Here is a 288358-nt window from a genome sequence, read left to right as displayed (position 1 = left end):
AAGGATGCTGGGTAGCTCACATCATCACGAATTAAATTAACTATGTACTCTATTGTTTATTTTACACTTCTCCATGTAGCAGGGACAGTTCTGTTAACACCGATGTCCCTGGGCCTACCTCAGACTCAGAAAATTTGCTTGAATAAGTAAGAGGGGAAAAAAAAGATTTTAACATGAGCTGACCTTGTGAATAAAGAATCTACCAAGGGGCCTTGTCTAAGCTAGACTTTGAATGATGTATAGGAATTAAATTAATATGCAGAGTAGGGCAAATGGTTATTAACCGAGCAACACAGAATGTCTCAAACTTTTTCCATGTGAGTCTCATTTAATTATCACAATAACCCTATGACACTAGTCATCTGATCCTTGGTTATTTATCCCTGTCAAGTATTTAAGAAATGTTAAGTAACTTGCAACAACTTAGTGAAATTGGAACTTTAAGTGGTTCAGTGTCTAACTGGCTCATTGTAGGAAAAAAAAGAAAGCAGGTTTAGCACATATAGATGAGTTCAGCTGGGTCAATAGAACCCCCCCCCCCCCATATTACTGTATGCATTATTTAGGCCCTGAGAGATCTTTCGGGCAGAGACTATTTTGTTCCATTAAACAAACAGTAGGATTTTTTTGGTTTTGTTTTTAAAGAAGGCCAAATGTTTTCTCTACAGGCTTAATCCATTTGACCATATAAATCCCAGCCAATTGTTAAGGCTTAAAATAGTCTCGTCCATTTCTGCAAAAGAGAGATTTGGGTATAAAATCAATATAAGCAATCAAAATGCATTTCTCATATAAAGTCTAGTAGGACCTGCAGTGAGGAGAGGGTTGGAGTATGAGGTCAGAATAAAAACAGACCCTGACCTGGAAGGTAACCGTTTTCTCTGTATCCTGCCCTATTAAGTGCAATCTCTGCTCTACTCCCTCTCCCCCACCTATGTGCTGCATGTATGTTTCCAGTGTCTGCATGTTTATGTGAACATATGATGCAGCTAATGCCTGCCAGCTCTCTAGCGTCTAGGAGATCAATATATCTACAGTGAAGTCTCTCATTTCAGCTAAAAACCATAGAATGATGAAGCTAAGGGGAAAGTACACAAAATTATAAAAGCCCTAGAATTTATTTCATTTAGTTCCCTTATCTACAGATGACAAGTTTGAGTCTTAAAAATGTTGTTTCAGTTAGCTTTTGCTGTGTAACAAACTATTCAAAAACTGAGTAGCTTTAAATAGGAATTTTTTTTTTTTTAATCCTCCTGAGTCTACAAGTCAAGCTGGGAGATTTTCCTACTCTCAGTCAGACTGGGTCTAGGTTCATTCACGCTTGTGAGTTAACAGGGATTAGCTGCCCTAGGATGGTCTTATTCACAAGACTGGCTGTGAGCTGGGGTGACTGGGCTGGATCACATACAGCTGACAGGGGGCCAGGAGAATGAGTGGAAGTGTGTGAGGTCCCTTGAGGCTACAGCTTCTATTGCATTCTGTTGGCAAGAGCAAGCCACAAGGCCAGATCAGTTTCCTGAAGAAAAGAGCAGAAAGGCTCAGGATGTGAATACAGGGAGAAGTGGGAATTTAGGGACAATTTTTCAATCAATCTATCAGAGCAGTGAAATGGAGGGACTGGTCAAACATCACGTGGACCGTTAGAGGCAAAGGAAAGACCAGCTAAGTGTCCTGAGCAGCAGCCACGCTTCTTCCACATACTGAGTGTTTTGTGACCTGCAGGTCACCTCTTTTCTAGCTCCTGTTTCCTTCCTGGTTCAGACTCCCATTACTCACCAATGACTCTCCCTGCCCCTTTTCCTCTTCCACCACTCAAACCCCTTCCTAAGTGTAACTTTTGATAGCCCAATCCTCTTGCTCAGAAGACCTCAACAGTGGTTGTTCACTGTATCCAGAGATTCAAGATTTCCCAGATTGGCATGAAGTCCTCCATGGTGTGACCTCAGCTACACTCCTTGCCACCTTCACTCTCTCCCTGTAATGTTCTACCACGTGGGCATGCGTGTGTTCTCTGACCGTGACTCTCACTTTCTTAGCCTCAGCTGTTGTTATTCCCTCAGTGGTGAATGTTCTTTATTGATGTTTCTGCCATTCAAAATCCTTCTTGCGTTCTTCAGGAAACATTTAACAATTTTTCCTCATATAGGAAGCTGTTTTTTCCCCCATCAACACTTATTATTAAAACTTTCTAACATATAGAGAAGTTGAAAGAATTGTATAATGAATCCTCTTATATCACACCTAGTGTCTACCATTAACATTTTACTGTATTTGATTTATCATATATCTGGCATCCATCCATCCATCCTCTCTCCATCCACCAATGCATCTTATTCTTTAAGCATTTTAAAGAGAATTGCAGACATTAGCACATTTCTCCCTCAGTACTGCAGAGGCATGTCATTAACCAGAGTTCCATATTTATTCATAGTTTTTAAGGTAAAATTTGCATACAATGGAATGCCCACATATAAAGTATACCTTGTGATGAGTTTAACAAATGCATATACCTGTGTAACCCAAGCCCTTTCCAAGATAGAAAACAGAAAGTGCCTTTGTGCCTTTAAGCAGTCACTTCTGCACCACAGAGGACACCACTGCTCTCATTTTTTTTTCACTATAGATTAGTTTTGCCTGTTCCAGAACACCGTATTAATGGAATTATATAATAGAAAACACTTTTAAGTCAGTCTTCTTTTGCTCAGAAAAATGTTTTGTCTAATGGCCTTGAATAGGAGTAACATGAGCTCTTGTCTTGTTCCTCCTACTGACTGGCTGACTCTCTAAGGCTGAGGCTCTGCCATGCACATCTCTGAATGCACTGCAGCTGGAGCACCTTGCCTTACTCATAATAGGGATTCAATTTGCATTTGATGAAGTGGAAGACAGTTCCTAAGAGAATCTGAAATATTAGAAGAAAACATACTCTATGTATGTTGGGTTGAAATTAAAGGCAGAGTAAACATTTCTAAATTTCTACATTTGGTGAGAGATATGTAACAGGTACCTGCTTTTCACAGTTGCCTTTTCTTTTTCTGAAGAGCAGGGAGCTGGGTAAGCTCCTACACACATCCTCAGAGTGGCTACACTTTTGTGGCAAAGAACAGCCAACTCCTGACATCCTTCAGAATCCCCAATAACAAGGTGAGTAGAGAACGTTCACGGTCAGGCTCAGGATCTTAAATAGAAATCTTGAATGAAAACCATGAGTGTGGGAGTTTAGGATTGACATGTCCACACTGCTATATTTAAGATAGATAACCAACAAGGACCTACTGTGTAGCACAGGGAATGCTGCTCAGTATTCTGTAATAACCTAAATGGGAAAAGAATTTGAAAGAGAATAGATACATATATATGTATAACTGAATCCCTTTGCTGTACACTTGAAACTAACACACTATTGTTAATCAACTATACTCCAAAATAAAATAAAAATAAAAGAAAAAGACTGTGAGTACAGGTGGAAAAAAAGAGGACTTAATAAATGCTCAACCATTAAAAATCTGATCTATGTTTCTTACAATTCCTGTGGAAATATCATGATGACAGTAATTCTGTTAGACTTATTTGGGAGGATTAACTTCGTGCATTGCAATGCGCTGGGAGGTTTGAAGGATATAAAAACATGGTAGATGGTTCTCACCTTCATCTCCCAGGAGCTTAGGGTCTCTTGGGGTGTAAAGATCATCGGGGAATGCACAACCCCACTGTGGGCTCAGCCTGGTGACCTACAAGAACTGATCTACCTTCCAAAAGGTGCCAATTCAAGTATGTTAGTTCTTTCTCGTGTAACGGATGGTTATTTGAAATTATTAAGGAAAAAGTTAACTACTTTTTATTCCCAAAAGAGTCATATATTTATTGACCATAAAATTACTACTGCAGCAGCTGCCTCAATTTCCCTTGTAGAATTCAGGGGCTAGAATTAAACATTAGCCTCATCATTTGGTAATCACAAAGCACATTGGGAGCCAGCAAACCAAGAGTGATCAATTTTCATCTTTGGTACTTAAAAGAGCTCTGTATTTCTGTTTGAATAGTTAAACTGGCTAATTTTTTTCCCCAAAAGAATCGACCTTTCTAACCTCCTTTTCACTTTGCTTCAGGCCTTCTTCTAAGTTATTATTTATCAAGAGTGTGGTTTTCTTTTTGTAGCTGTTTGCACTTACACGGAGAGCGACTTTCCCAAAGAAAGCCCACACTGTAGCTACTGTTAGTATATATTCTGGAGGTTGGCCTGTATATTATGTTCTTTGGAAATACAGAAAATCATCCACTGTGTTCCAAGAAAATCATTCACAAGGGCCTCCACAGAGCGATCTCACAGGGAAGCATGCTTTTTCTCTCTGGGCTCTAATGTTGTTTTTTGAATTCTTCATGTTTGGGCATTCATATTCATTAGGAGCTACAGTGATGTGCCACCCTGGTTAATTTCTCCATGCAGAAAGCAACAGAGGTTTCTATGACATTGCCTGTGGTGGGCAGTGAGAAATCCCTAGCTCAACTCGGTACTTTTCCCCACTGGGTAAACGATTCCTCAGAATAGTTAATAGGGCATTGAAATTCTGCACAGACAGAAATACTAATGTCTCTGCCAAATACCTACGATTATCAGCTCATTCTTTAGCAGGTGGAATCTGACATAAATCCTCCGAATGTATTAAAGTCAGCTGTGGTAGCTGGCAGAGAGGCTTGTTATGCTGACCTTGGGCAAACCCTTACCTGACAGCAATTCAATAGACAGATGGGTGCCAAGGCACTCTATTTGTATGAAGAAGAGAATAAAGAGACTGTTTAAGTTAAGCGTCTGCTGTCAGACACCATAAAAGCGAGATTCGGGCTCCCGTGTATGAGCCATATTCCAATGAGACCCGGAGAGAGTGAGACTCCAATGAGAGGGACATTAAGCCAAGATCAGAGACCGAGGGACATCTAACTTCCCATTATCGTCCGCTTCGCTGTGGGGACTAAAAGTGCCTAATGACTTTGTGTTCCCCCCAGCAGAGTTTTATTGCTGCAAACTGCGATACTTTGGTACTATATGGGCAGAAGATCTTGCCTCTGAATCTGGATGTAGGAATACATTGAAAAAAAATCAATAGAGGTTTTCCAATGAGGATTAACTGGTAGAATTGAAATCCCCTGTATAAAATTGAAATTCCCTGCATGAAGGGAAAAGGGTATCATTTATAAAGTAGCTAAAGACCTATTTCTCTTTCAAAAACCAGTTAAAATTTGTCAAGGCCCAACTTCATAATAATGTCGAAATAAAAATGTTTTGGAAATACTGGGTTGAATATAATTAAAATTAGTTTTACCTGTTTCTCTTTGCTTTTTTAATGTGATTACTAGGAAAGTTACAATTACACACGTGGCCCACATTGGACATCCTTCCAATGGCTTCTTAGCCTATTCAGATTGAAAGGGCACTCCCTCCCCATGGCTTACAAGGCTCTCTCTATGTGACTGACACCTTGACTGTCTCTTCAACCACCTCTCCTAGTATCCTTCACATGTGCACTCCTCTCTAGCCACACTAGCTTTGCTATTTCTGAATACTCAAAGCTTACCTCTCCCTCAGGGCCTTTGCACATGCTGTTCTCTTCACGTGGAATGCACTTCTCTGGATTTTCTCATTTGCTACTCTCTTCCTCATTTAGGTGAAGGATTGCCACTCTTCTGAGAAGACTTTCTTGTTCACTCTACCTAAAGTAAACTCTCATCTTCCTGATGCTCAATATCTCCTTATCCTGATTATTTTTCTTCATAATATCTATTACCAGCAAATATATTTTTTAGTAAGAATCATGTATTTATTACTTATTCTTTAACTGAGATATAATTGACATATAACATTATATTAGTTTCATGTGTACCATCAGATCTTTTAATACATATTTTATATTATTTGTTGTTTTAATTATTTAATATTTTGTTTATCTGTTTATTTAAAATATCTTCTTTTAGAAGGTATGTACCATTAGAGAAGAGGCAGTGGTATGCTGTATCCAGCTTGTACTGGGTCATCAGAGCCAACTGTTAAATTTTCAGGAATTTTCAGAGCTGGTTTTGAAACACAGCCATTATTAAAATCAAAGTATATGAACTTATAATTAAATGAATTACATTGAAAACAAAGGTAACAAATGCTTCGTCCTTATCATTTTCTATTTACATTTTTACATTTTGTTCTTATCCATGCTCTAGGTGTTATTTATATTTATTGTATCTTTAGGGTGAAAATACTACTACCCATCTTTTGCCAACTTATGTTGGTAGTTTTAAATTGGCCATAGTCTATGTCTTTACACCATGAAAACTGACAAATGTTGCAAATCAGGGCTTCTTTTGCAGAGGTTGGAGGAAGTCCTTAAACACCACCAGAACTCCATTGGGAAGAACCTTGTATTTTTGCTACTGTTCTCCCAGTGTCTGCAGAAGCAGGATCTAACACATACGTATTTCTGAAGAAATATTAATTTAATGGATGGGACTTCAGGAAAAGGGCAGAATGTTGTAGGCTGAAGTTATTTAAGAAGATTTGAAGAAGGTGAAATATTTCTTAAAAGATTTGGAAGATTTAGAAATCAGAGAGGAGTGGGATGTGTGTGTGTATGTGCACACATTTTTGGTCAAAGCAACCACATGAATAAAGGAATGAAAAATGAGACATTTAAAATGAATTTCGGGGCTTCCCTGGTGGCTCAGAGGTTAAGAATCCACCTGCTAATGCAGGGGACACGGGTTTGAGCCCTGGTCCGGGAAGATCCCACCTGCTATAGAGCAACTAAGCCTGTGAGCCACAACTACTGAGCCTGTGCTCTAGAGCCCGCAAGCCCCAACTACTGAGCCCACGTGACACAACTACTGAAGCCCACGTGACACAACTACTGAACCCCACTTGCCTATAGCCCGTGTGCCGCAACAAGAGAAGCCACCACAATAAGAAGCCCACACACCGCAACGAAGAGTAGCCACTGCTCACCACAACTACAGAAAGCCCGCATGCATCAATGAAGACCCAACACAGCCAAAACTAAATAAATAAAATAAATAAATAAATAAAATGAATTTGGCCCTGTAGTTCAGAAAGGTAGAGAGGGATGAGATTGATTTCTGCAGGCTGATGTTGGGATTTCAGCACAGCTCTGGGCTTCTGAGCAGATTAATGCATAAGGACCCACATATGTCTTCCTGGCGCCATGATCCTTGAATTGACCAGAGGCAGCTTAGCAGCCTCTTCTTCTCCCCATCCTGAGACCATCTGAGTATCTACATGCCTTCTGAAGGTCATTACAGCCCACAATTATGCCCCCCTAGGTGAGCACTCAGGCCCAGGGCCTTGCCATTCCTTGTAGGTTATTTCTTTTTAACTCATCAGTATGTACTCCACCCACCTGCGGATTTGTGCAGAAAGTTTAGATGCTGTGAAATATTATTCCAGACTTGAAGGAATGGAAGCCCAGGCAGCTCTGTGTTGTACTCAAAAGCCCACATCCCTCCCACACCATCTTTCAGGCACTGTAGTTCGACACAGTGTGGAAGGACAACTCCAGCCTTTCTTTTCTAGGCTTTAGTCCACTGAGTCACACAGAGCACAGAGCCCATCCAGAATTAGTCAAAGCCCCACCACAGAGAAAAAACCAGCTGCTAAGACTCAGGGTTAAATTTTCAGAAAACCCAAATCAAGCTAACTTAAGAGAAAGAGAATGTCATAGAAAAGAGCTGGCTTTAGGCACAGCTTGATCTGTGCCTTAAATGATACCAGCAGGACCAGTTTTCACTCTCTTCATGCCTCTTAACTTCTCTTAAATAACAAAGCTCCATGTTGGCTTTATTTGCAGACAATTGCTTCCCTAAGTTGACTATGGCACTTCCAGACCTTATATTTTCTGGGCTTCAAATTCCATGGAAAAGGAGGAGAATTTCTTTCCTAAAAGTCTCAGGAAGGGAAAAATGATAATAATAAACAATACTTGAATAGGTTTTTAATTTACTACTTAACATGTTAGTACTTTACATATGGTAACTCCTTTCATCTTTACATCTTCAGTGTGGGACGTGTATTTAGATTATTCCTATTTTAGAAATAAAGAAGCTGAGGTCAAGACCTGTTAAATAATGCATCAAGGCCAAAGAGTCATTAACTGGTTGGGTATTTGAACCCCGGTAACTGCTTCCCGAGGTGTCTGTCTTGAGTGTGTGTGTGTGTGTGGGGGGGCAGGCCTTTCTACACCACGTGACCTCCCAGAGGCCCTTTCCGTGGATCTCACTGGCTCTGACTGAGCACCTGCACAAATCCCTGAGCCAATCCCCATGGCTATTTGTTGTTCAATCCCCAGTCATGTGTGGCATCCTGAAGTTGCAGGGTGGTGCCCTGTCCACCTGACATGGACCAAAAATCGGGGATAGGTGGGTCTCTGCAGGGCTATGACTTGAGTACAGTGAAAGCTGCAGTGTTGACTACAGAGGAATCTCAAGCCACACAGGGCTCTAGTCTCCCTTGGTGGTTTTCACTGGGGCAGAATACCTCCCACCCACACACACAGCACACAGCGGGGTTTCCTGAAGCTCTGGGTGGTGGGGATGGACCAGTCTGTCACAGAAGAGGTTGAATCCTCCGTGACCCTGGGGTGGGGGGCACTTCCCGCCCCACTGTGAATGGAACCTTGATACCATTGTAGGTCATGATTGGGTCTGCCTGCCAGGCTTCCCTACAGGGCTTTCTTGTTCCAAGCCACGGTTCAGGCATTCGAGAACTCCTTGAATGAAGCCACTTGTGCTGGGCTTTTGAGGGATGCATAGCAATAAACTAGAAGTGGAAATTGCCACTCTGAGAAATGAGGGTGTCAGGTTTTCATCAAATATGGCTCCCGTGGTGAGGGTGGAGGACAGACACGACCTCTCTGGCTGTCCAGACCTTTCCACCTTGTCAGCTTAATGAATTTGAGCACCAAAGCCTGCTGACAGCTGTCCGTGCTTGGAGTGAGACAGTGATGTAATCCTTATTAAAATAGTTAATAAGGAATTAATGAGAGGTTATCTCCTTGTCTTCAATCATTTCCTGGTGAGAAGAAGATTCTCGAGCAGAACTCATTAGGGCTGTTCCTTTGCAGCTACTGAAATTACCCTGTTTTGAAATTACTCAGGGTTTTCAAGAAGCAAACTCATTTCAAGTCATTGCTTCCAAATGTTATAAGATCGTAGTGTGAAAAAATTGTTTTATTCTTCTTTTTTAAGCCAAAGATCTAGTCCAATCAGGTGGGTTTGAACACTTATTCTGTTGTCTAAATTCCACTCACACTTTATTTTAGTTTATTTTCTGATGGAATTTTTTGCAGGCACATGAAGGAAGGCAGAGGCCATTTGGATCTCCATCAAAGATAGTAGATGAAGACAAATTTATTCTAATGGGGTATGGGAGAAGAATTCAGTTCAATCCAGTTAAACAAATATTCACTGTGTACCTTCTGTATTGTGATAAGTGGAGTGTTTAAGATACAACAACAAAAGAGCACTGTTGGGAGAGTCTAGCTGTAATGAGCACAGACTCTGGGATCCCACTGGAAGCTCCAAATTTCAGCCCCAATATTTACCATCTTTTTAACCCTGGGAAACTAAAGTCTCTAGTTTTCACCTTTTTAATAACGCAAAATGGGCATAAATGTAATACTTTCCTTACAGGGTTAATATAAGGAGTAAAAGAAAAAATCTATTAAAAAATATTTAGAAGTGTGTTTGGTGCATATAAGGGTCCAATGGGTGTCTCATCAAGGAGCTCAAATTAGTGCAAAACTTCAAGTAAGAGAACTTTCTGCTTGGAAGTTTGACAAAGTACGTGGACCACTACCTGGTCAGGTTCTGTCAGCAAAACACATTTTATTTCAAGTGATCTTAATGGCTTTCAGGGAAGCTGTTTTCATCAGAGCACCTGGGAAAAAAAAAACAGAAATTGCATCCAGGAAATTTGGGAATCATGTGACCACGATTGCATTTTAATTCAAGATAGTTTATTGACTATATCTTACTGTAGTAATTGCTACATATATGGAAGAACATGTGACATCACTTTCTGACTCCACACACAGATGTAAATTCCAGATACATTAAAGACATAAATAAAAACATGATCATCTTGGAACAAATTATAGAATATTTTCATAACTTTGGGATGATGGAGCATTCTTAAACAAAGCAGGAATCTCAGAAACCATCATAAAATAGAGATGTTTGATTATATAAATATTTTTAAAAGTATATGGTAAATATAACACTAGTAAAATGAAAATCGAACTATATAGATTGTTAACATAATTACAACAGAAATTCCAAGAAAAGAGTATGGTCTCTACTGTTCAAAGAACTCTTTCAGTTGATAAAATTAAAACCAAAGACAAATCATTCTAGTAAATAGGAATAGACAATTCAGAGAAGAAGATCTGGAAAAAGTCAGCAAATTTAGAAAAAGGTACTCAAAACACATGCAGGAAAAGTGCAATTAAAAACTGAAGTACCATTTTTTCAGTCATCACATTATCAACCTAATGTGATGAGATATTTTTGTGGGGAGGTGGGAGGCAAGAGAGGAGACACATACATCTCTGGTGGGAGAGTAAATTGTTACCACATTTAGGGAAATCATCTAGAAACACTGCTGAAAAAAAATATTGACACCTTTGCCCAAGAAATCCCACTTCAGGGACTCTTGCCTACAGAAATAAAAGCACAAGAAGATAATGATATTATGTAGCAAAGTGTTTACTGCAGCTTTGCAGAGGAAGAAAATGGAAAGTAAGCTGAAAAATGCATCAACAATGTAAATATTGTATGTACATTCTATTGCACATTATGCAACTTTTTAAAGAAAATGAGTTAGGGATGTTTATTTTCCCATCTCCCAAATAAGTTTTTCCAACTCTCTCTTGCTTTTATTGCTGGCAGTTCTCAGCCTCAAAAGGAAGGCTTTACTGTAGCGTTGTTTACATTATCCTCCACATCAGTAATAAGAGAACTGTACCCTGGATGGAAATTCACCTGTTAGATTCATATTCTATGTGGCATGAAATTGCTACGTGGGACATAGTTGAGGAAGCAAGAGGGGTGGAATCTCAGGGAAAGCATATCAGCATTATCATGGAGAAGAGCATAGGTAGCATATAAATAATTCATTTAGCCTGGTTGCTTCATAATGATTTTTAAGGCATGGCTCTTTCTACTGGTCCAGGGCTTGGCTCTTTACAAGACAATGGAAGATTTAGCCACACAACCTGTTATTCTTTGTTCATGACATCAAGGTTAATCTCTGTCCCCTGGGACCTGCCAGCTGAGGTCATGACTACCTTCTGCATCATTAAAGTCAATTAGTCACTTTTCTAACAGCTACATCCAGGTGCCCTTTGATGACTTCTAATATCTGAAATAATTCCTTCATGCTGTCATTTCTACAACAGGTATTTATTAAACACCTGATATGTATCATGCACTATTCTGGACATTGGGGATAGAGTAATGAATCAAGTAGACCAAGTCTCTGCTCTTACGAAGTTTGTATTCTTACTGGGGCAGGAGTTGGGGAACAGATAATAGAAAAATAAATGAATGATATATAGAAGGTGATAATAAGTATATGAAGAAAAATTAAACAGTTAAGGAGATGGAGAGTAAATACACATTGTGTGCATGTATGTAGGCAGGCATAAGTGTGCATGCATGTATCCACACTATTTTAATTAGGTTTCCACCTCTCTGTAAAGGTGAAATTTCAGCAAGACTAGCTAAAGGAGGACGTGGACTCTTGAGGCTTCCAAGGAAAGAGTGTTTCTGGTAGAGGAAACAGTGAGAAAAACTGTTCCAAGGTGTTACCGAGTCCAAGTTCATACTGCTTGCCACGCTACAGGCCAATAAATCAAGAGATGAGTTGTTGGAGCAAGGAATAGTTACTTTATTCGGTAAGCCAGCAGACCAAGGAGATGGTGGACTAGTGTCCCAAAGAACCATCTTACCAGTATTAGAATTCAACCTTCTTTTATATTAAAAGGGGAGGGGGTGTTGTTGGTTAGTGCAAACTTCTTGGTGTCAGATTCCTTTGTTCTTGCAGCTGTCCACGTAGGTCAGGTCACAATGTTCCTGTAAACCTCCAACAAGAGAAATGTTATTCTCTGTTCTGCAACTTTTTTATCTCTATATGAACGGAAAACTGCTATACCTTTAAAGGTCAGAGCCTTGAGAATGGACTATCCTGTGTATTTCATGCTATAGGCAACATTCTTGTAGCAAAAGCAATAGAATACAAAGGTGAAAGCAAAAGAAACAGATCAAATATGGAGTCAGATTTGTTCTTCCCTATTACGAAGGCAGGAGCATATGTGGGCACATGTTCCCAGGAAGAGCGAGGCAGCCAGTGCCCCTGGAACAGAGGGAGTGGGGGTGGTAGAGAGTGAAGAAGATGCACTCACCGGGGCAGCGTGGGACCAGGTCACCAAGGTCCCTCTGGCTGTGATGAGAATTTCGGATTTACTCTGCCTGAAGCCACTGGGGTTTTTGAGCAGGAAGCTGATGAGGTCCCTCTTAACATTTTAACCATGATGGCTCTGGCTGCCATGAAGAGGACAGACAGGAAGAAGCAACAGTATAAGCAGGGAGCTTATTCAAAGGCTCTTCAGAGGTGCAGGGGGAGATTATGGTACCTTACACTGGGATGGAAGCTGTGGAGGCAGCGAAGAGTGATCTAATTTGGGACCTTCTGAAGATGGAGCTGACCACATTTACAGACAGCCCAGATGTGAGGCAAGAGAGAGGAGTCCGAGGTGACTCGGGATGGGCCCCTGAAAGAGCTCCTTTCACAGTTATTTCTAACCTCCTGATCTACATCCTGAGGTCTCATTAATGAGAAGGAGGTAGAAAGTTTGCACTCTAGACTCCTGGGTGAGCTCTGAAGAAGGCTGGCCTCCTGGTGTTTGCACCTGGCACCAGACCTCTCTCCTCCAGCTCCAAATTAATGAGTGTGCCAAACACATTTGTATTTCACTTTAGAATTGAACAAGAGTGGACCACATTCAAATAATTCATTTACTATTCAGAAGGATCCCCATGTGGACTTCTTTTTATCCTGAAACTTCTTGTTATCCTGATTCTGTAGATGAAACATCTCTATGTCAAAGGCTAACATGGTTTCTCCAGTGTAACAGTGCTCTGATTTAAACTCCTCTGATTTCTGTCCCTCACCATGCAGTGTCTTGTGAGAACTTGGCAAATCATTTCCTGTGTCCTGCCTCATCCATGCTTCCCAATGACCTTAACGGTATGTGGGGCAAATGTAAAGAGCTCTGTAGCGTGAACAGGAAACTGAAGCTCAGAAGTATCTCCTGAGATGCCCAGAGACCACACTCCTCTGGTCATGGTGAGATTCTGGTCTTCTGGCTCTCAGTACAGCGCTTCATGTCCTCGTTCAAGGACCTGGGGGACTGCTAACAACCACAAAAATGAACAGGCAATGCTTCATTTTTTGTTATTTTCAATCTAGCTTGTTCAACCACAAAGTTCCTTTAAAAACAGGACTTTCTGAGAAACAAACTTCAGTGAGGCTCTGTTTGTTCTTGTGGAATCAGTTGGCTGACACCTCTCAGAGTAGATTCTGGCAGAGTCCAACTCAGAGCTGAAAACTTCCCACTGTCAGGAAGGGTCAGCCCAGGAAGCAGAATCACAGTCTAAAGAAAGGAACGTTCCCAAGTCTTCTCGGCACTAAAACTCTGAAGCTGTTGCTGTGACCCATCTGAGGCAGGCTGATCAGAGGAGGCACGTCATCCAGACAGCAAAATCCTATCCCTTTCAAGGCATCACTGCTCCGTGTCAGCCGGAAACTCAGAAGGCACATAGGCCCAGGGAAGGCGCTGATACCTTTCATTGCTGCTCCCTCCTTGTGCTGCCTCTAGCCTACTGTGGGAGATGAAGCTGGCTGGCGCTGCTCTGAGATGCTCGGCAGCCCTGTCTGCTTAATTTCCGGTGGACCCTCAGTGCCCACGGAGAACACGGGGTTTGCTTGTGATGTTGATAATGAACAGCCGCTGGGAACAAATTAATGAGTGTGTCAGAAACTGCAGTGAAACTATATTATGATTCATAAACACCATGATGAAAATGCCAGTTAAGCTCTGGTATAAATACAGACTCTGAAGAAGCAAACTCCTTTTTCTTCTAATGAGAGAAAAATTTTAAATAACATCATTCTGCCTTGAGCAGCATTGCCAGGGCAGAATTCCTTAGTGGATAGATAGTTTTTCTAATTTCATATTTAACACATAGAGAAACATAGGGGAGTTTAATTTTACTTTTTATATTTGAGTGCACATGTACTATACTTTGAAATATATATAGTTTACATACCATGTATGGATGTAAAATATACAAAAATGTAAATAGTGTCATCTTTCTAGGTGCTGTATCATGTTTGTTAAATGAGATCTTTCTTTTTGCTTTTCATAAAATTTTTATTTTATATTGGCCTATAGTTGATTAATGATGTTGTGTTAGTCTGAGGTGTATAGCAAAATATGATTCAATTACACATATACCTATTCTTTTTCAGATTGTTTTCCCATTTAGATTATTACAGAATACTGAGCAGAGTTCCCTGTGCTATACATTAGGTCCTTGTTGATTATCTATTTTATGTATAGTAGTATGTATATGTTAATCCCAACCTCCTAATTTAACCCTCCCCTATCTTTCCCCTTTGGTAACCATAAGTTTGTTTTCTAAGTCTGTGAGTCTGTTTCCCTTTTGTAAATAAGTTCATTTGTATCATTTTTTCAGATTCCACATGTAAGTAATATCATATGATATTTGCCTTTGCCTGTCTGGCTTACTTCACTTAGTATGATTATCTCTAAGTCCATCCATGTTGCTGCAAATGGCATTATTTCATTCTTTTTTATGGCTGAGTAATATCCCATTGTATATATGTACCACATCTTCTTCACCCATTCATGGACATTTAGGTTGTTTCCATGTCCTGGCTACTGTAAATAGTGCTGCAGTGAATATTGGGATGCAAGTATCTTTTTGAATTATGGTTTTCTCTGGGTATATGCCCAGGAGTGGGATTGCAGGATCATATGGCAACTCTTTTTAGTTTTTTAAGGAACTTCATACTGTTCTCCATAGTGGCTGCACCAATTTACGCTCCCACCAACAGTGAAGGAGGGACTATTGTGTTTACATGGCCTTTCATTAATATTCTTCTTTACCATTCTGAGTTGGGAATTTGGAATCAAAAATTAAAACTCAAAAAAGCATAAAAAAACAAAAAAAACAACACATTGGTCCACAGAGACTTATGACTTTAAAACTCATGGCAGGAGGAGAAAAAGAAACTTCCATTTACTTTAAAGTTGTAGAGGCATTGTGTTGGGAGCACCTATAGGCATCTGAGTTTTTGATCTGATCCCTGATATGCATAAGGAAGCTCACGTTTATGGTGGGGATGTTGCTGATAGACCTAACACAGTGCTTCCACAGAGCCCTGACTTCCCATGAAAGCATTGGGGGCTTCTGCAGAGAGGGTGGGAAATGGGGAAGAGATCTCATTAGTAAGATTCCAGGCTTTCTCTTCCCAATTCAACTGGAACAACCCCATTTTTTATCTGCTTTGCATATTAGGGCTCCAGATAAATTTCATTTCATTAAAGTGTGCTATAAATTAAAGCTAGAACACTAAAAGTTCATAGTAGATTGAGTATGGGCTTGAGAACCAATAAGACTTGACTTCATATATTGACGCCAATATTTATTAGCTATTAGATGTGGAGCACATGTAATCTCTTGGAGCTCTCATTTCTATCCAAGAGAGTGATAATAATACCTACTTGATCATGGCCATGAGGATTAGAGGTAGTGAATTAGAATGTCTTGAATTTAATTGATTTTTACAAAAGATTATGATTATTATAACAGATTCTAGCTGGTAACTAAGTGGTTTCTTTTCCTCCTCTGACAACTGCAGAACATGAAGCCGCCTTCCTCCAGCTGCTCTAATGGCAAGGCTAACAGAAGGTAATTTTGCCTTGAGTCAGAGACTATTTAGCTACTCACAATCTAAAATGTTAGACAGATTTTTAAAAAAGAGAACAAAACTGGTTCAAAAGTATTACTTGTTTGTCATAAGTGACCAGTTTGAAGTTAGAACAATTGTGGGAAATGATTTACTAAGACTTGAAGCAATAATGTTTCAGTTTTTTTGGCCACCTCATTTTCAGTTATATATTCTTAGATGTTTCTTTAGTAGCTTAACATCATAACCTGTGACTTCCTATCTAAAACAGTATGCAAAAGAGAAAGCACAATGACTAAATCAGGATTAGGTGTCAAACCAACTTTTCAGAAGTAAAAAAAAAAAAAAAAGCACATCTAGTTAGACTCCAGTTTAGTCCCTTTGTGTCTAACTTTAGAAGCTGGGTTTTTAGTAGGGGCCATGTTAGGGCCCTATTCCTTTGTCCACATCAAGTTTGGCATATCATATCACTTGTTTTACTCTATTTACTCATTCAACAAACTGACTCCTTATTGATTCAGAAATCTTTCATTCGAATGGAGATTCAGGTCAGTAGTTAATGAATGATCAGTGGTCAATAAAGTGGAAAAAGTGACAAGACATGCACTTGTTTTGACTGGAGTTTTAGTCTTTACATCTAGATGAAAAAGGTTATATATTGGAAATTATGGGAGAAAATCCAAACTGAATGATACTGCCAAGATAAAAGGGAAGATTTGCTCTTTTTCCCCCTCTCTTTTGGGAATTCTATTACTCTAGTTGAACAATCTCACATTTATTTTATGTAGTTCAAAACCAGAGAAGATGAGTTAACATGATCTTTTGAAACTTACCAACCCAAGGTGAAATTTTGATGAATGGGTCCAGTTTCACGTAGACAAAAGATCTTAAATGTGCCATTCACAAAACAACAGTGAATGTTAACAAGGGCATCACAATTTACGTTCTTACATAACCAAGTGTTTCCAGAGATGAGATACCCATTGAGCTCGTTTAGAGCAGAAAAATTGATGTTTTAGATCAAAATGGCTTCTATCTATCATGAAAATTCATCCTTGAAGTACAATGAATCAAGCCTTAGGTAAGGGCTTTTATGAAGCACTCCACAAAGAATTACTAGAAAAATTTTAAGGACTCATTCATATTCACAGTTTCTGAGGCGCTTATGACTATAGGGGACCATCTTAGCAGAGCTGCGGTGTTTCATATCAGCCAACACATTGTCTTAACTCAATATTCTCAAACTGCTTCTTTCTGTAATGCCTGAAATGAAACAACAATGAGGGGCAATGGTAAGTTACTTAGCAAAGAGCAGTGATTTGTAGGTAGCTGCCCGAAGGCCAAGGTGAGTGCCAGCCTGTTTTGTAGACTCCTGTTCAGTCCCCCGGCAAGGTAGTTTCTTTTTTTTTACAAAGTTGTTTTGCTATGGCGTTCATTTTCTCCGGATGTTATTTTAGCAATGACTAAAATCACTATGAAATAAATGAAGCTAGTATATAGTATCTTAGTTTGGCTTCCTCCAGAAGCACATTCTGAGAAAAGGATTCAAGAACAAGAGGTTAATTGGGAAGGTAGTCCAGGAAAAACTGAGGCATGGGGAGAAGGAAACTGATCAAACATGGATTGTAAAATAAGTTACCTCTGGAGGCAACTGAACTCACACTCACTGGGAAGTTTGGGGAAATGGTGTGGAATATGCCTCAGCATTACCCCACATGAGGGGCAAGGAGGGTCAGAGAAGAGGCAAATAGGAGGCAGAGACAAGTTTAGGTACAGATGGTGACATTGTGACGAAGGTACAGTGAGTCCCCTACATATGAACGAGTTCCGTTCCGAGGGTGCATTTGTAAGTTCAATTGTTCGTAAGTCCAACAAAGTTAGCCTAGGTACCCAGCTAACACAATTGTCTATGTAGTACTATACTGTAATAGCTTTATAATACTTTTCATACAAATAATCATAAAAAACAAACAAAAAATAAAGAAAACATTTCAATCTTACAGTACAGTACCTTGAAAAGTACAGTAGTAGAATACAACAGCTAGCATACAGGTGCACTTTCGCACCTTTGAAAGTTCGCACTTGAAAGTTCGTATGTAGGGCACTTACTGTACTGATTTCAGGGAAGTTATTTGGAAATTGGGATGAGTTCGAGAAGGGTGGGAGGAAATCCTGCACATAGGAAGAGAAAGCAGAGTGAGCCAAAAGGATATCACAGGGAAAACATTGGATACATTAATTCTCTAGTGAGGAAGGGTACTTTTGTTCATACTGACTTTCCACCTTGATTACTTTTTACGTATCCACAGAATGATTACTCGGCATGTAGGTTTTCCGGGCACTGATCCTTTGTTTCTTCCTGTTGGCCTTTATTTGACCATATCCTTAATGACCATCACTGGTGGACAAGCAAAGAAGTAGGAGGAGGAGGAGACATGGAGGAGAGAGAAGAGGAAGCATATTAGGAAGGCAGAGGAGAACAAAAGGCAATGTAGATTACATAACCTAGACCAGAAATTTTGGGAAATGGATGTATGGATCAATGCTAAATTGTGATAACTTTTTTTTTCTAGTCCACAAAGGAAAGAGAAATAAAAGGACAGTGAAGTCAAGTGTTGATAAAGTTTAATCTACTCTGAGATTGTATCTTTCCAAAATTTTGTTATTAAAATTTTCTCTTTTATGCAACAATAGTGATAATAGATGAGTATTTTTAAAAATGCTTTCTCAAAGCAAGATCATCAGAAACCTCATGCTCTCAGTTTTAAAAAGGTGCATATATTTTGCTGGTATGAGAAACCCAGAGTCCTGGAACCATTAGCCTCATCCACTGATATATTCTTTACATCATTCAATGTACAGTCAACCAGTAATAATGACTATAGATCACTGCTTAGCAAGGCTGCATTTGAAAGAGTATATTCAAGTGGATCAGAGCACAGGCTGGGGCTAGAGACTGGGTCTATCAGCAAGGTCACTTACTCTCCATGAGAACTTTTATGGGTTGTTCAAACCTTTGTGCCTCAGTATACTCATCTGTAGAATGGGCAAAGTAGTAGTAGCACCTACCTCAACAGGTTGATGCAAAATTAACAAAATAATAAATGTACAATGCATAGGATACTAAGCAAACAGTAAATGCTACCAGTTACAGTGAACTATAGGTCTTACTGTGAGTTAAATGAAACACGCTAATACAGCTGGAAAGTTCCAAATCGAATTTCTTTCTGAAGCAATGCTTTCAAATTAAATTACTTGCTCTATATGCATTACAAGGTGGAAAAGCATTTTCTACATAAAGCAGTCAAAGAGCTAAACATAATTTTAGACATCAAGGACAGACACATTACTCACTGTAGATAATAACTTTTTCCATTTTCACCTTGTGTTAATGAATATTCAGATGGACTCTACTACAAAGAATTTACATTTGTATGAAAGCATTTGTAAAGCTTTCAAGCTTTAGCACTAGTAGTTCTTGACCACTTGTTTTACTCACGTTCTTTGCAAGTGTTTCTTATAATTGGTGTGGAAAACAATGGCATTTTCTTCCTAAGTAAGACTCCCTTTGGAAACGTGTAATTGTCTATAGTAACTATATAATAAATACTGTAATATATCTTAGCAACTGCATTATAAAATAATAAAGTGAAAGAGGTCATTTTCTGTTTTCAGGTTTTTTCCTAAAGTTTTAATAGCATTTTACCAGACAAGGTAGTACACGAGAAAGGATTTAGGAGATGGCACTGGTTCTATTATACCCCGAGTATAAATTTAGGGTGACGCTTTATGAGAAACACAGAATAAGAAGATAACTCTGCCTTTTTTAGGCAGAGCTCTTTCCCAATATGAAAGCAGCCTGGTGGACAAAAAGAAGAGACATTTTGTCGGAACTCAGCACCTGAAGCAATAAATGCTGACTGTTTTCCCATTACCATAAGGGAATCTTGGCCAGGACAGCAGGGAGAGTGATGGGAAGAGGAAGACAAATGTGTTTAAGATACATTAGCTTCTTATCTCCTAATGGACAGACTAAAATTTGATTTTATTTCCAAGCAAAATCGCATTAGCTGAGCTCAGCAGAACTACTGAGAGACAGTTATTGGCCATTCCTTCATCGCTTCTCAAGTGGCCACTTGGCTGGGCTTTTAGCAGTCAGCTGATTTCCAGAGGTGATGGTTACAGCACCTGGAGACAACTACACCATGGTTAGCTTCTCTTTCTTCTGTGATGTCCTTACGTTTAGTGAAGCCACATGCAGCTGCTTGTGGATGTCTACTGTAATTTGTTGGGAAAAATGCAACTCACAGTTATGCTTTGCAAAGTGTCATTCTCCAGTCTGACAAAATACACTTCTGTCTTTATGGAACCGAATTGGTCACCCTGACCCGTGCTGGGGTCCTAACCCTGGCCGAGACCCCCTCTCTCAGCCAAGAAGATTCTCTTTCTGATCAGATTTGCAAAGCCAGTAATGAAATCTATACTAAGACTGGAACAGCACAAGCTTTGTTGCATGGCCAAAGAATGGGGAAGCAGGATCCTAGTTTGTAAATCAACTTCTCAACCCAATTCGTGTAGAGACACCAAATATATAGGAGGGTCGAGATAAAAGGGAGGGAATTAGAAAGAGTGGGAGGAATATTCACTACAATAGGCCTGTGATTTGAACCTGAAACTGATGCAACTCTCCGTGTCAGTCCTTGTAGGGGCTTTTCTGGTTGTTGTCATGGCAATCATCAACTGCCATGGCGTTGGTGGGTGTGTCAGTTAGCATGCTAATGTATTACAATGAGCGTATAATGAGGCTCAAGGTCTACTGGAAGTCAACTTTTCCACCATCTTGGGCCTAGTTGGTTTTAACCCATTCTTATTTTTTTCTCTTTGCAGTTTCTTCCTGAAACTTAGATAAGAGGGAGGAGCAGGGGTATGATTCTGGGGCAACAGCTTTGGCAACATTTATTCCTGTTTAGGAATTTGGAAACTGACTTGGCTACTCCCTGAGTAGCCCTCTCCTCAATACAGATAATTGATAGCATCAAAGTGTCTACCCTGGATGGCTAATTCTGGATCCAGATGGTTTTATGTATTTAACTCAATACGACTACAGTATCTAATTTTACTGGGAGCACCATGTGCTTCATTTTTTAAACTTATTAAATTCCTACTATGTGCAAAAGATCCCTTTTATGGGGGCTGAGAAGAATGCCAATGAAGTACAGGGCACAATCCACACACACATGTGAAAACATGTTCACATAGCAGGGATATTTGATTAAGTAAATCTGCCCTGAAGAGTGGATTTACAAATTTTGAAAAATGGTGATTAAAATCTGGGCCTGCAAAAATGGCTGAACTTAATTTTGGTAGATCCTAAGGTGACAGTGCTGAATGCACATTTTAAAAAGATGATCTGCAAAAACATAATTTGTAGAACTCAGCAGTTTCAACCAAAAAGTGAATATTATGATGTAGACTGAAAGATAGAAAATTAGAGGTAAATAAAATTTCCTCTTGTACGTTTTTCAAATCTAAAGTTTTGCTGTAGTGACTAAAAAATGGTCATATAATCTCTCTCTCTCTCTCTCTCTCTCTCTCTTCTGTGTCATGCTGATACTAGTTCCAGAATTTAAAGCTGATGTAACTTTAGGCTGGAGGGGTATGCACATGTCAGATAGTTTCAGAAAGGCAGTGACCCCTGAGCATAGGCTAATCTGGGGAACAGTGAACCCCTGCCATTTTTCTCATCGCCTTGTAGTAGGACAGGAAGTAAAGCAGACCCCACAAGCTCCCTTAACTTCTGTTATAGGTGGTGCAGACCTGACCAGAAATTCCTGTCTGGTCCCGCCTCCTCTCTGACCTCACATCCTCCTACTTCTGTATAAGCTCCCTATGCCTCTGCCCAACTGAACAATCAAAGAGCTCTCTCTGTAGTTGTTTAGCTGTGGCCCAAGATGCTTCTCTATATCATACATCTACTCTTCTAAGTCCAGATTATCTATTTTATCTTCTGGGAAGATTTCCCTCACCACTCCCAGGCAGCAGACTCCAATACACTCCCCTTGGTGCCATCATCATGCCCAGGTAGACCACAGTAGGCACAATTCCATGTGGTGAATGCTCAAAAGATATTTATTATTGGAGGAAGTAGGATAAAGGAAGACAGTTATTTGAAACACTGGCACCAAGGATATTGAAGTAAATCCAAGATTTATCAGCTCCACTGGTGTTTTGTCTTCTTGTTTTTCCAGTTGGTGGAGAGTATAGCCACTTCTGACATGCCTCCCATCTACAATGAATACGTTATGAACACTGGAACTAACAGCAGCATAGAATGGAAAGGAGAAGAGATGCCACCTCATCTGCCCATTTTTTCAGTCCTCACCTGCAATACCAAACCTGAGGCCATTAACATTTGATGTAGAATCAGAAGAGCTGATTTTGCTCTATTTTGCTCTCAGCTTCCTTGTGTGACTCCGGAATTCAAGCCAATGGGAGGATTATGTGGTAGCAATTGGAAAACCTTTAAACTCAGAGTGAATTTTTTCCCCTCTAATTTTCTGATTGGCAATCTACATCACAATACTCACTCTGGTTGAAACTACTGAGTTCTACAAATTTTCAAATTGACTTAAGAAGTCTGCTTGGAGCATTTCCACAGAACATAACAATCCATAAAATGCTGTTTGTCTTGTATATATATATAAAGTAAATGCATAATTATTTGCTGAGTAAACTAAGCCAAATATTAAGAAAGTATAGAGCCAGGGAACTGAAACTTAATGGCTATATTGGATATCTCATTGGACCATGGATTTTCTTCCAAAATGTAGGCATTATGAAGGCAACTTACTAATTTCACAACTTACTAATTTCACCACAAGGTATTCAAGGAAGACCCAGTAGTAAATGAACTGACAACAAAAAGAGTAAAGTTCCTAAAGTAATAGTGGTAAAACTGGGGATTGCATTTCCCATCAAAGGCTCAGCATTAACTCTAAAAACCATCAAAATTGGTGTTAATAGCAAATACGTAACAATCACAAGCCATGGAAATAATTAATAATAGTCAAATTATACTTTAGGCTCAGTAGCCATAAATGTAGGGTAACTATCTAAAAGTGACTCCATGGGGCTATAAACAGCAGGGACAGTATTTCAACGGGTCTTCAACACTTGATCCATGCAGAAGCCATTTTTATTGAAATCTTCCACTCAGAACACCAATAGGTAAAACTGAAGAAAACACTCTTGTTAAAGTGCAAACAAGAATGAATTTCACAGACCATCCCACCCTTCCTCTTCTCTGTCTTGCATGGTGGATACCATTTAAGGACTTCCCTAGATCATAATTGTGACCAAAATTTAGGCAACCTTATTAAGTAAAATTAAACGTTTGACTTTTGCTCATTTTGTTTTTGTTAAAATTATTTTTACTTATTTTTGATAATTGATAAGATGTATATGGTTAAAAATTCAAAAGGCTTAAAAGGGAATAGACATTTCTGGTTTAAAGATGATAGCATAAAGCTGCCATTTACCCTCCCTCTTTTCATAAATCACCCCCAAACAAGAATGAAAAACAAGAGGGAAAAACAGAAAAGCAAAGTCCATATTAGACACACTTAGGGGTAATTGAAATGGCAAATAGAAGTGGATGGAAAGGGCTTCAAAGGCAGTGGAGAGGATCTGGTATAAGTCACCTTCCTTCTTTGTTCTGAAGCTGCAGCTTGCCCTCCCTGGAGGCGATAACAAATACCAGTCAATTGGAGATTATCCCTATTATTTTTCTGTAATCACACAAATAGTACACATTTTACATGCAGTTCTGCACTTTGATATTTTTAAAGGTATCTTTCTATATCAGTTCAAATAGATCTATCTTTTAATGACTCTGTAGTATTTTATTTTAATAAATTGCTCATAATTTGTTAATTGGTCCTTGTTAATAGACATGTAGGTTGTTCATAATATTTTGCAGCTACTAGCAATGCTCTAAGGAATGAAGCTGCATGTCCATCATTGGACACGTGCTTATCTATAGAATAAACTCTTAGAAGGTGAATTGTTATTTCAAAGGGCATATGCATTTTTAATTTTGATACATCTTTCTAAGTAGCTCTGCATAGAACTTGTTCCAATTTATACCTTTACTGGAAATGAAAGATACTTACTTTCTTCACAATGATACCAATAAAGTGTGTTTTCAAACTTTATGATCTCTCCTAATCTGTTAATGTTAATATCAAAGTTTAATATGCACCTATTCTAAGTGAAGTTAACATTTTTACTATTTTTGAAACTTTTTAATGAACTCTATGTCACATGCTTTGCGCTTTTTCTATTGGGTTTTTCAAAAATTGATTTGCAGAAACTTGTTATTTGATAAGGGAATTAATTTTCTGTGATATGAGTCAAAATATTTTTTACAAATTTATTGTTTGACTTTTGCTTTGTATATAGTGCTTTCGAGCACAATTAAAGGAAAAATTAATGTTGTTTAATTTACCAACCTTTCTTTGTATGCCCTCTACCTATTTTATCACACCAAAGAGTCTTGTCTGCTCAAAATTATACAAAACTTTTTTCATGTGTTATTTTTTGGCCATTTTCTGTTTTATTTGCCATAAAATTCTTTTTAAATCAGTCTGAAATGTGTTTTACACATTAAATTTTACAGTTAAATTATGGAGTTTAAGGTATATATACATTTTTTTTCCAGAAGGCTATTAAGCTGTTCCAATATATTTGTTGAATAAGCCTTCTTCTCTCTACTCCCGAAATTGAAATGTTATCTTCATGACATATTTAATTGCCATGTGTATATAGATATTTCTGGACTTCTACTATTCATCTCTTATTCATGTATAAGCTCCACACTATTTAAATTTCTGTGGCCTTATAACATGCTTCAGTATTTGTAGCTCTAGTCCTCTCCCCTTATTGCTCTCCCTGAATATCCAAGTTTATTTTTGCTTGCTTATTTTTCTGTATGAAATTTAGAGTGAGTTTGTCTAGTTCCAAATAAAATTCTATTCACTTTTTTTTGGGATCATGGTCTTCAGTTTAAAACCAACACAAGAATGCTTAATAGTATAAAAATGCTACGAACACGGGGATTTTCCCCCATTTTTTTCTCCTTTTTTACATCTCACTAGTGTTGCAAAATATTTTTTTTTACAGATTGTGCATATTTTTGTTAAATTCATGTATGTATCATTTTTTTGGTTGCTACTCTAAATGGTGTCTCTTATTCCATTATATCTTCTGACCATTTGAATGCATGAAAGCTACTGATTTCTGTGCATTCGTTTTGTGCCTAGATACTTTTTGAATTCTAGGATTGTCTGTGGTAGCTTTTAATTAGATTCTTTCAAATTTTCCATATTTACATCTGCACATGATCATTTCACTTCTTGGTTCCTCACTAAAAGCTTTTTTCTTTATTTTGTTTAACTATACTGGTTGGTATTTCTAGAGTAACATTAAATGATGATGGTGATAGTAGCACCCTTATTTTATTTCTAACACTAATGAAAATGCTTTTTAGTGCTTCTCTAATAAACGTAGTGCTGACTTTGGATTGTGATCATTTATATTTCAGAACATTATATTATTTCTACTTTATGGGTTTTTTATTTTGAAATCAAGAGTGGATTTTGATTGTTATTAAAGACCTTTATAGCAAATATGATGATGAATGTCCAATTCTGGTCTGTTTATATGGTGGATCATATTAATAAATTTCCTAATATTGATACATTCTTTCATTTTTGTATTAAATCCCACCTGGTTATTCTGTCTTTTTTTTTTTTTTTTAACATATTGCTCCATTTTCCCTTAAACTATTTTGTTGGGCTTTTTGTATTACTTCTCATTATGGAATTAACCTGGAAGTTTTGCATGTTTTTTTTAACTGTACTAATTTTGTCGGGTTTTGGTAGCAATGTTGTAGTATTTCCAAAGAAAAATGTAGTTTATTTTTTTTGTGTGCTTCAGACAAATTTAAAATAATGAATATTAGAATAATCTGTTCTTTAAAGGTTTAGTTGATATCCCCTGGGAAACCATCTGTGCTTGATGCTTTCTGGGGAAGATAGTTCTTTGAAGTATTTTGTTTTTCCCCTATAGCAGTTGGATTGCTTAGATTCTCTCTCTCTCCTAGAATTGGTTCTGGTCAAGTTTTGCTCAGCAATGGCTACTGAGAGTCGGTTAACTATAGAAAATATCATATTTCTGGAAGCATGTTGAGAGCTATTTGGGCAGTATCCATTTCTTTGGTGAGATTTTATAGCATTAGAGATATAAATATTTAAGTTCAAAACAAATTGATAAAATAAGCAGAGCCTTTGACTATATATGTTCTGCAGCCTTCCAATCATGGAAACTGGCAGGAATATCTGAGTGACAAGAAAATACAGGGAAGGTTTTCAGATTGTAGCAATCCTTTAAGATGCCTCATAGCTCCCCCAAATAGAGTGTCATCTGTGAGAATGTTGCTTGGTAGAAACCAATCTCCCCACAATCTACTGCTCTACAACTCATCCTTGGGGATCACTAATTTCTGATCTCCTTCACAAAGCTTTGGTACATCCTTGTCAATGTAGAAAACTGACCCTCTATAGCCACAGCTGCCTCTGCTTATCATCTCAGATATACCCATGTGTCGTTTGTGTGTGTGTGTGTGTGTGTGTGTGTGTGTGTGTTATTTAAAGTGTGTTGTGTTGCACAGGCCTTGAACTGAGTGTTAATTAAGCAACAGGAAAGGAAAGGAAGAAAGCAAAAAAAAAAAAAAATCGATTTTAATCGCCTGCTATGTATATGACCTGATAACAGCTCTACATATGCTATATTTAAATTTTACGTGTCACTTTATTTTTTTTCAATTTCACCAAAGAACTAAGTGAGGTCCAGGAAAGTTAAATGACATTCCTAATGTCACATACTTAATGCATAACCGAGTTGCAACATGAACCGATGTTCTTTCCTCTACACTATCCTGAAACTCCAATGATAAAACGAAGAGCTGCAAAGAAATAAAAGTGTAGTTGATAGAGTATAATATTAGTGACCCCAAGGTGAGGGGTTAAGAAATCCCATAAGCAACAAAAACTGAGGTCACCAAAACTTCACATCTTAGTTAATCATTTTAATTACTTTTTTATCAAGCCTTTTATCACACCGGGGGGGGGGGATAACATTCTTAGTAGTTTCTATTTTAAAGTTGTCAGAAACATTAAAAAAAAAAAAAAAGGAAGGAAAATTATGACTTTGTTCTTAGCAACTTCCTGTCAGAGAGGTAATTTTCTAAGTAGGCAGTAAGTTCCTGAGTGCAGGTGCTGCTATTTTGGTCTGACCTAAATTTCCACCCACCATCCATAAGAAATTGGCAGACACCTCTCAGAAGGCCGTTCCTGTGAAAAGGTAGGCTTTACAGCCATGTCAATGTCCAACAGGCACTTAACCCAGGATGGTTTCAAGAACTAAACTTCAACATGGAAACAACTCCCACTTGTACCACACTAACCAGAGCCCACTGCTGGCTGGACTAAAAGAAGGTGGATGTTTTAGCCTTCTCATTAGTCCGTGTATACCCCTGTAATTTTCTTAGAACTCAGATTTTATTCCATAAGCTAAATGTGTGTTTCCAAGAGAGTTTTATGGAAAACACTGTAAACACTATTCCCTTAAGATAAACTTGCAAATGTTATTTCTAAAGTTAAGAATGTGTTTAGGAAATGTAGGACACTGCATCCATCTCTTGGTGATTTGCGATACACGTTCACATAGTAAAGGATCCGAGAAATTCTGCAACAAGAAGCTTGCTTACCTTTGCTTAATCCAGCATTTTAAAAATAATATTTGACTGACACTATATTTTTTAATTCATGTCACATTCCTGTGTATACAATTTTTTTCTAAATCAGTGGTTGGCAAATTATAGCGCATAAACCAAGTACAGTAAATCCCCATACATACAAACGAGTTCCATTCCAAGCTGTTCCAAGAGCGCGTTCGTAAGTCCCATTTGTTTGTTAAGTCCAACAAAATTAGCCTAGGTACCCCACTAACACAATCGGCTATACCGTACTGTACTGTAATAGGTTTATAATACTTTTCACACAAATAATACATAAAAAACAAACACAAAAAATAAAGAAAACATTTTTCATCTTACAGTACAGTACCTTGAAAAGTACAGTAGTACAGCACAACAGCTGGCATCCAGGGGCTGGCATCGAGTGAACAGGCAAGAAGACTCACTGACTGGAGAAGGGAGAGGAGGTGGGAGATGGTAGAGCTGAAGGATCATCAGCAATAGGAGATGGAGGGTGAGCTGCAATTTCACTCATGCCTGACATTGATGGAAAGCACGTTCATGTCTTTGAAAATTCTCAACTTGAAGGTTAGTATGTAGGGGACTTACTGTACATCCACAAGTTTCCTTTTGTACACCCTAGAGATAAGTATGTTTAAACAAAACAAACAAACAAACAAAAGGTTTTGGGGTCTTACATGACCCTCAAACCCTAAAAATATTTATTCTCTGGTGCTTTCCAGAAAAGTTTTCCTACCCATGTCATTCTAAACCAAAAATATTAACACATTTTAAGTAAAGATACACCACTTATTAAAAATTATATAAAGAAATGAGGTAATCATTTTTCATTTAAAATAACTCTTCTAAATAAATCAAAATTGAAATATTCAAGTGAAAAGCATGGCAATGAAAAGATTAGAAGGTTCAGGCAGCTCCTACAGATTTAAACCCTCAAATTTACAGTCAATTTCAAGAGGCAACATTTTATGGGATAAAATAAAGATTTGTTTTAATTAAATAAAATAACTCAAAAAATAACTTTTGTGTCATACTAACTGAATACTTTCTATCCTCATAGAATCACATACCCTCTCTTGTAGTCTCTTATTTATATATATTAAATAAAGCAGATTGGGTTCACTATTCTTAGCTTAAGGAGAGAGTTTCAGAATTATATGGTAAATTATATACTTAAGGTTTGCAAGCTGCAAAACTGTCTCGTATTAAGTGGGTCATGTCAAAGCCTCACTGAATCTTGGAAAGCTTTTCAAAACACACATTACTCCATTAGATCCTCCCTCTTGAGATGCAAATTTTGTAGGTGTGAGGTGGGTCCTTTATATGTAATTTGATAGACCTTCCAGAAACTTCTTTTTTGCTTTCTTCCTTCCTCTTCCCTCCTTACTGTTGTGTAACAAGCCACTCCAAAATGTAATGGCTTAAAATAATGTAAGATGACCACATGTTAGTATGCATTATGGTTATACGGGTTGACAGAGCTCAGTTGGGGGGTTCTCACTTTAGATCTTTTACCAAGCTGTGGTCAGATGGCTCTTCAGTATACAGACGTCTGAAGGCTTGGTTGGGCTGGACATCCAAGATGGCTCATCACATGGCTGGCAGTCGATGCTTGCTGTTAACTGGAGCTCATCTGGGACTGTCAGCTGGAATACCTACAAGTGGTCTCTCCATGTGGTTTGGGTTTCTCACAGCATGAAAACTGAGTTCAGAGGAGGGAACATCCCAGAAACCTAGCTGAAATCTTTGAAAGACCTAGCCTCGGAAGCTCAGAGCCTCCCTTCTGCAGCATTCTATTGGTCAAACAAGTCACTAAGGCTAGCTCAGTTTCAAAGGGAGGGGAATTAGGTCTTATTTTTTGATGTGAGGTACAGCATGAGCAAGAAGGAATCGGTACCCATTATTTTTGGAGTCTATCTACCATACTCTACAGCTAGATGATACCTAGTCATTTAAGAAGTTCTTCTATTCCAAACCTATTGTGAATGAAAGGATGGTACTTTCTCTATTTAATATCTCATTGGCAAGACACTGGTGCTACTCACTGTTTCTGAGGAAAAGTGAAAACTACGAACTTGGATGTATTCTGGTAGCCTTTTAAGAGGAGCTACATTTAGGGCGGGCTCAGGTTGTAATTGTTTTATTTTTCTGTGGCATTTTCTTGTCAAGTAGCTCAACGTCCTATGTAACCTCATCACCTGTGGGTTTTCGTACAGTCTGGATGATATGATGTAGAGCGTTTCCTTAGTTTGAAATTGATGTGATTCTGCAAATGCATATGCAGTATACACAGCAAGCCAGTGTACTTATTGGGGAGGTTTCAGGGGTTATTTGTTTACACAATTGAATAAAAGCAATAATTGGACAAAGTGATTCATTGGTTAGGGGCAATCCTGAAAGCAACTGAGCTGTTTAATATGTCTTTCCATTTATTTAGTCAGGTTGTGTATTTTCCCCTTAATGCTGTCTTTTTTGTATGTCTTCCCATCTCTTAATTGTTATATATGTAAGAGATGCTTTTACTCAAATAAGAATAGGTCTTGATGCTTGGGCTGATACATACCCAAGGCATATTATTATGAGTTAGGTAGGGGAGAAGAAGGCCCACTTAGCACTACACATTCATAGAGAGCCTTAAAGTTAGAAATGATATTTTCTCAAATTAGGTCATACTTATACTCAGAAAGATACTCTGGCACCAATGAAAAGATAGTCATCATACACCTTTAAAACTGAACTCATGATCTGACCACTCCAAAAACTTGTAGTACATGACAATTTCTATAACTTAAATAAATCCTATGACTGTCATGTGAATAGCGTCATTATATTGTGATGCATTTGTTTGTATATGTATACGTATGTTAAAGGTGCTGAGGTTCTTTTCATTACAATCACATCCCATTGACCACAATTTTTGGACACTGTTTTGATCTTTCTTTACTTTGCTTCATGTATGGAGCATCTCAGGAGGTAGCAGGACCTTCTGTTGGCTTCAAGAAGCCATATGTCTGCCTCATCTGCATTTTCTGGGGGTGAGGAGGATAGTGTAAATGTTGCTCTGGTTCCCCAATTGAGCTCTCCTTAACGTTACATAAGGAACGTAGGAAAAATGTTTATCTTCTTAGAAACAGATGCAAGAAATTCATTTGTGGCAAAAGGCTAGCTCTTCTGAAAAAAGCCTTTGATATGTGACTATAGTCTGGAACTCAGCTTCCGACCGGCTTCCACATTTATACAGCAGACCGAGGAGGACTTTAATAATTTTTTGGGAAGAAGGGGGAACAGCCAGTTGAGCAGTGAGTGTGGGGAGAGTTCAAGGACAGAGAAGCCCCCCAACACCTATTACATTGTTTCCTGTATAATTGCTGCTAAGATACTTGCTTCATTAAATTCTATGTTGCCCCAAAATGCTTTTGCCCAAGTGTTCTTTTTGAGAATCTCAGAAAATAAGAACAAAACAGCTGGTTGTTTGGACTACGTGCAAGAATAATGCAATTGGGTGAGAGCGAGTTACTGAGCAGGGTCCCAATGGGACAGAAAATGGACGCCCTGAGCTCCAAGCTGTTTCAGCAAGGCCGGGGGCTTAATAACAGGAGACAAGAGGCAGGACTGAGCTGAGTTTAAGGAGTTTTCAACTACGGGGGAAAGATACCGAGGCCTTAGTTTTGTCCCATCAATGGCAGGAAGCCCACTCTTCCCTATGGGGAGACACAGTCAGCAGTGAGATTAGAGCTAGTTTTTGGTACCAAATGGGAGCCCATAGCCTGGCTCATAAACATGGTAGCAGTGTGTCATTGGGCAAATTCCTTAACTCTCATCGCCTGTTTCCCCCAAAGTGCATTGGAGTGAATGATACTCACCTAAAAGTGTTTCTCTGAGACGTAGATGATGTTGCATAGAACATTCCTGTCAGAGACCCACATCTAGTAAGTGCTTGATAAACTGCTGCTATCGTTGTCTTTAGTGGCTGTGGTTCCACACCTCTGAAGGACATTCAGACGTGGGCTCAGGAAGCTACAGGGGAACGATTTGCTTTGAAGGAACATCATGCCTCTGGCAGTTCCACATTTGCATGGAACTCGGCAGTAACAATTCAGAGCAGAAATAGCTAAAGAAATAGATGCAGACTTGGTGATTTTTCAGAACTGAACTCTGAGGCTTGGAGATGCAATGTCCTCTGGAATTAGAACACAGGCTCTGGATCAAAATGAAACACTAAGACATCAAATAGTAAGGATGAGCATGGGGCAGGGCCCATTGGAGCTTCATACTAGGGTAGGGAAGGAAAAAGATGGAATCCATGATATTTAGAGCTAGCTGGAGAGTTCCTTAGCTCAGGTCTTTGAGAGTCAGACCCTCAGGTCAGGATTCATGTCCTCCCAGAAGAAATTGGTGAGAATGAGGGGGAAGCAAGACAGAGGAAGGGACAGGCAAAACCAAACAATAGCCCAGTATTAGAAATCCCAGCCTCAGCCAATCCCATGGAAGTTCTGAAGCTGCTTCCCTTGAAATAAAGAGGCTGGCCTTTGGTACTTAACCCCTATCAGTCTTGGCACTTTCCAGCTTTCATCATATAGCAGCAACCAGGAGCAGAGTGGAGAGCATTGCCTGGAGGCCAGGCACTCTGGTCAGAGCAGGATATGGCCTTACTCGTGGCATAATATTCAGTTGGTACCCACAGCGATGGTAAAACTAGTCATTAAATATTGAAATCCTTCTGTATAGTAACAGTATGATAAAGAGTCATTTCTCTGATGCCCCTGAGTGCCCCATGACCACTCCTAGGAACCTTCAGATTTCCCCACAGGCTGTGGCTACTAATATGATTGTTTGGTGTCCTACCATAGAAGGAGAAGATTGAGATTAGCCCCCATGGATAGGAGTCTCCCAGATCATCAGTATATAGTTTTGTAAGTTATTAGCTAATCCTTTAATGAAATTGTATATCGTTTCTTAAACTCTCCCTTCCAGGGAATAAATTCCAAAGCACTGTGGGAAGCAGCAAAGACAGTACGTTGCGGGACTTTCTTGGTTAATTTCTTTTCCTTATCTAAGAAGGCTCAGACATTTTTAATAATGTCTTTGGCCTGAGTTAGTAAAGTGAATTTAATGGCAAGTAGGCTTACTTCTCTTCTAAACCCAGGGAAACTTTAGAGAAATAGTCTATGAATAACTAAATTTCCATATCCTGACAAAGGTGAGAGAGGTAGTGTGTCTCTATTTAGTACAACGTTTGTTGTTACGTTTACTACTGTGAGTTCCATTGAGGCTCCTATAATGACTATTTTGACAAGCTAAGTCTGTCTTCCATCCAATTGTAAATAGAGCTGTTTCATTGTACACTGGGAAGAGGATAAACCTGTAAGGGGTAATGGAATAAACAAAGATGGATGGATGGGCTTAAATCGTACCATGAGGCATTTGCCTCCTAGTCAAACTCCAGTGGAGCTTGATTCAAGACAGGGTCCTGTTCAGTCATACTTAAGAATAGATAAGACATTTGTTCTCCAGTTGGCTTCTGGATTACTTCTAACTGAAGTATTAATACATGATAACACAACTTCTGGTCTTAGGGGTGTGTGTGTGTGTGTGTGTGTGTGTGTGTGTGTGTGTGTGTGTGTGTGTATGTATGTATGAAGGGGTTGTCATACACTGGGTTTCCTCAGAAGCAGACCCTCAATCAAAGTCATGAGTGCCAGCAGCTTATTTGGGAAGTGATCCCAGGAAGCACTGGAAGGGAAGTAAGGAATTGAGTAAGGGAAGGAAAAGGGGTGTCAGTGAGCAGGTTATCACTGTGGGCTCCTAGAGCTCGAGGTTGCTGGGAAAGTTAGGTAGTGTAGAGCCAGTGTAGAGCATGCAGCTCAGGGTAATCCTCACCAAGGCACTAGTAACATTACCCTATATCCAGGTCATTTCATGCCTGTATTTACCTGCTTTCTCAAGACACGTGAGTTTGGAAACCTGCGATTAGTTGATGAGTCAGATCAAATGGAGGATGGGTGTAATTACTTGGTGCCTCGACTTTCTTGACACTGGGCATTAAGAGGGATATCTTTGTAACTCAAACCATAGAAACATGAGAGGTTTTGTTAACTGCCACGTTCTATCTTTACAAAGTCTTCAATGTTATCTTTTTGTTAACAAACTCATAGCAGCCATTTTGACATATCTGGGTTAATATTCTTATTAATGACTCTTCTAGGGAGGACTCAACTTTGCAAAGCTTTAGACATCTTCACAGCTGTGTCCAAAGCAAAGGAGAGATATGAGAAAACAAGACCTTTGCATAATCTCTCCAAATTCCATTTCTTTAACTTCCATTGTCAAAGAATGAATCCAAGGAGGCAATCTAAGGAATACCAAGCAGTAGGAGTAAGGACATTAAATCAACTGAAATACTGTTACTTTAAGGAAATCTCAGGGACTTGGTGTGATAAAATGAACCTTAGATTGGGGTTTTGAAAACTTATTTTTGAGTCTAAAAATAAGTCTAAAACCTATTTTGGGGGGTTAGAAAACTTATTTATTTCATCTAGAGAAATAACCATGGTTTACTCTTCACCTGTTCTGGTCTCAGTTTTAGCATGTAAATGAGGAGAAGCCTGAATTATATGATCTCTCCTTTTGCCAAATATTCAGCAAATTTATTTGTTTCTCTTTCTACTTACATTTTTTTCAGAAGGAAAGATGACATTTTCTTTTTCATTTTTATGCCCTTTTCCCCCTATTACCTAAACAATTTCACAAACTTAGAAAACATTTGGAAAATATAGAAAAGAAATAAAGATCATGCTTATCATTCTATTTTAGTGTCTCTTTAATTCTTTCTCATGAGAACTATTTTTATGTAGTCAAAATTATAATGTATATATATATATATGTATATATATATATATACATATATATATATATACATATATATATATATATATATATATTTGTACAGCAGCAGTGGAGAAATAAAAACACCAGAAAGGAAGGCAGTATAGCTCTTTTCAAATACTTAAAATATTGTCATATAGAAGAGATGACAGACTTGTTCTGTGCAAATTCAGATTATCAGTGAGAGGAAGGAACAGCATCCATTTTGGCTTATTACAGGGAAGAGCATTCCTTTTCTGTGTCCCTGGAGGATTAGTGGTACTCAATGGGCATGCAGCAGGGAAGAACCAGAGAGGTGTTAGCACAAGGTGATGTCACTCCATTTTGGAGAAAATGCAGTTCTAACGTCTTACTATTTAATGTCATTTTCTGATACCCTACTTGGCACTTTCCATCTTTGTAAAGTCTTCATTGTAATCATTCCATTAGCAAACTCATAGCAGCCCTTTGGCCATTTCTACATTTCTGGGTCTATGCTCTTACTAATGAATGATTCTTCCAAGGAGGATGCAGATTGTAAAATCCTTTAGATCCCCACGTCTGTGCCCAAGGCAAAGGAGAGGTGTAGGAAAACAGAATCTTTTCATTAACTCTCCAAATTCCATTTCTTTAATTTCTACTCCCAGCTACCTTAAATTGTACTAACTTTGCCTTGTACATTTCTTCTAATTGGTTAATTTCACCCCCTTTTCATATTCTGTTTTCATAAAATTATATTTCAGACTCGTAACATTCTGTTGGATTAATCACTGATGATTTGGCTCATACTAGCTGTGAATAACACAAGTGGCAAAAGTAGCAAGGCAAGGAATGTCACATCCATTAAACCTTGCTCATAAAAGCAAATTTGATTTCTTGAGAAATGGGTGAAAACAAGAACTCTAATTCTTACAAGATTTTCTCCATTCCTTTTGTTCCCTCTACTTCTTTTTTTTCATTTTAGTAAAGCTCTTAAAAATACATTTTAGTGTACGTGGGAGTTAAATTGATCATCAGCTGGAAGTTAACTCTGTTCTGCTTGAGGAGCCTTCCAGAAGGGGACATTTGGATATTCAACATCCTTGTAAGATGAGAGAAGCATATGCAGGAGGAATTAAAACCTCTAGACATATCATTGCAGAAGGCATTTAGCGAAAACATTTTTCTACCAAATTGCTTCCTGAAGGCTTTATTGAGATTTACAACTGAGAGATTTTAGAAGGCAAGTAGAGAAAGGTGGAAATTCAGGCATGATCTGGAATAGATATGCTTAGGCAGGAGGCCCATTTTTTATTGGATGTCTGGTGCTTTAATTTCTCTCAATTGCAACAATTATTAATGATAGATGTATCTTACTTTTGGTGCCTTTAAATCTTCAAGTTGCATCTATTTGTTTTATTTCATATGCTCTTAAAACAAGAACTCTAACAATAGGAAATGAAGACATGAACCTCACTCAAAAAGCCCAGGTGTCTGAAAGGTAATGGACTTTTATTAAAGTCTTACAAATGTTAATAATAGTAATGAGACTTTGTTCCAGGTGTTCTGCTGTTCATTTCTTTTGTTTGTGTCCTGTACATCAGGGTATGGATGATTATACATATACTTCATCTGTTTATTTTTAAATAAATTATTCTTAAATGTGAGGCAGTAGAAATTGAAATAAGGTTGACACAACAATGGTATATGACCTACTCTTGCCTCTGGAGAGAGATAGAATGGTACTATAGAAAGAGCATATGACTAAAGACAGAAACTGGGCTCAAATCTTAGCTTCCTGCTTCTTGGATTGAGATGGGTAAGCTGACTATTTCCACATTTCTTCTGAAACATATTTCCTTAAATTCTATTTTGAAATAAATATGTTTAGTAAAAACCATTTCTCTTTTGGATCTTCCTTTTGATGTCCATCTGAGCCTCAATGTCTACATATTTCTAAATTCTTTCCAATATGATCCTTACTTAGATGGTACCAGCTAGCAGTTCCCAATAGCTTGGAATGGCTAATAGCTGTCCTGTGGCTGCCAAGCATGATGTCTACTTTTCTGTAAAGTGGGTTTTTCTAATATTCCATGAAAGAAGGAAATGTGGAAGATACCTATAATGTATACAGTTACTGAATCCCTGTTAAGTACTGAATTTCAGTTACAATCTCTGTAAGTTGTCTCTAGATTGGTTATTAGACTCACATCATCATTTTGTGTGGCTACCCTGTAGTTTCAATGATGTCTAAATTCCCTAAATTCATTACTTCTAAAGAGTAACTGTGTTTTCTACTTTCCAAGTTTTGGATATTTTCCCGTTATCTTTCTGTTACTGATTTCTAGTTTGATTCCATTTTGCTCAGAGAATACACTCTGCATCTTTTCAATTATCTGCAACTTGTTGAGGTTTGTTTTTGTGGCCCAAGATATGGTCTATATTTGTATGTGTTCTGTGAATGTCTGAGACAATATGTATTCTGCTCTTGTTGGGTGATTTGCTCTATAAACGTCAGTTAGACCCTGTTGGTTGATGGAGCAGGAAAGTCCACTGTGCTTACCCACATTTGTGCTTACTGTGTTTCCCCAAGATTTCTTTTTTTATCATTTCCTTTCTGTATATAGAATTTTTTTTTATTTTAGGAAACGTCTCCTGGCAACAGATCTCTTAGTTTCCCTTCATCTGAGAAGGCCTTGATGTTCCCTTCATTACTGAAGGATATTTTCACTTGGTACAGAATTATGGGTTATCAGTTCTTTTCTTTTAACACTTGAAAATTGTTGCAACTGTTCCACATGACCTCCATCTTTTCTGATGAGATATCCATTGTCATTCAAGTTTTTTTTTCCCCTATAGGTAAAGTATAGAGTTTTGGAGGTTGTTTTTCTTTTTCGTTTCTTTTGTCTTCAGTTTTCAAAGGTTTAGTTGTGATATGTCTCAGTGTGGATTTACTGAGTTTATCCTGTTTAAGATTCACTCTGCTTCTTGACTCAGTAGATTTATGTCTCTTGTCAAATTTGGGAAGTTTTCAGCCATTATTTATTTTTCAATTTTGCCCTCTTTCTCTTCTCCTTCCAGGAGTCTAATGACACAAATATTAGGTATTTATTTTAGTGCCACAGGTCCCAGGGGCTTTGTTCATCTTTATTTTATTGTCTTTCTTAGTTCGGTTTTAGATTTTTCCTGGTCTTTAGTATGACAAATGATTTTTTGATTGAAACCTGCATATGTTTGTATTATGTTTAAATAAGACTCTGGATCTTATTTAAACCTCCTGTTTCAGTTGGCTTTCTCTTACACAGTTCCAGCAGTGCAAGGGGCTAGGAGGACCACCTCATTACTGTTAGATGGAGATTGAATTCCCGGTTCTCCACTTGGCCTCTGTTGACTACTGAGGTGAGGATACTCCTTGTTATTACTGGACAGGTGTGGGAATTCTAGCTCCCCTCGAGGAGTTCACTGACACCGCACTGGGGGTGACACTCATTTGCATGGATAAAAGATAGAATATATAATAGTTCCTTCTGGAGTATTCTGGCACTGCTTCCTTGACTAGACATTATGCTCTAACTTAACTGTCCAGGATGCATGCAAAAGATACTAATGATTATTAACAAGTAATTCTCATCAATATCCTGATATTTAAATAAAGTGGTTTATTGACTTTATCTTAACACCAAAGAAAGAGGTGCTTTAAAGCTAAAGCCTCAGTAGCCTCTGAAATTCTGGTGACACAGAAAAACAGATATTGTAATAATGTTGTGTATATCTTACTTTGTCTAAATAGAAGTTTCTCAGTTTTTATTAAGTACCTAAAGGGGTCTATGTACACCAAATTAAATACAATTACCAGTTTAGAGAATTTAAACCGGTGAAGAAATTTCTGCACTTCAGCAACTGGCACTGGTTTAGTAAAGCCTAGCTGTTAGATATTTTTTCAAGTCTTGTCCTCACAAGGAGCAGAGTAGAATCCTTACGAATTACCCATGGTCAGAAGCCACGTTTTAGCTTTCTTAGGCAAACCGAGTGAGCAAATCCTTTTACGATGCTACCTTCCCCAGGTAGAATTTTTCATTGTCATTCTGCCTTATGTTGGGATTTTTACAGTTCAGTCTCCCCTCCACACAGTAGCTTCTCGAAGTAACATCCACATCTGACTAACTTCTATCTCTCATTCCTAGCAGAGAAAAAAATTGTTATGTGTCAGGGCTCTCTTCTTGAGTAACCTGGTGCATTGTACACCCTCTTATAGCCAGTGGTGTGATCCAAATACCAGCTAGCTATCTTTGTAAATGTCTGTCACTGATCACAAAGGAGGGCTTGAAAGGGAGCAGGATAAGGTTGTGTGGTATAGAGATTAAGAGGCAGGGTCTGCCTCAGACCAGTCATGAAATCTTGGAGATGTTGCCTTATGTCCCTGACTCTCGGTTTTTTCACCTATAAAATGCGGATATTAATAGCACCCATCTTACAGAATTTTTCTAAGATAACGAATTGTTTCATATAAAATTCTTAGCACTGTGCCTGTCATATAGTAAACAATCAGTAGTTTCTTTCTGTCTTTCTGTTTTTTTTTTTTCCACTGATGCAAATCCATGCTGCATATTTGTGGTAGGCAGCCTATAAGATGGAATCTAATGGTTCTTGCCTCCTGGTACCCATGCCTTTATATGGTCCCCTCCCGTTATGTGGACTGGACCTGGTGACTGACTTCTAACAAACAGAATATGGCAAAAATAATGAGATGTCACATCCATGATTTAAGTTACAAAAACCCCATCTTCCATCTTGCTTGCCCTCTCTCGCCCTCTCAAAGGCTTGTTCATAGGGAGGTCAGCTGATGTGTTGTAAGCTACCCTATGGAGACGCCAAGGGGGGAGGATTCTGCCCAAAATCTAATCTGCAGACCAACAGCCTGTGAGAAACTGAATCCTGCCAATAGCCACAAGAGTGAGCTTGGAAGTGAATCCTACCTTAGTTGGGTCTTGAGATAACTACAGTTTTAGCCAACCTCTTGACTGCAACCTTTGAGAGACCCAAAGCCTGAGGACCCACTAAGCCACTCTCATACTTCTGACTCACAAAATAAATGTGTGTTGTTTGAAAACTCTATATTTTGGGGTAATTTGTTACATGGCAGTAAATAACTAATAGAGTATTGGAAAAAGGACTAAGATCGTAAGACCTGTTGGTGATGACTCACGAGAATCTTTATATTCAGAAAGCTGCCCATTTATGGCCACATTTGTACATTTAGCCATGAGAGAAATATGGATGGTAAACACGTGTGCCTCCCGTGCTATGTCCCTTACTTGATACCCTACCTGATGTTTACCTGGTTGAACATCATTTATAATAAGCACAATATCTGAGGCTGAAGAGCAAAATAGTAGTGATGTGGGTCAGAGAAAAGGAGGGAAAAGAATTAGGACTGACATTTTATGTCTCTTAAAAAATCTGACCTTTTGGAAATATCACTGTGTACATTTAAAATATTAATAAAGGCTCTTGCTGTTAGTAGGCGAAGGGGGTTGTTGTCATGTGTGACCTTTTATTGAAGTAAAAGAAAATTGACAGTTTTATTAGCAGTAGAATATCACATGAGAAGATGCATAGGAGGAAGAAAAGCTGCCACAGTAGTATTTAGTTACACAAGGTGAATATCATTAAGCAGCTGTGATTTTATACAAGGGAAGCCTCAATATGACTTTTGAGCCTCCTCCATTGAAGCCAGCATAAATTATGGCTAGAGTGGAAAGGCACTATTCCTATTCTAGTCTTTCTGGAAGGATATATAAGTGTTTTTATATTTCCTTTCTTAAAAAAATTTTCAACCAAGTCATTCTCCCCGAGATGAACTTATATATAGAACAGAAATAGACCCACGGACATACAAAATAACTTATGGTTGCCAAAAGGGAAAGAAGAAGGACATTAAATTAGCAGTTTGGGATTAATATATACACAGTACTATATATAAAATAGATAAGCAACTGGACTTATTGTATAGCACAGGGAACTATACTCAATATTTTGTAATAACTTATAAGAGAAGAGAATCTGAGAAAAATAGGTATATATGTATGTATAACTGAATCACTTTGCTGTACACCTGAAACTAACACAACATTATAAATCAACTATACTTCAATTTTTAAAAAAGGAAATGATAAAAATAATTTTCTTTTTAATTTTTAAAAAGCAACATCTGTCCAAGTCAGGAAATGTGGACTTAAAATCTAAAGCAATTTCTGTCCCAAATAAACTTAAATTTTCTTGGCAAAAAAGAAACAAAATAAAATCGTGTAGAAAATCTCCTAATCCCCTATGTCCAACTACCCACTCGTACATTCAATCAACAAATATTTATTAAGAACTCACAACGTGCTTGGCATTTTTCTAGGCTCCGAGGAATCAATGATAAAAAAAGAGAGAAGGTCCTTGCCCTTGGGGAGCTTATGTTCCAATGGAGAACATAGGAAATCAGCAAGCACAGAAATATGTGTAACTGATGTGTTGAAAGAAAAAGCTCTAGAAGGAACAATCATAAAATAACACTATTTTTTCTCTCTGCAACTTAGTACAATTCTCTGTGAAATTAGTTCTTTCTTCCGGATGAAATGTTGGTCCAATTCCAGCACTTCTTCAACTCATATCATCATTCCAACAATAAAGAATTTCTCCAATCACTTTTAGGCACAAAACAGTTTCATTTAAGTAGTAAAAGTATCCAGTCCCAGGGACTACTCGAAACTCTTACTTACATTTATAGCTAAAACTTCTCACTTTACCAACTAGTGGGGGTGGCCACAGTCTGTTTATCTCCATGAGATTTTCCCACTGAGTATTTTGCACCACATAGGGGACATAGTCTCCAAAAGCCTCCATCAGACTGGGGACAAATCCTGGATTAGGGAGGGGAAATTCACAGCAAACCAACAACTCTCCCAAATTCTCTTTCTGAGATGTTTTAACCTTTTCTTACACTTGAGGTGAGTGTTGGGCTCAAGCCACAAAACTTCTTATTCCCAGGGTCTTCTGCATGTTGTAGCCTAACCTACCTCTCATTTCTAAAGGTGCAAGTACCTACCACCTACTGTTTTCTTCCCAGCTTTTTATGACCTTAACCATATTATAGACAGAAAGAGCCCCAATTAAATGTCTATCTATCTATCACTTAATGTATTTTCAAGGTCATAATAAAGTAATAATAGCAATAATTAAAAATAATAAAGCAAGTTATGACATAGTGTATTATTGGTGTGATAGGAAAGGCTTTTAAGGAGGGAACCCTGCTCCACTAAAGGGATTTTACACAAAGGAAATAAGGAGGAACAGTGGCTCAAGGTGACCTTGGGCTTATTTACCAAATACAATTTAAGCAATTTGATGGAAGGGATCATGACTTACTTTCCTGCAGCACTATCTATTGTTCCTCACCCAGCACTGCAGGGTAGAAAATGTTAAATAATTTTTGGTTTATTGACTAAAAGATTGGAGACATAAAAACCAAGAGGTCCCTTGTTGATATTCTCAACTATGTGGATTCATGCCCATTAAATATGCCATTAATGTTGGTCAGGTTGGTAGGTCCAGTTTTGGGGTCTACCAGCCACTGAGAATTCTCCCTTTGGCTCTCATTTCCCCTCCTTTCAGACCCTGAATTTCTTTGTCCAGAAAATCATTTTTAAAACTGTGACTTGTATTTTAGAGATTGTTGACTTCAAAGAGAATCTCAGGCTAGTTTGAACCTGTCTTGGCTTGATATATGATTCTTCTTTTACTGATATGTTTACAGATATAGAAAGTAAGCTCAGGCATTTACAGAAAACTTTATGAATATTTGAAGGGATCCCCATCAAGGGGAGTTAAGAGCCTAAGTGTTTTTATAGCAGAAAAAAATAGCTGTCATAGGGCTCAGAGTCAAATGGGAGCTGTAAGTGTAAACTACATGAAATCCATTTACTGGAAAATAAATATATGTTCCTATGAAGGACCCTGAGGCAGCCAAGGACTGTTCTTACAATGCTTTCTAGGTTGTCTCTCTAACACTAGTCTAAACATCAGACTTACTCCATGTCTAAGGAATTTGTGTCATCTGATAATCTATTAAGTGGAACTCAGGGACAATGTAAGTTGGTCATGTAATTGAAGGATTAAGAGTATATGATTAAAATAGTTGGGATGGCCTAGACACAGAGCATGCAGACAGGACCACGGCATACTTTATGCCCTCAAAGGCCAAACGAGTGTCACACTTTATTGACAATCTAATATTTGGGATACACAGAGTTAAGAAATATATCCTTAAAGTTAATTTCACCTATTCCTTTTTACCTTTAAAATGTGACTACAAGCATACCTTGGAGATATTGTGGGCTCTTTTCCAAACCACCTCAATATAAGCAAATATCTCAATGAAGTGAGTCACATGAATTTTTTGGCTTCCTAGTGCATATAAAAGTTACATGTACACTGTATTGTAGTCTATTAAGTATGCAACAGCACTATGTCTAGAAAACAATGTATACACCTTCATTAAAAATAAGTATTGCTAAAAAATGCTAACCATCATCTGAGCCTTCAGCAAGTTGTAGTAGTAACACCAACCCTGGTCACAGATTCTCATACCAACTATAATAATAATGAAAGATCTGAAATATTTCGAGAATTACCAAAATGTGACACAGAGACATGAAGTGAGAAAATGCTGTTGGGAAAAGGATGCCGAGAGATTTGCTCTACACAGGGTTGCCACAAACCTTCAATTTGTAAAAAATGTAATATATGTGAAGTGCAATAAAGCAAAGCACAATAAAACAAGGTATGCCCGTACTAGAAAACTTAAAATTCTGCAGATGGCTCACATTCTTCTGCTATTGGACAACACCCGTCTAGGAGGATCTGCCCACACATGCCCACAAGCCTGCATTTCAGCGCCCCCACTGGTGAAAGTCCACAAGGGGGTTTCACTACTGATGCAGCCCAAGTCCATGGCCAGGATGTCTCATAAGTAGCATTTAGCCTCCCTGTCTGGACATGTAAGACCCTCAAGTCCTTATCCAAGCTTGCATCTTAAGTGCAGTGCTGTTTATAAAAACATTTTATAATTTTTTTTCTTAGACAAGTGTGTGCTGAACTTTATGGATGGTGTCCCATAGGGGAGCATATAGGTCTTTTATTAAATCCTTAGAGTTGTAAAACTTCCCCATCCAGGTCAAATATCACAAACATTTACCACGTACATCAACTATCAACTATCAGAGTAAAGTTTTAGACAGCAATCACCAGCAATCGCCCATTAAGTTTTTCTTGTCTTTTTTTTTCAAGAAAACCAAAGAAGGTGGAAGAGATCAGGTGTGACTGGAATAGGGACAGGACTGAGTAAGTGGAAAATCTCTTCCAAGAGACACAATAGTGAGTAACTTTTTATTAATTGATAACAATTACGGATGACAGCCCTGTTGTTTTCCCTCAGGAATTTCCTGGGTGAATTTTACACTTACTCTTGTGGGTTTTAAATACTTGGAAGCAGGAAAATGTCTTTGAGGTAGATTGCTTGCAAAAATGGCCACAATTGTTCCTGTCCCTGTGTCCGTGCCCCTTTGCCATGTGGCTTTGAAGTTCTTCCTCAGAGAGGTGGAACCTATTTCTCCATCCTTTGAATTTGGTCTGACCTGAGACTTGCTTGGACAAATGCAGCAGAAATGACACTGTGTCAGTTCTGAGTCTGGATCTCAAGAGACATTTCATGCTTCTGCCTTTCTTGTGGAACCCTGCAACCGCCATGAAAACAAGTCCGGGCTACCCTGGGCTTTATTTCCTTCCCACACGATAGAATATAAGTTTCTGAGGTTGGGTGACTACCAATTAGCTCCTCTGTAACGTTTAAGTAACAAGCCTATTTGAATATTGAAATCATACCTCTGATCCAGAAAATGTCTTAATTTTAGATGATACTGCAAATTTAGAAGACAGTTAAGAATGTAGGAGGCTATAAGTAGTCTGGTTCTACATGTTTTTAATAACATCAGATGATTTTCAAGATTCTAAAACAATTGTATCACCAGACAAGTTCTCACGGAAAAGACCTGTTGTATTTTTTGAAATCACATCTTCAGTGATTCTGATCATTTCAGAATGTTTTCCACTGTTTTATTATGCCTTCTGAAGATTTGAGTTCAGTCATTGAACTCCATCCCCTAGCAAACAAATTGCCAATATTATTTCCTTTTGAGTGGGATAATACCATAATCAGGGTGCTCTTTGGAGGCACATTTCTCTTCAGGGAAATTGTGCTGGCTTTAATGTAGCTAAGCTTGAATGTGAAGGTGATGTGCTCTGTGACACTTGGCTATGCTAGTGACTCAAAATAAGCATCCTACTTCAAATACAGACAAAAGAAAGAAGGTTCTTACAGAAATATTTCCTTTAAAAAATATCTGATTCAATGAAAGGAGTTACAGTCATGCAAACTAGCTCTTGGCTGGACTACATTTTTTCTCCTAAAACAAAAACAAATGTGAAGTAGGGGTTTTGGACAAGAGTCCCCACGGAATGGTGCTTGGGGGGAAGGCCACAAGGGAAGAGTATCGGTCTTTGGAAGTTCGCAGAGAATGGGCAGAAAGGAGGGGATGGAGAGCTGAGCCCACTGCTACAGAATTCCAATCCTTCCGTGACACCACGAAGCCCCACAAGAACCTCCTGAAACATAAGCAGGCTTGATTGTATTTCTTGAGGAGGCTAGAGAGGGTGTGTTTTATGCCAGTGAATCTAAATGACTGATGTGGTCATGGGTGTGGACAGATAAAAGAAAGCAATGGGATGGTAACACTGGGGAGTTTGTGAAATTGTTGGGAGAGACTAGAACTACCTACAATGTAAAATTAAATGTTCCAATTAAGAATTGTAAATTTCAGACAGGCAGGAGGGCGTCAAGTCATTTACAATGTATTATGTTGTAGAGGGTTTCCCAGCTATGGGTCATAAGGAGCAACATACAGCTGCATCATCCAATCACTCTTCTTGAACTGAATTATGTGTGCCAAATCCGGACCACCAAAGTGCAACTCATTGTACAGGAAATGAACATTGATCACAGAGGGCATGATGGTCCTTACTGGGGCAGAAATGTGGAAAGGACTCTGACACTGACATCAGAACCTCTGGGGAAGCCCTTTTAAGACTACATGTTTCAGAGAGATCCAGGCTCATGAGCCAGCCAAACGAATGATGTGAAATGACCAAAGTGATTTTCTCATGAAATTTCAGACTGTAAGTTGGTGAGTATGATGTTTAAGTTTTTTCTTTTCTTTTTCTTTTCCCTGCAGACCACTCTAGAAGGAAAAGGAGCTCCAGCTACATAGTGGGCTCTTATCTGTTGAGATCAGGTTCCCTGCACACTAGACACTAGACTGTGTTGATCCCAGGGCTGGCTGTCAGCACAGTTGGAACCCTGGTTGGGGCTACTCATTTCCTGAAATTGAAGATTTTTGTAGAGTGTAGTGCCAGGAAGTAGGGCATTTTTAAAAGTGATGTTAGAACAGTATCTATCAAACTGGAATTTATGAATTCTCTAGGAGAAAATTTGTTTTTAGGATTTTCATTGGATGAATGGAATAAAAGAACAATATTTTAAAGTCTGTTCGGGTCCCTTAGATGATCCCTTATAAGCCTTGTCCTGCAAGTTTAGGACCTGCTTTTTTGTTCATGGAGTACACAAAGACTCTACAATGTAATTACCTGAAACAAATAAAGGTTTTGTGGGTGTTTAATAATGGAAAAGTGGTGGGAAAATTGAGCCAACATGGATCACATAGTATCAAAGGCAAATCAAATTCAGAGGCAGTACTAGGGTCCAAGATTTTTTTCTTTTAAATGATATCTATGCATTACTCATATTTGGAAATATTGAGTTAGAATCTGCCACTGGAATGCTGCGAAGAGTGCCAGGCTTCTGGGGAGAAGGTGTTAGAAAAGCTGTGTGGTCTCATTTGTAAAAGCTTCATGCTGGCTGCACTGTCCAACACAGCAGCCCCTAGCCACATGGGCCATTTAAACACGTATGTAAATGAATTAAACCTTTATTTAAGTAAAATTTCAGTTCCTCAGCCCCACATTTCAAATGTTTCAATTGCCACATTTCATTAGCTTGGCAAACCCAGGCATTATATATTAATTCATTCAATTCATAGTTATTGAATGTTTATGTATGCAAGGTACATCCTAACAATTATGCTAAGAATCAGCCAAGCAGAAGGAGAACATGGACTCAAATAAAATACAAATATCCCTGAGTCTCCAATTTTTGTCAGTAACTTCAAAATCCATTCCTATATAGCCTTTGACCAGGTATATTAAAAAGTGGCCAAACTGATGACTCTGAATTTAATTACCTCTTGGTATCTCTCTTCTGACATGATGAGAAATGAAATGGCCAAATTGTGGATAAGTGAAAAGAGAAGTAAGAAAAGGGCAGGATCCACCAGCTAGTTAATTGCTACTTGAAAAAGTGTGAGCTGAAGATATGCCCCTTATCTTGCTATCTATCTTACATTCTAGCGGCAGCTAAAAAAGTAGAAAATTGTCAGTGCTTCAGGTTGGGGATGGATACCTTTGGAATGTCTACTGACACCAAGCAGTTATGAATAAACGTAGTACATCACCCGCATGACTATTTTTCTAAGAAAAAATAAGCATGAAAATGTTTCTATTCATTGTGATGACAAGAGAGAAAATGTTTCTGTAGTTACAGTATGTAATTTAGAGTTATGAACCGAATACTGCTCTGGAAACCATGTCCATCTTCTTTTTGAGGAAACATATCCTTATGCTGTAAAGCTTTCTTTACAGAGACCATGGATTTCTATGGTATTTAGTAATCATGGAAAAGAATTCCTCCCGTTTTCTGTCTTATGACTGAATCTGTTGACTCTGTTGAATCTTACATATAGCATTTTATCCAGAATGACGTTTGAATTGGGAGTGTTACCCTGGGTGAGGGATAGAACTACTGACTACTATTCTCTCCTCCAAAGAGAACAGAATACCTCTTCTTCTTTGTGTGTAATTGTCTGATGGGGCAAAAGTCTTGAGTTTCTTGTTTGATAGAACATATCATCAGACCGTGCTGTTTTGGGGCATGGTCACCATATAATTCATATAATATAAATTCATACAATTCACATAATTCATCTGTACATATTTTACCACCTGGCTATTCCTTTTGGGTAAGTTTTGGTGAGGAGGGATTTGAATGAAAAGACCAATATAAGACCAGTGCTGCTTGCAGCCAGGAATGTATACTCAAGAGACAGAGAAAATGAAAGAGACCATATGTAGTGTGGATTATATCCAGGTTATTAGCAAATGGAAATGTGCACAACAGGGACAATGCTCTGTCAGAGGTTAAATTTCTCTTTTTATTGAGTATGTTCTAGACGGAGATGATGACTCACTTTGGGACAAAAAATCTATTTCTTTACATCACATGTGGCAGGAGGGGGAAATGTACGTGTGTGTGTGTGTGTGTGTGTGTGTGTGTGTGTGTAATCTGTCTTTGTGAGTCAAAGGAGGAAAGTGTTCAGGGATGCAACTTCAGAGAGCTAATAGGACTGTGGCATCCTAAGAAGGGAATAGAGGAATTGATAAGTATTGAGAAGGCTGGGGTCAGTGAGCAAAATGAAGGATACTGGATGATGGGCAGCCTGTCAGAACCTGATAGCAGCGCCTAGCTGAGAGGCCCCATCCCAGAACTCAGCTCTGAACATGGCTCAACAGGCAGTAAGACAGGTGGTCAGCCTGCTACTGCCTCCCCCAAACTACCTCTACTCTGGCCACATCATCTGAGTGTCCTCCAGGTACCACATTCTATGCCGCAGAGATGCCCCAAGGCTGTGGAAAGCTCTATAAGATTTGTTAACATTTAATGAGGTGAAGGTGCTTGCTGCATTGATGTTGATGTCAATAGCTAGCTAGTGGTTTTGAGATCCCAGGTCCTGACACTCTGGTGATAGATTGAGATGTACTGATAGACAGAAGGGAGTGGTAACCTCAGTTGCCTTATGCAGACTCTGAAGGCAACAATGTGCATTTGTAAAGATTCACAGACACATGTTTTTAAAAATGCAAAATTTAGAGTTTAAAAAAATAAATAGATGACTGATATGTCCCTACTTTAAGAATTACCATAAAGCTATAGTAAAGAAGATGGTGAGTTCTTGGTGAAAAATAGACAAACATACCAATGAGACAGAAAAGAGAGACCATAAATAGACCCACACAAATATAGTGAACTGATCTTTGAAAAAGGAGCAAGAGCAATTCAAAGGGGAAATGACGGGCTTTTCAACAAATGGTGCTGGAACAACTGGACATCCACAAGCCAAAAAAAAAAAAAAAAAATACAGAAAGAAAGAAAGAAAAGAGAAGAAAAAGAATGTAGACACAAGCCTTACACTTTACACAAAAATTAACCCAAAAGAGATCATAGACCTAAATGTAAAATGAAAAATTATAAACTTCCTAGAAACTAGCATAGGAGAAAATCTAGGTAGCCTTAGGTTTGGTGATGCCTTTTAGACACAATAATAAAAACACAATCTATTAGAGAAAAACCTGACAAGTTGGACTTTATTAAAATTAAAAACTTTTGCTGTGAAAGACACTGTTCAGAGAATGAATGACAAGTCACAGATGGAGAGAAAATATTTGCAAAACACATATCTGATAAAGGACTTGTATCTAAAATATACAAAGAACTCTTAAAACTCATCAATAAGAAAGCAAACAACCCAATTTAAAATAGGCAAAATAAGGGTGGGATGGGGAGAGTGGGAGGGAGGGAGACGCAAGAGGGAAGACATATGGGAACATATGTATATGTATAGCTGATTCACTTTGTTATAAAGCAGAAACTAACACACCATTGTAAAGCAATTATACTCCAATAAAGATGTTTAAAAAAAAAAATAGGCAAAATATTTGGACACCTCATCGAAGATAAACAAATGGAAAATAAACATATGAAAGTATCTTCAATACCATATGTCATTAAAAAATTGCAAATTAAAACAACGATAAGATACCACTACACACCTGTCATAGCGGCTAAAATCCAAAACATGGACAACATCAAGTGCTGACGAGGATATGGAGCAACAGGAACTCTCATTCATTGTTCGTGGGAATGCACAATAGTACAGCCACTTTGGAAGATCGTCTAGCAGTTTCTTATAAAATTAAACATACTCTTACCATTTGATCCAGCCATTGAACACCTTGGTAGTTACTCAAATGAATTTAAAACTTATGTCCACATAAAAACCTGCACATGGATGTTTATAGCAGCTTTATGCATAATTTCCAAGACAGATACAACCAAAAACACACTGTGGTATATACATACAATGGAATATTATTCATTTAAAAAAAGAAATAAGCAATCAAATTGTGAATAGAGATGGAGGAACCTTAAATACAAGTTGCTAAGTGAAAGAAGCCAATCTGAAAAGGCCACAAACTGTAAGATCTCAACCATACAGCATTCTGTAAAAAAGGCAAAACTTGGGAGAAAGTAAAAAAAAAAAAAAAAAAAAAAATCAGTGATTGCCAAGGGTGTGGGGGAGGGACAGATGAATAGGCTGAGCACAGAGGAAGTTTAGGGTAGTGAAACTATCCTATATGATACTGTAAGTGTTGAAACATATCATTATACATTTATTAAAACCCATAGAATGCACAACACAGAAAATGAACCCCAGTGTAAACTATGAAATCTAGTTAATGTATTAATATTGGCTGATCAATTGTGAAAAATATACCATATTAATGTAAGATTTTAAATTAGGTAGAGGGGAAGTGAGGGTATGTGGTTACTCTCTGTATTTTCCACTTATGCTTGTTTCTCTGGAAAGCTAAAACTTTTCTTAAAGAATAAAGTTTATTAACAACAGCAACAAAACAAATCTGATTTTTAAAAAGCCAAAGTACTTGAATAGACATTTCTCTGAAGAAGGTACACAAATGACCAATAAGAACATGAAAAAATGTTCAGCATCACTGATCTTTAGGGAAATGCAAATCAGAGCCAACTCACACCAATTAGGATAGCTACTGTTTAAAAACACACACACACACAAAAAAAAAACAACTAAAATAACAAGCATTGGTGAGGATATGGAGAAATTTAAACCCCTGTGTGCTGTTGGTGAAAATGTAAAATTGTGTAGCTGCTATGGACAACAGTAGGACAGTTCTTCAAAAAATTAGAAGTAGAATTACCATATTATCCAGCAATTGGACTTTTCTGGCTTACATCATCTGCTACCATAATTCACAATTAGAAATCTAGAAAATATTGTTTGTCTACAGACTATCAGACTTCCAACTGATCTCCAACCTCAGCCCCTGATCTATTGTCCAACAGAACACGAAGATAACGTAACGCCAGTGACTTCAGAGCAATGGCTCTTGGTTCAAATCCGGGGGAGGTGGGGCTTTGCTTAATCTTATAGGGTGGCAGTAACTGTGGTGGTTACCAGTTCAGAATCCATGTACAGATCACTGGATTCCAAACCTAGCCCTATTATGTTACTGAATTATGTAGAACAGATGTTTTCTTTTCTCAGCCTTTGTTTCTTCATCTATAAAACAGAGCCAATAATAGTAACGAACTCATGGGATTGTTACAGAGTCCAGTGAAATAATCCATGCAAATAACTTGGCATGACTTTCACCATCATCTTTTCCAACTTCTCCAAGATGAAGTCACCATGGCAGGTGAGAAGTCATCTGTATCCCAGAGCTCTGGGTACACCTTCCTGCCTCTATGTATTTGTTAATGTCGTACCCTCCATGTAGAACTTTTCTTCTTTTTTTTTAAATTTAAGTACAACTTACAGTAGTTTTAGAAAACTCTTTCCAAATTGCCCTATGTGCTGATGCAGATATTATATGTTGCCTTGTATTTTTAGTGCATTCTCCTTCTGTTATTAGATGCCAGTGGAATGCCTACCATTTGTCAGTCTAAGCTTAGACAGAAAGGGATATGTGTTGGCTTATGTAAAGTCTAAAATGGCTTAACTTCAGAAACAATGATTACTATGACAGTCTTTTCTTCTCTCAGTCCTGTTTCTTGTCTCTGTTGAATTTATTCTCTGGCAGAATCACCTCAAATGATGGCAAAGATGGCCTCTAGCAGCTTGAGGCTTATTCTTCACCAGCATAGGGAAAAGAAAGACCCTCTTTCCTGGAACCTCCATTAAAAGCCCTGGTTAGGGCTTTCATTGGCCTGCTTTGGCTCATGGCCCTATTTTCTAGCCAGTTGGTGAGGCTGATGCTGAGTTAGCCTGGCCTAGGTAGAGACAGTGCCAACCAAGAGAACCCAAAGAAAAGGGAGGGGCTCTGCCAGGTGGAAGGTAAGGGCTCTGCTGCCCAGACAAGAGATAGCAGGCTGGCAAAAATAAGTGATTTCCATTACAGACTCCAAGAAGACGTGTAGAGCCTGAGGTTTCAGGATAATGCTGCTTTTGGACCCTGTCATTTATACATACAGTAGGGGCCTTTATTTTATTGCCAGAGTACACATTCAGGGACAAATCAAGACCATTGAATTCAGTATTGCCCAATAACCTCAAATGTCATTTTGCTGTTCTTTTTATGAATACTGTATATTCATGTGGTAATGAAACCAAGGATAATCATCAGTTAGATCCATTGCACCTGTAACCTGCCTTCACTGATCAAGCTCACTTGAATCGCTGCTACCAAAACTTGCATGTTCTCCAAGCTGCATGCAGCCTAAACAATAAGATGATTGCCTGAGTTGTTTCTCAGGAACTTGGAGCAGTGTCAAGTTAAAGCTTGAGTTGGTTAAGACTTATCCTGTGTTCTTGGGAAAGTTAAAACAAAACAAAACAAAACAAAAACAAGCAAAAAACACTTTGCACCAGATTCCTCATCTCCTCAATGAAGGCTCAGGTATGGTTATAAGGGTTAAGAAAGACATGATATGTCAAGTGTGTATTTGGTGAGCACTCAACCGATGTTAGTTATTATGAATAGTATAATCTGAAATAAAGTTAAAAAATAAAATAGAAAAGAACTAAGCAAATTCACTTGACCAATGACATCGCTTTTTCACCAATTCTGGAACTTTGCCATAAGTAATCTCAGAAATCCACTCAAGCTTTAGAAATACATACCCTAAGTTATTTCTTAGAGATTCTTTGAAAATTCAGATTTCTTTATTTTCAGTGTTTTTTTTCCTTAAGTTATTTATGATTGCTTCATATTTTTTTGACACTGGTAATAAACTAGTTTTTATGCTGTCTTAAAATACGAAACTGCTTTGTTCAGTAGTTGTCTTTTTAAGGTTAATGTATTTTCAGTTTGTTTGTAAGAATACTTCTATCAGTATTTGAAAATAGAGCTTGAGAAAGGTTATTGGTAAAAATATTTTCTCTAAAACGTTGTTTTAATTTACAAAGTCAAGAAATAAATTGACACATTTTGCTCAAGATTCTATTAAGAAACATTACCTTTCCCTAATATATATTAGTTTTCATCTTATTTTCATCTATTATAAAGTTTGTGGGTTCAAAAAGAGCATGCAGTTTTGAAGTAACTAGTAAGAAAGCATTCTGAATTTGGTTTTAGCAATGATATGAACATAGACCAATAATTACATCAAAAATAGTGTTTCTACAGTGGTATAAATAAAAGGGAAAGATTTGTAAGGAAAAGAAAGGGAACTGGGAAATTCATCTTGTTAAGACCACAAGAAATATTAAAAGCAAGAAAAGCTGCATTCATATCTAAATCCTAATATACTTTTAATTGCAATAGATAGAAAACTATGCTCAAATTGGCTTAAACAACAACAAAAAAGGAATTTATTATTTTATTAGCTCACATATTCTGAGAATTCTTAGGGGTGAGTCAGGCTTCATGCTTCATTTAATCAAACCTCAATTTCTCTCTTTCAGTCTTTCTGTCTTCTCAGTTGACTTTTTCTTGGGCTCTATAAACCAGGAGAAGAAGGAGAGCTCTCCTCCCAAACAGCTAAATATTGGGCCTCTCATATCGTGATTTTGACCAAGTTCTCATGCCAGAACCAGTCCCTGTGGCTACGGGGATATGATGCCCTGTCTGGGTAGACCTGAGTCTTATGGTCCTTCCTGAAGTCAGAGGTGTAGTCACCATCATAGACCACATGTGGTAATGGTGGAGAAGGCGAGAGTTCCTCAGGAAAAATCAAATGCAGTTATTGGAAAGGGAAAGATGACTGGGTACTCCAATGTCCAGTTTAAACTCTATTTTCTCTGTGGCATCTTTCCAGATCACTGATTACACACTATTTCTTCTTCTCAACAGCTAAAAGATACTGGAAGTGATGTACTTCACCGGGGGACCATTCCTTTAATTCCTTGTACTGTTTTTATTTTTTCTTTTTTAAATCTTATGTCATTCCAGTAGATGCTGTTGGTGCCCTGTCCAGAATCCCATTAATGGCCAGGGCACCTGCTGCCCCAGCTGCTGTGAGTGTTGACTGCTAATATCTCACAGTTACCCTCCTTTCTACAGAATTGGTCTCAGCAATTTGGCCAAGAGTTTATGTCCTCTACTCCCAACCCAGGGGCAGCCCACAGCCAGATACTCTCTCACAGAGTACAAAAGGCTGATTCCAGCTAGGCCCACATCCTTCCTTAGCTCCTTACCCTGGCCCACCCTGCCTCTCTCACTCCCCTTCACCTGAGCACCCTCCCCCAATAAGTCATGTGTGCCAACTTGCTTTCTCAGGCTCTACTTCTATGGAACTTGGCCTAAGATAATTATTCAACTTATCGCATTCATTTACCTCTAAGTTTTAACATCCTCAAAGGCGAAGACCATGTTTTGGTCCATCCCTAATTTTTAATATTATTTAACTTTTCATATACATATGTAGTGCTTTTCCAACTGACTTGAGAAGACAAGACCATGTCTTCTATTTGCAGTGTTTCTCAACCACTAATGTTTATACAGGTCCCCTGAAGATGTTACCAAGGGGACTCAGTCAGCCTGGGTTGGGACCTGGGATCTGCATTTCTAATAAGTTCCCAGAAGATGCTGATGCTGCTGGTCTGGGACTCATGCTTCGAGTAGCAAGTTCTACTATGCACAAGTTATTTTAAATCACCTATGGTATTTAGTATCATACTTTCTAGCCAGTAAGCATTCAGTAAATGTTTATTATTGGATTATAAACTAATTGAAGAACAAAAGAATGGAAGGTATTTTAATTGAACAGAAAGCTTATTTAAAAAGTATGATCCCTGGGACTTCCCTGGTGGTCCCATGGTTAAGACTTTGCCTTCTAGTGCAGGGGGTGCAGGTTCGATCCCTGGTTGAGGAGTTAAGAGCCCACATGCCTGGCAGCCAAAAAAAAAAAAAAAAAAAAAAAAAAAACCCAAAACCTAAAACAGAAGCAATATTGTAGCAAATTCAGTAAAGCCTTTAAAAAAGGTCCACATCAAAAAAAATCTTAAAAAAAAAAAGTATGCTACCTAAATGTATACAGATTCTCTGTCTTACTTGGAGGATTCTCAGTAGAAGTTACTAAAGGAGGCATTTTTAACGTTTCCAGATAACCCGCAATAGAAATACTTCTTAAACCTAATTTCTTCTGTTCTAGGACCCAGAGCTAAGGGGCCAATTAGTAATGGGCCAGTATTTCTCAGATATGCCAATAGAGATCGAAAATGGCAATTTTGGGAAGAAATAGAATGTGATTTCTTATTTGCTGTGGGAGATCCAATGTCCATGCAGGGCATCAGCTTCTGAGTTTAATCTTAAATTCAGTTATGCTTGGGCATTTGATTTATTTCTAAGGATAGGATAATGGCTACAGTCAGGCTTCTGCTGGGACGCACGTTATGGGTCCTGGGGCTTTGTGTGCCTTCATACCACCGCTCACAGCTCAGCCATCCCTCTGACATCACATCCTACTAATTGTAGCTGAGATACCAATCAGTCTGTCATTTCTGGAATCCTGCAGTATCAGGCTGTACTCTTACCAGAGAATGTGATTCTTTACTTTCAGTCCCAGACTCTTCTTTTAGAACAAAAATTGGTGTTCATTATGTTTATGGCTCTCGTGAGAGGGAGAAAACTCTGTAAGGTTAACAGATCCTGATGTCCCTACACTGGAAATACATGAAGCAGGACAGTCTACTTAGAATAAAGATGTGGTTTTCAATCCTGAGTGCATCAGAATTGTCTGGAGACTTCTGTGAAAATACAGTTTCAGTAGTTCTGGGGCAGGATCCAGGCATCTCCAGTATCAAGCTCTCCAGGAGATTCTGATGCAAGAGGTTGAATTATTGGTGTTAAGTGGTAATTATCAAGTAGTCATGTGCATCAGAATCATCTGGAGGGATTTTATAAACACAGATTCCTGAGCCTCACCCCAGACATCCTGAATCAGCAGATCTGGGACGGGGCCTGAGAATTTGCATTCTAATAAGCTTAGTGATGCTGATCCTGCCGGCCCATGGATCACACTTAGCACTGGTATAGATGCATATTAGAATCATCTGGGGGAGATTTTAAGATACTCATGTTCGGCACAATTACCAGCATATTTCAGGGTAGATATGCATCAGTACCAAAGCATCAGTATTTTTTAAAAGCAGGTGATTTCACTTTTCAGCTAAGGTGGGGAACTACTGGTAGAGAGTAATGGTGCATCAATTTTACCCTCAATTTGTAAAGCCAGATGTGGGTGCATGCAATCGTGAAGAGCATCCACTTTGTGACAGGCAAACACAGACGCAAATCCCAGCACAGCCATCAAATAACTGGGGGACAGGGTACACATTACTTAATCCTTCTAAGCCTCAATATCCTCACCTATGAAATGGGTATAATACCAATAGTAGTTTCCTCAAAGCAATGAGATCATGAGTTAAAGATTTTGGCTCGAATCTTGACACATAGCAACTGCTCAATAAATGCACATGGACATTATTATTGTACAATTGGTTATTATTACTATTGCTACAGTATAAAGACTTTTACTGAGAATTTCTCCTTGCCACAAAGAATGCTTCTTGGAACTACTTACGTATGATTCTCTTTATTTTAGAGAGTCTATGTTGTTTGTGTATGTTGGGGGGTGAAGTAGACCTTTAGCATTATTTTCCATATAGACAGCACATTTATCTTTAAGAGGCATTCATCTCTCTGTGAATATGTTTCTCAGATGATTTCCCAAGCACAGGTTTTCAGGACAAAAAGGTATGTTTGGGAGGGTGTAAACTGAAAACGTTGAAGTTATATCACACCCGAAAAGCTAAGGAGAGAGACTGCTTTTAAAAATGTCCCCAACCCTATGCCTTTCCTGTGTCCACACTCCTTGTGATGTGAGTGTGGACAGTTCTGTCTGTGATACAGTTCTTCCCATTGGGAGGAGGGGTCTCTAGGCCACCCCTGGACTCTGGGCTGCCTTGTAACTTGCTTTGGCCAATAGAATATGGTGGAAATGATTGGGAACAAGTTCTGAACCTGGACCTCAAGGGCCCTTGCACACTTCTGTTCTCTCTTTTGCTCTTCCGTCTTCATCATGGAAACATGCCAGTCTTGCCTGAAAGAGTATGAGACATAGACAGCAAGCTCAAATCTGCCCAAATGTCCTGACTGAGGCTGCAGATACATGAAAGAACCCAGCCAAGATCAACAAAGTCTCCTGGACAACCCATAGCACACAACAGGTGCATGAAAATTCAGTTTGGGTTAGCAGAACCACCCATTAAACCCATCGAATTATGAAAAATAATAATTTAAGCCACTAAATTTGGGGGGTGGTTTATTACATGGTGAGAAGATTGAATAGAAAGAAGAAAGAAAAAAGAGTAAAAATGATGGGGATGGAAAATAATGGAAGACACATTTCACTACTTCCAAAAAAAGTGTTTAGTGTTGGTCTTCTGGACATATTACATATAACATTAATGAACAAACATTTACTTACTTCCACAAAAGTAAGCTATATTTTATGGCAGCAGTGGAATTAGAATGTCCTGGTCATTTAATGGAAGAATGCTCTTTATTTTGTTTGCTTGTTTGTAATCAGCAACCTGCAGACAAACTCAGGAAGCCTCCAGGAGGAGAGACCTCCTGGAGGATTCTGTCCCAGACAAAAGCCAGATAACGTTTCTAGTGTGTCGGTCACAGATGAGGCTAAAGCAATAATAGATTGTGCCAGTTTCCCATTTGGGGCTTATAAGACTTAGCAGGTAGTACAAGTTACAGATCTATATACAAAGTCATCCCAAGTAGTGGGAATTGAGGACAGAGGGCAGTGGGCAAACTATTAATTTTGCTTTTCAAAGAAACTGCCACCAGGAACATGGACACATAATGTTTATCTTCGTAGAGCCATTGGCAAGCCCACAAAGAAAGGTACTTTTAGGTCAGGAGCTAGGGCCACCGTGTCCTTATCAGCACTGAAATCCCAGATCCACTCCTCAATAGAGAAAATAAGAACAGCCAACCTCCTCCTGTAACACAGCTGTTCTTTTGTAAATATGCTTTAACTGTTCAACCCCATAAGACTTCAGTGCCTACAAATGTATCATCTAATCATTTCACACAAAGCTAAGTTGGTGTTGAATTTCTTTAAAGTGCCCGAATAAATTTGGCAAGCAAGCTTACAGATAGCAATTTGACACATCAAATATTCCATATCGGGATGTGGTCTGTGTGTGCAATTTGACATAGATAATTTGTGATCGGCAACGTGGAAGACAGGGACAACAAACAAATAACATTGCTCTCTTAGATTAGTTAGGTCACAATGCCTATGACAAGAATGCCTCAACCCCAGGAGTCATTGATTAATATACAGGTAATTTCTAAGTTGTAATGGATAATTTACTGAGCACCTTCTGTTATGTAATGGGATTCTCTGGTGGTCAAAGCAACCAAGATCCGTTCCTTCAGAAAAATTGACCTTCAGAAAGGTCAACATTAGAAAGGAAGTCAGACAACATTTACAGTTAAACTATAATGGACAAACATTATTAGAGGTGAAGGGCAGAGAGCTAGACTGCAAAAGGACAGCATTAAAGAAATGGTCACTGGGATGTTGGAAATACTTTTGAAGGAAGAGTATGAATTTGCTGACTTGAAAAGTTAAGAAAGGCCACTTCTGACAAGAGACATAGCTTGTGCAATATTATGATGCTACGATGGACCTTTGTGTATTTGGGAAACAGTAGTTGCTTGGTACAGCTAGAGGTTAGGCTCACTGGTAAAGGTAGGAGGAGCTGGAGCTGGAGGATCCGGTCTGGGTCAGATGGTGGATGCCCAAGGTGCCAGGATAAGCGTTTTATCCTGGAAGAAATGGAAGAGGGGAAGGCTGAAGGCAGAGAGGCCATTGAATGGAATATGGAGGTAGTCTACATCATAGAAGGAGAGAGCCTGCAATAAATTGTTGGCCCCTGCTTGGTGGGAAGCAAGCCCTGAGCCAGGATTTGTGTGCAACTGATTTACAAAGGCATTGCTCACAAAAGAATGCATGAGGAAATATGGGAAGCAGAACAGAGAAGGCAAAAAACCAAACAAGGATGTGTGCTCAGGAATGGGCTCAGTCTCAGCTTAATCCCCAAATGAGATCTGTAGCATAAATTACACCTCACTCTGTATCACATACCTGTTTGCCATTGGCTAGAAGCTATACTGAAGGAGACGTGGACTCTGATACACCTCTGGATCTCTCTGTAGGGGAAGCACACAGATCCTTGGCTTAGGGTCTGCTTCGTGCTGACCAGGAGTACAATAAGAGTCCACGCCCAAGGACCATTCTCTGAAGGTCAAAAGTGTGAGTTTTTAGAGGCGAGAGCACAGAAGCTGGGCAATGGTGGCACAATGTTGGTAAAAACATGCTTTGGAATCTGGGCAGAGTACCAACAGTATCTATTACACAGTGACAGTGGAAAGAGGGGGACAAAAAACAATCATTTTCAAACTGTGTTTCCAGGAACATTTAATTCTGTGAAATTTCTGTAAGTGTTAGCAATGGGAGTGGTGGTTGTAAACTTGAACGTTCTGGATTATACAAAATTAAAGACCTTGTTTACTGTAGGAATTCTCGGATTCTTTGATATCCCAAGAGAAAAATAAAATATGAAGCATTTTCAAGCTCACTTTGGGGAATGCTTGATTGAGGAGGCATTAGGAGTTTGCACTGACTGAATTAAGGGGGTGATTATAAGTGGTGAGGGTGAGGACGGCATTTGGGGTGACTCTTGTGTTTCTGATTTGCACAGTGGGATGGTATGTCAGGTTGGGATGTGGTCACTAAGATGATTAGTTCAATTTTGGATTTGCTGGTGTTAAAATCTTTATAGGAAGAATAGAAACCTGTGCTGGGGATTTAGCTTTAGGAGGTATAAATTCAGTCACATTTGTAGATGAGATTATTCAGGATGAGGGTGTAGAGTATAGGGAGAGAAAAGCGCTGAGGATGGATATATGGAAAATATCAGTGTTTAATTGGAAGAAATAAAAGCAGCCCACGGAGTAAATGGATAAAGAAGAAGTAGAACTATTAGAGAACCAAGGAAGAAGAGGCCCAATAACCCAAGAGCTCAAAAATGTCTTTTAGGCTTGGAAACTAGGAAACTAGGTCTCTTGGCATAATTGGAATATTGAGTATGTTTGTCATATTGCAGAGGGTAGAAAGTCTAAGGGGAAGAGAGGAAAGGAAGCAACTGCTCTGAAAACAAATGACTGAAAAGAAAGCAGAATAAAGCAATGAATGGGGGTTTCTCTACAAGGAGAAAGTTGTGTATATGCATACACTTAGAGGAAGGAGATTTTGGAGAATAAATAGTTGAAAATTTAGAAGATAAAATGAGTGATTAATGGAGTGATTGAGGCTTTTGAAAAGTGCAAATTAAAGAATTAACTTTGGGAAGGTGGATAGAAAGATGTTGATGATAGATTGAGATGATTGCCATGGGAGAGGAACAGGTGAAATGGTTGTAACTAATCTCTTGGTTTTATTTGTGGGGCATGGAGAATTATCCTCTGAGACATTCAGAAGTGTGGTAGGTCTTCTTTCATTCATCAAATGTTTATTGATTTTCAAAAAAAAATGCCGAGTAATATGCTAGGTGCTGGGGTTGGGGGCATTGCACAATATCTTGCACATATAATGATATTTCTTGTTCTGGAGGAGCAGACCTTTTAGAAGTAGAGGCAGACTTTATTGGGAAACTTGTGATAGTTTGGAGTAGATGAAGGATGTTTAGTAGGCTCATTGCATGTAAATGAGCTGAGTGGCATGAAGGATCATGGCAGGACTTTCCAGTGCTGTTCCATAGCATGTTGGCAGGAAGGAAGAGAAGGTTGGAGGGATATAGCTTTAGAATTTTACATGACAGGTTGATGGAACTAAAGATAAGAAAGGAACATAGCTGAAGTAATATATAATGGTGTCACGGGAGGGCAGGCAGAAAGTAGGGAACTGTCTAGGGCTAGCAGAATAATGAGGTCAAAGGACTGATACAGAGAGGTTCAGGGAGTATAAGCCTTAATTTTGTGGTTAGGGAATAGTATTTTAGAGGCAGCTTAACTTCAGGTTCTTGGTATTCTCATGGGAGTGTATGGTTGAAGCTCAGTGGAGGTGAAGATCATTGGAGTTAAAGAGGTTACAGAAATGAAAAGTTCAGACATCAGTGTCACCTGTGATGCTGGCAAGAGTTGGAGCAGGGGGTAAAGTCCTCAAGAATGAATGAATGAGTCAATCAACCAATCAAATCTGTCTCATAGGACTCCAAGAATACTAATTTTAAAGCTATATCAGACATGCATATCTAAGACCCTTTAGTCAGTATGAAATACTTTTCTGATTTACCAAACATTAGGCAAGAAATAAGCAGCAATTTTCCACAAAGTAAAACCAGCCTATGGACATTCAAGGACATACCTTCCTTCTTCCTGTATTGTCTGAGTTTATGAACACTGTCAAAAGGTTTGAATTCCTTCCTCCATTGCCTGAAAGTGATGGACATGGGTTTGCTGAGAGGCGTGAGAAAACCACCTCAAGCCCTAGGGCTTTGATAGCATCCATGTCTCTCCTGTCACTGACAGATGATCAGTACTGCTCTATGCAAAAGGGAGGCTCACTGAATTCTGGTTGAAAATAAATGACTTGAGCCATTTGTCAAAATAAGGCAAGAAGATTTCTCCCATCTGAGATGGATGTCTGGTTTATTCATCACTATAATTTAAGGGAAGTCATTCCCTCAGGAAATACCAGATGCTTTGCATATTACAGTTGACCATTGAACAACACAGGTTTGACCTGCACAGGTCCATTTATACATAGATATTTTTCAATAGTCAGTACTACAGTACTGCAACAGTCCATGGGTGGTTGGATCTGTAGATGAGGAAGAACAGTGGATACGGAGGGCCAACCATAAATTACACGAGGATTGACCCCCATGGTTGTTCAAGAGCCAAATGTATTTGACTATTCCCAACAGTTTAGAGAGGCAAATTTACATGACAAGGGGCAGGGAATACCAAATACACACCATATGGAATGAAATGAATAGTGATCTATCTATTGTCGCTTCATGATACTGATTCTTGTTTATACCTCTCAGAAACTTCTTCCAGGTCATCCATGTCATCCTTTCCCACTCAGTCTGAAGGACCCTCATCAAGTGACATAACAGCTAACAAATTCTTGGATAAGATCACCCAAATTCTACAACCTGACCGAGGATGTGTGGAACTTGAGCCAGGTGATTTTGTTACATTATTTTGACCTTTCCAACAGCCCTAAAAAATGGTTATTACTATCTCAGTTTTATGAATTAATAAATTGAGGCAAAAGCAACACAAAAGTTAGCAACAAACAAACAAATCACAATTCCATCCACTGTTTTATCTCATATAAACAATTGGCTCCAAAAAACAAATTTAACGGACATAGGATGGGTCTCAGTACACCACCGTGACACGGGTTGGAAACAGTTAATGCTTGTCAACATGATAAGAAGAAATGATGACTTGGAATCTGTAGGAATCAAAGACTATAAGAATTTAACATGTGTAAGGAAATTCCAGCAGGAGGCTGCCATGAATGGCTCTCTAGCCACCAGCCATGGAATGAGAAGGAGCCCAGGAAAATTTGCCTTTTCATGACTGCCTTCAGTGTTACAGCAAATTGTAAATAGATTTGGAAAGCTAGTGGATTTATTATTAAGCTTTTCTGCAATATTTTTTCATGGGGGAAAAAACATAGAATCTAATGTCTCCACAGCATACATGGCTCTGCTCCCAGGGTCACCAGCTTAGCAAAATCTTCCCTGCTTCTCTCAGGAGCTGAGACTGATTTCTCTCCTCAGGGTGCAGTGCAGAAAATATATTTTTAGGCTGAAAAATTCTTTCAATTCAAAAGCCAAGGGCTAGGGCTTCCCTGGTGGCGCAGTGGTTGAGAGTCCGCCTGCCGATACAGGGGACATGGCTTCGTGCCCCGGTCCGGGAAGATCCCACATGCCACGGAGCGGCTGGGCCCGTGAGCCATGGCCGCTGAGCCTGCGCGTCCGGAGCCTGTGCTCCACAACGGGAGAGGCCACAACAGTGAGAGGCCCGCGTACTGAAAAAAAAAAAAAAAAAAAAAAAAAAGCTAAGGGCTGAATAAATAGATGGTAGCTCTTTGATATGCAGCTTGATATGAGAAGGAATAAGAGTTTGGGAAGACATCTCTCTGGTCAGAGAGGAGTGGCTGTGAAGACTGAGTTTCTTTAGGGAAAAAAAATTCCAGTGAAAAATAGTTCTATTTCCTAAAGATCAAATATAAAGAGAATCACCAATAGTAAACTTCTGGGCTTACCTTGTATTTTTTGTTCTTGCCACGTACAGATAGGGACAGATGGAATATTTTGAAAGGTTGGCCTAGGACCTGAGGTCTAGAGCCCTCAACATTTGACGCAATTCCCAAACTATACATTCTCTTTTTTCCACCCAGAAAGAACATATTATTCTTGAAATCTGACATGTTTTCCATTTTATGAAAAATAATACTGAAAACCATGTATCAGTCATGGTTTAATCAGAGAAGCAGAACCACTAGGATTATATATATCCGTAAAAATGGGGATTTGTGGGCTTCCCTGGTGGCGCGGTGGTTGGGAGTCCGCCTGCCGATGCCGGGGACACGGGTTCGTGCCCCAGTCCAGGGGGGTCCCGCATGCCGCGGAGCGGCTGGGCCCGTGAGCCATGGCCGCTGAGCCTGCACATCCAGAGCCTGTGCTCCGCGACGGGAGAGGCCACAGCAGTGAGAGGCCCGCGTACAGCAAAAAAAAAAAAAAAAAAAAAAAAAAAAAAGGGGATTTGTTACAGGAATTTGACCTGTAACAACTCATGTGGCAGCTCATTAAACTGTCTCTGTTAAGACTCTGTTTTTGTATCTGATGCTAAACTTCCCAGGGCAGGCAGTTGGGAAAAGAAGATGGAGGTAAAGTGGCAGAGATGAAGGGCAAGCAGAGCTCACAGGAAAGACTGGGACCATGGGAGTCTTCTTGGCTCTCATCTTGGTGGTGTGGGTGTCCTGCAAAAGCTGGAGCTTTGTCATGAGCTAAACACACATCTGGCCTAAGAGTTGGAGACGTTGAAGGAAAATCCAGGAGAAGGTGGACCAGTTGCAAGCCCAACTGCTATCCCACAGCAATAAGGTGAACTGGTATGTTAATGACAAGGTGTGAATCACAAAAGCATCTTTTCCAACCTTCCAAGAACAATAGCATACAGCTGATGCATCACCTCTGACCTCCAAATCTTGTATGAAACTATCTCTGATGGCCCATCTAACTAGGAATATAGAGGAAGAGAGTTCTGGGAGGTGTAGTTCAGCCCAGCCAAGTGGTTACATTACAAAGCCATCACACCATCTTCATGAAAGCACACGGACCCTTGCTGCAATGTAGACTATAAAACTAAGAGCTGAGCTATAGAATGAGAGAGAGTGATTCCGTAACCAAAGGCAAGTGGCATGGCCAAATCCAAGGAGAGACCCACAGTTTTATCAGGTAACTGACTCTACACAACTGTTCTCAAGATCCATCATGCCTCTTCCCACAAATGCTTCCTCAATTTTCTCTCCAAAACCAAGGGATAAAAATACACACCTTTAGCCATTGTCAGACATACACAGAGTAAGCCCATATAAAGAATAGGGAAGGAGACAAAACATATCCAAGTTCTCTGAGACATGACAGCAGGTCATTTTTCTTTAGCGACATTTGTAGACATTACCCATTTTTCTTCTAGAGGTTTATAATTAGACCAAGTTCTAGTTTCCTCTTCTGGTAAAATATTTATATCAGTTGATTTGAAGGCTTTTATAACACTGCCCATTAATAACCCAAACTCTGTCAGGCAGTATAATCCATTAGGAAGTGAATACACATTTGATATACGTATAATATAGGATGCAACCTGAGGTGTTTGTGTCATGAAAATACCAAAGACACATTAGGAAGCAAGACTCCTGTAGTCTGGTTGACCAGGATGAGTATATGCATGCAACACAACCCCAGTTGTGATGAAACATTTCAGGCATTTAAAAATATCTCCTAAAATGACTTTGTAAGTACTGTGTGTGTGTGTGTGTGTGTATCTGTGTTAGTACCAATTAATGTATGAATGAATGAAAGGATTTCCTCAGGGTGGGGGGTAATAACCTCAAATCTTGTTTGAAAGTGGCAAAGAACTGGAAAAGGAACCAGGTGGGACATTATAGTAGAAGTAAAGGCAAGAGAAGGAGAATCTTACTGGGGAAGAAACAAGAACCTGGGCTGAAGAGAAGGATTAACAAGTGAGTAAATTGTACCTCCTACAAGGAGGCTAAGAAGTCTGGGTTGTATATAGCAGACAATAAGGAGACATTTGTGGAGTTAGGAATGACTTGCTGAAAATGTCAAATGAATATAGCAGCTGATGATAGAAATGAAGTTCCAGAAAACTAGAAGCTGAAGAGCTAGTGCTAAAATCCAGTTAATGAGGAAAATAGGGGCTCTATTTAAGGATGTGACATTGAAACAGTAAAGTAAGCATCCATGAGTCACTAAGCAGAAAAAACTTGCCATCAAACAGTCAGCAAATAACACTGATCTCCTCCAGTGCTCTCAACTCAGGACCAGGAGCTGGGGGACGCACTTCCGAAAACATAGCCTCTCTCTATTTGACGGAGGTCCGGGCTAACAGACCTCCAGTTAAGAGAAAGACCCTCTTTTCTCCAAAGAAGTGGACTGTGTTAGAGAAATAAGGAGAACTTCCAAGGGAAAGAGTGGTTGTTCTCCATGTTAAAGATTGGATTTGATTGGAGCATGACAGATTTTAGTTTCCAAAGATGCTCACACCTATGCCCACATCTATGTCCACACTTATGTCTCCCACGTCACATGCTCTTCTTACAATAAGACACTGACACTCTTCCATGGCGAGGTGGGGTCCATGCTTCCCCTCTGGGTCTGTGACTATGACAGAATTGCTGCTGTGTGACTTCAGAAGCAAGATCACAAAAGGCAATATAGTTTCTAACTTGCTCTTTCTTTCGGGACACACGCCTTGGAATCCCCAAGTTGTTATATAAAATATCCACCTGTCTGAAGCCACCATACTGAAGGGACCATTTGGGCAGATCACAAATTTGCAGAGATGCCCAGGGAGCTCCAACTGTTCCAGCCCTCAGTTGTTTGAGTCTTCTCAGGCCAGGCGCCAGGTGTGTAAGTGAGTGAGCCTGGATGATTCCAGGCCCAATCTTGGGCTGCTCTAGCTGATGCTCTGTGGGGCCAGCCTTTGAGTCTTCCAGCTCAGAACCCAGACCTGAGCAAAGATGAGCTGTTCTCACAGTGCTTTGCTCAAATTCCTGGCCCAGAGGATCCATGAAAATGTTAAAATCTTGTTTTACACCACTAAGTGTTTGGGACAATTTGTTACACAAAGTTTAAGGACTTTGGGGCTATAGGGAGAACACAGGTTGATAGAGAAGATGAAAATATATGTCCAACACAAATTGGAGTGATGCAGAATAGTTTTACACAAATAGTAATAGCTTTCGTAGTAGTAGCATTGCTCGTGATGGTAGAAGTTGTAAAATTAGTCAGTAGCTAATGCATCTAATCTAAGTGTCACAGACATGTTCTTTCACCTACTCCCTAAAAAATGAGAATGAGGATAATATTTTCATTAACTTCATTTTACAGAGGAGAAAACTGAAGTGCAAAGAGATGAAAGAACTTGTCCAAGGTACCTGTAAGTGGTGGAGACCAGTTCCGGGTAATCTAGTTTCAGAATCTGCACACGTACCACTTGAGTACCTGGGTACAGGTTTGGAGGTAACAGGAATCTTAACACTACCAATAAACAAAATAACAATTTAAAAACTAATAATAGCTAGCATTTATTTAGCACTTCCTCAAGCTCTCTGCCAGGTATCATACTAAGAGATTTAAATGAATTGTCTGAATAAGTGATGCAGGTTGGATAGCTGGCTAGGAGTAGAAACGAGCCCAGTGGCCTGAAATAGACTCTTTATTGGGAACAAAAGAGACAGGCTAGAGAAATTACTTCTCCTTAGTCATGAACTTTAAAATGATGCAGAAGAGAAATGTAAGGTCATCAAAAGCTCCGTAATCAGAGATGCAGTTGGGACTATAACAGGATTAGCAGTGTAGACTGTGAAATAAATCCAAGTGCTCCGAATCACAGAGAATCTATGTGGCACGTGAGCATTCATCACTCATGAACGTCCTTTTATTTTAAGCAGACATTCTCAATAACTTTGAATCTCACTGGAAGAGAATCCAATAAAGACCCAGCCTGCAGGCTTACTTTATAAAACGTATTATTAATATCCAGTGATGCAACATTCATTGTGAGTCTCTCATAATAATTCTCAGGGCTAGAATAAAATTAAGTTCTTTCTCTCATTTAGTACAGGAACTCTCAAAAATGAAAACAAGTGCAAATGTGTGGCTTGCCCACATTCTCTTTCTGCTATCAGACGTTTATTGGACAAATCAAAGCCTTCTCACGAATAAGCGTGTACTGCAAGATGAAATCTGGGAAGAAGGAGTAAGGGATGTTCTCCCTACAATATATGCAGTTTTTCATAAAACGTTACCAAAATGGTGATTTCATCATCACCTGTGTTTCATCTATGCAGTGCCATTTGGATTTGGAATAAATTCTGATCTCCTAGAAGACGAGTGCTGAATATATTCTCTTTAGTCCTCATCCAAGGACTTTATATGGGAAAAGGCTTGATATTGGGGGGAATAGTGATGGTGGTAGACACAGTAGCACTTTTACCCACAGCCATGCCCTCCTTCATCCTTGCAACATAATGCAGACTCTTTCCAAATCAACTATGTGCCCAAACCTAGGAAACAGATCTTGATGGCCTGGAGCCAATTCTAATTACCCTCTACCTCTTTACTCCTCTCCGCTCTAACTACCAATATAAAAGGACATCCAGGAAACATTTATCCTCAGATAAAAAGACAACCCCTTTCTCCCAACACAGTTCTTCCTTCCTTCCTTCTTGGCATGCTATGGCAAAGAAATGCTAGAGCGGCCACCTTGCAACCATCTGGAGAGAGGATAATAAGTGATGGTGATGGGTTGGAGGACCATTGTAAGTTAGAAAGAACTTGGGTTCTGGATGGCATCACCAAGCCACTGACTCTGCCCTGGACCATCCACCTCCAGACATCTTGTTTTCCACTTCCCGACACCTTGTTTTAAGTCACTCTTGGTCAAGTTTAACATTGCTTGTGATCAACCATATCCTGAAGGATACAATGCTGCCCTAAGTATACAAATAAAGATTTTCAGTGAAACCAATGTTCATGAAACATGAATAAGAATTGTATCTCAAAGTATACAGCCCCTATAGGTTTTCATGAAATATCAGGAACTCAGAACATACACTAGTCCTTCTTACAGCATCACCTTCACTCCTGGGGCAATTTCCTTGTACTGGGAAACTTTAACTTTAAACTTGAACTTTAAGTATGCAAATTTTCCCTAGGATACAGTGAATAGAGCACATCACTCCTAGCCTATTTTGTGGGGTGTTGTTATGTTGCTAGAAGATGGAAAATGAGTCAGGGGAAAGAGATGTCGCCAAAGAATCTCAAAATCATCATGAACATATAAGGGAAGGGAGCACTATACCGCAGTGGTTAAATAGTTGAGATGGTAGGAAAGAAAACAAATTTAACTCCAGCTGTGTCACGTACTGTCTTCTTTATGCAAATTTCTTTACTTCCGTAAGTTTCCATTTTCTCCTCTGTAAAGTGAAAATAATAGTAATGATTACATAATTTGGTTATTCTGAGGATTAAATGAAGCAATGTTCTTACTACAGTGACTGGCCTATAACACATATTCAATATGGCAGGCGTGGCTTTACAAAATCAAAATGTATTTCCCAACAAAGAGGTGTCTCTGCTAGAATTAGTCTTTTATCCTTTCATTTCCAGGCAAAGGTGGACTCCTCTCATTCTCTTTTTTTAAGCCCTTGAAATTTGACTTGGGCAACTTTTCACTTTCCTCTCAGTGTTTATGATGAATGGTTGGCTTGACCTGATGTCATCTTTGAAAAAAAATATTGGGGAGTGTAGAGAGTTTCCTAATATTCCTTGCCGTCGTCCTTGCCTCCTTTATGATACAGACCTGATAGAACCAACTCTTAAATCTCTCACTGGGGCTTCCCTAGAAACCAAGGAAATGATCAAAGAAGGCAGTTCCAAAGTCACATTGATTTGTTTTAGGCTCACTGCCTGGTGGTTCATAACTCCCTAATTTTGTTTATATCAGTATTTGTAAACAGGAAGCTAAAGGATCTAATCGCCCCTGCAGATATTGTGTGTGTGTTTCAGAACTGTGTTTTGTTTAAAACTCGTAGCTTTGTACACTGAATGCTTTTGTGACGCATTGGCTTTCTGATTTGTTCTGCTCAAAGGGTGGTCCACGGACCAGTAGCATCAGAATCACCTAAAACTTGGCGGAAGGCAGGTGCCTGGCACGCCCCTCACCTACTGAAGCAGAATCTCTAAGGGCTCAGTACCTGGGCTCTATCAGGGGCTCCACATGGTTCTGATTCACACTTAAATTTGAGAACCCCTGCTCTCTTTCACTCCAGTGTTTCACTTTCTACTCTTCATTCTGTATTTTTCTCCTTCACATCACCTATAGGCAATTGACTAGGAAGATCCCTGGTCTAATCTATGAACCTATAATGATTTTTATTTATACATTTTCTCTGTACCATTCACAAACTTGCCATGTACCTACAGTATATAAATAATTCCTTAGTACACAGCCAGGCACAAAAATAGACCCAAATCCAGCTAGGAGTCATAGACCAAGTCATAATTCCAGAAAGAAAGAAAGGCCTGTTTGAACTTTCTCGGGAAGAGAAAGTGCCATAAGTTAGAAGAGAAAATCTATTATGTTAAATTAATCGGAACTACAAATATGGGAAGAAGAGCAATGTACAGGATTTGAGGGTGGACAGAATCTTCTCTAACCTGACTAAGCAGATAATTTTATCTAAAAGTGGGTAAATTGTAGGGTACATTATGCTCTGAACCTTTAACACATGTTTATTTCAAGCCTCTCCCACCCCCTCACACAGATGGAAGACACGTTTTTCTCCCCTCCACCACACGAACATTCTCTGAAAACACCATGCCACTGTTAGAAGCTCCCAATTTTCAAAATAATATTCCATAGGCCATCAGGAGCTACCATTGTGCTTTAAAGACACCTCTAATTAATAAATGGCTGTTTCAAAAAAGTCTTAAATGGCTAAACAGATACAGGGAAGATCCAGTGTTTGCCACACAAGCAATCAAACAAATTGATGAACAGGAAGAAAATGACTATGGAATGAAAATTGTTCTATTATTAACCAGCAATCTGCATATTTTCCCCCAATTAATGCTTACAATGGGATGTGAGTCAGTTGAAACCTAATTGCTGGCATCTCACTTTGTTGATTAGCCCAGCAACAGTCACTGTTCCTGCTTCATTTGCATGGACCCTGCAAAAACCACCCAGCAGGATGTCAGTCACTGCTTTGCTACCAGAAGCCTGGGCTGTAGCTGGAACTTTCTGGTGAAATGTACACCACTTCCCTGTCACTCTGCTGAGTAAATATTCTGTCATTCACAGCTCTAACTCACTGAAGAGGAAGACAAGTCTCTTGTAAAGATTTTTCTGGGAATTATTCCTATACATGGTTCAGTGAAGTACTTTGGGGGTAGTTTCCAGAACATGAATAAGAGTAAATCCCTGGGGCTTCCCTGGTGGCGCAGTGGTTGAGAGTCCGCCTGCCGATGCAGGGGACACGGGTTCGTGCCCCGGTCCGGGAAGATCCCACATGCCGCGGAGTGGCTAGGCCCATGAGCCATGGCCGCTGAACCTGCGCCTCTGGAGCCTGTGCTCCGCAACAGGAAAGGCCACAACAGTGAGATGCCCGTGTACCGCAAAAAAAAAAAAAAAAAAGAGTAAGTCCCTGGTGGTGCAGTTGTTAAGGATTCACCTGCCAGTGCGGGGGACACAGGTTCAATCCCTGGTCCAGGAAGATCCCACATGCTGCAGAGCAACCACAACTACTGAGCCCGTGCACCACAGCTACTGAAGCCCGCACACTACTGAGCCTGCGCTCTAGAGCCTGCGTGCCACAACTACTGAGCCCACGCACCACAACTACTGAAGCCCGCACACCTAGAGCCTGTGTTCCACAACAAGAGAAGCTACCACAATGAGAAACCTGCATACCACAACAAAGAGTAGCCCCTGCTCACCACAACTAGAGAAAGCCCACACAGCAATGACAGACAAAAAGTGTGGAGGACCTGAGTTCTATAGCTGGTGTCTATCATCTTATTAAACAAACAAACAGCCATATAAATAAGCAAACAAAAACACTTCCCAATGAGCAATGGCACTCCTAAGTTCTCCACAGCCCTGGGAATAGCTAGCGCAGGTAATATTACCTTCATGGTCTAGGATAGGGGTTGGCTAGTCCGTGACACAGTGGCGGGAACACCGGCCTTGCCTGCTTGTCTGAACTCGCATTGCACTTAACTTGGGTAAATCCAAACAGCCTCCCCTGAAATACTGCATCAGGAGTCCTGGCTCCCATATTAATCAGGCTGTTCAATGCTTTTGTTTGTCCACTCAGCTCTCCCAAGCTTTCCCCAAATTAACTACTCTAGCCTGCTCCATTTTCCTCCCCACAGAAGAGCTCCCCACCCACTTCGATGAAAAAAATGAAAATTGGTGGGGAAGCAAAGGTATCTTACCTTCCTGTATGTGCTCTGATGATGTCCTCAGTTGCACTCTTCTGTTCTTCATTTCTTTCATTTAATCACTCACGCAGGGCTAGAAAGTCTGTCCTTAGTTTTTCTGGAATTTACCCACTGCTGACAACCCCCTGGTTAGAGCCATAGATATGAACAGAGAGCTGGCAGGTGTGGGCAGAGTTAGGTGATGTCCAGGGGATGAGAAGTGTGTCAGCGCATCTGATAAGCAGGGCTACTCTATCTGAGCTGTGTCTATCTCTCAGGCTGTGAACTTGCCAGCCCCCTCATCCTATGCACCATGGCCCACCTATGGCCACCTGCTGGTGTTGCTTTTCTGTGCGGGGCTTGCCATGACCTCAGCGTCCCCTGGACTTGTGCCTTCTCTGCTTGGAGTCCTTGTCTTCAGCTCCTTACATCCTACTCTTCCTTCAGGACTCAGCTCAGATGTCACCCCTCTGAGAGGTCTTCCCTGACCCTATGGGTCATCTTAGGTGCCCCTCTCCTGTGCAACACTGAACCTTGGGCTCACCAATTCCAGTAGGCTTGTGAGCCACTTGTACTCCATGACAACAGCCCAGTATTTTGTTGTTGTGAATTCGCTTTACCTAAACCCTGATTCAGGGCAGGATCTTTTCTTCTAAATCCCTATGATTCCTACCAGTAGGCACAGTGCTGACCACCAGATAGGATTCAGTACATAATTCATTAAGAAGCAGGTAGATGTGGAGTCACAACTTTGCTGTTCTCTAGCTGTGTGGACTTGAGAATTCACTTCATCTTTCTGAATTTTAGTGTTTTCATTTCTGTGAGAAATTTCTAAACGGTTTTCCATCCCCATTTAATTGGTTTTCCATCCCCATTTCATTGGTTTTCCATCTCTCTCTCAAATGACCTAACAAAAAGACATTTAGCCTGAAGCCAGGCATAGAAAACTTTAGTTCAAAACCAGGGCAGTCTCCTTGATAAGATCATTGGTGAAGTTTTCTCAATTAGGTTGTGGAATCAAATTCTTTTGAAGAATTCTTTATCCGTCTTGGGTTCGATTCATAAGAAAATGCATAACGGGTTGGAGGAGAGAGTAACTCTTTATCTTCCCAAAGATCATCTTGAAAAACATCTTGAAGTGTATTCTAGCTTAGCCCATTTCATTTTACAGGTAGAAGAACAGATGTCTCTGGATCTGGAATTTTTGTGAACATTTTTGTAGAATCTTTCACAAAATGTACCATTGCCAGCTATAAAGGAAAAAGCCATGCCCCTTAGTGGTGAGGAAAATACTGCCTTTGTGGTTTGCAACTTCTGAAGTTTATTTTGAAAAGATGACCAGAATAAAAGAATAGGGACCACCAGAAAGGCTGCAGAATGTTTACTCAGTTAAAAAAATAAAAAAGTACAGTGTCTATCTGGAAAACAACATAGGTATTTCATCAAAGAAAATGTATTCGTTTAGTAAAATGTGGGCCTCTATAAAGAAGTATAGATTTTCTTACCAACTGACCTTAAAAAACAGTGACTCCAGGGAACAGAATGTAGAATGTAATGATGTCAAGCCATGGGGGCATGCAGTCTTACCATTTTCTGATGAGGGATTTTTTAATGTAATCATAGTGGTGAGTTGCAATCTTGCCCAGGCAATCCAAGCAATAACCCCAGCTCAGCTCCAGCCCCTTCAGATGTGTGTGTGTGGTGAGGCTGTTAGTATTGACATTCCATATAACCTCAAATATTGCTTCTTTGCTTTAGGATGGATTGATAGCAGACGTTATACACTGGAGGAAATGTTTAATGAACTCGATTCTTATTTTCTATAACTCTCTACTCCTGAAACACTGACACATTTCACCCAGAGATGTTTGCAGGTAATTTTTCCCCCCATTGGCACACAAAGCAGTGGGGAGTGGGACTCATCTTAAATTGCTGGTAAGAAAGGGAAACAGCGGCCCACTTTTCAGTAACTTTTGTACTTGTCAATCCAGGAACATTCTGGTTAGTGTGCTGGGAGTTGATCTTAAAATAACCAGTGTGCCTCTGAATTGTCAGTTGTTACAATAAAATCCTGTTACACAGTGACAAAGTAATATCTGATAAATTGCTTTAGAAAGATATTTTAATGTAGCTTCCAGTATATAAAATAAAATCAACGTAGGGCATTGATGTATCAATTTATAGATGACTCCTTGTGGAAAATATAAGAATAAATACAATTAACATATCCCAATAGGGGTTTGTAAAGTACTTTAACATAATTTGTTCCTTGAGCTTCGGTGAATGTCAGCTCTAGGCTTTCCATTAATTTATTTAGCAAACAGAAAGAATGATCCCACAGAAAGAATAGCTTTCATGCTTTTCTTTTCTTCCCCTCCTGAGCTATTCTCAGACCTGAATCAGAAGCTGTCGCTGGGATAAAGGTCTGGGGAGTGTGTGAGGGTGTCCTCCAAGCCAATCTGTTAGCAATCTGGAGGGACTGTCAGGCAGATTTCCCTGTGGTTCTTTCTCCCTGGTAGAATCAGTTTACACAGAAGCAGTTTGTTTGTTCCAATTCTGTTTTGAAATTTCCAGTTACTGGAGGGTCACAATCTGGACACGATTCCTTCTTGGACAAAGGACAGACAGAGGGAACTGGAATAGCACAAAGGGCAGCATCACCAAAATGCTGAGGTGCGGGCCCCCCAGCTGCCTTCTCCGTTGGGTGTCAATCCAAAAGTTGATTTCTCTGGGCTTTCTGGCTCTTTCATTTCACTCTGTTGATGGACACTGAATTGCTCTCTACTCAGCTCTATTGTTTGTTTGATGACTGAGGTTATTTGCTGTATGTGACACATTCTTGGTAATTAGCCCACCACCTCCTTCTAAACAGCCCTGTAGGAGCGTCCTCTGTTTCTCTGTGCAAAGAAGCACTTTCAGAGCTATTGCGACGTGGCCCTTGCCCTGCTTTTAGAGGTGTCATCGCTCTGTCTCTGAGGTGACCTTCTCCAGGCTGAGGGCATACCCTTAACCGTTCCAGGTGAGCCATCTGTGCACAACCCAAGGCCAACCGAGTGCTTGCCAGACGTCACAGGGAGGATTCCATTTCCTGTCTGATATGATCCAACATATGGCTAATTTCTGGTTGGGCTGCTCAGAATAAGGAAAGCATTTTTCCCTGGGGGAAGAACAATATCAAACTTAGTAAAAACTAACTGTATTCCGCTTTCAAATCCTGGTATTTACAGCCTGGTGCCACTTCCGGTTTCCAGGATTCTGTTGCCTTGGTCGGGTCTTGCGAAAGACACAGCTGGGATGGCAGAGTTAGCCACAGGGCTCTGCCTGCTTGTTCTCAGGACTTTAACATTTTCCTCCTCTGGGGGCGCTGCTGCAGGACGAAACCCAGGTGTTATCGACTGAGAGAGAGGGAAGACTGGGCTTGGTGTTGATGGATCTGACGCCATTTGAACAATGTGAAGTTTCCGTGCAAACATCTAGTAAAACTTGTACCTCTTATTCTTTTTTTGTTTTTTTGCGGTACGCAGGCCTCTCACTGTCGCGGCCTCTCCCACCGTCGAGCACAGGCTCGGATGCGCCAGGCTCAGCAGCCATGGCTCACGGGCCAGCTGCCCTCCACGGCACGTGGGATCCTCCCGGACCGGGGCACGAAACCCGGCGTCTCCTGCATCGGCAGGCGAACTCTCAACCACTGCGCTACCAGGGAAGCCCTACCTCTTATTCTTTAATCAGGAACTTGAAGACGTTGGGGAGTAGGAACAGGACACTGGTGCACATAGCAGGGGAAGCGGTGACTGTGGAAGGTGTTACCTGAGGAGACCTGGAATGAGGAGCTCAAACTCAAGGTCACAAGTCAGCTGGAGGGCGTAGGTCACAGCCAGCAGGAGAATCTTCATGTCAGGACCTTCATAGGAAAGACTGAGAAACAAAACACGAGTTTCTTTTCTTTGGCTGCCTCCCTAAATATTTTCCCATCTGAATGATAATTGAGTCTGGGGGGTTTGCTTGCCTATTTGCTTCCTCATCAAAAGCTTCAAGCTTTACTATTTTTGGAATCTGTACTTGTGAAACCCCTGGGGTAGAAGATCTATGGGATATTTTTCTCTGACTTAAGTATGTAGGAACCTGTGAGAAATTTTGATCCTAGCTTGCCTCTACCTGGGCCGTAGGAAAACCAAAGCAAAATATAACTGCTGTGTCCTCTTGGTGAAACAGTTGGTCTCACCTCTCGTTTTTTGATTTCCTCAGCAGCGTTGGGGCCCAGGGCAGGCAGCCCTAAATGTGCCTCAATGGCATATTGATTTGTGTGTGTGTGTGTGTGTGTGTGTGTGTGTGTTAAATAAAGCTTTATTGCCTATAGTATATAAGATAGATGCAACTTTACCATGCCTTTGAAACAGGATATATTTCTTCAAAAAAAAACTGATCAAAACTTTCCATACATATAGTTCTATATGATAGATTACAGTGCCATACTATTGTTACATAATTATAGAAACACTATAGAACCCAAGAGCACAGGGTAAGCAAAAGAAAATCAATCCTGAGCCATTTGAACAAATGATTGGATGAATCATTTTAGTATAAGTTTAGAAAACATGGAGGAGGGAAAAAAACACATGCCCGTTCAGTCATGGGCAAAGTACATTACATATCTGTTCCTTGATAGACACAGGAGGGGGTAAATGGTGAATTTCAGACACATGCACACTCGCTCATGCTTGCATTTTCTTCTCCTGCTTCTCTGCCATCCCTGAGACATTCACTCCCACCCCTTCCCAAAAGAAAAGATCAAGTACTAAGTCCTAGGTAACCCCACACCTGCCTTGCTGAAGGACATTGTGACTGCTAAAATAAGAGTGTATTTTATTTTGAATTAAAGTCACTTAAAAAATGGCCAACACAAGGAAGAAACTCTGACCCTCCTTTCTAGCTCCCTGAAAGCAGGAAATAAATCTCTTCTGTGAAAGATACACTCCCTGCATCTGGAGATAGAAGAACTCCCTTATCACCAAAGATATGGACTTCAAGGTGGAGAAGCCTACATAAACAAACCTTGTTACTTCTTTAATTTACTACTCAAGCCCAAACTCTGTTTAGATTTTTCACTAATTAAGCACCCCAAACTTAAGTTTCTTTGTCCTGTCAATTTCTTATACATTTATTGTTCTTTGTCTAAAAGTATAAAAACTGGCTGCTTTGGCCACTTATTAGTTCCCACTTCTATGAGACCCCCAGACACACGATTAAAATTTGTTTCTTTTTCTCCTGTTAATCTATCTTATGTCAGTTTTTTTTATTAGTTCAGCCACAGGAACTCAAAAGTAGGGAGGGGGGAAATCCCCCCCGCCCCGACAGCAGAATCATGGTTGCTTGGTTGTTTTAGTTAAATACACAGTCCCAAAGCTAAGTTATTTTAAATAAATAAATAGATAAATGTTGGAAGTTTCCACTAGATAAAATATTAAGTATGAAATCCAGTCAGTCCAAGATGGTAAGATTGTGGGCTCTGATTCTGGAAATAAGGAAGGATTTTGACTCAATACTCCACATTGTACCAGGGGCAGGTGAGATTCTCGTGGATAATTCCCAGTGTCTGCGAGATTGGCTCTAAAAATCACCATGAATATGAAAAGCTTTGAGAGTCAGAAACACTGATCATACGCCAAGGCTCTCCATGGGCAGGAAAAAGTAATCAATTTGTGAGAATGAAGTCGAAGATACAGAATAAAGCAAGAATCCTTGATCTCGAGATGAACAGATGCCCTCCATCCTGGGGCTTCTCCAATTAAATCAAGAGTGTTTTTGGCTTTGTCTTTTAGGTAAAGGCAAAACTGGCACTGATACTCTTCTGAATTTCCTTTCAAGGTTGAGAACACACATAGCACAGCTCAGTCTTTGCTACTGGTATCCTGATGGGTCAAAAGGATACTGCAAAATAAGATTCTGGTATATGTCTCTTTGCTTTCTGATATAATTCCTTAAACTAAGACTTTAAATTGGTCGCATACCTACTAGTAATACATTACAAAGTCAATGAGTAAGACTGTGTCCGACAGGAAAATCAAGGCACAGAATGCACTTGCCTAACCATTCCTAACATCAGAAATGTTTCAAAGAGCATCCACCCACTGGTCTATATGGTTGGTTTTGCTGAGTCACTAAAGCTGGAGGGAGGACATCTAGCTCTCTTCTTTCCCCCAGTTCTTCCACTCGTTGAACCTTGGAGGAATGTTACAGGAAAGGGATACTTGGACATTCTACCCCTTGTAATGGTAGTTCCAGAACTTTCATAGAGCTGAAGAAACTTCTGCTGGAAGAGGCATTGAACATGACAAAGTCCAAGTGCCCTGTTACAGATGAGGACAGTAGGATGCAAAGAAAGTACTGGAAAATATTTGTGAGGCACTGAGACTGAAGACCTACAAGATATTTTATTCTGTCCTAAGTGTCCAGATATGTGATATATATTTATATATTTACATAAGTGTATAAATACAAATGCAGATGTGAATGTAAATAAATACACCTAATATTAAGTGCAACTTTTGTTGATAAGCAAAAATTATAGATGATTATCAAAGTGGAGAAGGACAAATAAAAGGCAGTACTCCACTGATGTTTTTGAAAGTACTGGGTTCATGATAGAAAGATATTTCTTCTCATCTTGGTTTGAGTTCTCCTTTAAGCAGATTCTGAATGGAAGTGATTTATTTGGGATATAATTCCAGGAAATCCAAATAGTGGAGTGAAGGAATGAGAAAAGGAAGGAAACCCAGTAAAGAGTGTGTTATGGAGCCAGTTGTTACTGAAAACAATTGAATTTCAGTCTTGCTGGGCACACTAGAAGACAGTGTAGAACATACCTCAGAGTTGTCCCATCTGAGGGATGTGGAAGCTGGGGTATTTACACACCAACTCCTAACCCTCATTTCTCAGTGATGTCAATTACTCAGCATGAGGAAGAAAGCTCTCAGGTTAGAATCATAGCTGCATGCAGTAGGAGACTACGGGTTTGTACTGGAATGGTGATAGCTGAGGGGTTGTGTCTGAGGCACTGACAGCATTAGCTACAATTCTTCTACCATGGCCAAGAGGAAAGGGGTTATCTCCTGACCTCTAAGGTCAAATTTTGTGGCTCTCCAAAAGAAGAAGACTTGTGAAGTCTTAGGCTCCTATAAGAAAGGGAAGCAGATCTCATCTTGGAATGGATATTTCCCAAGGTATAGAATCTTCAGAGACTTTCTGATTGGAGTAGAGAATGTTGTCACAGTTCATGGAAGCTCTTGACATGGGTTCCCTGGAGTTGGAAGTTGTGTCTGAACGTAGGGTCTGGTGTTTTCTTGTGGTCCAGTTATTTTCTGAAGGTCCAGTTATTTTCCTCTCAAGTGGGCCATACAGCAGGATTGGAAAACATTGTATACGAGTGTTGTTTTCTGTAAGTCTTGTAGAGTGAGGATGAGGATATTAATAGTTCCAGTGATTCCAGGTGTAGGATCAGGTTAATAGAGTTCAGGAGTTGTGAGGCTCCTGGATGAGTAATGGGATCCCTGACAAGAAAAAAGGGGTTGGGAGCGTGGACAATTGGCAGGGCCAAAGGAGGACTCAGCTGCCTCTCTGTAAGGGAGTCTTCCATAGAAGACCCAGGGCAAAGTTGAACATCGCCTAAGGAAAACCACAGATATCTACTGGAGGATGAAAACAGATCTATATCAGGTAGAAACAGATCCACTGAAAGCAAGAAGAGCCATGTCCTTGCCTACAGTTATAATAACTGTATCCAGTCAGTAAACACACTTGCCTTTTTCTTTTCAACTGAAAGAATTAGAATCAGGAAGAGTTCGGGGAAGGAGAGAGTTTTAGACAGGTCATGAATTTGAAGTATTAAATAGGTTTGTGTTAAATTCTAATGATTGAGACTTTATAGAAAAGTTATAAAATTGAGCCAACATTTCACTAGTATAGTAAAAGATGCCTTAAAGAGTCATGGTTCACAGCAGTCATTTCAAATAAGAGGAAAGATAGGGTTTTTATGTTTTCCATGCTCCAGAAATTCTGCTCCATGAGAGCAGTGATCCTAGTTTGCTTATTTCCATTTCCTACATTTCTAACACAGTACCTGTGCCTGGTAAATGTTCAGTAAACGTTTTTTGAATGAACGAATATACATTCCCCAGTGAGTTAATATTGTACTAACTGTATGTAGAAACATACAAATTAACCAAAATATAAATATATAATATTAAAGATAAACGTTTTGCTCTGTGTCTTTTGTTCCAGTGTTTCCGTCTTAAAACTCATATAATTTTCTTCCTTGTGTTCCACTCTCCAGTCAAACTGACCTTCCTTCTGTTCCATGGTTGCCTCACCTCTTTTCTGCCCCAGGATTTCTCTCTATCTAAGTCCTTGTCTGGTCTGCTTTCCCAAAGATCTCAGCAAAGCTCACCCTTTCTCCATTTTCTAGTTTTGTTCACATATGCCTTCCAATAGACTCTCCATACCCACATTCCAGCCCATTATCCTGCTTTACATATTTACCCCACAATATTCCTGATATATACTATCTCTAAATTTTACTTGGTTCATCTCTGCTGCTTCCTGGAGAAGGTAAGTTCCATGAAAGAAGGACATTTTTCTGCCTTGGTACCCCTGTCTCCCCATGCGTAGGCTAGTGCCTCTGGCAGAGAAAGGTGTCTTGGTTTGAACAGACAGAGACAAAAACCAGCTCAAGTCATTTCTTCAGCTGTATCACAGGAAATGCAGGTGAGGGATGGGGAAATATAGAGAGCAAAGAGAAGGTGGCCAGTAAATGCTGTGTCATTGAGGAGGTTACCACTGGGAACACTTGGAGCTCAAAGCCACTGGGAACCTTCTGAGAGATGGTGTGGAGCCCACCTCAGATTTATTCCACTCAGGGTGAAGAGAAGCTGGGATATTTATCTGGCAGTTCTTAACTCTCATTGGTTGATGTTTCTTACAGGGAATATTTACTCCTCAGCACTTCTGGTTTATCCCTCACTCCATGCCAGCTGCTGGAGAAAGCCTTTAGGCAGAGGGTCCCAGATGTTTAAGTGGGAAATGTTTAATGAATCTGCAGATTACCTCCCAGAAGGCTAAAGGGATATGGCACTGACATATCCTCTAGAGTAGGTTTTGAATAAATAAATCATCCATCTGAAAGAAAAATAAAATGAATGATATATAAAGGCAACTAGAAATTTTTATGTTAATACATAATGCATCCCTAACCTTACAGGCCAAGTGCTATAAAGGAAACTATTTATTTGTAGAAAAGCCCAAGAGAAAGTGAACAGTTAAGGCTGAGAGCTGAATAATTTTTCAGTAATTTACCTTTTCTTTCACAAAAAGGTATATTACTCAGGAACAGATTTGCATGTAGCTTTTAGAGTCTTCTTCAGTGGGGATGTTTGCATATATAAAAGATGGGAGCTAAGGTTACTTGATATTTTATTGTTCAGTTAGGAGCAATGGTTTGTTCTGTGGTTTCATTTTATGAAATTACTTGTGAGATGATAACCCCATGTCAGACGGTCGCAGCTTTTTCCTTACTCTGAACGTCATGCAGCACCTGCTCTTTGTTCTGGGCCTTGAAGTAATATCTGAGCAAAGGAACCATTGTGATGTCTGAACCCGTGGCAGCACTAAAAAGTGGTCTGCAGGGGCTTTCTCTCCCTTATTACCCTATCACCTCCAAAGGTCCTCCGAGAAAACTACCCACTATAAGTAAGAACAGTACATGTGGCCCCGGTTCAACACCAGCCCACTGCTGTCTCCCCAGCCAGAGTGTGGTCCTTAAACTCCCATCGTACAGGAACTCCAGAACCAATGTTTTTCTAGATCTAATCTCTGTGGTTCCAACATAAACTCTGGGAGCCACAGCAACTGTCTTGCAGTGCGGCCCCAGTAATAGAGCAGATGCGTGATTATTGAATTGTCAGTGGAAGATCTTGACATGGGAACCCCAGAGTTTGGAGTTGTGTTCAAACATAGGGTTTAGTGCCTCCTTGTGGTCCAGAGATTTCTAAATGTAGAAAGCCCACTAGAATGGGCCCTCTGAGACCTGGTAACAAATCCTATCATTTGATCTGTTAAATTAGTTAAATTTTTTGTAATAATTTGAAGTTTAGAGATAATTTACAAGAATAGTACAAGGAAATGTTATGTACTCTTTACCCAAATTCATCAATTTTTAATATTTCCCTATATTTACTTTATCATTCTCTCTATGATTTTTTTCTTTTTTTGGTTATTGGGTATCTGACATGTTTCGTAGGTATGATTATAGCTCCAATGGGTCTTAAGAGAAAAAAATCCAATACAAAGAAGAGGTCTAAAATTGGAGCAGAGAAAATGTCCAAGAGCCTTGACATAGCATGTAATCATGTAACAATGCAAGTTCCAGTAAAAAATTAATATCCATTTAAAGTGAAGATTCTCTCAACCGAATATGGGATGTTTCAATCCATTGCTGTCTCCTCCAAAGGTGTCACCTTCTCTTTTCCTCGACATACTTGTATTCTCATCTTGCCATCTTTTGACAGAAATTAAATTAACTCTTCTCCATGAACCTCCTTGCTCAAAACGCACCTCTCAACAGTCATGAATACGAACATCTCCAACGAATCCATCTTGTTTTTTTACAATGCAGCCAATAGTTCTCTTCCTTCCTAGCTCACGTGAAAGTATAAGGCACACGGTATGAAATTATTCAAATCCGTTACTTTTGTTTGTTTGTTTTTCTTGTTTTATTTTGTTTTTTTTTTGTTTGTGTGTGTGTGTGTGTGTGTGTGTGTGTGTGTGTGTGTATGTAAGCCCAAACAGCTCTGCTCTCTATTAACAGTTATCAACCTGGCTTTAAACTCAGGTTAGAGTAAAGGCATCATAGAGCAGAGAGCTCACATCATGAAATGCCAATACCCTAAATTGAGTTGTTTCATCAAAATTTCAACAAGAGTTTCGAAATGTTCGAGCACAGTGCTAGGCACTGAGGCTCCAAAATTAACAAATAGATCTTCTTCCTGAACGCTGGGAGTTTAAAGTTAAGTGGGAGAGGAAGAAAATTAATTATACAATTATAGTTGATAAGAAACAGTATTAGGTAAGTGCACCATGATGCTGAAGTACATAAGAGGGTATGCTATCCAAATCTGGGAGCCAGGACATCTTTTCCTAGAAGGAAGTTTCTTCTATAATGGGACCATGGAGATATGTTGTGACTAGCCAAACCAGAAGAGATAATGAGGAAGAGAGTGACTCAAACCAAAGGTACAATTTGTGCAAAAGTCCAGAGAAAAAAGGAAGATTGGAAAACCAGAGGAATTGAAAGATTTGTGATATATCAGTCAGCTATTTCTATAAAATGGTGTGTAACAAGTCACCTCAAAATTTAATGACTTTCTACCATAAGCATTTATTCTCATACTTATTAATCTACAGACTGACCATAGTTTGGCTGACTTACAATGAGCTCAGAAGGATAGCTTAGCTTCAGGCTGTGGTTAAACTGCACTTAGATATAAGATGTAGATTAGATTCAGGTATTCTCCAAGGTGTTTAGAATTCTTCTGAGCATTGTGTAGAAGGGAAAGCAACTACCCAGGCATTTTCTTCTCATGACAGATCACTGGAGCAAAATTCAAGTAAAACTATCCACACATATTTAAAGTCCCTGCCTGTGATATGAGTACAAACATACCATTGGCCAAAGCAAGTTACATGGAAAAGCCCACAGGAACGGCATGGAGGAATATGCTCTGCCTTCTTTGAATGGGAGAATGTGGCTATTTATTGAACATAAACTTAAACTATCATATATGGTATATCGGGATTCTACAGCCTATAAAGACCTAGCGAGGTAGGCAGGGGCCATATGAGCCACTTACAAAGTTCATACTTCACCCATGTATGATTTTCAATTGGAAGAGCCAATCATATTTGTATTTTAATGCAATCATATTGGTTGTAGTTAGGATAATAGATGAGAAGAAAACAAGACAGATACTGAGACAAATGTAAGATTTTGGGGGACAGAATCACCTTTGAAGTCTTCTTCAATAAACTAAGAAAGTATATAAGCTATGGAGACATCCCAGCCTATATTATTAATTTTTACTCCTTCAGTTTAACAGATTAAAACATAAACCAGGATTGGTGGAGGGTTCATAGGCCAAATACATTGAAATTGGTGATAGGAAATGTATCAAATTATCCTAGATACTCTGACTTTAACTTTTTTGTTTTTTTTTGCGGTACGCGGGCCTCTCACCGCCAAGGCCCCTCCCGTTGCGGAGCACAGGCTCCGGACGCGCAGGCTCAGCGGCTATGGCCCACAGGCCCAGCCGCTCCGCAGCATGTGGGATCCTCCCGGACCGGGTCACGAACCTGTGTCCCCTGCATCGGCAGGCGGACTCTCAACCACTGCGCCACCAGGGAAGCCCTGACTTTAACTATTTTATTGTTGTTTCATAAATATTATTTTGCTCTCCAAAACCCTTGCTCTATTATTTTAAACGTGGAGCCCTCAGAATTGTATCTTATATTACTACTCAATGTATAGTCCCTGGAGGAGAAGCTTTCAGTATCACTTGGAAGCTTTCCAAATGTGCAGAATCTTGGACCCTAAGGTAGACTTATGGAATTAAAAACTACTAGCATTTTAATAAGACCCCTGGGTGGTTCTTATGCTCACTAAAGTCTGAGAAGCACTGTTATGATATTTAAAGAGGAAATACAAATGAGAAAACAAGGCAACTTCCTTATTCAGTCAATGCCTCACATTTGCTATGGTCTGCAGAGTGTTGCCTACAGGGCTGTGTTATTCTAGGCCTCCAACAACACCCAGGGAACTGCAAACTTCCAAGTCGCATAGAAGCTACATACCTAAATATTGCAGTATGTGATAAGGGTGTTAAGACAAAGTGTGAAGTCATTAGCAACAACCAGTTTTACTTCAGGTGAATGAGGAAAGCTGAGTGCAAAGTGTGATATGCAGACTAGACTTTGAAGTATTTCTGGGATTCTGAGAGGCAGTGACAAAGTGAGAAGACATCCTGGGAGGCAGTTCAATGTAGAGAGTTGGGGGGAAGGCAGCACTCATCCAAAACAGGCTCAGCCAAGAGACTAACTGGACCGACGGAATGTGAGAAAAAGCAGAAATTGGAGCATGCTAGTTGTTTTTTTAAACTAGTTAGTTTAAAATGGTGCAAAACGAAAGCTGAAGTTAAAATTAAAGATAGGTAGAGAAAGCGGAAAATGGCTGGAGGTAGGGAGAACATTCTACATAGAGTGGTGGTCAGAAGAGAGGCTCTGAAGTCAGGGGAACAGGAGAGAACTTTGTTCTGTTACTCTAGCCATGTGACCTTTGGCAAGTCATTTGATTCTAAGACTCAGTTTCTTCATTGGTAAAATGTCGGTGATTATTCGCATCGTATAGTAGTTTCTACAGTCATGGCTCCCAATGAATGTCTCCTCCTAGCTTCCATGTCTTTATTTTGACCCACACTGATGCTGCTACTTAGTCAGGTGACTTGTGAATGGGATACAGGCAGAATCCAGTTAAGTTCTTGAGCACTGTGGCTTTCTTCTTGCCATGATGTCCTGAGACTTCCATGATGTGGAGAAGCCCATCAGGCCATGTGGAGGGAGCAGCCCAGCCAATCCAGTCTTCCCAGCTGAGTGCAGCCACATGAGTGAGCCAGGGGGGAGTCAACCGGCAGAATTGTGGTAATAAACGAATCCTTATCATGTTTGGTTTTATATGCCTTCAGTGACAATCAAATTCAGCAATATTTTCTGTGGCCCACCTTTCATTCACAAGATTACATTTCCTGGTCTATCAGGTTCCAGACATATATTTGATGTTAGGAATATCGACATTAAATTTTAAAAATAAGATAAAATAAGAATTAATAAACAGTCTCTAAACTCAAGGTGCTTACACTTACACTCTAGTGAAAGAAACATTCAACTAATCAAAATTCAGTTTGAATAAATCCCTTGGAGTGGAATAGCTGAATCACATGGTAGGTGTATGCTTAACTTTTTAAGAAACTTCCAAACAGTTTTTTTTTTTTTTGTGGTACGCGGGCCTCTCACTGCCGTGGCCTCTGACGTTGCGGAGCACAGGCTCCGGAGGCGCAGGCTCAGCGGCCATGGCTCACGGGCCCAGCCGCTCCGCGGCACGTGGGATCCTCCCGGACCGGGGCATGAACCTGCGTCCCCTGCATCCGCAGGCGGACCCCCAACCACTGCGTCACCAGGGAAGCCCCCAAACAGTATTTAAATGGATATGCTGTTGTATCTCATATTGATTTAAAATTTCCCAAATGACCAATTGAGCATCTTTTCACATGTTTATTTGTTAGCCTTATATTTTCTTTTGTGAAGTGGCTGTTCATATCATTTTCCCATCTCTTTATTAAATTGTTTATTTTTGTATTACTGAGTTTTTTTTTTAAACTTGTCCTCTAATTTTTTATTTTATTTATTTATTTATATTTGCTGTACGCGGGCCTCTCACTGCTGTGGCCTCTCCCGTTGCGGAGCACAGGCTCCGGATGCGCAGGCTCAGCGGCCATGGCTCACGGGCCCAGCCGCTCCGCGGCATGTGGGGTCCTCCCAGACTGGGGCACGAACCCGTGTCCCCTGCATCAGCAGGCGGACTCCCAACCACTGCTCCACCAGGGAAGCCCCATATTACTGAGTTTTGAGTGTCCTATGCATATTCTGGATACAAGCTCTTTTTCAGATGCTCTGCAATTATTTTCTCTTCACTTATGGCTTGTCTTTTCATGCTCCTAACCTGTACATGACCTGTTTACAGCAGCTTCATTTGTAGCAGCCAAAAACTAGAAAAAATACAAATGTCTATAAATGGGTGAATGGGCAAACACACTGTAGCATATCCGTGCAATGGAATACTACCCAGACAACGAAAAGGAATCAACTCGTTTTGTGGCAAGAGAACCCTTATTGTTTTAAACCACTAAGGGTTAGGGTGTTTTGTTATATGGCAATAGAAAACTGGGACATATCCCATAGGTTGTTACATTATCTCATTTTATCTTTTAATATCCTAGTGAGATATGTACTCCTAGGGACAATTAAACATTAGACACTATTTTTTAACTTTGAGAATTCGATTTTTTAAAAAGACAGAGGCACTTTATATACACTCTATATGCTATTCTATAATTTGCCTTTTCTTTTTTCTTCTTTTTTAAATTTCACAATATATCTCTTGAGGATTTTTCCTTGTCAGAACACAGAGCTCTACCTCATTCTTTGTAATTATCTAGTAGTCTACTGAATGGATGTTTCATAATTTATGTAGCCATTTCCCTGCCTATGGGATTAAGGTTGCTTCTCATATTTTAAACTATTACAGATCATGTTATAATGAATATATTGATATGCATATATCAGTGCCCATTTGTGAGTGTAATTGTGGCACAAGTTCCTAAAAGTAAAAATCCTGGCTTAAGGTGTATGTACACTTTATTTTGTGATAGATTTTTACCAATTATGTTGATATTCAGTGAAGTTGCAGCAATTTATACTCTTATCAAGAGTATACAAAACTACCTATTATTAACCATTGTTAATAATATTATAAATTATTAAATCTTTTGGTAGCTTCCAATCTGATTAGTGAAAAATATCTCAATTTTGTTTCAATGTACCTTTTCATAATGGGAATGGTGTTGTATAACTTTTTACATGTCTGTCGACTACTTCAAATTCTGTTTTCTGGTTACATATGCTGTATATTTTTCTATTATAATTCTGGTCTTTCATTATTCATTGGAAAGGGTACTTTATAAATTAAGGAAACTACCCTTTGTTCTTATGTGCTAAGAATATTTTTTCCAGGTTTATCATTTTTCTTTCGACTTTTGTTTACAATATAGAATTTTTGCATCTTACATAGTCACATTTATCAGAAAGGAAGTTTATACTTCCTTTGGTTCCTTCTTAGGTTATCACAAAGAACTATATTCAGTATCCTGTGACAAACCAAACTGGAAGAGAATATTTTTAAAAAGAATATATATATATATATATATATATATATATAAAACTGAATCATTTGATGTACAGCAGAAATTAACACAACATTGTAAATCAACTATACTTTACTTGAAAGAAAAACATAAAAACTCAAAAAAAAAAAAAAAAGCTAGTTCAGAGAATGTTTCCAAAAGAGTCATCCCAAGCATATTTGAGCAACTCCCTTGCAATGGAGTAGACTTAAAGCCTCTCATGGTGGCTACATTGAAGGGATGACACTCAGTTGCACACCTACATTTTAGTATATTCACTTAACCATCAATTAAAATAAAAACAATGTAACTTAATAAAAAAATGCACAATCTGTCAAGTAGAAACCGAACACAAATTTTACATTCACCATGATCCCAGCTTTTTAAAAATTAGCATGCTTATGACAAAATTGCAAAAAGAATCCTCTGATAAAATGAAGGGATTAGAGGAGACTTTTCTTCCTGAAAAATTTGATTAATGCTGTTATGACAGTACTTATATAGTAAAACAAATTAAGAACTTAATTACTTTGTAGTCATATCTCCTGAAGCAAAATCCCATGAGGAATCTGAAGCGGAGATGTGATAAGGATGTTATTCTGGCCCATGTGTGGAGCGGCATCATGATATAATAGCACAGAAACAGAAACTGGAGTCTAAAAATCTGCCTTCAGGATTCTAGCTCTGTTTATCTGGGGCTGATCTGACTTTCAAAATTCCTTATATGGAAAATGGGATCATTAGAATCACTTCACAGGGTTTTTAGAATCTTGCTTCTCAAAGTGTGGTCCATGGACCAGCAGCATCAGCATCACCTGGATATTATTAAAAATGCAGAAAATTTCAGTTCCCAAGTGAGTCCTCCAGAATCAGAGTATCTAAGGATGGAGCCTAGCAATCTGAGTTTTCACAGCCTCTCCAGGTGACTCCCATGTGGGCTAAAGTTGGAGCAGCGCTGATTTAGAGAACTAAGTGAATCGAACATAATCACAAACACTGCTTTCCACAAATCCATTATCATTAAGTCAATCACATACAATAAAAGGTTGGCGATGCAGACTGGAGGCCCAGGAAAAATCAGTGTTCTCCTAATTTTGGAAAATTTTTCTCCATTTTTTTACTTACCGTTATTTAGAGTTGGATTAGAACATTAAACATTCAGTAGTTGAGAATTCTTCTTTTTAATTTCATAAATATTTATTTAGTTCTACCTGTGTCCCAGACCTTGTTTTATAGACTGGGGTTTCAGCAATGAAGATGTACGTGGCTCCTGACTTCAGGGAGATTCTAGACCACCAAGAAAGCCAGGCAATAAACCAATCATAGCAGGTGTAGAGAAGGTTACAGAAGAAGAGTCACTAGTTACTGTGAAAGCGTCTAAATTGGGGGCTCTTACCTAAGAATCAGAGGGTGCGTATTAGGGTGTACATGAACCTCTTGGATTTTGTTTACACTTGGGGAACATATATGTATATTTTCATTGTTATAAGTCCTTGAAGTCGAAATATTTAAGGAGCCCTGCCAAGATCAACATTGCAGGCCAGTTTACCATCCTGATGTTTGAATCCATTATTTTCATTTATAAGATCCTTTTCCCCTCCTCCCCTAAGAATGCTTACTTGGCCTCAGTGACCAAGGTATAGATTCAAAACCCTATTTACTCTGCAGCACAGAGCTCTCCCTTCATCCCTCTTCTATGACAAATTGAAGGCAAATTTTCTCCAGACCTGGGCTCAGTCAGGTACCCAACTGCACTTCTTTATTACCAGGTATGGATGTAGATGAAATATCCTAGGATGAGCTCTGAAAAGGGCCTTCCCTGACATTTGTTCAACATGTAATTCACAGTTCTCAGAGTTGAATGAGCAGCTCTGGAGGGTGTAAGCTTAAAACTCTGCCAGTTGATCAGAAGCTGTGCTCAAATCCAGACCAATTAATAACAGAGTCCCCCCGGGGTTAATATTAAGGGTGGCTGTTATTGTGTGCTTTATCTTCATTTCAGGGTTTCTGCAAGTGGATTAATCACCCCTTGTGTATTCATTCTACCACCAGAGCAACAATTCATTTTGATGATTATGTTACAAATACCAGAGACATTCATTAGACCTTGCAGAGAAATTTTTATGAGTTTGGGCAAATATCCACTGTAGTCCATGCCGCAGATCAGACAATAATAGCAGCTACAGGTTCTGGAACTCACAGGATCCCTCCACAGCAGGCAATGAATTGGAATGTCAACCTGGTGATTTAGTTCACCCTCATTACCTAAATCAGTCCAGAGTAAAGGCAAACATAGCATATGTGTCTAAAATATCGGCACTCATGGGGGCTTCCCCGGTGGCGCAGTGGTTGAGAGTCCGCCTGTCGATGCAGGGGACACGGGTTCGTGCCCCGGTCCGGGAAGATCCCACGTGCCGCGGAGCGGCTGGGCCCGTGAGCCATGGCCGCTGAGCCTGCGCGTCCGGAGCCTGTGCTCCGCAATGGGAGAGGCCACAACAGTGAGAGGCCAGCGTACCGCAAAAAAAAAAAAAAAAAAAAATTCAGCACTCATATAATTGTTAATGCAGTCCAAGTTGCCTAATAGTGGATTCCAAAGAGTCTTTAAATTAACTCCTAAATGCCACCAGTAAAATAGTAAATGGAATTTAACCCCAACTCTTCTCAAATGCCAGGAGACTTTTAATAACCCCAAACAGGCAGTAAACATTTATTTTTCATTTCTGCACAGAAATCACACTCCAGTCTCAATGGGCCTCAGTCTACCACAATTGCTAGAGCGTGAGGCAAGTTTTAAGTGGAATCTCTTTTGGTGGTTTGGTCAGTGTCTTCATTGACTCCAGGATCATCTCAATTTTTATCATGTCCCCTCTGCGTTTCAAATGGAAGAATCAAGGGCAGTGACCTTTGCAGGTGGTGTGAGCTGGACATCCCTGGCTTCCCTCCTGTGATCCCAGAATAATGGTTCTCCCCTCCTCCCCCTGCCGTTCTCACTACTTCTTCTTCCGGTGCTTTTATGAAGGAGAGGATAAAGAGGAGGTACTGTTCTCTCTTTTTGAATAGGCTGTGTTGAACTCCTTAGCTGGCACCATTCCTCCACTTCCCCCTGGTACCCAGTACTGTCTTGCTACTCATCAATATACCTGGAATTAAAGGAACATGGAATCAAAACCAGGCCAATGCTTTCTCGCGGTCAGTTCTACAGGTCCTCTTCCATCATGGCCCAGAGCCAGGTGGGAAGACCTTGTTGCTGGTGGTTTTTCTTCTCTGACTCCTTCCATTTCTCTCCCACCTGCTTCTGAAAGGAACACAAATGTCCTAAGCTCTCTAGCAAGAGGAAGAGGGATGAGGCCGAGGACGATGGCTGTCTCCTCCCCTGGCTTCAGTACCTGTCCCCAAGCACCCTGATCTCTGCAGGGTCAGCCTGGAGGCAGCTGCCCATTCACAAAGAATCACCAAGACTGTGCTGTCGAGAGGGCAAAGGGAAGACCTACAGTGTATTTGCTTGAAGTTGGCTGAGAACCATCCTAGGTGAATTTGATCCTTATCAGAATTATCCCAGTAACAACCAGCAACAGCTATCACTAAGCAGGACCTTTAGAATGTAATTGGAAAGCACATTTCTTGAAACAGATTTTTTCAAGCATGTTACTACTCTGAGGTTCACATGAGCATATTCTTTCTCAGACAATCTTCTTCCTAAAAAGGGAAGGCGTGGCCTAGAAGAAAACAGTCACGGAGGCAAGGTCTCAAGTTGACAGAACGGAAGCTAGACATTAGAAGACGGGCTCATACCCTAGGGGAGACACTCATAGTTCACCTGCTGCATGACTCAGCCAGAGACCCCTGGAAAGCTGTCACATCATGGAACCATTGTCCTGTCCTCTTCAAGGCAAATGTCTAGAAAGAAAACATAAGGGAAGATGTTTTTAAAAACCAGGCCTTAGAGTAAAAGTCCTGTGTTTTAAGAATTGGTGTATGAGGACTGCCATGGCAACCATACATCCTCCCCTCTCCCCCCTCCCCTCCTCTTCTTCCTCCTTCTTCCTCTCTTTCTCCTTCTCTCTCTCTCATTCCTCCCTCCCACCCTCCTTCCTTCCTTCCTTCCTCCCTCCCTTTCTTCCTTCCTTCCTTCCTCCCTCCTTCCTTCCTTGCTTCCTTTCTTCCTCCCTTCCTCCCTCCCTCCCTCCCTCCCTCCTTCCTTCCTTCCTTTCTTCCTCCCTCCCTTCCTCCCTCCCTTCCTTCCTTCCTCCCTCCTTTCCTCCCTCCCTTCCTCCCTCCCTTCTTTCCTTCCTTCCTCCCTCCCTCCCTTCCTTCCTCCCTCTGTCCCTCCCTTCCTCCCTCCCTCCCTCCTTCCTTCCTTGCTTCCTTTCTTCCTCCCTTCGTCCCTCCCTCCCTCCCTCCCTCCTTCCTTCCTTCCTTCCTTTCTTCCTCCCTCCCTTCCTCCCTCCCTTCCTCCATCCCTTCCTCCCTCCCTTCCTCCCTCCCTCCCTCCCTTCCTTCCTTCCTCCCTCCCTCCCTCCCTCCCTCCTTCCTTCCTTCCTTCCTTTCTTCCTCCCTCCCTTCCTCCCTCCCTTCTTTCCTTCCTTCCTCCCTCCCTCCCTTCCTTCCTTCCTCCCTCCTTTCCTCCCTCCCTTCCTCCCTCCCTCCCTCCTTCCTTCCTTCCTTCCTTTCTCTCTTCCTTCCTACTTCCCTCCCTTCCTCCCTCCCTTCCTCCCTCCCTCCCTTCCTTCCTTCCTCCTTCCCTCTCTCCCTTCCTTCCTTCCTCCCTTCCTCCCTCCCTTCCTCACTTCCTTTCTTCCTCCCTTTCTCTCTTCCTTCCTCCCTCCATTCCTCCCTTCCTTCCTCCCTTCCTCCCTCCCTCCCTTCCTTGCTTCCTTCCTTCCTTCCCCTTTCCTCCCTCCCTTCCTCTCTTCCTTCATTCCTTCCTTCCTCCCTTCCTTCCTTCATCCCTCTCTTCCTTCCTCCCTTCCTCCTTTCCTTCCTTCCTTCCTTCCTTCCTTTCTTCCTTCCTCCCTTCTTCCCTTCCTCCCTTCCTTCCTTCCTTCCTCCCTTCCTCTCTTCCTTCCTCCCTACCTTCCTTCCTTCCTTCCCTCCTTCCTTCCTTCTTCCCATGCAGCACTGGGGAAACCTATGGCTCACACATCTGCCCTACTCTCCAGTACTTAGGAGCTGCAGAGTGTACATAAGGGACACTATGTATCTTGCCAGTCCAGCCTCTGTCAGCTGAGAGGCTAGCCTCAAGCAGCCCAGGCCCAGGTGGACAGCAGGTGGGGCTTCTTTCCATCCTGCCAGACTTTCAAGTTTTCTGTTACCTGTGAGCTGAGTCATACAATTAAATCTGAAAGATGAGGAGGGGACAATGTCCCAGTATGTTGACCTCCATAACCGAAATGATTTTCCACAAATCTAAATCAGGATATGTCCTGGTTAAAGAAACTGTTCTAATGAGTAAATTTTTTCATCAGAAGACTTACAGAAGTATGAAGATCAATCCATCACTTTCTGCATGGAATAAATCACCTTTCTTGAAATAGCACAATTACTCTAGATTTAGAATGTGTGAGAATTTGGAGGCAGAAGATTATGTTGCTATGTACAATGAGTTCCTACAGACTGGGAGGTGATTGATTGCAAAGGTGCCAAAGGTTACCTGTCCTCAAGAAACTCTCTCTCCTGTACCTGAAGTCTTGACCGGCTCCTTATTTGGTGTGGAGCCCTTGTAGCTGTAGAAGGTGTCGGACAAGGCAAATGTATATCTTGGGAAGGGAAATACAGCCGTGGGTGATGCACATGGGCTGGTGGTCCAGTTATAAAGCAGAGAGCAAGGTCTCTGAAGGAAATGTACAGGCGTGTTTGGAGAAGGGTTTGCAAGGAGGCAGGGAGGCCTGAAAGGACTGTCTGGGAGATCACTGTGATAGTCAAGAGAGAGGGGTCTACTGATACAGGCCACCTTCCAGTAGCTCCTCTCTTCAGCTTCAAGTCCATGAACTCCATGCCCGATTCCCCCCCATTTCACTCACTGTCTGTTAGCTATCTGCCTGATGTTCTCCAGAAATGCAGCGATAGATCATTGCAGATGTAATGTGCCTCATGTCTTGGTTTCACAGCCTTTTTACTTTCCTTTCTATCTAGAATGTAAACTGAAATTAAATCTTTCCCCTAAAGAGCTCCAAGCTGTATGAGGATGTTATACTAAAAGGTGGTAGATCAATCACCGCTGAGATGGAACAACCCAAGGAAGCATTTCCATACCCTCCATGCACTGGGTGTCACTGCAGCAAATGCGCCAGAGTCTGCGTCAACTCTCTCTCTCCTTTTCCATATTTAGATTTTAGGGAAGGACAGAAAGCTCTGGTCTGCTTTCCATTTAACTTTGATGTGGAAACAGTACAACATAATTTGGGTGAGGCAACTAACTTTTTGAAGATTCAGTCTCCACACGTTTAAAGTAGATTTAGGGACTTCCCTGGCAGTCCAGTGGTTAAGGTTTCACGCTTCCACCACAGGAGGCGTGGATCCGATCCCAGGTCAGGAATTAAGATCCCACATGTCACGTGGTGCAGCCAAAATGTAATAAAAAATTAAAAATTAAAAAAAAATTAAATTAAAAAATTTTTTTAAAATAAAGTAGATTTAATAATCTAGGACTCATAGTGCTGTGCTAACACTTTACTGAGATTAACTTTGTTTCAAATCCACTGTGAGAAATGAAAGGTAGAATGATTCCCCTTCTTGGTTCAGTCCTGAGTGGAGCTGGGCAAGCCCTGTCTGTGCCCCACCCATCAGTCTTGCCCTTAAAGCTTCAGGGCACACAGTCCAGTCCACCTCCAGCACCTGCACCTCCTTGCCCCAAGCTTTCCTCTGAAGACTGGGGTCTACCTTGACATCCGTGCAGTGCACAGGAAGTGCCAGAAGCAATGCACCAACTCCCACCAGGGCAGTCTTCAAACAAGGACTAATGGCAATAGGTGTGTAAATGCATCAGCTCCCTCGCCCCTCAAGTGGGACAGTCCACCCCAGGTTTTCAGAGCTCTACAGAGGATTAAGTTCACAGTGTAAGTTGATTGATAACTGACACTTTGTGGCCTTCCTCATTTTCCCTGTCTTGTTTCACCCACCTCCCAGCAGTATTTCCTGGGGTGATCTCCTAAATGTTCCCTTGGTACTTGAATTCTTGTCTCAGGGTCTGCTCCTTGGAGAACACAACCTAAAACATTGCCCGTACGAGGATGAGACAAGGAGCCAAAGTGAGGAAGGTAAATGGTTCCACTTTGGCAGGTGCAGTTTATCTTCTGAAACTTGGAAGTCTGTTCGGTTATTACATTTTCAAGACACTGCTCTGTCTTTCAATACCTGACTTAACCAACCTAAGCGGCTTTACTTGGTCAACAACACACACTCTATTCCCTTTTTTCTAAAACTCTCTGAGCACTTATGCATAATGTCCACATCATATCATTCTTCTTTTTTTTTTTTTTGGTCGTGCCACGCGGCATGTGGGAATCTTAGTTCCCTGACCAGGGATGGAACCCGTGCCCACTGCACCTATGCCCCCTGCAGTGGGAGTGTGGAGTCTTAACCACTGGACTGCTGGAGAAGTCCCATATCATTCTTACAAAAATGTTTATTGAGCATCTGGCATGAGGTGGTGGAGAGAGGACTGAATAGGGAATCAGAGGCTCTGGGTGTTAAATGAGGATTACATTCTCACAGTAAAAGTTCAATAGCAATATCTATATCCAGAAGTGTGCACAATCTCACTCTGAAATGGCCCAAACTAATGTGCTAAAGATGCTCTTTCTGCATCCTTGGTTATCATAAGAAAGTCAAGACCCTGGGGTCTCCAAGTACGTTTAATGGAGGTACTATCCAGTTAAAAAATCTAGGGTAGCCTTAGAGGAAGAAATCCTGGGCAGAAGACAGCACAGAAGTTCAATGTGCATGAGAAGGAAGAGGTAAAGTTGATAATGAAACCACATCACTCTCAGGAAAGCTCAGGTCACCTTTGCCATGAATCTTTATTTCATGGGTGTCAGGAGCTCTCTCAACAGCAACACTGGAAATTTTGTTAGGGCAGGAAAAAAAAAAGACTTCTATTTTGTATGTCTATCCATCCAGTTAAATTGCTTTTCTTTCCATCCATCCATCCATCCATCCATCCATCCATCCATCCCTCACGTCTTCTCTCCCCTCTTCCCCTCTTTCTTCTTTCCATCCATTTTGTCCTTCCCTCCATGTCTCTTTCCATTCTCCCTTCCATCCCTCTTTCCAATAACCCTTCATCCTTACCTTCTCCCTTCCATCTTTCTTCCATCACTTTTTTTCACCTCTTTTTTCAACCAGGCTTCCTTCTTTCTTTCCTTCCTCCATTCATGAATACTCTTAAAAGTGGCACTGGGACCTGATGATTAAATGTCACACTGCAGTCAGGCTACCTGGTTCAAACCCAGGTCCAGTATTCCCTATACATACACCCTTGGGCAATTTGCTTAAATTTCCCATCTTGAGGTTTCTAGCTTTTTTATGTATAAGCTGGAGCTAATAATAATCCCTACTCCACTGGCTTATTCTGAAGATAAAGTAAATTAATACACATATGATGCAAACAATAAAACTGTCTTGAATTACGTGTTATAAATACTAGTTGTTATTATCAGTATACTTCTGATATTGGGTTAAAGTCTGCAAAAATAAATGTTTAAGACACAGCCCTTGCTTATAAGGGGATTCTTATGTCTGGAGAGAGTTAACACAGCATCCAAAGATGAACAAGTAATTTACTTCTCAATAGGAGGCTTAGCTCACTGTGTTCATTTCCTAAAGTGCATAATTCAGCATTATCACCTCTGACAAATGGTGAAATATTTGAGGGTCTTGTGTTTTCAAAGCACTGCTGCACTCTTCCAAACCCCAGCCTTTGCCCCATTTCAGTCCCATTCTATCAAGTGTGTTCTTCTGAACCTTGATTTGTACACTGAGTTTCTTGCCAGCCTCTTGCAATACAATGTAACATGAAACGCAATATAATATTCTTGTTGGGGGTAGCAGTGGTTCAATAGCACGGTTTGGAACTCTCACCACTGTGAGCATGATTTAGGCCCCTTGTTATGGGAAAGGTCTGCTTGTTCTTTCAGCTCTATTGAGGTGAGGCCTTTCAAACAGTGACTGCAGTTCTGACACTCACAGTTAACTCCTTTTGTCCTTTTGGTACCTTATTATGTGTTTTGTTTTTCAAATCCCCAGGACTTCAATACACACAGAATTTCAAACTACCACGTAAAAATTACCAGGCTTAGTTTGAGAACCTAAGCAAGGAATAGCTAAAGTTTAATTTGAGGATCAATTGAAACTCCTACCAGGACATTTGAACAAACCTGCCAAGTCTCCTATGTCCAGAACCAGAGCCTTTACAGATTTGATGACACAGACAAGCTGACATCCAAAATCTTCATGATCAATCAGAAAACAGATATTTACCACCCTCAGCAGGAATCCCTATTTTGAAATGATTGTGAGTGGAGTGTGAGACAAGGATATCTTAGATCATGCAGTGGTAACAAACAAATCCTGACATCTCAGGAGTTTAGCACAATAAAAATTTCTTTCTGGCTCATGCAAAATCTGAGGCTAGATTATGGGAGCTTGCCTCCATCTTGTAACCCAGGGATCCAGTTTCCCTCATGTGGTATTTCCAACATCTGAACATGTGGTTTCCAAGGTTAGCAAGAAGAGGAGAAGGAAAAGGAGGAGACACATCAGCACTTAACTGGCTCAGGTGGGAGGTGACATCTATCACTTCTACTTAGGATCCATTGACCAAAACTTGTCTTATGGCCCCCTCCTAATGAAAAGGACTGGGAAATCCAAGTGAACACGTGGAGTATTTGTGGCATGTAAATAATTCATTCATAATTTGTGTAGATGTAGACACTTGAAATCCATAAGAGAAAAGAGATACCAAATGGATAAAGGTAATGGGTGATGTGAATTTTTTCTAAATGGCAATGGAAATACTGGGGCAAGAGTTATAGGGACCAGAGGCTCAATCCAAAACAGCCCCATCGCCAGCACAACATATCTTGAAAGTCCCATGGTTTATCTCTAAAATTAAACTCTTCATGAGTTTAAAAATACAAAACTTCAGCTCTGTTTCACAAAGACTGGGAAGATGACACATGCTTATTCTTTAGAGATGTCTTAGCACACCGTGTGCCTTTCCAAGGATTTGCCTTCCCTGGTTTAAGAAGCATACTCTAAATGTTCAATAAATGGTTATTAAATGGTAGTAGTGAAGGTTCATTTAAGTTGCAAGGGAATGTCATTCTGTATCTGAAGGCGCTTGGATTATTGTTGAGCATTTGCCTGGATGCCTTGAATGACCTATTCTAAAGTGCAAGTTCATTGAAATCACAATGCTTTCTACCCTTTTAAATTAACTTTTATTTGAATCTCCTCAGTGTCCATTCACAAAGGGCAATGCACCCAGGACATGTGAATCTGTTCAAAGCCTATTCAAAGCCCTAAAACTAACAAGGGCCTTTTATCAGAATTTCTTCTTCCCTCTCTAGCCCCCTTCCTGTCCAAGCCAAAATTTTCCCTGCACAACAAAGACAAGCTTCAAACTAGTGAATCCAAGAGATACATTCTTGCCTTCAAAGGACAAATAAAGAGAGACAACTTCTGGGAAGAGGCTGCCTAGTTTCCAGGTTTTTCTTGTCCCAGTTGCTATCAAGCTACCCACACTCCTCACTTTTTGCTGACCGCTAATTACCCTGATGTCTGAATCCATGTGGTTCTCCTGCATTCTGGACCTATTGTTACCTGAACTCTGACGTCTGCCTTATTCTGCAAATCTCCCCTTGCTTTTACAATCCAATCTTATAATAGCTATTTAATGAGAGCTGTGTTACCACATGTGAAATAACTACTTCACTAACCAAATATTCATTGTGACCCTCTTGTTTTCTAGGCACCATGGCGGGTGAGAGGATAGCATGAGCAAGATGGGGTCTTTGTTCACTGTGCAGTTGAACCTCTAGAAGCAGATATAGGCAAAGCAATGAACAAAAATAAGATGATTCTAGATGGCAATCAACACTATAAAGAAAAGGAAAACAAGGTGATGTGATAGGGAGTGGCTAAGGCCAGGGGTACCATGCACAGAATGGAGGTAGAAGGACTCCCTGCCCAGGACAAGAGGGCCAACTTAAATGATCTATTTTTTACCTTGTTCTAGAAAAGATTTAAGGTGACAGAATTCATGATAAATGATTTATCCAATAACTGGTCCACCATTTGGTTTACCAAGACTTAAGAATTTATTTATTTATGTATTATATATATACATATTTTATTGAAGTATAGTTGATTTACAATATTGTATTAGTTTCAGGTGTATAGCAAAGTGATTCAATTATATATGTGTATATATATATATATATATATATATATATATATATATATATATATAATTTGTTCATATTTTTAAGGCAAAAGATCCTCATTGCCCTATGGAAATTAGCGATATGTCTTGAAATTCTTCTTCTTGTTCCTGTTTAAAAATTTTAAAGTTCATACTAATCTGTTCTACTCTCAATCAGACTCTAAAGGTCTGCAAACACTTTTGCATTAAATTTCAGTGGAATTTCCCAAATCCATTTCAAAAGTTTAATTGAGTATTTGAGGAAAACTAACTATATTTCCGGCCCCCAGGAAGCTCAGAGTTTAGCTGGGAAGACAAGCATAGAAAAGATAAATTACAACCTGGAACTCTAGGGAGAATCCTCCTGGGGCCAACCCATACATTCCTGCTGGGCACCCTGGCAAGTGCATGCTGGGGCCGGGGGTGACACACAGTAGGCACAGCCGTGGAGTGAGCTAGAATTCTTACCCTGCAGGGTTTGCTCCCTTCCTAGGAGATCATACATGGTTCTCATGGAGCTCCCTCTCAATGTTCCGGAAATGGCAGCTACTCTTAAAGTAGGCAAAACTGTTTCCCTGTTTCCTGTCTGATATGTGAAGAGCTCACAGAACCTCCAGCCCTACATTAAATTCTTTAACATTGACCAACGTCTTCCCTTCCAGGGTTGCGGATGGTTTGGTACAGTGGCTCCCAATCTTGGCTGCACAGCAGAATCACTGGGAGTTTTAAATATTCTTGTGCCCAAGCAGTTTCCAGACTAATTATAATCCACCAGGGTAACCCTGAGCTGGGACCCAGGCACACAGTGTCCTGGGCAATTCCAGTGTGCAAAACTGAGGGTCTCCAGCTTAATGTATATTAACATCTGAGAGGAGCAGCATTTAGGATAAAATTCATATTAAGGTAGAAGTAGCTGATATGATTTACTTATTTTTTTAATAGATCTTTATTGGAGTATAATCGCTTCACACTATTGTGTTAGTGTCTGTTGTACAACAAAGTGAATCAGCCATATGCATACATATATCCCCATATCCCCTCCCTCATGAGCCTCCCTCCCACCCTCCCTATCCTACCCTTCTAGGTCATTGCAAAGCACCCAGCTGATCTCCCTGTGCTATGCGGCTGCTTCCCACTAGCTAACTATTCTACATTCAGTAGTGTATATATGTCGATGCTACTCTCAGTTCGCCCCAGCTTCCTCCTCTCACCCCATGTCCTCAAGTCCATTCTCTATGTCTACATCTTTATTCCTGCCCTGCAACTAGGTTCATCAGTACCATTTTTTTTAGATTCCATATATATGTGTTAGCAACCCTCTTGCACTGTTGGTGGGATTGTAAATTGATATGATTTACTTTTACAAGAGGCTCTTTTTGATAGGGGAAAGGATAAGGAAGGAGCCTTCATTGGATTGTCACCTGATCCCTTTGAGCCTCTGTAACTTGGATTAGTGATGATGATAAAAACAAAAGACTTTCAGTGCAGGTTACATTATTTTTAAGCTTCAGATAGTCTTAACTGTGGGTATCTTAAGCCCCACTTTAGAGGTGTTGAGCGGTCAAATAATTGACCAATAGCTTATAATGAGTAAATTATGAAGGCAGGAATCAAAACTATCTCTCTGTTTTCTATGTTTTATCCATCCTCCCCCCATCTTGCCCCCCACCACCAAAGGGCTTAATTCAAAGGATAATGACAAAGGGCATATACTGTGTTTGCCTCCTAACAGAGGCAGGCTGAATAAACTGGCCTCCTTCAACACTCCAGGGAGAAGGACTTTTACACACGTGCCTTCTTAGAAGGCAATTCCCAAAGTGGATGTAGCAGGGGAGACCTTGGGAGAGGGAAAGAGCAGGCATCTAAGATTTCCCAAGCACAACAGAGCAACAGGGGCTGTGGGCTAATCAGAGGGGGGCCTGGTTACCTGGGCAGCATATTTAGAAGCAAAATGGAAGGTGCCAGGCTCCGTATTGGTCAGTCACCTATGGAAGTGAATGTGGATTATGTCAATTGCTTACTAAGGGCTTCTAAATGCAAGGTGGAGGCAGGCAGCCCGTGACCTGAATGGAGGCCTTCTGCCTCCTGAAATGACATGCTGTCTGGCCGCACCAATCTAGCCAAGATCACATTAGACCCAGGCCTCCAGCTCCAGGCTGTCAAAGAGTATTGGATTTGCTGCATTTTCTGAGCAATAAAAGCAGACTTTTAATTTAATTAATCACATCCTTGATTGCATTAACCACCCATGTGGCCAGAAAGTACAGCTTTGACCTCGGGCCACCAGACACTATCTATATTAACCTCTCAGGTGTTGAGGACTCAGGGTTTTTGTGAAGGGAATGATTCATTTTCCTGCTGATCAAACACCTGCTCAACAAGAAGCTGGACACAATAACAAAAACAAAACACTTTAGGTACTGGCTTTAGATACTGGAAGCTCCGAAATAAAATTCTAAATCGGGGGATGGGTAGGACAACATGAATATTTCTTTAACAACCTTTGATCTGAGGAATTCAGAACCATTCTCTTTGAACCAATGAAACCTTTTATCCTCAAAGGTTTGAAGTTTCTGAGAAAGCAAAACGTTGATTTCAAGGCGATAGACATTAGCTGGGTTTGATCTTGACATTCTGGATATTGGGGCATTGGTAGATGGGACTGAACACTCAGACACCATATGTTGCTGACAGAGTCAGTCTATTTTTAACCAGAACTCAAACACGCATTCACACAAAATCGGGTGGTTTAGGGAGTATTGAACAGTAGCATCCAAAATTATATTGACAGGCTGGGCAGAAGGGGAAAATGTAATGAGATGACATACCCTAGTGAGGAAAGTCATTTTTCCAAGGAGGTTAGAAAACCAATCTGTTCAAAAGCAGAAAGGGGTATATAGCTTTGAATAGCAGTAGGTATGAAAAATACTTATTGATTTTAGTAGATGAGAAAGCCAATATAAATAAAAAATGTGATGCAACTGATAGAAAACATTATCGTGTTAGTCTGTATAGAGGTGCTGTTGGTTCCCTGCCCAGATCTGCTTTATGGGGCCAGTGCTCCAATCCCTCAGCCTCTGAGATTGTTGGCTGCCAGGAGCTCAGAGCTGGCCACATTGGCTAAGCATTACCTTTGGTTTACAGAAGCTATGTTGCTTGGGAGGTATCATTTCCTCTGGGGTGGCTTGCAGCCAATGACTGATGGAATTGCAGATACTGAGAGGCTGATGAGATCCCTTGCCTTTGGGAGCGGAAGCGATGCTGTAAGCTGTCGCAATTCACCTTCTAGAGCTCCTTATGTGATCAGGATGAACTCCAGCTGAGCCCACATGTGTGATATTGTGATATATAAAAAATGCAGTCTTCCCTCAGTATCCAAGCGGCATTGGTTCCAGGAGTCCCTACATATAACAAAATCTGGGCATGCTCAAATTCTTATATAAAATAGTGTAGTATGTCGGGCCTCTGTATCCATGAGTTGTGCCTCCTCGGATTCAATCAATCTCCGATGGAAATTTGGGTCCACGGTTGGTTGAATCTATGCATGGGAAACCAACTGTATATTTATTGAAAAAAATTAGCGTATGAGTGGACCCAAGCATCTCAATCCCCTGTGGTTTCAGGGTTAAATGTGCATCTCTGGTCTTTGTCCCAGTCTCTGGTACAGAGTTTCTAAAACCTTGGAATTTCATAAGTGATGAGAGTGATAAAGGTGTATTTTGTTATGTTAATGAGGTGACTTTTGGAAAGTACCTGAGGTTGGAGGCAGGTGATTAGCGGGTTGAAAGTTCTGGGGAAGGGAAAGGGCTGAAGATGGAGTTTAATCACCCATGGCCAGGGACTTAATCAATCATGCCTATATAATGAAGCCTCCATAAAAATCCCAAAAGACAGGGCTCAGAGAACTTTAGGGTTGGTGAGTAAGTGGAGGTGCTGAGAGAGTGGTGATCCTGGAGGGAGCATGGAAGCTCTGAGTTCTTTCCCCATCCTTTGCTCTATGCATCTCTTCCATCTGGCTGTTCCTAAGTTATAGCCTTTAATAATAAATTGATAATCTAGTTAGGAAAATATTTCTCTGAGTTTTGTGGGCAACTCTAGCAAATTAATAGAATCCAAGGAGGAGATCATGAGAACCTCTGGTTTATAGCCAGTCAGTCAGAAGTACAGGTCACAACCTAGGATTACAATTGGCATCCAGAGTTGGAGGGGGTCATTGGAACCTCTAATTTGTAGCTGGTGGGTCAAAAGAAAAGCACAGATAACAATAACCTGGGCTTGTCACTGACATGTGAGATGGGGTGAAGCAGGGGGCTCAGTCTTATAGGACTGAGTCCTTAACTTACGGAATCGGTTGTTACCTCCATGCAGATAATATCTGCATTCAGTTGCATTCTCAGACACCCTGTTGGTGTTTGAGAATTAATTGTTGGTGTGGTAAAGAGCCACCCCTCCCCCCACACACACACTGGAAGTGATGATCAGAGCACCCAAAATAACACCCTGGCTCAGCTCCTGCCCCTAGTCAAACTGCTTCCTTTCCTCTCCTTCTTCCAAAAGAAACATCTCAAATAATCACTGACCTACTCTACCAGGCTCTGCTTACCAGGAACCAAGCCTAAAACATTCTGCATTCATGAAGAAGGGATATTTTACCAATCTATCATGTAACCCCTGAAAAACTGTGCTAGATTTGGGGCATCTCGCCTAAATTTGACCTCTGCCACCCAAGAGCCTGGCTTCAGCAGCACCTTCCATCACCTGCCTGGACTCCAAGATCATCTCTTCCTCACTAATGAATGTTTCAAAGCTTCAGTGAAGCTTTGGGCTCTAAGCAGTGAACCTTCTGGACTCTCTGGAGGGGCATCATTTGGGAGGGTCCAACAGGTCACATATGATAAATCTGCTTTGACATTCAAGTGCAGGTTTCTGTCCAGTAAACCATCAGTACCCCCTGGCAGCTACAAGAGTACACTGAGTCAGCGTCTCCTGAACATTCATCCATGCTGATAAAATCATGAAGACCAAACACTGTTTTCATTTCCCTTTGATTGCACATCATCGAAATGATTTCTTATTCTGATTTGCCAGCTTTTATTGATAGAAATTAGCATAATATTACACCTCATCTCTTCCTATATGTGCTTCATAAGTGGTCCCTAAGATATGTGAGAATCTGACTCTTCTTGAAATCTAGAGACCAAGAAAGATGTTGGGTGAAGTGAGAGAATGTACTTCTCCTTTCAAGGGAACTTCCTCAGTGGAGGGTCTTCACCGTGTCTAAACAGCCTTATAAGAGGTGAAAGGTCCTCTCTGCCAGTCAGGGAGGCTTAACAGGAATGAGGATTTGGGATCTTACAAGTTATCTGAAGTCTCCAATGTTTCTCTGTTCAAGTTCTCATCTTCCGTAGCCAATGCTCTAAAAGACTTGAGACTGCAAATGCAGCAGACATATAACATAATTATATTGTCATATAACAACCACCAGGATCAAAATATTGTTTAATTTCTAGACCTGGAGTTGCAAGAGATAAGAGATTAAAGAAAATCATAGAAAATGATAGTGATTCTTTCAGTGAAATAAAGCCCCTTTGGTTTGCAGCCTATAGTGAAAATTAAGAAATGCGACCTTGTTGATCTCTTTTTTCAAGTCCAATACCATTAGAAACAATACCTTATGCTTCAGTCCTTGAATCTCTTTATACTATTTTGTGGAAGTAGCCAATTCATCTCCCAAAGCTGTGACTTCATCCCTAATTACCAGAGATAAGCCTTAAATTAAATTTTGTCCTTGCTCTGCCAGAGTCCAGCCCTTAATACTAACTGAATCCTCACTGCCAATAGACCCAGTGAACCTCTTATTTTCCACATTTCTTGGAGAGTCTCCTGATAACCTGTTTCTGCTGCCGGCCCACTTTTTTTTTTTCGCATAGGACCGAAAGGACAGCGTTTATTGTGAGGCGCCATACAAGGAGTCCAGGACAGCCGATGCTCAGAAAGCCTGAACTCCTCCGTACAGTTCAGCACAGCCTTTTTATTTATTTTTATTTTTGCTCTGTTGGGTCTCATTTCTGTGCGAGGGCTTTCTCTAGTTGTGGCAAGCGGGGGCCACTCTTCATCGCGGTGTGCGGGCCTCTCACTATCGCGGCCTCTCTTGTTGCGGGGCACAGGCTCCAGACCCGCAGGCTCAGTAGTCGTGGCTCATGGGCCCAGCTGCTCCGCGGCATGTGGGATCTTCCCAGACCAGGGCTCAAACCCGTGTCCCCTGCACTAGCGGGCAGATTCTCAACCGCTGCGCCACCAGGGAAGCCCTGCCTGCCCACTTTTGTTACCAATTTTCATATCAATGTGTTCTTAGTTACAGGCTATGATACCAACTGGATGAGTTAGGTAGAAAATACAGTTTAGAAGACAATGTTGGATAGCTCATGGAACACTCCAAGATCATCTCTTCCTCACTAATGAATGTTTCAAAGCTTCAGTGAAACTTTGGGCTCTGGGCAGTGAACCTTCTGGGCTCTCTGGAGGGGCATCATTTGGAGACACCCTTAAAGCTCTGCAGCTGAGGGCGATGCCCAAACCATACAGCAGTGGAGGAAATAGCTAACGCTATGCCCTTGACATGGAAGTATCTCCTGCTGCAGTTAGCGCTACTGCTGCTATTGCTATTCCCAGAAACTTGCCTTTCTTGCATCCACCTCCATGGCTCACATGGCTGTCAGTGCTGCTTCAGAAAGCCTGCAGTTGCCATGGCTGCCTGATAAAGCACTCTTTGTGGAATTTACTTTTAGCTCTAGAGCCAAAGACCTACAGGAGGGGTGAGATTGACTGACAGAGCCTCACAATATGTGCAAGTCCTAGTTTTAAGGGGGATGGAGAAAATAAGCATATGGCATGTTTGACTTTTAAGGTGGAAGGGAGCTTCAAAATCCACATGGAAAGAATCATATCATCATGGAGGTGGCAGAGGCCAGGTTTTCCTCTTGCATTGCCCAGCCTCCAATGCAATATTCCAGGTTCCTGTTTCACACCTTGTGAAGCAACCCATTCTTTGGATGGAGAGCTCTCAGTGTTAGAAAGTTTAATACGGTTCTAGTCAGGTACTTTACATACTGCTGCTATCAATAAAGGAAGAGCCAGACCTACTGCTATGTGCTTTATGTCATTATCCTATGTGATCAAAATTCATGACTAAGAAGGAGGTGTTGTCCACTTCACTTCATTTTATGGATCAATAATTTGAAATGTGGAGTGATTAAATGGCTTGCCCAAGATTGCATAATGAGAAGATAGCTTGAATGAAAAGGCTCCAGTTGGGCTTCCCTGGTGGCGCAGTGGTTGAGAGTCTGCCTGCCGATGCAGGGGACACGGGTTCGTGCCCCGGTCCGGGAAGATCCCACATGCTGCAGAGTGGCTTGGCCCGTGAGCCATGGCTGCCGAGCCTGCACGTCCGGAGCCTGTGCTCCGCAATGGGAGAGGCCACAGCAGTGAGAGGCCCGCGTGCCGCAAAAAAAAAAAAAAAAAAAAAAAAAGGCTCCAATTCACTCCTCCCTGTCCTCACACTCTTTTCCATGTGAGTTTTCAGTTCCTTCCTTCAGGGGCAGACTTGACTTTCCTGACCCTTGACTTTGGGCTTGGCCATGTGACTTAGTTTGGCCATTGGAATGTTGGCACATGTAATACAAGCCGAGGTCTGATTGACACCATATTGAGTCAAGTGGCCCATGTTGCAGAATAATAGAAAAAAGTTCAAATTTTTAAAAAAGAAGAACAATAGAATTTGACCTACAATTAGGTGCTGAAATGAGTGGCATTGTTCTTTTGTTTGTTTTGGTGTTGGTTGTTAATAAAAGAATTCGAAGAATGAGAAAATAGTGAGAGTGAAAATGAGCAGGTCAAGCTTTATTGAGCAGGTAGAACATGGCTGGGCCTTGAAGAATTCAGGAAATTGTGCTGCCATTGGTCAGGGAAACCCAATCACAAAGAGAAGATGCACGTGGCAGAACAGTGACCAACATCTCCCTCATCCCTTTCTTCACACCCAGCAACAGAAAAAAAAAATACAATCTTTTCTTCTTCTTTGTAACTCTTATTTTCAATGCACTTTTTCCCCATCATGTCACTGTAGAGAATAAAATAGAGTTGAGTGCTGTGATAAGAAGCCTTCCAGCCCAGCTGTGTGTGTGTGTTGCTCTAAATATTTAGATAGAGCACATGTCAAAACACTTAGGTAGGAAGAAATAAATTCCATTATAGGGAGAGAGAAATTCCATTATAACTTGAGCACAAAACAAAGTAGGTGCAAGAATATGAGGTAAAATTTGTGTTTAGCTTCATTGAATTTGTATTTGGCTGTTCTCTGTTAAGCCACACAGGAAGAACTGAAACCATTTACCATGTGTCTAGCGTGGCAAAAGTACGAAGAAATCTAGAAAATGGTGTGTTGTGGAATTATTTGGAAATTGATATTCTTACTTTCTGAGGCATAACTGTCTCAGCTTTCCTTATGACATTTTAGAAGTATTATCTCACTCATACAAAATGGGAAACTCTTCAAGCCTATGAAGAATTAGACATTAATTATACTAGACTGTGAGCTTTTTGAGGGCATTATTTGTTCAAGTACATGTTTCCCATATGCTCAATATATATCTTTTGGTTACATTGAAGGTAGAACTTAGTTCAGAACTGGGATGGGTATTCAATGTAAACCATTCCTATGGTTGCCCTTCCTTCTTGTCTTCTCCAGGAAATATATCATTTGGAGCCTTGTCTGTGTCTTTAAACTATGCCTTGTCTTTAAAACTGTCACATCATTTCATTATTTCATACCCAACTTTATGTTCTACAAAATTGGCTTCCTTCCCAAGAGAGCATTTCATTGTACCAGATTGAATTCATTAAAAAAAACGAGCTCATGATTAACCAACAAACTAATTACTTGATCATTTACCATGAGGCAGAGAAGCAATTGGTCCAAACAGGCACTATAATCTGGGTCATCTTAGCTGCTGGCTGAAGGATTCAGACGACCATTCTTTAAAGTGCCTTGACATGTGATGGAGAAATCAGACAAAACTCTTAACATCTCTGAGCCTCAGTTTTCCCTTCTGAAAATGGGTGCTAAATCATAGCAATCAGTGATTTTAGGATATACCACAAATATGGTGATAACGTGGGTTAAACCCTATCCTTCATAAATATGGTGGCTCTCTTATTATAATATAGCCTCCTGCACTTCTCCCCATCTCAAGGTGCCTAAAATATTTTTGTCCAGTTTGGTCTTTTCTTACAGACAGAGTTTTTTGCAATCTGAATATTTTTCTGTAGACAAGTAAAAGCTTAAAGTGTTATTTTGCCAAGACTCTGTTTTTTCTCCAACCTAGCTTTGAATAATTTTTTCTTGCTTCATCTTAATTTTGATAATGTAGAGAATGCAGCTTTTATAATTAACATTACCCTATGGGATGGGGGGAATGTTGTATCCTTCAGTAGTGCTTTGGAAGAAATCTGTACTAGACAGTAACTCTCACAGTTATTTACTATTCATTTGTCTGCAATAAAAAAAAATTATTTAATGTACTCCAATTGTTTTACATTCAGTTGAGCTCAGCTATTTTGGGAAAGCTAAAACTATTTGACAATAGATATGCCCTAGATCCACAGGACTCAGAACACTCATGTGACCAATAACTTCAGCGGGGGTTAGTGTCCCATTTGGTGGACAATCCAATTGTACTGGAATGGGAGGAAATAAAATGTCCAAAGCTGGTTTCTTTCATGCTCTGGCTTGGTGTATGGGGGAACTGGGACCAAAGGCAAGATATTACACTTTGTTGGACAGAGCCAGAATGTTGCCTGTCAGCACCAACCATTCACAAGACCCAAATTTTGGGCTAAGAAAGAAATATACTAAAAGCCTGGCATCAGCTCTCCATTAACCCCAATAATTGACATTCAAAGACTCCTGACACTATGTCAAGTCAGGCTAATCATCATTTGTGGGTTCTCTCCAGAATTCTTTTTGAAACCTCTTTAAAATAGTTCCCTCCCGAAGAAAAGAAGGGAATGACATTACAATAGCGCTAGAAGTACAAGATTATGATATTTCTCCAGTATTGGGGGATTCTGCAAACTGAGGAAAGAGGTAGATAGGATTTAACAGGGAAATTATCAGAGGTTGACTTAGACAAAAAGAAGCTCAGTCTACACCATTTTTCATCTTTAGCTTAGAGATACAATACATGATGTAACCTCTATTATAAGGAATTGCTTCCTGAGGTGGCCAGAGGACATAATACAGCTGTGCCAAGCCAAGTGAATGCCTGCTAGACTCTGGAATTTTGCTAGGGATTACACACAAGGAAATGTAGGAACTGCTAACAGAATTCTATCCGTGCCCGTGTACAAAGTGAAGATAGCCAAAGGGATCCAAACATCAGTAGTACACAATCATGATGGATCCCTCTTCAAGGAAGAGACAACTTTTCCCCCCAGCAGTATGGGGGGAATGAACACCCTCTCATGCAAAGTTAGTTCAAAAAATTGAAAATGTATTTCTAAGCTATCCCCTTTGGCCAAGACAGTAAAAGCAGAAATCCAAAGGGATAAGTGAAGAGTGAAGCAGGTTGGTACTCTGAAGATTTAACCTAACCCCTGCTTACCTTACGTTTTTATTTTGATGTCAACATGGGAAGGAGGATAAACCCAAAGACCACTCAAGCCAGAATAAAGCCAGAATTCCAAAGGTCCACACAATCCTTTGAAGAGTAAGTTAGAGTTATGAAAAGAAAAACTCTTCCACATAAAGTAAGGGTTAGGATATTTGCTTGTCTTAAGCGTGCCGCTAAACAGAAGAAAAAAATGCCTTGAGAAATACTAAGTATATGCCATTCCTCACTAGGAACTCATAGTCACTATGTGGTCTGAAAAACATCAAACTAACAATGTATTTTAAAGGCATCCAGCTGAGGCCATGCTCCTCTGAGCCAGGCAGAAATAAAATCAATATATTGTAGATGAAAGTACTTCATGCTAGGTGTCAATTGTCACGGATGAAACACCAAAGACTCTGATTTGTAGTGAAGCAATGTCAACCACACTTAAGGAAATGGGGCACTCTGCTTGAGAATCAGCTGAAAAATAATAAAATCATCGTCATCATCAAATATACACACACAATTGAATATCTAAAAATGTAAATATTAGAAGTAGCTGAACATTACAGGATACTTAGAAGTATGTACATATCAGTATGAAAAATATGTTTAATTTATTAAAAATAAAAGAATGGGTAAATATGAGTAAGAAGCAAGAGACTATATAAAATGGTCAAGCAGTTTTGCAAAGAGAACAAAATTACATTCACATAGATGAAAAGAAAACACCATGATTGAAAGCTAAAGTAAGCAGCTGAAGTGAGGGGTTTTAAACTTTTGCATTTCATGGTGCCCTAAGTATCTCAGTAATTTTTTCAAGAGGAGTTTAGGCCCAAATAAATGCCCTACAGGTCCATATATGAAGTAGTTAGGTGAGGTTGAAACACTTAATAAGCATTTGTCATAAGAACTTAGTAGCCATTTGAAAATTAATAAGAATAAATTGAATAAAACATAACGAGTCTATTTCATTCCTAAATAACCATTTTTATCTAACAAAATTTGTGTACCTGTTGGGCACTGCAGAACTTTTAAACTGTAGATTCATGTTGGTCATGAGCAGCCTTGTTTCCTGTTTCACATCGATTTGTGTGGTAACTGCTTTTGGTCACAACAGCTGCAAAAGTCATGACCTCACCAAAAGGAAGGTTGATACTGTGAACTACCTCTAGGTAGCAGCGCAGTGTCTTCCTACCATGTGGGGTTGAGTTTTCCCATGTTCCTATCAGATATTTAAAATATTCTGTGACCTCTGTGAGTTCATTGTGTCACCTCGAGGCAAGTCAGTGGCAGGGGTTCCCTGAGTTTGGGAGCCATAGATTCAGACACTGCTACATAGAGAACTGAAGAAATGATCCAGAATGCAGCACAGGTTATCAGAACAGTCAGGCAACAAACTAACATGGTGGATATGGTAAGAAGATGTTTTATAAAAGGGAGAAAAGAAGAGAGAATAGAGTGGAAAAGTGATGCTTAGGACATAAAATCTGATCATTTTCAAGAATTAATGAAGGCCCAATAGTCATAAGACTTATGAAGCACAGTGAATCCAAAGTAAAATGAGTAATTAAAAACAAAACAAAACCAAACATATTATCACCTGGACCTCTAACTTTAAAATTTCGGGAGAAAAAAGAAAAAGAAAAAGAGCATCTTTAGAGAAAGGGGAAGTTACAGAAATTAGGTTGGCAGCTGCTTGTTCAACATTAACAGTGGAAGCCAGAGGTAGTGAATAATGGTATTTTCAAGATGCCATTGAGGGGAAAGTAACTCAATTAGAACTCTCTACAGAGTGAAATTACCTTCTGAGAATGATGGAAAAATAAAGGTGTTTCAAAAGCTGACAAAAATCGAGCATATTACTAGAAGACCCTCACTAAAGAATCTCGGCCTCTGGGAAGAAGGAAATGTAAATAGAAATAAATTGTTCAAGATAAGGGTAAATAGCACCAAATATTATGTTTCAAAACACACTAATAACAAAACCTTCATCTATGAGAATACAATAAAATAAGTCATTCCGTGTCTTAGTTCTAATAACTGCATATAAATGGGAATGGAGTTTGATTCAGGTTAAAATCCACCAAGGTCTTTATATTTTTGAGAATGTGGATAAACATATTGATTAATTTTAGACATTCTTAAGCTAACATAGTGATAAAAAGACTGAAATACCTATTAAAACAGTGTAAATAAATGCTATACCTAGCAACCTAGTAAAGAGAGAAAAAAATGAAATGAATGAAAACACACACACACACACACACACACCCCCAACACACACACTCACACTCAAAATTCTATTCATTGTCAAATTAACAGATCAACCCCCCAAAATGCTGATGTGCATTTGTAAATAACTTATTAAAATTAATGTCAGGGACTTCCCTGGTGGCACAGTGATTAAGAATCTGCCTGCCAATGCAGGGAACGTGGGTTCAAGCCCTGGTCTGGGAAGATCACACATGCTGCGGAGCAACTAAGCCCGTGCACCACAACTACAGAGCCTGCGTGTTACAACTACTGAATCTCACGTGCCTAGAGCCCCTGCTCCGCAACAAGAGAAGCCACCACAATGAAAACCTGCACACCCCAATGAAAAGTAGCCCCAACTCGTGGCAACTAGAGAAAGCCCGTGCACAGCAACGAAGACCCAATGGAGCCAAAAATAAATAAATAACTTTTAACACGTTTATTAGAGTATAATTGCTTTACATGATATGTTAGTTTCTGCTTTATAACAAAGTAAATCAGCTACACATATACATATATCCCCATATCTCCTCCCTCTTGCGTCTCCCTCTCACCGTCCCTATCCCACCCCTCTAGGTGGTCACAAAGCAATGAGTTGATCTCCCTGCGCTATGCAGCTGCTTCCCACTAGCTACCTGTTTTATATTTGGTAGTGTATATATGTCCATGCCACTCTCTCCCTTCATCCCAGCTTACCCTTCTCCCCAATCCGCCCCGTGTCCTCAAGTCCATTCTCTACATCTGCATCTTTATTCCTGTCCGACCCCTAGGTTCTTCAGAACCTTTTTTTTTTCTTTACATTCCACATATATGTGTTAGCATATGGTATTTGTTTTTCTCTTTCTGACTTACTTCACTCTGTAGGGCAGTCTCTAGGTCCATCCACCTCACTACAAATAACTCAATTTCATTTTTTTTATGGCTGAGCAATATTCCATTGTATATATGTACCACATCTTCTTTATCCATTTGTCTGTCGATGGACACTTAGGTTGCTTCCATGTCTTGGCTATTGTAAATAGAGCTGCAATGAACATTGTGGTACATGACTCTTTTTGAATTATGGTTTTCTCAGGGTATATGACCAGTAGTGGGATTGCTGGGTTGTATGGTAGTTCTATTTTTAGTTTTTTAAGGAACCTCCATACTGTTCTCCACAGTGGCTCTATCAATTTACATTCCCACCAACAGTGCAAGAGGGTTCCCTTTTCTCCACACCCTCTCCAGCATTTATTGTTTGTAGATTTTTTGATGACCCCCATTCTGACTGGTGTGAGGTGATACCTCATTGCAGATTTGATTTGCATTTCTCTACTGATTACTGATGTTGAGCAGCCTTTCATGTGTTTGTTGGCAATCTGTATGTCTTCTTTGGAGAAATGTCTATTTAGGTCTTCTGCCCATTTTTGGATTAAGTTGTTAGCTTTTTTGATATTGAGCTGCATGAACTACTTGATTATTGTGGTGATTAATCCTTTCTCAGTTGCTTCATTTGCAAATATGTTTTACCATTCTGAGGGCTGTCTTTTAGTCTTACTTATGGTTTCTATTGCTGTGCAAAAGCTTTTAAGTTTCATTAGGTCCCATTTGTTTGTTTTTATTTCCATTTCACTAGGAGGTGGGTCAAAAAGGATCTTGCTGTGATTTATCTCATAGAGTGTTCTGCCTATGTTTTCCTCTAAGAGTTTTATAGTGTCTGGCCTTACATTTAGGTCTTTAATTCATTTTGACTTTATTTTTGTGTAGATGTTATGAAGTGTTCTAATTTCATTCTTTTACATGTAGCTGTCCAGTTTTCCCAGCACCACTTATTGTAGATTTGTAGTATACTCTGAAGTCTGGGAGCCTGATTCCTCCAGCTCCATTTTTCTTATTCAAGATTGCTTTGGCTACTCGGGGTCTTTTCTGTTTCCATACAAACTGTGAAATTTTTTTGTTCTAGTTCTGTGAGAAATGTCACTGGTAGTTTGATAGGGATTGCATTGAATTTGAAGATGGCTTTGGGTAGTATAATCATTTTTACAATGTTGATTCTTCCAATCAAAGAACATGGTATATATCTCTATCTGTTTGTATCATCTTTAATTTCTTTCATCAGTGTCTTACAGTTTCTTCATACAGGACTTTGGTCTCCTAGGCATTTTATTCTTTTTGTTGCAATGGTAAATGGGAGGGTTTCCATAATTTATCTTGCAGATTTTTCACCATTAGTGTATAGGAATGCAAGTGATTTCTGTGCATTGATTTTGTATCCTGGTACTTCACCAAATTCATTGATTAGCCTTAATAGATTTCTGGTAGCATCTTTAGGATACTCTATGTATAGTATCATGTCATCTACAAACAGTGACAGCTTTATTTCTTCTTTTCCGATTTGCATTCCTTTTATTTCTTTTTCTTCTCTGATTGCTGTGGCTAAAACTTCCAAAGCTATGTTGAAAAATAGCAATGAGAGTGGACAACCTTGTCTTGTTCCTGATCTTAGAGGAAATGGTTTCAGTTTTTCACCATTGAGAACAAAGTTTATTGTGGGATTGTCATATATGGCCTTTATTATGGTGAGGTAAGTTCCCTCTATGCCTACTTTTTAGAGAGTTTTTATCATAACTGGGTGTTGAATTTTGTCAAAAGCTTTTTCTGCATCTATTGAGATGATCATATGTTTTTTCTCCTTCAATTTGTTAATATGTTTATCACATTAATTGATTTGTGTTTACTGAAGAATCCTGCATTCCTGGGATCAACCCCACTTGATCATGGTGTATGATCCTTTTAAAGTGCTGTTGGATTCTGTTTGCTAGTATTTTGTTGAGGATTTTTGCATCTCTGTTCATCAGTGATATTAGTCTGTAGTTTTGTTTGTGACATCTTTGTCTGGTTTGGGTATCAGGGTGATGGTGGCCTTGTAGAATGAGTTTGGAAGTGTTCCTCCCTCTGCTATATTTTGGAAGAGTTTGAGAAGAATAGGTGTTAGCTCTTCTCTAAATGTCTGATGAATTCCCATGTGAAGCCATCTGGTCCTGGGCTTTTTTTTGTTGGAAGATTTTTAATCATAGTCTCAATTTCAGTACTTGTGATTGGTCTGTTTATATTTTGTATTTCTTCCTGGTTCAGTCTCAGAAGTTGTGCTATTCTAAGAATTTGTCCATTTCTTCCAGGTTGTCCATTTTACTGGCATATAGTTGCTTGTAGTAATCTCTCATGATCCCTTGTATTTCTGCAGTGTCAGTTGTTACTTCTCCATTTTCATTTCTTATTCTGTTGATTTGAGTCTTCTCCCTTTCCTTCTTGATGAGTCTGGCTAATGGTTTATCAATTTTGTTTATCTTCTTTAAGAACTGGCTTTTAGTTTTATTGATCTTTGCTATTGTTTCCTTCATTTCTTTTCCATGTATTTCTGATCTGATCTTTATGATTTCTTTCCTTCTGCTAACTTTGGGTTTTTTTGTTCTTCTTTCTCTAATTGCTTTAGGTGTAAGCTTAGGTTGTTTATTTGAGATGTTTCTTGTTTCTTGAGGTCGGATTGTATTGCTATGAACTTGCCTCTTAGAACTTCCTTTGTTTCATCCCATAGTTTTTGGGTTGTCGTGTTTTCATTGTCATTTTCTCTATGTATGTTTTGATTTCCTCTTGGATTTCTTCAGTGATCTCTTCGTTATTTAGTAGTGTGTTAGTTAACCTCCATGTGTTTGTATTTTTTACAGATGTTTTCCTATAATTGATATCTAGTCTCATAGCATTGTCGTCAGAAAAGATACTTCATACAATTTCAATTTTCTTAGATTTTCCAAGGCTTGATTTGTGACTGAAGGTATGATCTATCCTGGAGAATGTTCCAAGAGTACTTGAGAAGAAAGTGTATACTGCTGTTTTTGGATGGAATGTGCTATAAATTTCAATTAAGTTCATCTTTTTTTTTTTTTTTTTTTTCAGGTACGCGGGCCTCTCACTGTTGTGGCCTCTCCCATTGTGGAGCACAGGCTCCGGACACGCAGGCTCAATGGCCATGGTTCACAGGCCCAGCCACTCTGCGGCATGTGGGATCTTCCCAGACTGGGGCACGAACCCGTGTCCCTGAATTGGCAGGCGGACTCTCAACCACTGCAACCACCAGGGAAGCCCAATCATGTTTAATGTATCATTTAAATCTTGTGTTTCCCTATTTATTTTCATTTGGGATGATCTGTCCATTGGTGAAAGTGGGGTTTTAGAGTTCCCTACTATGATGGTGTTATTGTTGATTTCCCCTTATATGGCTGTTAGCATTTGCCTTATGTATTGAAGTGCTCCTGTGTTGAGTGAATAATATTTACAACTGTTTTATCTTCTTGGATTGATCCCTTGATCATTATGTAGTGTCCTTCTTTGTCTCTTGTAATAGTCTTTATTTTATTTAATTTTATTTTTTATTTTTTTGTGTGTTACGTGGGCCTCTCACTGTTGTGGCCTCTCCCGTTGCAGAGCACAGGCTCCAGATGCACAGGCTCAGTGGCCATGGCTCACGGACCCAGCTGCTCTGCGGCATGTGGGATCTTCCTGGACCAGGGCACGACCCTGTGTCCCCTGCATCAGCAGGTGGACTCTCAACCACTGCGCCACCAGGGAAGCCCTAGTCTTTATTTTAGTCTATTTTGTCTGAATTGAGAACTGCTACTCCAGCTTTCTTTTGATTTCCATTTGCACGGAATATCTTTTTCCATCCCCTCACTTTCAACCTTTTATGTATCCCTAGGTCTGAAGTGGGTCTCTTGTAGACAGCATATATATGAGTCTTGTTTTTGTATCCATTCAGTGAGTCTATTTCTTTTGGTTGGAGCATCTAATCTATTTACATTTAAGGTAGTTATTGATATGTATTTTCCTATTACCATTTTCTTCATTGTTTTGGGTTTGTTATTGTAGGTCTTTTTGCAGGTCTTTTCCTTGTCTTGTATTTCCTGCCTAGAGAAGTTCCTTCAGCTTTTGTTGTAAAGCTGGTTTGATGGTGTTGAATTCTCTTAGCTTTTGCTTGTCTGTAAAGGTTTTAATTTTTCCATCGAATCTGAATGAGATCCTTGCTGGGTAGAGTAATCTTGGTTGTAGTTTCTTCACTTTTACCACTTTAAATATTTCCTGCCACTCCCTTCTGGCTTGCAGTGTTTCTGCTGAAAGTTCAGCTGTTAACCTTATGGGGATTCCCTTGTATGTTATTTGTTGTTTTTCCCTTGCTGCTTTTAATATTTTTTCTTTGTATTTAATTTTTGATAGTTTGATTACTATGTGTATTGGCATGTTTCTCCTTGGATTTACCCTGTATGGGACTCTCTGTGCTTCCTGGGCTTGACTATTTCCTTTCCCATATTAGGGAATTTTTCAACTAAAATCTCTTCAAATATTTTCTCAGTTCCTTTCTTTCTCTCTTCTTCTGGGACTGTTGTAATTATAATGTTGGTGTGTTTAATGTTGTCCCAGAGGTCTCTAAGACTGTCCTCAATTCTTTTCATTCTTTTTTCTTTATTATGCTCTGCAGTAGTTATTTCTACTATTTTATCTTCCAGGTCACTTATCCGTTCTTCTGCCTCAGTTATTCTGTTATTGATTCCTTCTAGAGAATTTTTACTTCCATTTATTGTGTTGTTCATCATTGTTTGTTTTCCCTTTAGTTCTTCTATGTCCTTGTTAAACTTTTCTTGTATTTCCTCCATTCTATGTCTGAGATTTTGGATCATCTTTACTATCATTACTCTCAATTCTTTTTCAGGTACACTGCTTATTCCCTCTTCATTTGGTTGGTCAGGTGGGATTTTACCTTGCTACTTCGTCTGCTGTGTGCTTCTCTGTCTTCTTATTTTGCTTAACTTACTGTGTTTGGGGTCTTCTTTTCGCAGGCTGCAGGTTTGTACTTCCCATTGTTTTTGGTGTCTGCCCCCAGTGGCTAAGGTTGGTTCAGTGGGTTGTGTAGGTTTCCTGGTGGAGGTCACTGGTGTCTGTGGTCTGCTGGATGAGGCTGGATTTTGTCTTTCTGGTTGGCAAGACCGTGTCTGGTGGTGTGTTTTGGGGTGTCTTTGACCTTATGATTTTAGTCAGCCTCTATGCTAATGGGTGGGGTTGTGTTCCTGTCTTGCTCGTTGTTTGGTCTAGGGTGTCTAGCACCGTAGCTTGCTGGTAGTTGAGTGGAGCTGGGTCTTAGCGTTGAGGTGGAGATCTCTGGGAGAGCTTTTGCCATTTGATATTATGTGGAGCCGGAAGGTCTCTGGTGGATGAATGTCCTGAACTTGGCTCTCCCACCTCAGAGGTTTAGACCTGACCCCCGGCCAGAGCACCAAGAGCCTGTCAGCCACATGGCTCAGAAGAAAATGGAGAAAAAAAGAAAGAATGAAAGAAAGAAAGAAAGAAAGAAAGAAGAAAGAAAGAAAGAAAGAAAGAGAAAGAAAGAGAAAGAAAGAAAGAAATAAAAAATTAAATATAGTTATTAAAATAAAAAGTTAAAAAATTAAAAATAAGAAAATTAAAATGTAAGAAAAAAAGAAAAAAAAGAAAGAAGAGAACAATAAAACCAAAAAAAAAAAAATCCACCAATGATAAGAAGCGCTAAAAACTATACTAAAAAAATCAAACAAACAAACAAAAAATGGAAATGGACAGACAAAACCCTAGGACAAATGGTAAAAGCAAAGCTATACAGACAAAATCACACAAAGAAGCATCCACATACACACTCACAAGAAGATAAAAAGGCAAAAAATATATTAAAAACAAAGGAGGAGAGCAACCAAATCAATAAACAAACCTACCAATGATAATAAACTCTAAATACTAAACTAAGATAAACCTGAAAGCAGAAGCAGATTAGATGCAGAAAGCAAACCCCAAGTCTACAGTTGCTCCCCAAGTCCACCGCCTCAATTTTGGGATGATTCATTGTCTATTCAGGTATTCCACAGATGCAGGGTACCTCAAGTTGATTGTGGAGATTTATTCCACTGCTCCTGAGGCTGCTGGGAGAAACTTCCTTTTCTCTTCTCTGTTCGCACAGGTCCTGGGGTTCAGCTTTGGATTTGGCCCCGTCTGTGCATGTAGGTCGCCTAAGGGCATCTTTTCTTTGCTCAGACAGGACATGGTTAAAGTAGCAGCTGATTCTGGGGCTCAGGCTCACTCAGGCCAAGGGGAGGGATGGGTACTGAATGCAGGGCAAGTCTGCGGTGGCAGAGGCCAGAGTGGCATTGCAACAGCATGAGGTGCACCATGTGTTCTCCCAGGGAAATTGTCCCAGGATCACGGGACCCTGGTCATGGTGGGCTGCACAGATTCCTGGGAGGGGAGGTATGGATAGTGATCTGTGCTTGCACACGGGCTTCTTGGTGGCTGCAGCAGCAGTCTTAGCATCTCATGCCCATCTCTGGTGTTCACACTGATAGCCATGGCTCGCGCCCATCACTAGGGCTCATTTAGGCAGTTCTCTGAATCCCCTCTCCTCGCGCACTCTGAAACAATGGTCTCCTGCCTCTTAGGCAGTTCCAGACTTTTTCCCAGACTCCCTCCAGGCTAGCTGTGGTGCACTAACCCGCTTCAGACTGTGTTCACACAGCCAACTCCAGTCCTCTCCCTGGGATCTGACCTTAGAAGCCCAAGCCTCTGCTTCCAGCCCCCACCCACCCCTGCTGGCAGGTGAGCAGACAAGCCTCTCAGGCTGGTCAGTGCTACTCGGCACCAATCCTCTGTGCAGGAATCTCTCCGGTTTGCCCTCCACAGCCCTGTTGCTGTGCTCTCCTCCATGGCTCCGAAGCCTCCCCCCCTCTACCCCCTGTCTCCGCCAGTGAAGGGACTTTCTAGTGTATGGAAAGTTTTCCTCCTTCACAGCTCTCTCTCAGAGGTGCAGGTCCCATCCCCATTCTTTTGTCTCTGTTTTTTTCTTTTTTCTTTTGCCCTACCCAGGGACATGGGGAGTTTCTTGCCTTTTGTGAAGTCTGAGGTTTTCTGCCAGTGTTCAGTAGGTGTTCTGCAGGAGTTATTCCACATGTAGATGCAATTCTGATGTATTTGTGGGCAGGAAGGTGATCTCCACATCTTACTCCTCCACCATCTTGAAGGTCTCCCCAATAAATACATTTATAAAAAAAAATTAATGTCAGGTTAGCAAATTATCTGGCTATAAAATCATTATACAATGCTATACAAAAGATAATTGCATTTGTATTAACTGGAAACAAACTATTAGAGATTATAATTTTTAAAAGATACAATCTAAAATTGCTAGAAGAAAAATACAAAGTATCTAGTAATAAATCTAACAAATTAGGTACAGGTCCTTTATGAGGAAACCTACAAGTCTTTATTAAGAAGTATTTAAGAAGAATTAATAAACCAGATTTATACCATTTCCCTGTATATAAAACTTCAAAATCATAAAAATACAATTATGATCCCCCCACATGATCTATACCAGAGGCCAGCAAACCTCATAAAGGATCAGATAGTAAATATTTCAGGCTTCACAGAACATAGAATTGTCATTACACCTACTCCACTCTTCCTTGTAGCCTGAAAGTAGCCATTGGCAATAGGTAAAGGAATTGACATGGCTGTGTTCTAATAAAACTTTATTTACAAACAGAGGCAAAGAGAAGACAGCAGACCAGATTTAGCCTGTGGTTTGTTGTTTGTCAACTCCTGATCTCTTTAGTGCAATTCCAATATCAAAATCCAGAGTAGTGTGATTGTGTGTGTGTGTGTGTGTGTGTCTGTCTGTCTGTCTAATTTAACAAATGAATTCTAAAGTGGCTGTGACCAAGTACTGGCCTAAGAATAACCAAAATATTCCCAGGAAAGAACAAAGTCACTTATCCTACCAGAAATGAAGACTTTATAAAACTAGAGCTATTAAGACAGTGGGCCGTTGAGACAAAATAGTCAAATAGATGAACGGGACAAGATACAAAGCACAGAACTTGCTATTGTATATGAGAGTGGTGTCCCTGCAGATTGCAGGAATGGATGGCCATTCAATCTATGGTGCCGACACAACAATCTCTCAATATGGAAAGTGAGTGCAATTGGACTTCTACCTTAATTCAGAGGCAAAATTTGATTCTGGGTGAATTACAGACTGGGTGAATTACAGAAATTAAAGGTACATTTAAAACCTTTTAGAGGGGGCTTCCCTGGTGGCGCAGTGGTTGAGAGTCCGCCTGCCGATGCAGGGGACACGGGTTCGTGCCCCGGTCCGGGAGGATCCCACATGCCGCGGAGCAGCTGGGCCCGTGAGCCATGGCCGCTGAGCCTGCGCGTCCGGAGCCTGTGCTCCGCAACGGGAGAGGCCACAACAGTGAGAGCCCCGCGTACTGCAAAAAAAAAAAAAACCTTTTAGAATAAAATATGAAGATATCTTTCTTATCCTGGAATAAGGGGAACTTTCTTAAGTAAGACAAAAAATAAACCTTCAGAACTTAAAAAAAAAAATCCTATAATTTTGCTGAAGTTAGACCAGCTGTTCATCAAAAATATCTTGATAAGAGTACAAAGAAAAATAAAACACATACCAAAAAAAGCCCCGTGGATTATTATCTAGAAGATATTAATAACTTCTAGTTATTAAAAATATAAACTAGCATAATCAAAAAATGCTCAAGAGACATGAACGGACATTTCATAAAAGAAGAATTATAAATTAGGGGTAAACATTGGGAAAGATGATAATTTTCAGTAATTATCTGGGAAATGTAAAATAAATATACAGTACAATATTGTACAGCCCACAATTTGGGAAAAAGTAAAGAAACATAGTGTACCAAGATTTGGCTGGGAGATGCCACTGTAGAGAGTATAAACTATTGGATACAATTTAGGAAACACTTTGAAATTATCCACTGAAGTTGAAGGTATTAATACCCTATGATCCAGAGATCCCACTAGTGGGCAGAGAAACTATTGCTTAATTACATCAGGCAGACATTAAAGAAAATATTTATTGAAACATTGTTTACCAAAACAAAACACTTCAAACTACTCTAATGTAGTATCCATTTTACAGAATGGATAAATATGCTTAGGTATATTCATGTAATGTAATTCTATATAGCAGTGAGAATGAAATAATTACAGACAGACACACTGACATGAATGGATATTAAAAGCATAATATTGAATAAAGGAAGCAAGTCCCAGATGTACCAGAAGAGGTGCATTAGAGTCTATGTATTTAATGGTCAAATATGTAAAACAAAGCAATGCCTACTGAAAGCTACATCAGTATGTGTTAAAACTATCTTCAAATAGGAAGCATAGAGCAAAACTTGAGAAATTTGTTAACTCTGGGTGGGAGGAAGGGAAATGAACAAGGAGATGATGAAGTGTTTAAAAGGATTTGATGATTTTCTGTTTCTTAATGTGGATGATAGGCATACACATGTTCATTTTATTATTCATACACGTTATAAATGCTTATTGTATGTATTCATAACATGAATTATGATGTAACGTACATCACAAAGAAGTAGAAACTTAAACAAAATAATATCAGTGAAAACTGAAGTAGCAAAAAGCAAAGAAGCATTATTTGCAGGGTGCTAGGGCCAGCATACTTCTAAAAATTTCGAGCCATTTCCAATTTAAAAGGGCACCAGGCTAGGAGCATTTGACCCTTTCTCCCGCAATGTTACTTTAAAATGTTTGTAAAGGCTGAGCAAAAGATAGAAACTTTCATCTTCACTGGAATCTTACATGGCAAACAACCTATTGCTAGAATCTGAAGGAATGGACTCTAATTTTAGATTGATGCAGCAATACTGAGGAAAAAACAAGAGTTCAGTGCTTTGCATCATGGTAGAGTGGCCACTCTTCCAAGTGAAGATAGGATGCTTCATACTCTAGCATCATCACTACACATTAGATCCCATAAGGAGCTTTAAACAATAAATACTAATGTCTGATGCCAAATTCACACTAGACACAAAAGGATCAGAATCTGTGAGGGTGAGTCCAAACACGTTTAAGTTACCCAGGTGATTCTAATATGCATCAAAAGTTAATAATTACTAGTCTAAGAGTTCTAGTTTTTGTCTCTTTAAAGTGGAGGAAGAAACTCACAGCAGTTGCAAAGCAAATGAGTGAGGAAGACATATATGTGTGTATGTGTATATATATTTGTGTATATGTATGTATATATATACACACCTATACATCTGATTTTATTTTCCAGTCTTTTACAGTTTTCTCACATATCTCTAAATAAAATGTAACATTCTTTAAAACAATTTCCCTTTGAGTCTTTCTGACTCAAAACTTTGCTCTTATAGAAACAATAATTTTCACTTTTGTCATTCATATTTCACTGTTTTACATAATAATTGTATACATAGAGTAACAAGTATGGTAACAATTATATAGTAACTAGTATGGTTAGCAGTACTAGATTTGGGAACTAATACAATTGATTCTTGAGAAGCATTAAAGAAAAGCATAACCATGAATGCTTGGCATCTTGTGGGCATCAGGTTTTTGCAGAAGAAATAAAGTATTTTCATTAAGTATAATCTGGAGATCATTTAAGAGAGAGAAAACAACAAGACAAAATATTTGTGCATGTGATATTGTCTAAAGCACTGTTAAGCAGGGGTGGAGAAAGAATTCTTGAACAACCACATAAGTTCAAGTATGGCTGGGGCAAGAAGGAGGAGAGAATTCCACCCCTCGGGGCTACAGAACTCCATCAAACACTACCTGATTATTTCTGAGGAATTCTGCTGGAATCTGAGCACAGCAACCTGTCCTGGAGCTGTGGATCTGAGAACAGGAAGTGACCATCCCTAAGAAGAGAAGAAGGATTTAGGGAAATTCACACCCCTTATCTCTATGTCTCCTCCTTTGAAAATGAATAAAGAGGAATTAAAAACTACACATAAGGTACGAAACAAGAAAAGGGAACATCTTCTTGAACACTTAGAGAAAGAGAAAACATTTAAATACGTTGTTTGTTGGGTATGTTTAAATCAGTGGATACTCGGAGGGAACTTTTACTGACCATACGGGTTAAGAGATGTCACCAAAGTTTTTCCAATTTTTCTGTGTTTCCCTTTTTTTTTCTGGTTGGAGTCTGTTTTGATTTGCATTCTCTAAAAATCAGGCCTGGAGAGAATCCAAATGCACAATATTTATTAGAGTGGTGATCTCAGGAAACACTGGTACAGGAGTAGAGTAGTGAAACAGAGGGGAAGGCAGCTAAAAAAGAGTCAGCTACTGAAGATATTACCACTATAGGAATCTTCATATCTCTTGCTGAGGAGCCCTGGGAAATAGTATAGTGTAAACCAAGGGGGTTTTCCCCAAGAGTGAGGGAGCTGGGGTATTTATCCACCAAATTCTCATCCATCATTTGTCAAGGACTACTTCTGGGGTCATACAAGGCTCATACAACTCTTAAGGTCATGAAATGCTTACTCAGAGTTTGGATCAGGTGTATTCCTGCAATCATTCTGTCAGAGGCATGGGTGTTCACTACCTTTGATGTCCGTGAGTGAGGGTCAAGATGATATGGAGAACCCTCATCTTTATCATAGACAGCATCTTCTGTTATGTATTGCATTTTCTTACTTAAAAAATAGGACTCTCTGAAGACATCCTCCAAACCTTCTGCCTAGTGGTGCTTTTGTGATTAAGACTTGCTAATTTCAAGCAATGGAATCTACCACCTGTACTCTATTCTCTAGAGTCATGCATTATTGGTGCCTTTTAGTGATGTGTGAATGCTGGTTCAGGGAGGAGTTATGGATAATGTTATATTAGCCTAACTGTTGGGTATACCCATGTGTGTTGTATAGTTGAAAAGGAGCTATTTGCAAACAAGTATATCACTAGATGTTAGTTGGCCCAACGGTATATATTTAGCATGAAATCCCCCAAACTAAGCATTAAAGTTTTCCACATTTGCTTTTTCTGGTTATATTTCTACCTGTTGCTTATGAGATACAGAATATGTTGGTGATGGAAAGGGTCATGTGACTGAATTAGGATGTTGAATATGCCTTTGACCTGTTCATGAAGATTCATATTTCCTATTTTCAGGACACCAGTAGACATCACAGTTTTAAGCCATTTTCCAAGTGATTCAAGCCAGACTAGATTTAAAAAGAATAAGGAAAATAAACTTGAGATGCTGTCTGAGAATATAAAGGCAGATGAAAAGAGGTTAAAATGAAAAGATAAAATGTGATAGAAATGAGGACAGAGAATCAGCCTAACAATTGAAAGTGTAAATGAAGATAAAACTATTATTAATAACACAGAAGTAAAATTTTTAAAAATAGAACTTTCATAAGACCTTCTCATAAGCCTTTCCTGACCCCCAAACCAACTTGCTTTAAAATACTGAAATATGTTACGATAGTTTAGGTAAATGTCAACAAACATAGAAAAATTAACAAATATTATGAAAAATACTTTAACTGACATCCAAAGAGAAATATCAGGTTCCTACAAAAAAAACCCCGCATATATCAGGCTAGATGGAGATTATTTTATGCAACATTAAATGATGGAAAGTGATGCAATCACATCTACACAGTTTTGTGGGAAAATGTTTTTTTTTTATCTAATTCATATTTGATAGCTACTATTTATTTAATTAATATAAGGCACAAAAAATAAATTAATATTTGTTGAAGTGTTCAGATACTATAATGCCTAAGTGCCCTCATTAAAAACAGGACATGAACACGGGCTCCAAATAGCTGGGAGAGAAATAAGAATCAATAATTCAAGAAGAGGGAAGTCATGATACACAAATATGGGTGATGATCACTGAGACAAGTTAAAATGAAATTGCTTATAAACTTGTGATAAATTTGGACACACAATTGAATGCCAATTTCAAATTTGTCTTCTTGAAGATAATACTTTAGAATTTAAATAATTTTTAATTATAACTCTCTGGGTCTGAAAATAAATATCATGAAAAATACATGAATTTTCGGAAATAGCAAGCAGAACAATGTAAAAGTGTGAAATTGCTTTTCTTGCATAAAAGGAAATCAGACTATTATTTTATGCTTAACTTTGATGTATAAAGGATTTTAAGTTGAAGAATATTTTTGAAAATCTTAAATGTAACCCTGAGGACTATCATATAGAAGATGTGTTATTTTAAAGAAGAGGAAATGATAAAATCAGAGGAAATTAAGCCATATAGCAAAGAAGAGAAAGCAAATGAAACCACAATGAAGCATAAAAATAATAAGCAGAAAGAAAACATCCAAGCATAGTAAGTATATCAATTCTGACAATAAACACAAATGAGTCTGGCTTCTTTACTAAAATATAGACATTCACAGATAGGTCATAAAGCAAAAGCCCAACTATTTGTAGCCTACAACTGATAAATAAAACAAAATGACGCAGAAAGGTTAAAAAAAGGCGATGTGTAAAGTTACCCTGGGAAATACAACTTAAGTAAAGGTAGAAAAGGCAATATTAATATTAGACAAAGTAAAATTGAAGGCAGAAAGCATAAAAACAGTACAAGGAGAATTGTTTATAAAAGTTATAATCCTCATGAGGCTAAATGTGCTGGAAAACAGAACAACAAAATAGACACAGTCCCAACTGAGGAAACAAGAGATATACATATAAATACAATAGATTTGGGAGGATTTATTACACTTCTCTAATTTCTGACAGATCTAGGAGACACTAAAATAAATAAAAAACTAGATGACTTAAGTACATAATAGATGAGGTTACATTTTCCTCAAGTATCCATGGATTATTTATAAGAAGATATTTATGTACTAGATCCCAAAGAAAATAATATAGACCATTTACAGGCTTCTTGTATGAGTCCCAACACCAGCCTGGGTATTAGGACTTGTTCCTTAACTGGGAATGACCCAAGATTTATTGGCTCCTGAACAACATGTGACTTGTCCTTGTGTGTGACCCCACAATAAATATTTCTGGGATCACTCAGGAGTATTTTTCTATGTTCTCATATATACACCTCTTATTTGTTGGGTGGGAATGGAGACCTCCCATCCCATGTCTGCTGTCTTAGATGAACAAAAAATATGAAAGAAGGTAAACTTATCATTATGTCCATCTGATATGATTTTCTATAGGAAACCTAAGAGAAACAACCAAAAAGCTACTTTATCAAACAATAAAGTAGTTAGCTATAAGGATACAAAATAAATGTAGGGAATATAATTCCTTCATATATGCAAAACAATCAGTTGGAATATATAATAAAAGACAAGACTCCACTTACAGTAGCATCCGGGATAAACCTAATAAGAAATATTCAAACTATATAGGAGGAAAACAATAAATAAGACTGAAAAAAAGACTAGATGAGCAAATGAAAAATCTGAGTGGTTTTTTGGATGAAAAGATTCTATATCATTAAGAGGTCAATTCTCCCTATTAATTTATGAGTTTCACATGACTATGATAAAAATGCCAACAGATTTTTTTCTGGCATCAGTTAAACTGATTCTAAGTTCTCCCAGAAGAATAAATTATCAAGAATAGTCAGGAAATCTCTAAATCTGAAAAGCAGTGAAAGAGACCAAGCCCTACTCAAGATAAAGATATGCTATAAAGCCTCACTAATTAAAGCAGTATTGACACATGAATAGTCAGACAAATGGAACATAATAGAATTCAAGAATGATTTCATATGCATGTAGTATTTATATTGGTTGGTGGTATAGTTGAGGTGGTATCTCACATTAGTGGATTAGTTAAGGATGAATTTTTTTTTTAAACAAACAATATTAGTATTGTCAGGTAGCTGTTGGGGAAAAAAAAGTTGGCACTGGATCCATGTTTTATGTAGTACACTGAAATAAACTTCAAACAGAGTATATTTTTAAAAGAATTCAAATTAAATACGAGCAAATTTCTTTATAAATGTAAGTAGAGAAGGCCTTGCTAAAATGACTCAAAACCAAAAGACATAAAAAGTTGATGTTAGGAAATTTTTAAAAGTTTTAAAGTCTTACATAAAAAAATAGGAAATGTCAAAAGAAGCATAACCTATTTTTAAAAATTAGTAACTCATGAAGACAAAGGACTTGTACCTGACTATGTAGAGAGATTATTAAAAATGATTTAAAAAGATGCAATTCAACAGAAAAGTAGGCAAAGATAAGAACAGAGAAATAACAGTACACAGAATTTAAAAAATGATCCTTAAACCATTTGTACACTCTTTCTCATGAAAAGTAAAATGCAAATTAGAACCATGATGAGATGCCACAAATAGCAAGTGTTGGTGAGGAGATGGAGAAAAGAGAACACTTTTGCACTGTTGGTGGGAATGTAAAATGATGCAGCCACTATGGAAAACAGTATGGAGTTTCCTCAAAATATTAAAAATAGAACTACTATATGATCCAGCAATTCCTCTTCTTGGTATTTATCCAAAGAAAACAGAAACACTAATTCAGAAATATATACACACCCCCATGTTTATTGCAGCATTATTTACAATAGCCAAGACATGGAAATAACCTATTTGTCTATTAACAGATGAATGAAAAAAGAAAATGTGATATATATAGTGGAAAATTATTCAGCCATAGGGAGGAAGGAAATCATGCCATTTGCAACAACGTGGATGAACCCTGAGGGCATGATGCTAAATGAAATAAGTCAGATAGAGAAAGACAAATGTTGCATGATCTCACTATACTGAAATCTAAAGAACAAACAAACGAACTCATAGAAACAGAGTAAATTAGTGGTTGTCAGGGGCTAGTGGTGGAGGAAATGGGTGATGGTGGCCAAAGGGTATAAATTCCTTGTATAAGATGAATAAGTTCTGAGGATTTAATGTTTAGCATGCTGACTATAAGTTCACAATAATTGTACTGTATACTTGAAAGATAAGAGAGTACATCTTAAATGTTCACACCACACACATAAAAAAGGTAACAGTGTGAGGTATTAGATATATTAGCTAATTTTACTGTGGTAATCATTTGGCAATATGCATGTGTATCAAACCATCATGTTATAAACCTTAAACTTAGCAATGTTGTACATCAAATAGATCTCAATAAAGCTGGAATTTTTTAAAAAAATGAAAAAAAAATCTGAAGAAAATGAACACACATTTCTCAGAATAGAAATACAGATGACTTTTAAACATGAATACATGCTCAAATTCAGTCATAATTAAAGAAATGCATATTAAAATAGAAATAGGATACGGGTTTCCAATTTTCAGATTACACATTTTTACATTTGATATCTCACTAAGGCATGGACATAGCACAATCCAAGTCTCATGCATCGTTGGTGAGACACAGCATAGAAATACTAGTGTATATGAAGAGCAGGTTGACAAAAGGTATCAAAATTTTAAAGGCTCATATTCTTACAGCCAGAAATTTACTTAATTTTTTTATTTCATAGATAGACATAAATGTGTGCAAGCACATATGCACATAGATATTCACTGTATAATTTGGTATACTTTGGAATAGCCAAAACAAACAATACAGAAGCTGGAGGCATTCTATTGTCATTTATTCTACAATAAATGACAGTCAACATTAACAATTTTTGATGCAAACATTGGAAAAATATTATGTAAATATTAAAAATGATGAGGACGATCTTTCTATGTACTGTTATGGGATATTTAAAAAGTGCTAAAAAGCAAAGTTCAGATGGCATATATAAAACTATATTTAAGGAGATTTATAAGATATCTATATTAGAATACTTCTGGAAGATTATAGAAAAAATATTAAAAATATCTATTAGCACTAATTGCTTCTACGAATGAAGCTAAGTTCTAAGATGAGGTCTTACTTTTCAATGTATACTTTTTTATGCTTTTTGAAAATTTGACCATAGCTTGTATCACTTTTAATAAATTAAACTACCTAAAATTATATAATTAAAAATAAAAGGAGATCCAGGCAAACAAGTATCATCCTTTGGAATTAATTCCATCCCCACAAAGAGTTCAATTGGATCCTGGAGGACTCAAATGTTTTTCCAGGTAGAAGAAGTTTCTAATGGTTTGTTTTCATTTTGATTTATTTTATAAGCAGAGCCAGTTTTCAAAAGAGCTTCTTCCAGGCAGCTAAATGCACATACCTTTTCAAGCCTTATGTGCATACGAATCACTTGGGGTTCTTGTTAAAATGCACGTTCTGGTTCAGAATGCTTGGTTTTGGCCTGAGAATCTGCATTTCTAACTGGCACCCAGGAAACTTTTCCATGCAGTACACCGTGAATAACAAAACATCATCTTCAGGAAAGCATAAATGAATCCTCTTTTTTTGTAGCATGCACTATTTTGTTCTTTCTTCACTCGTTAAGACTTGGTCATAATCTCGTGAGAAACTCTTTCTTTCAGCAAACAGGAATCACTGGATTAGAAGCTTTCTGCCTTGACTTTGGCTTCTACTCTGTCATCTGGCAAAATGGTTTCCAGATAAATTCTTTATCTTCTTGCCCTGATCAGAGGGATTGTGCAATTACCATTCTCTCTAAGCCCTGATAATGACATGCAAAAAGCCATCAGTCAGTTAAATTGCCAAAGACATGATTGAAGAATGGAGGGCGGTCTGCGGAGGAGGAGGAGAACCAGAAACAATAAGAGTTTGATTGGAACACAGCCAGGACAGATTTGGGGAAGGAGAGGCCCACCTCCTGCTTCTTGATTGGGTCTGAAAGATGGGAGTTTGTCGGGAGGAGACATAACAACACGACCTCTAATTGCCCTGATTGATTGAGGCACAGTGATTGAGAGAAGCATAATCTGTACACTGCAAACTATCTGCTCCCAACATTGGAAGGCCTACACAATCCCAGTTGCTGGCTAATTATAGTAGATCAATGTGGGCTGAAGTCCAAGATTTTCCTAACAGCTGTTTTGGAGATTTCTGAGAATAAGAGATGGGGAAATTACATCCGATTCTGTCAGGAGCCAGAAAACAGCCCCAGGTAGATTCTTCCCATCTGTGCGTATAGGATGAGTGAACACAGACTAAGGATATTGAAGCAGAAAGTGCCTGTTTTTCATCCTCTTATCAGTGACCCCATGTATGGACCATCATAAAAGAACAGATCAAAGCCGCTGGGACCTAGATGGCTGCAGTTGTGTTTATTTCCTTCTTCAAGGTGTTAACCAAAATTTGAGAAATGGAGGCCTGACTGAAATCAAAGGTGTTTATTTGGGGTTTGTTAAGACTGTAGCCCGGGAGACACAGATTCAAGAAGCACTAGAATTGTGTTCTGCTAGATTACAAAATGGAAGAGGTTTATAAAGGCAAAAACTGCAGGGTTACTGTTAGTTACATGAGTTGTTTATGAAGATTGGAGCTGGCAAGAAGTAAGAGTGTTTGTTAAGCAATAATTGATTGGCATCCAAAATGGTTGCATAGTTATCAGGGGAGACCTTGAGACCACCAGGTTGCAGCTGGCAGGTATTGTTCTGAATATGGCTGGTGGTATCCTTGGGTCTGGTACAGTTCAAAGAAAGTTCAAGTTCAAGTGGTGCAGAGATGTGTTTGAGACCAGATCCTCAATGGCCACCCAACTCTGTTTTTGTCTGCTTGAACTGTGATTACTCCATTTGTCATCAAAGATTACCTCAGTTCCATTTCAAAAAATGTACATATTTTGAATGTTGGGCTCTAAAAATTTGAAGCTAAAGATAGAAAATTTAAAATAATGCTACAGTGCACACAACAATTTGGGTACAAAGATGGTCATTATGGCAACTTTTATAGGAATGAAAATGATGGCAACAACTTAGTCAATAATAAGGCATTGACTAAAATATCAATAAATTATGGTAATCAAACAATGCAGTAGGAGGAAGTCATTAAAAATCATAGTTTCAAAAGATAGGTGATAGATTTTTTTTAAAAGCAATGAGCTTGTAGGTCATCTTAATTTATTTTCTATATGTAAAATGGCAATGTACAACTTCTCTAATCAGAAAAGATACATAAAAGGTAAAGAATAATGCTAGAGTCGAAGGACAAGATGAGAAAACAATTATTGTAGGGAGCAGGTAAATGACCTTGTTTTAGGTAGGGGTCAGATTAGATCAGCCTCCAAAGGCCTATCAGGGCTACAGTTGTACCTATGTATATCTGAGTGGAAATACAGATAATGTAACATTGAGTGACAACTCCTGCCATAAACTATAAAAAATAATGTATTCCACAAAGACAATAGTCATTCTAAACTAACAGTGTGCTAAATGCTAGTTTTGGAAAGGGAAGGATAATTTTGCCCTGGGAGTAAAGCCAGTGAACCCAATACAACTTTATTTATGTTTCACTGTGTTTAGGATTGTTCCTTCTGCCCCCAATATTCCAGAGATTCTTTGATATTTATGAGCTTTATATCTCTTTCTCCAAGCTGCTTGCCTTTTAAGACCTGGCAGTGTCAGACTCCCTTGTTCTTTCTGCAAGCTATAGGAAGTTGCTGTTCTTGCAGTTTTCTCTGAATCAGAAAGTTCTTTTCTTTCCTTGCTGAGAAGGCACAGACGGTAATGGTAACAAGTTGATGAGCTGAAAAGGATTAGAGCAGACTCAGAAGCACAGGCAGTGGGCTAGGAGGAGAATTCATGAATTATCATAAGTTTGTTATGGGTTGAATTGTGTTGCCCCAAAGGATATGTTGCGTCCTAACCCCTGGTCCCTGTACATGTGACCTTATTTGGAAATAGAATCTTTGCAGATGTAATCAAATTAAGATAAGGTCATTAAGGTGGGCCCTTAATCCAATGTGACCGGTGTCCTTAGAAGAAGACAGTTGTGTGAAAACAGACTCCCAGGGAAAATACCATGAGAAGACAGAGCAGAGATTGAAATGATACAGCTGCGTTCCCAGGAGGGAACACCGCCCTACTGACACTTTGATTTTGGACTTCTAGCCACCAGAACTGTGAAATAACAAATTTCTGTTGTTTTAAGCCACCCAGTTGTGGTACTTTGTTACTGCAGCCCTAGAAAATGAATACAGAGTTCATGAAATATGCTAATACAATGATAAAAATAATTTATTGTCTGCTGAATTTAGTTTCTTTCATATATTGTTTCTAATGTTTACAATAATCCCAAGCAGTAGATAATATCACCTTGATTCATGAATGAAGGAACGGCAACTCAGGCTAAGTAAGATAATTTTCCAGGTGGCCCAGTTAATATGCTTAGAGATTTGAGCCTGGTCTTGATAACACTAAAGACTGGAGAACACACAAAACTATACAAATGAAAAGGTATCTATAGTTTCAACAATGAAATCTCTATATAATTTCAACATTTATCTATAATAATGACAAGTATAATCCTATAGAATATTTGCTTTTTCAGGACAAGTCACAGTTTCTGCTGCCATTAAACGGCACTTACACAGTAAAACTCTCCTCATCCTTTTGATCTCAGATTTGCCAAATACCCTGACAGAACAATGCCCTGAAATTTCCTAATCATCTTCAAAAAACCACTACTTGCTAAAAGGTTTAAGACCTTAAAGGAGAAAGAGGAAGATAAAATCATGAGTGTAACCTCAACTTCTTTGCCAAGTACAGTCACTTACCTGCTCATATGAAAGACTAGATTAGGGTGTGTGAGTTTTTAAAACCAGTAGGATAATGGGCTAATACTTGTTCATAAATTTAAGAAATGATTATGGCATTATTACTGTGTGTCATGAACACACCAAACTTGGGCCCTCATGCAGCTTTTGTTCTACTGCACAGAAGGGAAGATGGACAACAAACATATATATTTATATGACTGGGCAACTGTGATAATGTGATGAAGAAAAGTGAAGCAGAAAAGAGGGATTTAGAATAATGGGGGGAGGATGCTACCATTTGAGGTGGTTAATAAAAGAAAGTCTATCTGGTTCAGGGATTTGGGATTTTTAATGTATGTTACATTATAATACCATATATTAGAAAAAATAAATTACCATAATGCATTTAAAAAAAAAAAGCACCTGTGGAGTTACTGCTGAACTTTCTAGTCTACTCATAAGCAAATCTTTCTCTTGATGAACTGAATACTCTGTTCTAAAATAACATTCCTGCTACTTCCCTGGTGGAACAGTGGTTAAGATTCTGCCTGCCAATGCAGGGTACAGTGGTTCGTGCCCTGGTCTGGGAAGATCCCACGTGCCATGGAGCAACTTAAGCCCGTGAACCACAACTACTGAGACCGCGTGCCACAACTACTGAAGCCTGTGTGCCTAGAGCCCGTGCTCCACAACAAGAGAAGCCACCGCAATGAGAAGCCCACGCACCACAATGAAAAGTAGACCCCGCTCACCACAAGTAGAGAAAGCCCACGCGCAGCAGTGAAGACCCAGTGCAGCCAAAAATAAATAAATAAATTTATTTTTTTTAAAAAGTATTTGTCGTGGGGGTATTTATGCTGTTATTTACATACATGTTTGGCTACTGTTAAAATTTGCTAATATGTTTATGTGTGTTTACATATGTATAAATAAAGATGTTTATAAAGAGGAGAAGGAAGGAATCACGAAAAAAAAAATAAATAATAAAATAAAATAACCTTCTCCACCATTACAAATATAAAATGCAGCTTTCATGTTTAGTAGATTATGATTCCTATGTTTAAAGTAAGTACTGTAACTCAAGGGCTATGTGATTTAATCACCTACTGCTAGAAGCACATATATACATCATCAACAGTCACTGTAGTCCAAATGTGGGGCCTCTGATCAATCATCTGAGTTGCTCAGGTAACATGTTACAAAACATAATACAGCTGCCACAATCGATGCTACAACAATGTCAGACATGATGGCTCAAATTCTGATTCTATTGAATACTCCAGAAATGACCCTTTTACTCAACCATAAAAAAGAATGAAATAATGCCATTTGCAGCAACATGGATGGACCTAGAGGTTATCATAGTAAGCGAAGTAAGTCAGACAGAGGAAGACAAATACCATATGATATCACTTGTATGTGGAATCTAAAAGGTGATACAAACGAACATATCTATGAAAAAGAAACAGACTCACTGATATAGAAAACAGACTTGTGGTTGCCAGGGAGGAAGGGGTGGGGGAGGAATGGACTGGGAGTTTGGGATTAGCAGATGCAAACTAGTATACATAGGATGGGTAAACAACAAAGTCCTACTGTATAGCACAGGGAACTATATTCAATATCCTGTGATAAACCATAATGGAAAAGAATATGAAAAGGAGTATATATTATGTATAACTGAATCACTTTGCTGTACAGCAGAATTTAACATAATACTGTAAATCAACTATACGTCAATAAAATTGAAAAAATGACCCTTTTATTTTTGGCACTCCCCAGGCTTCAGGGAAATAACAACAGTGGCCACACCAAGGAGGAGGGGAGGGTCTCGGGCAGTCCTGGAAGCCAGAATAGAGCCGGACGCACGTGCAGGTAGGTGGGGTCTCAGCTTCCACCAGGATGAATCTCCAAAATGTATCCTCCTGCAGTCTATGGAACTAACAGAATTTCCCACTTTTAGTGTCACTTTTAGTCTAGGGCAGAATTTCCAGAAGTGTTGGAGGTCTTTGAGATGTTAACAGTTTCACCTTCAAACAACTACAGAAACAGCAACAACAACAAAACCCCAAACAGAGCTAGAATCAACTAAGTTAGGAAAAATCTGGGTTAAATAGAGTTAATACTTTTTCAGCCCAATTATCTCAGAGCCGTTAATAAGCTAATGTTAACTGTGATGCCCTGAAAGGAAAGGCAATATGTAACATTTCCAAAGATGAGGCAAAAGTGCCTCTCAGGAGAGAAAAGTTCCTTGTAACGTGTTTCCGTAAAACCTCTGGCTAATGTTTTCCAGAAAAGTGTGATAATGAAGTTATTTCCTGGTTGAAGGAAGACTTAGCATGTCATGTCTATTCTTATTTGTTTTCAAATAACTATAGTGCAGTCAGCCCAGCAGCCAACTTTAGCCGAGCTTTGTCCTCAGCAGATAGGACACAGGACAGGAAAGCTTTGAGACCTGGAGTTTAGTTAAGAAAAGGAAGATTGAGATCCTTCATACAGTGGGAAGCTTGGAATGCAGTATTCTAGGTAGGATGAGGAGATGGCAGCATTGAGAATTTGAAGGAGGTGTTTTAAGATTACTGGAGATTGAGAGTAGCAATGTTTAGTTTCTTAAACTTACCATTAGCCAAAACCACATCTCAAATTGCTGTGGGATCCATGTTCCCATTCTTCTTGCTCAGTCTATCTGCTGGATGGATGGTGTCTAGAGCTGGTGTGCTGCCACCCAACCCACTGCACATAATACTTCAACCCCGATTCATATTCTGGTTGAGTCACAATTCAGTATTATTTGTTTGTGAATTTACCCAAACCCAGAAATTAACTGGTTTTTAGAGGAAATGTGTTGTTTTTCCTTCTCAGCATCCTCTCACCCCTCTTTGATAAAACAAAACCCCAGAGTTATTCTGGAGAACCACCTCCCTCAATGTCAACCCACATGATTTATGTAGGGTTATAATTGGGATTTTCCCAAAAGTAGCACATGTGGCAAAGACTTGGGTGCAGGTAGTTTATTTGTTAGGTGATTCCAGGAACAGGGTGAGGAGTAGGGAGACAGAGACAAAGAGGAAACATCCATGAAGAGTCTACCATACAGTTGGTTTCCACAGTGGGCAACGGACACAAAATCCTACCAGGAACCTCTAAAAAATGTTATAGAATACACGTAATAATTGTCTGAAAGCTGGGAGGTGGGGCTGCTATCCATGAACTCCATCCGCCTTTGGTTGGGGGATGCAAGGACATCAGTGCCTATGCATGTCTAGGCTGCAATTAGGCTCAAGCTGAGAGAGTCTCCATGGCTTCAGAGAAAACCCTGGTGCAGAAGAACAGATATGGCAGGTACCCGAGACCCTTAAATCTACGGTTAGGTCCAAATTAACCCAAACTGATTGCATATCGCATCCCTAGAGTTACCTCGAAAACAAGGTGACTGCGTGACTCAATTAGAGGCAATAATAGAAAATTTTTTCAACAGCTGGGGAAAGAAAGAAAGAATTTATTTTCTCCATCAGACTCGGAAACAAGAAAATGTAAGGTTGAGAGCATCACAGTCCATTTGCAACCGTGAGTGAATGTTCATGTTAACGGATTCTGGAGAAAAGGAGAGAAAATCTGGATCCTCAGGATATTACTTGAACAGATGGAATTTGCAATGTCTAAAGTCAGACTGCCTGGATTTTTAATTTCTGTGAGCCAATGCATTTTCTGTTTGCTAAGCCAGTTTGAGTTGGGTTTCCAATAGAAAGACTCCAGACTTGGGGTTAATCAGAGGGGTACCAAACCAGCAGCATCAATCAGCTGAGAGCTTGTTAGAAACGCAGAATCCCAGGGCTCTCTTAGCCTTTGCTCATTCAAATTCTCTGAAAGGGAGGCTCAGTAAACTGCTAGCCATCCAGATGAAAAGAAAAAGAAAAAAAGAGAAAAAATGATCAGAAGAACCTAGGGGCAAGACAGGATTAAAGATGCAGACTTACTAGAGGATGGGCTTGAGAATACGGTGAGGTGGAAGGGTAAGCTGGGACAAAGTGAGACAGTGGCATGGACATATATACACTATCAAACGTAAAATAGATAGCTAGTGGGAAGCAACCGCATAGCACAGGGAGATCAGCTTGGTGCTTTGTGACCACCTAGAGGGGTGGGATAGGGAGGGTGGGAGGGAGGGAGATGCAGGAGGGAAGAGATATGGGGACATATGTATATGTATAACTGATTCACTTTGTTGTAAAGCAGAAACTAACACAGCATTGTAAAGCAATTATACTCCAATAAAGATGTTAAAAAGAAAAAAGAATCACTGACCTAATGGATACGCTATGTGAACCTGCCAGAGGCCAACATCATTGGTAAAAGAAATGAAAAAGCATCAGCATCTAAAAACACAAAGCAAAACAACTAAGGCAATTTTAAATATGACTTGATATTTGGAGCAAGTTGCTTTCAAAGTATATGTAATATACCCAGAATCAGGAGCAATAACTTTAAATATTCCAGGGTGACATAGAAGGGCACTGCAGGAGTAACTGCCATATATTTTTCATTTTCTCTTATTAAAATTTTAGATGTATCTGCACAGCTCTGCCTCATTAGAAGGCTTGAAGGCTGAAAAATGAAGACAAGAGCTTTAGACTTACTTCTTTGGTTTTTGCTTATTCTGACCCAAACCGGACACCAGAACAATTACAATGGATTGGGTTTTTTTCTTTTCCTTATGGCAAGAGTGCCTGATGAAATTTTATTTATATCTTTTGTCCCTTGGGTTTGCTAATGCTACTAAACATGGTCACCTTTCAGACCTCGAATGGTAAAAAGTAACTATCTTCTATTACCAGTTTCCATGAAAATAACCACTCTGAGGAATTATTGGAGAGAAATAAACCCTGAATTTGATACTATTGTGCTATCATGCTAAATAAGGGAAGAAAACCTGGTTTATTAGCTAAGCTCATGACTACAGTCATATCTCTTTAATTTCATGGGATTTGGGGGAAGACCGATGTCCATTCAAGGAAGTAAAAATTATGAACTTTTAAAAAGAAATAGAGATTTATTACTCCTATTAACCAGTTGCTTACAAGCAGAAGTCCAGCAGGATCCCTTTTAATCCCTAATTAAGACTTGCAGAATTCATCCGTATGGAAACACTGAGAATTCTTAAGGTACAAAACAATAGTTGATTTTCTGGTATTGCTTAAACAATGTTTCTTTCAAACATAATGTAACTTGTAAGCAAAATTCTTTCATCATACATTCACGAAGTTTCCAATTCCTGTAGGAACTGTGTTTCTAGGGCTTTTAAAACCAGTTATTTCAAATCTCACCATATCCTTTCCAGAGACACTTTATCATAAAAAGTGATCAGTTCTCAGTTTGGATAGAATGCTGGTCAGCTCACAAAATCCTGTTTCCTCTCATCTGGGCACAGCTAAACTACATTTCCCAGGCTCCCTTGCAGTTGGGTGAGGTCGTGTGATCTGACCAAGGAATGAGGTTAAAGTGATAGGAGCCTGTCCTCTAAAAATATTTACCACAGGACCCAGATCCTCCACTGTCTCTTTTCCCCTGTCTGCTGATGAGAGCCAGTGGAGGACTCGAAGGCCAAAGGGCAGGAATCTGCATTCTACAGCCTGCTTTTGTAAATATTTATTGCAGCACAGCTAGTCCATTTATTTATGCATTGTTTATGGAAGTTTTGCACTACAATGACAATAGTTAACACAGAGATTGGATCACTCAGAAAGCCGAAAATAATTGGTATGTGGCCCTTTAAAAATAAAGTTCGCTAACGGCCAAAAATGTGGAAGTAACCAAGACACCATTCAGGAGATGAATGAATAAATAAACTGTGGTACCTAGAGATGATCATACTAAGTGGAGTAAGTCAAACAGAGAAAGACAAATATCATATAATATCACTTATATGTGGAATCTAAAATATGATACAAAAGAACCTATTTACAAAACAAAAACAGACTCACAGACTTAGAAAACAAACTTACGATACCAGAGGGGAAAGGTGGGTGGGGAAGGATAAATTAGGAGGTTGGGGTTAACATATACACAATACTATGTATGAAATAGATCATCAACAAGGACCTACTGTGTAGCACAGGGAACTCTACTCAATACTCTGTAACAACCTATATGGGAAAAGAATCTGAAAAAGAATAATATATGTATATGTATAACTGAATCACTTTGCTGTACACCTGAAACTAACACAACACTGTAAATCAACTATACCCCAATATAAAATAAAAATTAAGAAAAAAAGAAAAACCTGTGGTCCATCCAGACAATGGCGTATTATTCACTGCTAAAAAGAAATGAGATATCAAGCCATGAAAAGACATGGAGAAATCTTAAATGCAGGTTACTAAGTGAAAGAAGTCCATCTGAGAAGGCTAATTACTAAACGATTGCATCTGTATGACATTCTAGAAAAGAGGAAACTATGGAAACAGTAACAAGATCAGTGGTTGCCAGGGGTTAAGGAAAAGGGAAGGATGAATAGGTAAAGCACAGAGGATTTTTAGAGCAGTGGAAACTGTGATACTATGAAGGTGGATACATGTCAGTATACATTTGTCCAAACCCGTAGAATGTACATCAACTCTAATGTTTAATCCATTGTTTAAGGGATTCTGGGTGATTATGATTTGTGGATGTAGGTTCATGGATTGTAACAAATGTACCACTCTGGTTTGGGATGTTGATCGTGAGGGAGATAGTACATAGATAGGGACAGGGAGAATGTGGGAAATCTCTGTACCTTCTGCTCAATTGTTCTGTGACCCTAAAACTGCTCTATAAAGTAAAGCCAATCAATCAAGCAATCAATAGTTTTCTAACTCCTGTCTAAGGGATTATGGAACCAATAGATGGAGGAAGCCTGGGTCTCTGAATGACCTAGTGAATAAATCCTCTTTGTCCCTCCACTGACGTGCATTGGATTGTAATACAAACAAGAAACAAATTTTCACTTTGTTGAATATCAAGATACGAGGGGATAAGACCAGTTGCAGAGGCTGGTCTTTGTTACAGCACTTGGGTTGGGCTAACTGAACTAACGCACCAGGATACTGTACAAAAAATATTTATACTCTAGTGCTGATAACATAGTCAAGTTGACCCCTAAATCATCTGCAGCTCTTTACACCCTGTGAATGATGCAGGATCCTGCTGAACTGTGTTGGAGTGGAGGGTGTGGAGTCAGTGAAGACACTGGTACCCTGGCTGGGCCCACAGCGGCTGGCTCTGGAGGAGGTGACATCAGCACTGAAAGAAAAGATGGAGATGGGAGCAGGTACAGGAGGATGCTGGGTGATTTGCATATAGGGATTATTTACCAGTTGCATTCCTGTCTTGGCATGTGTCCACACTGAAAAAGGAACTCTTTAGACAAAAGCCTGCTTATAAAGACTAAAACTGTAGATCTTCATTAAATATTTTGTGTGTGTGTGTGTGTGTGTGTGTGTGTGTGTGTGTGTGTTTGGAAATGGTTTTGGCAGTAATTTTGGGTCCAGAAAAGCTTCCCCTTCCTCAAATGGAGAAATACATTATTTTCCTGTCCTCTGTAAGAAGAGTCTATTTTTCCAAGCCTTTATTTTTCAATTCCCATGGATTCAATTTACCCCAAGAGCTCTGAAATGCTTAGAATTTCTTTTATTATCTTTCCTGCAACACACATTTGCTACATCTTTCTTGTATTTCACTGGCATTATAACTCCTTTGGAATGAATCCTAGCATCTTCAATGTTACACTCTGAGACTTGGGAAGCAGGCTAGCCGTTTTCTTTACATTAATAGGCAGAAAAGTTCTGTCCACGGGGAAGCTTTCTGACTGCTGACCATAACAACCAGTGTCACTTACACAATACAAAGTTTTATGTGAATTTTTTTATTGTCTCCCTCCTGGAAAATTATAGTTGTTTCTCATCCAGCAGATGTGTGAGGCCATAGGCTGAGTGCATATGCTTCCCCTTTACATGGTCACTCTGGTCGGTACCCTAGCAGAGAGGCAAATCTCCTCTAGATAACAGGACAAATAAATCAAACCTAGATAACAGGACAGTTTTACAGATGTATTGGTGATTCTGATCCCTTTTGAGTAAACTGACCTCTGTCCATCTTTTGTCATTTACAGTTGCAGGGGACTTCCTCCTTTCCTTGTGTCTTAAGACATGTTCCCCTGGGGGCTGATCCTGAGAAGAAATGTCAGTATAAACAGTTTATATCAGAGTTGATCCCAGAAAACTTTGGTAGGGCTATGTGAAAGTGAAGCAGGAAAAGAAAGCAGCCAAAAGAGGGTGTATTATCAAACGAATCACCACTGTAGGCTCAATCCCGATGGAGAATTCTAGAAGCCCAGAGTAGAGCATGCCTCAGAACTATTCCACTCAAAGGACAGGGAGCCAGTTCCTACCAGTCATAGATGGAGAGGTCCTTTTTGGTGGTGTCAGACCTTCCAGTTTGCTGCAGGGGTGGGCAAGGTGGGCTTTCTTGTCTAGAGAAAACCCTTAGGCAAAGAATTGCAGACAGTGGGCTTTGAAACCTGACCTGCTGTGCACCAGCAAGGTCAGGGCACAGAATGTGGGCAGGCACTGATTGCATCTGCTGTCTCGGAAAGAGGAATCAGTGTTTCATCTCAGGGCTTTCCTCAGCTCTGAATTCACAAGCAGTGTCTTAGATAAAACCATCAGCTGGGCAAAGGGCCTTGGGGGTCATCTTCTTCCTGGATTTCTCCCTCTCTCAGGAATGGCTTTGTAGCTGAATGGGGTCTATTGGTGCCCAAATAAAGTATCTTTGGGGTAATTTGGAAGGACACTTGTCTTTTTTCCAGGGTCCTTTCTTCCCAGGGCCATGAGACCTGAAATTCCACAGCTCATCAGTTAAATCATAAATTATCTGGGGGCATAGAAAGTAAATAAAGAACCTAACCTTCGTTTACCTGCAAGTGAATAAGTCCCTTGAAACTCTTTCCTGAGAGGTCTGATATGAGAATTGTTGTGGATGAGAGGCATGTCGGTATACTATGGGAGCCTGTGCAGTATTTGTTGTGCGTGTATGTGGGCGGCCTGTGTGTTGAATGTGTGTGTGTTTGAGTGTGTGTGTGGCGTGTGTGAAGATGTTTACCTGAAGACTCCAGCCATCAAAGTGGTACCCATGTGTGTAGGTTTCACTGAGGGAGGCAAATATTTGGGTTCCAAAAATATCTCTACCTTCTGTGTAAGGACCGGGCCACCATGACCAAAAATCCCTTAAGCTGTCTTTCTTTGTAACTCTCTCACCCCCACCCACTCCGAGACTGTTGAATTCCTACTGTTTTCAGATTAGCTTCCACTGTTAAGTGCTGCTGGCTGGGAGGTGAGGGGCGTTCTGAAGTGCTCTTCTGTTCTGAGGTAACTCAGTGATAAAGCATGAATCTCCAGAAACCAGCAGAAAAGGCTCAGGCCCTGGGCCAGAAGACTCCAGGCACCATCAATGCTGCTTAATTTAAGTGAAGAACATATGAAATGAGATGCCTAAGCCTCAAGTCCAGACATTTCTTGAAACTTGGAGAAAGTAAAGGCAGAGCGCCTGAAGAATCAGAGAGAACCTGGGAAGTGGCTATTTCCTAGCAATAGTGCCTGCCTTGGTCTCCAGTTTCCTAACATCCAGGAAGCACAGCCATCCCGTCCCTACAACTAACAGAATGTGCCATGACCATTCCAAACCCAGAAACCACTGGCGCCACTGAACCCGTGGTTCTCAACCCTCACTATGCATTGGGATCACCTGGAGGGTGTTGAGAGTGCCAATGCCTTGGTCCACCCCAAGATGCTTCAGTAATTGGTTTGGGAGCACCCTAAACAAGGGAACTTTTAAATCTCCCCAGGCAGTTCTACGGTATAGCCAGAGTTGTGAACCACTGCACTGAACGAAGTCAAGTTCAGAGAGCAGATCCCAGAGAACATCTTGGCTATTGCTGAACATCTAACTGTCATCTTAAAATTATCATCTCCAGAACTACACTCATGATTTACCCCCAAATGCCAAATCTGCAACTCCTACAATCTGCCACTTACTCAGAGCAGAAAGCTTGGAGTCATCCTTGACTTTTCTCTCTCATATGGCACGTCCCATCTGCCAGCAAATATTGAAAACTCTGCCTTCCAAATGCATCTGGAAAGCGATATCCTCTCATCATCTAGATCTTTATCGTCTGGATCAAATTAACATGGTTTGCTCACTTGTATTATTGCAATAGCCTCCTAGCTCATCTTCCTACCTTGGTCTTCCCATGCTCCCTTTGGCCACATCTCATATAGAGTCAGGGGAGCCTAATAAATAGTAACAAATCATGTCCTTCCTCTGTTCAAAGCCCTCCAATAGTTTCTCATTCTGTCGTAAAAGTTTGGATCTTACACGTCCCTATGTGATTCTCCCCCAGCTCCTACATGTAGAGGAAATTTCTCTGTGGAAGAAATTCCTTGGTCAAGAAAGTGTGAGAACTTCTGGATTAAACAAATTAAATAGGCATTGTAGGACTTCTCAAAAACTATAATTTGCTATATATCATTATGAAGCTTCCAAGGAGATGTTGTAGGCAGGGCCTTCCAAACTCAGCCAAGAAAACCTTTTTGGAAAAGATTAACACTGTCCCCATTTTCCACTGACAATGATGTTAACCAGCTTTGCCTGCTTATGGGAAGGGAAATTGGACAAACCTGACAAAACCCAACACCTTGGCACAAGTGAAAAGAGCCTTGAAGAAAGTGGCCAAATTCCTCAACTTCATAGCCAGGTCAGGGATACGGGCTGAAGAGTTGGATTCTGTTTGTGTTCTTTTTTCTCGTTTCTGCATTTGGTAATAAAAAGCAGAGTCAGTGGATTAACTGATGTTTATGAATTAAAAAAAAAAAAGAGGTTCAGCATGTTTTTAAGAGTAGTGTTTAATACAGGAGGTTGGGTAGTCAAGATAAAACAATGACACCTTATGTGTTTAAATAAGTGTACCACATTTTTTATCTGAAAAGGCATATATCTCTTTAAACAGTTAATAAACATATTTTGCTTCTTAGCTGGACTCAAGAAATAGTATTTGAGTACAGTAAATCCTTTAAACAAGAAGGTAGCACTTAAGTAAATTGATATCAATCAAAAGTGTCAACCACCTGCGTCTCCCTCCCTCGCTCCCTCTTGGGAGACGCAAGAGGGAAGAGATATGGGAACATATGTATATGTATAACTGATTCACTTTGTTAAAAAAAAAAAAAGTGTCAACCAGTCTGAACTGACTGATATCTTGTTTAGGGGACAGAAATCAGATGGTTAAAGGCCTTTATGGCTATTGTTCATGCTTGTAAGTGGTTCAAGGCAAGGATGCACTGTTCTGTTGGGTGGGTGTAGAGAGACTATTTTCCATCCCCGTATGGCTTGAAGCACTCTGACAGTGGTGGCATTTTGAAACCCAGAAATAGCTTTAAAAACCGGCCATCTGAACTTCTGGAAAGTAATAGGTTTCAGTACAGCATGGACAGGCTATGAATTTAACAACCAGCACACTACCCCATCTCACAGGCCCTTCTTTTTCATTTCTAAGCCTCAATTTGAGGCCAAAGAAGCTCAGTCTGATGCATAACCTGGTCCAGCTATCCTCTTCAGAGATTCATGCCTGCAGCTGTCCAAATCGTGCTGTAGTTCTTTCTTCAGAACCTGATTTCTCTTCCTATACCCCAGCTGAGCTCAAACAAAGAGCAACAGATGGCATATTTCTACAAACATAGCATGTTTGTGTTATTGTAAATATCTACAGAGATCAAGAAAGTTAAGCCAAACTTTGCAAAGCCAGAGGTGCTACCAAGAGAAAGTCACTACAGTCACCTGACAAAAAAAGGAAATGAGATTTGCCAAAGATAATAAAGAGAGAGCTCACATTTTTCACCCTTGACATTTTATAGCCAAAGAGGAAAATGCAATACTGTTATGGGGTCTACGTGTCTTAGAAGATAATGGAGTCCAGTTAGATGCCTATTAAGGCAATTAGGGTTGCTTTATGCTTAATTCTAAATCAAAGGAAACAACCATTTTATTATTATTGACTGGGGTTACTTCATATTGAAATCATCTTCAAATACCATTTTGCTTATATTTCCCATTATCTTTGGAGATTTTCACAAAGTTTCACTCTCAGAAATGGATGCATGTACTTGGCTTAAAAAATGAAATGTTTCCAATTTCACTCTTTACTGATATATTTATATAGTAGAAGTTTCCCCCCCAATTAATCATGCTAGGGATCCCCTTTAAGAAATAGAGGAGAAATATATGCGAGTGAGGTCAATGGGTGTATGTGGCAGATAAGAAAGATGCATTTGACAGAGCACAAGAAAATATATCCAGGCACATCTGGAACACTAGGGAAGAAAAGAATTTTTGCCTAGTGGAGGAGAATGGCTTAGAGGGAGAACTGGTATATCCTTTATATTAAAAATGTCTCTGCATTTTATATATATATATTATATATATATTTCATATATATATATATATATTTCTGCCTTCATGGGGAATATCTTCAGTAGAAAGTATAGTCAAATAAATAAAAATTTAAGTGGAATATGTAATGTATTAGACTATAAGTGTTATGGAGAAAAAAAATTAATAGGAAGAAGACAAGAGATTAGGGAAAGAAATGAGTACAATTTAAAATAGGGAAACATGGAAGACCTCACTAAAGAGGTGACATTGACCAAAGTCCTGAAGCAGTTGAAGGAGTGAACCTGATACACACACACACACACACACACACACACGTACATATAAAATACCTGGAGAAAGAATTTGGGGTAGTGAAAAGAGCTCCTGAGGTGGGAGTATGCCTGTCAGGTCCAAAGAACAAGGAGGCCAGTGGCTGGGCAGATTCAATTCAGGAGAGAGTGGTAGGAAATTAGTGCATAGAGGTAATGGGAGGATGCTGGGTAGAGCTGGAACAGCTGTGCCATGTGCACACTGCACAAAGGCACCAGACAAGGAAGCAGGTGTGAGGCCTGTCATCCAGCCAGCTCTCAACGCGCCAAGGGGTGAGCTCTGGTGCAAGGATCCACCGAAGAGGATAAGAGTATTCTCATTCTTACAAAGGCACCAACCACTTCCACAAAGTTTAAGTGTGCAACACTGAGGAGGCCCAGTGTTGGAAGCTTTGTAAAAAAATTTGATCAGAGACATTCTACAGGCTTCTAGACCACTGTAATGACATTGGTTTTTAACTCTGGAGAGATGGGCGCCCACTGGAGGGTTTTGAGCATAGATGTGACAGGATTAGACTTGTTCATTAGGAGAAAGCTGTTACCTCTGTAGAGGACAGACTAAAGGGAGCACCATTAAATGCTTGGAAATCAGTTAGCAAGCTATGAAACCAGTCCAGCTAAGGGATGATGATGACTTGGTCCAGCGTGGTAGTAGAGGATATGATGAGAAATGTTGGCATTTGGGATGTTTCGGAGCCAGAGTAACAGAACTTGCTGATGGCACAAGCTTGAGACATGAGCAAAATAGAAAGGTCCATTGATACCCAGCATTTAGATGGAGCAACTGGAAGGATGGGATTTTCATTACTGAGATGGAAAGTCTCTGGGAGGACAGAGCTGAGGAAGGGGGTGGGGGAGTATCAGGAGGACATATTAGGTTTGCAATATTTATTAGGTATTGAGGTGGAGAGTCAAGTAGGCAGTTGAATGTGTGAGTCTGGAGTTCAGAGCGGAAGTACAGACTACAGATATAAATTTGAGATCACTTGTATACAGATGTTTTTAAAACAAAGAAACTGAATGAGGTCACATAGAAAGTAAGTGTAGATGGATAGAGAAGAGGTATACATTCTGAGCTTTGGGATTCTCCAGTGTTAAGAGACTGGAAAGATAACAATATACGAAAACAAGTACAAGAGGCTGCCAATGAGGTAGGAAGAAAACCTTAAATGTGTGAAGTCCTAGAAGCCAAAAGAGGAAAGAGTTTCAAGGAGGGGTAAGTGATCAAATGTGCAAAATATATGCCAAGGATCCACCATAGAGTTTAGAAACAAGGAGGTCACCAGTGACACTGAGCTTGATTTGATCTTGGTAGAGCAGTAGAGAAAAAGCCTCCTTGGAGTGGGTTTAAGAGAGAATGAGAAATGAGCAACTGGGGAGACAGAGTATTGGACACTTTTGAAAGGAGTGCAACTGTAAAGGGAAGGGAAAAATAGGGCAGGAGCTGATGGTGGGAGAAGTGGATCAAGAGGGTTTGTTTCTCAGTTGGAGGAAATAACAACATATTAGGAACACTGATGGTGAGGATCCAGGAGGGAGGAAAGAACTGATGAAGCAGGAGAGGGAGAAAACAATTCCCTTATACTTTTAAAGAAAGGATATGGTACCTAAGAGTAAGGTTAGCCTTAGTTGATAACCTGATGGATTATTCCACAATAACAGGGGAGAAAATAGGATTAATGGGTACAGATGCAGTGAGTAGGTAAAGATGATCATGGGAACTAATGTAAGTTCTCTTCCGAATGCTTCTATTTTCTCACTGAAACAAGGAGATATATCATCAGCTGAAAGTGAGGGCAAGACAAGAAGCTGTGTTGAAGGCTTGAGAAGAGAGGAGAAAGCATGAAACAGTTGTCTAAGAGAGCAAGAGAGTACAGTGAGTAGGCAAGTAAGGCATTATTGCCAGGCAGTATTACAGGCCAGCTGTACTCAGCTACATGGGTACATAAGGTGAATTGGTGGAGAATCTAATTAAGTTACGGCTGGAGTTTTGCCAAGAGGGCAGGTCAAAGCAAGAGAGAAACAAAGGAATTAAGAGTATATCCAAGGGAGCAATTCTAATGATTGATTCTAGAATTTAAGTCAGGTAAAGAGGGATACAAGGTCATGAGGGGGTTTGAGGACAGAGCAAAATTGGTAAGAGCAAAGGTCCTGACCCAGGGGCTGAGGAATTGTTGGAGCGGAAAATTACTGGAGAAGGGAGAGAGATGCTTGAGACTGAGGACATGAAGTCCTTTCGTTACTCAGGATGAAAATGTCTGGGGTGTGACCACTGGTAAAAATGGCTGAGGTGGGAGGTGGGGGTAGAGGACAAGATCACTGGCAGAAAAGAGGTCAAGGAAGTGACAGGGATATCAATGTCAGTATCTTTCAAACAAGAGTGCTGTCACGCACCTGGGGGCGGGTGTTGAAAATGTGTTAGGGTTATTAGGAGTTTGGGATTAACACACTACAATATATAAAATAGATAACAAATAGGACCTGCTGTTAAGCACCGGGAACTATACTCAATATTTTGTAATAAACTATAAGGGAAAAGAATCTGAAAAGGAATAGATATATACATATGTATAACTGAACCACTTTGCTGTACACCTGAAAGTAACACAACATTGTAAATCAACTATACTTCAATTTTTTTAAAAAGGAACTCTAAACTCAAAAAAAAAAAACAAAGAAAGAAAACGAGTTAGGGCGTTTTTAAAATAAACTTTTTAATTTTAGAGTATTTTTTGATTTACTTAAAAATTATGAAGTTAGTACAGAGAGTTTCTATATATCCCACACCCTGTTTCCCCTATTATTAGCCTCTTACATGAGTATGGTATATTTGTCACAATTAACAAACCAGTATTGACAGATCATTATTAACTAAAGCCCACACTGTATTGATATTGCCTAGTTTTGACCTGACATTCCTTTTCTGTTCCAGGATCCTGTTCAGGACACCTGCCACAATGCATTTAGTTGTCATGTTTCCTTAGGCTCCTCTTGGCTGTGACAGTTTCTCACTTTCCTTGATTTTGCTGAACTTGACAACCTTCGGGAATACTCAACAGGCATCTGATGTTTGTCTCATGATTAGAATGGGGTTATTATGGGTTTTGTGGGGAAGACCCACTTTGCAGAGAAAAACACCCTTCTCCTCACACTATATCAAGGGAGCATGCTGTCCACATGGCTGACCACTGTTGATGTGGACCTTAATGATCTGATGTAGATCATGTTTGTCATGTTTCTCCACTACAGGTTGATTCTTTTCTCTCCCTTTCTACTCTCTCCTCTTGGGAAGAAAGTCATTTTGTTCAGCCCACACTTAAGGAATGAGGAGTTATACTGGAGGGCAGAGTAGCGACATAAATTATTTGGAATTCTGCATAAGAGATTTGTCTATTTTCCTCCTTTTGTTTACCTATCTAATTATTTATTTATATCAGTATGGGCTGATGGATATTTATTTCATACTTTGTGTTATAATCCAATACTACTTTGCTTATTTTGTTACTCAAATTATTCCAGCCTTGAGAGCTCTTTTTGTCTGGCCCCTGTATTCCTTTGCTATATCCCCATCATTATGGAGGGTTTTGATCAGTTTTTAGCACTTAATTTCTAGGGCTACAATATCCTCCAGATTTAGCTTGTATGTTTCCTGTTCCAGGTCTAGAATCAGCCATTTTTCAAAGGAGCTCTGGTTCCTTTTATTGCAGAATGGCATTAGAAATCAAGATCTGAGTCCTAGGTTTGCTCATTGCTACAACAGTGTTGTTGTTTCTAGGGCCTCTGAGCTGACAGCACAAGAAAAAAAAAATATATATATATATATACACACACATATATGTATACAGATATACACATGTGCATATACGTCATACATATATGTATATACCTATACATATGCAAGCATATACATACACATATAATATACATATACACACATATTTATAAACATTTCTATATGCAGCCATCTGTATCTATATTAAGCTAAATGAGAATTCTACTGATGTCTCGGACTCTAATTCAGTAGCACAGGGATAATTCTAGACTCCTCTACTTGCTTATCTGTGACCTTTCTCTCTGCTGGGACATTTCCAAATCTGGAAGCATTATTGGCATTTAGAGGGCAGGATTCAGGGAAGTCAAATGTCCTGCAACCCAAGGGATAGTTTCACATAAGTGAAGAATTTTCTCCCCCAGAATGACATTGGTGCCTCCATTGGGAAACACTAATTATGTGGATATCAACATTCCCAGGAATTTCAATAGGAACAGCATTGTACAGAGTAAGAATGAGTGACAAAAACTTCAAGAAGAAGGGTAGTGCCCTTTGGGTGGGTGAATGATGCCTTCAAGAACATGAAGTGAGAGACTCTACCAACATGGACCAGTTGGGTTGAGTTAGTGGCTCCCATTTTCTAGCCCTCCCTGTATTCAAGTCCTTTAGAATGTGACCCTGCAACTTCTCTTGTCAAGTATGGAATCTAGCTCCCCACTCATTGAATCTGGGCTGGTCTTATGAATCGTCCAGTCAATAGGATGTAGTGAAAGAAATGGTGTAGCAGTTCTAAGCCCGAGCCTCAAGAGTCATTTGGTGTTTCTATCTGTTCTCCTATGCCTTTGCCAGCACCAGGAGAATGTGCCCAGCTAATTTTCTAGAGGATGAAAGACACAGGTTGAGAGCAAAGTCACCACAGCCAAAACCATCTTGCTCAGCCAACAGCAGCTGACCCCCAGATATACAACGAGTCCAGTCAAGACTAGAGGAAAATACCCAGCTGAGCATGGCCATAGTAGGCAGTACCTTGGATGGCTCCCCATGATTCTGGTATCCACACCCTTGTGCATCTCCCTTCCTTTGAGTGTGGGCTGGACCTAGTCACTTGTTTCTAATGAATAGAATACAGCAATGTGATGAAATGCCACTTCCAAGATTAGGTTACAGAAGACTGTGATTTCTGTCTGGCTCATTCTTTTGCTTTCTCTCCCATAACCCTTGCTTTGACAGAAGGAAACTACTCAAACTCTTGTGAGTAGCCCTGTGGAGAAGTCCACATGGCGAGGAAGTGATGTTTCCAGCAAGAACATGAAGACTGCCAACCCTCACACGAGGAGCCTTGGATGTGGATCAACCCCCCAGATGAGCCTTGAAATGATGGCTGCCCCGGCCAAGACAGTGACTGCATCCTGGAGAGACTCAGGGCCAGAGGACCCAGCTAAACTGCACCAGATTCTTGACTCAGAGAAACTGTGAGAAGATAAATGTGTATTGCTTTAAGCTGCTAAGTTTGGGGATAATTTGTTACACAGAAGTAAATAACTAATACATCAGCTTAAACCAGAAACCTGAAGACATGATAACTTAAAAAATGCTCATCTGTTTAAGCCTCTGGTTTTCAAGGTGGCTTGTTATGTATGCAGCATAGTTGTGGCAACAAACAACTGATGTAATGTGAAATTCACCCCTGGTGTTTTAGGGAACAGGGAGAGGGGATGGGCTGGAAAGAGCAGCAGTGAGTAGAATGGCAGACGACTTCCTCACTTCCAGGCCCAGGACTATAGAGAGAATATCAAATTTTAAAGGATGATTTCTGTAGACAGTTTTTGAGAATCAATTGCATTGTTTAATGGCTATATCTTACATATAGCGATAGTCCTTTTTAGACTATAACATCTTGCAAACCAAATGCTTAGGCTATTAATTATGACAATCCAGAAAAGGATACATTTTCTTCTCATAGCTGAGATGGAATTCTGTCCTATTAGCCGACATTAGCAACATTCAAGTCTTTTTTTTTTTTTTGGTTTAGCATAACAGAGGAACAAAAAGCATATTGTACAATTGTGTAATACAACTATGCTACATTTTAATTTGCTTTTAAAAATGTCATTTAGAGAGGTAGTTATAGGTACACAGGAATAAATGGAAATAATCTGTAAGGACAGCAACATTTAAGGAAAGCCTGAGATAGATTGCAGGTAGGTCTACAAATATAAGTTTTATAATAGATAGATAGATAGACAGACAGACAGGTAGATGTTCTCCATCCACAGGTACACAAATTTGAAAGCGTAAAGTTACTTCAAGTGTAGGGGATGCTACCCAAGTTCCCTTTATGCAGACAGTGTACCCATCCCCTGGCCGCAGTACTCTTGAATAGCTCCAGGCTGCACCCTTCTTTGCAGTCTGGTCTCTGCCATAACAGAGTGGTCTCGCTAAAGAGGTTCTGTATCACCACCCTTGGAGTGGCCTGCAAAGACACAAAGTGCCCATCACAAGCCTCTAGGTGGGACCAACTCTGAGGTTTAATTTATGCTCTGGAGCCCCCTGTGTGATCCAGCTGAGGTTTGTCTCTGGAGAAGACCACATCCTTGCTCAGCTCTTCCTGCTGCTTCCCCTGCTCCCCTGACTACTCCTGAGAGCCCTCCCTCAATAAACTACATGCATCAGAACCCTCATCTCAGGCTCTGCTTCCAGGGAAACCGACCAAGAGCCTCATACACATTTTCTTATCTTTTCACAAACTTAACTTGGAATTCTCCTTCCTGAATATTAGAGTCCCCAGTCAGGTGTGCAAATGTGTGAGTGTGTTTTGCCCAGGACAAAAATACCTGGATGTCCTCTTCCTGAGTCACATTGGCTGGTTATACTGTCATTCTACACCAACCCTCAGTCCCAAAGGCATCTTCCACTTGGGCTTTTCACGACTGAAGGGGCCCAGTCAGCGGGAAAAGAAAGATTCCCCAATTTATCTTGCAATACGGCTCTGCTAGACTTGGAAGTTCCTCTAGAGCATCATGAGAGAGAAATGCCTGGGGTCTGAGCCTGTTGCTCAGGGTACCAAGAGACAATTCACAGATTATTTACTGTGACATTTGCCTCCACATCCTGTATCCTTCTGAGGCAATGCAGTCTTAAGATCAAAAGCAACATCCTGAAAGGCACTAGCAGGGAGATTTTTCTTAAAGGCACGATGTTCGCTTTATGTGCACGTCTACCCTTTACTGACCCTTTGATAACTAACTGGGTGAAACGAGGAGATAATGGGGAATCTGGGCTGATTGGAGCCTCTAGTAGAGTTGTACTCACTTCTTGTGTAAAGGAACATGGATTCTAAATGTCAGCATAGAGACACTTACTGGAGGGTGTAAATCTTTTGATGGTTTCCACCACAGGGGTCTTGGGAGAACAAAGGAATTAGTTTCTATTCAGGAAGCGAGAGGTAAGAAAATCTTGAATATTTTTTTTAATGTCATATGATGATGGTATACAATCAAATACATATGATACACGTGCCAGTATGGGTAACCAGTTGGCATTTTGTGAATTTAAGAATCCAAGGCTATCTCAAAAAGTAAACTGTACGGATGTGATCAGGGAAGCAAAGTTCCTAAACAGAAGACAAAAATAGGCTGAATTTGAGAAAGTTTAGAAGAAAGTTGAGGTTGAGAAAGTCCACAAAGGGAATTTAAAATGCATTGCTGAAAAAAAAAAATGCATTGCTGGCTGAACTATGCCAGGCACTATGCTTACTCTTCTCCTAAGTAAGCTCATAGAATTGTAATTACAACTCATGAAATAGGCACCCATTCAGCTCCTATGTAGCAGATGAGGGACAGAGTCCTAGGGAGATTAAAGTAATATTCCCAAGGGCACAGACTTTGTGAATTGCAAAGCCTTTCTAGTCCCTAAGATCCTGACTCTTACTAAGTGATGTTAGAAACTATTGAACAAGTAAGGTAGCAAGGCACAAAGGGCTGGGTGAGTGTGAGGAAGACCTGCCATGTGGGGTGTGGAGAAGAAGGGCTAACATTTGTACTGTGCCTCACGGTGAAATGGGGACCTCAAATGTTTATAGCAGTCTAGTATCATGAAAATCAGTGTACCTTCTGTCTCCATTTTGTTTTGTTTTGTTTTGCGGTACGGGGTCCTCACACCATTGCGGCCTTTCCCGATGCGGAGCACAGGCTCCGGACGCACAGGCTCAGCGGCCATGGCTTACGGGCCCAGCCACTCCGCGGCATGCGGGATCCTCCCGGACCGGGGCACGAACCCGCGTCCCCTGCATCGGCAGGCGGACTCCCAACCACTGTGCCACCAGGGAAACCCCTCTGTCTCCATTTGAATGTGTAATCTTGTGCAAATTAATGGACTCTGAGCCTTGTTTTATTCATTCCTTAGTAGGACAAATAAAACATTACTTTTTAGGATTATTGTAAAGATTGAAGATGATAGATGTGCAGGGTCTGGTACATAGTAGATATTAAAAGTGACAATTAACTAATTAATTTGTTTGATTATTTGCTGAGCTACTCCATGGACAATATAGTCCTGGGACATAGAGATAAAATCTAAGCAAAGTGGAAGTTAAATTGCAATCTCATTAATGCAAATCAAAACTACAATGAGGTATCACCTCACACGAGTCAGAATGGCCATCATCAAAAAATCTACAAACAGTAAATGCTGGAGAGGGTGTGGAGAAAAGGGGACCCTGCTACACTGTTGGTGGGAATGTAAATTGGTGCAACCATTATGGAAAACAGTATGGAGGTTCCTCCAAAAACTAAAAATAGAATTGCCATATGATACAGCAATCCCAACCCTGGGCATATACCCAGACAAAACTATAATTCAAAGAGATACATGCACCCCTATGTTCATAGCAGCACAGTTTACAATAGCCAAGACATGCAAACAACCTACATGTCCATCGACAGACGAATGGATAAAGAAGATGTGGTACATATATACAATGGAATATTACTCAGACAAAACAATTTTAAAAGAATGAGACAATGCCATTTGCAGCAACATGGACGGACCTAGAGATTATCATACTAAGCAAAGTAAGTCAGACAGAGAAAAACAAATACCATATGATATCACTTATATGTGGAATCTAAAATACAGCACAAATGAACATATCTACAAAATAGAAACAGACTTACAGACACAGAGAACAGACTTGTGGTCGTCAAGGGGGAGGGGTGGAGGAGGGAAGGATTAGGAGTTTGGGATTAGCAGATGCAGACTAGTATATATTGGATGGATAAGCAACAAGGTCCTACTGTATAGCACAGGGAACTATATTCAATATCCTGTAATAAACCATAATGGAAAAGAATATGAAAAAGAATACATATATGTATAACTGAGTCACTTTGCTGTATAGCAGATATTAACACAGCATTGTAAATCAGCTCTAATTCAATAAAATTTTTAAAAATTGCAATCTCATTGAGGAGATGGATATTACACAGGTGAAAGGAGAATTTGTTAAAGGAAACCCGAGGTTATGTTCCAGATTTTATGAGAAAACTATCTAAAGAAAATGCTGGACTTCCCTGGTGGTCCAGTGGTTAAGATTCTGCACTTCCACTGCAGGGGGCACGGGTTCAGTCCCTGGTCACGGAAGTTCCACATGCCACGTGATGCAGCCAAAAATAAAAATTCCATTCCTAAGTTTATGTTTCCCTTTATTCCCATACGCACTCTATTCCAGCCATTAGGAATAATGGTTAGTTCTTTGCAATCCTACTGCTCCTCTGACTCCATTGCTGATCCCCCACTATGTCTGGGTTTGTTTAGATACCTCATGCTTAGATAAGATCTCAGCTTAGATATCATTCCTCTGAGAATCCGTACTTGATCCATCAGATGCCTTCCCCTTCTTATGCTACAGCACCTTATGTCTCCCTGCTCAAAGCACTGATACCTCTGGATTGGAATTGCTCATTTAGCTATGTAACTGGAATATAACTGGGGTTCCATATGGTCCAGTTTCTGAGCAGTATTACTTTTTCAAAGATAACTGCTGAGAGCAATTCAAAATATTGTTCTCTTGCAAAAATACCAGGGGTACAAATGGGTGTGCTTAAAATTTTTTTTAAAAACCTTTAAAATAGTTCTTTAGCTGTATCTCTTATTTTTAATATCTTTTGCATGCCTGAGAGATGCTTAAAACTACAGGAACAGGGCTTCCCTGGTGGCGCAGTGGTTGAGAGTCCGCCTGCCGCTGCAGGGGACACGGGTTCGTGCCCCGGTCCGGGAAGATCCCACATGCCGCGGAGCAGCTGGGCCCATGAGCCATGGCCGCTGAGCCTGCGCATCCGGAGCCTGTGCTCTGCAACGGGAGAGACCACAACAGTGGGAGGCCTGCGTACTGCAAAAAACAAACAAACAAACAAACAAACAAAAACTACAGGAACAACAAAAGCAAAACCAAGTTAGTCTCTTTGCTGTGTCTTTCTCCCTCGTCTCCAAAACTCTCTCCCAAACCTAGTGGTTTGTCTTCTTCCTTCATCTGTAACACAGATCTTTATTATGATGATCAACTTAGTATCCCTACCTTATTTGGATTTCTTTTTTTGCTTTACTGAGAGGTGTAGATATGCCTGTCGAGCAAAACTCTTCAGTTGGGAAGATGGAGGGGAGGGGAGGGGCAGACAGGCTGTGAATATTTACACATTTACAATTTTGGTTCCTTCTTCTCTATCTAGGTCCTTAAATATGCTGGAAGCACATCAAAGACTAGCCATGTTGAATACTATATTCTGAACATTTAGCATGGTGCCTTGTAAAGAATGGACATTTAAATACATGAACAAGTAAATAGATAAACACAAATGGGGCGAAATAGACTTCCTATAAATGTCAACAATTAGGCAAATTAGTATGATTGTAAAGCCTGTGAATAGCAGCCTCTGTGCTTTCCTCTGAGGTGAGAGGACTCCCAAGGTGAGCCCCTATTCACGTTTAACAGAGTTAAACATGCGGTGTGTTTAGGATAGACCTAGAGTAGTTCAAGTTCCAAGATCATTCTCAGGAGATTTATTAGGTCTGAGGCAAATCACCCTGAACAGCCCACAGCTCCATTTTACTTGATAGTGAGGTATAGTCGGTCCTCTCTATCCCCTGGGGATGGGTTTCAGGAACACAGTGGATTCCAGAATCCACAGATGCTGAAGTCCCTTATATAAAATTGCATAATACGGTCTACTGCCCCTATCCATGAATTCTGAGGTTGGTTGAATAAGAAATACAGAACCCACAGATACAGAGGGCCCACTCTACTTAAAGGAAAAAAAAAATGTCTCCAGGGCTAAGATGTTAAGGTTTTCTTTTAAAAAGTTTATTTGTAATCATAATATTTTCATCTGTTTTGGGCCTCCTTACATTTTACAGGAATCTAGAGGTCAATCAATATATTAATGCTCACCTGTTGCTAAGCATTCACTTTTATTTGGCCTAGATTGATAGAGAAATAGATATTTGCAAGGCTGGGCAAAACTAAACTAACACAGTATTTTAAAGCAGCTATACTGCAATAAAAATTTTTAAATAAATAAAAACATAGTGATTAAAAAAAAAACACAAAAGAGAATGAACAAAGGCTGCTTATTCGGAGCTTGCTGGAGCAACAGAGCCAACCCTCAATCCTTGTGTCTGGCAGACACTCAAAGGCAGGCAGGGGACTGGGGAATAAAGGGAAGGCTTCAGGTGTGCCCTGATTGGAGGTTGTTGCCATGGTGGATCTGAAGTCAGGCTAACTAGAAGAGGGTGTCTTTTGTGGTTGGTTTAGGGAACATATGCAGCTTGTTCTACTTGGTCCTGTGTTGAAAATAGGGACAAAAAAACAGGAAGCTGGCAGTCACTGACCAAGACTGTTCTGAGCTGACTGCTGCAGGGGTTGTAGTTTGGCTTCCCTCACTGGCCCCTGCAGAGATTGCTGATCAGAGTTCCATTGTCATATATCATCTGGCCACTGTCCATTCATATAATCAGACTCTCTGGGGCTTCAAGCCAACTGTGGACTCAGAATAGAACATGCCTCTCAGATTCCTGGTTGGGTTTCATGAAAACTGTTATGTCTATATCATCCCTGAACTGAAATACACACAGTGGTCTTGAATTTTTCCAACCATTGATCTGACAATGCATCAATCATGATCTTTGGAAACTTTTCCAAACTCAGTCATGATTTGGAAAGGCAACAAACTGGGAACTGTGAGTCCTAGAATTGGTCTGAGCTCTTGCATTACTTTAACCTGTATCTCTTTGCAAGTCATATTTCCAGAGCTTTGTTTTTCATCTGCAAACTGAGGACTCTGTTAGTTCCAGTTTCAAAGATGTCATTCTGTGATTCTAAGTGTGCTCATCACTTTGCCAGGCTCTTTACCATAGAAATAGGAAAAAAAAGTAGAAGACACAGCCTGTCCTCAAGGGGTTATTCCCATGACCTCGAGATGAAAGGGGAAAGAATTGTTTCCTCAACCATATGGCTGAAACATGCAGTGAACAACAAATAATTATTATCCTGGGGCTTGATTAGGAATGTCTTTCTATGTCAAAGGAATGTTCTACTTTGTAAAGAACTTTCTCATTTAACATGCTTACATAAGGTTATGGGTATACAATAAAATGCAACAAATATTTATTGACTAGGTGTTCCATGGAAACACAGGATATTAATTGGTATATATATTTTTTTAGCTTGAAAGCTATCTTAGCCAGATCTAGGGTCAGGGAGATAGAAGAACAGTTGAGTATCAGTAGAATCTGGAGATGAGTGGTAGCACTTTTTTCCTTTAGTAGATCTCTGACAATCCAGATACATTCCATTTCTGAGCTTTGAATAGTGAGTAGTGAGGTTAACAGGAGTTCATATAATCAGGGGCAACTGAATTTGAAATGTAGTGCTTGACAAGCATGTATCCCATGGAGGCAGAGGCCATGCTTCATTCAAGTCTGAGTACCAACACTTAGTTCAATCCCTGTCACTTTTAGGTGCTTTTTAAAAATTTAATAAATGAGCTCTAGCTCCTCAATCAAAAAAATGGAGACTTTCTCTAAACTAACTCCCAAACCAACTGCAAAGACTCCCAGACCAACAGCCATTTTGAATTTCTTCCTGGTGGCCCCAGTAGCTGTTTTCTTTTCTCATTGATTTTTTTTTTCTCATAAAGTAAAATAAATAGTTGCAGTTTTGCAGCAAAGAAATTTCTCTCTCCTCTCCAGAAACCTGTAGTAAATAAGACCGTTGCTTACTACGCAATTTGTCCTTACGTCTACCTTTCAGAATGGCACAAAAAATAAGAAAAAATAGAAACCCAGAATCTATAAATAAAGAAAAAATAAAAGAAAAAAAATTAAAAAAAATTAAACCAGAATCTATATTGGTTTTTTTTTAAGATAATTCAGAAAGGACAGTTAGATGTTTACTGGGAAATTTTAAGTATGTCTAAATTTTTAAAAACTGATTTCTAGATAAGATGGCAAGTTTTTCAAATTCACATAGAAAATGAATATAGGGTACTAACATTTGTGTAAAACTTTAAAATATGTAAAGCACTTTCATATACAATTCTCAAAGCTCATTTCCCCTTCAGAGTAATCCAGTTATGAGTACATTTTTTTATTCCCTATTTCATACATGAGGAAACCAGGACTCAGAGAGATTTAGAAACCCAAGGTCACAGGCATCTAGAAGGGAGTAACTTCAGATTCCAAATGCCTGGCTCTTTTCTGATGCACCTTAAATGTGGCTAAATAAAAAAGGATCAAAATTGCCTGAGTGTTGCAGTTTAAGCCGTCTGAAGACACTGGACTCCAATCATTTTCTTTCATGTTTTGCCTGAACCCTGCCTGCCACCTGAATAAAAAATGATTAGAGCAGATGGCCACTAAAGAGAACACTGCTTTCCACCCAGGCAGTGGGGAATGATAAAAGAGATCTTAAGGATTCTGGCAAATTAGAGTTGCAAGTCTGCACTTTTTTTAATTTTGTGAGCTGATACAAATCACAGGGACTTGTCAGGGAGCATTTCGAGGTACCGGGCCATCCAACTTCAGGCAAAAGTGAAGAGTAAAGGCAGCTAACTGCACATCATAATTACAGAGCTAGTTGTCTTCAGCATTTTCAGCTTCTGTGGGATTTTCAACAGATTTTTTTTAAGCTTGGAATAGAAGAGAGAGGGAGAGAGAGAGAAGGAGAGAGAATCCCAAACAATTTTCCTTGAAGCTCTGTAATGGAACAATTTCTTTCAGTCATGTGTGGGTCACTCAGCTCGTTATTAAATCATTTGGGTCTCAGACTTTGTTCTTCTACTCTAGATGTCTGGTAGGTCACCAAATCACTCAGGGGCCTCAATTTCCCCACTTAAAAGAGGAAAGGAGTGACCTAACTGAACTTGGAATCCCAATGCTAACATTCTAGGGTTCCATGAAATTTCTCATTTCTAAATAGCCACCAATGTACAGACAGCCTTCAAGTTTAAATGGTGATTTTTATTCCCTGTTGCTTAGACAGGCAGTCCCTGGAGATGACTAACAGATGTCTGTATTATAGATCAAATCAGCTCAGTGAAGCCAGTCCACATAAAGAAAGGAAATTAATCCAGTGGTTAACAGAGCAATTGTGTCTTATCTTGCTTCTGCCGCCTTCTCTGTGATGGTTCAATGTTGACATTCCCCGGTATTCTTAGATGGCTCCTTTTGGCATTCCTTGCTTTTGTGTATGATGAAAGCATACATCTCAATTAAACCTATGCACTATAATCATTTATGAGTGGAGTGATCCCTTGCCCCAGTGGCCCCAGATTGAGAGCCACTGAATTTCACAGGGGACATTCCAGGTCCAGCAACTAGATGCAGAGGTCATGGAATATAAGGACCAGCCTGTACCCCTCAGGTTACGACTGACCCTTTGAGGGCCTTCACATGTGTCACTGTCATCCAGTACTGAACAAACAACTCATGTCTAGAAACCTCTTACCCTCATCACAGCAAGCTGTAAGATTTCAGGTCTAGAAATAGGATTCTCCCCAAAAATATTATATTTCAGACATACAGTGAAAGCAGGAGAATGATACAACCGACAGCCATGGACCCTCTATCCTGATCTAAAATAATTCACTGAGAATCTTTATTTTTGTAAAGAAATAAAGTGTTACTAAAATAATCAAAGCCCTGTACTCCTTCCCTATCTCTCTCCTTCTCTCTTCAGAGGTTGCCCCAAGGAAGAAGTTGATTTCTTTCTCATTCATGTTTTCGTATTTTACCACATATATATGACAAACCATAAACCACATCACATTGTGTTTTTAAAATTTACACACCTGCATCACACTGCAATTTTATTTGTTCATTTAAAGTCATATGTTTGAGATTTATCTACATAGTTATTTGTAGATCTAACTTATTCATTTCAACTCCTATACCATCAGGAAAATATAATAAATACATTATATTTCCCTGATGGTATAGGAGTTGAAATGAATAAGTTAGATTACGTTTCTATTTAGATTACTTAGATGATCAGATTTAGATTTACTTAGGTTGAGATTATCATCAATTTTTTCTTTTAAAATGAATGTTCCCTGTTCCTATAAACCAGAGTTTCTCAATGGTATACATTTAAAATCATACCACGAAGTCTGAAGCCTTACAGTTCTAATTGTGCACATCTCTCCTCAACTCTGTTCCCTAATGTCACCTCCCACTGGTAACTTGAAATTAGTTAATGCTACCAGTGGGGCTTTTTTTTTCGTGGAGAGCCAGTTTTTAAACATCTTCCAGCACACTCCTGATCATATCAGCAGGATGGGAATTCCAATTTCTTTATATCCTAGTTGATAATGATTGTCACACACACACACACACACACAATTTAAAACTCATCCAAACTGATGAGTGTGAAACGGTAGCTCATTTCTGTTTTAACTTCTTTTTTCCTGATCATTAGTAAGGTTGAATATCTTTTCACATGCTTATAGGCCAACTGGTTTTCATATTCTTATATTGTCTATTTACATCTTTGTTCATTCTTCAGTTGTGCTGGTTTTTTCTCACTCATTTGTAGGAATTCTTTATATAGTTTCAATACTAATTCTGTCTTCATCATATGTATCATTAATATATCCTCCCATTATGTATGTAGATTTTCTTTTAGCTATTTATAGTGCTTTTTATCTTAATGTAAATTTCAATGTTATCTAAATTTAACATAATCTAATTCTAAGTTTTAATGTAGTAAATTTACAAATCTTTTCCCCATAATTCTGGAATTCTTATTTCAGCATCATTTAGTTTCAGGATATTTTAATTACTCTAATTTTATAATGAGACTTGATGAGGAAAAGCAGTTCCAATAACTTGCTTTTCTTCAGAACTATCTTGGCTATTCTCTAAACTCTTCTATATTAATTTTAGTCCTGCTTCTAACTTTCCATTAAAAATTAATAATTTTGATTAATGGGTATAAGATAAACATTTTTATTATATTGTATTTTAAATTGATAACCAAAATCTCTTAATGTATTTAAATTCTTTGTTTTTCTTGTGAAAGTCATTTACCCCCCTCTCTTATATCTCTTTCAGTCTTCTTATAACTTGTTTTTACAATGAATGGGTTGTTACTTTATTACATAGCTTTTCTAATGTTAAACAATTATTGCATTCCTGGGATAAGCTCAATTCATTTGCAATGATTTTTAAACATTTATTGTTGGATTCATTTTGTTAGTATTTGATTTAGCATTTTGCATTCTTTTTCATAAGAAATACTGGACTGTTTGTATTTCTAATATTATTTTGTGCTATTTCTTGTCTCATTAAATAATGGGAAATATTTCTCTGCTTCTGAAATCTTGTAGGACAATTTTTACATGTTATTGATTATATGTTTCTTGAAGGTTCAGTAAAATTCAAATATAATAAGTTCTGGCCCTGAAAAAAGAGTATAGGTCTACCTAGATTTTCTATTTCTTAAAGAGGCAGTCATGGTAATGTATCTTTCTAGGGTGCTTTCAAATGTTTGTGCATGAACTGCTTTATAATATTATCTTCATTTAAAATATCTTATTGAAGTGTATTTATTACTAATATCATTTATTCGTGTCTTTTTCAACTGTTTTTTCTTCTTGGATTTTGCCAGAGCTTTCCATAGTATTTTTAAAGAAACAGCTTTTGGATTTGTAGATTTGTTTTGTATTTTGTCAGTCAGTTTCTAATCTTCATTATTTATTTCCAACTGTTTGTTTTATCATTGGTAGCGAAGATCAATTTCTGCTACTCTTTGACTAATTTCTTGAGAATAATGCTCAGCTCATTTGTTGTTGATATTCTTTTTTAATATATGCATTCTCCCCTAAGTACTAGTCTATCTGTGTCCTATAAGTGTTGAATAATATCTTAATCATCTTCAATTTTTCATTAAGTATTGTATTATTTCTATTATGATTTCTTAAATAACTTGTTTTTCATAAGTTATTGAAAACCTCTTTAAAAGCTTTTTATTATGGAATATATTTATTGTGGAAACATTTTATACTGGAAATTTATTATGGAAAGTGTAGAGAAGATTACCAGCACTCAATTACAAAAATTATGAAATTATGACCATTCTTGTTTGAATTGTGCCTTTACTTACTTTCCACTCTTCCCCACTGAATTATTTTGTAACAAATGTGATCCAGTATAATATTTCATTTGCAGCCCTTTGAGTATATATCTCTAAAAAGTTTTGTCAGATTTCATGGGGAAAAGATTAATGTTATTTCTATTAACATTGCATTGATTTTATAGATTAATTTGTCTGTAATTAAAATCTTAATTATAGTAATTCTTCCAATTTATAACAAGGTGTATCTTTCAATCTTTAAAGTATTTTAATGGTAGTATTATCACCTAAAGAATTAAAAAAATCGTTTCCTTAATATCACAAAGTATCTAGTCATTTTTAAAAGTTTCTTATTACCTCATAAATGTTTACTTTGAACAAGTACGTTTACTTAAATCTGAATTGAAATAATGTTCATATATTGTTTAACTTGTTTCTTGAGGTTTTTCTCTTTTTTTTTCAGTAGGTTTCTTTTCCCTTTCTTTTTTTCTCTTTTTATTTTTTTAATTAAAGAAACTAGGAATTTGTACTGTAGAGTTTCCTACTATCTAAATTTTTCTGAATACTTCACTGCATTGTCTGTTTCCTGAAATTTCCTCTAAAATAAAAGTGCTAGAGGCCTGATCAATTTAAAATTTTTACAATAAAACCCCAAAGGTTGTAAAAAATAGTAAAGAACACGAAAAACATCTCTGCACACATAAATTCAGCAACTTAGATAAAATTGACAAGTTCCTCAAAAGAAAGGCAACAAAACTCACTCATAATTTAACAGATAACTTGAATAGTCCTGTAATTAATAAAAGAACTCCTCATGTTTTACAGGTACATTTTAAACAAACATTTTAAAAAGAAATGAAAACAAATCACACAATATCTTATGTAAAGTAAAGAAGAGGGAACAATTTCCAACTCATTTTATGAGGCCAGAATTACCCTAATTCCAAAACTAGACAAAAACAATACAAGAAAACAAATACAGATGAATATCCTGTATGGACATAGACACAAAATTCCTCAAAAATTATTATCAAGGGCTTCCCTGGTGGCGCAGTGGTTGAGAGTCCACCCGCTGATGAAGGGGACACAGGTTCATGCCCCAGTCTGGGAAGATCCCACATGCCACAGAGCAGCTAGGCCCGTGAGCCATGGCCACTGAGCCTGTGAGTCCGGAGCCTGTGCTCTGAAACAGGAGAGGCCACAACAGTGAGAGGCCCACATACCACAAAAAAAAAAAAAAAAAAAATTATCAAATCAATTCTAATAATATATAAAAGAATAATACACATGACCAATTGGGCTTTATGCTGGGAACACAAGTTTGGTTCAATATGTTTTTAAACAATTAAACAACATAATCTATAATATTAATACATTAAAGAATAAAAACCACATGACCCTATTAATCAAAACATAAAATGCATTTGACAAACTTCAGCACCCATCCATAATAAAATTATTTGGCAAATTAGGAATAGAAGGGCATTTCTTCAAACTGATAGAGTCTCAACAAAAAACCTACAGGAAACATTATACTCAGGGGTAAAAGATGGCATCTTTCTGCTCTAAGATCAGGAACAGAGCAAGGATGTCCACTCTCACCATTACTATTTAATATCATACTAAAAGTCCTAGCCAGTGCAATAAAACAAGAAAAAGAAATAAAAGACATGCAGACTGGAATGACAGAAATAAAGTTGTCACTATTTACAGAAGACATAACTGTCTATGTAGAAAACCTCAAGTTCATGCAAAACAACAAACACACACACACAGACACATGGAACTAATATAAGTTTAGAAAGATCACAAGATACAGGAACAATATCCCAAAATCAATAGTATTTTATATACTATCATGAACTATTGCAAAATTTAAAAATGCAATACCATTTACATAGTTCTAGAAATTGAAATACTTAGGTATAAGTATTTTTAAAAAAAACATATGCAGGATATGTATGCTGAAAACTACAAAATACTGGCAAGATAAATCAAAGATGTTTGAATTAGATGGAGAGACATACCATGTTCATGAATTGGAAAACTCAGTATGGTGCAATTATATTCAAGGGCAAAGGAGCTAGAATAACTGAAAAAAAAATGAAAAAGAGGAATAAAATTGACGGTATCACATAAGTCAACATAAGGTCATTGTAAAGCTACAGTAATTAAGACTGTGTAGTATTGGAAATTGATACATGTAACAGCATAGAGTCCAGATATAGATCCACACAAATATGGTCAATTGATATTTGACAAAGATGAAAAAGGAATTCAGTGGAGAAAAGATAGTCTTTTAAAAAAATGTTGAAACAATGTAAATCTAGATACCAAAAACATAAACAGAAACAAAACCCTTGACCTAAACTTTAAAACTAATACAAAATTTTACCTTAAAGTAGATCTAAATCTAAAATATAAAACTATAAATTTTTTAGAGGAAAGAAACAAAAAGTATTTGTGACCTGGCATTAGGCACATAAAGTACAATTCATTAAAAAAATGATGAGTTGAAATTTATTAACATGTAAAAAATTTGCTCTGAAAAAGTCGCTGTTAAAGAGAATGAAAAGACAGACTATAGAACTGGGAAAGAATATTTTCAAGGTACCAAAAAAGAAAACAAATTTTTTCCCAAAATATGTTTAAAAAAAAGCCCAAACCTCTTAAAACTCAACATATAGAAAACAATTTTTTTTAAAGAGTAAAAGACTTGAACAGACACTTCACCAGAGAGGATATACAAAAGGCAAGTAAGTACCTGAAAAGATGTTTGTCACTATTTGCCTTCAGGAAAATGCAAAGTAAAACTTTTGTGAGATACACATCTATTGGAAAAATTAAAATAGTTATTAAAAAATACTGAAAAGACCAAGACTTGGTGACAAGGCAAAGCAATTAAAACTCTCATAGATTGCTGGTGTTCATGCAAAATGGTACAGTGACTTTGGAAAGGGTTTGGCAGTGTCTTATAAAGTTAAACATATACTTAGCATATAACCAAACAACCTCACTCATAGAGATTTACTCTAGAGAAATGTGCATCAATGTTTATAGAACTTTATTCATTGTCAATCAAAAATTGGGAAAAAAACAATGTCCTTCAATGAATCGACAGATAAACAAGCTGTGGCACATCCATACAATGGAATGTTACTCAACAATGTAAAGAAAGGAATTATTGGTACATTTACATAAGATTAATCTCAAAGGCATTATGGCCAGAGAAAGAAGCCAGTGTCAGGTTATACACTGTATGATTCCATCTGTATGACATTCTGGAGGGATGAACGGATCACTGATCACCAGTGGTTAGGGGTGAAGGAGGGGAGTGTGGCTACAAATAGGTAGCAAACGGGATTTTTTTGGGAGGGGGTGAGGGATAATGAAACTTGTCTATATCCTGATGGTTAACATGCTTTAAAATTGTTGCCCAGATTGTCAAGCCAGAGATAAGCTTTCTTTCCATGTTCTTGGGCCAGTGGGCTTAGCAGGGCCTGGTCTTATGCAGAAGTGTCAGTTTCAGCCTTTACCTGGCAGGGTTGTGGTCCCTGTCTCATGTCCCAAATGGATATTGAAGGTCCAGCCCCCAGCCCCAGGCATGAGGACCTGGTCAAGAGCTATAGCATCAACTTGTACACTTACTTACATGGTTATGTGTTTTTATTCATTTCTGGAAATTATGGTTTTTCCTTTCTCTTTTTATATTAAGAGCAGAATTTTAGGCTTGAACATTTCATTGTTATATTTTTCGCAACATTTATTTGTGTTTATGGTCTTGTAGATATCCACTTGACTCATTTCACTACATTGATAGAACAGCAACTCTTACATTTCTTTGTGCACAGTAAAGCAATGTTTTGTACATAGTAGCTACTCAATAAATTCAAGTTGATTCATTATTCAGATTTTATGGATTTTTAGTAAGATATTGGAGAATCAACCCTTCTCTGGAATACAGTTAGACTATAGAGTGTTTAAATGCATAGATTGGGTATGAGCTGGGGTGCCCAGGAGGGCCTGAGTAGAAAGATCACTGCTGCTATGAAAAGTAGTCACAAAGCTCCATCAGGCAGTCATATTATCGCATGTTGGGTCACATTCAGATCACTTGCTATTAATCCATAAGCCCACTCATTCAATCCACTAATGTATATTAAGGGTATACTATGCATGAGGCATTGTGCTATTCTCAATGAGTTTTCCAATAGTAATATTCCACTTAATCTAAAATTCATATTATCTAAATCATCTACTGATACACTCTGGAAAGTATATGCAGTTAGACATCTGGTAAAGAACTTTATTGAATAGTCCTGAAGAATCCTTCCCATGAGGACAACAGGATAGGTTTATAAGACCCTTACAGTATCTGTCTGATTTGCAAGGTCCAAGAGCCCTTAAAATGTGTTGGTAAGAATTGCTGTGTTAAGAAGTAGAACTGAAAGAAAGCAGATATGATGGGCAATATTTCACCTTGATATGGGATTTTGCCATTTTACAAAGCGCAATTGCATCCATCATTCTGTTTGATGTTCACAACCACCCAAGAAGAGGCAAGAAACTAATATTTTAACCATTTAAAATATGAGAGTACTGATATTCACAAAGGTTAAATAATTTACCCCCATGTCACCCTAGAGTTAGTCAATGGTGGAATAAAAACAAGACATAGATCTTATGAAAGTTTATCTGGTGCACCTTGTGTTATTACATTGTATGCTTCAATTTGAATTTGAACTGCTTTTAGGAAAACCTATCTTTTGTGAGCCTTACATTTTTATTAAATATGGTAAAGGGAGACATCTAAAATATCTGAGGTTATTTATATAATAACAGTATTTGCTTTCATATTTATATTGTTTCATCCTTATTGTTAGAAACCTGCCTTTACATCAAGTATATAGAAATTTGCGCCATGAAAACCATGCTAACTGAATAATTTCCATCCTGTAAATGTGAATTAAATCTTATTTACTACCTTCCGGTGGCTATTTTTAAGCCATCAGAGTTTCATTTTAACTATTCAAGAGAAGACATATCCCTGTTTTTATTTTTGAAATGCACAATTTAGGGAAAATGACTATGTGAAAAATCATAAAAAATAAAAAAAATAGAATAAACCTCATTCACCTTTATTCAACATTTCCTATCCTGAAGGCATAGAGAAATATCTCACTATTAATATTCTTTGATTTAACATGTCAAAAGTCCAAAACTTTACCTCCCAACATACTCTGCATTCACATAGTTTCCTTCAATGCTGTTTGGAATCTAATTCATTTCTTTTTATTTCCTAATTCTCCTTTTATCAAACACACATTTTATGATTAATGCTCTGGAAAAGACCAGAAGATATTTTTAAGAGGTAGAGAAAAGTGTGATTATTTCTTCACTGAAATAACATTATAGGGTAACAACCCTGAAAGTGCCAGGATTTCAGCACTCAGGGCAAAATTACTGTAACCTAGCATTAACTCTCTGGCTGGGGATGATTTATCTATTTGTTATGGCATATTGCACACAATGTGGACAGGAGTTGCACAAAAGAATACTTCTCTGTTATTAGCATCTTCAAAATGGTAGGGAGGGGTAACAAACACACACCTGTGAAGCTAATACAAGAAAAAAATACTTGCTCAATAAGAAGCTACATGCGGCTAAATAGTACATATTGCCAAGGAAATAATATAAACAATGCTGGGTGATGTCCTTTTAAAATTGTATAAAAGGTCAAAAGAAAAAGTGTCATTTCAATAATTATGTTTTGAGGAGAGAGCACTGTAGATATTCACCTTCCCATATCTCTTTTTATTTATAGCCCTTAACAGCATACCTAATAAGAGGAGGGATTTCATATAAACCCCATAATTTTTGTGGATCTCAATCACTTCGTGAATGAAATCTGGATGGTCATGCTTTGCCTTCCTGAAACAAATGGTTCTTAGAAACCCTTAATGATGAATTTGATCATATAGGCATTGTAGACATTTTCTGATTTGGGCTGGTCTAAACTAAACTCTGTTCAAAGAGAGGATGGTGATAGCAATTTCCAGGAAGTCTGTGGACATGACATTCAATTTTAGATCATAGATATCATCTCCAAATGGGCACAAGTTATCATTGGTCTGGATACAGTACCATTTTGGAAGAAGTTAAGAACTCTGTGCTTTGGAAGAGTAGAAGCTCTGATACTATTTTAGCATTTTAAAAAGGAAGCCTCTCATCTACCACTAACCTCCTGTCCTTTTTATAGGAAAAAAATAACATTTGTTTCTTTGGAATTTTTTTTCCAAACTCTTCCCACCCATGAATTCATATCCATCCCTTTTCTATCGGACTATTTGGAAACACCTTGAATGTCTCAAGAAGGCGGATGGTGTTGAAATAAAGAAGGAATATGTCTTCCAAATAAATGAGAAGGTTAAGTCAGGTATATGAACTAAAACATTCACTCCAAAAACAAAGAAATAGAAATTAGCCTTCTCAAAGTCTCCATAAAGATAAATTTTTATGAAAAAATTGCTTTTCAACTAGCCTTATTAAATTGTAACTGTTAAATGTAATAAAAGAAAATAAAAAGGACAAAGCTCGTAAAATTAAGGGGATACAAATTTGCCTTTGTTTCTTAAAAAAACATGAAGCAAATTAGAAAGAAGTCCCTCATTTTACTTTCCAAAATGCCATCGTAGAGGATAATCAGTGGATTGGAATATTATTTCTGTTACTCTGTGTTACTTTTCCAGTTCCAGAGAATATAATCTTGGCAAATCATAAGTGTTTTGGATTCATTACCTAAAAGAACAAAAATGGAAAGGAAAAGAAAATCCACGCCCACAACCCACCAAGTATGACAACGCATTGTTTGACTTCTGCTTTCACTCATTTTGATTAGATTCCCCAGAGTTTGAAAACTACCTTCCAGTCTAAATAAGGGTTGCTAAAGTATTAGATGGACGTTAAAGAAACCAAAAGGTGCTAAGCAGCCTAACTAAAAATTAGGTTACTCAAGTTCCACTTATTGATTATGTAGACTACAGCCAGACTGGCTGAGGTTTGGCTTGTTTGTTTTCAAAACTCTTTGAATTGCCTGACAGGGATGCCATTTCAAAGAGCCTTCAGACAGGGCAATTTGGAGCAAGGATAAAGAGTATGCTTCATTCAAGCATCCTTTATTCACAAGAGCCTAGGGAATAGGCCAAGCAAATTAATATATCTTAGATTTAAAAAAATGTCTAGGACTTAATTTAAATAAAGCCCAAATGATTAATTAATTAAATCATTAAACAGAGCTCATTTGATCTATTTTGCCTGATAACATGCTTTGGAAATAGTCATTAGAAAATCATGTAAATGATGTTCAACCCAAGGGTGAAGTGGAATGGGGGTAATTAATGGGTAGAGATAATAAACTAGCATTTACTGAGTGCTTATTGTAAGCCAAGTACTCTTCCATGTCCTTTACATGTATTATTCCAAATAACAATACTATGATGTAGGTATTATTATTATCAGTGCTTTACATAAGGAAAGTGAGGGCAAAGAGAAGTGAGAAAATTTGCTCAAGCTCTCCTGTTTGGTAATTATTGTAGTTTGCATTCTCAGCCAGGCAAACTGGTTCCAGAGCCCACACTCTTAATCACCACCCTGAGCGAAGAAAGGAGGCGAAATGGAGTCAATGCACACGGGCAGGTTAGTACTTACAGATTTGATATTTAATGTCAGCCATTGGAGAACTCCCTTGAAGGTCTTCCAAGGAGTAACTGTAATTTGTAACTTTGCTGGCATGAAAATATAAGTGTTGCTTGTTATCAGGCTGGCAGGTATGATCCTTCACTCAGCAAGTTAGTGAGCTTAACCAAATACCCTCCTCATGACTCTGAATGCTACAGGTGTGTACATACTTATGAAGTGATAAAAAATGGATGATATTTTTGAAAAACAAATAAGGTTATACATTCAAGTCCAAGCCTGGTCCAGGCCTAAAATGTTTGCTCAGTGTTTGTTAAGTTACCAGGACAGAAATTGAGATGGAAACTTCAGTTGAATTTGAGATGTCATTGAAAACTCTTGATCACATTATGAAAGTAGAATCTTCAACAACTAGAGTCTGAATACATAGTACACTTCTTTGTAAAATGATGACAAAGAGTGTCAGGTGCATGAGCCCCAGAATGAAACATAAAAGCTTTGTTCAAGAATGAGTCTCAAAAACCATAGTTAGAAAAGTTGAGAAGACGAAAAAGAAGTGTTAAGAAGGCTTATCCCAAGGTCAAATTGGACTTTGATTTTAATGAAGTTTGCGGACAGCTCTATTATATTAAAAACCTATCTCTCTTATCCCAAGGTCAAATTGGACTTTGATTTTAATGAAGTTTGGGGACAGCTCTATTATATTAAAAACCTATCTCTCCCTTCTCTTTTTTGTGATAATTATTATTAAAACTGTAATTTTTTTTCTTTCTGGCCAAGTAACTGTATCTAGTTGGGCTGGTGCTTTGTTCATAAACTTCCCTGCATTTCCCAGATGGAGGAGGTAAAAACCTGATTCTGCACAGATTTTCTGGCCACATTTGGGCAAATCATGGAATCATGTGTCTTGCATGTAGGTGTTTACAAGAAAGCTGGGGATAAAACTATGAAGATTGCAGAAGTGATCAATAAGAATAATTTTCTTTCAAGTGGGATGGCCTGGAATTCATGCAACTTCATTGAGTGGTCACTGGCTAGTGACACTTGGGTGAAAATGTTGCCTGGCTTGTTAATAGAAATTTAAAAAGTCTAGGGGACAGGTGGCCAGCAAGTCCATCAGAGAAGGAGGGTCCTGAGACACCCGTCTCCCTTCCCCACCCTCACCTCTTCTTTCCTGCTTCTGTGGCTCTACCCAAACCAGCCTTTGCTCTGCTGTACTCTCCCTTTGACTTCCCATTGGCCCTAATTCTCTAATCTTCAAGGTCAAGTTCTCATCACAGTGTGTGTGTGAAATCTAATTGCTGCTGCCCACACAGCCATCTCCTTTCTCTTTCTCCTTAGTTATACTGGTTGCATAATTACCACCTTATTATATGCTCTATTGCTCTCATTTAATGTGTGCCTCTAAATAGACTGTAAATTCATAATCTTAAATATTTTACGGAAAGTTGTAGGGTATTGAAGAAGAAATCAAGAGAAAGGAAGGAAGGAAGGAAGGCAGGCATGGGGTGGCCAAAATAAGGGAGAAAAAGGAAGGAGGAAAAGAAGGAGAGAGGGAGGAAGCAGTAAGATTATAACAACTTTGATGTCACAAAATACCTTAGAGCCCACAAAAGCACAAAGCTAGTGTTGGATGTATAAAGAGACTTGCAATTACTGGTGACTGATTTTCTGCTTCTGGATCCTCCTTTAAACAATTTTCCTTGAACATCCTGCTCCCCCTTTCCCCACCTTCTTGCATTTCTGCAGTAGGTTAAAAAATTAAAAATTATTTCAATGTGCCCAGGGGAACAGGAGGAGGGGCTAAACCCTGCATAGGTCTGACAAATAATTAACTCAATGAAAGAAAAAGCAGGAGATAAGTGATTTCCTTGGGAGCAAGGCAGCATCCAGGAAGAGTAACAGAACTTTTATTCAAAATATTAAGTGGATCAAAACAGCAAGACACAAAGATGTGAATGTGCTTACATTTATTAGAAAAAATTTACCTGAGAAAGATTCAACATCATTTTTGCTTGTAGCTACAGTATGAATTTCAGGTAATAAATATTTGTTAACTTTGGCTCACTGATGTTACAATGTCAGGATTTCAGACTATATATATATATATATATATATATATATATATATATATATATATAATGTATATAATTTTCAGGGGAGGAGTAGGCATTATTTTCTATTTGCAGAAAAAAATCTAGATGTGAAATTGAGTTCCCATGCCACTCCTGTGCTGGGTTGCTCTTCCGTCTTTTCCTCACATGTGCCCTGACTCAGCTTTCACGATACTCTACTCAATACTCTGTAATGACCTACCTGGGAAAGGAGTCTAAAAAAGAGTTGATATATGTATATGTACAACTGATTCACCTTGCTGTACAGCAGAAGCTAACACAACATTGTAAATCAACTATACTCCAATAAAAATTAATTAAAATATAAATTAAAGTGACCGTTAAAATCTCTAGATTTTATTGACCAAATTTATCATTTTATTCCACTAGCTTTTTACCTCCAATCTTACTACTTACATGAAAGACACTGAAGGTTCTTTAATTGATTTCTGTTTGCTTCGAAAACTATTGTCTAAATCTATCGAGTTACTCTATGCTGTTTGTAGTTAGTTGTCAATCAGTTTATAAATATTGACTATTCTCATGAGCTCAAAAGAGTTCAAAGAATTGTACTTTCAAAGAAAGTTGAGAATTCAAGCATATACACCAGTTAACATAAAACACATCTTCTGGCTGTATTATTCCTGTACCTCCAATCACCCCAGCTCAGGAACCAGATGCACTGCCTAGGTGTTCCCTGGTATTCCCAATTCTACCACTGCTTAGCTCTATGGTCCTGGACAAGTTATTTAATCTTTCCAACTTCCAGCTTTCTCATCTATAAAATGGGCATAATAATAGAATTTTCCTTATAGAGTTGTGAATGGGTAAAAATTTATACTGCATGTAAAGTCTTTAGCACAATACCTGGTGTATAGGCATCTTACTAACGGTAGTTATTATCATCAACTTTATTCCACAATTGAGATATAATTTAGATATCATAAAATTCATTTTTAAATGTACAATTCAGTATTTTTATAGATTCACAAAGTTTTGCAATCATCAGCACTCTCTAATTCCAGAACATTTTCATCATCCATAAAAGAACCTCCGTATCCTTTAACAGTCGTTCACATTCTCTCTTTCCTCTGGCCCCTGGCAACCATTAGTTTAAGCTCTTTATTTATGTATTTGCTTATTCTGGACATTTCACACAAGTGGAATTATACAATTTGTGGCCTTTTGTGTCTGACTTCTTTCACTTAACATTATGTTCTCAGGCACCATCCCATGTTGCACTATGTGTCAGTGCTTTATTCCTTTGTAATGGCCAAATAACTTTCCATTATACAGGTATATCACATTTTGTTTATCCATTCTTCAATTGATGGGCATTTAGGTTGTTTCCCTTTTTGACTATTATGAATAATGTTGCTATGAACATTCATGAACAAGGTTTTGTGTGAATATGTATTTGCAGTTCTCTTGGGTTTATGCCAAGGAGTAAAGATACTGGATCATATGCTAATTCTATGCTTAAAGTTTTGATGAATTGACAAACTATTTTCCAAAATGACTGTACCATTTTACATTTTTACCAGTGATGGAAAAGTTTCCAATCTATTTACATCCTCTTCAACACTTATTATTATCTGTTTATTTATTTTAATTTATGTATTTATTTGGCTGTGCCGGATCTTAGTTGCGGCATGTGGGATCTAGTTCCCTGACCAGGGATCAAACCCAGGCCTCCTGCATTGGGAGCGTGGAGTCTTAGCCACTGGACCACCAGGGAAGTCCCTTATCTCTTATTTTGATTATAGGCATTCTAGTATATGTAAAGTGGTATCACATTATGGGTTTCATTTCCCTTTCTTTAATGATTAATGATGTTGAGCATCTTTTCGTGTTCTTACTGGCATGTGGAAATTCTTTGGAGAATTGTCTATTCAATTCCTTTGCCCATTTTTAATTGGGTTTGTCTTTTTATTGTTGGGTTGTAAGAATTTCACACATTTTTATTGTGTATTATTTTATGGAACACATGACATTCCAGAAGTTGCAAACATAAAGATAGAAAATATAGACACATCCCTGCTTCTGTGAACTTCCATTCTAGGGGAGGTATAGATAAACAAAAATGTAAACAAGTAAATGAACAATAAAACTGTCTGAGAACAATAAATGTTATAAAGGAAAGAAAATGGTGAATATAATAGTGTAGTGGGGGCAATATAAAAGATGGTGGACAGGGAAAGACATACTTTGAGTTGAGACCTACAGCAACAGAAAGAACCTATCATAGGACGATAAGTTACTATTGAAAAGATGTACCAAGATTTCAGTAGCACAGGCAAATAAGAAAGCTGCATTTGTAAGTAAAGTGTAATCCATAGCCAAAAGAGTTCCTTTTAGCTTAGTGACATTTCTGGTAGAATTTTTGGTCAACTTGGTCCTAAATCTGCAATTATATAACAGTCACCTTACTTATGCTCAGAATTCCTTTCACATGTTATCAGGTAGGTAAATTTTGCCTTGATGTATTTTGAAAAATATATTGTACCTCTTGAATTCAAGGCCCATACAGTGCTTTTCACAGTTTACTGGGTAAGTACATATTTATTAAGTATACACAGTTCAAAGCTAATTCCCACCAGTTTACAATAATGAGGCCAAAGGGCAAGGTCTTACTTTAAATTATCCTCTTTATTAAATCAGGCATTCAGCAAAGTCAGAGCTAAGTTCTGTGCTCCTGATATCGAACTTTCTTTGAAATCATTTTCCAAAGCAAATCCATAAAATATGAGGTGACCGTGTTTCCTATTTGCAAACAATGCATAAAACATAAAGGAACAGGCACAATATTCACATTTAAAAGATGCAATTTGGAATGTAGCGCTCCCTTGCTTGTTTTGAAGCTGGCTGCCAGAGGAAACGAATAACAAGATCAGAAAAATCCAATAAAGTCTAAATGTGCTTTTGGGTAATTTCCCCATCATTTGGGTGTAGTTCCACTCAGATGAAGGACAGATACCTGAAACCATTGCACACATTTCACTGTAATATAGGAGAAAAAAAAGCCCTCTGTTCAAAAATCCCATCTAATGCAACTGGAACTACTCTACCCTATTCAACGGAGCACTCAGCAACACCTTATTATGAAGGCTGGAGCTTTTACTAAATTGATTAAGAGCAGAAATTCAAAACTAGAAGTTAACAAAAATGTCTCAGGAATAACTATAATATGAAAAGTAGTATCTGTTATTAGTGGCCATTAGACATCCACTTTTTAAACAGCTCTTTATTGGATACCATGTACCAGGTACCATTTGTAGATGCTGGGACACAAAGATGAGAAAAAGGGACAAAACCTTGTTCTTAATAAGGCTTACATTCTGTTGGAGGACACAGATAATAAACAAATAAACAAATAAATAAGAGAACATTGAAATGTAATAAATGTTACAAACGAAAGAGAAGGGGGGTTATATATAATGATAGGAGGGATTGAGTGGACAAGATTAGGGTGATTAGTAAAGATCTCTCTAAAACTGTAAAATTTGACTTGAGAATTGAAAGACTAGGCTTGAATAAAATATTTCATATTGTATTTTTGTATGTCACATGGTGTGTGTTGTTTAATCCTTCTTCGATACAATTAAAGAATGAATTCTAGTTTGTGTTGTTTTTCACTACTTTTCTAACCCCATGTTTAGTACTATGCATTTCTAAAGAGGTTTGAATCAGTTACCATTATTGAGAAAATATTAGCATATTAAAACAATTTCTACATTTGTATGTCTAATATTTTACAAAAACTAACTCTATCATGACCAATATTGTCCTGTTCCAATACTTATAGGATTTGCTTGCTTACTTTATCAGTTAGCTATTGTCATAACAGTGCTGTATGACAAATCATCCCAAAACTCAGTGCTTAAAAAAATCTTTCATTCCACTTCATGTTATCTGTTGGTAGACTCATCAAGGATGGACTTAAATGGGCTTGGCTCAAAGCTGGATGCTGGATACAGGTCAACCTCACCTGTTTTTCATCTTCCTTAAAGCAGGAGCTAAATTTCAGGTAGAAATGTAGAATTGCAAGAGACCAACTCTAAATATGAAGCACATTTCAAGCATTTGCTTGTGTCACATGTACTAACATCCCTTTTAACAAAGCAAGTCACATAGCCAAGCCCTAAGTCAAGTGATGGGGGCTACACCCGGCCCATGATGTGGCCTGAAGAAGTCTCATTGCCAAGCTCAACATCAGTGGGGCACAGAGTAACCCCTCTCTTGCAGTTAAAGGGAGAAAGTAAATTTTGCCATACAACAGCCTAGTCCACTACATCTTTCATTCACCAACTAAATACTGAGCATCTAGCACATTCAAGATATTGTGTTAGATGCTGCAGGATATTAAAAAAAAAACCACATCTATGTGCAAGGAAACTTATTTAGGTATGCTTATTTGCATCAACCACACAAGGTAGCAAGTAAGAAGTGTATTTTCAAAGAATCAGGTAAAAGGTTTGGACCTTCAGAGAAGGATGGAATTACAGACATTCCTCATCTTACATTATCTTTTCAATATAGAAGATTTTTTAAGCTGAAAAAAATGTACACCTACTCACAAGCATGTCTACACATAAACACATACACACAAACTCATGCATATGTGATACCTCTTACTGGATGTTGAGCATGTATTATAATCTTCTATATTAGAAGATGCTGTCAGTACCCCATCAATTCCCCCTTACTTAACACTCACCTTCCTATAATTACTGATGGTTTTACATCTCAAGAACCTGCAGCCCTCAGTCTTAAGACCTTGTCTGCCCCTGGGTACATGTACAGCCTGTACATAGAATTGCCCAGATGGGTGATGGATTTAAAACCCTGGGAACTGCTCTCAGCCAGTGATGGACCAGAGTTGATAGAAAAATACATCAACTCCTTGCCCTGTGACTCACCAAGAATTCCCCAGCAAGATGGAGCCTTAGTCACTCAAAGGGGAACCTGGTTTATTAAGACACCCTCTGTTGGCCACCTTCCCTTCCCTGTCTCACTTCCCCAGTCCTTACCAGTGTGCTTCATGAGATCGCCTCTCAAATAAATTAATTGCTACTTGTTAACTTGGATCCTTGTTTTGGGCCCTGCTTCTGGGTATTCCAAACTAAGATCATTAAATAAACTGAAATAACTCAAAATGATGGTGTTGGAATCTATTTGAATCTAATTGAGGCAGAAATATCAAACCCAAATCAAACAGCCTTGAGGCAACCAGTGTTTGACTTGGTATCTGGCTTGGAGCTTTTTATCTGTGCTTAGTTTCTGTATAAAAAGCAGAAGCTTCCATCTCTACAGAAAACATCATATGCCTTATCAAGCAATGAATTTCATGTTAAATTTGCATCACCAAGAAAGGTTATACACATCCAGCTGAAGGAACTGGGGATAAATTCTTATGTAAACAGCTCATGAGGTCCTGATAAAACCAGAACCATGTATCTATAGAATCTGACCATTTCCTCCCTACCACTATTAATTCTACAAACATTTAGTAAAAATTTACTATGTGATCAATACTATTCTACTTTTTTGAGATTTAACATTAGATTTAGGCCTGTTTCCTTCTGCCTTCTAAGTATTTATAATCCAGTTAAGAGTCAGGCATGGAAAAAGATAATGAAAATTAAACTGTAATATAAACTATGGCAAATGCCATAATTGAAGAGTAAGCAAACTGCTCTCTGCATGCACCTGACCTCACTCGGAAATGGGAGTTGTTAACAAGATAATCTCGCATGAATAATCAAATATACTTTGGAATGTATTTTTGAAAAGAGAGAAAAGCCACAGCTGAAAATATAAAATATAGTTTAAAATAAATAAAGAAATATATAGTTTAATATTCATTCTTTTGTTGTCAGCAAAAGACTCTTTTTTAGAAATGGTTTGACATTAGACCCAACTTTGTGAAATCTGGATCAGGCAAAATTTAGCTAGGAAAACAGAATTGGGAATATTTTATTCAGGGACAGAGAGCTGGTTGCACAGGTTGCTGAAGGACAGAGAGGTCAAAGAGGAAAAGTGTCCCATCTGACAGCAGGAGGCCTGCAGCACCCCCAGACAGCAGAGTCCTGGGGAGGCTTGCCTGAGGCATGTGCCAACAGGAGGTAAGAGGCACCCTTCTTTTCCTCCTTCCCATCTTCTAATCTCTCACTGGCTCAACCCAGTAGAAACCGTGGCGGTGGGAGCGTGGGAAACATAAACAGTAGGTTCGTATTAGTTATCTAGTTTACATATAGTAGTGTGTATATGTCAATTCCTTTCCCCCTTAGTAACCATAAGTTTGTTCTCTACATCTGTGATCTTTATATTCAAGAATGTATTTACCTTGATAGAAACCATAAGACCTTGATTCTAGCATTGGCCTTGCAACCAATTAACGGGGTGACCCATGGCATGTCACCTAGCTTTTCTGGGCTTGTAACATGAAGGATATAATCAGATGACCTCATAGTTCTGATTTAGCTCTATTGCTCTATGATTGTAGGAAATGTGTATCTTAGAACAAAAAATATACCTGAGTTTTCTTATATCTTTAGTTTCAGGAGAGAATCTGGGTTGAAGCTCCTCTCTGAAGTTCACTCATAGCTTTCTCATGTTCTTCAGCAAGCCCAAGAGTATCTCGCAACCTGTCAGTTCTTTGCCCTTTAAATTGTATGAACCAGGGAAATTGCCTACAGGGAGCTCAGACTCCCAAGCCTTCTCCCTGGTTGCTGACATGCCCAGAGAAGCTAGTGCTCTGGGGTCCAGTGGATGGAGTAAATTCCTGGGTATCACTCTAGATTCTTCCCTCATCCCCAAATTTAACAGTAACAGTTTCTGATGCACTGGGAACTTCAATGTTGGACATATATGAGAGAAACAATATTGAAATGTAGAGGCTGACGGTTATAGGGAAATTTTTATAAAGAATCCAGGGCTTTGGAGGAGGGGAAAATCAAGAGTCCCTTACCTCCTCCTCCCTCCAAGCTCAAAACTTTTAGAATGTGATTGGATAAGAAAATAATTGAACATGACAAAACCCCCAGAATCAGTGAATTCAACAAGGCACCTATGAAAAACCATCATGAAATTACAAAAATATGGGTGAACCACTTCATGCACAAAACCAGGTATAGTCTGAGCATTGTCGGTGGTCCTCTAATGGTTCACCCACCACTCTAACAGTTCCTGACAGTTCCTCGGGTCCATCTTACCATCTCTGTGCTCTCATCCCTCAGCTCTGTGTGCTGTAGCCTTAAGGCTCACACCTGCAAACATCATTGCATGACTGTCCTTGGGCTCCTTAAGCTTCTCTGCCCACGTCACTAGAAGAAATCAGGAAGTGCCTGGTAGTTTATAGCCCCCCGAATGGAACTTGGCTAATGAGTAGGAAAGCCCAGCTACCCTGCCTTGAGTCAAGGAAAACTCTGAGGTGGGACTTACATGCTGTAGCTTCCTGTAGGATCAGGCTGAGACTGGGGCTTTGCCTGAAACCACATCCTTGCTTGGCCTCTTCCCTCTTCCCTGCTCTGCTCCCTGACAGTCTTTCCCTAGAAGAACTTTCTTAATGAATCACTTGCTCATGAATCATCATCACCTCAAGGTCAGCTACTGGGAACCTGACCCAAGACATAAGTGTTGTATAGGAATGGTGGCTGTGGCTTCCTGAGACTGCAGAGAGTGGAAATTCTTCTATCCTACATCATAGGACATTCCTACACCCTGAGGAAGAGACAATATGATTGGACCTAAATAAATTTAATGTTGGGAGCCCATGACAATTGTGTCAGGTACATCCTTCAATGAGCAAATTACCATTGGGGTTGGTGAAAGACTAGGAAAAACCGCTGTAACCACAGCAGGAGTTTGCATCAACGGTCAAGGTAGACAGAACAAGTGCTCACATTTGCTTTGGACAAAACAGGGGGTCACATAAAGGTGACAGGAGCTGCAGCCACGGGGATAGGACAGTCTTTCTTGACAAGGTTTTGTCTGCCATCTCTAAGCCTCTAGCTCTAGAGTTCAGTGGCATAATATATCCTCTTAGACTAGACTAGATGACCCAACTTCTCATAATGGTACTACAGTCTTTCAAATTCAAGGAGAGATTCATGAGGATGCTCCCAAAGATATTTGAACATATCAGTGAATGGGCAACTTAGCAAGAAGCATTAGACTTCCCATGAGTGAGACCAAGTTGAGGCTGAGATATTGCTCTGTCAAACTTCAAATAGCAAATCAGGGAAACACTGTTACCAGTCAAGAAATCACACTAATCCATGTCAGTACTGCCTCTTTGAATCCATCTACTTTTTTCCCCATTTCTCCACCTCTGTCTCTTCAGTAAGCCAGTTTATCACCATTTCTTACTTGGACCAGTATAGCTATAGTCACCAATCTCCCTGCCTTTAGTTTTGCTCCCCTCTAATCCATTCTTCACACTCTTATAAGGCTCTTAAGATCCTCCAATGTCCTGAGACTCTCCATGTCTCTGCATTACCTTCAGGCATAAAGTTGAAACTCCTTAGCACGGATGTGAAGCCCTTTCATGACCTGGCTTCTGTCCACCTCTCCAGGCTCACCTTACATCCTCTCCTCCTGGCATTTTATGATCCATCCATTCCTCACATATACCTCTTATTCTGGATCATCCCCCCTACAGACTTGGTTTGGACAGCCCCCTGCACCTAGCTTTGTCCCAGTCCCTGTGACACCATGTAAATTTTACCTGTTTATATCTGCCTTCCTTCCTGGTTCACAGACCAGAACCTGGCATTCATCCACCTTCTCCAGCAGGCACTCTGAAGATGTCCCTCCACTCTTTGACTCTGAACATCTTTGTTGGTGTTGACATCCACATAACAGATCCGATCAAAGAGGATGGGTCTGAGACGAGGTCTCAGAAGACCATTCAAGATGGGATCAGCTACCTGGTACACTTTTCTTTTCTTTACCTTTTGCAATAGGTATCTATACATTTGACTGCAAGAAAATTCTAATTGATTTCAAGGAAAAGATCACATCTCTTCTACCCCACAGCTTCTTTCCATGGACTGCAGACATATGCTTATAGACTAGCATCGTTGTAACAATGTCAAGGCTCAACATTAATTCTCTTACTTCCTGCCCCAGCCCACGTTGCAAGCACTCTTCCCAATTCCTTGGACTCTTACACAGTTTCTATTACTTTAATGTTTGTAGATGATGATTATGGGGTTGATGAGAGTGATTTGCCTGCAGCTAGTGAGGCTCATATAGAAACAGAAAAATCTGTGCAAATTTATCTCCAGAAAATGTCTGCCTTTCTTCTTTCCTTTCCCCAGCCCTTCTCTGCAGATCCTACATTTATCCTTTTCACAAAGCCCTGTGATAACCTGGCTCCCTTCATTTTTGGCCCTGGCTTCGTGGGGGGATTTATTATGAGCTCTGGTTTAGAGACTTTTAACAGTCTATAATCTTGGCCAGGCTCGAGTTCAGCCAGTCCTGAAAGGCTGCTAAATGAAGTGTGACAAACGCACAATCATTTAGTGGTGACCGGTGGCAGCTGGGACGATGTTGTATCTATCCCAACAGCAGAAGCAGGACATTTATTTAGCAATAGTCTTCATCTTCTCTCTCCTCTTAACTTCACAATCCAACATCTAAAAATCCCATTTCTCTGAGAGAATTATTCGAGGAGTAGAACTTAAATCCCCACATTTCCAGAATCGCCTACGTAAAAGCATCTTCAGGCATGGATATGACAAAGCCAGGATGCAAGCTGGTGTCATTTTGTTTCCCTGCCTAAGAGTGAGGCAGCATCACTGAGGCAGGACCCAGGGGAGCCCCTTATCGCAGCCTGAAATGACACACAAAACTAAGCATCCTGCACCTCCCACATTCATTATGGAAAAGATGAAAAACAGCATCTTTAGAATTATTTATCATGTTTTAAATTGGTCTAATGAAATCATGTATGCCCCCATCCCCTTGGGGTTGGCTTGTTGATGATTTCTGCTTATATTTGCCCTTGAAAATTGAAAAGACCTGCTATTAAAATACAGGAAGAAACCCTCCAAAAGTTAAATCAGGACACTGGCTCCCCTTTGCCCAGCAGTCTGTACTGGTATTTATTTGTGGCTTTGGTTTGCATTTCCCTGATGACTAATGTTATTGAGCATCCCTTCATGTGCTTATTGGCACAAGATTTGCATATCTTCTTTAGTGAAGTCTCTATTCAAATTTTTGCCCATATTTTATCAGCTTGTGTGTTTTCTTATTGAGTTGTAGGAGTTTTTTTTTTTATATATACATTCTGGATACAAGTCCTTTGTCTGATATACATGTGTTGCAAGTACTTTCTCACTGTCACTTGCCTTTTTGTTTTCTTGATAATGCCTTTTAAAAGAGCTTAAAAAAAAAAAGATGCAATTCAATTTACCCTGTTTTTCTCTAACGGTTCAGGCTTTTTGTGTTGTAAGCAATCTTTGCTTAGCCAAAAACCACAAAGGTATTTTTCTCTTTTATTCTCTAAGTTTTATAGTTTTAAGTTCACTCTTACAGCAATAATCTATTTAGAGTTACTTTTTGTGTATGGTGTCAATAATGGCTAAGGTTCTTTTTTTTTGGCAAATGAATATCCAGTTTAGCGTCATTCATTGAAAAGACTTTCTTTTACCCATTCCATTCTATTGTGCTGGTGATTTTGTCATAAACCAATTGACTATATAGGTGATTTATATTCTGTTCCATTGGTCTACAAGTCCAAATTTTCACTAATATCAACGTGTCTTAATCACTGAAATTTGGAATGTAGCCAGGCTGGATTTTGATACTTTTCTTGACATCCTGATCACTTCTCCTCCACTTCCCTTTTGTATTTGTGTGTGCGTGTGTGTGTGTGTGTGTGTATATATATTCATAAATATTTTCATAAAATATATATAGATATTTTCATCCTCTCCTCTAACTATCATGGGCAGGATCTATGATCTCCCCATCTCAAATATCAAAATTTACCTCTCTAATTAGAGTTTTTCTGGATATATGCCCAGGAGTGAGATTGTAGGATCATATGGTAACTGAAAACTCTAATTCGAAAAGATGCACGCACCCCAATGTTCATAGCAGCACTATTTACAATAACCAAGACATGGAAGCAACTTAAGTGTCAATTGACAGATGAATGGATAAAGAAAATGTGGTACATATATGCAATGGAATATTACTCGGCCATAAAAAAAGAGTGAAATAATGCCATTTGCAGCAACATGGATGGACCTAGAGATTATCATACTAAGAAAGTAAGTGAAACAGAGAAAGACAAGTATCATATGATATCACTTATTTGGGGACTCTAAAAAAATGATGCAAATGAACTTATTTAGAAAACAGAAATATATTCACAGACATAGAAAACAAACTTATGGTTACCAAAGGGGAAAGGGCCGGGGGGGGTGTCATGGATAAATTAGGAGTTTGGGATTAATGTATACATACTACTATATATAAAATAGATAAGCAGCAAGGACCTACTGTATAGCACAGGGAAATAAACTTAATATCATGTAGTAACTTATAACGGAAGAGAATGTAAAAAAAGAATATATGTGTGTGTGTGTGTGTGTGTGTGTGTGTGTGTGTGTGTGTGTGTATAACAGAATCACTTTGCTGTACACTTGAAACTAACACAACACTGTAAATTAACTATACCTCAATAAATTTTTTTTTAAAAATTACCTCTCTGGTATTCCATCCATTCTCTGGGAGCCCTGCTGTATACAAGGGTCAAGATTAACTGTAATAACGTTTGGTAATGATTTTTCCTTCTCAATTGACATATTTACATTTTTCAACTGTAATGCAAAGATTTAGCTTTCTGGATGGTAACTTCAGACACCATAATAAGTTTCCTATAATAAAGGTCATATTTTGAGATCAAGTGTGCTTTTGGACACCCCTTAAACCAATGGTCTTCAAAGGATGGTACTTGGACCACTGGTGTCATGAGAGAGGTTTTCAGATCATACTAACATATTGTATTTAAATATTAATAGTTGTACATGTTTTTGGCTATGTGTTAAGATTGTAGTAACCCAAACATATAGTAGTTTCACAGACAGCATTGCTAAATCAAAGTGTAATTTGTTTACAAAAAAAAATTAGTGAATCAATTTAAAGAAAAGTATTGATAAGGTGATTTGACAATAATGGTATAAACTTTTTGCAAATTGCTAAAGCTTGAGTAACACCAACCTAAATGTGAAGACAGGTAGACACTTGCTCAATTGCCTTGGGTAAGCAAGAAAGGGTGGGGTTAAGACCCCTCCTTCCACCCTTCTTCTAGGTGCATATATGCTGCTGGCACCCCTCACACATCCCCTTTATCTGGGTAGTCCCTCATTCCTCAGCTGCTGAGAGCATTGTCTGCCCCTTCTCCTGAAAAATGCCATCCTTGCCCCTTCTCCCATGCCAGGCCTGCAAGATGAACTGATGTAAGAGCTCAAAAATGCACCCCCCTTGCTTCTGGTTAGGGTAACCCTGTGGCTGATTCCCACTCCAGAGTTCCCTATGGGATCAGGCTGAGGCTAGTCTAGTCCTGACTATGCTGGACCCAAATTTATGCCTGATGTCCTACTCTGCTTCCCTTGGTCTCTTACAAATTTCACTGGAGAGTTACTCCATCAAGAAATCACAAGCAAAGGAATTCCTGTTTCAAGTTCTGCTTCTAGGGAATTTGTTCTAAGACACAAAGCTTAAATAATAGCCTCTGGGAATACAGAGAAACTGGCCAGAGATACTTTAAAGAGTTACTGTCCACAATGAAGGACTAACTGCACCCTTTGTGTCCTACCTAATGTGTCTTCCTTTGTCTGCATTTTATCTTTTTCTAGACCAGTTCTGATAGGATAAATGTTACTGGGTCTTTTATGGCATAAGTCACCCCACTTACTCTTTCTGCTTCCTTCCTACCCTAGAGAGAGCATACTAGTTTGCCATTCATGAATACTCTTGCTGGATCATTAACTTACATGGAAAGAGGGTTCCCCCATGTAGGGTGCTTTTTAAAGTCAAACTAAAAACTCCATTAAATGCCCTCTTATCTTTGTAAGCTTGAGGCAGGAAGACTTCTTTTTCACTCATTATAGCAATTATTTTCTTTCTGCCCTTAAATATATCTGAAGATTTCAAATCATGGAAGCAATTTAGCTATAAAAACTGCCATAATATAAAAATAATTCAAATTCAAACCAAATAGACTAAAAAAATGATGGATAAAACAGCTTAGAAAAGTCTGTATCATGCTCTAGTCCAAGCAATCTTTATTTCCTTGAAAAGACTTATCTTCTATATCATTAAATTTTTATTCATATCACTCCTGAGTTGTTTGACCTACAGGAATCTTTCATTGCCTCATATTAGACTTTTAAGACTTTCAAAATTTGTATTGAGGCGTAACGTGCATGCAATAAAATGCACAAATCTTAGGTGTACCAGCTGATGAAATTTTCCATATGCCTACCCTTGTGCAATCATCACACAGTTAAGATATAGACTATTTCCAGCAATGTGAAAGGCTCTCTCTTGTCCTCTCTCACTCAATACCCTCCACAAAATGCCCATTATTTTGGCGGTAATTACACCAGATTCATTTGTTTCTCTTCTGACTCATATAAATGGGCTGGTACAATAGATACACTTATACATCTGGCTTGTTTTCCTGAATGTTGTATCTGTGAGTGCTATACATACTTCTGTCTATATATGCTGTCTGTTCATTTCCACTGTTAATATAGTCCACTGGTGAATATATCATTACATGATTACCCATGGTATTGTTGATGAGTGTTGGGGACTTTGTAATTTTTGGCAGCTATATATTGTTCTGAAATGAGCATTTTTAAACATATATTTTGTTGGATATATGTACTCATTTCTGTTTCATATATACTTAGGAATGGTATAGAGAAAACAAATGCTTAATGTTAATAGACACTGCCAAACAATTTTTCCAAAATGGTCATACAGGTATACACTCCCTATAAGCAATGTGTGAATTCCATTTGTTTTACACTTAGTATTGCCTTTTTCTTTTTCATTTTAGTGGTTGGATAGTGGTGTTTTCTTGTATTTTAATTATCATTTCTGTGAAAACTAAATGATATCAAGCAAAATTTCAATACATTTTTATGAAATTCTCAATCAAGACTTTTACTTATTGATGTGTAGGACTTTATATATTTATATATTTTATATATTTTGGGTGAGTCCTTGGTTGAATGTATGTACTGAAATTATTCTCCCTGTCTATAATGTGCTTTAATAATCAGTGACCTGATACAGACAAAAATAAATAAATAAATAATTATTTTTTTTAAAAAAGAGTATATTTGATGAACAGAAATACTTTTTTATTGGTCAGATTTATAATTTGTTTCATTTATGATTTGTGCTTTATTTTTTACTGTTTAAAAAATCATTGCCTACCACAAGGTTATGAAAATATTCTCCGAGAGTGTTTTCTCCTAGAGAAGTGCTGTCTGATACAGTAGCCACTAGCCACATATGTCTATTGAGCACTGGAAATGTGGAAGTCTGAACTGTGCTATAACATATAGATCGTCGAATCTAAAAGTTAATTAAAAAATAATGTAAAATACCTCAGTAAGAATTTATATTTCCTACATGTTAAAATGATAATGCTTTAGATATGTCAGGCTAAATAAAATATATAGTTGAAATTAATTTCACTTGTTACTTTTTAATATTTAGAATGTGGCATGCACAAAGTTACAGTAATTAAGACAGTGTGGTACTGTCATAGGATTGACATATAGATCAATCGAATAAAATTGAGAGTCCAGAAACAAGCACTCAACTGGTTTTCAGCAGGGTGCCATAGTAATTCAATGAAAAAGAATAGTTTCTCAACAAATAGTGCTGGACACCTGAGTATCAACATGTAAGATAATGAAGTTGGACCCTTTGCTCACACTGTGTACAAAAATTAATTCAAAATAGATCATAAACATAAATAGAAGAGCTAAAACTATAAAACTCTTAGCATATTAGGTTCTATTTAACTAGTTTCTCCTGAGGGCAGGCCTTACTAAGATCAGAGTGCTCTGGTGTATTTGAAAATAACTCCTTTTCCTCTCTCCCTGCCAGAAGAACAAGGGTGTTTTTCTCCAATATTCACTCTGAGAACCCAGAAGAGCTCCCAGAGGTAAATCTCACAAAATTGCAGTGCACCCCCCACCCCCCAAGAGTGGTTTCCCTGGAATGTTTAACTCTCAGAATTGTCCATACTCAGCCTCCAGCAACTATTCAATTATTGTCCAGGTTTTCTCACTCAGGCACTCATTCCTATGGAGGTTTCTGCTCATGGACCTCTATTCAATGAGCTACAACTCCCTGTACTAGCCTGACTCTCCAATCCTGGGGGTAGCAGTCTGCCCTGCATCCTCCCTTCTCTTATGGATCCAAAGAGAGTCGTTGATTTTTCAGTCTGTTCAACTTTTTACATGTTGTTAGGGCAAACTGGCACCTTCCAAGCTCCTAACGTGAGGAACTGGAAACCGGAAGCTGGCACTTGTTTCTTTCAAGTCTTTGGATAACCAAACTTTAATGAAATAAATATTTACTCTTGACCAGTATCGTTTCTATGTCAATTCAGTGATGATTCAACAAAATGAACACCTCATTTAAAATGGATCACAGTATAATAAGTACATAATATTGAAGAACATTCACTTTTTAATCAGATGAATACAAACCTGACCACGTATGAGTTTGGTCATCTCCACTATGTTCCTAATCTCTCTGACAGCAATCTCTCAAATGTGAAATGTGCAGAGTCCCTACTTCCCTGGGTCATTATAAAGACAAAATGAGATCACATCTGCAAAGCCCTTGACAAAACTGGACATGCTATGAAAGCTCAATAGATGGAAATTATTAATTATTGTAGACTCAAATATTTCTTCTATTGTTAGATTTTAGATTATTTCCTATCTTTTTCTAGAAATAACAGTGAATTATACATCTATTTCCATAAGTGTTTGTTTATATTTTTTTAGTATTTTTACAGGCTTAAGTTCCTGAAATCACAATAGATATAAATATTTTTAAAACCCAGATGTATGTTGACAAATTGCATTCTAGATAAATTTTATTAATTTACATTTTTTATCACCAGGGTGTGAGAAAGCCTATCTCAATAATCCTTTATAAGTGGATTTTTTTTTAAAAAGCTGACTTGAATTTGAACGTAAATTTTTTTGATTACTAGAGAATCTGCATTATTTATTTTTAATGTATCAGTCAATGACATTTCAGCTTTTGTTTTTGTTCCTTTTCTAGTACACTATTATTATTATTATATATATATATATATATATATATATATTTTGCTGTTCAGGGGCTTCTCACTGTTGTGGCCTCTCCCGTTGTGGAGCACCGGCTCCGGACACGCAGGCTCAGCAGCCATGGCTCATGGGCCCAGCCGCTCCGCGGCATGTGGGATCTTCCCGGACTGGGGCACGAACCCGTGTTCCCTGCATTGGCAGGCAGACTCTCAACCACTGTGCCACCAGGGAAGCTCCTACACTATTATTTTTAAATATATATTTTTAAATGTCCTTGACCATTGTGATTTCCAGTTTGTATTTATTAGTCAAATATTATTTATTTCAATTCTATAAGTAATTTTTAGAAGGATGACTTTATATTTAAGAAGTAATGTATTATAAAAGCATTATCAAAAAATCAGACAATTCAAAAACACACAAAGAAAATATTTTCAAAATTACTCCATATCATTCCACTCAGAAATAATCATTGTCAACATTTAGAAGCTATCATTTCAGGCATGTCTATATAAAAACGTATATCTAAATAACAAATAATAAACAGATAAATAAATACAAATTATTTTAGAAAGATGGTTATCACACTATAATGCTACACTTAGACTGTTAAATAAAATTTAATTACATTAAAACAAGTTACGGGGCTTCCTTGGTGATGCAGTGGTTGACAGTCTGCCTGCCGATGCAGGGGACATGGGTTCGTGCCCTGGTTCGGGAAGATCCCACATGCCGCGGAGCAGCTGGGCCCGTGAGCCATGGTCACTGAGCCTGAGCGTCCGGAGCCTGTGCTCCGCAACGGGAGAGGCCACAACAGTGAGAGGCCCGCGTACCGCAAAAAAACAAAAACAAAAAACAAAAATTTAACTATTTGTTAATATATACTGTCTATGAACATGTGGAATAACCCTACTTTCATGCACTGTTTACAGGATTCTAACGTTAATAAACTTGGCACACTCTCATTGTAGTTAATCTTACCAATATCTTGCAAATTTTAGAAGGTCATGTTTAACCTAAAAATTCTACTTCTTGAATTTTTTCAAGATATTCTCTCATAAGTGAAATCAAAGGAATTTGAAAAAGAATTTACTCCACAGCATTGTCTGTAAGAGCAGAAAATCTGGAAGCAGTAAAAATAATCATCTACAAGGGAAAAAGGAAACTATCTGTAGCCTATCCCTGATTTCAGAGGGACTACTATGCTTTTTTTTTTTTTTTTTAATGAGTTAAAACTATTTGTGCTAATATGGAAATATCTTCAAGATGCAGTGCTAGGTTAAAAAAGCAAAGTGGAATACAGTATGTATAGTATATGTGCATTCAGGGGAATAATGTCTGGAAATACTTATAGATGTCTTTTGGCATTGGTCCTTCTTGGGAGTAAGAGAAGGTACTCTTTTACTCTCTAGTAAGAGGATGAGGATGGTTGGATGGGAGAATCAAATTTCATTGTATAATATTTTAATCTACTTTAACCTTGCTTCCAATAAAGACTTGTTATAGGACTGTACAGCTGCTGATAAGATTTTTTTTTTTAGAGGAAAGCAAAAAGAAGGTAGTATCAAGAGGCAGGCTTCTTGTTTCAGGTGTGTACATCAAGTTTTTTAACCAATTAACAATAGTGATTTGGCCTCTAAGTATCTAATATTATTTCTTTTGGTTCATTTGCCTCATTTTGGTTCATTTAGCCAACATAAAATGGACACCTATAATGTGTCAAGTGTTGGGTAAGATTTTATGGTGCCATGTCTAACCTCAAAGTGGTAGTCATCCAGTAGGTGTCTCATAGCCAAGTGGCTACAAATAAGGAGTATAAAGTCAGACTATCTAGACTCCAGTAGGCTTCTGCTGTGTACTTTGGGCAAATTTCCTAAGCTTTGAGTTCATCAGTCATCATTTTTTTCATCAATTAAAAAAAATATAACAATAGCACTTATATTCCTGGGTTGTCATTAGGATTAAATGAGCTAATAATTACATTGAATCTGATATAGCAAATTATAATTAAATTAAAGAGGTTAATATCTGAGATTGGCAGACTTTCTTTCTTTGACCTGGAATAACCAGGCAGATTTCCAATCTAGATAAAAGAATTACTCCTCAGAAAGTGTCTATGGATGGATAATTGATAAGTATTATAAGTTGCTCTTTACATATGGTACCCATCAGTCCCCCAGCTGCTTGAGTGTTTTTTTGTTTCTTTTTAACATCTTTATTGGAGTATAATTGCTTTACAACAGTGGGTTAGTTTCTGCTTTATAACAAAGTGAATCAGCTATACATATACATATGTTCCCATATCTCTTACATCTCCCTCCCTCCCACCCTCCCTATCCCACCCTTCTAGGTGGTCACAAACCACCGAGCTGATCTCCCTGTGCTATGTGGCTGCTTCCCACTGACTATCTATTTTACGTTTGGTAGTGTGTATATGTCCATGATACTCTCTCACTTCGTCCCAGCTTACCCTACCCCCTCACCATATCCACAAGTCCGTTCTCTAGTAGGTCTGTGTCTTTATTCCCATCTTACCCCTAGGTTCTTCACGACCATTTTTTTTTCTTAGAGTTCATATATATGTGTTAGCATACGGTATTTGTTTTGCTCTTTCTGACTTACTTCACTCTGTATGACAGACTCTAGGTCCATCCACCTCACTACAAATAACTCAATTTCATTTCTTTTTATGGCTGAGTAATATTCCATTGTATATATGTGCCACATCTTCTTTATCCATTCATCTGTTGATGGACACTTAGGTTGCTTCCATGTCTTGGCTATTGTAAATAGAGCTGCAATGAATATTTTGGTACATGACTCTTTTCGAATTATGGTTTTCTCAGAGTATATGCCCAGTAGTGGGATTCCTGGGTTGTATGGTAATTCCATTTTTAGTTTTTTAAGGAACCTCCATATTGTTCTCCATAGTGGCTGTATCAATTTGCATTCCCACCAATAGTGCAAGGGTGTTCCCTTTTCTACACACCCTCTCCAGCATTTATTGTTTCTAGATTTTTTGATGATGGCCATTCTGGCCGGTGTGAAATGATATCTCATTTTAGTTTTGATTTGCATTTCCCTAATGATTAGTGATGTTGAACATTCTTTCATGTGTTTGTTGGCAATCTGTATATCTCCTTTGGAGAAATGTCTATTTAGATCTTCTGCCCATTTTTGGATTGTGTTGTTTGTTTTTTTGTTATTGAGCTGCATGAGCTGCTTGTAAATTTTGGAGATTAATCCTTTGTCAGTTGCTTCATTTGCAAATATTTTCTCCCATTCTGAGGGTTATCCTTCGGTCTTGTTTATGGTTTCCTTTGCTGTGCAAAAACTATGAAGTTTCATTAGGTTCCATTTGTTTATTTTTGTTTTTATTTCCATTTCTCTAGGAGGTGGGTCAAAAAGGATCTTGCTGTGATTTATGTCATAGAGTGTTCTGCCTATGTTTTCCTCTAAGAGTTTGATAGTGTCTGGCCTTACATTTAGGTCTGTAATCCAGTTTCAGTTTATTTTTGAATATGGTGTTAGGGAGTGTTCTAATTTCATACTTTTACACGTACCTGTCCAGTTTTCCAAGCACCACTTATTGAAGAGGCTGTCTTTTCTCCACTGTATATTCTTGACTCCTTTATCAAAGATAAGGTGTCCATATGTACATGGGTTTATCTCTGGGCTTTCTATCCTGTTCCATTGATCTATCTTTCTGTTTTTGTGCCAGTACCATACTGTCTTGATTACTGTAGCTTTGTAGTATAGTCTGGAGTCAGGGAGCCTGATTCTTCCAGCTCTGTTTTTTGTTCTCAAGATTGCTTTGGCTATTCGGTGTCTTTTGTGTTTCCATACAAATTGTGAAATTTTTTGTTCTAGTTCTGTGAAAAATGCCAGTGGTAGTTTGATAGGGATTGCATTGAATCTGTTAGATTGCTTTGGGTAGTATAGTCATTTTCACAATGTTGATTTTCCAATCCAAGAACATGGTATATCTCTCCATCTATTTGTATCATCTTTAATTTCTTTCATCAGTGTCTTATAATTTTCTGCATACAGGTCTTTTGTTTCCTTAGGTAGGTTTATTCCTAAATATTTTATTCTTTTTGTTGCAATGGTAAATGGGAAGGTTTTCTTATTTTCTCTTTCAGATTTTTCATTATTAGTGTATAGGAATGCAAGAGATTTCTGTGCATTAATTTTGTATCCTGCTACTTTACCAAATTCATTGATTAGCTCTAGTAGTTTTCTGGTAGCACCTTTTGGATTCTCTATGTATAGTATCATGTCATCTGCAAACAGTGACAGCTCTGCTTCTTCTTTTCCGATTTGGATTCCTTTTATTTCTTTTTCTTCTCTGATTTCTGTGGTTAAAACTTCCAAAACTATGTTGAATAATAGTGGTGAGTGTGGGCAACCTTGTCTTGTTCCTGATCTTAGTGGAAATGGCTTCAGTTTTTCACCATTGAGGACGATGTTAGCTGTGGGTTTGTCATATATGGTCTTTATTATGTTGAGGAAAGTTCCCTCTATGCCTACTTTCTGCAGGGTTTTTATCATAAATGGGTGTTCATATTTGTCAAAAGCTTTCTCTGCACCTTTTGAGATGATCATATGGTTTTTCTCCTTCAATTTGTTAATATGGTGTATCACCTTGATTAATTTGCGTATATTGAAGAATCCTTGCATTCTTGGGATAAATCCCACTTGATCATGGTGTATGATCCTTTTAATGTGCTGTTGGATTCTGTTCGCTAGTATTGTGTTGAGGATTTGTGCATCTATGTTCATCAGTGATATTGGCCTGTAGTTTTCTTTCTTTGTGACATCTTTGTCTGGTTTTGGTATCAGGGTGATGGTGGCCTCGTAGAATGAGTTTGGTTGATTGCTTATAGCTCACTACTGCCCTCTTTATCCTGAGAATTGCTCATGGTTTCCTCCCTGGAAAATGTCTGGAAGGTTACACATGATTTCTGGGGACACTTGCAGCTGACTGATAAGAAGGTAATAGTGACCAGCCTCTTTGTCTCAAGGTGAGACCTAGTCTCTAGTCCCCTGCATCCTCCACAGCTCCCTGTGGCAACAGCTTCAGTTGAACCCACATCTTTGCATGGCTTCTTCCAGGTCCCATCCTGCTTTCCTCCCTCCCCTCCTCCTAAGAGCCCTTCCTAATTAATTACGTGCATTCAGATTCCTGTCTCAGCCTTTGCTTCTAGGAAAACCACCCTAAGATAACTATGAAATATTGTTTTCTGACTTTGCATCACCACCCTATCGGGGGGCTCAGAATAATCTAGCAAACCAAATTTGAACAATGACAAGATAATAATATACTAATTATGGCAGCTACCAGGAGGGGAGATGCTCTATGCAAGACAACTTGAGAGAGGAGCGAGGCACAATGTAAAAGCAAGGATACTTCTCCCCTCTGTTGACCTGCACATCAAGCTCTGTTGCACAGGTACCTGTCTTCTTCGATCACCCCAGTGGGAAGGCTGTACCTGTGGTGATTCTCAATGGACTCTTACTTTGTCTTAAATTGGCAGCCAGCTTCTTGACAGGGGACCGTGATCTTGTGAGTGATAATTTTGCCCCTGCAGACTCTCCTGGGCGGAGTCTTTCCCATGTCACAAATTGAATGACAGCAGGGTTCCTGGTCTTTTTAATTTCTGTGATGCAAGTCACTTTTCTCATTTATCAACTATTTATAAGTCACAGGTCTGGAAGGCAAACAATACAGAAAGATGCAATCTTCTTCAAACAGGACAGGGTGTCTCATTGAGGGAACAGAGAGGAGCATTCGGGGCCCTGCACAGTGCTTTTCACTCCATTGTGCATATGTGACTCTGAATCTTGTTAAAATTCAGATTTCTGGGCCTTACCCATTTCAATACTGCTGTTCAAACCTGCTCCAGGATACATAGGAAGTCCACACGTCCCTCCAGATGCCCACAAAAATGGATCAAATAACACCATCGAGGCCTGGAAAATTAAAATCATCTCTTGCTTTGAATTAACTAACTTAACTAGAGAATCTGTTCTAGTAGGTTTGAGGCGAGGCCCAAAACTCTGCCTTTCTAACAAGCTAAGCTCCCAGGTGATATACAATTTAAAGAGCAAAGCTCAAAAGTAAAACCATTCTTTTTCCAAGGCTGGGTTTCTGATATCCTTGTGATTTCCTTCCTCATGGACTTTTCTTTGTTGTCAGTGAGAATACTGTGGCTGACACATATAAAAAGTAGGAATGGGCCAATTTATTCATTTACTGATTAACTCCTATGAACTAGGCAGTGCTATAGGCACTGGGGATCCATCAACGTATTAACACTCAAAGTGCCTGTTCTCAGGGATCTGACACCCTAATGGGGGACGTAGAAAACAAACAGGTAAACGAGAAATGTATACCAGGTGGAAATAAGGCTTCTGTGGTAAAATAGGACAGGGAAGCAATGATGGAGAGGGTGGGGCAGGGATTCTACTTGAGATAGGCTGGTCAGAGAAGGTGTCTCTGATAAGGTAAAATTTGAGCAGCAACTTATGTGGCCTGAAGAAACAAGGCATGTTCCTGGAGGAAGAAATTTCAGGGAGTACAAACAATACTTGCAAAGGCCCTGAGGCAGGACCACATTAAAGGAACAGCTGGGACGTCAGCTGGGCTGCCCTGGAGTAAGTGATGAAGAAGATGATAGGAGTTGAACTCAGGAAGGTAAAACCCAACTAGATTCACAGGACCATAAGATTTTATTTCAAGTACATTGAGATGTTAGTGGAGGGTTTGAGACAGAGTGGGACATGATATGATTTACATTTTAAAAGAATCTATCTGGCTTTGGTGAGACTATAAGGCGTTGGGGTCGACAAAGGAGAGAGAGTTGTGGATCTATTGCTATTGATGGTGCAGACTCAGCTCATAATAGCAAAGGACAGAAGTGTTGAGAGTCTAGATAAACCCTGAAGCTAAGATTACATGTTTTCCTGATGGATTCCTCATAAGCAGTCAGAGAAAGTCAAGGATAAGTCTGAGAGTTTGACCCAAGCAAATGGAAACATGGACTTGTCATTTACTGATATGGGCAAGACCACAAGAGAAACAGATTTGGGAGGGAACACAATCATTTAATTTTGGTGAGATGAGAGATGCCTTTTCAACTCTCAAAGTGGAAACACTGAACAGGCAGTTGGAAAAATGGGCCTAAGATGGGGGTAGGGGAAATTGGAACTGGGGTTATAATTTTGGGGACGATCAACAAGCAAAAGAACTGGATAAGATCAAATAAGTAGTGAGTATTAATAACAAAGCAGTCATGGGAGTGAGCCCTGGGAGACTCCTGCATTTGCAGGTCAGGGAGACAAGGCAACAGAGCAAAGGGGATTGACAAGGAGCATCCAGAGGGGTAGAAGGAGATCTAACCAAGAGTGATGCCCTGAAGTAAAGTGATGATGGAGGAGTTGGTAGAAAAAAGTGTACCAAAGTGACACAACATAATCAACATTTCCTTAGCAAAAAATCCAGAGCTCTCCTCCAAAATTTGTTGTTCTCTAATTTAGAAAAATCTATCCTAAATAAGTCGGTAATTGAATAAAACTATATAAAGGATTTTGTACAAAAACAGAAGGAAACGTTGTGCTTGAGCAGGCATGTACTTGCAGCTTAAATACTGCATTTATTTTATTTATGATCACAGTATTATATAAGAACGGCGTTCAGCAGGATGGATTCTGGGCCTCCATGTGTACATAAATGATCAAAGATTTCATTATTTGCCCAAAATAGAGTCATGCATTTTAGAAAAGATGTTAAATAATAAATGCTGCCATTTAAAAAAGGTTTCCAAGGCATCCTGATCACTGCAACGTGGTAGAATTGGGACGAGAACACAAGATTAAATGAAAACCAGATGTTTCTGGAATTCTTGTGTCACAATCTTCTCCAGTCATTTTCTAAAGACAACATTTTTCTTTATCACGCCAAGGTTAAATGAAGAAAGGAGGATTTTGAGGTCTGTAATCCATATCAATAGAGAGAGACAGAAGATTTTTCTATCACATAATTTCTCTGCTTTCTTTGTCTAAAGCATAGTGTGAGCTAGAAATTAGAGAGCCACACAGCAGAGACTGTGTGAGTCCTTATGGATAGGATTTGGACTTGGACTGATACAAGGGTAGATGAAAACCAATGCAGCAGCCAACATCTGTAGGTTTTCACTGGGGCCCCACTGCTCTTGCCTGAGCCCCTGGCTTCCCTCTGCTCTGTGAGCCCCCTCTTCCCTCCTCAAGAGAAAATGGTTTTGCTCATGGGCTTCTCTCCCTTTCCCTGGAAAAGGTGTTGTCTATCTCGATCCTGGCCTCTGGACCACAGCCTAAGATGAAGCTTCCTCACACCCTCACACACCTCTGTGGCCACCCAACCCCTCCCACCCTCTCCCTCCCCATGGTGTCTGGACCCATTTCACTGCACACCCAGTGATCCCGTTTTGCCTTTATCTCTCTCTCTCTCTTTTTTTTAATGAATAAAGAAGATGATAAATACCCAAACCCCAAACGCAGAGAGTTTTGAAACTCTTGTGTTTTCTCCTCAGGTCACCAAATGGTCCTCACTTCACTCCAGGATGGTTTCTTGGGTCGGCACAAGTGAACAACTACCTCTGGGCTACTGAAGATTTAAAAAGGCTGGTAGGGACTTCAGAAGAGGGATTGGAATTCAGTGAAAAACTGAGCTGGAAAAGGGAGAGTGGTGGGAAGGGGGAAAGGGACACTTGTGTTGACATTCTTTGAGATGGAATATTCAGTAAAGGGTGGGTGTGGGTCATGTTTCTGTCTTCAGATGGTGTTATGGACTGAATAATTCTGCTCCCCCAAATCCATATGTTGAAGAACTAACCCCCCACGGAATTGTATTTGAAGATAGGGCCTTAAAGTAGGTAATTAAGGTTAAATGGGGTCATAAGGGTGAGACCTTGACCCTATAGAACTGGTGTTCTTATAAGGAAAAGATACCAGAGATCTTGATCTCTTCACAGAGGAAAGGACATGTGAGGACACAGCAAGAAGAGAAGGAAGTTCTCTGCAAGCAGGAAAAGAGGTCTCACCAGAAACCAACCCTGCTGGCACCTTGATCTTGGACTTCGAGCCTCCAGAACTGTGGGAATATAAATTTCCATTATTTAAGTTAAAGCCGTTTAGTCTCTGGTATTTTGTTCGGGCAGCCTGAGCAGACAGATTTGAATACCTAAACCGATTCTGCCATAAAGATATGTAGGATGGTCCCTCCTATCTACCTTAAGTTTATCTGGTAACAAGAGGACAGAAGAGGACAAAGGTGAAGTGAGGATGCAGATGGACAAGACACTCATCATCATTAAACATTCTGAGTGAGAAACATGAGCTTAAAGTTAAATCTATGCCATGAAGATTAATGCAAAGACAATGAATGAGTGGTAGGTTATTATTTACCCGCTTTAGATCCTGCTCAGTCAGCACTTTCCTGGAATCCATCTATCCTTGGTGTTTAAAGAAGGATAATTGTTTTTTAAAACATTTTGAAGCTATCAGAAGAACCCAAGGAACAAGTCGATGTGGAAGGACGTAGAGTCGTTAAGGAGTAGAGTATACATCGCAACACATTTGTTCACGGGACATGCATTTGAGCAGCAATAGATTATCATCTGACCAGTTCCTGACACCTTGTTTTTGGTTTATTTTTGGTCCCATCACCACTCCTTGTTCTTGTTCTTCTTCTGCAGTCAAAATTTTCTCTGATGCACCACCATATCCCCTTGCCCCTTTTATATCAGAGGGTGTGATTTGGGGAAGATGGCTCTGGTTTAGATAAAAGAAGTAAGGTCCCCAGGATGGTGGGAAAGGGAGGTGGTAGGGTGTAGAACCCAAAACTCAGCAATTTTCTAACCAATTCAAAATTGCATGAACCTTTGAGCTTTGATTGTGGTCATCAAGGAAGAAGGAACATACCCCAAGCTTAGAACCTACCACACAATTCATGGCCAAGGAGGCACAGCCTGTCACTGGACTGTCTGACTTCTCATGGTCTCCTTCACTTCTAGGATCCAGCCCTCCTTTTTGCACCCTTGATTTATATTCTTTCGCTTCCCTATTTTCTTCCATCCTCACTAACCTCTTCCTCATTTGTAAAGTGAAAACAACAATGCCAACCTTCCGTGGTTCTTAAGGGACTCAAATGAATATTTAAGTAAATATTTGTGAACTGTAGAATAAAGGGCCTTAGTTGGTAGATGTTGTTATCGTTAGCATTAGATGGTGAGGAAAAGTGTGATCCAGTATCAGAGGTCATTTAGGTGTCAGCAGTGGAAATGAATCCCACGCGCTTGCAAATAATAGCATCCTGACTTACATAGGAAGCACAGACACAGCACATGTTTTCTGATTGTGCATGGTGGAAATTCTCCAAGAATAGGACAACCCAGGAGACCCTTGCCTCTTCTCCTAGAAAATTTCTCATCCATTAACAATACCCCTCCTCCCCCATTCTCCCTCACTCAGAGCTAGGATCTGTGTGTAGATTTACACCAAGCTAAGTGGAAATTCGGCAGTTGTTTGCTTTCTTTTCTCAACATCTCCAGCCAAAATGAATTGGTCCAAAAATAAAAATAACATGGGCAGCATTATCTGATTCAGTTCTCCACATTGAGCAGGTTAGCTATTCAAATGGAAGGTAAACACACTGTGTTGAAACAGGGTAAGAATGGATGTGAGGATTACTTGGCTTCCTGATTCTCTGTCCTGCAGAACTTTTGGGGACGGGTAGAGTCATTGACTCAACATTGTCAAAACCGATTCAACCAAATGCCTCAGGCAAACCTGTCAGTTTCACTGTGTCTTCATTTTAGCTTCCAAATGTAAGCTAAAATTCGTGTGCTAGAGCAGGCTAAGACTTGCTTTCTGCCCAGTGTGCTGAAAAAAGTGTTTCTTGCTTCATATGTTACCACATTGGTTCCTCTGAAGATCCCTCTGAGATCGATACCTGTAAACCTATTTTGTAGATGGGAAAACTGAGGCTTGTAGATTAGTCTCAAGGTTAGTTGTCTGGTAAGTGGCAGAGTTGGGGTTCCAATGTACATCTTTAAATTCCAAAACTAGTGCTCCTTTTCTTGTACATAACAGCTACCATTAATGTTCATCACTGCAAATGCCACATCTCTGGGTGACCGATGACCCTCTCCACATCACGATTCTTGGACTAAACTGACCCCACATTCTCCATATATGTTCTACCTTAACTTTGATCTCTTTATTATAACATACTTTTTCACCTCCCCAATCATCCACAACCCACCATTCTAGCTCTTTAATCTTTATTTGCACATTTCAGAAAGCTTTGTTATTAGGACTCTCCTTACTTAAGATGGGCACCATCAGAACCTCCAGTGTAGATCTGTGTGCATTTGTCTATATCCCCACTGTCTGTCCAGTTCTTGTAGGTAGAAAATACCTTATACATTATCTATCACCAGGCTATTTATCATAATATCATGCACATAATTTTCTCTCAAGGTATATTTTTTAAAGGCAAAGTAACTGAATTAATAAAGGAATAAAAAAGATCATTTTGAATAAAACATGGTGATAGGTGTGATTTGATGTGGAGTGTGGTTCCATGCATGGCCTTCTATCGATACTATATACCTTTAATTGATCATAATGGAAAAAATGTCTCATGTTCCATGGCTTCAAATGCTTTGCGTATATTTCTCATTAGCCTCATGGTGCAGCTGCTAATTTTCCTTATCAATCTTTCCAAAATGAAGTATGTATGATAATACACCTTGGGAAAGTATGAATGTTATACCTTATTTCCACAAGGAGACATGAGTGATTATTGTAATTATCTTTCAGGCACTGGCAGAAATTGGGGCCGTGTCTATGTAGAATCAGGAAAGGTGGAAATTTTCACAATTTGATTTGTGTAAGCTCTCTGGGACAGCCTTCTTGAGACTGGCTTACCTCAATTGTTTGTCATTCATCCATTTTCCTCACTCAGTCTGCAAATACTGATTGAGCCCTTACAACATGGCAGACACTGTGCCAATAATGGGGAGATGGCAGTGACCAGGCATATAAAGCCTCAGTTTCATGGTACTAATATAGTGGGGATCTGACCTCCAGGGAGGATCAAGGGACTACCCACCTTCTAATGTCCCACTGTGAGGTGAGAAGCCTCGAAACGAGGTAATTTTAGAGATTTTCAGCAACATTCTCTCTTCAGAGTTGCTGCCTGCAATCATAAAGATCAGCACCCCAACAGCAAAGCTTTATTCCCCCTAGATTTTGTCTTTGAAGTGTTTCTCTGCATAGAGATATTTAGCATCCAAAGTATAGCCTTGATGATGAGGATGATGATGATGTTGATGAGGAGGATGATGATGTTGATGTTGATGATGATGACATTGATGATGATGATGATGATAATGATGATGATGATGATGATAATGATGATGATGATGATGATGTTGATGTTGATGATGATGATGATGTTGATGATTATGATGATGAAGATGTTGATGATGATGATGATGATGTTAATGTTGATGATGATGATTATGATGATGTTGATGATGATGATGATGAAGATGTTGATGATGATGATGTTGATGATGATGATGTTGATGATTATGATGATGAAGATGATGATGATGATGATGATGTTGATGATGATGATGTTGATGATGATGATGACGTTGATGATGATGATGATGATGATGATGATGTTGTGTGTGTGCTAGGAGGAGGTTAAATGACTTTCCCAAGGTCACTAGGCTGGTTAGGGGCAGAGCTGAAATTAAAACTGAGCCCCAGTTCCATTGCCTTTCCATATCCTGCATTATGCCAGACCTGTAATCACTCAATTATGTGTAATTTGCACATTAATATGGATTTTTAGGTACTGTTAGAGTCCACTGTCAATCACTAGAGGCTTTATATGAATATTTACCATCCATATTCTACCTCTTATCTTTAAAACCCAAGGTTAGTCTTCTACTTTGAGACCATGATGCCATTTTATAGATTTTCTGTCACCAGTAGTTGTTAGATTTCTAGGCCAGTCCCTAGAGTTCCACTAACCTTTAAAGAATAGAATAAATCTAATTCAGGTGTGTGCCAGGAGACCAACCATTTTGCTATTTCTAAGAACCTAATATTTATTTTCTTCCTCCAGTCTCCATACTCTCCCAGCTTTATAGGCAGGAGACACTAAGAAAAATAAGAAAGAAAACTAATGTCAATTGAGCATTACTATGTTCTAGACCTCATACTGGCTGCTTTTAGACATGCTTACCTGCCATCCTTACAAGAACTCTGTGAAGTAAATATCATTGACATTGCTATTTCTCAGGTAAGGAAACAGAGAATCTAAAGTATTTACCCAAAACTTATCTGACCTCCGTGCCCATCCCCCCTTGCCTTACCCCACCTGCCCCTCCCCTTCCATAAGTGCTTCAATATGTTTAGCAACCTGCAGAGCCAGGCCCAGAATGGAGCTGTGGATCAGTGAGGGTATGATTGAATTTCCAGCCAAATCTGAAGGATGTCTGTGACTTATACAGCTTTAATTTAGCCAGCATGCATGACTAACCTTGTAAACCAGAAAGAAATTATATTGGGTGAGACCAAGGAGGCCTGTCATTTTTTTATACCTTGTGCTCCCTTGCAAAACACACATAAATACTTTCAGGATTTGGTAGTCCAGACACATCTCCTTTCTCTCTTACTCCCAGGAGTGTTGAGCAAGCCTGTTCAGAGGTCCCAAGGGTGCCTGCCTCTCACGTCACATTGGTTTTGTAGTCTAAGAATAGTAGATATCTAAGAACTGCCAGAGGGTCTTACTGGGGCCTGGAGGGCTTGGGTGGTGGGTGTGATATGCAATCTGCTAGGTCTCTCTGCCCAAACAATACAGTGTAACTGAGACTGGAATCTTCCAGAACAAGGTGAAGATGAAATTTGCACACTTGAGTAGCATTCTATGACAGTGTTTACTCAAGGTGTAGTCCAAAGACCAGCAACATCAGCATTACCTGGGAACTCATTAAGAATTCAGAATCATAAGCGTCATCCTAGACCTGCCACATCACCTTCTCTAGGAGGAGAACACAGGGTTCAGTTTCAACAAGATTTAGGAGGATTCTAATGCACACTAATGTTTGAAAATCCTGCTCTAAAGTTTCAACAATCCATTAAACATAACACTAGCCTCTATGGTTGGTACTGAAAGGGTATGATCCCTGCTGCCATATGGCCAGACTGGCAGAAGAATTAATGTTTTCAGCGTCCACTTCTCCTTTTACAGAACCAAATTATACAAGTGAAAATAAAACAAATTTTATATCTCAAAGAAAAAAAATAGAAAGGACACAAGCAGTTCTCAAATGTCATATTTCAAAAGTCTGCCTGGATGCAAACTATTATGTATAGAATGGATAAACAACAAGGTCCTACTGTATAGCACAGGGACCTATATTCAATATCCTATGATAAACCATAATGGAAAAGAATCCGAAAAAGAATGTATATATACGTGTATAACTGAATCACTTTGCAGTACAGCAGAATTTAACACATTATAAACCAACTATACTTCAATAAAATTTTTTTTAAAATTCTGCTTGTAAGTTTGCTATTTGCAAATCTGTACATTTTTTGTAGACAACATTCACTAGACCCCAGATTTCTAGACAACCCGTAATATCCCTAGGATACTAACCACATCAGTGAACTGAACTATTCATCCCACCTCCTCAATCTTTATGATTAAATCATTTAGGGTTCTAGCTTCAAGTTCTCCTCTGTCACATGTCAGGCCCTGGGTTGCTCCAAGTTCTATGCGTGACGATGAAGACTTGATAGCTGTCAGAGCACAGATGAAACAGCAGAGAGCAAGAGAGACCTTGGGTTCAGAGCAATGCCTAGGGCTTTGCTCAGGCTAGTTGGGTTCTAGCTGTTGTTTCTCTCCTCTGAGGGTTACGGTTCACCTACCATCCATTGCTCTGACCAGAGTTATGCCTCCTGGATCAATAGAAATGTTATAGACTTTCCTCTATATGCCTGTCCTCCTGAGTTCAACTTCAGTTTTCTTATATCAACAATGGGGGTGATATGGTGAAGGAAAACTGAGAGCCACCAGAGAAGGAGGTTTTCAGCATGCTGCCTCCCAGGGGGCGTTGGGTCCACCATTCAGCTTTGCTTCTATATGAAGTGCTGGGTATAGTGTCTGGCACAAAGTAATTGCTCACAAAATTCTAAAGCTAGTAATAGTGATATCGGTAATTGCAACAGTATTATTAATGGTATTCGTTATTGTTTGTGTAGTAATTGAAACAAAGGGTAATTTCTAATGTGTAAAACCATTAGCTGTCCACATTGGAAAAATAAACAGAGTGATGAGTCTCTCCCATTTCCCCACTCCTTTTCTTTTGTTCTTTTTCCTAAGGGCCACTAAGAAAAGATTATCGGAGGGCCATAAAGGGTAAGGCCATATGTAATGAAAGGGCAACACATTTTCTGAGCAGAAGCAGGAAATTTGGTGTTGTTTCTCAAATTCAGTCCTGGGAGAGTGACACATGGCAGGAGAAACAAGAAAGGAAAAAGGTGGAGATCAGTTAAATGCACTCAGTCAAACCCTGACTGCTCTGAGTCCTCATAAGTCTCCACCTCCTTTGGAGTTTACGGTGAGGAAGGCATTTTACCCTCAGATTCCTATGAAAGGCAATGGAGACGCCTGTTGATCAAGCCAGTAGCCCCAGGTCGCACTGATAGTAAGCCCTAGGGCTACAAGTTGAGCCAAGTCTGTGCCCCATGTCTGTGTGCGTGGTTTTCATCATAAAGTCCTCTCCTCTTCCTCTCCCTTGCAGCCCTCACCAGGGCTGCCATCCTAGATTCCTAATGGAGCCACTTGAGAAACAAGAACTTAAATCAAGTTAAAGGGATATCATAGATGGAAATTGGATCCAGTTGTAGCCAAGAGGAGGAGGAAAAGCCTAAAGAAAGAGAAGGAACATGGTAGACACAAGTGGTAGACCATAAGTGGGAAATAAAGTTTCCTTTGGGAATTCACCTAAGCAGTTCTGTATACATTGTCCTTATCAGAGAATAGGAAAATAGAATTACAGCACCACCCAAAAGCAAGAGCATAAACCCTTTGCCAAAGGAGGAGGCAAAATGTACCGTCATGCATACGTCCTACTGCAAGATCATATGCGAAGTCATGAATGTTCATTCTTCCAAGGGTTCAAAGAATCATGGTCATGTGAGTGCTGTCTGATATAGCCACCTGTACTTATCATCGTGAATCAATCTTTGTTGAAGGGTTGTATTGTGAATGTCATGTATGTCTCACTGAAGAAGAACCTATCCCTGACAAGATCTATTGGGCAAAGCCAACTTAACAACATATCTCCAGGAGTGGCTGATACTTCCTGATTACTCACAGCCCTGGTGACCTTGGAAAAAATTGAAGCAATGAACTTTTGCAATCCTGCTTGATTTGACCTAGAAATGAAAGAGAGACATTAACCCAGAGGGGCTGAAGTCACTGTGCCCACTCATTTTCCACCAAGGACTCTCATATTCAAGGACTCACATATTCATCTTTCTCCTTCAATGGATATGAGAGTGGGTGTACATGTCACAGTTCTTTTGTAACACTCAAAGCCAATATATTTCCAACAACCTTCAATTTGCAGAGTTGCAATAGATACAGAGGATTACTTTGCCCTTTATGCTGACCTTGACCTCTGCAAGACAGTGTCAAAACAGAAGAAAATTGAGAGGAAAAAAATGGGTCAGATTCCTGCATCTGGAATAAATGAACATATGGCTTTCCCAGCACTACTGAAAAATGTTATCAAGCTTTCTCACAACATTTGAACTTCCACTTTGAATAGAAGTTTATGAGGCATCTACATCCAAATCTATTTCCTTTCTTCCAGGCATAGGAGAACTGTAGAAACTCAGGATGCAGTAAATGTACAGTAGTCATCTGTTTCCAAAAGTTTTCTTGATCCAGTATATATATTTGAAGTCACCAAAGAACCACTTTCTGATTTAAGCTGTAATTGCAATGTACATATAGAGCAGAAGGTATTTCACCCTGGAGGCATATGTACTAACATATTGTCATCCCTTCTGAGCTAATTTTCCAGATAATTGGTACTGGAGCTCAGTGTTTCTAAGTAATGCTCTAGTGAATGCTTATTTATGTAAGATATCTATATCATAATGCATTTTATTGAACTAGTTGAAATTCAGTTTTCTAGCATGATTTTCTCTTACGTGTTGCCAAATGCCCACTTCTTTTTTCTAGTATTAATTAAATTAATTAATATTTAATATGTTTTCAGAGTGGCATACATCTGAAACTATGTTACTTACAAAGAATTACTTTCAGGTTGTCAAAAATCATGATGCGGACCATCCTTCGGGGCTCAAATATTTTTCCATAAGACATCATGAATTCATCATCAGTTTTGCTGTGGACAACACTACCACATCCCATTCTCAAGTTGGCTCCCCTTGCTCTTACAGCCACAGCTCATTACCAGCTACTGTGAGATGTCAAGGTATTCTTCCAGTGGAGGAGGGCCGGCATGGCTGCTTTTGCAAATTGTAAATGGTGACACTTTTATGATGACTTGGTAACCTCAAACACCAGGCATTTACCATGGGAGACTACAGATCCCCATACCCTGGAGATAAAGAAGCTGACAGATGCCACTTTGTCCACACTGGGTTCTATGCAGCTTTCTGGGGTGGGAAGGAGTAGAGGAGAGATCATATAATCAGCTAAAAATGTGTTCCAGCCTGTGTTCTCCTCATTATACAAAACATCTTTTTCATTAGCTATTCCCCTCCACTAATCAAACATAGCAATAGGACCATGTACATAAATTGCTGTCTTGTCACTGGCCATAAATTTGACTCCAAAAAGCTGGAGATCCACGTCACTGAGAGCTGAAGGTCTCCTTCAGAATCCTGGTCCTGTGGGAGCAGTTAGGAAAGGACGCAAAGTGGTGAAGCACGCTTTCCACTTTGAGAAGAAATTAACATAAATAGTAATTCTCAACCCTTCATCTGTTCTTGACACGCTTTCATAATAGATCAAAACTGTACATATTTTTCCCCCAAAATTAGAGGATGCAGCGTTGGAACTTGTACGTAAATATGTTAATTCATTTTAAGGTGGTTGCCGCATTCAAACAGCATGTGCCGCTCGAAAGGAAAGTTGAGAAACAAGTCAGACCAAGTCAAATAAGAGATCCTCTTAGGGAAAAGTGGTGACAGACCCTCTCTCCTCATCTTTAAGATACTTATCTCAATGACCCATGTTCGTTTTCACCTCTGTGTACATGATTTAATTCTAAAATGAAATGAAATATGAAGTGATATTCATCTCAATTAAATTGATTTCTACCTGAATCAGGTGCAGGTTTGATCAAAGCTAGTATAAGGAGTAATAGTAATATTCATGCTGATAGTAATAAAAACAGCCATAACAAAAACTACCATTTGTTGAGGTCTTGTATTATATATATATTATATATATATATATATATATATATATATATATATATATATATACCAGACATCACAGGAAGCAGCTTGTACAGGTCCTGAAAGCAACTCACACATCAACCCTGAGAAGAAAGGGCTGTTTTGCTTTTTTGACTATTCTCATTTTAGAGATGAGGAAACTGAGGTTCAGTCACACAGTGATTAGAACAAAGAAAGAATCTTCGCTCTTGTTTTTTAAACCACAGGTTGTCTCTAATAAGGGTCAGGGGTCCGTGTGCTCTCCAACTTCATTTCACAAAGAAAATTCAGGAATTCCTTCAGCAGGTATTTGCTATTCGTTTTTCTGCATAATTAAGAAATTATATGCTGCTGATAACTCTGGTAATGTAATGCCTAACCTCTCACATTCTTCCTTGATTGCCATGCAAAGGATTTGAAAAGAGATATTTTAGAATAATTACCCATCAGTAATCATCCCCACACAACACAAATCACATATGATTTCCCATTAAGACCAACCAGGAGAATGAGAGGTTTTCACTCAGGAATGCTTTCTGCTGCAATCAGGTTAATTCTATGTTTCTGTTCCATTGCTTTCTGAATTTAAAACATGGGAACACAGAGCAAATTCTATATAGGGGATAATAATATCCCCAATCATGGGTCTTGACTCACTGGTGAAAAAGTGCTTAACCATTAACTTTCCAAATGGAATACCTTCCCACTCAGAAGTGTCAGCTTCCAGGAAGGATTCGTTCAGCAAATAGGGGTGAACATTTTATTACTGCAAGACAGCTGTTTATCTTGCTTCACTCCAAAGCTCAGACCTTCACAATCACAGCCTGTCACATAAAATAATTCATACAGAAGAACAAAAAGACAAATGTCAAGCCGCCACAGTTCACTGATGCCATTTTGTAATACCAGTTAGCATCCTCTGATCCATGGTGATATATCATGTTTGATTTATAAACATAGTAACCTTTTAAGATGATCAATACCTCAATAATTCTTGTGTAACACCTGCCAAGAATTCACTTCCTATCATTTCTTTAAGTAATACTATAGCCTTATTTGGGCAACAAAGTCTTAATCTGGGAGATCCATAATTTTGCACTGTAATCAACAGGCCTACCAACAACACCCTCATCCATCAACACCCCTCGCCCCCCAAATTTGACTTCCATTCTCTTTTTTCCATTATGAGGAGAGAGCAGCTATCCTGCTGAGCGGGAAACATATCCCTCCATGTTTCCTATGAACAGAGTATTGAAACAGAGCAAGACCCTATGGGGCCCTCCCAGGGCAGAACACCCTCCCTGTTGTCCTCAGCCAGCCTTTTGTTTGTAGAAGAACTTTAGCCAAAGAATAAAAATGCAGAAGCAAAGGAAAGAAATCAAACAAGACCAAATAATAATAGTTTAGTCATTAAACAAAGTCAAGGACATTTAGTTCCTCCTCAAGGGCTACAGAGAATATTCTGAGCCATATCCTGTGAGCTGTTTTGTAGATACTGAAACCCCCGCCAGGTGGAAGAAGTTAACTGTGTGATGACCAGACTGTAACCATGACATAAACTGCCACGGTTCTGAGAACTGGCCTCAAAGAAACAGGAAAAAACCAACCCTCGAACTGAAGATTAACTGTACTGAAAACAATCAAGATGACGCTGATCAGACCATGATAACCAAGTTCAAGATGACTGTCAGAGCTGACTGTGCTGTTTCTGCATGGAGCCCCCTCCTTTCTCCTATTCCCCCCTGAAACTCACCTTTTAAAGCTCTTTCTCACTGATCAGAAGTGGAGAGTTGCCCTTTGGACATGAGTCCACCTTCTCCCCTGGTTGCCAGCCTCCAGAATAAAGCAAACTTTTCTTTCCATCAACGTTGCCTCTCTAGTACTGGCTTTCGAGCAGCAAGCCACCAGACCTGAGTTTCGGTAACAGTATCTGCTCCCCAAACCTGTGTACCAAGAACTGCTTTGTATCATCCTTCAATCTCACTGATGATTTTTCTCTGTCTCTGCAGTGTCCCTCCCTTCTTTGTGCTCACAAGAAAGTATCATGGGCATTGACATAGGAATTTAGGGCACATTGCTATTTCACCAAGGTGTATTTTAATTGGCATTTTTTTTTTCTTTTTTCTTTTTAGCTTGGTGGTAACACAAGAGGTTTAGTAGTTACACAAGTGTTTGGTTTATTATTTTTCTTAAAATGTGCAAGAACTTTTCTGTTTGTTGCATCAGTTTTGTACATGTATGTCATATTTCATAAGGTTCATAATGCATGCAGAAACGTGTTTGCAAAAATCTAAGGAATAATTAGCAATTAAACATTTGTGTATCCACTATACAAATCAAGAAATAAAATATTACTGGCACCTCAAAGGTCCCCTGTGTGCCCCTTGCCAGTTGGAGTTCTTGCCTCCCCTGTGTGCCCCTTGCCAGTTGGAGTTCTTGCCTCCCCTTAAAGGTAACAAATACCCTGACTTTTGTGATAATCATTTCCTCTAAGCTTTATCTTTCACTGTAAAATGAAAGTCCTTGCCCCATGTTAAGTAATTTTAAGCACTCAAATCAGGTAGGAGAAGTTTTATAGAATCAAGATCATTTCACCAGATATTTATTGTATATAGAGTATGTGCCAGACATTAAACTAGGAGCTAGGGGAATGCAAATTAATAAGACATAGTTTCTACCCCAAAGAAACTCATAGGGTGTTGGGAATACATTGGAGTACTTGAAAGCGTAAGAGGAATAAGTTTGGTCAGCCATAACTATAATAATCCAAGGGGGATTGGAACTGCAGAGAAACAAAATATGGCAAGATTTCTCACTGCTTTGTCTCTCCAAGCCAGCACATGGGCTGGGCACTATTTAACTGGTGGAAGGGTGTGGTCAAGGCTTTTTCTAGAAAATGAAGTGTGTGAAGCAGAATGGGAATGGCCTCATATGTGAATCTGAAAGTGAGTGTGTTCTTTCTCTCTGGCACCACAAATGAAGTGTTTCCAGCCCATTTCCGAGACAAGGTTCACATGTGTCAGGGAAGGAAACTTTGGAAGCAAACTTCCCTCTTAATCTTCTAAGGGTTTAACAGGTGTTCCATTTTTACTTTTTTAATTTGGAAAATAAAGAGAATGGGCCACTGAGAAAATTCACTGGGATGGTGTTTGTGGGGGATTTGGCACAACCCTTGGCATCCAGGAAGCTTAACATACGCTAGCCCAGCCTTTGAAAGTTGTGCGTTACATTGTCTAGGCTATTCCTTTATCAAATAAAGAAAAAGAAGAATAAAGTGGGACTAAAGAGGTCAATGGCTGGGTCAATGACAGGACATGGCACTAAAACAGGTCAGCACTCATGCTTCTATACATTGCGGATCTGTTGAAAGAAAGAAAAGTGATAATGTCATTTAATTCATGACAAAAAACGTTGCCTGCAAATTAAAGTGTGAAAAGTGATGAATGGTAAATTATGATTTCGGTTAAACATAGGAACTCTTCTCAGCACCCTGTTACCTCTATCTCTAGAGTCTGGCTGTTGATTTGCAAACAGGCCTCAGTAAACAGAAGGCAAGGAGAGAGGGAAAAAAGAGTCAGACCACTGCAGACTGGCAGGTGGCAGGATGAATACACAAAGGAAGTTACAGATGAAGCTTAATTTGGGTGGCCACAAGACAAATAGATCTCTGCACCTGCCCACCAGACTCTTAAAAGTTTACATAGCGGCCATAACTGGGTTCAGTCAAGTATCCTATCTAGATGATCTCAAGAACACCTTACTCATTCAAGACTGTGTCCTTGAAAATGGGTCCCACTGTGGAAACAATGGGTAGAGTGTGCATTCTAAGGACAGAAGATGCGGAGTCTCCGTAAAGTCTTAAATATGACATGACACCATAAAACTCCTAGAAGAGAACATAGGCAAAACATCATCTGACATAAATCCTACCAATGTTTTCTTAGGTCAGTCTCCCAAGCCATAGAAATAAAAGCAAAAATAAACAAATGGGACCTAATCAAACTTATAAGCATTTGCACAGCAAAGGAAACCATAAACAAAATGAAAAGACAACCTATGGACTGGGAGAAAATACTTGCCAAGGAAGTGACAAACAAGGGCTTAATTTCCAAAATATAAAAACAGTTCATACAACTTAATAACAAAAAGAACCAAACTACCCAATCAAAAAATGGGCAGAAGACAAATAGACATTTCTCCAAAGAAGACATACAGATGGCCAAGAGGCACATGAAAAGGTGCTCATCATCGTTAATTATCAGAGAAATGCAAATCACAACTACTGTGAGGTACCACCTCACGCTGCTCAGAATGGTCATCATTAAAAAGCTACAAATAACCACTGTTGGAGAGGGCAATTGCCCGGGACCAGATCATGGGGTCAACCAGACATCCCATCTTCTTGATGACCTCCTTCAACACTGGCTCAGACACTTCCTCAAACTCTAGCAGCCCTCATTTTCCCACATTTCTGGTATTGGTAAGTACATTTTTTGTGTGTGTGTACTGTAGTACTGCATTGATATTTATCTCCTTTACTGATCTTATTTGTTAATTTTAAAATGTTTCTTGCATTGTTATTAAAATTATAGTATAATAGATAAAAATTAAGATTTGTGGCTGGATAAAGGTGGGTTCAAATTCTGCATTCATTACTTACTGTGTGATGCTGCAAATTCCTTACCTCCTGTAAAACTCATCTAAAAAGGGGGCATAATAACATAGCTTCATAGCTATATTGTGAGGATTCAGTGCAAGAATTTCAGTAGTGAATTTATAATAAACAGTGACTATTGTCATTTTGTCCCCAATTTTATTCTAAGAAGGTTGCCTATGTAGACAATGTGGCATTCTTTTTCCTATCACCCTCAGAACAGAGGAAAGAGTTTGCTGATAGAATCTACTCAATGGGTGTTTGCTGATTGGTTGCTATGGACCCAATGCCAAGATGTACACCAATCCTGTCTTGCTGATTGGTTGCTATGGACCCAATGCCAAGATGTACACCAATCCTGTCCTCAGCACCACGGGGCTGCTGCTTTCTATTTCAAAACTCCCTAATTGAAAGAGTTGGCTACAAGTATTGTGTAACAATACACAATTGAAGGAAGTAGGCAAGGGGCTTAGCGACAGTGCTTGTGTTTTCCAGTGATTATGAGGCAACACCATGCCGCTTATTAAATAAACATGTCTAGTTGACAAAATGGCTGTCCCTGATTTTGACAAAAAAATGACTGATGAAACTCATTTCCTATAGGGAAGTGCTCCAATGAAAGGCAAAGTCTAATCCTAATATTGTTTAGCTGACTGAGTTCTTTGTGTCTGTAACGGTTCTGTCAATTAAAGCTATTTCACCCAAATCGTCTGTTACTCCTCCAGCAATGTGATCTGTCAACCCACACAGCATGATTCCTGAACCTGAATATTATGGTAAGAGAGGCCATGGTAGGGGGGCTGGCTGAGTGGGTGTTAGTGTGGACAGTGCTATAAAAGCTCGAAGGAACACATCACCTGTTTGGAGATTTTGTGCTTTTGCCAGGAAACTCTGAATTACAACAAAGAGGGTTTACAGGGTAGTGTCACTTTTGGGCAAGGCTTTAGCAGTCACACAAGTCAAATCACTAACATGGCAAACAATCATGGGTTTGAGGTGATTTAGAGTTTGTGATCCCATCACCTTGAAGCCACTAGTTGGTGATTCCCATTAGGTAATCCATTGTGAATCTCATCTCATCATCCCTCGGTTAGAATTTGCTGCCTTTGTCAGAATGGAAATTGGTCTTCTTACTGCATGGACATACAAGGTGCACTTATCAAGACAGATGTGCTCTGGTAAGTGATTCTAAACTTACTAGTCCCTTATATGCTTCCTTATATATAAGTAGTTCCCTTGGGAAGTTATGTAAATATTCAATGTTATTGCCATTTCCTACAAAGCGTTTGAAACCCCTAGGGCTATGCAACTCTTATAACTGGAAGGACATGGCCTTTCAATTTGATATCAGTGGGACTTGAGATTGGATCTGCTTCTGCCACATCCTAGTAATGTGGTCTTATGAAAATCACTGAGTGTCACCAGCAAGTAGGGATGATGGACTTTTGAAAGAATTTCCCAGAATGATGTTTGGAACATACCAGGCATGGAATAAATGTTAGTTTTCCCTTAGTCTGGAGTTGGCTTTGGATTAAATTTACCAGTCCAATTAGAAAAATCAGCTTCATTGTATTCCAATTGCAAACTTCTTTTGATATAGCTTCAGACCCTCAATAAATGTTTATTGAAAGACCAAGCCATAGATGAGAATTCTACTCTGAAAGTTGAAATTTTCAAGTTGTTAAAGGTTGGCAGCTCACAAAAATCTGTGTCTGGTTTTCCAAGAGAGGAATATGCTTTGTATGGTAAATTTCCAGTGTAAATATTTTTTTAAGTCACTTCAGTTTTTTTTTTTTTTTTTTGCAGTACGCGGGCCTCTCACTGTTGTGGCCTCTCCCATTGCAGAGCACAGGCTCCGGATGCGCAGGCTCAGCGGCCATGGCTCACGGGCCCAGACACTCCGCGGCATGTGGGATCTTCCCGGACCGGGGCACGAACCCGTGTCCCCTGCAGCGGCAGGCGGACTCTTAACCACTGCGCCACCAGGGAAGCCCCACTTTAGTTTTTAATCATGCTTTGTCTATAAAACCTTTTCTGTAATTCAAGACAGTCTTAATTCCTCACACTGAAGGAAGCCTCCACAACAGAATGAAGAATAAAATATGAGACTCTGGAAATACATAGAGGCAAACTAGGGAGCCCTAATGGCAGAAGAAAAGGCTTCTCATATTATTCGACATTCAATGTAAAAATAGAAATAGTTTCACATACAACACACGTATAGTATTTATTTTGGCCTTTCTAATAAAATATAAGTATCAACATTTTTATCCCCACTTTTACAGAAATGAAAACAAGGCTCAATGAAGTGAAAATACCCAGGTTATAAAAAGAGTGGTGGACTTAGGTCTTCCTACACTAATTTCCCCATTTTTTCCACTTGACAATCTTTTTATTTCCATTTGGTCAAAGACTGGTCCTGCCATCTCCCCACAGTGTTTGTTGGTGCCAGTTTTTCATTGTGTTTATTTATTTATTTTTCTTAATTGTAGCGTACACACACACACACACACACACACACACACACACACACTTTATAATGTTCAAATCTATACACCCAGGCATCAAGAGTTTTACTTCATCATTTACATTTTTACACTATAACTTTTCACTGCATGAGCAGTTTGCAGAAATGACACTATCCCCATCCCCCTGCTCCAGGAATGAGAGCAGAGGGCTTTTTTCATTTCCTGTATCAAAGGGTTTCAGTTTTTCAGGTGAAGGACATAAATGAAGTGTGTTATCTTGGAATAATATTAACATAAGTTAAAATGAGGGATACTTCTCCTTGGAAAGGTTATCCTGATTTCAAAGTTTCAAAAGTAATTAAGAGCACAGACCTGCTTGGGGCCCCATTGGTTGTCTGTGACTTCACTTTTTGTCATTCTGTGTCTGGAAGACAGATGAGGCAGACCATGCAAAATTCCTGATACACTAACTCTTGGGGAGACTTAGACCAAAGTAGAAACTGCTGTTCCATTTGTATGGAAGTAAGGACAAACAGAGCCTGTTTTTCAGCAACGTCAAAACATACCGTAACAAGAGAAAATGCATTAGCCTTGTTATTGGGCTCAGATAGACAAAATATTCAGGGTTTTTGATAGAATTCACTCTTATTTTCTACTTGAACACCAAATTCGATTAAAATAAAGTGTGTGTTGATGTCATTTTCCATCAGGGCTCATAACTGGAAGCTCTGAGTGTAATACCCCTTTATGCATCAAATCAAAAATAACGATCTTATCTGTAAGACATATCATTTGCCCTTGTCAGTTAAGCAATGGTCGATTTTCTTCTCAATTCTGATTACTCTGAACATAGATAATGAGTTCTCTTTCCAATTTTTATTGATTTCCTCCTTGTCCTATAGAAAACAATTGATTTCCATTTTCCTGTTCAGTTACTAGTTGATTTTATCCTTCCTTTGATTTTACCTAAAGCAAAACATTTTCTTTTCAAATTATGGTTTTCTCTAGGTATATGCCCAGGAGTGGGATTGCTGGATCATATATCATATACAACTCTATTTTTAGTTTTTTAAGGAACCTCCATACTGTTCTCCGTAGTGGCTGCACTAATTTACATTCCCACCAACAGTGTAGGAGTGTTCCCTTTTCTCCACACCCTCTCCAGCATTTATTTTTTGTAGATTTTTTGATGATGGCCATTCTGACGGGTGTGAGGTGATACCTCACTGTAGTGTTGACTTGCATTTCTCTAATAATTAGTGATGTTGAGCATCCTTTCATGTGCTTTTGGGCCATCTGTATGTCTTCTTTGGAGAAACGTCTATTTAGGTCTTCCACCCATTTTTTGATTAGGTTATTTAATTAATTTATTTTTTGATATTGAGCTGGGTGAGCTGTTTTGTATATTTTGGAGGCTAATCCCTTGTCAGTTGCTTCATTTGCAAATATTTTCTCCCATTGTGAGTGTTGTCTTTTTGTTTGTTTATGGTTTCCTTTGCTGCGCAAAAGCTTTGAAATTTACTTAGACCTCATTTGTTTCTTTTTCTTTTTCTTTTCACTACTCTCGGAGGTGGATCAAAAAAGATCTTGCTGTGATTTATACCAAAGAGTGTTCTGCCTATGTTTTCCTCTAAGAGTTTTATAGTGTCCAGCTTTACATTTAGGTCTTTAATCCATTTTGAGTTTATTTTTGTGTATGGTGTTAGGAAGTGTTCTAATTTCGTTCTTTTACATGTAGCTGTACAGTTTTCCTAGCACCACTTATTGAAGAGACTGTCTTTTCTCCATTGTATATTCTTGCCTCTTTGTCATAGATTAGGTGATCATAGGCTTGTGGGTTTATCTCTGGGCTTTCTATACTGTTCCACTGATCTATATTTCTGTTTTTGTGCCCCAATATTCACTGCAGCAGTATTTACAATAGCCAGGACATGGAAGCAACCTAAATGTCCATCAACAGAGGAATGGATAAAGAAGATGTGGTACATATATACAATGGAATATTACTCAGCCATAAAAAAGAACAAAATAATGCCATTTGCAGCAACATGGATGGACCTAGAGATTGTCATACTGATTGGAGTAAGTCAGACAGAGAAAGACAGATATCATATAATAGCGCTTATAGGTGGAATCTAAAAAAAAGGGTACAAATGAACTTATTTACAAAACAGAAGTAGAGTCATGGATATAGAAAACAAACTTATGGTCACCAGAGGATAAGGGGGACAGGGATAAATTGAGAGATTGGGATTGACATATATACACTACTATATATAAAATAGATAACTAATAAGAACCTGCTGTATAGCACAGGGAACTCTACTCAATACTCTGTAATGGCCTATATGGGAAAAGAATCTAAAAAAGAGTGGATATATGTATATGTATAACTGATTCACTTTGCTGTATATCTGAAACTAACACAACAATGTAAATCAACTATACTCCAAAAGAAAAAAAAAAGCAAAACATTTTCCGAATGTAACACAAAAAAATCCTTGGGAAAAAAAGGAATCGGGGCCACTTAAATGGATAAATGTTTTGGTGGCAACTCAGTGATCCTCTCTTTTGAGTTATCTATAGTGAATAGGATAGTGAAATAGTGAACTTGTCACTCCCTGCTCTCCACCCCCAGCCTTCATTGTTACACACATACAGGAACCATCTGTATTACAATCAATACAGAATTTAGGTTTGGGGAGTAGAATTTAACCAATGGTGAGAAAATCAAGTTTTGTTTCCACAAAATAAAACAAACCTAAAAATACAAAGCACACCCCACACATACTTGCATACACACACATACAATATATCCTCTGATGAGATGTAAAATAAGTGGGATTATTTTTATTCCATGAGAATTTTTGCATGAGGAAAGGTGATTCAGGATGAGAGAAGGCCCACACTCCCCAGGGTTTGCAGCAAGAGAGGCGTGACTGCAGTGGAGATGGAGACGCCCAGCTGTGGTCATCAGGCCCTCTGCATATCCTAGAACTGCCCAAAGTGGCTCATTGTAAACTTTTACAATAATGTCCCTAATGAACTGCACCGTCCTGTGTCCATGACGCTTTGAAATGTGACTGAGCCACTGAGGGGATCTCTTCTCTAAAGGGCAGGTCTATTTTCCTATCCTTTGAATCTGGTCTGGCCTCAGGACTTGTTTTGACCAACAGAATAAGGTAGAAGTGATGTACAATTGCCATGGGTAGGCATTTGGAGGCTTACAGCTTAAGTTTTTGCCCTCTTGAAACTGTTTCCTGAGACCACAATATTAAGAAGCAGCCCCGGATAAAACATCTCATGATGGAGATCCTCAGTGGTCCCCTGTCCCAGATGAGCCAGCACCCAGCAAAGACATCAGATAAATGTCATTACCAAGCCATCAGATAAATGTCATTGCATGTGAAAGCCCAGGTGAGATGCAGAAGAATTACCCAGGAAACCCACTGAAGTGTGAGACATAATAAATCATTGCATGTCTTTCTTTAACTTTTTAATTTGAATTAATTTTAGATTTTTACAAAAGTTGCTAAAATAATATAGAAAATGTCCATAGACCCCTTACTGAGCTTCCCTTAATCTTATCATTGTATGCCACTGTAGTGCAGTGACGAGAACCAGGAAATTGATACTGTCACCTGAAGACCTTAACCAAATCCCACCAGTTTTTCCACTAGTGTCGTTTTTGTTTCAGGATCCAATCCAAGTTTCCACATTGCATTTAGTTTTTGTCCCCTCAGTCTCCTCCAATCTATAGCAGTTCCTCAGTCATTCCTTATCTTTTATGACTTTGACATTTTGAAGAGGACTGGTCAGTTATTTGGCAAAATGTCCCTCAGTTGGGGTTTGGCTGAGATTTTGCATTTTAGGAATGACGTGAAGCCCTTCTCCGTCCATCATATCAGAAAGTGCAGCATTTGAAGTTGGCTTATTACTAGTGCTGTTCACCTTGATCTACTGGTCAAGGTGGTTTCTTTCTGATTTCTCCATTTTTATGTTATTGTTTTTCCTTTAAAGCTAATAAATATCTTGGGACATATATTTTGGAATATGAAAATGATTGTTTTAAGCTACTAAGTGGTTTGTAACTAATAGATAATAGATGGAAGGATGGATGGATGATAGATAGATAGATAAAATAGATAACTGATACAAGGCACAAGGCAGGCTGGGACTTCTTCTGGCAGGGCGAGGCAGTGTGATGCAGGGGATGGAAAAAAGAGAAGGCTCCATGTAAGCTTGAGTGTTTGTGGCAGTTTCGTGGGTGAAGAATTTAGAGGCATTCTGGTGCAGCGATATAATTTCAAGACCTAGAAAAGAAAGAAAAGACATTTTTTTCTTTTTAAAATAAGAGATTAAAGTGGGTTTTGACTTGACACTTGAGTAAGGGATTGAAATAATTTTAAAATGGAATAAAATAGAATAATTTAAAAATTAATTTTGGGTAATTTCAGTACAATTCTATACCAAGACTAGGGCATATAGAGTCCCAGGGTTTCAGATCTCAGGGGTCTTTTTCTCCCCTTAATTGGTAGCTATAGGGTGCTGAGGCAGTGGGCAGAGCCAGACATCCTTTTAACAATGTAACAAAGCTGCTATTTTCATCACTCTATTTGTATAAGATGAATGGGAGTCTACCTATTGGACAGAGTTCTGCTATCCATGGATAAAAAGCAAGGCAGGAGTGTGAGTCAGAATTTCCTTTCTTGGAGGGAAGGAGGCTCAACTCCCTATTGCTTTGTAATGGGACCTGTACAAGAAGGACCTGGCATGACATGGAATATGAATAACCCTCACTGTGGCCAATGAGAGAAAAAACAGACAGGCGTCTAGGAAGTTGTGAGTAGGATCACAGGTTTTCTATATATAACAAATGGTTATTGAATTGCCTGGCACTGGAGATACAGCAGAAAGACAGACAAGTTCCTTGCATTCATGGCTTTTCTATGCTAGTGCAAGAGAGTTTCAACAAACAAGTGCATCATTTGATATCTACTTCAGACAGTTCAATGCAGTTGTAAAGACAAGTAAAGTTGGGCAGAAGGAAAGAGAGTGAAAAGGTAGGGGAAGTTGCCGCTTTAGAAAGAGAGGTCAGGGAAGACATGTTGAGGATGTCACATCTGACTCCACAGGTGATAGAAAGCCATAAAGAGAGGACCATGGAGACCAGGTTGTGATGGTGACCCAACAGGTAGATGAAGCCCTGGGAGAAAAAGCCCAAAGGCATGAAACATGGCATCATGTAGAGTTACAGGGCAGGTAACATGCATTGAGGAAGATCCTTGGCAGATAACAGAGCCAGCTGTGGTCCTAAGACAGAGGACTCAGACTGGGATCTGTGCATCACCTGGGTCTGCAGATAGACTTGAGGGTGTCCATGAACTTGAATGAGAAAAGGCTTAAACTGAATTGGATGTTAATACTATAGTATGGAAACAGATCAGTAGTTTCTAAAAATTTCATCAAGAACACTTTCCTTTTTTAAAAAATGAAACCTACATAAATATTACTATGAAAATAAAAATACAGCACTTCTTTGGTTGAAGTAAGTGTCACGATCTCAGATATGCTCACACATGGTCTCTCCTTGAAAGCCCAGTTCTTCATGGAACATAGTTTGAAATCCTCTGTATTAGCACTTCTCCCATTTCTCCAGGCAAATACTATGCTGTCCACAAGACTGTGAGTGGAAATACCAAGAGGTTTGGCTATGGCAGATGGGGTGATGCACAATAAGGAGGTGAGCAGGTCATGCAAATTGGTGTCCTCCCCGGGGTATGTGAAGAGTTAAATGGTGATTCTGTATGTCCCTCCCCAGATTTCCTTCTGATCAGCCTCACTGTGGCCAGATGTCTGACAATGTCCCAGAGTAGCCAGATATCTGTCAGGTCTGGACTGTCCCAAACTATCTTGAGCTAAACATTTTTTTAAAAAGTGTTTGTGGCTTAGAAATGCAGACACAGAATTTTATGCTGTATATATATTACCACAATAAAAGAAAAAAATAAATGTAGAAACTACCGATCAAAGGCATAATGCAATTTACCTAGCTTGAGAAAGCGATTTGCTCACTATTCTGTAAGACCATACCATTATCCATGGACATAAAAATCACTTCCCAAGCTTTCTGTGTTGTGTGTCTTTGGGAAGAGATGACATGGGAAAAAGTAAGTGGAGATGTGAGGCAGCTTTTCCCAGTCCCTGACTGTAGTTTGCTTACTTAATTTACAATGTACTCATTTTTTTTAAATGGCTGTCACTAGAATTTAGATCTTTGGTAATAAATCCCATCACTAAATATTTCCTTCGATTTTGTTATAAGTGTTTTGTTTTCAATGTGAAGTCTTTAAGGAGCCATCTATATTTTTAAAATAATGTGAGAATGAATAGTTGTAAGTTCCTGTCCTTAAGTTTCTTAAGTGAAGAATTATCACAATTGTGTTTCTGGAAAGTGCACACAAAAAGCACAAATCTCAGATCCTTCACGAGTCTGTCATGAGCTTTTCAGTGGTTAATGTAAAAAGGAGACAGAATTTACCCAAAATAAGAGAGAATTTTCTGATAGATTTTTCTAAGGAGGAAAATAACAAAAAATAATCTTAGTAAGTTTTCTGTTACTAGAGAGGATTTAAGAATAAAATTTTTTTAAATGCAAGAACTATGTTAGACTTTACAATGTAAACTAATTAAAGGCGTCCCAGAGTAGTGCATTCAGTTGCCTTTTTAGCCCCTTTTGCCAACTATCTGTTCCCCAAAAGATGATTAGAAGAACTTATTGATCAGACGAAACTAAGATTATTAGACTTATTGCAGGAAAGTAGAATACCACCTCTACAGGACTTAGTAGTGTCTCAGTCAGGAAAAAGAAAAGGAGGATATGAATGTATGAATGGTGTTTTAGGGCTCGGCAAGTCAGTTTTAAGGTGGGTTTGGAAGATGCAGAACTGATTGGATCTGCGGGTACATGCCCAGGAGTGGGATTGCAGGATCATATGGTATAAGAGCTCTATTTTTAGTTTTTTAAGGAATCTCCATACTCTTCTACACAGTGGCTGTACCAAGTTAGATTCCCACCAACAGTGTAGGAGGGTTCCTTTCTCTCCACACCCTCTCCAGCATTTATTGTTTGTGGATTTTTTGATGACAGCCACTTGGACTGGGGTGAGGTGATAGCTCAACGTAGTTTTGACTTGTTTTTCTGTAATAATTAGTGATGTTGAGCATCTTTTCATGTACCTCTTGGCCATCTGTATGTCTTCTTTGGAGAAATGTCTATTTCGGTCTTCTGCGCATTTTTTCATTGGGCTGTTTGTTTTGGGGTTTTTTTTGCGGTACACGGGCCTCTCACTGTTGTGGCCTCTCCCGTTGCAGAGCACAGGCTCCAGATGCGCAGGCCCAGGGGCCATGGCTCACGGGCCCAGCCGCTCCGCGGCATGTGGGATCTTCCCGGATTGGGGCACAAACCCGTGTCCCCTGCATTGGCAGGCGGACTCTCAACCACTGTGCCACCAGGGAAACCCTGGGCTGTTTGTTTTGATGATATTAAGTCACATGGGCTGTTTGTAAATTTTGGAGACTAATTCCTTGTCAGTCACACCATTTGCAAATATTTTCTCCCATTCTGTGGGTTGTCTTTTCATTTTGTTCATGGTTTCCTTTGCATATATCCAGAGAAAAACATGGTCCAAAAGGATACGTGTACCCCAATGTTCATTGCAGTACTGTTTACAATAGCCAAGACATGGAAGCAACCTAAATGTCCATCAACAGAGGAATGGATAAAGAAGATGTGGTACATATATACAATGGAATATTACTCAGCCATAAAAAAGAACAAAATAATGTCATTTGCAGTAACATGGATGGACCTAGAGATTGTCATACTGAGTGAAGTAAGTCAGGCAGAGATGGTAAAGTATCATAAGATATCTCTTATATGCAGAATCTTTAAAAAAATGATACAAAATAACTTAGTTACAAAACAGAAACAGACTTGCAGACTTAGAGAATGAACTTATGGTTACAAGGTGGGGGAGGGTGAGAGGAAGGGATAGTTAGGGAGTTTGGGATTGACATGTACCAGCTACTCTATTTAAAATGGATAACCAACAAAGACCTACTGTGTAGCACAGGGAACTCTGCTCAATATTATGTAGCAACCTAAATGGGAAAAGAATTGGAAAAAGAATAGATACATTAATATGTATATCTGAACCAATTTGCTGTACATCTGAAACTAACACAACATTGTTAATCAACTATATTCCAATATAAAATAAAAAGTTAAAAAACTGATTGGGTCTGGACAGAGTTTGTGACATAAAAGCTTTTGATGGCTGAGCAAAGTTGGTGAGCGTCTGGAGGAGACACTTGACAAGCCCTATGTTAGTCATGACATTTAAGTAACTTCTGTTGCTTACACTCTTATATTCCTGGAAGAAGTCTTTCTGGAGCCAGGAACTAGGTTATATTGTTTGTTTTCAGTACTTCTTAAGATTGAGAGAGAAAACTATCCCGTCTCAATACTGCTTAACATGGAGACAGGAAATTATGATGATTTCAGTTCTCATTTCCAACCCTGCTATTCTGTATTTCTCTTCTTTGCTATGGCAACATTTTCAGGAAAGTAGTAATAATGATCAATCTCACTTCTGACTTTTAAAATCATCTGTTCAACAATGAAAATACAGAACTAATTAATATACAGAACCAAAAGTTTTCACCCTCACCTTGTATTTGATTTGACACATTGTGTAGTCACTAAAGACACTTGTTCATTTAATAAGCACATTTTGAGAGCACATTATTTGTCAGCTGAACAGTTAAAAAAAGGACAACCAAAAGCGATTTTGTGTTCAAAGTATGTACAGGAAAATACATTTATTGTAAGATCTAGAACTGTTCTAAAATACAATGTTTATTTTTTAAAAAAAATCACAAACTCTGAGAATAATTTTGGACAAACAGACTGAGTCATTGGGACAGACACACAGTAGTAACATAAAAGATGTCTACTATAACCAGGAAGGCTGAGCACATTTCCATGATGTCAAGCTACTTGTATGGTTCTTCTAAAGACTAGTGGATCTGGATGAGGCATAAGGATGGCACCAACATCTGATACTCAAATCTGCACACGTGCCTTATAGCTATGGAAAGATGTCGCTCGGTCACAGAGAAAATCCTCACAATTTTTCAATCCTGAGCCTTTAGTCAAAAGATAGGGATGAACATCACATAACCTTGAAATAGCACTGCTTGGCTCATTTAAAGTGACTGTCTATTAATGCTGACATTTTCTGTTGAATACCCATTGTATGGCTTCGGGCAATAGGCTGTGGAGTGCGGGGGAGGGGGGAAGAACAGGGAAAAAAAGCAGCTTGAGATTTGTGACCTTACTGTGACTATGAAATTATGAAAAGGAGCCAGCCTTGTCCACACTAGCCACAGGTAAGTGTAGCTATAACTAAAATTTACAGGATGGGTAAAAAGAATCACATCAGCAGAGTACTGTAAATCCTGGTTACCCAGTCACTCCAGCAAATTCCTAGTGGATCATCATGCCCCGAGTTTAAGTGGTTTTTCTTAAGAAGTAAAGGTAAGTGACAGGTTAGAAACATAAGCAAGCAGTGAAATCATTTCACTTCATGAATTTAGAATGGGTGGAATGGGAGGAATAACGCACAAAGGGGAATTGAAAAGACGCCTGCAGGAAACTTTCTTTCAAGGTCCTATAAGATGTCACACTTTGAACGAGGTTGTAGGGATACTGGGATAGAAAAACACATCCTTGGTATCAAAGAGGCCACTTCTACAAATGGAGAGGATCTGATAATCTGTAGCAACACATGAAACTACTCCTCCAAGAGAGGTAAGCTTGGTGCGGACTGAACTAAATAGGTGTTATATGGTGTCTTGAGATGTCTGGATTTTATCCTGAGGGAATGGGAGGCCATGGAAGAACTATAGATGAAATCATCATTTTTTAAAAATTATGGAAGTATTATCATGGTTGCAGTGAGGAATTAAGTTATGAGGCCATTGCAAATATCAAGCTAAGAGATGGACGAAAGCTTCTATTAAGGCAATAGTCATAAGGATGGAATAAAGGAGTCAGTGGAACACTGGCATTCTAGCATGTGGACTGAAAGAGAGAGAAGAGTCAAAAATCCTTCCCAGTTGTCCGTTTTAAGCAGCAGGATGGAAATTAATGGATTCAGTAACACAGGGAGTGATGGGGAAGCAGCAGTGTCATAGGTTGGCCTCCCTGGACATGGGCTCTGGGATGCAAAACCTATACTAGGAAGTTCTCTCAGAAGATAGACCTGTGGGAAGAAAGGACAGTGGTACTAGGAGCAGGGAGAGTCTGATCCACAACTCAGTGGTTGAAACTGAGTCCTCAGTTGACCCTACGAGAGCCAGAGCAAGCCCTTCAGAGTCGTTCTAAATTGAGAAAAGGGGACTAGACCTCTATATCTCCATGACACCCCTTTATTGGCCACAGGCCACCACCACCCCCAGGGAAGTGGCACACCTTTGAGAAAATCAGTTTCCTACTACAGCCTAGGAAAATTTCCAGTAAGGGATGGAGCTACAGGTATCCTCAGCAGCAGGGGGATAGCTGTGTTGACCCTAAGGAGGGAATCTCCCCCCAACCATAAGGTTGCTGTTGTTGTGATGTTGTGTTGTTGTTTTGAAGGGAGTTAAGAAACTCATTCATTTTTTAAAATAAAAAGTTCCTAGTCTCCACATTCAAGAAAGAACAAAACGGACTCTTTTCCCCCCCATAGCAACAAGTAATCATCTGAAATAGGTTTTAAATTGGTCCCAATTGATATCACCATCTAGGCTAGCCCATCTGCAACAGGCTCATCGGAGTATCCATACTTCCTTATCTTGAGTTGGGCTCCCCTGTGGGATATCCCGATGTGGATGCCCAGTGGGCAATTGAACACATGCATAAATGAGAACAAGCTGGGAAGAGAGGGGGAAAGAGGTCATGTAGTCATCTGTTCACCGACAGGAGCTGGTGCTGTGAGAGCAGAGACATTTCCTGAGAGTGTGGAAAGCGAGGAAGAGAAACAGGTCTGGAAACCTAGGAAACCATCAACACTTGCAATATCTATCCAATTTCAATGTGAATATGAATCATCTGAGGGTCTTTTAAAACTGAAGATTCTGGGATCCTGTGGTATAGAGATTCTACATTTCTAGAAGACTTCCAGGTGTTACATATGTTACTGGCCATTGGATCACACTAAGAGTGACAATGAGTTGAAGAATGGGAAAATGAGACGGCCAAAAAGATGAAGAAGGAAAATCTAAGGAGTTCAAAGGAGAAAAATGTGGTGGTGATGTTCCAAAAGCTGAGACAATTAAGGGTCAAGAAGGCAGGAGAATTTGTCGTGTCTACATCTGCTCAAATCTACGCATGGTTTGAGCAACAAAGGGAAGACCCTAATTGCCTAGAAATTCCTGGTTAAACCACACACTTCTTAGACTCAGAATAATATAAAAACCCTTGAGCCTTTTTAGCAGGTATCCGTCTAGCATATTAGTCCATAAAGGCTGTGTTACTAAGAAACAGGACACGGGAAGAAGATAAAGCGGTGATGGGAGAGGGGGTGATTTATGCTGATACTGGGGAAGAGGAGGAGGCAAAGGAATAGATCAGAACTGGATAGAGGGCTGTAGAGGGGACTGTGAGAACCCAAGAAAAGGATAGTAGGGAGAAAGGAAGGAGTTCTGTAAGCACAGAGAAGGGAAAAGAAAATAGACATTGCTCTTTCAAAATCATTGCCAAAAATCAATCCTAAACCCATGAAGCACAGGAGAGGAACGGGCAAGTATCTCAAATACACATAGACCTTCACACATCATTTTGAAGGAGTGGGTGCCTTAGTTTAGGTTTCCCCCCAAAGAAGAGTGGGGGCAGGTAGTTTATTTGAAAAGTTATGCTATGAAGCAAGGACAGTGACACAGGCAAGCAGGCAAGACAGTACAAGTGCACGTGATCAAGGTCACAGCTGTCAGCCAGGGCTCACTTCTGCCAGGACTTCTGAGAAGCTTACAGAAGGCATCCCCAAGTGTCCTTCAGTAGATCCACCACTTCCCATTGGTGGAGCATTATCCCCTACGGGTATTAACATCCTAACATTCTGGCCTGCCCTTCCTGTGGGTTCAGAGGAGGCCCTGAGCAAACGGGCAAGGAGACATGCACATCCTGTGCTGGAGAGTGGACGCTGCCTGCAGATACGAGGTTAACCCCAAGTGGAAACGTCCACTGAACCTGCAGCTGAAATCAGAGGCGGGATGAAGGACGTGATACAATATACCAAAGGCATCGACCGCAAGGCAATAAAATTAGTGGACCTGTAGATATATTTTAAGGCAGTGCACTTTGCAGTTTCCAAGGCCAGATGCTAATACAAAACAGTGGTTAACTGGGGTTGCCTAGTAGGAACTGAGCAGTATGGAAGCTACAATCAGCCTGTTACCTCCATGCAAATAGATGCTCTTAAATACTTCCCCAGCAATTCTGTAATTCCCAGTTAATGGGCCAAACTGAACCTTCGTAAGCCCCAATACAAGAGGTAAACTTCAGCTGGGTCCCTGCCAAAATAATCACATATCCTGAATTAGTCAGATGTGAATTAACGACCTTTTAGCCGAGCTCGGTTTTTGTCAGACATATTGATCCTGGAGTGAAACAGCCCATTAACTGCTATAATTAAGATGCAGTTTCCCTGTGAAGATGAAGGGCCTGGGCAGCAGCAAATTGCAAGATGCTTGTTCCTGTGAGGCTGACCAACAGGAGATCAGGCAAGGATCGTGCAGGGGGAGTTTCTCTTGTTTTCCTCCTGACAGGAAATGACAGCCAAGTTCCAAATGAAACAAATGAAGTTTACACAATTATTTAGAGCCTGAAAGCAAGAGGAGCTCCAGATCACAAATTACTGGTAGAAATCGAGTTTTCCTACCAGGCCAAAGGAAGCTGTTTTATATTCAGTACACCCTCCCCTCTGCTTGCCTGCTTTCCAATAATCAGGGTTTCTCTTCTTTTTTAATTATAGCTCCTCTCACCAGAGAATTGCATTAGTTGGGAAGAAACAGTTTAATAAGTGTTTGGAGTGTTAGCAAAAAAAAACCCACAAGAAGGAGCATTAAGTAATAGAAGCCAGGCAGAGACCCCTTAGGGGCATCTGGAGGGGAGCTGCTGGCTGTGGCCAGGACTTTGCAGAATAGCCATGGCGGGAGGGATCTGGAGCAAATTGCTGGTGGGTGGGTAGAAAGCAAACGTGGACACTGCTGCATTTTCTTTTTGGAAGATTCAGGAAATGTCCCATTTTTCTCTAATATAGTTGGCATGGATGCAATTGTTTTATTCCTTTTTTTGAGGAAGGTGAGGGGTTCCTGAGGACTTGGAACAGGTGAAAACATTGCAAACAGATATTGCAGGATGACAGCCTGGCACCAGGCTTAGCACAGATGAGATCCTCTGAAGAACAAGCGGAAAAAAGAAAACACACCAACCCACCTTCTGCACAGGAGAGAAAGAAGAGAGGGAATTCAAGGGGCCAAATGTGGTACAAGGTGCTTTCTCTGTCTTACCATGTGACGCCTCTAAAATCCTTGGGGGTGTGGATTGGTTTTATTCCCATTTTAAGGAAACTGAATCTCACTGATATTAAATGACTTGGCCGAATTTAGCTGTAAGTAGCAAGTCCAAAATCTGCATACAAGTTTGCTCCAACTCCTAAAACTGCCTTGCAACAATGTTTGCTTTCATTTTTATTTATTTAGTTTTTAAGATTTATGTATTAATTTATTTGTATATTTTATTTTTGGCTGCGTTGGGTCTAAGTTACAGCACACAGGATCTTCGTTGAGGCATGAGGAATCTTTTGCTGTAGCGCGCAGGCTTTTCACTGTGGCGCGGGCTTCTCTCTAGTTGTGGAGTGCTGGATTCCCCTCTCCAGTTGTGGTGCACAGGCTCCAGGGCACGTGGGCTCTGTAGTTTGTGGCACGCGGGCTCTAGTTGAGGTGCGTGAGCTCAGTAGTTGTGGCGTGTGAGCTTAGTTGTCCCGCAGCATGTGAGATCTTATTTCCCTGACCAGGGATCAAACCCATGTCCCCTGCATTGTAAGGCGGATTCTTTACCACGGGACCACCAGGGAAGTCCCTGCTTGCATTTTTAAAAAGTATGTGGTTATGTACACGTGCCAAATTTTATGGGCTCATTTAAAGGTATGAATACAAAGCATCGAGTCTGCTTGTATGGATATCTAAAGGATGTAGTTATAGTGATTATTGTCAGGCACCAAAAAAAATGAAAGCATTTTATCTGACAGGAAAGAAAAAACACATGGAATTTAGATATGTGTCAGGTGTGGAGTCACTGTCATTTACTATGAATATCACCTAAGGGCCGTGATCGGTGATGCTCAGTAGACTGGAACTCTCCTTATAGCAGGTAGCTGAGAGGGCGTTTCTGAACCTCAGATCCCAGGAATTCCCTGTGGGCAGCCCCCGTCAGCACAGGCAGAGGTGAACATTGGTCCTGATCAGCTTAAAATGATAAGATGATCATGGGGAAATTGACAAGGGGTCGGAATACTAACTTTTCAGGCAAATCAAGATTTTAGAATGTTTCACTTCCTTTCACTGGCGCTCCAGTAGCTATCAATAACACTCGTGCTGACCTTGAACTCGCACCATCCTTCCTAGGAGGAACTGGAGGTATCTGGATGGCAAGTACTGAGACCACCATAGTGGATGCTGCTGCTGCCCCATCCAGACCCCCTTTCCTGGGGTGACACATCCATCTCCAGCCACTGCTAACAGCTCCCAGATGCCCCCTTCCCCTAAGAACTGGCCAGAACAGGAGCTGTCTTGACTGGGAAGTGACTGTTCTTTATGGCCAAGCCGCATCCTTGTTACACTGAGGGAAGACTACAGACAACACCTGGCTAGCATGTGGTACAAAAGTCCAAACCCCTCAGCTCATGGACAGACAACTCTGGCAAATCTCATGCAGCTGAGCTGCCTGCAGGATCAGGCTGAAGTTAGTCACCAATTAAGCCCACGTCTTTGCTGGCTTCTTCCCCAGTCCTATCCTGCTTCCCTCATTCCTTTACAGGTTTCTCCTGAGGGCTCATCCTCAATAAATCACATACACAGGAATCTGTCTCAGGTTCTTTCTCTTGGGAAACTGGCCTAAGGTAGCTATCCTTTTTGACCCAGTCTTAAGTGATGCCCCAATGGAATTACCATTGTCAGGGTTGGCTTAGTTCATGGTCTGATTTGGGATCAAGGCAATAAGAAGAATCCCCTTGACTTCTAAACTATTTCTACACTGTAGCTTGTTAGTAGTTGAAGTTACCTAAAGAGAAGTAAGCTTTTCATTCTAAACTTAGATTTAAGATTTAAAATACAGAAACTTTAAGGAAAGAAAGCATTTTAAAAGGACGTCATCTCTGGCATTCTAAGTGTTTGGAAAGGAGAACAAGGAAAAAGATATGAAAGAGCTGGATGTACATGACATTTTGATTTGGCAATTTTGATGTTGCAAAATGGAAATGGTGGCTTTAATACAGCTGGTTTTTTTAATATAGATCATTTTGAGTTTGGTCTATACAAAACCCTGACCTCATCATTGACTGTCACTTTATTGTTAATATCCGTGCCTGGAGTGGGGAATATAGGTTAAGGTAGGTGTTCATTATGTACCTCTTTGCTGGATCATTCCCATCACATAAAAATATCTTGTTATTTCTCCAGTTAAAAAATCCTAGATCTTCAAAGTTCTAATCACAAGAAAAAAAATTTTGGTAACTGTGTATGGTAAAGAATGCTAGCTAAACTTATTGTGCTAATCATTTTGCCCTATATACATATATCAATTCATCATATGATAAACCTAAAATTAATACAACATTATATCTCAATTAAAAATTATTTGCTCAGGGTCTTCACAGATTCAATGGACCACCCAAGTCACTAAATACAGGAAAGCTGTCCACTGAAAAGGACCACTCACATTGGACAGTTATGTAAATGAGAAGCAAACCTCTATTGGTTTAAGCTAACGCTATTTTAGAGTTTATCAAGCAACCAGCACTTCCCCATTACTCCACTTTTTGTGTGTCACTGCTAATCATCCTTAAATACTTGGTCCCACACATCTCCAGAAAGCAAAAAAAAAAAAAAAAAAAGAAAGAAAGAAAGAAAGAAAGAAAGAAAAAACAGCCGTTTCTTGTTCACCCATACAGCAAAACTCGTGTGTCATTGTCTATCCTTGCTAATCCGAAGTATGTCTTTCCAAGCTCTCTTGAACACATTCCAATCTGGTTTTTTCCTCACCATTTTCTGAAAACCGTGCTTGTCGATATCACTGGTGACCTCTGTGTCGCCAAAGCTAAAACCAGTGGTCAACACTCATTTGGTTTGTCAGCTGATCACTCTATTTTTTGACACATTTTCTCTCTGTATCTTCCAGGACACCAGTCTTGCCTGGATTTCCTCCTCCCTTCCTGGCTTCTCATTCTCAGTCAACTTTCCTAGTTTCCCTTTTCCTCCCCTCCCTCTAAATATGATAACACCTTGGAATTCAGTCCTTGGACCTGTTCCCTTTTCTGTCCAGAGTCATATCCTGACTTATCCCACCAAGATTCATGCTTCACACATGCAATTCCCTGCAGAAGAATCCTGATTAATATCAGCAGCCTGCTCCTCCCTGCCCCCTCCCCAGCTTTAGATGTTAATATTCAAATTCTTACTTAACACCTCCTCTTGGATAGCAAACTTAGCATGCTTTAAAAGACCTCCTGTTATTCCCCACTCTAAACTGAACTGCAATTTTCCCTTCTGCTGCATTAATGGCATCACTATCTTTACAGTGACTCAGACCAAAATATTTTGTGTCGACTAGACTCATCTCATTGTCTTGAAGCTCACATCCAATCCATCACTAAATCCTGAAGAATTAACAGTTAAAATAGACCTCCAGATTTTGACCACTTTTACTCCTCTTGCTGCCATCGCCTGGTTCAAACCATCATTATTTCTCATCTGGATTAGCTAGTAATTGATCTCCCTGCTCACAGTAGTCATGGTGATCTGGTTAAAAATCAAGTCAGACCACATCATAACTTTGCTCAAAATCATCCAAAGGTTTTTCCCTACTCACTCAGAATAAAGCAGAAGTCCTTGCTAACCTCTAAGACCCTGTATGAACCGCCCTATCCCATTAATTATCTGACCTTATTCCCCTTCTTTCTCTTACACTCCAGCCATGTCGACCTTCTCACGGTTCCTTGAACACATCACAAATGTTCCCACCTCACAGGCTTTGCACCTGCTTTCCCTTCTGCCTAGCAAGCTTCTTCTGTAGATATAGCTATGCCCTGCTTCCTTCATCGTTTATGTTTTGGTAAAAAGTTACCTTCTTGATAAGGTTTTAGCTGTGTACCTCCAACACTTCATAACCCCTCTCCTGCTTTATTAACTACTCACAATACATTTAACACAAATGAACATATATGACCATAGCCCTATGCTTTTAATTATTTAGCGTTCTTTTCACTTTTTCCTCTCTAAGATGTAAGTTCCATGAGAGTAGGAACATTGGTCTATTGTGTTCGATGTCTATGCCATAGACACTAAAACAGTGTCTGGCACATAGTAGGTGTTCAATTAATGTTTTCTGTATGACTAAGTGAGTGAATGAATGTGTTTGAGCTGAACGGATGTCAAGGCAGGGTGAGGAATGGGTGATATGAACAGCATTTGGAATACAAAAGGCATCGATCAGGCAGTCATGTGTCCATCATGCTAACGTATCTCAGTAAGGGTGACAATTCATTTCAAACAACTTAAGCATCTTCTCATTCTTTAAAAATTTACCTGTATCTTAGAGTCTGAAATTCAAATTCCCTGATTTTTTAAGTCATAAAAGGTTATATTACTTCAAGTAATAGATTTGAATGTCTAAAATAAAATATATTTGGTTTTGCATTTTTAATTCTTAAAAAAAATTTATTGGCATATAGTTGATTTACAATATTGTGTTAGTTTTGAGGATACAGCAGAATGAATCAGTTATACATATACATATATCCATTCTTTTTTAGATTCTTTTCCCGTACAGGCCATTACAGAGTATTGAGTAGAGTTCCCTGTGCTATACAGTAGGTCCTCATTAGTTATCTATTTTATATAGAGTAGTGTGTATATGTCAAATTCAATCTTCCAATTTATCCCTCCCGCTTACATTTTTAAATTTTGACAGTTAGTATAATTAGTGAATCTGGGTGTCTGCTAAATTGTCTCATGTTTATCTTTAGTGATTGGGTATTTGTTATAATAAAGTTTCCAAATTTTTTGACATCAGTAGACCATCTAATGGTTGTTCAGAATTTTATATGGACCATCAGTTTTTAGTAAGTTAAAAAAAAAAGTCCTCAAAATTTTAAATACAAAGGAAATCCATTTTATGTAAATAACTTTAAATTTAATAACTTTCATATGTTGAGAGCAACAAAATTGTTTGCAAATTTTTACCAATGTTTTTTATATTTAGCTTAATGATGGATAACCTGAGAAGTAGGTTGTTATCCACTCACTTGTTTCTCTTTTCACTATTATATTTACTTCAGACAAAACTAGAAAACGTTAACCCACAATTATGTGTCAGGAGGGACGGTGGCTCATGTTTAGCTTGACAGATAACTCAGGCAATTTAATCTGAACAAAGCATACGATGAACATATAATTGTGGATCTCAATGAAGATTACTTTCAGTGCTTTTGGTGCTGAATCAATAGTCACAACCCTCAAATTCTGAAAGGTTGCTTATATCACCTCGCAAATGGATTCCTTGCTTTTATGCTGGTTGAATTCAGATCTGAAAGGTATTACTTGTTCATTTGTTTTCATCTTCTTTTGCTTCACTCAGGCCATCAAATTCTTTCACGAAAAGTAAATAAACTTACAAAATTGGGAGAGAGAGCAAATTTTCAGCAATCAAGTTATTATACAAAATTGGGACATCAATTTCCTTCTTAGCAAAGCAATCAAGAAAAATATTAATTGCTGAAGAAAAGTTAAATTTTTAGTAATTGAACCATAGTACCAAAATTTGGATTTCCTTTAAAAATCCTGATGTATTCTAATCTTTGATTTTAAAATTGTGGGCTCTTGGCCCTGGGGTGATATGATTATCCTCCTAAAGCCCCTAACACTATGAGATAGTACACTATGAGGAAGCAAGTGGAAAACATAGACATGTTTCCTCAGTCTTGGTCTAGGTTATGAGGAAATGCTTTTATCTCAACCTCCATTTCAAAGACTCACATGTTCACCATTTCTCTTGAAAGCCAACAGACTTCAGTGTGAAAAAGTAAAGTCTTATTTTATCTGTGTTTACTTGTTTACTGATTATCATTTAGTTAATTGACAATTTTTACTATGTTCTTCCAATATGAATTGTGATCAGGAGGCAAACTGTTGGCTGCTTAACTGTTCTCTGTGAATAAATTCCTAGTGGCTAGGAATCTAGGCATGGACTCTTTAATCCTCACAGCAACACTGTTCTTTGTTGCCTATCTAGTGGGTCCTGTATTAACGTTTATGTCAATGCATGCTCTCTAGTCTACATCAGTGCTCACAAAACAATCAGAAATTATCTTTTTCTCTAGTTTGAATTTTTAGCATAAAATAAAACAAAAATTTTTCCTCCATTTCTCCCTCTGTTGAGAATGTCTCCTGTGCTAAGACTTGATTCACATGCTATACATTTCTGGTTTCATCCAATTATAAGTTGTAACACTTGTTAGCACATGCACAGTAATTAGAGAGTAAATATAAAGGTGCAGAGCACAATGAACAATAAAATGCACCAGGACATACAAGTTCAAATACTATTCTAAAGTAAATAGACAAAACTAAATGAAGAAAATTGGCTTTTGCCTTAAATCAAATATACAAAGACAGGGGAAAAGACAGATCAGTTTAACTCCAACTGGTGTCTATAAAATCAACTTAAAAAAAAAAAAAGAAGAAGGTGATTTTTGCATAGTTTTGGTCACAAATGTATAATATAATTTTTCTCACTTGAGGAACCCCAGCTAAACTAAGATGATGGCTACCTCTAAGAAAGTACTGAGCAGATTCAAACAAATTCACCAAGGATACTCAACTGGTCCCTGTAATCTGATGACTTAGTGATACTAGCAGGTAGGTGATCAAGCAAAACATGCACATGGAAATATGCTAGACATGTAAAAACTACTCAGGGGATGGAACAGATCATCCTGAGAGTAAGGCTATAGGAACTCTTTGATGATGCTTTTGAGTCAAATTGGGATTGCATTAATCATAACAGCCCACTACTGTAAAGGATTATCCACCAATATCAATGTATAAAGGAATTTTGGTAACAGCTTTTTTTGGTCATGGCTTGTTCAGCTTCCTTTCTGTGCATTATACTTGTCATTAATTTCATGTTTAGTTTTACAGCATTTTGGCAATATAAGATTTATATTAGTTTTTGCTATAAAGAGAAAAACTGAATTTATGCACCTCTCATTCTTATCTCATCTTTGACTTTAAGAGATAAAAATTTCCATTTTGTCCTGGTCCATTTGTTTGCATTTGTTCTGGAAAATACGTACAACTTTCTTTTATTTATTTTAAAATGACATGAAAACATAGATGTCTTCATAACATACATTCAAAAGTTTCATAGGGGCTTCCCTGGTGGCGCAGTGGTTGAGAGTCCGCCTGCCGATGCGGCGGACGCGGGTTCGTGCCCCGGTCCGGGAGGATCCCACATGCCGCGGAGCGGCTGGGCCCGTGAGCCGTGGCCGCTGAGCCTGCGCGTCCGGGGCCTGTGCTCCCCAACGGGAGAGACCACAACAGTGAGAGGCCTGCGTACCGCAAAAAAAAAAAAAAAAAAAAAAAAAAAGTTTCATAGGAGGCATATTTGGAAATGGAGGCTTTACTAGTCCAATAAAATTTTAATTTTTGACGTTAACAATTGTATTTCCCATTTGCGCTTTTAATTTATATCTACATGTGTGAAATTGTCAGTATATATAGATTCACATCCTGCATTGACACTAAAGACCTGTTTACTATTTATGTCATAATTTTATCTGACTGTAATCTTTTTTGTTGTTGTTAATAGCACTTTTATCTTTAATGAAGTATTTCTGAGTCATCCATCTATTTTTATCCATTGGAGATACAACAGCACACACTAATAAGAATGAGACAATTTAACAGACATAACAATACACAAGCAACAGATTTTATTACTTGAATATTGAAAATACCATTGCAGAGAGAAATCAGTCCCATCTCTTAATTTCTGGGGAGGGGAGAGGGGTTAGAGGTTGAATCAGTTACCAATGGCCAATGAGTTAATCAATTGTGCCTACATAACGAAGCCTCCATAAAAACCCAAAAGGGGGGGGATTTCAAAGATCTTCCATGTTGAGGGACCAGAATGCTTCCATGTGCTACACTGTGCTGGACCCCAAACTCCACGAGGATAGAAGCCCCTTTGTTTGGTATGCATCTGGTTGTTGATTTGTATCCTTTAATATCTTTTGTAATAAATGAGTAATCTAGTGAGTAAATGGGTTTTCCTGAGCTCTTAGAGCAGCTCTAGCAAATTAATCAAACTGAGGGAGGGGGTGGTGGGAACCTCTGATTTATAACGAGTAGGTCAGAAGTACAGGTAACAACCAGGGCATCTGAAATGGGGAGTAGTCTTGTGGGACTGAGCCCTTTACCTGTGGAAGTTGATTCTATCTTCGGGTAGACAGTGTCAGAATTGAGCTGAATTCTTGGATGCCCTGCTGGTGTCCGAGAATTGCTTGTTGTTGTGGGGAAGCCTCCACATACTTTGGAATTGGTCCTGGAACCCCATTTATATCTGTCATCACAAAGCTCAGATATTCCAACAAACAACATGTATTACTGTTGTCAACATGTCTCAATAATTACATCCATCACTGAGATGTCTCAATAATTACATCCATCACTGAGATGAATAGATAACTCTAAAGATTTTTTTCCCCAAATTTTAGCACAAAATAAATTTCCTGTGAGAATTTTGCTTTCTCAGATCTTTATCATTTCCCTTTTTCCTTTCTTACTCTCCTTTCCTGATAGACTAGAAATGACCAACTTGAATCATGACTCCTGCCCTGAGATACTAAATCTATGTATCATTCATCTCTTTTCAATGAAAGCTGCTTTTTATTATCTATTTGTATTTTCTCTTTTCATCAGCATAAACTACCCATTGAAGCCTATGGGAATCAAATCTCATCCTGGCCTTCTGTGAACTCAGCTACAAGTACATTTCAGGAGGCTCCAAATTTATGTCTCTGGTCCTCTCCCTTTTTACATCATCCTAAATAAACCTCTCTAAGAGTTGTTGGAGGTAGTCGCCCACAGCACCGTCGCTTTGATGGACCCTTTGCTTTGTGTCTAACAGTTCTTCCTCTGACTTAGAGAAACCAAGAGGATGTGATTCACTTTTATAATAGTGAAAAATAAATTAAGCTGCTCTGCAATACATGTGCGTGTCCTCAGTCATGCTCACCATAATTCAGCATGGGACCTTTCCTCTTGCTCCTCCAACGTGGATTTTCTCCATCTTTTTCCTGAGGACATTGGGGTTTGTCATTAAAAGGATCTGAAGGAATTTAGCACAGGTTTTCATCCCAAACACACAGCAGTGGTCAAATCAAGGGTATTTCATAAGAAAATGGCTCAAGTGAAGGGCTTCCTTCATCAAGAGAGCCAGCTGTGAAGTGGCCAGCCTTCAAGTCTCCTGCCCCTACAGCCTGCTGGCCACGGAGTTGAGTGGGCTGCATTGTCTGGTCCAAACAGCTCCACACTCAGGGCACAGGCACAGCACCCCACCCCACAAGAGCCACAGGATTTGCATATGGGAAGCTCCCCTGCTGGGATCAAGGGCTCTGACAAGGGTACCCAACCCTTGCTCTTTCCGCAGAGAAGGCATCTAATATGCTGAGCCTTTATTTTGCCCCAGGCCATCCTAAGCTGCTGACATACCTTATCTTACTATCATCCCAATGCGTATTGGAATCTCTTTTTACGGAGAGGGCAGAGGAAGAGCCGAGGGGCAGAACTGATGCTCAGAGTGGTGAAACAACTTGCCAAAAAGCACAAGAGCAGAGACAGAATCTGAATCTGTCTTATGATGCCAAATCCAGATCTCTTTGTCCTTTAACAGGTTGTTTTAGGATGATAGAAATAGTCTAATACAAAATATTTATTATTTTTAAAGATGTGTTCCACCACCACATTTCCTAAAAGAGATTATAATTAGATTGTCCCAATCTATTATCATTTAATTCCTTAAGATCGTGGATACTTGTTGAGCACCCAAGAGCATCTAGATAGTTCCTTTGAGATCAATACTTTATGCTATTAAAAGCTTTTCTTTTGGAGGGCACACAATAAAATATATGCTTCATGGTAACAGAGATTTTTGTCTACTTTGTTCGCCAAAATATCCCCGGTGCTTAGAAGGGTACCTGGCTTGTTGAATAAACAGTTAACAGAGAACAAGATCTCAAAAGTTGGCATCAATTTTGGTTGAGTTTGCTGGTAAAAGGAAGATATCATAAACAAATTGTTTTACTTCTCAGTGTTGCCAATGGTAGATGTAAGTAAGCCCTTCAGCGATGAGATGGAGAAGCTTCCTAAAGATTCCACTGAAGAAAACAGAGCAGAACAGAAAGAAGTGGGAATGGTGGTGGTGGGGGGTGTTTTAGAATTAGTGTCAGACCCCATAAAGTCTTGGGCTATGGAAACTGGCAGGGCAAGTGGAAGTCAAAGATGTGGGGACAGTAATGGGTCTGAGATTCTCAGCAGAACCTTAATGAAAAATCAGCTATTGGCAGCACCCACAACCCATCCTTTTTGGGGGTCCCTCTGATGGGTGCAGAATTTCAGGGGCAAGCTAGCCAGTGTCCTCTGCCCATGGTCTGTGCTCTTGGTAGTATCTGCCTAAGGAAACTGGCATGTGGAAGATTGGCCTAAGCCAGGAGGGGTCTGCCCTAGATTGCCTCAAACATGAGACACATGAGCTTGGCCCAAACTGTCCAACCTGGATACAGAATCTCAAGTCACCTTCCTTGGCTGCACTCTCCTTTGGGAGTGATGGCTCAGCCTCCCAGCTCATGTTTGCCAAGAAAACACTAGATTTATACAAGGGAACAGGTCATTTGTGGAGGCCCAATAATCAAACTAGAAACTACCAAATAAGGATAACTGAAAGATTTACCCCTTAGACTGCTGCCTGGTAGGTTAAAGGGACCCAAGGTTGCCATGCAAGACACAAGTAGCATAACTACATTTAAATAAAAGCCCAGATAACATTAAGATCCTTCATCAAAGTCCCTCTCTGCAATAGATAATATAAGGATGGGTAGCAGAACACTGGTTAGTAGAACTCATTACAGGGATTCTAAATTATGCATCGAAGAACTACTATAGAATGCAGAGGGACGTTAAGTTGACTGATGAAACCTGAATTTTTTTCTGGGCATATGCTGATTTTAAGGATAGTCCTTTAAGGATAGTCCTCGTGCTGCAGCATGAGCATGGTAAATGTATTGTTCAAAGGTCAAGGTGCTTAGCTAATGACTTTTCCTCTTCCCTCTCCTCTTCCTCATTATTATTATTATCATTATAAAATAATATATGCATATTGTAAGACAGTCAAATAGTACCAAAGGATATAAAATGAAAAATTAAAGATTCTTTCTCTCCCTCATTTCTTCTTCCAATAGGATTTTACCATTATCAGTTTTCTATTTCTAAAATTATAAAATGGGGGGATAAAAAGCCTTAAAAAAATCCCACATTTAATACATTCAGATAGATAAGGGAAGACACAACATCTAGGAGATAGAATAGAATGCTATATAACAAAAGAAAAATCAGAAAGCACTGTAGAGTCCTTGAACATTAAAAATAAATAAATATCAGAAAATTTTAAACTCTTCAAAGGCTAGAGGAGAATATTCAAGAACAATCCCAGAAGGTAGAGCTAGAAGAAAAAGATGAAAAATGTGTTTTTAAAAGATAAGAAACTTAGGAGATCAATCCAGGAGATGCAGTATATAAATATAGTAGTTCCCAAAAAGAAAGAAGAAAACTGAAGAAATAAAAATTTTAAAGAAATAATCAATCCATTAATTCAATAAATATATACTGAGAGGTCATCATATTCCAGACATTTCTAGGTGATTGTAATACATCAGCAAACAAAACTGATAAAAATGACTGCTCTTTCTGGAATTATACTCTTGTGGGGGAAACAACAGTCAGGTCAGTTACATGTTATGGTAGCAGCTGGCAAGTGCTATCAGAAACAAATAAAAACAAACAAACAAAACAGAAGCGGGAATCCAGAGTAGATGTGGGAGGTGGTTGCTAATTTAAATAGAATGACTACCAGTGATTAAGGCAGGCCTCAGTTATAAAAGGTGAGGTTTGACAGAGAGTTGAGGGAGGGTCTTAGCTATGAGGACATCTGGGGAAAGTTTCTTCCAGAGGAAGTAGCAAAAAGAAAAAGTCCTAATATCTGATGTACCTGATGTGGCTAGAAGTGGAGTGAGCAGATCCCATAGGGCCATTGTAAAGACTGAATTTTACAGGGATCTATTGGAGAAATCTGGATTTTGGTCTGCCATTGTGTGATTCTATGTGTTATCCTTACCTTTTTTGGGAGGATGCCATAAAGGTTATCCTGACTAAAGAAAAAAAAATTGGAAGCCTTTCTTCCTTCTGTATTCTATGAAACAGTTTAAATAAGATTCCATTTATGTATACTACTTGAACTATTCATAGAACTGAATCTGTGAAAGTATCTGGTCCTGACATTTTTTTTTTCAGAGGTATATTATAGTATACTTTCACTTTAGCCTATGGCCACTGGTCTACTTAAGATTTTCTATCTATCTCAAATCAGTTTGTAATTATTCATACTTTCAACTTCAACCAGGCTTTCAAATTTATTTGTATAGTTGAGCAAGTTTTTCTATTTTTATTTTCTTAATGTCTTCTGATTTGGGGCTTGTTATTTGTTCTAATTTGGAGCACATTTACTTTTTCTGTTTTCTCCCTGATTTGTATGAGATAGTGTTTTATATATATAACTGAATTATTCAAAGAAACAATTCTTGAATACATATATATGTATATTCTATTTCTATTAAGAAATATAATATGAATATATGCATTTCTATTTCTTAATGCATTAAGTTCTGTGTTTGTCTTTGTTTTGACCTTTGTTTTGTACTTTTTCAGTTTCGTGTATCACATGATGGTTAAAAGCACAGACTTTGCAGTCAGACATACTGGAGTCTAATATTGATTTTTCCACTAGTAATTGTGTTACTTCTTCAAAAGTATAAACATAAATGAATGTTCTCTTGCTAACCAGATTAATTCCTCCTTTGATGCAGATTCCTGTAACAGCTTTTTGTTTTTATCTTTCTTCCCTTCATTTCCAATTTGTTGTTTCATTGGTTTCTATTGTGACTTCATTTAGTCATAGATACCCTCTTGGAATGTTTCTATTTGGAGTCTACTTCATGGAAATGCCATTTATTACTACACAATTTTTGTTCATATTTAATGAAGTAAAATTGACAAATAAAAATTGTATATATATAAGGTTGTACAACTTGATGTTTTGATATACATGAACTTTGTGAAACAATCACCGTACCCACACTAATTAACATAGCCATCACCTCACATAGTTACCATCTTCTTTTTATTTCTTTGTATGCGTGTGTGTGGAGTAGGTGAGAACACTTAAGATCTACTCTCTCAGCAAATTTCAAGTATATGATACAATATTGTTAACTACATTAACTATAGCCACACTGCTGTACATTGGATCTCATGAACTTATTCATCTTGTATAATTGAAACATTGTACCCCTGATTAACACAATTTTTAGAGTGTCTGGGAAGTGAGGTGAGAAATCCAACAATCCCATCTTGTATATGTTTTCCCTCAGCATTCAGAGATTATTACTTCTGGGTAAGAAAATCACAAACACTTATGTCTCCCTATAAAATTCCATAGCTCATGGACCTTTTTTTGGGTGAATTAATATTTATTTATTTTTGCTCATTTGCCTCTGTTTAGTAGCTACTGAGCTGTTCGCAGTTTTCCTGTCTTCTCCACTCTCCTGGTACACAGGCTGTTCTTTTAAGATTTTTAGAGAAACTGACAATCTGCTTGAAATTTACCCATCAGCAGCCTTCCTTGAAGCTATTCAGTTTCATTGTGCATGCATATTTTACCCCTGTTTTTCGTGGTGCTGTAGATTGTGACATGCTTTATTATAGTTAGAGAGTTACAAGAGGACAAAAACTCTCGTGAATTATTTACTTTTTTTTAAAAAAAAGCACTAGTGTTTTCAAACTTATTCTCCTCAGTTATAACATTTTTTTTTCTTTTTCTCCATTCTGGTTCTGTTACATAATCCTTCTCTTCATTCTCCCAGCTCCCTTTCTGTTCGTAGCTTGGGCCTTAGCTGGTATTTGGTCCAAAAAATTATACATTCCTATTCATCACCTCTTAAGAGGAATTTCTATGCTATTTTTCCCTCAGTTATAAGTGGTCTGTAGTTCCCAGGAGGTAAATGTAATGGTCGGCTGACTGACTTGCAGTTTTCCATCTTTATAACTGAAGCTTCCTAATCCTCATCTCATGGTTGAGTTTGTTGATTCAGCACCAACAGGACTGAATTCTGTTCCTAGACAGGATTATCATTAGCTGGACAACCACCTGGCTCTCCCAATAGATACACTGTTTTCCATGCCCTCGGGCTGTAAAGCACTGCTTATCTAGTTCATCATCATGCCACTGAACCCTAACCCTGCTCTTTAATTCTAGCTACTGAATTACCCTCCTATTTCATCAGGTGCAATCCATCCAAAATTAAAGGCCCATACAGTAGTTATTTATTGCTGTATAACAAATGACCCCAAAACTTAGTTACTTAAAACAAGAGCCATTTATTTTCTTATAGTGTCTATGGGTCAGAAATTTGGGAGCAGATTAGCTGGGTGACTCTTGCTTGGGTCTCTCATGAAGTTGTAGTCAGCATCTTAGTACGGGCTGCATTCATCTGAAAGCTTGACCAGGGCGGGAGGATCTGCTTCCAAGACAGCACCACACATGGCTTTCGGCAAGCTAACTCAGGTTCTCACCATGGAGGACTTCCCATAGACTGCCTGAGCATCGTCATGACATGGTAATTGAATAACTTATGCAAGAGGGAGAAAGAGAGCAAGAGTGAAGCCACAATGTATTTCCTGATCTAGCCTCAGAAGTCACATGCCATATCTCTGCCATATTCCATGAGGCACACAGACCAACCCTGGTAAAATGTTGGAAGGAGTGGCATAGGGGCCAGAATGCCAGGAGGTCAGCATCCTTGAGGACACTGACCACTCCACAGACTCAACTGACAGGACAACTTCAACAAGTTTTCTGTCCTATATCTTTGTATTGATTGCTGCATAATAAACCAACCCAAAGTGTAGTAGCTTGAAATAACCACCATTTACCTCTGGTCATAATTCTACAGGTAGACAATTGATCAGGCTTAGCTGGGATGGACCACTGGGGTTGAATGATCCAAGATGACCCCACTCACGTGTCTGGTGTTAGTGCTGCCTGTTGACTGGGCATCTCTTTCTGTGGTCTCTCATGATTCAACTGTCTAGCCCATTTGCTTCCTTATGTGGCAAAGGGAATTTTCCAAAAAGATGAAGGCAGAAACTGCACTGAAGCTTTGAGACTCACTTCATGTCACTTCTACCATGTCGTATTGGCCGAAATAAATCACGAGCCCAGCCCAGATTCAAGGGTAAGAAAATGGACTCCACCACTTAAGGCAACCGTGATTTTCAGTCAGCCACATTCTTCAATCTTGAAGTCACTATTTCCAATTGTATCTCATTTCCACACCCCGTCATTCTTTTTAAAAAAAATTTTATTGGAGTATAGTTGATTTAAAATGTTGTGTTGCAGGTGTACAGCAAAGTGAATCAGTTATACATATACATGTATCCATTCTTATTTAGATTCTTTTCCCATATAGGTCATTACAGAGTATTGAGTAGAGTTCCTTGTGCTATGCAGTAGGTCCTTATTAGTTATCTAGTTGATATTTAGTAGTATGTATATGTCAACCCCAATCTCCCAATTTATTCCTCCCCCTGCCTTTCCCCACTGGTAACCATAAGTTTGTTTTCTACATCTGTGACTCTATTTCTGTTTTGTAAATAAGTTCATTTGTCCCATTTTTTTAGATTCCACAAATAAGTGATATCATGAGTGGAAATAGAGCAAATAATTTTAAAATTTGTATGGAAACACAAAAGACCCTGAATATCTTGAGAAAGAAAAACAGAGCTGGAGAAATCACACTCCCTGACTTCAGACTATACTACAAAGTTACAATAATCAAAACAGTATGGTACAGGCACAAAACTAGACACATAAATCAATGGAACAGGATAGAAAGCCCAGAAATAAACCCATGAACTATGATCAATTAATCCATGACAAAGGATGCAAGACTATACAATGGAGAAAGACATTCTCTTCAATAAATTGTGCTGGGAAAATTGGACAGCTAAATGTAAAGAATGAAATTAGAATATTCTTTAGCACCATATACAAAAATAAACTCAAAATGGATTAAAGATTTAAATGTAAGACCATATACAATAAAACTCCTAGAAGAAACAGAGGCAGAACACTCTTTGACATAAATCGTAGCAATATTTTTTTGGATCCATCTCCTAAAGTAAAGGAAATAAAAGCAAAAATATACAGACAGGACCTAATTGAATCTAAAAGCTTTTGCCCAGTAAAGGAAACCATTGACAAAGAGAAAAGACAACCTACAGAATAGAAGAAAATATTTTCAAATGATATGACTGATAAAAGATTATTATCCAACATACAACAACAGCTCATACACTCAACATCAAAAAGCAAACACTCTGATTAACAAATGGGAAGAAGAACTGAACAAACATTTATTCAAATGCAGACAGCCAACAGGCACATGAAAAGATTCTCAACATTGCTAATCATCAGGGAAATGCAAATCAAAACCACAATGAGATATCACCTCACACCTGTCAGAATGGCTATCATTAAAAAGAACACAAATTACAAATGTTGGCGAGGATGTGAAGAAAAGGGAACCCTGATACACTGTTCGTGGGATTGTAAATTGGTGAAGCCACTGTGGAAAAAAGTATGGATGTTCCTTAAAAAAAAGTAACAATAGAGCTACCATATGATCCAGCAATTCCTCTCCTGGGTATTAATATTCCTTATAGATGAATTCAGATGTAACATTGGCTGGCTGTAATAGGGGGTCAAGATTTTCTTACATTCACCCAGAATTCAACCAGTTGCATACCTCAATCCATCCTGTCATGAAAAGCATCCCAAATTTATGCATACCATCCAGGCCATGTCCTTGGCTTTATCCCAATATCTGGACTCCCATTTCTTTTTAGATCTGATCCTTTTCTGAAGATTTTCTTAATAGAATCCACTCTAGATGGATTCCCTTACCCTGTTTCTCTCAGTTCTCCATTTATTTCACACATACTAAAATTGTTCACATAAATTTCCATTCTCAGATATACACATCCATGTCTTCCCAGGTTTCCTCCTGAGTCATACTGCCCTAAAGGCCATATCCACCAAGTGTGTATTTTTCTATTTCACCCCCAACCATTGGAAGCCACACTTGTGAAGCAAAGAGATAAAGCACATTTTTTAAGGCAGCTTGCAAATGTATCCTCATTCCTTTATGGGCACACCTTTTAAATCTCAGAATTTAATTTAATCTCCAGAAAGATTCCACATCTCCTTTTTGTCAGTCAAGGAAAATTATATAATCTGTTATGTTTCCATTGTTCCCTTAGATACCAGGAAGTTTAGAGCTAATTTAATGCTTATACATAAGTAACATAACCAAGGGGGTGGGATCTGGATTTAGGGAACGGAATTTTCCACAGAAGTCCCTTTCTGATGCCTCAATTTGGGGTCCAGCTATGAATTCCACTAGCTCTATGATAAGTCAGAAACTCGACCATGTTTTTGGACCATCTGGATGATAAGAAACCTTTCTCTTTAGCACATTTTGTTTCTTTAATCTAGTTCCCCAATCACCAGTACACACCATACACACCATATCTTATTTTCCAAACACCTGAAGGGTCTGGCACAGACATCCGGATGAAGTTGAGGCTCACAGAGGTTATTAACCTACTGGCCCCAATCCTTTAGCAAGAAAGAGGCAGAAAGCGGGGGGGGGTGGGTGTTGAACTTAGGTTGCCTGAAACAAGGTCCTCTTTCTTTCCACTTTACCTGTAGAGTCACTTCTTTCTCACCTACAAATGCATAACTTATTGTATGTTTTATTCATTCGACAATTAACCAGATACTGCTTTGTGATTGATTTGTATATTTTTAACTTTTCAAGAAACTATGTTTGTTATTCTTTGATAGATGGGCATAGAAGATGGAAACTTGTATTATACTTTTCTATATCTTTCTGTATCTTTCATAATCTTTCATTATCACAGAAGTACTTTAACAGAAGTACTTCTGGTAAATTGTGGGTGCACTATTCATAGAGAATGAATTAATTTTTAAAAATACTATTGAGTGCGAGACTTCCTCTCCAAAATTGCTATACTTCCTAGGCTGGTTCTGCTTAGGGAGAATAAAACGTGCATTCAATCCCAAAATATCTCTGAGTCATTTTGCCGGCTATTAGCGTTCAGGAGGATTTCTTTCCAATAAGACCAAAACATCAGGATGTGTAAAATTATTCATCTGTGCTATCACCCTCATCAGTATATTCTAAGGGTATGGATAAGCATTTGAAATAAATCATATTAAGGGGGGGTTTCCTGGAGCATATTTAGAAACGTCCTTCTTTACTGCTGCCCTCCACCAGTGCATGAGTAACAGGAGAGAGCTGGATTCTGTGCCTCCAAAGGTAACTCTTGAGCAGTGTCAATATGTATGATCTCACAATCCACTGCCTTTCTAAAACCCAGAGAAGGCTTGGGGTTCTTCAAGAGCCCGAAGTAGGATTGAATCATGCTCCAGAAAGAATGACAGAGGAAACAGAAAGTCTCATTTTATTGCATGCAGCTGTTTATAGCAGTTGGCTGGATGTGACCTTACACTGAGAACATTGCTCATTCCAGACATGGCACTCCGAGGGCGGGGGGAGCGAAATCAACAGCTTCTTATGATGCAGTGTCACTGGCTTGGAGTATTTTGTTTTCAGGAAATAGCATCTACACCTTGATGAACGTATCTCTCAGTGTCTTTCCGTTTTCCCAGCCTCCCTGTTTTATTACCAAAGAGTGAGAAGAATTTTTTTTTTTTTTTCTGGCAAATTTGAAGTTGAATTACTACAAGACAACAGCTTTTCATCAGTATTTGGAGCTGCTCCCTGAAGTTGGCCTGCGCTGTTCTCTGGCAACGCGAGAAATTTATGGTGGCTCAAGTGCCAGAGTTCCAAGGTCGCTTTTCTTTTCAGCGTGAAGGGAACAGTGTATCTGCACAGCATCCTTGCACTGATTAAACAGTCTGAGAGGAACTAAGCACTAGGGTGAGAAATTGCGTTTTGTATATAAGGACATCTCTAGGAAAAGAGGAAAATGTAGGTGTAAACTGGCCTTATTTATTTTTACAAGATGTAGATCATTTTTCTTTTTTTTTGCACTTTATTTTTTTCTTTCAGTTTTATTGAGATGTAATTGACAGTGCTGGATAAGTTTAAGGTGTACAGTATAATGACTTAATTTGCATGTATCATGAAATGATTATCACAGCAAAGTTAGTGAACATTCATCATCTCATATAGATAAAAAAATGAAAGAAATAGAAAAAAATGTTTTTCCTTGTGATGAGAATTCTTAGGATTTACTCTCTTAACTTTCAGAGATAACATACAGCACTGTTAATTATATTTATCATGTTGTACTTTACATCCTTAGTATAAATTGGCCTTATTTAATTTCTTGGTTTGCTGTCAGATCCCCATGATTGTCATTGTTGTCATCTCACTGAGCAGCTCCCAATAAACTTCGGTTCTTGTCTTCTAACAGAGAAAGATGGCTGCCCTCTTTTGCTTGAGGTGCCAATGAATACAAGAAATAGGGGTATTTCTATAATAGACACTTTTATAACTGAGCTCCATCCTCAAACTGACTTGATCAAACCACATCAGTATGGCCCTTTCTGTGTATAGGACATGCATTCCAGGGAACCACTTAAGTCCTGTTTTGTTTTGTTTTTTGAATTGTATTTATTTTTTTTATACAGCAGCTTCTTATTAGTTACCAATTTTACACATATTAGTGTATATATGTCAATCCCAATCTCCCAATTCATCATACCACCACCAAGCCCCCCCCCCTTTCTGCCCTTGGTGTCTATATGTTTGTTCTCTACATCTGTGTCTCTATTTCTGCCCTGCAAGCCAGTTAATTTGTACCATTTTTCTAGGTTCCACATATATGCATTAATATATGATATTTGTATTTCTCTTTCTGACTTACTTCACTCTGTATGACAGTCTTTAGATCCATCCATGTCTCTACAAATGACCCAATTTCGTTCCTTTTTATGGCTGAGTAATATTCCATTGTATATATGTACCAATTCTTTTTTATCCATTCATCTGTCAATGGGAATTTAGGTTGCTTCCATGACCTGGCTATTGTAAATAGAGTGGCAATGAACATTGGGGTGCATGTCTCTTTTTGAATTATGGTTCTCTCTGGGTATATGCCCAGTAGTGTGATTGCTGGGTCTTATGGTAATTCTATTGTTAGTTTTTATAAGGAACCTCCATAATCTTCTCCATAGTGGCTGTATCAATTTACATTCCCACCGACAGTGCAAGAGAGTTCCATTTTCTCCACACACTCTCCAGCATTTATTGTTTGTAGATTTCCTGATGATGCCCATTCTAACTGGTGTGAGGTGATACCTCATTGTAGTTTTGATTTGCATTTCTCTAATAATTAGTGATGTTGAGCAGCTTTTCGTGTGCTTTTAGCCATCTGTATGTCTTCTTTGGATAAATGTCTATTTAGGACTTCTGCCCATTTTTTCATGGGGTTGTTTTTTTTTTAATATTGATCTGCATGAGCTGTTTATATATTTTGGAGATTAATCCTTTGTCAGTTGATTCATTTACAAATATTTTCTCCCATTTTGAGGGTTGTCTTTTCATCTTGTTTATAGTTTCTTTTGCTGTGCAAAATCTTTTAAGTTTCATTAGGTCCTGTTTTTTAATTTTTGTTTTTATTTCCATTTCTCTAGGAGGTGGATCAAAAAAGATCTTGCTGTCATTTATGTCACAGAGTGTTCTTCCTATGTTTTCCTCTAAGAGTTTTTATAGTGTCTGATCTTACATTTAGGTCTCTAATCCATTTTGAGTTTATGGTGTTAGGGAGTGTTCTAATTTCATTCTTTAACATGTAGCTGTCCAGTTTTCCCAGCACCACTTATTGAAGAGACTGTCTTTCTCCATTGTATAACCTCACGTCCTTTGTCATAGATTAGTTGACCATAGGTATGTGGTTTTATCTCTGGACTTTCTATCCTGTTCCATTGATCTATGTTTCTGTTTTTGTGCTAGTACCATATTGTCTTGATTACTGTAGCTTTGTAGTATCGTCTGAAGTCAGGGAGCCTGATTCCTCCCGTTTTCTTCCCTCAAGACTGCTTTGGCTATTTGGGGTCTTTTGTGTCTCCATACAAATTTTAAGATTTTTTGTTCTAGTTCCGTAAAAAATGCCACTGGTAATTTGATAGGGATTGCATTGAATCTGTAGATTGATTTGGGTAGTAGAGTCATTTTCACAATGTTGATTCTTCCAATCCAAGAACATGGTATATCTCTCCATCTGTTTGTGTCATCTTTGATTTCTTTCATCAGTGTCTTATAGTTTTCTGCATATGGGTCTTTTGTCTCCTTAGTTTGGTTTATTCCTAGGTATTTTATTCTTTTTGTTGCAATGGTAAATGGGAGTGTTTCCTTAATTTCTCTTTCTGATCTTTCGTTGTTATTGTATAGGAATGCCAGAGGTTTCTGTGCATTAATTTTGTATCCTGCAACTTTACCAAATTCATTGATTAGCTCTAGTAGTTTTCTGGTAGCACCTTTAGGATTTTCTCTGTATAACATCATGTCACCTGCAAACAATGACAGTTTTACTTCTTCTATTTCCAATTTGTATTCCTTTTATTTCTTTTTCTTCTCTGATTGCCATGGCTAGGACTTCCAAAACTATGTTGAATAATAGTGGCGAGAGTGGAAATCCTTGTCTTGTGCTTGATCTTGGAGGAAACGCTTTCAGTTTTTCACCATTGAAAATGATGTTTGCTGTGGGTTTGTCATATATGGCCTTTATTATGTTGAGGTAGGATCCCTCTATGCTCACTTTCTGGAGAGTTTTTATCATAAATGGGTGTTGAATTTTGTACAAAGGTTTTTCTACATCTATTGAGATGATCATATGGTTTTTATTCTTCAACTTGTTAATATGGTATATCATATTGATTGACTTGCGTATATTGAAGAATCCTTGCAACCCTGGGATAAATCCCACTTGATCATGGTGTATCATCCTTTTAATGTGTTGTTGGATTCTGTTGCTAGTATTTTGTTTAGGATTTTTGCATCAATATTCACGAGTGATATTTGTCTGTAATATTCTTTTTTTGTAGTATATTTGTATGGTTTTGGTATCAGGGTGATGGTGGCCTCATAGAATGAGTTTGGGAGTGTTCCTTCCTCTGCAATTTTTTGGAAGAGTTTGAGAAGGATGGGTGTTAACTCTTCTCTAAATGTTTGATGGAATGCACCTGTGAAGCCATCTGGTCCTGGACTTTTGTTTGTTGGAAGATTTTAAATCCCAGTTTCAATTTCATTACTTGTGATTGGTCTGTTCATATTTTCTATTTCTTCCTGGTTCAGTCTTGGAAGGTTATACCTTTCTAAGAATTTGTCCATTTCTTCTAGGTTGTCCATTATATTGGCATAGAGCTGCTTGTAGTAGTCTCTTATGATGCTTTGTATTTCTGCAGTGTCCGTTGTGACTTCTCCTTTTTCATTTCTAATTTTATTGATTTGAGTCCTCTCCCTCTTTCTTAATAAGTCTGGCTAATGGTTTATCAATTTTGTTTATCTTCTCAAGGAACCAGCTTTTAGTTTTATTGATCTTTGCTATTGTTTTCTTTTTTCTGTTTCATTTATTTCTGCTCTGATCTTTATGATTTCTTTCCTTCTACTAACTTTTGGTTTTGTTTGTTCTTCTTTCTCTAGTTCCTGTAGGTGTAAGGTTAGATTATTTATTTGAGATTTTTCTTGTTTCTTGAGGTAGGCTTGTATTGCGATAAATTTTCCTCTTAGAACTCCTTTTCCTTCATCCCATAGGTTTTGGATCATCGTGTTTTCGTTGTAATTTTTCTCTAAGTATTTTTTGACTTCTTCAGTGATCTTGTGGTTTTTTAGTAACATATTGTTTAGCCTCCATGTGTTTGTGCTTTTTTAATGTTTTTTCCCTGTAATTGATTTCTAAACTCATAGGTTGTGATCAGAAAAGATGCTTGATATGATTTCAGTTTTCTTAAATTTGCCAAGGCTTGATTTGTGACCCAAGATGTGATCTATCCTAGAGAATGTTCTGTGTCCACTTGAGAAGAAAGTGTAATCCCCTGGGGTTTTTTTGGAATGTCCTGTAAATATCAATTAAGGCTATCTGGCCTGTTGTGTCATTTAAAGCTTGTGTTTCCTTATTAATTTTCTGTTTGGAAGATCTGTCCATTGGTGTAATGAGGTGTTAAAGCCCCCCATTATTATTGTGTTATTGTTGATTTCCTCTTTTATAGCTGTTAGTAGTTGCCTTATGTATTGAGGTGCTCCCATGTTGGGTACATATATATTTATAATTGCTATATCTTCTTCTTGGATTGATCCCTTGATCATATGTAATGTCCTTCCTTGTCTCTTGTAGCTTTCTTTATTTTAAAGTCTTTTTCTGTTTGATGAGTATTGCTAATCCAGCTTTCTTTTGATTTCCATTTGCATGGAATATCTTTTTCCATCTCCTCCCTTTCAGTCTGTATGTGCCCATAGGTCTGAAGTGGGTCTCTTGTAGACAGCATATAGATGTGTCTTGGTTTTGTATTCATTCAGTGAGCCTGTGTCTTTTGATTGGAGCATTTAATCCATTCAGATTTAAGGTAGTTATCAATATGTATGTTTCTATTACCATTTTCTTAATTGTTATGGGTTTGTTTTTGGAGGTCCTTTTCTTCTCTTGTGTTTCCCACTTAGAGAAGTTCCTTTAGCATTTGTTGTAGAGCTGGTTTGGTGGTGCTGAATTCTGTTAGCTTTTGTTTGTCTGTAAAGCTTTTGATTTCTCCATCGAATCTGAATGAGATATATGCCAGGTAGAGTAAACTTGGTTGTAGGTTCTTCCCTTTCATCTCTTTAAATATATTGTGCCACTCCCTTCTGGCTTGTAGAGTTTCTGCTGAGAAATCAGCTGTTAACCTTATGGGAGTTCTCTTGTATGTTATTTCTCATTTTTCCCTTGTTGCTTTCAATAATTTTTCTTTGTCTTTAATTTTTGTCAATTTGATTACTGTGTGTCTCAGCTTGTTTCTCCTTGGGTTTATCCTGCCTGGGACTCTCTGTGCTTCCTGCACTTGGGTGGCTATTTCCTTTCCCATGTTGGGGAAGTTTTCGACTATAATCTCTTCAAATATTTTCTCGGGTCCTTTCTCTCTCTCTCTTCTCCATCTGGGACCCATATAATGTGAGTGTTGTTGTGTTTAATATTGTCCCAGAGGTCTCTTTGTCTGTCTTCAATTTCTTTTCATTCTTTTTTCTTTATTCTGTTCTGTGGCAGTGAATTCTACCATTCTGTTTTCCAGGTCACTTATCTGTTCTTCTGTCTCAGTTATTGTGCTATTGATTCCTTCTAGTGTAGGTTTCATTTCAGTTATTGTATTGTTCATATCTGTTTGTTTGTTCTTTAATTATTCTAGGTCTTTGTTAAACATTTCTTGCATCTTTTCAATTTTTGCCTCCATTCTTTTTCCAAGGTCCTGGATCATCTTCACTACCATTATTCTGAATTCTTTTTCTGGAAGTTTGCCTATCTCCACTTAATTTAGTTGTTTTTCTGGGGTTTTATCTTGTTCTTTCATCTAGTACAAAGTTCTCTGCCTTTTCATTTTGTCTGTCTTTCCTGGTTTTCCTTCCACAGGCTGCAGAATTGTAGTTCTTCTTGCTTCTGCTCTTAGGCCCTGTTTTTATGGAATTTACACACAACCTATAATGACTCTGTGAGTTTCCTAGCACTGCTGTAACAAATTACCACAAACTTGGTGACTCAAAACAACAGAAATGTATTCTCTCAGAATTCTAGAGACCAGAATTTCAAAATCAAGATGTCAGCAGAGGCTCCAGGGGAGATGGCATTCCTGGTTTGTGGCCACATGACTTCAGTCTCTGCCTCCATAGCCACGTGGTTTCTACCTCTTCTCTTTGTGTCTCTTATATAGATATTTTTCACTGGATTTAGAGTCCAAGGTTATTTCATTTTGAAATACTGAACTTACTTACACTTGCAAAGACTTTATTTCAAATTAGGTCACAGTCAGGTGTTCTTTGGATTAGGACCTGGATCTATCTTTTGGTGCCACCAGTCAGTCCACTACAATGACTAAAATACCAGTAAGATCAAGTTAAATATGACCATGAGTGTTCCCCTAATTAACAACTTTTCTGCTTATTGCTTTGGGTGTGAATTAAAGAGTAGATCAAAGTTGGAATGACCCTTCATAATGTAAAGCAATTCAGGGTACAAAGTATGGGGAATGAACTGGTTTGAGGATGCATGCAGAATATTTTACAGGCAAGAAAAATATATGGAGAGAAGAGTAAAGAAAAGTTTAGGTCTTTGCTTCCCTCAATTGTCTGTACAAGGGGAAAGGTCTATTATAGCAGGGGATAGATAAAAGAGTTGCTGTTTCAGGACTGGATCATCCCATTTACAGGTGCATCAAAAATGACTTTTTCTGGGCTACCCTGGTGGCGTAGTGGTTGAGAGTCCACTTGCCGATGCAGGAGACATGGGTTTGTGTCCTGGTCTGGGAAGATCTCACATGCTGCGAAGCGGCTAGGTCCGTGAGCCATGGCTGCTGAGCCTGTGCTCCACAACGGGAGAGGCCACAACAGTGAGAGGCCCACGTACCGCAAAAAAAGAAAAAAAAAAAAGACTTTTTCCTAGTTCCTGAGTTGAAAGCCTTTGATGATTAGAAACAGGCAAACCTCTTCAAATTTTCAAGTTTTCTGAAGGAAAGTCTTTTCAAATCATTTTTCACCTAATTAAAACATAGTTGTAAAGCAGGGTGAGCTTTTATTCATTTGGTCACTAAGGTTCAGCAGCAGTCTCCCCAAGTACCACACGCTCAGTGCTCCTATGGGATCTGCTAAGCTTCCAGGTGAGGGAGAAGACATGGAAAGACAGAGTTAGATGCCAAAGAAATGGTGGAAACTCTTTTTAAAGGGAATTAGACCATACCCTACATTATTCCTCTTTGACATTTCTTCTATGCCTTTGCCAACAGAACATCAAGTTTTATTCAGTTCTGCAATATTTCCTATGGAATGCTTGATTCAGCTTGAGACATTCTCTGAGAAGCTGTTTTTAAAGTCTGGAATCTTCATGGCATTCAAACCTATCTGATATTCTCTTGAAAAGATGTTCAATATTGCTAATTATTAAAGAAATGCAAATCAAAGCTACAATTTGGTATCACCTCACACTGGTCAGAATGGCCATCATCAAAACATCTACAAGTAATAAATGCTGGAGAGGGTGTGGAGGAAATGGAACCCTCCTACGCTGTCGGTGGGAATGTAAATTGTTACAGCCACTATGGAGAACAGTATGCAGGTTCCTTAAAAAACTAAAAATAGAGCTACCATATGATACTACAATCCCACTTCTGGGCATACATCCAGAGAAAAACATAATTCAAAAAGATACATGCACCACAATGTTCATAGTAGCAATATTTACAGTAGCTAAGACATGGAAGCAACCTAAGTGTCTATTGACAGGTGAATGTATAAAGACGATGTGGTATATATGCGCAATGGAATATTACTTGGCCATAAAAAGGAATAAAATAATGCCATTTACAACAACATGGATAGACCTAGAGATTACCATACTAAGTGAAGGAAGCCAGGCAAATTCATATATCATATGATGTTGCTTATATGTGGAATCTTAAAAAAAATGATACAAATGAACTTATTTATAAAACAGAAATAGACTCACAGACATAGAAGACAAACTTATGGTTACCCAAGAGGAAGGGGGGGAGATAAATTAGGAGTTTGGAATTAAAAGATACACACTACTATGTATAAAATAGATAACCAACAAGGACCTACTGTATAGCACAGAGAACTACACTCAATATCTTGTAATAACTTATAATGGAAGAGAATGTAAAAAAAGAACATATATATATAAAACGGAATCACTTTTCTGTATACCAGTAACTAAGACAACATTGTAAATCAACTATATTTTAATAAAAATTAAAAAAAAATAAAGTCTGGAATCTTCATGGCTTTCAAACCTCTCTGATATTCTCTCATTGGATATATTGGATTACGTGTTTATCATTTGTTTGACCACACGTGGAGGGAACCTCATTTGTATTGTTCAATTCTGAATTTTCCAGCAGCCTAGACAGAGTGTGACACCAAATATGCATCGCATAAGTGAATGGAGGTCCCTGGAGTCTTGGGCAGCAATGTATGGGGCTGTATACTGACACTCTTTGGACGTCACTGCTTAAGACTAAAAGCTAAAGTAAGAGGAATGAATTAAACTGAAATGAATTTATAAATGCTACTTTAAAAATAGTTTGAATATATATTCTCTTTGGAATTCTTTTAGCCTATAAATATCCTCTACATAAAAGAGAGGAAAAGATGTGGACAAAATGTCTTCCTTTCACTAATTTTGCCACAGATCTTCTTTTTATGATTGCTGCAACTTCTGAATACCAATCTGGTAATCAGAGTTGTGCAAACCTACTTGTAAAGGACCAGGAGGAGGAACTTGAATGTGACGTTGTGGAGGCAGGTCTACCTTTCCCTATGGGTAGTAACAGTGCTGGGGATGTATGGGAGGATGGAACACTGGCTGGTAGCATGAATCAGAAATGAGTGGGTGATAGCCTGCTTCCCAAGGGTGTCTCATAATGCAATTCTTCTCTCATAATCAGAAAAAAACGACTTGTCTAAAAGGGATTTGGTTTTGTTAAAATAAACTTCAGCCCCCCCATTCAATTATCCAATTGGAATGATCCCACATCCCATGACACATACTATATTAAAATACTTTTAGGTACCTCAAAAATATTTGTTGGGATGGCAAAAGCCCAAGTACCTCTGCCTAGCCAGGTTTCCCTGGTGTAAGCAGATAACTCATTTGCCAACTCAGAGATTATATCAAATACCCTTCAATATTAAAATATTTGGCCAGGGAAAAGATAGACAGATGTCTGTCTCTGCCACTGACATTCCACCAAATCTTCTTGGTTATAGCCAGCAGGTCTGGTGCATATTTTACCCTAACTCTTTTCTACTTCCTATTGAAGTGGCCCAGGTTGGATTGAAATTGGGCTTCTGGAACATTTGCCATGTGAATTTAAGCAAAACCACTCCAGATTCTATTTACAGGGAGTCACTGCATGGCATGTAGGCCATATGGCTTCTTTGACAATACAAAAGGGAAGCTCTGCAGCAGTGTCTGTTGCTGGTGGGGTGTTGCATTGAGGTGGGGCAGTGGGCTGGAAGGTGGAGTGGAGGAAGGAAAAGAGGGCACAGCAGAATCTTGAAGACAGATTGAATGATCCAGGCCCTAAGGGAACTCTTGGTAAGGATGGTGAGAAACTGGTTAGCTGGACCCCACAGAGGGGACTATCCTGGCACCTGTGAGAACCCAGGGGAGGCTCTGGATAAAAGAACAGCTTTAATAAACTCTGTGAAACATTAAGGTCCAAGCAGAAGAACTGAACCCAAGAGGGGAAGAATGATTTACTGAACCACCTCACAGAAGAAATGGGGCTGTAAGCAGGGCAGAGTCATGTCATTGGTGGATAATGATTAGTAGTCAGTGGTTCATTGCAGAGCAGTCAGGGGATGGGGAGAAGTGAGAGGCAGCTCAGGTAACAAAACATTGTGGACCAAGGCCCATTCTATGAGCATTTTTGAGGTATTACGTGGGCCCCCTCAATACTTGTGGAAACGGGGATAATACCCTACCATAATCTAAGCCAAGATACACCAGTTAGCAAAATTTAGCTGTTTATATTAATATGACCTCATATGTACCCATAGTTTGGTTACCTTCAGATTTCTTGTTAAATCCATTTCATAGACATTTAAAATAATTCCCTCAACTTTGAACAAATATATATCAACATCCTTAATGGAAACTGGCCTGTATTCAAATGCACCAACAAAACAAAGGAAAATTTGACCTAAAGAGTTTAAGGCAATGATATTTTTGGAAAAAGAACATGTATACAAGTTGAAAAATTGTGAGGAGAAAGATAAATTAAGCTTATCTTAGACTTAATAAAGTTTTGCTTCTACATTCATTGTTTTTAAATTTGCTTACTTCAAAGAAGAGTTTTTAATTAACTTAATTTCAACTCAATTACTGTGTTATTTAATATAAGCTTCATAGCTTTTAAGTCCCAAATAAAATTTTATCAGTATATTTAGCTTGATATCATTCATCAATTTAGCTGTAAAAGAATCTTAACATAGATCATGGAAAGGTTTACTCCCAGGGAAAATTACTCCCCTGCTGCTCTGGATTTCTCATCACTGAACAGTCTTAAAATGTGTGTAAATAAAAAAAAAAAATGTGTACTGTGACATAAAGATCAAGAATCATGCACCTCAATATAAAAAATCCTTGCTGTTTGAAAAGTAAATAGAAAAATTAGAATGTGCTATATTTACAACTCTGCAACTATACTAAAACCATTGACTTGCACTCTTTAAATAGGTGAATTTTATAGCATGTGAAGTATATCTCAATAAAGCTGTTTTGTTTAAAAAAGGATATAGAAATTCTATTTTAAAATTTGGCAAAATTATTCAATAACTATAAGGTATAAAGTCATTATAAAAATACAGTTGTTTTGGGCTTCCCTGGTGGCGCACTGGTTGAGAGTCCGCCTGCCGATGCAGGGGACATGGGTTCGTGCCCCGGTCCGGGAAGATCCCACATGCCGTGGGAGCGGCTGGGCCTGTGAGCCATGAGCCGCTGAGCCTGCACGTCCGGAGCCTGTGCTCCGCAGCGGGAGAGGCCACAGCAGTGAGAGGCCCGCGTACCGCAAAAAAAAAAAAAAAATACAGTTGTTTTGAATTACCACTAGTAATTTGAATTACCATTCCAAATTTTTAAAAATAATATTAACTTAATGGAAGTTTACATAGTTTATCAGAAGGACATTTATTGAAGGGATCAACTTTATATTTTATTATTAATTTTACTGTTATCTCTATTATTTGAGTTACTAGTCCTATAATCTTGAATTATTTTTAAAGTTTTTGTAAGAATTAGAGGATTTCAAAAGATAATGTTTAGCTAAATATTATCCCTAGAATCAGAGTACTTTATACTCTTACTTCATGTAAAGTCCTGTGCTTACATGTTGAGAATTTTAGGTCCCTGGTATTTTTTCTGTAGTTTCATTACTCTGTCAATTGCTTTAACAGGGGTTTTGTCCAAGCTATTTTATTTTTTTAAGTTAATTTATTTTATTTTTATTTTTTGGCTGCATCAGGTCTTTGTTGCTGCACGCGGGCTTTCTATAGTTGCAGCGAGCGGGGGCTACTCTTTGTGGCGGTGCGCAGGCTTCCGATTGCGGTGGCTTCTCTTGTTGCAGAGCACAGGCTCTAGGTGCATGGACTTTAGTAATTGTGGGGCATTGGCTCAGTAGCTCTGGCTCGCGGGCTCTAGGACTCAGGCTCAGTAGTTGTGGCGCACGGGCTTAGTTGCTCTGTGGCATGTGGGATCTTCCCGGACCAGGACTTGAACTCGTGTTCAGTGCACTGGCAGGTGGATTCTTAACCTCAGCACCACCAGGGAAGCCCCCAAGCTATTTTAATAATTCTTATGTTGTGACTTCTTTTTAAGAGTATAGAAAATGGTGACCTCAAAAACATGAATGTATGAGTATGTACTAGGATGTGATAGTGGGAATGCATAATAGTAGAGCCACTTTGGACAACAGTTGGCAATTTCTTATGGAGGTAAAACCACATTTGCCATATGACTCAGCAACCCAAGTTAAATGAAAATCTAAATGAAATTTACACACACACACACACACACGGTATGCAAATGTTCATATTAGCTTTATTTGTAATTGCCCCAAACTGGAAAAACCTCAAGTATTCCTCCATCGGGAATGATTAAACCATTTGGAATATCCATTCAATGGAATACTCTGCAGCAAGAAAAATGAACCAAGTACTGATATATCCCCCAATGAAGATGAATCTAAAGTCAACTATGCTGCATGAAGGAAGCCAAATTCAAAAGGCTTTAATTCCTTTAATATTAAATTCTTATAAAAGACAACAGGAACAAAAGTCAGTGGTGTTCAGGGCTGCGGGTGGGGGAAAGAGTTAACCATAAAGGCATGAGGGGATGTGGGGAGTTTTGGGGCTGCTCTGTGTCTTGATTGTGCCAGTTGTTACACAACTCTAGCATTTGTCAGAACTCTGCACTGAGAATAGTGACTTTTACTGCATGTAAATTGTACCTAGATTTTTTTACCAGTGGAAAAAAGGAATACTAGTGACATACTGGTTATTTCTTAAAAACAATGCCAAAGTCAAGGAAGAACTCAAAACAAACAAAAATGAATAACAATAAATCAGGAATCACAACTTTAAAAAAAATATCTTATAGGACACTTTCACACTTCAAACTCTGAGGACCCTCAAGGAGAATGCCAAGGAGATGCTGATGGCACAGGGAGTGAGTGGAAGACCTTCAGCTTTTGTCCACGTGGTTCTAAGAGAGAGTTAATGCTGGTGTTGTGTCTGTCTACTAATTTCCCTCCTATGTGTCTAGAATGGTATTTTGTATGAACTATACTTCGGAGAACTGAAAAAAATTGCCACTCAAATCATTTTCTAGGTTCTGGGGTTGAGATTAAAGATGTTGTCCGAGGTAAGCTCTTCTTCCAGGCTCCTTCTCATTACTGAGAAAGGGATTTCAGGAGAAATAGCCTTTATTTTGCCCTGGTGAACACATTTGCTATTTTGTTTCTGGAATCAAGTCATGAATTCCCAGGACAGGAAGGAAGGGCATCCAGAACAACGAGAGGTGCTGGGCATTGCCCACCACTGGTACCATATTGGTCAGACCAATATAATGCATCCTTTCCAATGGAAAAAAAACCGGTGGAAGTTAAGAGGTGTGTGGGCAAGAGAATGTTGTTAAAATAATTTGCAAAGTGGTGTCAGTATTCTGATCTAAGGAAGGTCAAGGGAATTCAAATCTTCGTTTATGTGTATGTAGGTATGCTCCCATTCATTCACTTGCTTGGTTGTTAGATGTATATATATTCACTGTGATATATATTAATTCTTTTGGGACACATTTCTTAGACATATGTATATAGATGCACTGAAGTTTGGAGGTAACATTTTCTCATACAATTTAGTGAGCACCTGTCTGCTCTGTATCCTGGCACGGGAGTAAACCCTTTGTATTTATTCACTCTTTTTAATCTTTAGAGCAGCTGTTCTCAAAGTATAGTGCCAGAACCCTTGGAGGTCACCTTTCAGACAGCCCATGACATCTTCACTTTTCCAACTGTAAATCTGTTTGAAGCTGGATTTTCTTTATACACTTCAACCAAAACAATGTATAGCAACAGATTGAATGCAGGAGCAGATAAGAGAATCCGGCTGTTTTTTGGGTTTTTTTGGGTTTTTTTTGTTTTTTCTAGTCCAATCTGTTTATTCCGTGTTCTCAATCCCCTCCTCCCATTAGGCAGCCATTGGAACCAGGACACCTCCCTCTATCCCTCTTTGCCCTCCATCCAGAGTTTATCTTGTCCTTCTGAAAACACTTCCTGCTCAATACAGACTGAAGTTTCTGTCCTTGAGAATAGAGTGATCCATAAACCTGGTCATTGGGCTTTTGATGAGGCAGTGGCAGGGACTCCGGATCCATGGCATGGTTTCCTCTGGGCGCACTCCTGGATTGTGGGACCGCCAGAAGCTGAAGTTCTGAGCATCAGTCATGGGGACTCTGAAGACCTTATTGGGGAGTGTCTTTAACAACACCTTCCATACAGCTTCCTGGTACCTTGTGTGGCTATTCTGGTGCCCGGAATGATTCCCATCTTCTGAGATAATAGGGGGAATCCTAGTGGGCTCTGGTTCTTTCTTTTCTGGTCTTTGTCTTCATAGGTTTCTCTGGAGCTCCACACTCCAACTCCCTGGAGTTTCATAACCTTATCCTGAGCTTCTAGAGTCAGCCTATGTGCCCCGGAGCTAGGCCATGTGGTCCCAGACTTCAGCTCCTGGGCAGCTCAAGTGGCTTCAAGGGAATACTATGAATAGTTTCATGTTAAGCCAGACGTTAAAGCAATTTACAAAGTTGTAAAACAATGCCACTCCTCTCTGTAAGTTTTTTGGGGGAATGTATAGATATTGATTTTAAGAAATATATGTTCTTGATGTTAATATGTAATAGATGTATTCTAAATTTTAAATAAATTAATAAATATTTTTGATGTCTTGGTTTTAATTTATAATGTGGTTAATATCAATAGATAGAATGCATATCTAACTAAGCAAAAGCTCTTTTTGGTTCCCAACAATTTTTTTTCAGTGTGAAAGAGGTCCTGAGACCAAAAGAGAGAGAGAGAGATGCTGATTCCCAGTAATCTTACAAAGTAGGTATGATCATCCCCATTTTCAGATGTCCAATAACTCACAAATATTAAATGGCATAGCTGCCTGACCCCCAAGACGATGCTCTCTGTCCTATAACATTCTGTGTCTTTACTGGAGGCATTTGCAGACAGTGTTTCTCTCAAAAGCACACCTACACCTTTTAGGTTCTCTTCCCACAATGATGTGTTCATTCAAGTGGGGCAGGACAATGGTATGGTAGGGCAGTGACATACCGTATTCCCCACCCCATTTACTCCCACTGGTCCCCATTGTTTCTTTGAGGACCATTAAGGACATGGCTTCATTGATGTGCTAGAGAAAAACTTGGAGAGAGGAGGAACGGGATGCATTGTCAGAGAAGTTGTGGAGAGGAGTCCCTGCCACCACCTAGAACCCTATACTTTCCGTGCTCCCATCAAATCCGCTGCCTGCCTGGATCTGAGCGAGCAGCCATGTATCATTTTGGAAGAGGTATAACTTTGGAGTCAGCCAGCTTGGCTTTGAGTCTACTCCTCTGCCATTTGACTAGCTCTTCCACTTGGGGCAAGCTCTATTTCCTCTGTCAGTCTTAGTCTCCTCCGCTGTCAAATGGGATAATGGTAGAATGGCTGGCAGGCTTTCATAAGCTAACACAATTAAAGTGCTTGCAACCGAATAAGCAAGGAAGAAAAGCAAGCATCCTCCTTTCTCATTCCCCTTGATTTGTTCTCTCTTATAGGCTCTTCTGTCTTCTCCTGGATTATGGTCAAAGGAGACCTACAGACACCTGAGGTTTTGTGATTGCTGTTTTTGTATTTTCTATCTGTTTTTCTTTGGGGGCAGTGGTTTAGAGTGACTTCACAAATGTCTTTACAGATGTCTAAGATGTGCTCTGTTTCTTTGATGTACAAAGTGTGAAATACTTCCATACTAGCCTATTTTCTCAGAGAAAACCCTTTAAAGGAGGGAGAACTTATCCTCATTTCACTGTTAGGAGGTAGCAGCCCATCAGAATAAAGCTATTGCCTGAGGCTGCCCGGATCTTAAGTGTAAACCATCATCTCTTCTTTTCCTTTGCTCTTGGTTCTCACGACCGCTCGCCCCTCAGCTGGGAGCAAAACCAGGGTGGGGTAAGTAGTGCACAATGGCCAGGAATATCGTGTCACATGTATAGATGCTCTTAATGTGATTCTTTCTATCTCTTGTCTGTTTCCTTTGTGGGAGAACAGAAAATAAAATGACAAAGAGAAGGTTGTTTACATATTTCAGGCTGTTCTTTATATTCTCCGTGAATCTCTAGCTCCAGCAAATAAAGTTTGAACAATATGAAATGTCTGATATTCAACATTTTTGACCTGTTACACAAATGGCAATTTCAACCTCATAATCATCAGGCACAAGAATCTTTAACAGGTTAAGGAGAGACCAGCCACCTTAAAGACAGCTTTCATTGCTAGTGAGAAAAAGTGCATGTAAAATGATGTCCAGGAAAATCACTTAGTAGAACACAAGGAGCAGGGGATATTTTGAAAGAATGACATGCATCGGTCAGAAGTAATATCTACAAAACAGCACTAATCAAGTAGACTGAATCATTTCAATAGTTGTTAAACAAGGACACATTAAGTGGACTGCATCTTCCTTGGGTCTATAATTTTTTCCAAAGGATTTGGACCCATGAAGGAGGACATAAATGAAGGAGTGAGTGACTGTGCCCACCCCTCTGTAAAGACTTCATATATATTAATGAGATGAGAGACCCCCTCCAACACAAACATATTCCCATGTATCAGCAATAAAGATGCTGATGGAAGCTTCATCATTTCTCCTTGAGTCTCCATGAGGCATTAACAAAATACTTCAGTTTTATCCTCCTTCCCACCACTTCACACCCCAATAGCTACTTAATTCAAAAACATCATGAGTGAAGATGGCATACTAGGAGGAGGCAGAATCCGTATCTCCTCACAACTAGGACACATACCAGGCACTGGTGGGGGACCACAGACACCTAAAGTGACGGAAGGAATCCCCAGCTACTGGGTATGACATGGGGCGTGGGGGGAGTGAAGGGGGAGGAGAAGTGGAGGCAGGACAGGACTGATGCCCCTGAGGGGTGACTGGGGGAGGTAAAGGGATCCCACGCCCAAAGGAGGAAATTGGGGTACCATTGGGAGGGCAGAGGATCAAAAGAGAGCATTGCCAGGTTTCCCCTGCCCACTTGGACCACCAGGAACTTGCTGAGACCTTGGGCCTGATCTTCTGCCCACCTAGGCCTCCTCTAGCCACGAGGATCCTGAGGGAGTGGGAGGGAGGGAAGGGGGAGCAAAAGTAAAGGCCAGACCTCTGAGACCAACACCCCTGAGGGGTGGCTGGGGGAAGGGAGGAGTTCCTACACCCAGCAGGACCCACCCACAGTTTGGGGTCCAGCAGTGACAGGCGAGACCCTGGGGGAGATGGTGGGGGAGGAGTGTGAAGGAATGGAAGGGAACAGGGCTGGGGCTTTCCCTGTCCACTTAGGCACCAGGAAGCCTGTTGGGCTCCTGGGCCTAAACCTCTGCCCTTGGAGTCTCCCTCCTGCCCCGCAAAACCAAAGCCCCGCCCCTACACCCACACCCAGGGCCCTACCTCTACACTCAGAGACCCCCTCCAATGTGCTGGGCCTAAACCCCACCCACACACCCTCACTCAGGGCCGCACCTCCAAACTCCTGAACTCCACACTCCAGAGGCCCTCCTTTTGATGGGCATCCTCTCGCCTTCCGTGCAGGTTCTAAGCAGAGGCCCTGTCCCATGCTTGAACGTCACCCAGCCTAGGCCCCACCCCACATTCAAACGTCACCCCCACTCGCCTAGGTCCCACCCCACCCTGAACCCTGCCCCTGCCTAAGTTCTATGCCCTGCCTTAACTCCACCCCCATAGCCAAGGTTTTTTTTTTTTTTTTCTTTTTTCCTCTTTTAGATTGGGGTTCTGTTTTACCCTGTTGATTCATTGTTGTTGATTCTTTTTTATTTTTCCTAATAAATCTTATTTTTATGATTTTATTTTATTCTTTATACTTTGCTAGTGATCTCCTTTTGCCTTGTTCCCACCCTCTTTTTTTCTTTTTTCTGTTGTGGTTTTATTTTACCTTATTGCAGCTGTTTCCATTATAGTTTTATTTTTCCTAATATGATTTTTATCTTTCTAATTTTATTTTGCTTTTTATTCTTTGATATTGTACTGCTCCTTTTTTTCTTTCTTTCTTCTTCTTTTTCAAACCACACCATGAAGCCTGTGGAATCTTGGCTCCCAGACCAGAGGTCAGTTCTGAGCACCTGTACTGGGAGCTCCAAATCCAAACCACTGGACTAACAGAGAACCTCAGACCCCAGGGTATATCAATCATAGTGAAACCTCCCAGAGGTTGTCATCTCAGCACCAAAACCCAGCTCTATCTAACTGCCTGCAAACTCCAGTGCTGGATGTCTCAAGCCAAACAACCAGTAAGACAGAAATACAATGCCACCCATAAAAAAAAAAAAGAAAGAAATGACAAAAAAATATGTTAGAGATGAAGGAGCAAGGTAAAAACCTACAAGACCAAATAAATGAAGATGAAATAGGCAACCTACCTGAAAAAGAATTCAGAATAATGATAGTAAAGATAATCCAAAATCTCAGAAGCAGAATGGAGAAAATACAAGAAACATTTAACAAGGATCTAGAAGAACTAAAGAGCAAACAAACAGTGATGGACAACACAATTACTGAAATTAAAAATACTCTAGAAGGAATCAATAACAGAATAACTGAGGCAGAAGAATGGATAAGTGACCTGGAAGATAAAATGGTGGAAATAACTGCCAGGTAGCAGAATAAAGAAAAAAGAATGAAAAGAAATGTGGACAGTCTCAGAGACCTCTGGGACAAAAAACGCACCAACATTCGAATTATAGGGGTCCCAGAAGAAGAGAAAAAGAAAGGGTCTGAGAAAATATTTAAAGAGATTATAGTTGAAAACTTCCCTAACATGGGAAATGAAATAGTCAATCAAGTCCAGCAAGCACAGAGAGTACCAGACAGGATAAACCCAAAGAGAAACACGCTGAAGAACATATTAATCAAACCATCAAAAATTAAAAACAAAGAAAAAAATTTTAAAGCAGCAAGGGAAAAGCAACTAATAATATATCAGGGAATCCCCCTAAGCTTAACAGATGATTTTTCAGCAGAAACTCTGCAAGACAGAAGGGAGTGGCAGGACTTATTTCAAGTGATCAAAGGGAAAACCCTACAGCAAAGATTACTCAACCCAGCAAGGATCTCATTCAGATTCAATGGAGAAATTAAAGCCTTTACAGATAAGCAAAAGCTAAGAGAATTCAGCACTACCAAACCAGCTTTACAACAAATGCTAAAGAAACTTCTCCAGGCAGGAAGCACAAGAGAAAGAAAAGACCTACAAAAACAAACCCCAAAAAATTAAGAAAATGATAAGAGTAACATACATATTGATAATTACCTTAAATGCATTTAAGAATTAAATGTGCCAACCAAAAGACATAAACTTGCTGAATGGATATGAAAACAAGACCCATATATATGTTGTCTACAAGAGACCCACTTCAGACCTAGGGACACATACAGACTGAAAGTGAGGGGATGGAAAAACATATTCCATGCGAATGGAAACCAAAAGAAAGCTGGAGTAGCAATTCTCATATCAGACAAAATAGACTGTAAAATAAAGACTATCAGAAGAGACAAAGAAGGACACTACATAATGATCAAGGGATCAATCCAAGAAGAAGGGATAACAATTATAAATATTTATACACCCAACATAGGAGCACCACAATATATAAGGCAAATACTAACAGCCATAAAAGGGAAAATTGACGATAACACATTCATAGTAGGGAACTTTAATAGCTCAATTTCACCAGTGGACAGATCATCCAAAATGAAAATAAATAAGGAAACACAAGCTTTAAATGACACATTAAACAAGATTGACTTAATTGATATTTTTAGGGTATTCCATCCAAAAACAACAGAATACACTTTCTTCTCAAGTGCTCATGGAACATTCTCCAGGATAGATCATATCTTGGGTCACAAATCAAGCCTTGGTAAATTTAAGAAAATTGCAATCGTATCACGTATCTTTTCTTACTACAACGCTGTGAGACTAGATATCAATTACAAGAAAAAAACTGTAAAAAGAATACAAACACATGGAGGCTAAACAATATGATAATAAATAACCAAGAGATCACTGAAGAAATCAAAGAGGAAATCAAAAAATACCTGGAAACAAATGGCAATGAAATCATGATGATTCAAAATCCATGGTATGCAGCAAAAGCAGTTCTAAGAAGGAAGTTTATAGCAATACAATCCTAGCTCAAGAAACAAGAAACATCTCAAATAAACAATCTAACCTTACATCTAAAGCAATTAGAGAAAGAAGAACAAAAATACCCCAAAGTTAGCATAAAGAAAGAAATCATAAAGATCAGATGAGAAATAAGTGAAAAAGAAATGAAGGACAAAATAGCAAAGATCAATAAAACTAAAAGTTGGTTCTTTGAGAAGATAAACAAAATTAGGTAAACCATTAGCCAGACTCATTAAGAAAAAAAGGGAGAAGACTCGAATTAACAGAATTAGAAATGAAAAAGGACAAGTAACAACTGACACTGCAGAAATACAAAGGATCATGAGAGATTACTACAAGCAACTATATGCCAATAAAAATGGACAACCTGGAAGAAATGAACAAATTCTTAGAAAAGCACAACCTTCCAAGACTGAACCAGGAAGAAATAGGAAATATAAACAGACAAATCACAAGCACTGAAATTGAAACTGTGATTAAAAATTTTCCAACAAACAAAAGTCCTGAAGCCGATGGCTTCACAGGCAAGTTCTATCAAACATTTAGAGAAGAGCTAACACCTATCCTTCTCAAACTATTCCAAAATATAGCAGAGGAAGGAGCACTCCCAAACTCATTCTATAGGCCACCATCACCCTGATACCAAAACCAGAGAGATGTCACAAAAAAAGAAAACTACAGTCCAATATCTCTGATGAACATAGATGCAAAAATCCTCAACAAATACTAGCAAACAGAATCCAACAGCACATTAAAATGATCATACACTATGATCAAATGGCATCTATCCCAGGAATGCAAGCATTCTTTGATATATGCAAATCGATCAATGTGATACACCATATTAACAAATTGAAGGATAAAAACCATAAGATCGGGGCTTCCCTGGTAGCGCAGTGGTTGAGAGTCTGCCTGCCGATGCAGGGGACGTCGGTCGTGCCCCGTTCTGGGAAGATCCCACATGCCGTGGAGTGGCTGGGCCCATGAGCCATGGCCACTGAGCCTGCACGTCCAGAGACTGTGCTCCGCAATGGGAGAGGCCACAAGAATGAGAGGCCCACGTACCGCAAAAAAAAAAAAAAGAAAAAAATACATATGATCATCTCAATAGATGCAGAAAAAGCTTCTGACAAAATTCAACACCCATTTATGATAAAAGCTCTCCAGAAAGTAGGCATAGAGGGAACCTACCTCAACATAATAAAGGCCATATATAACAAACCCACAGCCAACATCGTTCTCAATGGTGGAAAACTGAAACCATTTCCTCTAAGATCAGAAACAAGACAAAGTTGTCCCTTTCACCACTATTATTCAACATAGTTTTGGAAGTTTCAGCCACAGCAATCAGAGAAGAAAAAGAAATAAAAGGAATACAAATTGGAAAAGAAGAAGTAAAGCTGTCACTGTTTGCAGATGACATGATACTATACGTAGAGAATCTTAAAGATGCTCCCAGAAAACTACTAGTACTAATCAATGAATTTTGTAAAGTAGCAGGATACAAAATAAATGCACAGAAATCTCTTGCATTCCTATACACTCATGATGGAAAATATGAAAGAGAAATTAAGGAAACTTTACCATTGCAACAAAAAGAATAAAATACCTAGGAATAAACCTACCTAATGAGACAAAAGACCTGTATGCAGAAAACTAAAAGACACTGATGAAAGAAATTAAAGATGATACAAACAGATGGAGAGATACACCATGTTCTTGGATTGGAAGAATCAACATTGTGAAAATGGCTATACTACCCAAAGCAATCTACAGTTTCAATGCAATCTCTATCAAACTACCAGTGGAATTTTTCACAGAACTAGAACAAAAAATTTCACAATTTGTATGGAAACACAAAAGATCCCACATAGCCAAAGCAATCTTCAGAAAGAAAAACAGAGCTGGAGGAATAAGGCTCCCTGACTTCAGACTATACTACAGAGCTACTGTAATCAAGATAGTATGGTACTGGCACAAAAACAGAAATATAGATTAATGGAATAGGATAGAAAGCCCAGAAACAGACCAATGCACATATGGTCACCTTATCTTTGATAAAGGAGGCAAGACTATACAATGGAAAAAAGAGAGCCTCTTCAACAAGTGGTGCAGGGAAAACTGGACAACTACATGTAAAAGAATGAAATTAGAATGCTTCCTAACACCATACACAAAAATAAACTCAAAATGGATTAAAGACCTAAATGTAAGGCTAGACACTATAAGACTCTTAGAGCAAAACATAGGCAGAACACTATGACATAAATCACAGCAAGATTCTTTTTGACCCACCTCCTAGAGAAATGGAAATAAAAACAAAAATAAACAAATGGGACCTAATGAAATTTAAAAGCTTTTGCACAGCAAAGGAAACCATAAACAAGACGAAAATACAACCCTCAGAATGGGAGAAAATATTTGCAAACAAAGCAACTGACAAAGGGTTAATGTCCAAAATATACAAGCAGCTCATGCAGCTCAATATCAAAAAAACAAAAAACCCAATCCAAAAATGGGCAGAAGACCTAAATAGACATTTCTCCTAAGAAGATATACAGATTGCCAACAAACACGTGAAAGAATGCTCAATATCACTAATCATTAGAGAAATGCAAATCAGAACTACAATGAAGTATCACCTCACACCAGTCAGAATGGACATCATCAAAAAATCTACAAACGATAAATGCTGGGGAGGGTGTGGAGAAAAGGGAACCCTCTTGCACTGTTGGTGGGAATGTAGATTGATAGAGCCACTATGGAGAACAGTATGGAGGTTCCTTATAAAACTACAAATAGGGCTTCCCTGGTGGTGCAGTGGTTGAGAGTCCACCTGCCGATGCAGGGGACACTGGTTCGTGCCCAGGTCCGGGAAGGTCCCACATGCCGTGGAGCGGCTGGGCCCATGAGCCATGGCCGCTGAGCCTGCGTGTCCAGAGCCTATGCTCCGCAACAGGAGAGACCACAGCAGTGGGAGGCCCGCGTACCACAAAAAAAAAAAAAACTACAAATAGAACTACCACATGACCCAGCAATACCACTACTGGGCATATACCCTGAGAAAACCATAATTCAAAAAGAGACATGTACCACAATGTTCATTGCCGCTCTATTTACAATAGCCAGGACATGGAAGCAATCTAAGTGTCCATCAACAGATGAATGGATAAAGAAGATGTGGCACATATATACAATGGAATATTACTCAGCCATAAGAAGAAATGAAATTGAGTTATTTGTAGTGAGGTGGATGGACCTACAGTCTGTCATACAGAGTGAAGTAAGTTAGAAAGAGAAAATCAAATACCGTATGCTAACACATATATATGTTATCTAAAAACAAAAAAAAAACAAGTTCTGAAGAACCTAGGGGCAGGACAGGAATAAAAACGCAGATGTAGAGAATGGATTTGAGGACACAGGAAGGGGGAAGGTTATGCTGGGATGAAGTGAGAGTGGCATGGACATATATCACTACCAAATTTATAATAGATAGCTAGTGAGAAGCAGCCACATAGCACAAGGAGATCAGCTCGGTGCTTTGTGACCACCTAGAGGGGTGGGATAGGGAGGGTGGGAGGGAGACTCAAGAGGGAGGGGATATGGGGATATATGTGTATCTGTAGATGATTCACTTTGTTATAAAGCAGAAACTAACACACCATTATAAAGCAATTATACTCCAGTAAAGATGTTAAAAAAAAAAAGAGAGAGAGAGAGAGAGAAAAACAAATACCATGTGCTAACAAATATATATGGAATCTAAAAAAAAAAAAAAATGGAACTGTTAAACCTAGGGGCAGGACAGGAATAAAGACAGAGATATGGAGAATGGACTTGAGGACACAGGGAGGGGGAAGGGTAAGCTGGGACGAAAGGAGAGAGTAGCATTGACATATATACACTACCAAGTGTAAAATAGACAGCTAGTGGGAAGCAGCTGCATGGCACAGGGAGATCAACTTGTTGCTTTTAGACCACCTAGAGGGGTGGGATAAGGAAGGTGGGAGGGAAATGCAAGAGGGAGGGGATATGGGGATATACATATGCATATAGCTGATTCACTTTGTTATGCAACAGAAACTAACACCACACTGTAAAGCAATTATATTCCAATAAAGATATTTTAAAAAAAAAAGAAAGAAAAAGACAGTGAAAATTAAAAAAAAAAAATCATGCTTTGGGGAGCTGAAACCACTTCACAGGAAAGTGTTCCTTGTTATAGGAGAAAATCAGAAAATCAATATTATGTTTATTATTAATGGAACTTCCATGGTGGAGGATAGAATGTAATACTAGAACTACATTTTAAATGTTCTTTATTCTACCAAGAAATTTATGAAGCACCATGCAAAGCACATCCTCTTCCTCAACCCTTCAGATTTGAAAAACGTTTCTGGAAATATGGCCTTTCAAATGTTCATGCCTATTACACGGGGCTGTTTTAGTCAAGATAGTCCTACTTTTCAAGAAATTTAAAGTGTAGGTATTATTAAAATAATTCACCTCTTTTGGTTAACTTAAGAAATAGGCAATTTGCAGCAACATGGATGGACCTAAAGATTATCATACTAAGTGAAGTAAGCCAGAGAGAGAAAGACAAATACTGTACGATATCACTTATATGTGGGATCTAAAAAAATTGATACAAATGAACTTATTTACAAAACAGATATATGCCCACATACATAGAAAACAAACTTACGATTACCAAAGGGGAAAGCGAGGGAGAGATAAATTAAGAGTTTGGGATATCAACATATATACACTACTATATATAAAATAGATAACCAACAAGGACCTACTGTATAGCACAGGGAATTATATTCAATATTTTGATATATATATAAAACTGAATCACTTTGCTGTACACCTAAAAGTAACACAACATTGTAAACCAACTATACTTCAATTTAAAAAAAGGAAAAAAATAAGAAATAGGCAAGAATCAAGCCTGGGCCATAGCAGAGTATTGGTAATTTTACCCCATTTGGAAAGATGGTGCTCATTTGGACTTACAGAAAACTGGACTTGGAAACCACCTTTTGGAACCTCAGAGGTTCCTAAGAGGACATCTGTATTCTGGAAACTGGTATCCCACCGAGACCTTCTTGAATTAACTATTCATATCAAGATTATCCCTCTAAGCCATTATCAGCACGGAGGTGAGTTAATATGAGTAGTCAAGAGCAATTAATAAGTGCCAATTAAACAAGGTATTCTTTCCTTTCAACAGTCACAAGCAGAGCTCCCAAGAGAGCCTTGTGCTAAGCCTGGTTTTGATTATTTCATCCAGCTCCTCTCCATTAATTAGAGGAGCTTGTGAGGCACACACTTGTCTGCCGCTGGCAGGTCAACATCTGGTCCCTCTGCTCACAACTTTCCAAGCGGCAGTCCATTTCACATAATAGCTAAGAGCTTCCACAAAGAACAGTCAAGACAAATGCCCTGGAAATAAAGAGACAGTGGCTCTAATGGGCCTCATACAAGAAAGTTTGCACGTGGAGCCTATTTCAGTAAGGATGGGCTAGGTTGTGTTGCAATAAAAATAACCCCAAACTTTCAGTGGCTCAACACAAACCAAAGTTATTTTTCACTCATCCTAACTCAGCCACAAGTCAGGACCACTGTCCTTTCAGGCTGTTATCAATCCTGAGGCTCCTCCATGCCAACCTCTGCTTCCAAGGTCACAGGCACAGGGGAAGAGAGAACTCAAGGGTCATCCATCAACAATTAAGGGCTATGTCTTAGAAGTGACACACAGCATTTCTGCTCACATTTCATTAGCCGAACAAGTTGCACGGTCATGCCTAACCTGAAGGGAACAGGAAAATGAGATCATCTCATGTGCCCAGACAGGGAGAGGAACTTAGAATATTCGTGAGTCCCAATAATAACCAAGGCAGAGTCTGAATTAAATAAACAAAGGTTCCACCTACATTTAAAGCCATTGGGTGCAAAATTACTAGAACAAATCCATCTTCAGAGAAGAGAAGTTCAGAGATGATTTACTTCAATCGACTTTAATCCCTTCTTGAAGAAAACAATCTTTATGCTACTCCTCATGTAACTTCTGGATAAGAATTTGAGTTATTGACTCACTTGATTTGCTGATTCTATTGAGGGCAAATCCCTATGACAAGAGGTCCTCTGGGAAGGGAGCAGGCATTCCCAGTCTCCTGGAATAAGTATCACCTCTTAACCTCAATCATTTCACAAAAATAAAACTTGATTGAAAAATATTCTCAAATTTTCAAACTTTCTGAGACTTTTCTGCAAGGGCATAGCACACTGTTAACAGTTAACATGCTACTTTATTAGGAGCAATGGAAGGTCCCTTCCCTAGCCCTACCCAAGTAAAGTTCTATAGAAATTGGCCTTGGAGTGCTGAGCAAATTTTTTTACCCTCATAATTCCATCTTTGAGTGATACCTGAACATCCCATGTTATCTTAGTTCAAGGACAAGCAAATAATAGGCAGAAGTTGATTTAATTTATTTAAAATGAGCTGCATGAGTGACCCGAATGGAATGTCCTATTTATTGAAGGAGAAACTTGCTGGCTTTTCCACAGCACCGCACAGAGAGCTGTCGTCAGCAGGCGGGGAACAGGAGAGCGGAAGGTGGGGAGAAAACGAGTTAATACCATAGCCGATGATTCTGAAAAAGCCTCCTGGTCTGAAACTGATAAGATGGGGTGAGATGGGTTGAAGGATTTCAGTACACTGGGGAAGGGGCAATTTAAAAAAAGGTCAGGTCAAAGCAATCAGTAGAATTTCTGCAAACATCTGTAGCTTCTTAGGGCTTCTAATGAGAATTTCCATATTAACGTTTGGTTTTACCAGGGTACTGCATAATCTTCTACTCAATTTACCCCTGACAGGTTACAGACATAATAGCATTCTTATCAAACTGACTTTCCATAATGTAGAAAGACATGGAAGTTTTAGGATATTCTTTGTAGAGTAAGGGAGAGAGGGTGAGAGAGAATAAATTTAAGGCAAGTAAACCCAAATCAACTCCTTTGAATACTTATGATACTTTTCATTTTTTTCATGAATTTTTAATATTCATCAAAAATACATTAATGGTTCAGCCTGGTCATCATTTACAAACTAGACAGCAGTGTCCAGATACAAACAGTAAGTCTTGGGATTCCCTGGTGGTGCAGTGGTTAGGAATCTGCCTGCCAATGCAGGGGACATGGGTTCAAGCCCTGGTCTGGGAAGATCTCACATGCCACGGAGCAACTAAATCCGTGCACCACAACTACCGTGACTGTGCTCTAAAGCCTGTAAGCCGCAACTGCTGAGCCCACATCCTGCAACTACTGAAGCCCACACACCTAGACCCTGTGCTCCACAACAAGAGAAGCCACCACAATGAGAAGCCTGCTCACCGCAACAAAGAGTAGCCCCCGCTCACCGCAACTGGAGAAAGCCCATGTGCAGCAATGAAGACCCAACGCAGCCAAAAAAAAAATAAACAAACAAAAACAAAAACAAAAACAGTAATTCTCTACCTCAGCAACAGAAATTCGTTGGGTTTAGGAAATAAACCCATTAGCTCACTTATGAACTGAGAGTGTAGATTCAGTTTCTAGACGTGTTCTTACCAAAAGGAATTCAGAAAAAAATCAGGAACTACATGAAGAATAGAGCACTGTAGTGTATTGTATCAAAATAGAGGACCCTGAGTGCTTAGATTCTATAGACTGAACACTATTGTTTTTTGGTTACCAAATAATAATTTATTTTTAATTATTACGATACCTTTGCAATGGGACCAGGAATTGCCATCTATACCTGCTTCCTAAAGGAAGATAGAACTATGGTGAGAGGCAAGGACTGAGTCGCATGCTCTACACTTTTAGTGGAGATAGAGCTCCACCCAAAATATCTGATGGAAAATGTTTAGATGTGCTTCCCCAAGGGACCAGTCCACAGGACTCCTAATTCCTAGAGTTGGGAAATAATACATCATGAGTAGTATCTATAGCTTCCTCTCTTAAGTCCATCTGGTTCAATTTTGTCTTTGTTTAGGAATACTTTGATTTGAAATAAGATTATGCTGAAGTTCTATCCGCAGACATTCTAATTTAATTGGTATGGGCAGGGTCTGCAAAGTTGGGTACTGAAGTCAGGTTTTTCTCTTCTCAAGAAGACCCCCCCCAAAATGAAAGCCATTGACAACTCAAAGAGACATGAAAGAAAAAAAAAAATCCCCCACATAAATGGTTTATCAAAATATTAAACAAAAATTAGACATGGGGCTTCCCTGGTGGCGCAGTGGTTGAGAGTCTGCCTGCCGAAGCAGGGGACATGGGTTCGTGCCCCGGTATGGGAAGATCCCACATGCCGGGGAGTGGCTGGGCCCGTGAGCCATGGCCGCGGAGCCTGCGTGTCCGGAGCCTGTGCTCCGCGACGGGAGAGGCCACAACAGTGAGAGGCCCGCGTACCGCAAAAAAAAAAAAAAAATTAGACATGAGTTTAATCCCTTTGATGGTATAAACAATATGAAAATCATTTGACCTTGACGACTGGCACTTTCTTTTTCAAGTGGTCCAGAAGGTCATCACTTTAGACCTGTGTTCCTAGCCACCATTTGGCCCTACAAAGAACAATATTTTGACAGTCAAAAGTTAGATAAAAGCACTTTGCTAATTTCCTACTCTGAAAATTAATCTATAGAGAAACTATAGAAGACACAATTTTGATTTAAGAAGAAAAGGTAAATAATGCTAAACATGACAATATGAGAGTAGATATATCTGAAAGAAAATGAAACATAGAAAACAAAGAAGGAAGAGTAGGCAGAGATGCTGAAGTTGATATAAATAGAGGTATGATAAAAGCAAGTCATAAAGACAATAAAATTACCATCCACAGGAAATGGGGAGCAGAGTGAGGGAAACCCTCATCTTTCCTAACAATGAATCAACAGACTTCATGTAAAGTTAATAAATCAAGAAATAATAGATGTGTTATGTAAAGTTAAGGAAATAAGCAACAGAGGGAAAGAAAATAGAGGCACAAGTTTGGGGCAAGAGAAGTAAGGAATCATCAGCTCTGAAGGACTTGTAAAATTTTAAAACCACATGCTTGTAATTGTTTGAAAAACTAAAGAGTAAAGAAAGTAAAGGAATAATTGGGAAACACATATTAAATTGATTTCCAGCTCAGCCAAGAGCAGAGAGCAGCCATTTATAACTCTGACAGTGCAGAGAGCAGTGGGTGAAAAGCAGGTTTTCCCAAGTACCCACTCTGATCCACATCGGCACTGCAAAAAAAGAAGGAAGCAGGGGGTGGGCAGGTGTAGACCAAAGGAGCGTCACAGCCTGGAACCCTGGCTCTGCCATTTGAGTTATGAGCTTTGGTGTCCCCCAGGAGGGAGTCTGCAACACCGACATTTGGAAATCCAGACAGATACACCCAGAGTTTATCTTAGTGCAGCTGTGTTCTGTTAAAGTTAATTCTGCATAATCATAAAGACATGAATCACACATGCAAATTGAGTAATCCATGTAATTAAAGAAAAATGAGCTAGGGATAAACAGAGGGCGGCCCTTCTGAGGGTGTGAACCAAGGTCCAATGCCGGTGGCTCTACTGGATGGAACCTGCCAGCTTGGAAAATACAGAGATTGCCTGGAAAAGTGAAGCCAGCTCAGAACATAGAGGTTGGAAGAAGCCCAAGAACTTTCTTATCTGGGGTTTTAACCTAGATAGAATGCAGGGGTACGTGTGCGGGGATGGAAAAAATATCTTTAAGTTCACTAACTATCTGAAATTTGGCATTTCCTTCAACTATGAATGAAAGCAGCCAACCAACCACAAGAGCACTAGTAGTCTTCACTCCTTGACACCCACAGAAATGATAGGTAATTTTATATTGCATTTCCGTCGCTGTGAGTATCTCAAAAGATGGCTTGCACTCATTATTTCTTCAAAGTTACAATAGTTCTTAGATCCACCACAAGGTCTTATTATTTAATGTGTTAAGAAGTAAACGTATATGTTACTCTGACCCAGATAAATTTTAAATATTTTTATTACTCCATTTCAGTAAAAGGCTTTTCCTTTGTAACCTTATGTATTTTATTATAAGCACTTAAAAATTAATTCTGAGCAGAAGTTTACAGGCTCCCCCCAGACTTCCCATGGGGCCCATAACACACAAAAATTAAGACTCTCTGGAGTCCCATTTGTTTTCCATTTCTGTGTAAAAGAAATTATACAAACGCAGAGTCTCAAAGACCACAAACTATCTCCCAGTTTCTGTGGGTCAGGAGTCAGGGCCCAGTTTAGCCAGATCCTCTGCTTGGGGTCTCGGAAGCCTGAAATCAAGGTTTTGGCCTGGCTGGGTTCTTATCTGGAGTTCAGCTCCTCTTCCAAGTTCGTCCAGGTTGCTGGCAGAGTTCAGTTTCTTGCCACTGCAGCAGGTCTGAGGCTCTCAGCATCTCAAGGCAGTACACCGTTCCCCACCAGGTGTGCTTCTCTCCACATCATGGAAGTTTTCCTCTTTCTAGACCAGCAGGAGCTGACTTTGCTGTAAGGTCTTCCATTTCTGACCTATCAACCCTCTTGTAAAACCTCAGCTGATCAGGTCAGGCCCACCCAACACAATCTCCCTTTTGATTCACTCAAAGTCAGTGAAGGGAAAGAGCCTGGTGAGGAGTGTCCCCAGGTTCCACTACCTACCACTGGCAGTTCAATTTAAGAATTCCATCCCTTTAAGGTACTTGTTTCTTCTGGCTGACAGCTCTTCCCTGATGAAGGGCACATTGCTCTGCTAATACATTGCAGTGAACAAGTACACCAGCCATTGGAGAGAGCAGGGAGGCTACAGCAGCATGAGAGCACAGGATGCTTGAGGACAAGGGATGCTAAAGGGTTAGAAAAACCTTGAGAAACAGCAGTGGGGTTTGCAATCCCAGATGGTCCTACTGAACGGTGATGTGTAAGGCCCATACTTGGCTCTCGTTTCCCTCCCAAAATATGCTGGGTGAGTATCAAAGGGCCTGAGGCTGATTTACATCGGATGTGGCTCCTCTGCACTGTGATTGACTCAGCAACTGAGAGCATTGGTTTCAGAGGACACAGGCAGAGCTGCAAGGGAATGGATCCCCATCTGACCATCACTAGACCTGAGTAGGGTGACAGCACCCATATTCTCCCAGCAAGGGAAACCCATCACTCCATGTTATTTGGACATCAAGAGAAGCATTTCAGTTTGCCCCCTTGACAAATCTTTCAGCTAAAATTTGACTAGGCATTGCTACAGTAAGAAATATTGACTTCAGAGTGGAGAAATTAAGAGTACAATCACATTTAAACTCCACTAATGAATCAAGCCAGTGTCTTGAACCCTCCTATTTGTTAGAGACTTGCTCTGAGCAGGGCAAAGCCCCCTCCAAATCTGCAGTGTCCTGGATACTCCCCAGTCTCATCTCTGCCCAAGCAGGGAGCAAACACAGCACGTTCAGAATAATTCCATTTTACATTTCATCAGTAGATAACAAATCATTTAAACTGGCATCTGTTCTTCTAATGGAAGTGAAAAGGTGGTTCTATACTTAGAATCTGTCCTAAAGATTTGGGATTGGTAGGGCCCCAATGAGAGGGCTGCTGTTTTTAGAAGCCAACAGACTGATCAGACTTTAAGTTATATATATTTTTAAAATGTCACCCTTGTTCTAAAATACAGTGACTCTTTTCCAGGGCATTAAGCCATGCCTGAGTAAGCTCTCCCCTCTTCAGAAACAGTTTGCTGAGTTTCAGGTATCATGGGAGAAAAAGGACTGTTAACAAATAACTGAAGATCCCAGGAGGGTTCTGTTGAGGAGAGAGAGGTCAAAGGCCTTGGACTGTGGTTGAGGAAGAGATGCATACATGCAAAAAGAAGTGGGAGGTATGGACAAATAAATTGGTGGATCTCATGTTCTTAGCTTTTTCTGTGCCTTGGATCCTGTTGGCTGTCTGATGAGCTGATAGACCTTTCCTCGGGTTAATGTTTTTCAAGGCACAAAGTGAAATGCACAGGAGTACAAAGTCATATCTGAATTATACTGAAATTTAGTAACCTAAATATAAAAGAATAAGTCTGTGATATGGTAATGTTTGTGCTTCTTTAGTAGCATATTAAAAAAACCCAAAAAAAAAACAAGAACTAGTGAGTGGAAAGTCTGATAATATAATTGTAAAATAATAATTAGAGTAAATGGCATTTTAAGATGTGGAACAATTGCATAGCGATATTAAAATAACAGTGATTTCCACTGAAACCAAAGAGCCAGATCTTGTTGTACTATTGTAATTGGTTACCTATATACATAATTGAAGAGAATACAACATTTCAGTGAAAGAAAAGTGTTTTACTTTTTTTCCTTAGAAGTTCATGTACCTTCCTCCTAATCACCCAATTTTGGTATGTGGACTCCCGGCCAAGCAGCAATGAACGTTACCTGGTCACCGTAGATGAAATAATTAATGCCAAGAAAGGCCAATCTTCTTTTACCTTGACTAGAGTAAGATGATAATTATTAAATCCCATTATCATTTCTGCAACATCAAAGTTTGAGAACAATGAAGCAGCATGGATTTTTTTTTTTGTAGAACTTTAAAACCATATTAGACTAGTGAAAAGACAGAGAACCCTATTTAGTTTTAATACTGCTCTATGGAGTCAAGAGGATGCACAATATGCAAATGTATGCAACTAGTTTTCAAATTAGCTTGTTGACCTGGGAGCATTGGCAGTGGAAACAAAATAAAAATAAAAACAAGAGCACGGCTTTTAAGCATCAGGAGGCACGAGAGTGTTGGCTTGTCTCCTAGAGCTCAGAACATACCTCCTACAATTTTGTCTGTGACACAAGAGCAGGTTTTTTGCCCCTGACCTACTGCTACTTCCTATGCAAATCCTCTTTCTCCAGAGAGAAATTTACAGCCAACCTCCATATGGAAAAGATCCAGGTTATCCTTCCCTGTGAGTAATTAAGTCCATTTCATCTGATCACTTAAGAAAATCCCCCAAATACAAAAACACACATGTATCATCACATTTGACATAGAGCTCATTGTTCGCATTAAAGAAGATACTTTGCCTTATAAAATAATTACCTATAGGGTTATTAATTCAATCAACCCAATGAATGGTCACCTTGTGCCAGGAAATCTAGGTGGTGAAGCTCTAAGCCTGAATGAGAAAGACACCTTGTCTAGAGGGGTTCGCTATTTGTTGGAAATTTCTTGAAATTTGAGTTCACCCGTGCTCATTATTGTTTTAAAATTCTTAAACCTGATAAAGACACTGTTCATGGGGCAGGAGGTCTTGAAGGCAGGGCTTTAGAAGTCAAGGTTAATTGAAGGCAATGACCAGACATAAAGAAAAACCTCATAGAACTCCAAGGCGGGTAGGGAAGAAGGCAAGGCTATGTTCTCCCAAGGCAGCAAAGATAACAGACCGCTAAGACTGTTTCCCTTTGGTCACCTTCTGGGGACAGGGGTTTTAGGAAGGGACACAAAACCACAAGCAAACTCTAAGAGAAAAGTGGGAACAAGAATGATGCCAGGGAGAGAGTGGGCCTGCCGTCCTGCCCCAGGAGACAGTGGGTCTACACCTTCAATGCATTTGGTGTGACTGTATTTCTCCTAGAAGCTGGAGAAAGAATGGTACATTGCACCCAGACAAGGAAGGAAAAAGCCTGCTCAAACAACCCCAGCGTGAGAGATACAGGGGCCGTGCCAATGTGAGAAACACACCAAAACCATGGGCCAGGGGGTTCAGAACCTCATTTCCCAAACTCTCTGGAAGGCAGAGAAGTTTCAGGAAACATCGGGGTCACAGGAGAAGCTGATGCATGTGCCCTTGTTCAGGAACACCACTCCTGTGGGACGCGAAGTGCAGCTTGAAAAGAGATGTTAAATATATGATTCCAGAAATAGACTCTTAACAAAAAGATTAAAACCGTAGAATTGACAGTTGTGTAACAGGCTGTGAAAGACTGAAAATGGTGTGTGAATGTGTGTCTTATATCCTCACACTGTGAGGGTGTTGGGTTCATCGCATGTTGGCAGTCAGCAGCTTTCTTTTCCAACTACGTGAGTCACTCTCGTAAGTTCTCTCCCCAGTAAAATGGCTTTGTTGGGAAAATCTCCCCAAGGAAGGGCAGCCTGTGGAGCGTGTGCCCCTAGTAATCTGCAGGAGAAGGTAGGCTGTCTGTCTGTGGGTGGGGTCCCAGGTCCCTAGAACCCTAAAGAATAATGCAATGACAAACTCCCTAACATGTTTGGGATTGACATGTCCACACTGCTATATTTAAAATGGATAACCATCAAGGACCTACTGTATAATACAGGGAACTCTGCTCAATATTCTGTAACAACCTAAATGGGAAAAGAATCTGAAAAAGAATAGATACATGTATATGTATAACTGAATGACTTTGTTGTATACCTGAAATTAACACATTGTTAATCAACTATACTTCAATATAAAATAAAAAGTTAAAAAACTTTTTTAAAAAAGAATAATGCAGAGTTTGAGAGAATATGCTCATGGATTCAGAGAGTGTCAAGCTCATAGCCAGGGGACACCTGGGCCATAGAAGTACGTGGATCATTCGTAAGGTGGAGAGAGACAGGAAACCCCACCATATCACACATTTGTCTGCCTGATGTTCTGAGTCCCAAATGCCTAAAAGACAAGAGATCTGCTATATAATACACACACACACACACACACACACACACTTCTGACTTTTTCTTTAAACATAAGAAAACCCCAGTTAGGCAGGGGAAATTAAAATAAAAAGTGTGAGAGTAGAAAATGATGAAGTGTGTTATAGGCCTTAGCAAAGATGAAAAAAAAAAAAAATCTAAGACCTCAAATTAGCATTAACAGAAAGCAGAGGGGGAGGAAATGTAAGAGCAGCAGCGGATAAAGCTGAGGAGGGGTCGCTTCACAGCCCCTGGTGGTCCCTCCTCCAGGTCTCTCCTGATCCTCACATGGGGAGGTGTCTGGACAGGAAGAAACTAGGGAGCAGTGGTTGGAGCAAGAAATGGGGTTAGAATTTGCCTGGAAATCGCATGTTCCCAGCACCATTTGGTTTAGCTGTAATGTTTCAGAGTGTCTTCACTCGCATCCCCCGGAAACTGATTCTAAGTCAGGGAGTTGGACTCTCCAGAGATACCTGTAAGGAAGTGAGAAAGGTGGGACTAGACAGGAAAGCTGGACAGCCCCCCCTCCGCCCATTGCAGTTACAGTGGAGCCCTGTCAACCCTACGGGGAGCTCTGGAGACAGGGTGGCCTTCTCCGTTGTCCCAATTGAGGCCAGGGGGTTGGTCCCGCACTCGGCGGTGATTACAGCAGCTGCCTAACCTTGAGGGAGGCAGTGCCTGAGGCTGAGGGCAAATTTCCAGGGGGCCCCGTTGTAAGCAGTCAACAGCTGAAACTCCTGAGAGCTGGGAATGGGAGTATTGCCCTGAGGAGAGGATCTGAGTGCTGGTCCCCCATGATATCTACCATCTAATCAATAAAAGTAGGAACATGCTGATGGAGAGTCTGGAAGCCTACAGATCCTCTGGCCACCTTCTTCCTCCTGTTCTTGGGCTGGGTCCTCAGGTGAGCAAGGCTGGAAGCAGTCAGCGCCTGGTTTATCCTGAGCGCATCTTGGGATTTTGATCCTCCACCATCGCTCCCTTCGGCCATCAGCAGGCATGAAACCCAGGCTGGATCACCTACTGCTCCTTCCCAATCCTGTATCCCAAGGTCTTCACAGCATGGCTAGATTCTCTCTCATTCCAACCGAGCCTCTCAGTCTTCTAGAATCAGAGAATGTTTTTACCGGAAGGGCCTCAGAATTCTCCTACATACTCTCCTAGTTCTTCAGATGAAAGAGCAGAAGGGAACAGGCAAAGGGCACAGAGCAGGTATTAATGCCAGCTTTGCATCACTGCGGGAAATAAGCAGAGAAGAAAAAGCAGGAAAGGGCCTGGACTGGGACAAGAACTTATGCCCTTTTACACACTCTGAATATTCTAAGGGGCTGCAGAGGGATGCACCTCAGTTACTACCTGGGAAGGTTATACACTCTGCTTCCTAATTCTCTTTCCCTTTAACCCAGCTTTTTTGTCTTGTTTCCTAGTAGGAAGAAATTTAAACCGTGTTTATCATCCACATGGTATGAATCAGCCATTTCTTGACTTCCTGTCAGTCAGCTACAGATCTGATGATCCTACATTCCTGAAACAGTCCCATTTTACCCCTGGGATCTTGGCTTCATTATTAAAACTACATCCTTTCACTCCCCAAAGAGGCCTTATTTGGTCAATATGGTGACCTGAGCTACAGCCAAGTGGTTGTTCAAGTACTACAACTTCTTAACTCTGCTTTCCACACGTCTCCTGTAGCCCCAGAGACCTCCCCCATGTTCTCTTCTCTTTCTTGGGCACAGAACCTGACCATGTTTCCCTTTCACATGTGTCTGAATTCTGCTTAATGAAATGTAGGTGAAAATGAGGTCGGTACTCCCAGAACAGGCCCATAAATCTGCCTTAGTCCAAGCCTCCCGTCTTCCCCAAGCAGAGAGGATGCTGAGGACCTAGAGAAGGGAGAAGCCACAAAAGAGAAGGCACCTTGTTCTTTGGATGACTGCCTGATGACTACAAAACCACACGGAACTGAAGTGAACATGAAACCATCTTGGATTGTTTTAAGACACTGATATCTGAGGTTAACTGCTACAGCAATTAGACTCCACAACTACTTCTCTCCCAGATCCCACTGTGCAGTGTGGGCCTGGCTTTCCTAGAAGCAGTGCTGAAGCCAGGGATTCATTGAGGAAGGGGTCTCAGGAGAAGAGGGCAGGGAAGGAGCTGAGCAAAGACATGGTCTCGGCTGGAGTCTAGCCTCGGCCTGATGCCTGAAGGCTTCTGAAGCTCTATTGAACTGGGCCCCCATGAGGCATGGGCACTGGCCTTTCTACCCTCTTATCAGTTCATCATTGGCCTTGAGGTGCCTCTGGGGGAGGCGGGTGGGAGGAAGGGAAGGCAAAAGTGGCTCTGAGTGCTGAGGGTAATTCTTCAGCTTGGGGGTGAGGAGTGCGGAAAGAAGTTGTGAGATCTTAGTAGTCAATACATACAGCATCTGGGGATGGTAGATCTGTCTGGAAGGGGGAATCTGAGCAGGGCCCCACTGCTTTTCATTTACCTGTACTGAAAAATCATTGTGAACCTATTCCAATGTGGCTTTAATCGCCAGCTTTCCAGCCCCACCCCCCAAAATAAATACTTTGACTAATAATTAAGAGAGCCCGAGGAGAATTGAAGGAAAACATTTAAAAATCAATCAGTAGAGTTCTTAGTTTCAAGCAACTAAAAAGGATTCTCGTTAACTTAGCAGAAGAGGGATTTATTAGCCAGGGGGATTACTAGCAAGAAGGATTTTTATTATTAAGTAGCTCCAAGAATTGCTGGAAGTATGAAAAATAGAGCTTGCAAAAAATGGCAGGGATCAAGGAAGGCAGGACAGAAAGAAACGCAGCCTAAGGTCACAACATCTAAACAGGATGCCATTGGGGCACCGTTAGCACTGGCCATCCCGCCGTCATCTCCCAACATTACCCTCTATTTAATGTACGTGGGAAATGCCTTATAGAGTGTTCTACGCATTGGAATTTAGAATTGACAATAAGCACTTCAATACTTAGGATAAAAGGATCAGAAGTATTGTCTAGGAGCAGGATGGAGCCCTCTGTTCAAAGCCTGAGCACTTCTGCCCGTCCTTCTACTATCATAGCTTTATGACTTTGCCTTCTGAAGTCTTTGAAATGTCAATAGACCCCTTGAGAGACAGAAATACCCTTAACATTTTTTTCTTAGCGCTTTAGCTATCAGCTAGCACCACAGTTAAAATCATGTTCAAGTTACCTAAAGACAGGGCAGAGATGGAGTACCACATGTCCGGAGGGGGGGAAAAATGATGTTGGAAGACGTACCTGACTCCATGCAGAATTTGGGGGGCCATTCATTGACCTTGTTGGTTTTCCTTGCTGGAGCCCCACTATTGCCTCCAAAATGGTAACAAACATCATCACAAAGAGTTCTCATTTCAGAAGTCATAGCCTATCATCCACTCAAGAAGCAGTACATTCTGCACAGCAAAACTGGGCCCTACTTCTCACTCCATTACAAAATCTACAGCGATTTTGAGTTCTCAGCACCAGGTGACTCAACTAATGGGCTTACCTTGCTCGTGTAGATTTTTAAATAAATTACATTTTAGCTGCTGTTGTAGATTGAAAAAATGATCTCTCTGCATCTAGGCCCTTTCCATGGATATGATTTTCCTGCTCCTCCCATCAGGATGTGGAATCTATTGCCCTTCCCTCTAAGTCTCATTGGCTTTGAGACTTGTTTTGGTCAATAGTATTTAGTGGCATGCCTGTTCTGAGTCTTGGCCTTGAAAGGATCTATGTGCTTCTACTCTTTCCTGGAACACTGCCCTGCTGCACCTGTGAGGTAAGAGACACATGGAGCAAAAATGAGCTACCTCAGTGGAAGTCATTTTGAAATGGTCAGCCCCAGCCAATCTGGTTGTTGACCACAGACAAGTAAGTGATCCCTGGCAAGACCAAAAGAACATCCAGCTAAGCCCAGCCCAGCTTGCCAACCTATGGAATATGAGCAAACAAAATGGCTGTTGTTTAAGACACTAAGCAAAAGGGTGCTTTGTTGAGCCACCAAAACAAACTACTACAGAGAATAGATTATCTCTTGCCGAATGGACAGGGCAAAGAATAAAGATATTCAAAGCTTGGGCAATCACCTCATGTGTGTCTGCCCAGAGACTTTATCCCCCGTTTAATATGCCTTATACTCCAAGGCTGTGGGGAGACACATGAGTCTCAGTAATTTGGCAGGCACTAATTATGTGATCATGTATCACTGCCACTTCCAGGAGAACTTGGTAATACCTAACGGCTGCTCACTTCTAATTCCAAGGGAGCTGAGAGAAGGCAAATAAATAAATGAAGGGCCTCAACACATTTGTAGCAATCATTGGCTGCATAATTAAAATAGAAATCTGTCATCGACAGTCAGGGGTGAAGCAGGTAAAATTAAACATAAACTGTCACAAAAATAATTAAAAACTAGACTTTCAAATTAAAAGATGTCTTCTACTAATTAGTTAACATTTGCCATTGTTCTAAACAGACTTGCTATTAACCTTTAACACTTTGCTCAGGCAGTCTTTTCTTAACCAAATTTTTAATATGTCTGAGGGGAAGTAAAAAGTTATCCATTCATTAATTTATGAAGTTCTTTGTCTATATAAGGTGTGCCTTCATGGGATACCTCAAAGAATGGGACTGCCTCTACTCTCAAACATATGATAATATAAAAGGGGAGATAAGTGCTCCAAAATATCACTTAATTGTTCTTTTTTTTTAAACCCCACATTTATTTATTTATTTATTTTTGGCTGTGTTTGGTCTTCGTTTCTGTGCGAGGGCTTTCTTTAGTTGTGGCAAGCGGGGGCCACTCTTCATCACGGTGCGTGGGCCTCTCACTCTCGCGGCCTCTCTTGTTGTGGAGCACAGGTTCCAGACGTGCAGGCTCAGTAGTTGTGGCTCACGGGCCTAGTTGCTCCGTGGCATGTGGGATCTTCCCAGACCAGGGCTCGAACCCATGTCCCCTGCATTAGCAGGCGGATTCTCAAACACTGCACCACCAGGGAAGCCCAATTGTTCATTTTTAATGAATTGGCATAAGGAAAAGGCATTCTCA

General features: G+C 39.2%; 1 protein-coding gene across 1 annotated transcript; it reads right to left on the bottom strand.

Annotated features, from left to right (window-relative positions):
• Window positions 1–262381: 262381 nt before the first annotated feature.
• On the bottom strand, window positions 262382–265979 carry LOC116740442 (testis-expressed protein 49-like). Its single transcript, XM_032606088.1, has 3 exons — window positions 265868–265979; window positions 262762–262838; window positions 262382–262693 (listed from the first exon to the last, which is right to left on the bottom strand). Exons 1-3 carry the CDS (start codon window positions 265977–265979, stop codon window positions 262382–262384), a joined length of 501 nt encoding a protein of 166 aa, XP_032461979.1.
• Between the last annotated feature and the right edge of the window lie 22379 nt (window positions 265980–288358).

This window comes from Phocoena sinus, chromosome 15, assembly GCF_008692025.1.
Source record: "Phocoena sinus isolate mPhoSin1 chromosome 15, mPhoSin1.pri, whole genome shotgun sequence".
NCBI classification, from domain to species: Eukaryota; Metazoa; Chordata; class Mammalia; order Artiodactyla; family Phocoenidae; genus Phocoena; species Phocoena sinus.
This window is presented reverse-complemented; position numbering and strand designations above follow the sequence as displayed.

Coding starts and splice junctions, on each gene's coding strand:
- LOC116740442 (XM_032606088.1), bottom strand. CDS start 265,979: ATGGGACAGGGCCTCTGCTTAGAACCTGCACGGAAGGCGAGAGGATGC. Junction 262,839..265,867: donor AGGTGCGGCCCTGAGTGAGG/GTGTGTGGGTGG, acceptor AAGCCACTTGAG/CTGCCCAGGAGCTGAAGTCT. Junction 262,694..262,761: donor CTCTAGAAGCTCAGGATAAG/GTTATGAAACTC, acceptor AGACCAGAAAAG/AAAGAACCAGAGCCCACTAG.